We start from the raw sequence: 225053 nt of genomic DNA on the forward strand, positions 1-225053 counted from the left end.
TTTTTTTAATTTGAGAGTGACAGACATAGAGAGAAAGACAGATAGAGGGAGAGAGAGAAGAATGGGCGTGCCAGGGCTTCCAGCCTCTGCAAACAAACTCCAGACGCGTGCGCCCCCTTGTGCATCTGTCTAACGTGGGACCTGGGGAACTGAGCCTCGAACCGGGGTCCTTAGGCGTCACAGGCAAGTGTTTAACCGCTAAGCCATCTCTCCAGCCCTCTTTTATTTATTTATTTATGTGTGTATGCATGTATAAATGTATATGTATATATATATGTGTGTGTGTGCATATATGTATATATGTGTGTGTATATGTGTGTTTGTGTGTGTATATATATATATAATTTTTGTTTTTGAGGTAGGGTCTCTCTGTAGCCCAGGCTGACCTGGAATTCACTATGTAGTCTCAGGCTGTTCTAAATTCATGACAATTCTTCTACCTTTACCTCTTAAGTGCTGGGATTAAAGGTGTGTGCCACCACACCCATCTTATTTGCATATATTAATTACACATAGTAATGAGCTTAGTTATGTCATTGTCATGCAGGTATATAGTATATATATTCACTCCCATTACCCTTTCTTGTCCTCTCACTGATTCCCTTCCTCTTATCAACTAGTACCCCTTCTACTTTCATATCTTTTTTTTTTTTTCCTGGAGACCAATGAGTTAAATTTGGGCGGCTTACTAGAATATGGGTGAGGGGAGGTAATATGATGGAGAATGGAATTTCAAAGGGGAAACTGTGGCAGGGGGAGGGAATTACCATGGGATATTTTTTATAATCATGGAAAATGTTAATAAAAATTAAAAAAAAAGAATATGGGTGAAAATTTATTTACAGAAGCATGTAAATCCACACCTGTGAAGATATCACTACAGAAAATGTCTCTTCCTCCCTTGTAATAAGTAACTGCCAGTAGTTAATGGGAGGGGCATGCCTTTGTGAGCCCCTCCTTTCTCCTCCCTCCACTTATTTTTTAACATTGTTCCTTTCTATTGCTTTTTCCTTTACAGACAATATACCCTGGAATGGTGTAGATGGCTCAGTCATTAAAGAAGCCATCGTCTTGGGAAACTATTTAGAACCTGATGCCAGGCTCCCAAAACCTTATTATGATATTGTTAAGTCAGGTATCCAGGTCAAGCAGAAAGACCGAACTATGAACCTACAGGATATTCGATATATTCTGAAGAATGACTTAAAGGCAAGTCTTGAAGTTGTTGGAGGTTTGTTTGGGATCATCCATCAGGGAGGCAGGGAGTTAAAGATCAAGAAGAAGCCAGGCCCCTACGTTTTAAAAAGGTTTGGAAGTGAGCACAGCGGTACGTGCATGTCATTCCAGCACTGGTAGGGGATAAGAAGGAAGGCCTGGAATCAGTAGTTTGAGGCCAGCCTGGGCTAAGTACTGAGACCCTATTTCAAAAAAAACTATAATTTTAGAAATACTCATTATGTTATACTCTTTCTGTGCTTCTGAGAAAAGCCTTTTTGCTTAATAACTTAGAACAGGCCTCATGGAATTGAGGAGGGGAACTAGGGAGCTTTGCTGTAGGGGCATAATGAAGACTAGATGAATAGCAATAATAATATAATAATTAGAATAACAATAAATTTGCTAATTAGAGCTATAATCAGGCTATATAATATGAGTAAAAGGCAGTTTATCTTATATCCATGGAACAGTTTCTAAAATACAACTGATACTTAGATGATTTCAGCTATGTTCTTGACAGTATTTTCTGTTTGTTATAGGAGCTTACTGGAGCCCAAAGAACTCAGCCAACTGAGAACCCCAGGGTGCAGAGATATGAACCCCATTCTGACGTTAATGTTTGTCTAGGACTAACTTCAGAATATCAAAAAGATGTTCCAGCCTTGGAAATCAAAGAGCTAAAGGAAATGGGTATGGTCTGAACTCACAGGTTAAATATTACTTTGACAACAGTGTGTTGTTTATTTAGGTTGTTTTAAGACAGAGTCTCATAGCCCAAGCTGGCCTCTACTTAGGATCCTTCTGCATCCACCTCCGAAGTGCTGGAACTGTGGGGTGTGCCACCACAGGGGAAGTTCCGTGATTTTGGGAATCACATGTACTGTAATTACATGAAACCTATGCTGAGAAAAGACCTTAAGAGCCAGGTATGGTAGCAGAAGTAGGAGGGTCTCTGAGTTCAAGGCCAGCTTAGGGCTATAGAGTGAGTTCCAGGTCAGCCTAGGAGGAGTGAGAACCTACTTAAAAAAAAAAAAAGAAAAAAAAGATATATATATATATATATGGTATATATATATATATATATATGGTATATATATATACACCTTAGGGAAAAACCAGTGTCTTTAAATTAATAAGTTTTAGCCAGGCGTGGTGGCACACACCTTTAATCCCAGCACCCAGGAGGCAGAGGTGGGAGGATTGCTGTGAGTTTGAGGCCACCCTGAGACTACATAGTGAATTCCAGGTCAGCCTGGACTAAAGTGAGACCCTACTTTGAAAAAACAAAACAAAACAAAAATTAGTAAGTTTTTTGGGCACTATAAACCTCAAGAGTCTGTCTTTACCTCTGTCTGTTTTGAGGCAGATCTTGCTTCCTGCTGCATTTGCCAGGCTTTCTGGCCTGTGAGCCTCGATTCCTCTTTTTCCACCTCCCTTCTCACTGGAGGCACATTGGAACTCTAGTCACTAATGATGTTTCACATCCAGCTTTACATGGGCCCTGGAGCTCTGAACTCAAGTTGTCAGACCTGCACAAGGGCTTTGACCCACTGTCTGCTAACCAGCAGGGCATGGTGGTCTGTATAAATATAATCCCACTATTTGGGAAGCTGAGACAGGAGTATCACTTAGCCACGGAGTTTCACACGTGAGTATCACACAGCAGAGGCCATTTTGAGCAACCTAAGGAAACTTCATCTCATAAAAGGCTTATTGCACTCACAAAGCTTAATGCCATCAGATAGACTCTTAAAATTTCCGGGTGCTGTGACCACTCAGGATTATAGGACTTGCTACAGAATTGGAATATAGGCCTTCAAATTCCAACCTGGTCACATTCGTTTGGACTCCTCTAACAGTTAAGTTTTTTTGTTTTTTTTTTTTTTCGAGGTAGGGTCTCACTCTGGTCTAGGCTGACCTGGAATTCACTATGTAGTCTCAGGGTGGTCTTGTACTCACGGTGGTCCTCTTACCTCTGCCTCCGGAGTGCCGGGATTAAAGGTATGTGCTACCATGCCCGGCTTTTCAGTTAAATATGTTTTAAACACTATAAATGAAGCTTAGAACATTCCCCACTGGATCTGATCACCATATCCCCAAATTTCTGTATCATTCTATGCCAAAATGGCAACTTTGGGTTGGGGAAATGTCTCAGCAATTAAAGAACACTTGCATACAAAGCCTGAAGGTCTGTATTTGATTTCTAAGTACCTTGTAAAACCAGATGTACAAAGTGATGCATGTATATGGAGTTTATTTGCAGTGGAAAAAGAGTGTGGGGCATACCCATTCTCTTTCTCTCAAGTAAATAAAACATGTTTTTAAAATGGTAACTTTTGGGGGCCTGGAGAGATGGCTCAGTAGTTAAAGGTACTTGCTTGCAAAGCCTGATGGGTCAGATTTGATTCCCTAGCACTCATGTAGGGCCAGACACACAAAGTGGTGCATGCATTTACAGTTTGTTTGTAGTGGCAGGAGGCCCTGGACTGCCTATACCCACTCTCTGTGTCCAACTCTCTCAAGTCTCTATTTCTTTCTCAAATAAATAAATAAGCAAAAATATTTTTTTTTATTTATTTGAGAGGAACAGAGAAAGAGCCAGAGAGAAAAAGGATGGGTGTGCTAGGGTCTCCCGCCACTGCAAACAGCACTCCAGATACATGTACCACCTTGTACATCTGGCTTATGTGGGTACTGGGGAATTGAACCTGGGTTCTTAGGCTTCACAGGCAAGTGCCTTAACTGCTGAGCCATCTCTCCAGCCCCCCAAATGGTAACTTTCACCTAGGTTAGAAATAAACCTCTCTTGACTATATCCAGTTTTCCAATATAGGATCTCACTTCCCTAGGAAGAGAGGTAGGAAAATAAAAGCTTTTATTCCGTGTTATTGTGCCTCTTTAAAATTTTTATATTTCCAGGCATGGTGAAGCACACCTTTAATCCCAGCACTCGGGAAGTAGAGGTAGGATGGTCACTGTCACTTTGAGGCCAGCCTGGAACTACAGAGTAAATTTTAGGTCAGCCTGGGTTAGAGTGAGACTCTTCCTTAGAAAACAAACAAACAAAAATATTATTATTATTTTTTTGTTTGTTTATTTTTATTTATTTATTTGAGAGGGACAAACAGAGAAAGAAAGAGGCAGACAGAGAGAGAGAGAATGGGTGCACCAGGGCCTCCAACCACTGAAAACAAACTCCAGACATGTGCGCCCCCTTGTGCATCTAGCTAACGTGGGTCCTGGGGAATCGAGCCTCGAACCAGGGTCCTCAGGCTTCACAGGCAAGCGCTTAACCACTAAGCCATCTCTCCAGCCCCCAAAATATTATTATTATTTGCAGGGTCTTTATGTAGTTCATGCTGGCGTCTAACTTGGAGTTCTCTTGTCTCAGCCTCCCAGGTACTGTGATTATAGGGGTGTGTGTCACCACACTCAGCTCTTCTTGTGTCTCTTGAGCAGTCAGTGCTGCTTCCCTTCTCAATATGATCAGTTTAATTAGTTGTGTATTGCTCCTGTTCCTAACAGGCAGTCAACCCTGTTCACCAAGAAGCTCCTCTTCTCCTACGGAGAGAACAAGACTAGCCCCTCCTCAGGTCCTGGATCCAAGTCCTGCAGCCCAGGAACCTCAGAATTCAGACATTCCTTCTCCTGCCCCAGTTTTGGAAGAAGAGGCCAGGAGCCCCAGCACAAGCATTTGCAGCTTTGAAATCAATGAAATCTACTCAGGATGCTTGAACTTGGGAGCTGACAGAGAGGAAGAGCACCCAGGAACAGCTTCTTCTCCCGAAGGGAATACCCTAAGCCAGGATGATGAACTGCAGTCCCTGGAAGAAGCACTTGGCAGGATGGAGAGAGAGGGGCACTGTTTTTGTGAAGAAGACAGGGGCGATTCAGAAGCTGACACAGACCTCTCCTTTGAGGACTGGGACTGGCAAGATGACTCGCTTAGCTCACTCAGCCTGTCTCAGCCAACTACAGAAGCCAAGGGCAAAATGAGCAGCTGGTCCAAGACTGATGAGTACACTAGCAAATGTGTGTTGAATCTAAAGATTTCACAGATAATAATGCACCAGAATATTGAGAGGTTGAGAAAACTTGAGCAGGAAATGGATGAACTTGAGCTGAAAAAGAAGGAACAGGAGGAGCAATGCAGGATTTTGTGGGATGCTTCAGTAGAGTTTGCAAATGCCAACTACTCTTTAGCTGTGGGCCCTCCATCCTTGACTTACAACCCTCCTGTCATGCAGCTGCCAGGGACTCAGCAGTCAGATGAAAACTGGGTGACACTTGAAAGGTCTCCAAGAGCTAAAGACTTTCAAGAGGGACATTTTGTCAAAAGCCCTAAGAAACAAAGTGGCTGTGACTGGAAGCCTTTCATTCAAGTCTCTGAAGAAAGTGGAGCCCAGTTAGAGGAAAGCAGTCAGGTAAATCAAAGTGGGAAGAAGGACAAGCCTGAGCAGGATCCTAAAACCACCATTGTCACCTTTATGTAGGGACTGATGAATGCAACTAGCCCATAACAGCTCATGGCTTTGAGAAATAAGGTCTCTATGATAGAATGCCAAGGCAGATATTCTCTAACCTCCATTCTACAACATTAGTTACTCATTTTATTTATTTATTTGCAAGGAGAGACAGAAAGAGAAAGAGAATGATCGTGCTAGGACCTCCAGCCACTGCAAATAACCAGATGCATGCATTACTCTGTGCATCTGGCTTTATGTGGGTACTGGAGAATTGAACCTGGTTGGTCAAGCTCTGTTGGCAAGTGCCTTAATCACTGAGCCATCTCTAACTCCTAACCTCCATTCTAAACCCTGCTTAAAGCCCATGTCCATCTCTACAAATTCATATATATTATGTTCAGCCACACAAAATTCTCTTTTGTAAGTAGGTATTAGTAATTTCACATAGTTAATCTTATTGTATAAGATATTTTGGACAAGTGTTAATCAGTCTTTACTAAACACACTGGAAAAGCATTGACTCTGTACTTTGGCTTGCTTTTACTTTTTCAGACAAGTTCTTGCTATACCTCAGACTGTCTTATAACTTTCTCCTTTTAAATACTCATTTATTTATTTGCAAGCAGAGAGGGATAGAGAGAAGACAGACAGAATGGGTGTGCCAGGGCCTTCAACTGCTATAAACGAACTGCAGATGCATGTAGCGCTTTGTGCATTTGGCTTTACGTGGGTACTGGGGAATCAAACTCAGATTGTTAGGCTTTGTAGGCAAGTGTCTTAAATGCTGATCCATCTCTTCATCCCCTATTTTAGAACTTTCTATGCCGCACAGGCTGGCCTTGAACTTGAGATGCCTCCTGCCTTAGCAAAGTGGTCATATTACATGTGTGTGCCACCATACCTGTGACTTTTATTTATTTATTTTTTGGTTTTTCGAGGTAAGGTCTCACTCTAGCACAGGCTGACCTGGAATTCACTGTGTAGTCTCAGGGTGGTCTCGAACTCATGGTGATCCTCTTACCTCTGCCTTCCGAGTGCTGAGATTAGATTAAAGGCATGTGCCACCACCCTTACCACACCCAAGTTTGTTTTTTTTTTTTTTTTCTGAGGTAGGGTCTCACTCTAGCCCGGGCTGACCTGGAATTCACTATGGAGTCTCAGGGTGGCCTCGAACTCACAGCAATCCTCCTACCTCTGCCTCCCAAGTGCTGGGATAAAGTATGCCACCATGCCTGGCCCAAGTTTTTTCTTAAATATTAATTTATTTACTTATTTGAGAAAGATATATATATATATACATATATATATATATATATGTATGTATGTATGTATTGACAGAGAGAGCGGGTGGAGGGGGGAGAAGGGTGTACCATAGCCTCTAGCCCTGCAAACAAACTCCAGATGCATGCACCATCTTGTACATCTGGCTTACATGGGTCCTGGGAAATTGAACTTAGGTCCTTTGGCTTTGTAGGCAAGCACCTTAACTTCTAAGCCATCGTAGCCTCATGAAAGCTGAAATTAACCTCTAAGAGTCAGGTGTGGTGGCTCATGCCTTTAATCCCAGCACTTGGGAAACAGGGGTAGGAGGATTGCCATGAGTTCGAGGTCACCCTGAGACTACATAGTGAATTCTAGGTCAGCCTGGGCTAAAGCAAGAGCTTCCCTCAAAGAAAAGTAGCCTCTTTTTAAAAAATGTTTTATTTTTATTTATTTATTTGAGAGAGAGAGAGAATGGGCCTACCAGGTCCTCCAGCCACTGAAAACGAATTCCAGATGCATGAGCCACCTGTACATCTAGCTAACATGGGTCCTGGGGAATTGAACCTGGGTCCTTTGGTTTTGTAGGCAAGCACCTTAACTTCTAAGCTATCCCTCCAGCCCAAAAGTAACCTCTTACATGTGAGTCCTGGGCTGACAGGATGGTTCAGTGGGTAAGAACACTTCCTGTGCAAGCATGAGACCTGAGTTTTATCGCTAGTACCCACATAAAAAGCCAGGCTTGGTTATGCATATCTGTAACCATAGTACTAAGGGGTCAGAGACAGGTGAATTGCTAAGACTCACTAGTCAGCCAGTCTTACTGACAAATAGAGTTCCAGGTTCAATAAGAGACTGTCTCAAGTACATATGGTGAAAAGGTGATAGAAGAGGATACCTGATGTCCTTCTGTGGCCTCTGCATGCACAGAACATGCATGTCTGCACACACCTGCTTACATCATATACACTCATGTGCCATACAACCACACATAGTGCACACAAATACAACAAAACATAAGTGAGTCCTGGTTCTAGTGCAGTGTTACATCTACTTTCTTTTGGTAAAAGAAATTTACAAGGTCTTTGGGAGGCTGAGGTAGAAGACTGACAAATATGAGGTCAGCATAGATTTCATAGTGAGACCTTTTCTCACAATAAATAGAAAAATAAATAATTCACAAGGCCAGTCTAAATTCACTTTAATTCCTGGTGGTGCATCATGGAAACTATCTTTTACTACCTATGACTGCATAAAACAATTATACCAAGCTGAGCAAGGTGGATTATGCCTGTAATCCTAGCACTTGGAGGTTATGGCGGTGAGTTTGAGGCCAGCCTGGTCCACAAGAGTGAAACCCTATCTTGAAAAAAAGAACACTTTTTTTCTTTAACAAGTTTTGCTATTTTAGGGGCTGGGGAGATGGCTCAGCAGTTAAAGGCACTTGCTTGCAAAAGCTGTTGGCTCAGCAGTACCCATGTAATTCCAGCACTTGGGAGGTGGAGGCAGGAGGATCAGGACTTCATCCTCAGCTACAAACTTTGAGACTAGCCTGGACTACATGAATTCCTTCTCAAACAAACAAACAAAAAGAAAAGAAAAAAAAAAAGGAGGGCTGGAGAAATGGCTTAGTGGTTAAACAGGCTCTTTTGCAAAGTCTATAGCCCAGGTTCAATTTCCCCAGAACTCACATAAAGTCAGATACACAAAGTGGTGCATGTGTTTGGAATTAATTTGTAGCAGCAAAAGGCCCTGGTATTACCATACTCACTTTTTCAAGTAAATAAATAAAAATACATCTTAAAAATTTACCATTAGGTGCTTGAGAGATGGCTAGCAGTTAAGGCATTTGCCTACAAACCTTAAAGACCCGGGTTCAATTCCCTAGTACCCATGTAAAGCCAGATGCACAAGGTGGTGCATACATCTGGAGTACATTTGTAGTGGCTAGAGGCCTTAGTGTGCCCATTCTCATTATCTGCCTCTTTCACTCTCTCCCCACTTTCCCTTTTGAAACTCCATTCTCCATCATATACCCTCCCCATCTCAATAAGTCTCTCTTTTATTTTGATGTCATCATCTTTTCCCCGTATTATGATGGTTTTCTGTAGGTAGTGTCAGGCACTGTGAGGTCATGGATATCCAGGCCATTTTGTGTCTGCAGGATCACATTGTAAGGAGTCCTACTTTTTCTTTGGCTCTTACATTCTTTCTGCCACCTCTTCCGCAATGGATCCTGAGCCTTGGAAGGTGTGATAAGAGATGTTGCAGTGCTGAACCCTCCTGTCACTTCTTCCCAGCACCGTGATGCCTTCTGAGTCATCCCAAGGTCACTGCCATCTGAAAGAGAAGATTGTCAACCTTAAGTGAGAGTAGCATTAATGTATAGGTATGAACATTAAGAGAAGTGCTTACTGGGCAGTTTGATCAGCATAATATATATATACATTTAGCCAGACAGCACTTCTAAAAAATATACTGAAGCTAGACATGGTGACACACATGTAATACTTGAAGAGGCTTATATAGGATTGTGAGTTGAAGGCCAGCCAGCCTTACATAGTAATGACCCTATCTCAAAAAGCACCTCCCAAATAACAGTAACAACACCTATTATTATTATTTGTAGTTGCTGTTTTTGAAGCAGAGTCTCACTCTAGCCCAGGCTGACCTGGAACTCATTCAGTCCCAGGCTGTCTTTGAGCTCACAGTGATTCTCCTATGCCTGCCTCCCAAGTGCTAGGATTAAAGGCACGTGCCATCATACCCAGCTTCACACTTCATACTTCATTTAAAAATTTTTTCAGTTTATTCTTTTTTTAAACTTGGCTTTTCAAGGTAGGGGCTTCACTCTGGTCCAGGCTGACCTGGAATTCACTATGTAGTCTCAGGGTGGCCTCGCACTCACAGTAATCTTCCTACCTCTGCCTGCCGAATGCTGGGATTAAAGGTGTGTATCAACACACCCAGCCCTTTAACTTTTTTTTTTTTTAGTGTATTTTTATCTATTTATTAGGGAGAGAGGGTAAGAGTGGGTATGTCAGGGCCTTTAGTCAGTGCAAGTGAACTCCAGACACACATGCCACCATGTGCATCTGGCTTACATGGGTTGTGGGGAATTAAACCTGGGTCCTTATGTTTCTCAGGCAGGTGCCTTAACTGCTAAGCCATCTCTCCAGCCCCATACTTCATTTTTTTCCCCAGCCTTCTTAACTTTTATTATTAAATATAATGCAACAGTTTATTTAGATGGTTAAAATAAATACAGAAGAAAGGTCACAAAAATTAGACATGCCTCAACAGTGTGTTGTATATTAAATGTATAAATGAATATACCAGTGTGGTGCTTAACTGAATATCAAACTAAAGCCTAACTGCAGCACTCAACTGTGCATGCTGCTTCAGCACAACACACTTTTATATACATCTAAAAGTTGTCAAAAATAGTTGCTGCAAAGTCAGTCCTTGCATGTAGTTTTAGTTTAAAAGTTTTCAGGGCTGGAGAGGTGGTTAAAGTGCTTGCCTGCAAAACCTTACTGCCCAAGTTCAATTCCCCATTACTCACGCAAAGCTAGATGCACAAATTGATGCATGCATCTGGAGTTCATCTGTAGTGGCCAAAGCCCTTGGTGTGCCTATTCTCTCTGTCTCTCTCTGCCTGCAAGCAAGCAAGCATGTAAGCAAACAAACAAGCTTTTTTAAAAAATTATTTTAAAAAGTTTTCATAAACATCTGAAATACTAACTTTATTTATCTGTGAGCAGAAGGAGACAGAGGAGGAGGGAGGTAGAGAGAGAAAGGGAAAAAAAAAAAGAAAAAAAAGAAAAAAAAAAAAGAGAGAGAGGGAGAGAATGGATGCTCCAGGGCCTCTACCCACTGCAAACCAACTCCAGATGCATGCACCACCATGTACATCTGGTTTATGTGTGTTCTGGGGAATTGAACCTATGTTCATAGGCTTCACAAGCAAGTGCTTTAACCACTAAGCCATGTGCCACCTTGTGTATCTGGGGAATCAAACCATGGTCCGTTGGCTTTGCAGGCAAGTGCCTTAACTGTTAAGCCATTTCTCCAGCCCTATTTATCATATTTTTACAGCATTCCCATGATAAGTATTGTTATAGGACTGGAGTTATAGGTGGGATTAGAACTCCCCAGGCTCACGACTCTCAAGCCTTGGGGTCTTACCCGTGTTTAGCAAAGAACTGACATAGACACTGAGTAGAAAAAGTTATGGAGGATTTATTAACAGAAAGAGAGAAAACAGAGAAGAAAAAGTAGGAAAGCTCCTAAGTTAAGAGGAATTTCACCTCTCAGGGGAGAATAAAGTGTGTGTATGTATGGAGGGGGGCTTGAATCAGGTCCTTTTATGAGGTGGGCATCCAACTAGGATGCATCTTATTGCCAAGTCTCAGTGTATACAAAGCATCTTGATTGGTTGTTGGGCCCAGGAGGATTGCTGACTCACGAAAGGGCCTCTCAGTCGTGCTAAGCCCCAGAAAAATTGAGGATGAATCCAGAAGCTAATGATGTCGCCTAACACCATCTTGGATGAGACTGAATCAGACTGGAGTTTTAGTCCCATCAGAGCAGCGTGGCATCTATGTTTCTTTGGACTGGTTTCTAGCTGACTACCTACAAAAGACCTGTCTTGCTCCTACTCTGTGTCAATATGACTGTCCTTACTTTGTGGGTGAAAAAACTGAAGTGGAGGACTTGTAGTACATTAGGCTGGAGAGATAGTTTAACAGTTAGAGACGCTTGCTTGCAAAGCCTGAAGGTCTGGGTTTGATTCTCCAGTACCTACATAAAGCCAGATACACAAAGTGGCACATGCATCTAGAATTTGCTTGCAGTGGCAAGAGACTCTGGCATGCCCATTTTGTCTCTCTTTGCAAATATATAGTCTTTGCAGTATGTATGTATGTATGTATGTATGTATGTATGTATGTATGTATGTATGTATGTGGTAAGGCCAAGACTAGAATCCAAGGCCCAGACCTCCTGCCATGAAGATCTCTGCCTTTATATTTGTATAGGGAGGAAATGATCATAAAGTTGTTTGGATCTGATGTTTCTCTCTTTTGGGACATTTAACTTTTTAAAAATTTATTCATTTGTTTATAAGAGAGAGAGAGAGAGGAGAGAGATTGGACACACCAGAGTCTCTAGCCACTGCAAACGATCTCCAGAGGTACTCGCCACCTTGTGCACCTGGCTTATGTGGGTTTTGGGGAATTGAACCTGGGTCTTTAGGCTTTACAGGCAAGTGCCTTAACTATTAAGCCATCTCTCCAGCCCAGTTTTTGTTTTTGAGGCTGGTCTCCTCCTAGACCAGGCTGACCTGGAATTCACTCTGTTGCCCGGCTGGTTTTGAAATCATAGTGATCCTCCTACCTAAGCCTCCAGAGTATTGGGATTTATAGATATAAACCACAATGCTTGATTGATTTCTTTCTTGTTTAAAAGCATTGTTTCATTGGGCATGTTGGCACATGCCTTTAATCCCAGCATTTGGGAGGCAGAGATAGGAGCATTGCTGTTGAGTTTGAAGCCAACCTGAGACTACATAGCGAATTCCAGGTCAGCCTGGACTAGAGCAAAACCCTAACTTGAAAAACAAAACAAACAAACAAACAAACAAATATGGTTTCACTCTATTTCAGGGTGGACTTAAATTTGTAACCCAGTAGCTTAGGCTAGCCTCAAACCTATAGCAATTCCCTTGCTTCTGCCTCCCCAATTCTAGAATTACAGGTATGCACTATCATACCTGGCTTCTCATTTCTTTTCTTTTTGAGGGGCACTAGCCACTGTAAACCAACTCTAGATGTATGTGCCACCTTTTGCGTCTGGTTTATGTGGGTACTGGGGAATTGAACTGGAATCCTCAGGTTTTGCAGGCAAGCACCTTACTGCTAAACCATCTCTCCAGCTCCCCCCTTTTTGTCTTTTTTTTTTTTTTCGAGGTAGGGTCTCACTCTAGCCCAGGCTGACCTGGAATTCACTATGTAGTCTCAGGGTAGCCTCGAGCTCACCACGATCCTCTTACCTCTACCTCCCGAGTGCTGGGATTAAAGGTGTACGCCACCACACCTGGTTTGTCTTTTTTTTTTTTTTTAATCTGGACTGGGTTCATTGTGGGGGGCAACATTTTGGGGTAAAGTTTAGAGATGGGTTACTAGAACATGAAACATGCAAAGGAAATTATCAAACTATCATTATGATAGGTCTGGTTATTTCTATACAATAGCGAAATGTGGCAATGTGAAGGTGAGAAGAATTCCCTTGTCATAACACTGAACCGTGTTTGTTTTTTAAGGTGCCAACTCTTTTTGGACCTGGAAAGCAGAACACTAGTGAGCAGTTGCCACCCACTCAAGAAGCTAAGGATAGTTTGGAAAGAAGTGGCAACCAAAATAGTAGGTGGGTCAACATTTTATTATTCTTTGTGTCACTGTGCCTCTAGACTGTTAAGTGTCCCTGAGACCATTTGCTGATGTCATCTGTCTAATAACAAAGGGATTGTGAGTAATAAATATGAGCAATGCAGACACAGATTATGGCAGCTTCTCTCCACCATGTGAGTTGAAAGAACAGTGTAATGGAAACTTACAAGTGACATCACAGGCAAAATGGCTGACACATCAAATCAGAACTCAAAAGTTGGTAAAGCAATTTGACTTTTCAAAACTCTGAGCCAGGCATGGTGATGCATGCCTTTAATCCCAGCACTTGGGAGGCAGAGGTAGGAGGATCCCTGTGAGTTTGAGGCCAGCCTGAGACTACATAGTGAATTCCAGGTCAGCCAGAGATAAAGTGAGACTCTACCTTGAAAAACCAAGAAGAAAAAAACCTCTGGTTTTTAAATTTTAAAATTATCTATCTACTCATATATTTAAGAGAGAAAACATAGAAGCATAGGCATACCAGGATTTCTATTTTTTTTTTTTTTTCTTTTCCAAGGTAGGGTCTCACTCTAGTCCAGGCTGACCTGAAATTCACTATGTAGTCTCAGGCTGGCCTCGAACTCATGGTGATCCAATGACCTCTGCCTCTCAAATGATGGGATTAAAGGCATGCACCACCATGCCCGGCCATGTCAGGATTTTTTGCTGCTGCAAACAAGCTCCAGACACATGGTCCACTTTGTGTGTCTGCATTTACATGGGTACTGGGAATCAAACCCAGGCCATTAAGCTTTGTAAGCAAGTGCTTTTAACCACTGAGCCATCTCTTCAGCCCTTCTATGTTTTTTGCTTTCTTTTTTGTGGTAGGGTCTCACTGTAGCCCAGCTGAGGTTCTAGAGGTAGGGCCTTGCCCAGGCTGACCTGAAAATCACTATGTAGTCTCAGGGTGGCCTCAAACTCACTGTGATCCTCCCTCCTACCTTTGCCTCCCAAATGCTGGGATTAAAGGCCTGCACCACCATGCTCAGCTATAAGGATTCTTGATAGCTGTTGACAAAAAGCTCTTTAAAAAAGCTGATCAGAGTTGACCACCTGGCTGGGAGTAGTGCGTTCTGGAAATAAGGAGTCCATATCAGTGTCACAGATCACTCACTTCTAAAGAGTTATTTTAGTAGATGATATACAATCTGGGATACTAAGAGGAAAAAACGACTTTATTTCATAGATGAGGAGATCTGGTTCAGAGATATTGATGTTTGCCAAAATCATACAGCTAACCTAGCAAGTCAGGATCCAGAACTCAGAGAGACTACCTAAAGGTTTCAGAATGTTGCAGGATCCTGATGTCTTAAGACCAGTTACAAGGATTAGTTACTGTGCTTTCATGTGACATTCTGGTGGGCCTGGTCTAGAGAATTCTGATAGAAAGGCCAGGAACAGAACTGTCATATGAACTCTCACTGTGCTTTGTCTTATTGGGGAAGGGTAGACTCTAGCAGAAAGGATAGGCTTCAGTCTGATGAACCTTTAATTCAGGTTTCTTCTAATCCCCAAACTTCCCAAGAGCATTGTGTTGTTAGACTCATGAAATATGAACTTGGAAACTAAAACAAAACTTTTTAAAAAATGTTTATTTATGTGTGTGTGTGTGTGTGTGTGTGTGTGTGAGAGAGAGAGAGAGAGAGAGAGAGACAGAGGGAGCGCAAGAGAGAATGGGTACGCCAGGGCCTCTAGCCACTGCAAACAAACTCCAGATGCATGTGCCACCTTGAGCTTTACATGAGTACTGGGAATTGAACCCCAGTCCTTAGGCTTTTCAGTCAAGCATCTTAACTGCTGAGCCATTTCTTTAGCCTTAAAAAATAATTTAAAAAATAAAAAAAAATCTTTTCAAGAACTTCTGGCCTAATGTTTTTCATCTCTCAGCAAGGAAAAGCCTACAGAGTCAATTGTCCAAGTCAAAATCATACAGCTAAATCGTGGACCCTTCCCATATCAAGCCAGGCATGGGGACCTTCTGGGTAATCCAGCTCAAAGGTGGATTCTACCTGGCAAGGGGTCCTTGTGGTCTGAATGCTGGGGAGTCTAATGTCCTCTGGTGGTGGGTAGGGGTTAGTGCAACTCCAGGATAGGTTTAAGGAGTCAGGATGGGCTCTGGGTGAGTTGGGCTGGTGGATTTTAAGTTCTCTTGAGAACTTGAAAAAACTGATCTGTTTCTGTCTACCTTGCTCTCATCTTTTCACAATGATGCAACTCAGGATCAATATGGAATCTGTGTCTTCTGAAAGCTATAATACAAAGTCAAGAAATAATGAAGATGATGGAGAGGCACATGTAAAATGGAAAAGTGAGTATGGCCATACTCATTTGTTTAGTTAGATATTCATCCATCCACTTACTGTTTTTTTTTTGTTTGTTTGTTTTGAGGTAGGGTCTCACTCTAGCTCAAGCTGACCTGGAATTCACTGTGTAATCTCAGGGTGGCCTTGACCTCATGGCGATCCTTCCACTTCTGCCTCCTGAGTTCTAGGATTTAAAGGCATGTGCCACCACACCTAGCCATTCATTGTGGGTTTTTTTTTAGATTTATTTTATTTTATTTTTATTTTTAAAATTTTTATTAGCATTTTCCATGATTATAAAAAAAAATCCCATGGTAATTCCTTCCCTGCCCCCCCACTTTTCCCTTTGAAATTCCACTCTCCATCATTGTGTTTTGAGACAGGTTCTTGTTATATAATTTAGGCTAGCCTCATACTTGTGATTCTCCTGCCCTCTAAGCCCTCTAAGGTGCAGGAATTAGCAGGTATGCCCTACCATGCCCAGCTGTTAAAATGAAAATTAAAGTATATTTCTTTTTTTCATATTTTATTTTTATTTATTTGTTTGAGAGAAGAAAAGAAGGAGAGAGAGAGAGAAAGAGAATGGAAACTCCAGGGCTTCCAGTCACTGCAAATGAGCTCCAGATGCATGCGCCACCACCTTGTGCATCTGGTTACGTGGATCCTGGGGAATTGAACTGAGGCTCTTTGGCTTTGCAGGCAAGCACCTTAACTGCTAAGCCATCTCTCCAGACCAGTATATTTCTTTTTTCTTTTTTTTTTTTTGGTTTTTCGAGGAAGGGTCTCACTCTGGCTCAAGCTGACCTGGAATTCACTATGTAGTCTCAGGGTGGCCTCAAACTCTCGGAGATCCTCCTACCTCTGCCTCCTGAGTGCTGGGATTAAAGGCGTGCGCCACCACGCCCGGCTCCAGTATATTTCTTTTTTAAAAAATATTTTTAGTTTTATTTATTTATTTGAGTGAATGAGAATGGACATGCTGGGGCCTCTTGTCACTGCAAATAAACTCCAGACACATGTACCACTTTATGTGGGTACTAGGAAATTAAACCTGGGCTGGTAGACTGTGGAAGCAAATGCCTTTAACCACTGAGTAATTTTCCCACCCTATTTTTTTTAATTTTTTCCTTTCTTTTATTTATTTGAGAGAGACAGAGTGTATGAGTATGGGCACACCAAGGTCTCTTGTTGCTGAAAACGAACGCCAGATGCATGTGCCATATGTGCATCTGACTTTATATGGGTCCTGGGAAATCAAACTTGGGCCAGCAGGCTTTGCAAACAGCACTTTTAACCACTGACCAGTCTCCCCAGCTCTCTTTTGTGTTTTCAAAGTAGGATTTCATTCTAGCCCAGGCAGACCTGAAACTGTAGTCCCAGGGTGGCCACTAACTCATGGTTTGTTTGTTTGTTTTCCTGGTTAGTTAACATCCCCTTTGCTGATATTGCCTGCTTTCTTTTCTTTCTTTTTTTAAAAATACTATTATTTTTATTAACAACTTCCATGATTGTAAACAATATCCCATGGTAATGCCCTCCTTCCCCCACTTTCCCCTTTGAAACTCCATTCTCCATCATATATCCCCTCTCCCTCTCAATCAGTCTCTCTTTTATTTTGATGTCATCATCTTTTCCTCCTATTTTGATGGCATTGTGTAGGTAGTGTCAGGCACTATGAGGTCATGGATATCCAGGCCATTTTGTGTCTGGAGGATCACGTTGTAAAGAGTCCTGCCCTTCCTTTGGCTGTTACATTCTTTCTGCCACCTCTTCTGCAATAGACCCTGAGCCTAACTCATGGTTTTTTGAGGTAGGGTCTCACTCGAGCCCAGGATGACCTGGAATTCACTATGTAGTCTTAGGGTAGCCTCAAACTCACAGTGATCCTTCTACCTCTGCCTTCTGAGTGCTGGGATTAAAGGTGTGTACCACCACACCTGGCTTCTATTTATTTGTTAAAAAAAATTTTTTTTTGAGGCAGGGTCTTACTCTATCCCAGGCTGACCTACAGTTCACTCTGTAGCCCCAGACTGACCTCAAACTCACGGCAATCCTCCTACCTCAGCCTCCTGAGTGCTAGGACTAAAGGAGTATGCCCCTTCCATGCCAGGCTTATTTAAAAAAAAAACAAAAAACATTTTAGCCAGGCATGGTGGTGCATGCCTTTAATCCCAGCACTCGGGAGGCAGAGGTAGGAGGATCACTGTTAGTTTGAGGCCACCCTGAGACTACATAGTGAATTTCATGTCAGCCTGGGCAAGGCCCTACTGCAAAAAGACAAAAGAAGAAAATATTTATTTATTTGTGTATGTACATGTATGTGTGTGGGGCGAAACTCCTTGCTGCTGCATCACTTTTTATGTCTGGCTTTACATGGGAGGGGAATTGAACCCTGCCAGAGGCATCACAAGCAAGTGCTTTAACCACATGAGCCATCTCCCCAACCCCTGACATCTGTTTCCTAACTTGCATTATTATTCATTTTGCTTTATAGTGCTGGAGATTGAACCCCAGGGCCCTGTGTATGTTAGTCAAGCACTGTACAACTGAGCAACATTCCCAGTACACAACCTCTGTTGCCCTATTTAGAATCATAACAATGTCCTCCCACATTTCTGTTCCATGAAATCATCTTTTAAAATAAAGCTCTGCTGATTACAGACACCAGAAGGAAAATACTTTCCCTATTTGTAGACTAGACAGGAAATGCCTGTATTATCTCTATAAATGTGTATTAACAAATTGAATAAAACAAAATACAATATGGATATTTAACATATAAATGTTATTAAAATGGAGAGCATGCAATGCCATTGTTACATATTCTCTGGTGAATATCTTTTTATGTTTTGTTTTATAACCTTAAAAGGATATATTTTCTGGATTCTTTTTTCAAGGTAGGGTCTCACTCTAGCCCAGGCTGACCTGGAATTCACTATGTAGTGTCAGGGTGACCTTGAACTCTCCACAATCCTCCTACCTGTGCCTCCAGAGTGCTGGTTCTAAAGGTGTGTGTCATCATGCCCAGTAGAGTTTATGTGTGTGTGTATGTGTTTGTTTTTAAATGTGTGTCTGTGTCAGGGTCTCTTGCCCCTGCAAATGAATACCAGATGCTTACATCAGTTTTTTTCAAATTTATTTATTTTATATATATATATATATATATTTTGGTTTTCCGAGGTAGGGTCTCACTCTAGCTCCAGCTGACCTGAAATCACTATGTAGTGTATACACACACACACACACACACACACATATAGGGAGAGAGAGAGAGAGAGAGAATGGTTGCACCAGGGCCTCTAGCCACTGCATACAAACTCCAGATGCACGCAATACCTTGTGCATCTGGCTTACATGGGTCCTGGAGAGTTGAACCTGGGTTCTTTGGCTTTGCAAGCAAGTGACTTAAGCACTAAGCCATCTCTCCAACCCAATGTCTTATTTTTTTTTTTAATACTGGTAATATGAACATTTGAATGAAAACAGGTGTCTAGGTGTACACCCCCATTCCACACCCTCTCGAAAAGAACATATGAGCTCAATATAGTGTAGAAATGTTAAACTTTATAGGCTGGTGATTTCAGATGTAATCCTTCTCATTAAATGAGTAAGAGGGGACATCTATTCTATTGCCTTCTATTCAAATTTAACAGCACAGGCTATTGCGTGGGTTGCTAACTGAAATGACCTTTTCATACTCTGTCATCACATCTCTCATCCTTCACTTAGAGGCAAACACAGCAAGCTAAAGATCAAAGCACTCATTGTTACAGTGTAGCTAAAATAGGACCACATCTATTTAGGATGAAAGCTTTTGTTTCTCTTGCTCGCAGTGATGTTTTAAACCCTGCTTTCTCATGTGCCCAGTGGCGGTGAAAGAAATGGCAGAGAAGGCAGTTATGGGTCAGCTCCCAGTACCTCGTTGGCATCCTCAGAATAGTTTGCCTTTAAAGAGTGACGTTGCAAATAAGACAGCTGAGCCTCGGCTGCCTCCTTCAATTTCATCCCTGGAGAACTTGGATTGGCATGGCAGACAGCTAGACCCTCAAAGCTTCACCGGTAAGTTCGTTTGGAGAAACTGGGCTAGGTGAACTCTATTCATTTTTTCATTCTCAAAAACATGTAAAAATGGCCAGGTATGGTGGCACATGCCTTTAATCCTAGCACTTGGGAGGCAGAAGTAGGAGATTCGCTGTGAGTTCAAGGCCAACCTGGGACTACAGAGTGAATGCCAGGTTCACCTGAGCAAGAGTGAGACCCTATCTCAAAAAAAAGAAAACAAAAAAAAAAAAAGTGTAAAAGCCTAGTATCTTTTCTTTGCTTGATCCTCTTTCTTTCCTATTTTTCTGAGACCCTTGAGTTCCAGGGGAGAGTATCAGACTCCACTGTATATCTTACTGGCCAAGATAGCCAAAGATTCATGACCTTTTTCTGTTATTGAAACAAGATCACTTTGTCCATGTAAGAGACTTTCCATGTTTGACCTTAGTCCTGGCTCTAAACTAGCAAGGAGTCAAACTTTTCTTACCTAAAGGTGGAGGTGGGCCATCATTTCTTACTGCCTGTTTCTTTGTTCTTGAGACAGGGTCTTGCTGTATAGTCCAGGCCTGGATCTTATTACCCCTTGCCTCAGCCTCCTGAGTGTGGTACTTACTGGTGCATAATACCATACCAGACCTTCCTTTTTCTTTTCATTACATTGTAAAGTGGAAGTAAGTCTACTGAGTCCATGCCAGAGGAACCTAGTGACAGATGATATTTATTGTCATCAGCTTGTAGACTAATAGACTAAAACTGTCATATAGAATAATACACTGTGTTTACTTCACAGATGCTTGTGAGTTAAAGAAAAGGACAGCCAGGTGTGGTAGTTCATATCCATAATCCCTATACTCAGAAGGTTGATGTAGATAAGTTTGAGACTAGCCTGGGGACTACAAATTGAATTTCAAGTCAGCTGGGCTAGAGTAAGACCCTGCCTCAAAAAAAAAAAAAAAAAAAAAAAGGAAAAGAAAAGAAAAAAGGACACCTAAAATTGACATTTACTGTGTGCAGAAAATCAGCTGGCTTTTTTCTTTATGCTTCTTTCAAAATAAAAAAAAAAAAAAGAAGCTGGGCATGGTGGCATGTAATTTTAATCTTAGCACTAGGAAGGCAGAGGTAGGAGAACTGTTTATGAGTTCAAGGTCAGCCTGGGCTTCAGATGAGCCTGGGTTAGAGTGAGACCCCCTACAGAGAAAGGAAGGAGGAAAGGAAGGAAGGGAGGGGGGAGGAAAAAGAGAGAGAAAGAGGGAGGGAGGGAAGGAAGGAGGGAAGAGCTAGACATGGCTGTTTACACCAGTAGTCTCAGGACTTTGGAGGAGGAGGCAGAAGGAATAGCTGTAACATAACAAGTATGAGAACAGCCTGGGCTACACAAAACCTTGTCTCTGCACCACCACCCCCCCAAAAAAAAAAAATAAGAAAAAAGAAAAAGGACTGGCAAAAGAAAATCAATTGGCTTGGGCTTTTTTTTTTTTTTTTTTTTTGGTATTTAGAAGTTATTGCTTGTCAAGGTCACATGTGAATGGGTGGTCAAAAGGGATAGAGGGGTGCTGGCTGTGCAGCTCATTTGGTAGAGTGCTTGCTTAGCATTTATGGAACCCTGGGTTTGCACTCCAGCACTACATAAACCAGGCAGAGTGGCACATGTCTGTCAGACCAGCACTCAGGAGGGAAAGTGGAGGCGGGAGGATCAGAAGTTAAAGGTTATTCTTGACTATACACTGAGTTTAAGGCCATCCTGGGTTATATAAGACTCTGTCTCAAAAAAAAAGTAGGGGAGAATGTATGATCCATGGCTTCATTTTAGGGCCAGGCTAAACTAACAGTCTCTATTCTTCATACTGAATTTAACATACGGAGCATGAGTATCCTTTGCAGACTATGTATGTATCTCATATATTGTCCTTGTCCTGCTGAGTATCATGGAATGACTGTGGCCCTGATTTTGTTGTGATCACTAGGTGTCAAGTATTTACCCAGAAACCGTGAGCAGCCAGAGCATAGTGAAGCCTCTCAAACAAGTTGTGATACATCTGTGGACATTGAGAAATCTTACAGCGTAAGTAATATAGCCTGGAGAGCCAAGACAAACTCAAGGAACTAATACAGTAGACCTGAATTGTTATGTATTACCACACCAAAATAATATCTGTACAAGTTAGATATACTAACTATATAGGGCATAATCATTTAAAGAATATAGACAGAGCCAGGTGTGGTGGTATACACCTTTAAGGCCAGCACTTAAGATACAGAGGTGGGAGGATCACTGTTAATTCAAGAGGCCACCCTGAGACTACATAGTGAATTCCAGGTCAGTCTGGACTAGAGTGAGACCCTACCTCAAAAAAAGAAAAGAATATATAAACAGAGGTTTAATCCCAGCACTTGGGAGATAGAGGTAGGAGAATTGCTGTGAGTTCCAGGAGAGCCTGAGACTATATAATGAATTCCTTGTCAGCCTGGGCTAGAGTAAGACCCAAACAAACAAACAAAATCTCTGTATATAGACAACATTTCAGGTTAGACAAGACTATGACATAGCAAGGCCTTGTCTGAAAAAAAAAATAAACAGTAAACACAATATAAACAACAGTTGAGAATGACACAATAAGAAAATACAGTAGTGATAAGACAGAAGGTCTGGGCTGGAGAGATGGCTTAGTGGTTAAGACACTTGCTTGCAAAGCCTAGGGACCCAGGTTCAATTCCTCAGTACCCATATAAGCCAGGTGCACAAGGTGGCACATGTATCTGGAGTTCATTTTCAGAGGTTAGATGCCCTGGTGTGCCCATTCTCTCTCAAATAAACAAATAAAATATATATTTTTTAAAAAGACAGAAGGTGTTATTTTTTCAGAAGTGCCTTAACCATTAAGCCATCTCTGTAGCCTGTGAACATATTTTTTTGTGTGTAGTATATACATGTGTTTGTGCACAGATAGATACACAGGCCCTGTGCACGTGTGTGCAGGACAGAGGAGAATATTGTCCTCTGTTGATCATCTCTTTCAGATGGAGTCTCTCATTGAACTTGTAGCTGCTGGTTTTGGTCAAACTGGCTGGCTAATGAGCCCCAGCAATTTTGTCTCCATCTCCCAAGGACTGGGGTTACAGGTGTGTGTGTGTGTGTGTACCCTCCAAGCTGTTTATGTGGGTGCTAGGGAATCAAATTCAGGGCAAATCAGGCCCTTGTGCTTGCACTGTAGTGCTCTTATCAGCTAACTGAGTCATCTCTCCAGATCCTAGAAGGTATTTGAAGAATACAGTTCAGTATTATATTTAGTCATCTTATAAACAATTCAGGGATATTCTTTCTCTCATCTGAGGGCTGAAATGGATATGCTATACATTGACTTGGTTGGAGAAGCTAGTCAGGGAAGTAAGGAAAGTCTAAGGAAAGCCAGGTTTACCTGAGAAATTTGGTTGTAATTAAAGAGGCAGGACTGGAGAGATTAGTGGTTAAGGTGCTTGCCTGCTAAGCCTAAGGACTCATGTTTGACTCTCCAGGTCCCACGTAAGCCATATGCCCAGTGACACAAGTGGGCAAGGTCACACGTGCACATAAGGGAGTGCATACAGGAGGAGAGGGGAGAGGAGGAGGAGGGAGGGAAAATATTTCTTTTTCTTTTCTTTTCTTTTTTTTTTTTTTTTTTAAGATAGCCGGGCGTGGTGGCCTATGCCTTTAATCCCATCACTAGGGGGGCCGAGGTAGGGGGATCACTGTGAGTTCAAGGCCACCCTGAGATTACATAGTAAATTCCAGGTCAGCCTGAGCTAGAGTGAAACCCTACCTCGAAAAACCAAAAGAAAAAAAAAAGATAGGGTTTCACTCTAGCTCAGGCTGACCTGGAATTTACTGTGTAGTGTCTCAGGGTGGGCTTAAACCCATGGTGATCCTACCTCTTCCTCCCAAGTGCTGGGATTAAAGGCATGTGCCACCACGCTTGGCTTGTTTTCCTTTTTTTTTTTTTGAAAATAGTTTCAAACTTGTTTTAAAAATATTTTTATTGTTAGAGCTGATCAAAACCTACAGCCATGTAGCAGGATACAAAATAAATACACAGAAATCAGTAGCCTTCATATATGCTAACAACAAACACACAGAGGATGAAATCAGAGAATCACTCCCATTCACAGTTGCATCAAAAAAAAATAAAGTACCTTGGAATAAACCTAACCAAGGAAGTAAAGAATCTCTACAATGAGAACTTTAAAACACTCAAGTGAGAAATTGCAGAAGACATTAGAAAGTGGAGAAACATCCCTTGTTCCTGGATTGGAAGAATCAATATCGTGAAAATGGCAATCTTACCTAAAGCAATCTATACATTTAATGCAATCCCTATCAAAATTCCAAAGGCATTCTTCATGGAAATAGAAAAAAACAATCCAAAAATTCATTTAGAATCACAAAAAACCTCAAATATCTAAAATAATACTGAGCAACAAAAATAAGGCTGGTGGTATCACCATACCTGATTTTAACCTATACTACAGAGCCATAGTAACAAAAACAGTGTGGTTCTGGCACAAAATCAGACATGTAGATCAGTGGAACAGAATAGAGGACCCAGATGTAAGCCCAGGTAGCTATAGCCACCTGATATTCGATTAAAATGCCCAAAATACTCATTGGAGAAAAGATAGCCTCTTCAGCAAATGGTGTTGGGAAAACTGGATATGTATCTGCAGAAGGATGAAAATAGATTCTTCTCTCTCACCATGCACAAGAATTAAGTCCAAATGGATTAAAGACCTTAACATCAGACCTGAAACTCTGAAACTGCTAGAGGAAAAAGTAGGGGAAACCCTTCAACATATTGGTCTTGGCAAAGACTTTCTGAATACAACCCCAATTGCTCAGGCAATAAAACCACAGATTAATCACTGGGACCTCATGAAATTACAAAGATTTTGCACTGCAAAGGACACGGTGAAAAAAGCAAAGAGGCAACCTACAGAATGGGAAAAAATCTTCACCAGCTATATATCTGATAGAGGATTAATATCTAGGATATACAAAGAACTCAAAAAGTTAAATAATAAGGAATCAAACAAGCCAATCAAAAAATGGGCTTTGGAGCTAAATAGAGCATTCTTAAAGGAAGAAATACGAATGGCATATAAGCATCTAAAAATATGTTCTACATCACTAGTCATCAGGGAAATGCAGATTAAAACTACATTGAGATTCCATCTCACTCCTGTCAGATTGGCCACCATCATGAAAACAAATGATCATAAATGTTGGTGGGGATGTGGAGTAAGAGGAACCCTTCTACACTGCTGGTGGGAATGCAATCTGGTCCAGCCATTGTGGAAATCACTATAGAGGTTCCTAAAACAGCTAGAGATTGATCTACCATATGACCCAGCTATAGCACTCCTAGGCATATATCCAAAGGACTCATCTTATTTCCTTAGAAGTACGTGCTCAAACATGTTTATTGCTGCTCAATTTATAATAGCTGGGAAATGGAACCAGCCTAGATGTCCCTCAACTGATGGATAATGAAGATGTGGCACATTTATACAATGGAGTTCTACTCAGCAGTAAAGAAAAATGAAGTTATGAAATTTGCAGAAAAATGGATGGACCTGGAAAGGATTATACTAAATGAGGTAACCCAGGCCCAGAAAGCCAAGCGCCACATGTTCTCTCTCATATGTGGATACTAGCTACAGATGATTGGGCTTCTGTGTGTAATATTTAGTAGCAGAGGCCAGTAAGTTAAAAAGGAGACATAAAGGGAAGAGAAAGGAAGGGAGGAGAGTACTTAATAGGTTGATATTGTATATATATAAGTACAATGATTGAGATGGAGAGGTAATATGATGGAGAATGGAATTTCAAAGGGGAAAGTGTCGGGGGGGGGGAAGGGAGGGAATTACCATGGTATATTTTTCTTTTTGTAATCATGAAAAATGTTAATAAAAATTTAAAAATTAAAAAAAACACACAAAAATATTTTTATTTATTGATTTGCAAGGAGAGAGAGAGAGACAGACAGAGGGAAGAAAGACAGAGGGAATGGATGTGTTACAGCCTGCAGCTGCTGCAAATGAACTCCAGACACATGTGTCACTTTGTGCATCTGGCTTTACGTGGGTACTGGGAAATCAAACTGTGGTTGTTAGGCTTTGTAGATGAGCACCTTAGCTGCTGAGCAATCTCTTTAGCCCCGGTTTCAAACTTTTGATTCCTGCACTTTGTTCTTTTTCCCAGAATGTTTTTATTCATGCTAGCAGATTCACCTGTCCTTTCTGTGAAGAAGGAAAGACTGCCATTCCATTCCTCTTTCCTCTGTGAGATCTGTAAATGCAAAGGATCTAGAGTAGTCTGCCAAACTTTAGTGGCAGAAGAGCCAGAATTAGAGGCAAGGGTTCAATTCAGCAGTAAGCTTTAGCCTATTCCAGTACATGCGGTTTCCTCGGCAGTCTCCTAGTGCTTGCATGAACCTGTTTACACAGAGCACTTTCATTTGTAAGAGGAAATTCAGTGGCCTATCTTAGTTGTTTACATTATTTCTACCTTACCTGTCCACATCTTCCATTCTGAGGGAGTTTTGAATCAATATGAAACAGTGTGTGAAGGAAAGGGAGGATTATACATGTTAACCATAGCAATTGACTGATAAGAAGAATACCAGACTGCATCAAAAGTGTAATTTTCAGCAGGGCGTGGTGGCACACATCTTTATTCCCAGCACTTGGGAGGCAGAGGTAGGAGGATCACCATGAGTTCGAGGCCACCCTGAGACTACATAGTAAATTCCAGGTTAGCGTGGGCTAGAGCGAAACCTTACCTTGAAAAGGCAAAAAAAAAAAAAAGTATAATTTAATTCTTTTTTCTTTTATTATTATTATTATTTTTCATTTATTTATTTGAAAGTGAGAGAGACAGAGAGAAAGACAGATAGAGGAGAGAGAGAGAATGGGCGCGCCAGGGCTTCCAGCCTCTGCAAACGAACTCCAGACGCGTGCGCCCCCTTGTGCATCTGGCTAACGTGGGACCTGGGGAACCGAGCCTCGAACTGGGGTCCTTAGGCTTCACAGGCAAGCACTTAACCGCTAAGCCATCTCTCCAGCCCTCTTTTATTATTTTTTTTAAATTTAAATTTAATTTTATTTTTTCCGACGTAGGATTTCACTGTAGCTCAGGCTGACCTGGAATTCACTATGTAGTCTCAGGGTGGCCTCAAACTCACAGCAATCCTTCTACCTCTGCCTCCCAAGTGCTGGGATTAAAGGCATATACCACCACACCTGGCTGTTATTTTATTTTTTATGAGAGAGAGAGAGAGAGAGAATTGGTATGCCAGGGCTTCTAGCCACTGCAGTTGAACTCCAGATGCCTGTGTCACCTTGGGCATATACATCAGCTTGTGCACATGTGCCACTTTGTACATCTGGTTTATGTTCTGGGGAGTCGAACCTGGGTCGTTAGGCTTTGCATGCAAGTGTCTTAATCGCTAAGCCATCTCTCCAGACCTTAATTTTTTAAAAAAATATTTTATTTATTTATTTATTATGTGAGAGAAAGAGACATAGAGAGAGAGAATGGACATACCATAGATTCCAGCTACTGCAATCGAACTCTAGATGCATGCGCCACCTTGTGCAAGTGGCTTTGTGATAGGTACTGGGGAATTGAACTTGGGTCTTTAGGCTTTATAGGCAAAAGCCTTAAGCCATCTCTCCAGCCCTTCACTTAATTTAAATAACTTTTTATGTAAGGCCAGGCATGGTGGCACACGCTTTTAATCCCAGCACTCAGGAGGTAGAAGTAGGAGGATCACCACGAGTTCAAGGCCACCTTGAGACTGCATAGTGAATTCCAGGTCAGCCTGAGCTACAGTGAAACCCTACCTTGAAAAACCCCAAAATATTTTAAAATATATTTAAAAAATTTTTTTGTTTAGTTTTTATTTATTTATTTGAGAGTAACAGAGAGAGAGAGAGAGAGAGAGAGGGAGGGAGGCAGGCAGGCAGGCAGGCAGACAGAGAGAATGGGCGTGCCTTCCAGCCCCTGCAAATGAACTCCAGATGCGTGTGTCCCCTTGTGCATCTGGCTAAAATGGGTCCTGGGGAATCAAGCCTCAAACCAGGGTCCTTAGGCTTCACAGGTAAGCCACTTCTCCAGTCCTTAAATTTTTTTTTTAATTTTTATTAACATTTTCCATGATTATAAAATATATCCCATGGTAATTCCCTCCCTCCCCACCCCCCACTTTCCCATTTGAAATTCCTTTCTCCATCATATTACCTCCCCATTACAATCATTGTAATTACATATATACAATATCAACCTATTAAGTATCCTCCTTTCTCTACCCTTGATGTCTCCTTTTTACCTTACTGGCCTCTGCTACTAAGTATTTTCATTCTCATGCAGAAGCCCAATCATCTGTAGCTAGGATCCACATATGAGAGAGAACATGTGGCGCTTGGCTTTCTGGGCTTGGGTTACCTCACTTAGTATAATCCTTTCCAGGTCCATCCATTTTTCTGCAAATTTCATAACTTCATTTTTCTTTACCGCTGAGTAGAACTCCATTGTAGAAATGTGCCACATCTTCATTATCCACTCATCTGTTGAGGGACATCTATCCAGCCCTTAAATTTATTTTTATATATTTGAGAGAGAAAATGAGGCAGAGAGAGAGAGAGAGAGAATGGGTTCAGTAGGGCCTCCAGCTGCTGCAAATGAACTTCAGACACATGTTCCACCTTGTCCATGTAGCTTATATCAGTCCTGGAGAACCAAGCCTGGGTCCTTTGGCTTTGTAGGCAAGCCTCTTAACTGCTAAGCTGTCTCTCTGGCCCTTCACTTAATTCTTAAAAAAAAAAAAAACAACTTTATTTTTATCTATTTATTTGAGAGAGAGAGAAAGAGCCAGAGAGAGAGAGAATGGGTGCTCTAGGGCCTCCAACCACTGCAATTGAACTCCAGATACATGCACCCCCTTGTGCATCTGGCTTACATAGGTTCTGGGGAATCGAACAAAGGTCCTTTAGCTTTGCAGGCAAACACCTTAACCGCTAAGCCATCTCTCCAGCCCTCTTTATTTTTTGGATTTTCAAGGTAGGGTCTCACTGTAGTCCAGGCTGACCTGGAACTCACTCTGTAGTCTCAGGGCAGCTTTGAACTCACAGCGATCCTCCTACCTCTGCCTCCCAAGTGCTGGGATTAAAGACGTGCACCACCACACCAGCCCTCTTTTTTTTTTTTTTTTTAAATATTTATTTATTTATTTGAGAGAGACAGACACAGAGAGAAAGACAGATAGAGGGAGAGATAGAGAATGGGTGCGCCAGGGCTTCCAGCCTCTGCAAACGAACTCCAGACGCGTGCGCCCCCTTGTGCATCTGGCTAACGTGGGACCTGGGGAACCGAGCCTCGAACCGGGGTCCGTAGGCTTCACAGGCAAGCGCTTAACCGCTAAGCCATCTCTCCAGCCCCAGCCCTCTTTTTTAAAAGATATATTTTATTTTATTTACGAGAGAGAGAGAGAGAAAGAGAGAGAGAGAGAAAATGTGTTTGCTAGGGCCTCCAGCCACTGCAAATGAACTCCAGATACATGCGCCACATTGTGCATCTGGCTTACTTGAGTTCTGAGGAATTGAACCAAGGTCCTTAGGCTTTGCAGGCAAATGCCTTAACCACTAAGCCATCTCTCCAGCCCTTCACTTAATTCTTTTTGTTGTTGTTGTTTTGAGTTATGGTCTCGCTTTAGCCTGGGCTGACCTGGAAGTTACTATGTAGTCTCAGGGTGGCCTTGAACTCATGGCAATCCTCCTACCTCTGCCTCCCCAGTGCTGAGAATGGGCCACCATGCCTGGCCTTTACTTAATTCTTAAATATTGTTTTGATACTCAAGTGAGAAATTGGAGAAGACAATAGAAAATGGAAAGATATCCCATATTCTTGGATTGGAAGAATCAATATTGTGAAAATGGCAATCTTACCAAAAGCAGTCTACACACTTAATGTAATCCCCATCAAAATTCCAAAGGCATTCTTCATGAAAATAGGAAAACAATCCAAAAATTCATTTGGAAGCACAAAAAAGCTTGACTATCTAACACAGTTTTGAGTAACCAAAAAAAAAAAAAAAAAAATAGGCAGAAAAAAAAAGAAAGAAAAAATAACGCTGGTGGTATCCCCATATCTGATTTTAACCTATACTACAGAGCCATAGTAACAAAAATAACATGGTATTGGCACAAAAGCAGACATGTTGATTAATGGAACAGAATAGAGGACCCACATGTAAGTCCAGGTATCTATAGCCACCCGATATTCGACAAAAATGCCAAAAATACTCATTGGAGAAAAGACAGCCTCTTCAGCAAATGGTGCTGGGAAAACAGGGTATGTATCTGTAGAAGGATGAAAGTAGATCCTTCTCTCTCTCCATACATAAGAATTAAATCCAAATGGATCAAAGACCTTAATATCAGGCCTGAAACTTTGTAATTGCTAGAGGAAAAAGTAGGGCAAACCCTTCAACATATTGGTATTGGCAGATACTTTCTGAATATAACCACAGTTGCTCAGGAAATAAAACCACAGATCACCTGCTGGGACCTCATGAATTTATGAAGCTTTTGTATGGCAAAGGACACTGTGAATAGAGCAAAGAGGCAACCTACAGAATGAGAGAAGATCTTTGCCAGCTATACATCTGACAGGATTAATATCTAGGATATAAAAAGAACTCAAAAAATTAAATAATAGGAAATCAAACAACCCAATTAAAACTGGGCTATGGAACTAGAGAGTTCTCAAAAGAAGAAACACAGATGGCATGTAAACATCTAAAAAAAAGTTCTGCACCCCTAATCATTAGGAAAATGCATATTAAAACTACACAGAGATTCCATCTCACTCCTGTCAGATTGGCCACCATCATGAAAACAAATGACCATAAATGCTGGCGAGGATATGGGAAAAGAGGAACCCTTCTACTCTGTTGGTGGGAATGCAGTCTGGTCCAGCCATTGTAGAAATCAGTGTGGAGGTTCCTGAGACAGCTAAAAATAGATCTACCATATGACCCAGCTATACCACTATATATTCTTAGGCATATATCCTAAGGACTCATCTCACTACCTTTTTTTTTTTTTTTTTTTTTTTTTTTTTATCCATTTGAGAACAACAGACACAGAGAGAAAGACAGATAGAGGGAGAGAGAAAGAAAGGGCGCGCCAGGGCCTCCAGCCTCTGCAAATGAACTCCAGACGCGTGCGCCCCCTTGTGCATCTGGCTAACGTGGGACCTGGGGAACCGAGCCTCAAACCGGGGTCCTTAGGCTTCACAGGCAAGTGCTTAACCGCTAAGCCATCTCTCCAGCCCCTCATCTCACTACCTTATAGATACTTGCTCAACCATGTTTATTGCTATTCTATTCACAATAGCTAGGAAACAGAACCAGCCTCAATGTTCCTCAACTGATGATTGGATAATAAAGATGTGGCACATTTATACGATGGAGTTCTACTCAGTGGTAAAGAAAAATGAAGTTATGAAATTTGCAGGAAAATGGATGGATCTGGAAAGGATTATACTTAGTGAGGTAACCCAGGCGCAGAAAGCCAAACATCATATGTTTTCTCTCATATGTGAATCCTAGCTACAGATGATTGGATTTCTGTGTGAGTAGGAATAAAACTCAGTAGCAGAGGCCAATAAGCTAGAAAGGGGATATAGAGGGAATAGAAGGGGGAGGGGCTTAATAAGATGGTATTGTGTATATGTAAGTAGAAGAACAGATTAATGGGGGTGAAAAGGCCCAAGTAAGGTCAGGGGAAGAGATTGAGTAAAGGAAAGGTGGAGGAGGGCTAATCATAATCTAAGAGGATATAAATAAGTCATATGGAAACCTACTTTTTTGGACAATGGAACACTCAGAAGCCATAGATTGTTACTAGAAAATTTTCAGTGCCAGTGATGGGATACCTGTGACTTGGTGGCCAGGGAGGCCCCTGATGCCCCCAAAACATTATAGACCATTGCTAAGGCCCTTGGTTTCCCATCAGGAATAGATGGTAAGACCCTACTGCTGAAGACTCCACATACTTGGGCTGTAAGGTCACTGAGAATTCCTGCTGGAGCTGAGCTGAAAACCTCCTCCATATAGACCAGCTGACAGAAAGTTGGAGAAAAGTATGGTGCATGCCATTTAACAGGAGAAAGAGAAATCACCAGTGGAGATACCCAACAGTAGACACTGCAAGCCTTAAATTTGGCCACTCAGGCCAAATGAGCCAGTGGGTGCAATAGTGGCATGTCTGTTATGGGGGAAACCAACCACTATGTAATTGGACTGGAGGCCTGCTCCATGGGAGGGAATACATCCTTGATACTGAAAACCTACAACAGGGTAGTCATGAGCCCTAGGGGTGTAACATCTGCTGGTATCTGGCTAAATGTATATACTGTGCTCACCAAACTGCCTTGTAAGCACTTCTCTCAATGTCCATACCCATATATTCATGCTACTCTCACTTTTTTTTTTGTTTTTATTTTTTGACATAGGGTCTTACTGTAGCTCAGGCTGACATGGAATTCACTATGTCATCTCAGGGTGGCCTTGAACTCATGGTGATCCTCCTACCTCTGCCTCCTGAGTGCTGGAATTAAAGGCATGTGCCACCACACCCAGCCTTACTTTCATTTTTGGTTAGAGAAGCTTCTCTTCTCAGATGGCAGTGACCTTGGGATGACTCAGAAGGCACCATGGTGCTGAGAAGTGACAGAGGAATGCTCAGCACTGAAATATCTTTATCACACCTTCCAAGGCTAGGGTCCATTGCAGAATAGGTGGCAGAAAGAATGTAAGAGCCAAAGGAAAGGTAGAACTCCTTACAATGTGCTCCTCCAGACACAAAATGGCCTGGTTATCTATGACTTCACAGTGCCTGACACTACCTACACAAGACCATCATAATAGGAGGAAAAGATCATGACATCAAAATAAAAGAGAGACTGATTGAGAGGGAGAAGGGGTATGATTGAGAGTAGAGTTTCAAAGGGGAAAGTGGCAGTAGGGAGGGAATTACCATGGGATATTGTTTATAGTTATGGAAGTAGTCAATAAAAAAATAAATTAAATTAAAAAAACAACCAGGCGTGGTGGCGCACGCCTTTAATCCCAGCACTCGAGAGGCAGAGGTAGCAAGATCGACATGAGTTCAAGGCCACCCTGAGATGACATAGTGAATTCCAGGTCAGCTTGAGCTAGAGTGAGACCCTACCTCAAAAAACAAAACCCAAAACAAAATAATAATTAATAATAATAAACATTGTTTTAAGACAAGGTCTTATTCTAGTTCAGATTCACCTGGACCACACTTTGTAGCCTGGCCTGGCCTCCAACTCATGGTTATCCTCCTACCTCAGCCTCCTGAGTGTTGGGTTAAAGGTATGTGCCACCATGCCTTGCTTAACTTTTTTTTTTCTTTTAGTAATTAATAGATTTATTTAAGCCATCCTTGCCAAACTTAATATTACATGCTAAATGTTTGGCCCAATTTTCCTTCCTAGATAAATTTTTCACATCTATCCCTGGAAGTTTTTTTCTTTTGAGAGAGAGAGGATGGGTGTGCCATGACCTTTAACCTGCTCCATACGAACTCCAGACACGTGCACCCCCTTGTGGAGTATGTGCGACATTGTGTGTTTGCATCACTGTGCCTGTAATTACATGGGACCCTGGAGATTTGAACATGAGTTCTTAGGTTTCACAAGCAAGTGCCTTAATGGCTAAGCCATATCTCCAGCCTTCCTTACCAGTTTTGAAAACATAACACCAGAAGATGAGAGGACCAATTCCCACTAGTGCTCCTAAGTGAATTATTGGGAGTAGACCTGAAATTGGGATGGACATTTGCTGATCTTGCATAGATGTCCAGTGAGCCAAGCCAATATCTGCAATGTGCCCTCAATGCCTGGGGTTATTGTACTAAAGCAGGTACTCCCACTTAAGGCAGGATATTATGGCCACTCAGCTGACATTCTGGAAATGTCATGTTCATCTGGGTTGAGAGTGCTGGCCTCCTTTAACCTTTTTTTTTAGGTAAGGTCTCGCTCTAGCCCAGATAGACCTGGAATTCACTCTGTAGTCTCAGGCTGGCCTCAAACTCACAGCAATCCTCCTACCTCTACCCAAGTACTGGGATAAAAACCATGCACTACCACTTGCAATTCCTTTAACTTTAAAAAAAAAAATTATTTATTTGAGAGTGACACAGAGAGAAAGAGGCAGAGAGAGAGAGAGAGAGAGAGAGAGAGAATGGGTGCGTCAGGGCTTCCAGCCACTGCAAACGAACTCCAGACGCGTGCACCCCCTTGTGCATCTGGCTAACGTGGGTCCTGGAGTATCGAGCCTCGAACTGGGGTCCTTAACCTTCACAGGTGAGTGCTTAACCACTAAGCCATCTCTCCAGCCTTCCTTTAACTTTTTTTTTTTTTTTTTTTGGTTTTTCGAGGTAGGGTTTCACTCTAGCCCAGGCTGACCTGGAATTCACTATGGAGTCTCAGGGTGGCCTCGAACTCACGGCGATCCTCCTACCTCTGCCTCCCGAGTGCTGGGATTAAAGGCGTGCTCCACCACGCCCGGCTCCTTTAACTTTTTAAAGATAATGTTTATCTATAATGAATGACCTTTCCTAGCTCCTTTTTATTTTTATTTTCTTTTGTAGACCTCAAGTCCCATAGAAGAGGACTTTGAAGGAATCCAAAATTATCTGGCCCATCCTCAAGGTTATGGTAAGCCCTGGAGAAGATTCCTTTGGGAATCCTTTGCCTTCACTTTCGGCTGGATCGCTGATGTTTATAGCTAGAATGGCCCTTAGGATAACTTTGTCTGGGCCTTTCAATTTATAGATGAGAAAACTGAGGCTCAAGTGATCTTCCCTTATTAGAATTGCTGCTTCTCACCAACCTCATGATAGCCACACACTGTGTTATTTATACCTTCCTTTATAGTTTGCATAATACATATTGTAGTAATGGTGCTCCCCCACTGGGCTTTCACTAGATTTTATGCTCCTTGTTGGTATATACTATGTAGAGTTACTTGAGTGACCTGAAGGATAATACAAGCTACAGAAACAGTTATTGATAACAACAAAAACTAGAACTTAGTTTCCATGTCTTTTTCCACCCTAAAAGCTAATGTTTCAGCATCATTTTCTTTTGCTTAGCATCTTTTTAAATTTACATTTTTAAATCAGACAAAGCAATAGGTTTATGATATTTTCATCTATGTATATTATATACTTGGCTTATATTCAACTCCTTGTTACCCTTTCTTGTTCTCTCCTCTCTCTTCCCACCGGTTCCCTTCCCTTCCCCCAAACAGTTCTCCTTCTACTTTCATCATATACACACACACTTTTAAAAAATACTTTATTTATTTCAGAGAGAGAGAGAGAAGAGAGGGAGAGAGAGGGAATGGGTACGGCAAAGCCTCTAGCCACTGAAACAAACTCCAGTTGCATGCACCACCTTGTGCATTTGGCTCATGTGAGTCCTGGGGAATTGAACCTGGGTCCTTAGGCTTCACAGACAAAGCACCTTAACCACTAAGCCTTCCCTCCAGCCCCAATTTCATTTTTAATAGCTGAATAGAACTCCATTGTGTATACATAGACATTTTCTTTGTCCATTCATCTGTGATGACTTCATGTTTTGGCTATCTTGAATTTGCTTAGCATCTTTTTTGTTGTTGTTTTGTTTTGTTTTGTTTTTTGAGGTAGGGTCTCCCTCTAGTCCAGGCTGACCTGGAATTTACTATGTAGTCTCAGAGTGTCCTCAAACATAAGGCGATCTTCCTACCTCTGCCTCCAGAGTGCTGGGATTAAAGGCATGTGTCACCATGCCCAGCTAGCATATTTAAAAAATACACTTTTATTTATTTGAGAGAAAGGCAAATAGAGAGAATGGGCCTCTTGCCACTGCAAACAAGCTCCAGACGCATGTGCCACCTTCTGCATCTGGCTTATGTGGGTACTGGGTCCTTTGGCTCTGCAGGCAAATGCCTTAACTGCTAAGCCATCTCTCCAGCCTTGCTTACCATCTTGGCAGAGTTAGTAACAGCCAACAGTGCAGATTCATTAACACCCACCTTTGGGAGTTCATGTTGTCTCTATTTCTTTTCTTCTTCCTCCTCTTCCTTTCTTCCCCCCCCCCTTTTTTTTTAAGACAGGGTCTTGCTCTTTAGACCTTCACGTTGTGCTCCTCCTGCTTCAGCTTCCTGAGTACTGGAAGTACAGGCCTACATCTTGGCGCACAGTGGAGAGTCCTTGGTTATAACGTAGCAGGAATTTCTGAGACTTTTTCTACCCAACCTTAGGCAAGCCACTTTATCTCAGGGCCCCATTCTTCCTTCATGTTAAGATAAAGTTCTAAATTTTGCTTATTAGGAATTAATTTATGCCTTCTTGGTGTTTCTCCTTTAAAAAGGTCACAGGAAGAGATGTCTCTAGCTCCCAACATCTCTCTATTAGTGGGGTTTCAGAGCAGTCAGGTTCGCATTTCTGGCAGATACCACGTGACCAAGAGTAGCGTTTGGGAGGAAAAGAAAGTTTATTTTGGCTTATAGATTTGAGGGGAAGCTCCGTGATGGCAGGGGAAAATCATGGCATGAGCAGAGGGTGGACATCACTCCCTGGCCAACATAAGGTGGACAATAGCAACAGGAGATTGTGCCAAACACTGGCAAGGGGACACTGTCTATAACACCCATTAGCCCGCCCCCAGCAAGACATTCCCTCCAGGAGGCTTTAATTCCCAAATTTCTATCAGCTGGGAACCTGGCATTCAGAAAGCCTATGTTTATGGGAGACACCTGAATCAAACCACCACAGCTTCCTAATACCTGCTTTAGGCAGCACTGTTCTGATGGGCCGTCCTATTGCTTACCAGTCACTTAGACCTTAAGAGTTGAGCATCTGGACTCAGGGAAGGCTCTTTTTCTTTCCTCATCTCTATAAGACACAGAGAAAAAATGAATAATGGTCTATTTGCCTAGGTACTTGAAAAGTATCTTACTGAGAATTGGGAAGAAATAATTTCAGACATTTGATGCCAGGGAAAACAAGACACTTGGACTACCTTTTCAGTATTCAATACTTTTCGCTCTTCTCTCTTTAGGAAGTGTTGGTGGCCAAGAGGCCCAGTTTGCTGCCTGGGAATGCCCAGTAAATGGCCTCTTCTGTTTGAGATAGTCAGTCAACAAATAGTTATTGATTTCACCGCCCCCTGGTGTCTGTTGACAGGAACCGGGTTACTTTGCCTTCTTGAACAGACAAAATAACTTTCATCATCAGAAAGAACTGTGTGTTTATAGCTGAAAGACCAGTAAATAGCGGAGTTGTATTCTTGTTGAGGCTAGGGCTAACCAGGCAAGCTTCTTAGCCAGCTCTGCTGAGCCGTCTCTCCAGCCCCCTTCTCTCCTTTCATACAGCACACTTAGTTTCTGAGTGTCAAAATACAGCTCTCTCTAAGCAAGGAGAATACACTTGCTGAACAAAACTTTCTATACCACTCAGTCTAAACCCAAAATCAGGGAAGAACTTTTACCCAGATGTTTATTTCAATTTTAGAACAGACCAAGAGAAATTATAGAGAGTGAAAATAATAATCTGGATTAGTAGAAAAAAATCACTAAAATATAATATGCTTGGGCTGGAGAGATGGCTTAGCACTTAAGGCACTTGTCTGCAAAGCCAAAAGACCCAGGTTTGACTCTCCAGGACCCACGTTAGCCAGATGCACAAGGAGGTGCACGCAGTTGCAATGGCTGAAGGCCCTGGCATGCTCATTCTCTCTCTCTCTCTCTCTCTACCTGCCTATTTCTGTATCTCTCTCTCAAATAAATAAAAAAATAAAATATTTAAAAATATATAATATGCTTTATTATTTCAGGTGATGAAAAGTTCCAAGTGAGAGAGATCTTTGGAAAGAATGCTAAGATTTTGACTGAGCCTCATTTTCAACCCATACGAAGGTATGGACTGTTACTGTTACCCAGGTTCAGATGCTGAAGGCGTGGCAGTGCTCCAGGTTCCCATATTGCTTGCTTCAGATGGATCACCCACTATCATAACAATCAGCTTTGGCAAAGTACCTGTGACCAAGTACCTGAAGCAAAGCCAGTGAGGAGGCGGAGGGTTTATCTGAATGGCCGTTGCCAGGCGATGCAGTCCCATCACGGCAGGGAAGGCACGGCAGCAGGAACGTTGTAGCCAGAGTCAGGAAGTAGAGAGAGAATAGGAAGTGGGGCTGGGCTGTAAAATCTTAAGGCCTCCCAGTGACTCATTTCCTTTATCAAGGACCTCCTTACTTGGATATTCTATCCATATGACCTTGGTCATAGGTCTTTGCCTCTCTGTTGTCCCATTAAAATATTTAATTAATTTATTTGAAAGAGAGAGAGAACGAGACAGAAAAAGAAAGAGAGAATGGGCATGCTAGGGCCCCTAGCCACTGCAAATGAACTCCAGATGCATGTTCCACTTTGTGTATCTGGCTTACGTGGGTACTGGGGAATCAAACCTGAGTCCTTAGGCTATACAGGCAAATGCCTTAGCCAATAAGCCATCTCTCCAGCCCTGTCCCATTTCTTTTCTTTCTTTTTTTTTTTTTTTTCAAGGTAGAATCTCACTCTAGCCCAGGCTGACCTGGAATTCACTATGTAGTCTCAGGGTGACCTTGAATTCACAGCAATCCTCCTACCTATGCCTCCCAAGTGCTTGGGATTAAAGGTGTGTGCCACCACACATGGCATAAACTTTTTTATTAACAACTTCCATAAGTATGGACAATAAACCAAGATAATTCCATCCCTTCCCCCACTTTCCCCTTCACAAATCTACACTCCACTATATCCCCTCTGCCTCTCAGTCTCTCTTCTATTTGATGTATATTTTCCTCCTGTTATGGAGGTCTTGTGTAGGTAGTTCCAGACACTGCAACGTCATGGACATCCAGGCCATTTTGTTTTTGGCAGATTACACAGTAAGCAGTTCTACCCTTTCTTTGGTTCTTACGTTCTTTATACCACCCCTCCACAATGGACTCTGAGCCTTGGAGGGTGTGATAGAGATGTTTCAGTGCTGAATACTCCTCTGTCACTTCTCAGCACTATGGTGCCTTTTGAGTCATCCCAGTGGTCACTGCCATCTGAAAAGCTTCTCCAACCAAAAGTGAGAGTAGCATTAATATACCACTGTTATTGGGGCTGGAGAGATGGCTTAGCGGTTAAGCGCTTGCCTATGAAGCCTAAGGACCCCAGTTCGAGGCTTGGTTCCCCAGGTCCCACGTCAGCCAGATGCACAAGGGGGCGCACGCGTCTGGAGTTCGCTTGCAGAGACTGGAAGCCCTGGCGCGCCCATTCTCTCTCTCTCCCTCTATCTGTCTTTCTCTCTGTGTCTGTCACTCTCAAATAAATAAATTAATTAATTAAAAAAATATATATATATATACCACTGTTACACCCATTGGCTAATTTGGCCTGACTGGCCAAACTTAAGTCTTGCAGTGTCCACTGTTGTTTAACTCCACTGATGACCTCTCTCTCCCATAGGGCTGTATGCAGTATAGCTTTTTCCAGCCTTCTGTCAGCTGGTCTACAGGGAGGAGGTTTTCAGCTCAGCTTCAGCTTGTTTTCTCAGTGACCTTGCAGCCCAAGTTATGTGGTGTCTTCAGCAATAGGGTCTTATTACTATCTATTCCTGGTGGGAAACCAATTGCATCAGCAATGGCCTGTAATGTCTTGGGGGCATCAGAGACCTCCTATCCCATTCCTGGTACTAAAATATTTCTAGTAACAATCTATGGCTTCTGGATGTTCCATTGTCCAAAAAGGTAGGTTTCCATAAGGCTTATTCATAGCATATTAAATTTTGATTAGCCTTCCCCCCCCCTCCTTTACTCAGTCTCTTCCCCTGACCTCAGTTAGGCCTTTCCACCTCTAGTAATCTGTTCATCTACATACGTATATGCAGTACCATCCCCTTAAGTCCCGTCTCCTTTCTCCCTTATTCACATATGCATTTTTTTAAATTAAGATTGAGCTTGCAACATAAATTCCTAGCAGCTTGCTGGAGGGTGTGTCACTGGGATGTGGATCTTGTAGTCCATTCTTACTTGGTTCATTGATAGAAGTTTGAGTTCTGGTGTTGGTGTTTGCTGGTGTTGGCTTCTCTGTCTGTGTGATGGATATTGGAGTTAGCCAGCCTGGAATAAACCCTTTTCTCTTTCTGCTCAGGTGTTTGTCAAGCAATGTGAAGGTAACTGCATCAGCACACTCCCTAGTAGTTTGATCTAAGTTGTAAAGGTAATTAGAATTATTCAGGCATGCAGAGAAGTGTAATGAATGAAAATGGTATTGTAGATAGTGGCAAGGGTATGAAGATGGCATATGCAAAAAAGAGTATAGAATATAGTTCTTATGCTAAAAAATATAGTACATTAAAGAAAGGTGGAGAGACAGCCCCACACCATGAAGAACCCCACATCCTACCTACCAAGAACATTACATTTCATTCTAAAAATAATGGGGAAATGGAGTAGAGGATAAAGCACTTGTCATGCAAGTTTAAGTACCTGAGTTTGAATCCTTAGAACCAATATAAAAGCCAAATGCTGTGGTGGTTCCTCCTTCGTTTGCCCTCCCCCTCTCCTTTCCTTTTGACTCTGTGGTATAGTGGGCGTGTAATCCCTGGGCACCTATGGTGTGAAAGGAAGCAGAGGAAAAGCCCTGGCCCATTTTTTTAAATAGGAATGGTAATACTTACTAAGAAGATAATAATCCTTACTGAGAATGTTGCCACAAAGTAGTAATGTGGGCTGGAGAGATGGCTTAGTGGTTAAGCGCTTGCCTGTAAAGCTTGAGGATCCCGGTTCGAGGCTCGATTTCCCAGGACCCACATTAGCCAGATGCACAAGGGGCGCATGCGTCTGGAGTTCCTTTGCAGTGGCTGGAGGCTCTGGCATACCCATTCTCTCTCTATCTGCCTCTTTCTATCTCTGTCTATTGCTCTCAAATAAATAAATAAAAATAAACAAAATTTTTTTTAAAAAGTAATAATGTAACTAGTGGGTATTTATTCCAGATAATTGAAGGCTTATGTCCTCACAAAAACATATACATGAATATTTATAGTATAATATATACAAATAATTTATTTGTAATAGTTGCCAAAGAAACACAGATATCTCACCATGACTGATGACACTGAAGTACAACCATCCAGTTAATATACACAGCAGTAAAAAGCAAGGAAGTTTTTTTTTTTTAATTTTTATTAGCATTTTCCATGATTATAAAAAAATATCCCATGGAAATTCCCTCCCTCCCCTCACCACACTTTCCCCTTTGAAATTCCATTCTCCATCATTAGGAAGTTTTTGATACATGAAGCAACCTAGATCAACATCTAGAGTAACTGTATGATCCATTTATATAACATTCTTTTTTTAAAATATTTTTTGTTCATTTTTTATTTATTTAATTGAGAGCAACAGACACAGAGAGAAAGACAGATAGAGGGAGAGAGAGAGAATGGGCGCGCCAGGGCTTCCAACCACTGCAAATGAACTCCAGACATGTGCGCCCCCTTGTGCATCTGGCTAACGTGGGACCTGGGGAACCGAGCCTCGAACTGGGGTCCTTAGGCTTCACAGGCGAGCGCTTAACCGCTAAGCCATCTCTCCAGCCCTATATAACATTCTTGAAATGTGAGAGTTAAGAAACAAAGAAGAGTATAGGCATGACTATAAATATGCAACATGATGCCTCTTGTGCTGGTGGAAATACTCTATATCAATGTCAGTATCCTGGTTGTAATATTGTTTCACAGTTTGCAAGATATTATTATTGGGAGAAATTGGTTAAAGTGTATTTCACAAAAGTGTATATATTTGAGATGGGCTCTTACATAGCCCACAGTGGCCTTGATTGTACTTCTGTTGCTAAAGATGACCTTGAGCTAATTATTCTGCCTCTGCTTCCTAATTGCTGGGATTATAGGAATGTGTCACTGGCCCAGTTTATATTCATATATATTCAAGACAGAGTATTGTTATTTAGTGTTGACTGTCTGATACTTGCAATATAGCTCAGACTGTCATTAAACTCATAGTAATCCTTCCGCATTAGCTTCCCAAGTGCTGGGATTACAAGCATGAGCTACCATGCCTGCCTTTAAAATAATTTTTGTTTTTCTGAGGCAGGGTCTTGTTCTAGCCCAAGCTGACCTTTGTAGTCCAAGGATGGCCTCAAACTCACAGTGATCCTCCTACTTCTGTCTCCCAAGTGCTGGGATTAAAGGCATGTGCTGCCATATCCAACTAAAATAATTTTTTTTTTTTTTTTTTTTTTTTGGTTTTTCAAGGTAGGGTCTTAATCTAGTCCAGGCTCACCTGGTGTTCACTATAGTCTCAGGGTGGCCTCAAACTCATGGTGATCCTCCTACCTTTGCCTCCCAAGTGCTGGGATTAAAAGTATGCACTATCACACCCAGATTTGTCTCAGGGTGGCCTCAAACTCACGGCAATCCTCCTGCCTCTGCATCCTGAGTGCTGGGATTAAAGGCATGCACCACCACGCCTGGCAGGATTTGAACTTTTTTTTTGGTTTTTCGAGGTAGAGTCTCACTCTGGTCCAAGCTGACCTGGAATTCACTATGGAATCTCAGGGTGGTCTCAAACTCATGGCAATCCTCCTACCTCTGCCTCCCAAGTGCTGGGATTAAAGGTGTGCACCACCACACCCAGGGGATTTTAACATTTTTTTAAAGTGAGTATTAGCCGTTTGTATTTCTTCCTTTGAGAATCCTGTATTCAGTTCTCTGCCTCATTTTTTGAATGGATTGTTTGAATTTTTTATTGCTTAGGTTTTTGAGTTCTTTGTAGATTCTTTTTTGTTTTGTTTTTCAAGGTAGAGTCTCATTCTAGCCCAGGCTGACCTGGAGTTCACTATGTAATCTCAGGGTGGCCTCGAACTCATGGTGATCCTCCTACCTCTGCCTCCCAAGTGCTGGGATTTAAAGGCGTGCGCCATCATGCCTGGCTCTTTGTAGATTCTAGGTATTAGGCTTCTGTCAGATGTATAGCCGGTGAAGAGTTTCTCCCATTCTGTGGGTAGTCTGTTGGCTCTGTTTATGGTATGTTTGTCTGTACAAAAGCTTCTTAGTTTCATGGGATCCCACTAGTTAAGCGATTGTTGAATTTTTTGGACTACCGAGATACTATTCAGGAAGTCTTTTGCCACTCCTATATCATGAAGAGTTCCTTTTATTTTTATTTATTTATTATCATTATTATTTTGGTTTTTCAAGGTAGGGTTTCACTCTAGCCCAAGCTGACCTGGAGCTCACTATGTAGTCTCAGGGTGGCTTTGAACTCATGGCGATCCTCCTACCTCTGCCTTCCAAGTGCTGGGATTAAAGGCATGCACCACCATGCCCAGTTATTTTTAATTTTAATTTTATTTTACTTGTTTAAAGAGTTTAGTATTTAGGGCTGGAGGGACAGCTTAGTGGTTAAGGCATTTATCTGTCTGCAAAGACAAAGGACACAGGTTCGATTCCCTAGGACCCATGTTAGCCAGATGCACAGGAGGCACACACATCTGGAGTTCATTTGCAGTGGCTGGAGGCCCTGGCACGCCCATTCTCTCTCTCCCTCCACCTCTTTCTCTGTCAAATCAATTAATCAATCAATAAGTAAGTATAAGATAGAGTTTAGTATTTATTTTTCTTTTACTATTATTGTTATTAACAACATATTTCCTGTGATACATCATGTGTTGGTACCCTCTTTTCCCTTGTCCCTGCCCCTATTCCATTGGGAATGTTCCTCAGTGGAGCTGCAGGTATTCCCTGTGGGGTTGTGGTTTATTTGTCATGAGAGCAGCAGTCAGTTATTTTGGGGGCGAGGGAATGCCCCTGGGCATAATGTCTCAACCTGTGGCTCTACAGTCTTTCTGCTCCCTCTTCCGCAAAATTTCCTAGACCTCTGCTTTGGTAGGCATTGGGTATCCTCAGGGTCTGTCTCCTACACCCTGGCGCTGACTATCAGGTTCAGCATGGAAGCAGCGCTCCTGCTCGTCTCCTCAATTCCTTTGTGGATTCAGCTGTGGCTTGGCTGAAGTACGAGGGGTAGTTTATCTCTTCTGGTCTTGCTACCTTTGAGGCCAGGGAATCCGAGCACACACCCTCCAGAGCAAGGGATCCAGGAATTCTATTTTTAATTTTTTTTTCTTTTTAAAAAGATTTATATTGGGCTGGAGAAATGGCTTAGCGGTTAAGCGCTTGCCTGTGAAGCCTAAGGACCCCGGTTCGAGGCTCGGTTCCCCAGGTCACACGTTAGCCAGATGCACAAGGGGGCGCATGCATCTGGAGTTCGTTTGCAGAGGCTAGAAGCCCTGGTGCGCCCATTCTCTCTCTCTCTCCCTCTATCTGTCTTTCTCTCTGTGTCTGTCACTCTCAAATAAATAAATAAAAAATGAACAAAAAAATTAAAAAAAAAGATTTATATTTATTTTTTTCTCAATTTTTATTAACATTTTCCATGATTATAAAAAGTACCCCATGGTAATACCATCCCTCCCTCCCCACTTTCCCCTTTGTCTATTTTTTATTTTTTATTTTGGTTTTCGAGGTAGGGTCTCACTCTAGCCCAGGCTTCACTATGTAGTCTCAGGGTGGCCTCAAACTCACAGTGATCCTCTTACCTCTTATCTCCCAAATGCTGGGATTAAAGGCATGCACCACCATGCCTGGCTTATTTTTTATTTTTATTTATTTATTTATTTATTTTTAAGTAGGGTTTCACTGTAGCCCACGCTTACCTGGAATTCACTATGTAGTTTCAGGCTGGTTTCGAACTTGCAGTGATCCTCTTACCTCTGCCTCCCTAGTGCTGGGAAAGGTGTGTTCCACCACACCCTGCTTATTTTGTTTATTTTCTTTTTTTTTTCGAGGTAGGGTTGCCTATTTATTTTTTTATTTTTTCTTCTTTTTTTAATTGTTTGTTTATTTGAGAGAAAGAAAGAGGCAGGTAGAGAAAGAGAGAGACAGACAGACAGAGACATTGGGCTTGCTAGGGCCTTCAGCAGCTGCAAACAAACTCTAGATGCCACCTTATGCATCTACTTACATGGATCCTGGGGAATTAAACCTAGGTCTTTTAGTGTTGAAGGCAAGTGCCTTAACCGATAAGCTATTTCTCCAGCCTTGTTTTTTTTTTTTTTTCCTAAAATTTTATTTATTTATTTATTTATTTGAGAGTGACAGACACAGAGAGAAAGACAGATAGAGGGAGAAAGAGAGAATGGGCGCGCCAGGGCTTCCAGCCTCTGCAAACAAACTCCAGACACGTGCGCCCCCTTGTGCATCTGGCTAACGTGGGACCTGGGGAACCGAGCCTCGAACCGGGGTCCTTAGGCTTCACAGGCAAGCGCTTAACCGCTAAGCCATCTCTCCAGCCCTTGTTTTTGGTTTTTCAAAGTAGGGTCTCACTCTAGCCCAGGCTGACCTGGAATTCATTATGTATTCTCAGGGTTGCCTTGGACTCATGGCAATCCTCCTATATCTGCCTCCCAAGTGCTAGGATTAAAGGCATGTGCCACCATGCTTGGCTTCAAAAGTTTGTGTCTTGTTCATGCTTCATATCCATAGTGCATAGGTTGGCCAGGTGTGATCTGTGATATATTACCTTCCATCAGGGATGCAGGCTATGGGAGGCTCCTTCTTCCTGTTTCCTTGATTGTTGAGGCAAGAAAAGTGGAACCTGTTGACTTGTGTACTAACTTTTAAACTTTCTGTCCAGAAGTGACTCATCACTGTTACTCACATTTCATTAGTTAAAACAAGTCATGTGATCATTTGTGTACATTAAGAGTACTAAAAAATGTTGCTGTACTATGTTCTTAGTAGGGAAAAATATTTTGGAGAATAGTGTTTGCAAAATCACAAGTCAACCTAAACATTCTTTCTTTAAGTCATTGTTGCAAGTATTAAAAATGTGAAGACAAGTTGAGCATGGTGTCGCACACCTTTAATCCCAGCACTCAGGAGGCAGAGGTAGGAGGATCACCATGAGTTTGAGGCTGCCCTGAGACTACATAGTGATTTCCAGGACAGCCTGGCCTAGAGTGAGACCCTACCTCAACAACCCCCCCCCAAAAAAAAGTGAAGACAGGGCTGGAGAGATGGCTTAGCAGTTAAGGCTCTTGACTGAAAAGCCAAAGAGCCCAGGTTCTGTTCCGTAGTACCCATGTAAGCCAGACGTATAAGGTGGTGCATGCGCTTGGAGTTCATTTGCAGTGGCTGGAAGCCCTGGCACACCCATCCTCTCTCTCTCCCTCAAATAAATAAAAAATATTAAATGTGAAGACACAGGGAAGGATTTAGCACATGTTCTAGCTTCTATGTCTCATGAGTACTGAATTGAATACACGTATTGGTTATAGTAAAACTGGGTTAGGTTTGCCTTCAGTATTCTCTTTTAGCCTTTTCTCTGATGGAAGCTTCTCTTGGGCTTTCTTGGCACTCTATCAGGAAGCTGTTTCATGGTGCTAAGATCCCATGGCTGTGTCCTTGGCTCCAGGGTCTATATCCCAGCAATGCTCCTGTGCTACATTGGTTTTTCTTAGAATCACTGGCTGATTTCAGAGCTGGACTGACCCTTTAAGAGTATTCTTCTAACCTTTGGAGAGGAATTGAGGCCAGACATACCAGAGAACTTGTTGCTATATCATACAGCCAGAGCTACAACCCACATTTTAGACTTGGTACCTTTTCTGTTGCTTCTCATTGGGACTTGTAAATTGGTCCTTTGTGCCAAGTTAATGCATTTCACTGATAGAGGTTAATAAATTTTCTTACTTCCTCCCTCACAGTACTGAAGATGAACAAGAAGAGACATTAAAGGAGGCACCAAAGGAACTGAAAGAGAAAGACATGTATGGCCACCAATAGTAGCCTAAGGCTATTTGTATGGAGTTTTAATTTTAGGAAAATAGTATTTCCTTGTATGCAATAATCTGCATTTTTTCCTTTTTATTGTTTTTTTTTTTTTTTTTAATTTTCGAGGTAGGGTCTCATTCTAGCCTCGGCTGACCTGGAATTCACTATGTAGTCTCAGAGTGGCCTTGAATCATAACGATTCTCCTACCTCTGCCTCCTCCATGTTGGGATTAGAGGCATGTACCACCATACCCACCATTTTTTTCCATTTTTTAAAAAACTTTTATTTTTATTTATTTATTTGAGAAAGAGAGAGAGAGAGAGAGAGAGAGAGAATGAGTGTGCCAGGGCTTCCAGCCACCGCAAATGAACTCCAGATGCTTGCGCCCCATTGTGCATCTGGCTAACATGGGTCCTGGAGAATCAAACCAAGGTCCTTTGGCTTTGCAGGCAAACACCTTAACCGCTAAGCCATCTCTCCAGCACCATTTTTTTCTCATTTTTATATATAGACTTATTGTATGTTTCTTCTGTCACTACAAAGCTATTATTAAATTGATGGTAAGGATTTATAGTTAATAACATTTTTGGGGGAGGGCAGCAGCTCAATCTAGCACTGGTAACCTGGAATTACTTTCAGGCAATAACATCTTTTACAAACTATGTGGTGGAGCACACCTTTAATCCCAGCATTTGAGGCAGAGGTAGGAGGATCACCGTGAATTCGAGGCCATCCTGAGACTACAGAGCAAATTCCAGGTCATCCTGGACTAGAGTGAGACCCTGTCTTGAAAAACCAAAAAAAAAAAAAAAAGAAAGAAAGCTGAGTATAGTGGCTAGATGTAGGAGGGTTGCTGTAAGTTTGAGGCCAGCCTGGGACTAGAGATTGAGTTCCAGGGCAGCCTGGAGCCTGGCTAGAGTGAAACCTTACCTCAAAAAAAAAAAAAAAAAGAAAAAGAGAGAGAGAGAAAAGTTTCTGTCAGAGCAGGATATGGTGGTGTGTGCCTGTAATACGCCAGCCCCCATGGGCAACATTATGGTAACAAAAGAAGTTCCTGTTGGGAATACTTTTTTTTTTTTTTGTTTGTTTTTGTTTTTGTTTTTGTTGTTTCGAGGTAGGGTTTCACTGTAGCCCAGGCTGACCTGGAATTCACCATGCAGTCTCAGGGTGGCCTCGAACTCACAGCTATCCTCCTACCTCTGCCTCCCAAGTGCTGGGATTAAAGGGATGTGCCACCACGCCTGGCTTGGGAATACATTGTTTTATTTTTTTTTTAATTTTAAATCATTTTGTTTATGTATTTGAGGGAGAGAGAGAGAGAAAAAAAAAATGGGTGCACCAGGGCTTCTAGCTACTGCAGACAAACTCCAGACACATGTACCACCTTATGCATCTGGCTTATGTGGGTCCTGGGGAATCGAATTGGGGTCTTTTGGCTTTGCAGGCAAGTGCCTTAAGCACTAAGCCATCTCTCAAGCACTTGTTTTGTTTTTCTAAACATCGCTCACAATTACTATTTTTTTGTTTGTTTTGTTGCTTTGTTTTTGAGACAGGGTCTTGTTATATAGCTCAGGCTGACCCTGAACTCACTATGTAAACTCAGAATAGCCTTGAACTCATGACAGTCATCCTACTTCAGCCTTCCAAATGATAGGATAACAAACCTATTCAATTCCAGCTTACTGTGTATTCTTTGTTCTTCAGATCACTGACAGACATTCAAGACCTGTCCAGTATTACCTGTGAACAAAGCAACTCCTTTAAGGAAGCTTCATGCAAAACACCCAAACTGAACCACGCACCTACTAGCGTCAGCACGCCGCTCAGCCCAGGTAATCACACACAGGGAGAGAGATATTCTGGGAGAGGAACTCACAGCTCTTGTCCATTAGTCCTGGGAAGCTAGGATGAGACCTAATGATGGTCTTCTTCCAGAGCAAAGGTGTTTTCTCAGGGCCCAAGCTATATTTTAATTTTCTTTTGGAAGGGAACTAAGCAGTGGATTGTGGACCTGAGTTTGTGGTCACAGTGGCAGTGTTGGTGACTTAGTAACTTAGGAAACTTGTGTTGGCATCACGGTGGTGGAAATATGCCAATGCAGAGCCTCCTCTGTACTTATTCAGGGTGTCCCACCTTTTGACACTGCAACATGACATTGTCATTTACAAAAGTGTTGGGCTACATTTGTAGTGACTCTGCAGTGCAGCCCATGGGTTTCAGGTTGGACATACCTATAGGCATTACTAAATGTATTACAGAAACATTGAATTATCTAGAATTTGAAACTTAAAATACTACCTTGTACTTAAACACTTTTAGTTCTTAAATATTTCTGCCTGTTCAACTAGAATTAAGTATCTTCTCTTTAGTGCTATTATTTCTAGTATACTCATGGTCTAATCTTTATTTTACTTTTGTTTTTTTCCTTTTGGTTTTTCAAGGTAGAGTCTCACTCTAGCCCAGGCTGACCTGGAATTCACTATGTATTCTCAGGGTGGCACTGAACTCATGGTAGTCCTCCTACCCCTGCCTCCCGAGTGCTGGGATTAAAGGCGTGTGCCACCACGCCTGGCTTATTGTATTTTTTTAATAATGTAAAGATCAGAACTGTGCATGATGGCTCATACCTTTAATCCCAGCACTCAGGAGATTGAGGTAGGAGGATTGCCATGAATTGGAGGCCAGCCTGGGCTGTAGAGTGAGACCTGCTTCAAAAAACAAAATTCTAAAGGGGAAAAAACCAAAAACTGGGTGTGTTGGCTTACCCTTTTAATCCTAGCACTGAGGCTGAGGTAGGAGGATTGCTGAGAGTTTGAGGCCACCCTGTGACTACATAGTGAATTCCAGGTCAGCCCGGGCTAGAGTGAGATCCTACTTCAGAAAACAAAACAAAACAAAAGAAAAAGAAAAAGAAAAAAAAAGAATTCACACACTAATTAAATGCCCTCTTTTCTCCAATAGAGTCAATTTCTTCAGCTGCTAGCCAATATGAAGACTGCCTTGAAAATATCACATTTCATATTAAAGCAGGATCTACCTCTTGTCAGAATAGTCAGGAATCTAGAACTTTGTCTAATAAATTTACAAGTGTCCGAGAGAAAGCTAAGATCCTGGAATCTCGCCTTACTTCCTCAGGAGCTCCACCTGTAAGAAGGACTGCTTCAGTAAGTTTACCAGTTCTGTGTTCCACTTTCATGAGTTCAGCCCAAGGGGCTAAGTTGACCAAGATTTCCCTAGACCCATTAAGAAATAAGAGATAGGGGCTGGAGAGATGGTTTAATGGTTAAGACATTTGCCTGTGAAGCCTAAGAACCCAGGTTTGATGCCCTAGTTCCCATGTAAGCCAGATGCACAGGTGGTGCTAGTGTCTGGAGTTCGCTTGCAGCGGCTGGAGGCCCTAGTGTGTCCATTCTATCTGCCTATTTTTCTTTCCCCCTCAAATATATAAATAAAAATTATGTATATATATATATATATATATATATATATATATACACACACATATATATATATACACACACACACACACACATATATATGTATATATACACATACATACATATAATTGGAAAACAAAACAACAACAAAAAAAATATATATATAGTTTTGTTTTGTTTTTCAAGGTAGGGTCTCAATCTGGCTCAGGCTGACCTGGAATTAGTCTCAGGGTGGCCTCAAACTCATGGCGATCCTCCTACCTCTGCCTTCCGAGTGCAGGGATTAAAGGCGTGCACCACCACACCAGGCTAAAATATTTTTTTTTTAATGAGGAAAATTGGTTGTAAATTTCATTTAATATTTGCCTTGCCAAAGGTCTCACACAGAAGTGAGAAAATGACAGGGAATTTGTGCTTTCACTCAGCAAACCATAAGTGGCAGATTCTGAGTGGCAGGCACCGAATCAGGCCCATCCTGAACATGGTACAGACCCTGCTCAAGGTTGCTGGTTTTTTTTTTTTTTTTTTTTTCGGGGGGGTAGGGTCTTACTCTAGTCCAGGCTGACCTGGAATTCACTCAGGGTGGCCTTGAACTCATAGCAATCCTCCTACCTCTGCCTCCTGAGAGCTGGGATTAAATGCTTACACCACCATAACCAGCCTGATTTATTTTATTTTATTTTTCTCCCTCCCCCTTTTTTTCTGATTTTTTAAAAAAAATTTCCTTTTTTGAAATTATTTAAAATTTTTTTTTGTTCATTTCTATTTATTTATTTGAGAGCAACAGATAGAGAGAAAGAGGCAGAGAGAGAGAGAGAGAGAAAGAGAGAGAATGGGTGCTCCAGGGCCTCCAGCCACTGCAATCGAACTCCAGATGTGTTTGCTCCCTTGTGCATCTGGCTAACGTGGGTCCTGGAGAACTGAGCCTTGAACCAGGGTCCTTAGGCTTCACAGGCAAGCGCTTAACTGCTAAGCCATCTCTCCAGACCTAAAATATATTTTAATTTATTTATTTGAGAGAGAGAAAGAGTCAGAGAGAGAGAGAATGGGCACGCCAGGGCCTCTAGCCACTGCAAATGTTCTCCAGTTGCACATCCCGCCTTGTACCTCTGGTTTTATGTGGGTATTGGGGAATTGAACCTGGGTCCTTAGGCTTTTCAGGCAAACACCTTAACCATTGAGCAATCTCTCCAGCTCTGTTTTTTAAATATTTCTGTCTGTTTGAACTGTTTATCTGTTTGTCTCTTTATCATTCTGTATTTCTCTCCCTCTCTTCCTCTGTGTGTGTGTGTGTGTGTGTATGGGCATGCTAGGGCCAGTTACTGCAAGTGAACCCTAGATTCATGTGCCACTTTTTACATCTAAACTGCAACTGTCAGGCTTTGCAAGCAAGCACCTTTAAGGACTGAGCCATCTCTAGGACCAAAGTTGCTGATCTCTTAGTGAGGAAGGCAGGCCCCATGGAACACAGTTACATGAACACAGTAACTGAGTGCTGTGCAGGCAGAGAGAGCTGAGAAGGCTTTGCAGAGGAGGTGACTTGTTGAATAAATTTAACTTTCCCTGTACCACATGTGAAGATTACTAAGGTGCGTGTGGCTTTTTATTTAGCACATGTGCTGGTTACCATGTTTATGTTTGTCTTATAGAAAAGATTTTCTGCAAGTGGTTGTGTGGGTTCTTCTAGCATTTCTACAGCATCTGAGATACCAGCCCATTCCACCCAGAGAAGGAGCCTTCCCAAAGGTACCCTGTGCTTAATACCAGTGAACTTCATAATAGTAAGCCAGTTTAAGAAGGCTTAAATTGATGCTTATCAACTTTTTTTTTTTTCAAATTTTTATTAACAACTTCCATGATTATAGAAAGTATTCCATGGTAATACCCTTCCTCTCCCTACTTTCCCCTTTGAAATTCCATTCTCCATCATATCCCCTCCCCATCTCAATCAGTCTCTCTTTTATTTTGATGCCATGATCTTTTCCTCCTCATATGATGGTCTTGTGTAGGTAGTGTCAGGTCATGGACATCCTGGCTGTTTTGTGTCTGGAGCTTATCAACTTTTGATACCACATTTGATTCAAACAAAGATGCTATTTCCCCCTGATTATAAAAGTAAAACTTAAACATCATAGAAAACGTGGAGTATAAAGAAAGCCTTAAAAAATAAAATGGTCACTTAAGGCCAGGAAACCAGGAGGCTCACATGTGACAGCAGGAGTGGCGGCTTCCTTCTTCCTCCCTGGGGGAGGACCCGATTCTCACTCTTCACCTTCAGTCCAAGGATGGGGCTCAGGAACCAGGTACATGTGAATGGATCCAGGTATGAGAACCTACTCTTGCCCTTGACCCCTGGCCTCATGACGGCGCTACCTGAGAAAGTCTTCCCTGCACCCCCCCGCCCCCACCCCTGCTAGCCCATCACAGAGTTAGAGGAGGATCTGACAGGAACATCTAACTGGGAGATTCAGTGTTTTGGTTGTATCTATCTTGTGATTTAGCTTTGTATTTAAATAGTAAACAAAAAAGGAAATAAACTTAAAAATTATTTGTCATCATAACAGTGAAACAAATGTTAAAATATTTATTGCCAGGCACAAAATTAAAATAAAATGGTCACTTAAGCATACGTTTTTTGCTTGTTTGTTTGTTTTTTTGAGGTAGGGTTTCACTTTAGTCCAGGCTGACTTGGGATTCACTATGTAGTCTCAGGGTGGCCTCAAACTCATGGTGATCCTCCTACCTCTGTCTCCTGAGTGCTGGGACTAAAGGTGTGTGCCACCTTGCCCATGTCACACCTTAATTTTAAAATTCTTATTTATTTATTTATTTGAGAGAGAGAGAATGGGTGCATCAGGACCTCTAGCCACTGCAAACAAATTCCAGACACATGCACCACCTTTGTGCATCTGGCTTAAGTGGGTCCTAGAGAATTGAACCTGGGTCCTTTGGCTTCGCAGGCAAACACTTTAACCATTAAGCCATCTCTCTTGCCCCTTGTCATGAAACATTATCCATATATATATATCATAGCTATATAATAATAATAAATTCTTTAAATGCTACTTAATAATGTCCTTAAAGATTTATGTTGTTTTCCATTTTTTTGATTCTTTGTACATAAATCCTATCTGAATTTCTGATCCTTTCCTAAGCATAGATTCTTAGAAAATAGTTTCTGAGATTGTTAGCAAATTTAGGGGCACATTGCTTTTGTTGCATTATTTTGAATGCCTTTATATCTTTGGTATTGCTCTTGGAATTTCCTTAGGGAAGAGGGATTTTTGTGTATTGAGAGATTTTAGTTATTTTAGCACTCAGGGCAAGACCTAAAGTATGGTTGTTCCTATATCTCCTGCCTGATAATCTATAGAAAATGTGTTTTTGTTCATTTTGGCCAATCCATAGCCTCTATCTCCTTCCAACAATCCTGTTTCAGATTGAGCCCCAGACTCTTAGTAAGAATTTATACTTGACCTAATTCAAGGAAAGGAGGGGCACAGACTAAGCAGTGCTCTGGAGTAAGATGAAACAGGGGAAACAAAAGCCGTTCACATGCCAGGGGGTCTTTGCTAGGGCTCTTAGGTAAAATTCTCCCTGCTTAATGTGTTTCATCATTGAGAAAGCCATAGACAAGTCCACGGAGAGCCTAGAAAACTATAGTTCAGGTCTCAGAGGGTATTAATTCATTTTCTCTTTTTCATATATTTTTTAAGAACTAGTGGAAGCCACCTCACAGGTTCATACTGACGAGCTTCCACCACCATCTCAGGAGCTTCTTGATGAAATTGGTAAGAGATCTGCAATACAAAATATACTCCTTGGCTCTGTTGGTTGTGGTCACTGACCACAGTGTGGTTGGTGTCTTTCTCAGGTAGGAGCAGTGTACAAAAAGCTCTGTGAAGGTCTAGTTGAATGTATAAAATTCAGAAGGGACAGTTTTCCAATGAAATGGACCACAGCATGAATGGGATAATTGGCCCATTTCTTTTGTGTTTTTGTTACTTAGTAGGATTTATGCTAATGATTCTGAGGGAAACAATAACATGCAAATGGTTTAAGATGACGAACTTCTATTTTCATTGGTTTGGGATTTTACTTATTTTATTGTTCACTTATTCATTCATTTATTTTATTTTTTTTCCTGAGGTAGGGTGCCACTCTAACCCAGGCTGACCTGGAAATCACTTTGTAGTTTCAGGGTGGCCTCAAACTTTTGGTGATCCTCTGCCTCCCCAGTGCTGGGATTAAAGGCGCAAGCCACCACACTCGGCTCTTTCTTCTTTAAACAGAATCTTGCTAGGAAGCCAAGCTGACCTTGAACTCATGGCCCTCTTGCCTTAACTCCTGAGTGCTGAGTTTATAGGCATGTGCCACCATGACAGGTTGATGGTGAATTTCTTTGACTAAAGAATTCTAATCTCCCTTTCAAACCAAACTAGCCATTCCTTGGTGGCCAGTGGTCTAGCTCTTCAGGTTAAGCCACTTATACTAACAATTTTGCTGAAAGCAGGAGGCTTTTAGGTATTGGAATTGTGGATACTCCATTTTATTTGTAGGTTGGCTGATCTTGAAAGTAATAGTGCATGGTTATGGAAACACTGGAGGCAGGCAGTCTCTTCCCCAGCAGCCTGTCTGATCAGCCCTCTAAAATGCTTCTCATCAGACCCATGATGGTTCAGTTCTTGGTATGAGGTCTACAGAGAATCTCTGAGGGCTACCAGTTGGTTGTCAGGGTCTTTGAGGTTTTGTCACTTAACGCTCTGACTCAAGGCATAGCTATCATCTAAGCTCCCTATTATAACTGTCAGTCCCTATCCTTTGTCCTGATAAACTGAATGAACTTGGGTTCAACTGGTTAGAATTCCCAGAACACCTTCATGGGTCTATATTTCATTCTTTCTCACTCTCTCTCTTTCTGTATGTTATAGGCCTCTCCCTCTTCCCATTCTTCCTCCCTTCTCTTTTCTCCCTCCATTTCTCCTGCCCTCTTTCTTTTTTTTTTTTTCTAATTTACTTTTTTTTTTTTTTCTTTTCTTTCTTTTTCTTCGAGGTAGGGTCTCACTTTGGCCCAGGCTGACCTGGAAGTCACTATGTAGTCTCAGGGTGGCCTTGAACTCATGGCAATCCTCCTAACTGTGCCTTCCAAGTGCTAGGATTAAAGGCATGTGCCACCACACCTGGCTCTAAATTACTTTTTTATTGACAACTTCCATAATTATAGACAATAACCCATGATAATTCCCTCCCTCCCCTCCCACTTTCCCCTTTGAAACTCTACTCCCCATCATATGCCTTCCCCCTCTCAACCAGTCTGTATTTTCTTTTTTTTCTTATTTTTTCCTTTGGTTTTTCTTTTTTTTTAAATTTTTATTTATTTATTTGAGAGCAACAGAGAAAGAAAGAGGCAGAGAGAGAGAGAGAGAGAGAATAGGTGCACTAGGGCCTCCAGCCACTGCAAATGAACTACAGATGCATGTGCACCTTGTGCATCTTGCTTACATGGGTCCTGGGGAATTGAGCCTGGAACCGGGATCCTTAGGCTTCACAGGCAAGTGCTTAACTGCTAAGCCATCTCTCTAGCTCCTGTCTTTTATTTTGATGTCATCATCTTTTCCTCCTATTATGATGGTTTTGTGTAGGTAGTGTCAGACACTGCAAGGTCATAGATATCCAGGCCATTTTGTGTTTGGAGGAGCACATTGTAAGGAGTCCTACCCTTCCTTTGACTCTTACATTCTTTTTTTTTTTAATTTTTTTTTAACAATTCTTTTTTTTTAAAAATTATTTATTTATTTATTTGAGAGCAACAGACACAGAGAGAAAGACAGATAGAGGGAGAGAGAGAATGGGCGCGCCAGGGCTTCCAGCCTCTGCAAACGAACTCCAGACGCGTGCGCCCCCTTGTGCATCTGGCTAACGTGGGACCTGGGGAACCGAGCCTCGAACCGGGGTCCTTAGGCTTCACAGGCAAGAGCTTAACCGCTAAGCCATCTCTCCAGCCCTGGCTCTTACATTCTTTCCGCCACCTCTTCTGCAATGGACCCTGAGCCTTGGAAGGTGTGATAGATATATTTCAGTGCTGAGCACTCCTCTGTCACTTCTTCTCAGTACCATGGTTTCTTCTGAGTCATCCCAAGGACACCTCCATCTGAAAAGAGAAGCTTCTCTAGCCCAAAATGAGAGTAGCATTAAATATATGAATGTGAACATTAAGAGATAGGGTTACCGTTGCCTGCCCTTTTTCTTTTCTTTGTTAAGGATCAACCCCAGGGCTTTGTGCATGTTAGACAAGTGCTCCACTGCTGAGCTACACCCTGTAGGGAGGCACTTTATTTGTCATACTGAAACCCTCCTCCAGTGCCACAGGGTTGTTTGGCCAGGTTCTTAGAGCCAACACCACCATTTCTACTCTTTACCTTTCTAAGTGATCTCTAATTTTTTTCTCTCCAGTTGCTATTCTTTTTTCATTTATTTCCTTTTTCTCTTTCTTTTTTTTGGGGGGGGGTTGGTTTTGGTTTTTCAAGGTAGGGCCTCACTCTAGCCCATGCTGACCTGGAATTCACTATGTAGTCTTAGGATGGCCTCAAACTCACAGTGATCCTCCTATCTCAGCCTCCCAAATTCTGAGATTAAAGGCGTGCACCATCATGCCTGGTGAAGCCAAGGCTATTCTTAGCAAAAGTATTGAGAATGGGGCTGGAGAGATGGCTTAGCAGTTAAGCGCTTGCCTTTGAAGCCTAAGGACCCCGGTTCAAGGCTCGATTCCCCAGGACCCATGTTAGCCAGATGCACAAGGGGGCACACGCATCTGGAGTTTGCAGTGGCTGGAAGCCCTGGAGTACCCATTCTCTCTCTCTCTCTCCCTCTTTCTCTCTCTCTCTGTTACTCTCAAACAAATAAAAATGAACAAAACGATTTTTTTAGAAAGTATTGAGAATGAAGGTTATCCCACATATTCTGCTCAGGTTGAGTGCTAGTAGTATTTGAGCATTTGTTCTTTGACCACGCTTCAGTAGTACCTGTAGCCCTTTTTCATGCAATTTGACTCTCCATGTGAGCTGGCCCTCCACCACACCCATTTCAGCACCTGTGTTCCCAGGCTCCTCCTGAGTTCTGCCCTCATGGCATGGCTATGCCCTAGTGTGGTCTTCAGAAGCCTTCCCTCATTTGACTGATGTCAGGTATCTGGGCTGGGTTTCTAGGTGGCTATCTGTACCTTGAATGGGTTGATAATGTTCCAGTAGACAGCATAGGGCATGTGGGTGCTTTCTCTTGTTAACGGGCCTACTGACTGAATAACTGTATACACCACTCCTTCTTGTCTCCCCTAAAGACAGCTCTAGGGAGCCATCAGGAGCTTCACCTGCTTTTCTGGAGGGCCTGCACCCAAAGCTCTAGGAGCTTATAGGGGAAGGTCCCAGAATAACGAGGGAAAAATAAGAACAAAAATGGATCTTCTGTTTCAAATCATCTTGTGGGACCTCTTAATGCCCAAGAGTTGTCAAATGGGGCTGTTCCCTGCACTGCAGGAAGGGAACAGACATGCACCTGCCCAGAACACGACCACACCAGGCACTTAGGGTAGCTTGCTTGTGTCCTTTCCCCCCTCCCCCCCAGCTCCCACAGCTGTTTCTTGCTGTGCTCTGGGGCGTGCTTTGAAGAAACTGAGAATCTAACAACTGCAGAGCCACCACTGAGTGTAGCAGATGCTTGTCTTGGTGTGTTGAGAGTTTCTTCATGAAGTGAAAATGTGGGTAATCTTTAGTCTCTGCTTTCCGTCTTTGTATAGGCCAGGTAGAAAGGTAGGAAAACACTGGATTGTTCTGCTGCTGAGGGAGTAGAAAGTAGAAAATATGAGCAGAAACCTTCGTGCTCGGCTGCCTGTACTCACACCTCAGCCCTCTGACTTAATCTGGGATTTACTGAAGTTCCTGAACCATGTGAGCCATCCCTTTACCTCTCCCATTATAGCAGCTGCGTTCCCAGGCTCCTCCTGGACTCTGGCCTGGGCTGTTAAACAGAAATAGCAATAATGTTATTGTTACTGTCAATCTCATAGGAATGTTGAAGATGCTGAATATTAATCCTGAGTTGATGTCCCTAAGTAACAGTCACATAGGGTACGGTGTTACCTATCTTTCTCATTAATACTGTCATCATCAATCTTTTTATTTAGCTTATTTATTTATTTGCAGAAAGAGAGAGAATGGGCACACTAGGGTCTCTAGCCACTGTAAACAAACTCCAAACTCCAGATGCATGCACTACTTTGTCTATCTGGCTTTACATGGATATTGGGGAATGGAACTTGGGTCATCAGGCCTTGCAAGCCCCATCTCTCCAAACCAATCCTTTTTTTGAGGTATGGTCTCACTCTAGCCCAGGCTTATCTGGAATTCACTACGTAGTCTCAGGGTGGCTTAAAACTCACACCAATCTTCCTACCTCTGCCTCCCAATTGCTGGGATTAAAGGTGTGCACCACCACACCCGGCTTTGCGATCTTTTTTTTTTTTTTTTGAGAGTTTCATATAGCACAGATTGGCCTTGAACTCACTATGTAGCCAAGACTGGCTTTGGTAAGCTCCTGATCTTCCTGTCTACATTCTGAGTGTTGTGCTGTGTATCAACCATTTTACCTACTCTGTGTTCTTGTTTATTGCTGTTGCTTTTTTTTTTTGGCTTTTCAAGTTAGGGTCTCACTCTAGCCCAGGCTTACCTGGAATTCACTATGGAGTCTCAGGCTGGCCTCAAACTTACAGCGATCCTTCTACCTCAGCCTCCCAAAGCTATTCTTTTCCTTGGCTTTTCAAGTAGGGTTTCATTCCAGACATGTGTGCCATCTTGTGTACATGTGCAACCTTGTGCTTGTGTCACCTTTTGTGGCTGACTTACCTGGGACCTGAGGAGTCAAACATGGGTCCTTCGGCTTCACAGGCAAGTGCCTTAACCACTAAAGCCATCTCTATAGCCCAGATCAGTGTTTTTGCATAGTAATAAAAATATGTCCAAAATTCAATATTATTTAATATTCAAATAGTAAAATACAATGTAAAAAAGAAGCCCTCAACTATTGACTCCTCTAAGCTCGCTCTGGTGGAACCACTTGGGAGAGAGTCGACTGGGGTTGATTATCTTGTTTTACAGAGAGAATGGCTGTCCTCTGACCCAAAATCAGTAGTCTCAAAAGTTCCCAACTATTTAGCTTCCTTGCAGAATGGCTGGGAGATTCCTAATGACCCCAAGTATGGTGAGCCCTCAGACCTCTTGGATCAGAAGGAATTAACTATTAGAACTCTAAAGCCAGAGCTGATTCTGCTGTTCAAGAAGCCACCTGTGCTGGCGTTCCTTCTCGAAACCTTTGTAAAAACAACAAAACTCTAGCCCCTTCTAAGTACACAGGAGGACAATACCTTACACATCACCAGCTTGACAGAGGGGGACTGAGAAGCATTTTGCTTGAAGGCATAGGGTCCTTGTCATCCCAAGAGAGGAGTGCCACTGACAGCTTGCTTTTCTTTTCTTTTAATTTTTTCTTTTTGTTTTATATATTTATTTGAGAGCGACAGACAGAGAAAGAGGCAGAGAGAGAGAGAATGGGCGTGCCAGGGCCTCCAGCCACTGCAAACGAACTCCAGATGCTTGCACCCTTTTGTGAATCTGGCTAACGTGGGTCCTGGGGAATGGAGCCTCAAACTGGGGTCCTTAGGCTTTACAGGCAAGCGCTTAACCGCTAAGCCGTCTCTCCAGCCCAGGAGTTTGCATTTCTAACAAGTTCCTGGGAGATGCCAGTGGTGCTGGCCTGAGGACTGCCCTGTAAGAATGGTGTGATATGCAAAGTTGCCTTCTGCTTTTGTGCTGACAGAGCATCTGAAGCAACAGCAGGCCTCATCCACGAAGTTCCATGAGAACAGAACACAGGAGCTGATCATCACTGAAAATGGTAAGGTGATATCCAGAGCTTTTTTATAACGTTCTTGCTGTAATGCTGTTGTTGGCAGCACAATGCTACATATGGGTTGTATGAGTGTGACTTTGAGGGCAGACACAGCTCCACCTTAAATCTGACTCCACCAGTTCCTTTTGTATGGTAAACTGTCTCTGAGCTTTAGTTGTCTTCATTTATAAACTGAGAATGATAATTCCTGTCTCATGACATATACAGTAGCTCCATGTATATTGCCTGGTACATTGTAAAATGCTTAGCAAATGTTGGACCCTTTCCATTTATAGTTCTGCCAGCTAGATGACATGGCACAGCATATGTAAAATTCTTGGCATATATTACAGGGTACATCCTTTTCCTCTACATAAATTCCTTTCCTGGGACTCCAATCTAAGAACATTTAAGAAGTGAGAAAGAATGGGCCTGGAGAAATGGCTCAGTGGAGAAAGTGGTTGCTATGCAAGCATAGGTATCTGAGTCCAGATCCATAGCACCACATAAAAGCTGGGTGCAATAGTGCTTGCCTATATTCCCAGTGGTGGAGAGGCAGACAGAAGATTCCTGGGGTTTACTGGCTACCAAGTCTAGCCAAATAAGTGAGCTTCAGGCTTAGTGAGAGACCCTATTTCAAAAAATAAGATGGAGGGCTGGAGAGATGGCTTAATGGTTAAGGCGTTTGCCCTCAAAGCCAAAGGACCTCCTTTCGATTCCCCAGAACCCACATGAGCCAGATGCACAAAGTGGCACATGCGTCTGGAGTTTGCAGTGGCTAGAGGCCCTGGCATGTCCATTTTGTCTCCCTCCCTGTGTCTTTCTTTCAAATAAATAAATAAACAATAAAATATTTTAGAAAAATAAGATGCAGCGGATGATACTCAACATTGGACCTTTGGCCTCCACACATAAGCACACACACATGTACTCCACACCCATACATGTACACACACACACAAAAGTGAGAAAAGGCTAAATTTGCACAATTTGTTTTTAGGTTTATTTGCCTCCTCTTTTATGTTCCCTTTGTTTCTTCTTTGGCTTTTCTCTGTGTGGACATTGGCACTGGCCAGGTTTCCTGTAGCTTCACCTGGCACCAGAGAGCTCCCAAGACTCCAGAAGCAGCTGCTATGAGCACCGGTGCCCGGACACTGCCGCCTGGCACACACTGTTCTCATGGGAAGAGGCGAACCTCAGGAACTGCTGATGGCCTTAATTTTTGTAGTTCATTTTAAAAGCAGAATCTCTTCATTTCATTTCATTTTAATAAAGTTAATTCACATGTTTTTAGAGCAAAAGCATTTGGGAGAACCAGAAGTTGACAGCAAAAATAGCAGTTTTCTTTCAACCAAAGAAACTCAGGATCTAGAAGACGACACAGAGAGGTAACAGAAAAAAACTAGGGTTTGGAAGGAATTTAAAAATCACATCTGTTTATGTTCGTTTTTATTCTAATAATGGCAAATAACAAGGAAAAACATTTTGCCTTACTATTCTTCTGGCCTCTCTTAGTAAAGAAGTTTTAAAAATTATGGGCTGAAGAGATGGCTTAGCGGTTAAGCGCTTGCCTGTGAAGCCTAAGGACCCCGGTTCGAGGCTCAGTTCCCCAGGTCCCACATTAGCCAGATGCACAAGGGGGCGCACGCGTCTGGAGTTCATTTGCAAAGGCTGGAAGCCCTGGCGCACCCATTCTCTCTCTCTCTCTCTCTCTGTCTTTCTCTCTGTGTCTGTCGTTCTCAAATAAATAAATAAAAATTAATAAAAAAATTGTATTTATTTGTGTCTGGGCAGGCGTGTGTGCATGAGAACCAGGGTCTCTTGCTGCTGCAAACAAATGCCTGTCTGGCTTTATGTGGGTGGTTGGGAAATTGAACTTAGGTTGTCAAACTTTGCAAAACAAGCGCATTTTGTTTTTAAAAATACTTAATTTTGAGCTATAGAGATAACTCAGTTGATAAAGTGCTTGCTTTGGGACCTGAGTTTAATTCTGAGTACATACATTAAGTTCTGGGTGTAGTGGTACCTGTCTGTAATCCTAGCACTGGCAAGGTAGAGACAGGAGAATTCCTGGGGCTCACTGGCCAGCTGATCTAGTCTAATTGGTGAGCTTTAGGCCAATGAGGAGGATTGCTATGATTTTGAGGCCAGCCTGAGACTACATAGTTTACATACACACACACACATACAGAAAGAGAGAGAAAGAGAGAGAGACAGAGAGAGAGAGAGAGAATGGGTGCACCAGGGTCTCTAGCCACTACAGACGAATTCCAGACATATGCACCACCTTGTGCATCTGGCTTATATGGTTACTGGGGAATCAGACCTGTGACCTTAGGCTTTACAGGTAAATGCTGTAACTGCTAAGCCATATCTCCATATCTTTTCTGGATTATTTTGCTATACTTTGCTGGGGTCTCTCGTCTTTCATCTTGCCATCAGTGATAGTGTGTTGGGATTCTAGAAGTCCGCAAAATGGCTTTTTACATGGGGTCTGAGGATTGAACTCAGGTATTTCAGCTTGAGCAATGAACACTGTCTACAGAGCTGTCTCCCAGCCTGAGCTTGACTACTCTTGATACATCATATAAGTGAAATCAAACCATATTCTTCTGTGACTTGCCTTTTAAACATTTTTTTTTATTTTTTTTTTTAATTTATTTATTTGAGAATGACAGACAGAGAGAAAGAGGCAGAGAGAGAGAGAGAGAGAGAGAGAGAGAGAGAGAGAGAGAGAGAGAGAGAGAATGGGTGTGCCAGGGCTTCCAGCCACTGCAAACAAGCTCCAGATGCATGTGCCCCCCTTGTGCATCTGGCTAACGTGGGTCCTGGGGAACTGAGCCTCAAACCGGGGTCCTTAGGCTTCACAGGCAAGCACTTAACCGCTAAGCCATCTCTTTAGCCCTTTTTAAACATTTTTTAACTTTTAATTTAATTTCTTTTTTTGGAGAGAGAGAGAAGAGGCAGATAGAGAAAGAGAGAATGGGTATACCAGGGCCTTCAGCCAGTACAAACGAACTGTAGATGCATGAGCCACCTTGTGTGTCTGGCTTACATGGGTACTGGTTAATCGAACCTGGGTCCTTTGGCTTTGCAGGTAAGTGCCTTAACCACTAAGCCATCTTTCCAGCCCTGTGACTGGATTTTTAAACTTAACCTAACATAATGTGTCAGCATTTCCTTCCCATTTTTATTCTTCTCTCCTTAATATCTCTTCCAAATAGCCCCATCAAAGAATCAGCCAGGCATTGAGACACACACCTGTAATCCCAGCACTTGGGTGGTAGAAACAGGAGGACCAGGAGTCTAAAGTTATCCTCAGCTACATAGAGAGTTCAAGCTACCTGGGCTACATGAAACCCTATCCCCAGCACTCAGGAGGCAGAGGTAGGAGGGTTGCTATGAATTCAAGGTCACCCTGAGACAACATAGTGAATTCCAGGTCAGTCTGGGCTAGAGTGAGACCTTACCTTGAAAAATGAAAAACAAAAAACAAACAAATAAAAGACAAAGAATTTCATCAAAGAAGATATACAAATGGCTAAAAAATATATGCAAAGATGTTCAACATAACAATTAGGGAAATGAAAATCAAAACCATAATGAGGTATCACCTCATACCTATTAAAATAGCTATTATTAAAATTCTTACACTGTAGGTGGGAATATAGAGTGGTGTAGCTGCTATGGAAAACAGCAGAACCTGAAACATATATTTGCCTCATAAATAACTCAACAATAACGACAAAAAGGGGGGTGTTGGGAGGGTGGCTCAGCAGGTGCTTGCTCACAAGCCTGCCTTTGTAGACTCAGGATGGCCTTGAACTCCTAGCACTCCTCCTACCTCACCTCCCAAGTGCTGGGATTAAAGGTGTGAGCCACCATGCCCAGCCTATTTTTTATTCTTATTTATTATTATTAGAAGAGAGAGACTGGGTATGCTAGGGCCTCTAGCCATTGCAAACGAACTCCAGACACATGCATCACCATATGCATCTGGCTTATGTGGGTTCTGGGGAATCAAACCTGGGTCCTTAGGCTTCACAGGCAAGTGCCTTAACCATCTCTCCAGCCCTCACTGTGTGCTTTTTTGTTAATGGAAAGGAAAATTGAGTTCAGTATTCTCTTCACTTGTTCTTGGACAGAGCTCATTCTTCTCTTGATGAGGACCTGGAAAGATTGCTACAGCTTCCTGAAGAGAACATGGAGCTACAGGACCATGCTAAGGGCTTGACAAGGTTGTTGTTCCTTATTAGGGTTCACTTTCTTATGGGGTCACAAGAAAAATTTTATCTGCTTAAGGCATAGAACTATTTGATGCCCATTCTCTCTTCCTCTATCTGCCTCTTTCTCTTTCTATCAAATAAATAAAATAAATAAATAATAAACCCAAACAAAAATAACCCAAATAATTAGAAAGTTTAGATCCAAAACAATACAATGTGGGATACTTTAGGGAATTTTGTTTTGTTTTGTTTTGTTTTTTGAGGTAGGGTCCCCCCCTACCCCAGACTGACCTGGAATTCACTGTGTAGTCTCAGGGTGGCCTTGAACTCATGGCAATCCTCCTACCTCTGCCTCCCAAGTGCTGGGATTAAAGGTCCGTGCCACTACGCCCAGCTCTTTTATCTGTTTTTATTTATTTGAGGTAGGGTCTCACTCTAGCTCAGGCTGACCTGGAATTCACTATGTAGTCTCAGGGTAGCCTCAAACTCAAGATGATCCTGCTACATCTGCCTTCCAAGTGCTGGGATTAAAGGTGTGAGTCCTTTGGCTTCACAGGTAAGTGCCTTAACCACTAAGCCATCTCTTCAGCCCTGAAACAGATTTTTAAAAAAATACTTAAATTTTTCTTTATTTGAGGGAGAATGAGGGGGGGGAGAGATTGAGAGAGAATGGACACACCAGGGCATCCAGACACTGCAAACAAACTCTAGTTACGTGTGCCCCCTTGTGCATCTGGCTTACGTGGGTTCCGGGGAATCAAACCTGGGTCTTTGGCTTTGCAGGCAAGTGCCTTAACTACTAAGCAATCTCTTCAGCCCTAAAACATATTTTTTTTGGCACACTAGGGCCTCCAGCCATTGCAGTCAAACTCCAGATATGTGTGCCACCTTGTGCATGTTTTACATGAGTCCTGCAGAATCAAACCTGGGTCCTTCAGTTTTGCAGGTAAATGCCTTAACCACTAAGCCATTTCTCCAGCCCAACTTTGGGGATTTTTTAAATTATATATTTATTTGAGAGAGAAACAGAGATAGAAAAAGAGTATAGGTACACCAGAGCTTTCTGCCACTGCAAACAAACTCCAGACACATGCACCACTTTGTGCATTTGGCTTTAGGTGGGTACTAGGGAATTGAACCTGGGCTGTCAGACTTTGTAAGCAAGCAGTTTTAATAGCTGAGCCTTCTCCCCAATCCCTGACTGGAGAATTTATGTTGGAAACCTCTACTCACCATAATCATATTTGGTTAGGAGATCTTATTTTCACATGTCCAGTATTTACATAGTTGTGGAAAAGTTTGATGCAATAGGCTAGGGAGATGGCTTAGTGGTTGAAAGCACTGGCTTCGTAAGCCTGCCAAAGGGACTTTGTATCCTCAGCACCCACATAAAAGCCAGACACACAGTGGTGCTATACATGTCTGTAATCCCAGTCTGCCTAAAGCAATAGGGTGGCAGTTAGAAAAATCATAAAAGTTGTAGGCCAACTAGTCTGGTATTCCAAGTGGCAAAACAAGAGAGGCCTTATCTCAAACAAGATGAAGGAGAAGACCAGCACTCCAAGTTTTCCTCTGACCTCCACCCTTGTGGCACACATGCCCATACACACACGCAAGTAATAAAATAAAAAAAATAAAATTTTAAAGCCGGGCATGGTGGCGCACGCCTTTAATCCCAGCACTCGGGAGGCAGAGGTAGGAGGATCGCCGTGAGTTCAAGGCCACCCTGAGACTACAGAGTTAATTCCAGGTCAGCCTGGACCAGAGTGAGACCCTACCTCGAAAAAAACAAAAAATAAAAAAATAAAAAAATAAATAAAATTTTAGAGCTGGGCATGGTAGCACATACCTTTAATACCAGCACTTGGGAGGCAGACGTAGGAGGATCGCCATGAGTTTGAGACCACCCTGAGAATACAGAGTAAGTTCCAGGTCAGCTTGTACTAGAGTGAAACCCTACCTCGAAAAACCAAAATATAAAAAATAAATAAAAAGGTCAATGCAGCATTTGTTCTGGATAGACATAAATATGCTATGTAGGTGGATAGCATAGGTAATGTTCTGTTTTGATGTGGAATCTTTCTGGGTGTCAACACTTTTAAATGGATTTTAACAGAATAGAGTAGCCATAGAACAGTCACAGGTCTGGAAATGAGGTCATATGAGAACAGCTGAAGAAGCTGGGAAGACTCAGACTAGAGCAGGTGGGGTGAAGAATTTGATAGCTACCCTGAAATACTGCAGCTTTAAGAGTCAGCTTGCTCTCTTCTGCTCCAAAGGACAGAGATGGTAACTGGAAATTGCAGAGTAACGTTTTTACCAGTAAAGCACAGACTTTCTAATGGTCACAGCCATCAGATGGGGGAAGCGCCCTTTCTCCTTAATAATGACTGCTGTTGCTCAAGCAGAGACCAGATGACTGGTCCTAGACATTTGACAGAGGTAGAAAATAAACCCCAACCCCCCCTTCTTGAGCCTATGATTATATTAGTGAAGGTTAAGAGAGGAAAAATTTTGGGCTGGAGAGATGGCTTAACAGTTAAGGTACTTGCCTGCAAAGCCAAAGGATCCAGATTTGATTTCCCAGGACCTGCATAAACACAAGGTGCCACATGTGTCTGGAGTTTGTTTACAGTGGCTACAGGCCCCTAATCCACCATCCTCTCCCTCTCAAAAAAATAAAAATAAAATATTTAAAAAAATAAGCCAGGCATGGTGGTGCATGCCTTTAATCCCAGCACTTGGGAGGCAGAGGTAGGAGGATCGTCATGAGTTCAAGGCCACCTTGAGTGTACATAAATGAGCTCCAGGTCAGCCTGGGCTAGAATGAGACCCTACCTCGAAAAAAATAAAATAAAATAAAATAAAAATAAAAATAAAGTCATGGCTAAGAGCATGGCTTTAAAAAAAAGGGTGGGGGGAAGAGGCAGCCCTGAGCCAGGCCCACAGGGCCCAGGAAGCCAGCCATTACCCCTGTGGCTTTGCGGTTGTCATGGCCAAGTACTTGGCCCAGATTCTCATGATGGGTGTGCAGGTGGTGGGCAGAGCCTTTTCCCTGGCCCTGTGGCAGGAGTTTGCAGCCAGCCAGGCAGCTGCTGATGCCTGGGGATGTGCTGGGCACCAATCTACAGCTGCATCCAGCGTCTGGCCTCAGCCTTCAGGAGGCCCAGCAGGTCCTCAGTGTCTCCAGGCTGAGTCCTGAGGTCTAGAAGAACTGTGAGCACCTGTTTAAGGTGAACGATCCATCCCTGGGTAGCTCCTACTGCAGTCCAAGGTTATCCATGCGGAGGAGCGCCTAGGTGAGGAACACAGAATCCAAGCCCGGGAGGACAGAGAAAGGGCAAACACCCAAGATAGGTCCGCTTGCCTCGCCTCACCCCACCCTGCCACCTCATAGTTCATAACTTGGTAATAAATGCCTTTTCCACAAAAGAGAAGTTTCTTTTTACCCTAAGTGGCTTTCTCTCTCCTTTTCTCCCCTCCCCTTCTTTCCCTCTCTTCTCTTCTGATCTTTTCCTCTCTTCCCTTGCTCTCTCTCTTCTCTTCTCCTCCTCTTCTCTCACCTCCCCTTAATTATAGGTGAGTAGAAGAGATGGTTTCTGATTGGTGTTTGACAAATGTGGTCTTAAACTGTGAGGTGCTTAAATTACTTAGACTTATCATATCACAGGGAGTTTTATGAAGATAAGGTAATAATAGCGATTTTGCAAAGAATACCCATAGTAATCCCTAAGTGTATAAATAAAATGCACTTTTTCCCCCTTTGAGGCTGCTGTATAGCCTAAAGGTTGACAGCAGAGTTTGACTAGGTAGGCTCCCTGAGTTAGATCCCAGTGCTAGGTATATCATTCTCTGCACCTCAGTTTCCTCATCAGACAATGGAGATAGTAGTGGTAATTGCTAAATATCATTTAGAGAATTGTGCATTATAGCACTTGAAGCAACCTATGGCCCACAGGAAACACCCCAACAGTACTAAGTGCCGTGTTTCCTTTGGAATGTAGTCTTGTTCCCCAGACTGTTGTGCATGTGGTTTAATGCTCCAAATGATTGTTGTTAAAGGGAGACCAAAACCCTGCATCAAGAAGTTGGTGATCAGAAGATAAAAAGAAGAGACAGTATCAAGCCAGACAGAAGGAAATCAGACAGCTGTTTAGGGGCTTCTGAAGAAGGTATGGATGAATGGTTGTTTATAATACAGTCTAGAGCCCTTAGGCTTTGATGCATATCAGAGTTATTAAGATATGTTTCCCAGGCTGGAAAGATGGCTCATTGGTTAAGATGCTTGCTTACAAAGCCTAACTTCCTGGGTTCCATTCCTCAGGACCCACAAAAAGCAAGATGCACAAAATGGTGCATGCATCTGGAGTTTGTTTGTAGTGGCAGGAGGCCCTAACATGCCCATCATAGTCTCTCTCTCCTTGCAAATGAATAAGTAAACTATTTTTTTAAAATAAATGTTTGGGCTGGAGAGATGGCGTAGTGGTTAAGCACTTGCCTGTGAAGCCCAAGGACCCTGGTTTGATGCTCGATTCCCCAGGACCCACGTTAGCTAGATGCATAAGGGGGCGCACATGTCTGGCGTTTGTTTGCAGTGGCTGGAAGCCCTGGCGCGCCCATTCTCTCTCTCGCTCTCTATCTGCCTCTCTCTCTCTGTCACTCTCAAATAAATAAATAAAAATGTTTAAAATAAATAAATAAATGTTTGCCAAATGTTACATGTTACATGTACATGTAACATTTGGGGATCTCCCTATCTTAAGTAATTTCCCCTGCAGTTCAGCTCAGTTTTTCATTTAATTGGCCAGTCTCATCATCTTGCATATTGTCTACAGAGATATTTTGCTTCTAATTGTCTACTATCTTCAAAAGAGTTTTAGGCTGGGTATGGTGGTGCATGCCTTTAATCTCAGCACTCAGGAGGCAGAGGTAGAAGGATCACCATGAGTTCGTGGCCACCCTGCTACTATAAAGTGAGTGCCAGATCAGCCTGGGCTAGAGTGAGACCCTACCTTTAAAAAAAAAAGAGAGGGAGACAGTTTTAAATTTACCTCATACAGATGCTGCAAAATCTGGTAAGAAACTGTATATTATGGAATTTAAATGAGGTACACAGGTAATGTGAGATTTTAATTTCAAAAGTTTTGTGATGGAGCTTTAGCCTTCTACTATGCCATTTACAAATGCTCCCCTTTAAGTTCCTTCTACTCACGGACTTGGAGACACTCTGGTCATCTTGTCTCCTTTCCATCCCATTTTCAGTCCCTCCTCATTCTCCTTTCTTTGCCCTTCTTTGTGTCCCAGGATGCTGACCCTAGTGGATTGTATCTCCTTGGCTTTCTCTTGGCCAGTGGAAGGCCTTGGCACAAGATGAGCTAGCAAGAGAATTGTTAGGGTATTCTTTCTTTCTTTCTTCCTTTTTTTTTGGTTTTTCGAGGTGGGGTCTCACTCTAGCCCAGGCTGCCTGGAATTCACTATGTAGTCTCAGGGTAGCCACGAACTCACAGCGATCATTATCTCTGCCTCCTGAGTGCTGGGATTAAAGGCGTGTACCACCATGCCTGGGCTGGCTGTTCTCTTAATTGTAAGTATTGTGTATAGTCACTTCGTAAGTCATCTTTAGCTGTACTACTTATGGGTACATTTTATTTTCTGCAGGGCTCAGAGTATGTGAGCATTTAGCTAGGATTGAATTCACTGAGAAGATAATTCAGAGAATTTGGAAGTGGTGTCATAAGTGTCCATTGCCATGGCAGGGAGCTAAAGGATGAGGATGTAGGAAAGGAAGCTATGAGCTCAGTGTTTTTGTTTTTGTTTTTGTTTTTTTTCAAGGTAGAGTCCCACTCTGGCCCAGGCTGATCTAGAACTCACTCTGTAGTCTCAGGGTGGGCTACAACTCACCAGGATCCTCCTACCTCTGCCTCCTGAGTGTTGGGATTAAAGGCGTGCTCCACCATGCCCCACTTGAACTCTTGTTTTTAGAAAGATTCTGTCTCTTTAGAGGCAAACAAATGTGGGTACAACACTCCATAAACTAGAGAGCACACTAATGTGAATTCTGACTTCTGGTAGTCCTTGACCTAGAAAGTAATCAGGCTCTTTTTCTTTTGTTTCATCAAGATGAACTTAAACCCTGTTTTTGGAAGCGACTGGGTTGGTCTGAGCCTTCCAGGTAAAGAATACCCTATGTTTATAGGTCAGAGCTTATTGCTTTTAGATTACATGAACTGACTTTAAAATATTTACCAGTGTTTAAATAAACATTACTAACAGATTGAATTCAGACCAAGTTGCTCAATTTATAGTTATATGTTAATGATTGATAAATATAAGGAGAAATTAATGCCAACTTTGATGAAATAAGTCAGCACAAGAAGAGCTGTCCTGCAAAGGGAATACACAGGCTGCTGCTGTCATTTGCTTTGTAGTTATTTTGTATTTCTATCATGATACATTGTTGATCACAGTCTGCCTTGATTATAAAGAACAAAATTCTTTTCCTTTGACTTCAGTTGAATAGAAAGAGGATGTTTGTATTTTGTTTTGTTTTATTTTTAAATACATACCAAGGATGTGAGCTGGGGAAGCACAAGCTTTGTGGTAGAATGTTTGCCTAGTGTGTGAGGCCTGGGGTTTGATCAACAGCACTGCATAATAACAAAGTACATATCATCTGAAAACCTCTTTTTTTTTTTTTTTCTTGTTCTTTAAAATACATGAACACAGGATAATCGTGTTGGATCAGAGTGACTTGTCAGACTGACTGAATTGGATCAAGATGGATTACATGCCAAGTTGGAGCTTTCTGACTGTGACTTCCTTACTTCTCTCCTCTGCTTCAGTTGCCATTAGGCCAGTGGCTCCAGCTCTGTAATTCACACTTTGATCTGCTGCTACCATAGACATGAGAGTATGGCCATATCTGTGGGTGGCACATTTGACCATTTGTTTTAAGATTTTGAAAAAGTGTAAGGTAGATGCGATTGTAATACTTTCTCATTGTGCTCAGAATGGCTTTTTATTTGTTGATGTAAATTTTTGGAAACTTTAGCCTTTGTTACATAATAAAATGTTTACATTTAATACTAGTTAGGTATCAGCTGTATAAAATATATTTCTGTGTTTGAATTTGGGAGTGGGAGAAGGTTGTCATATTTCCATCCCTAGCTAGAATCAGCTGAGCAGGGCATTACAATAAGAGATTTGAACTCTTTTATTATTATTATTTTATTTTTGAGAGAGAAAGAGGCAGAGAGAGAGAGAGAGAATGGGTGAAGTAGGGCCTTCTCAGCCACTGTGAATGAACTTCAGACATGTGTGCCCCTTGTGCACATGTGCGACATTGCATGCTTGTGTCACTTTGTGCCTGACTACGTGGGACCTGGAGATTCAAATATTGGTTCTTAGGCTTTGCAGGCCAGCCCCTTAACTGCTAAGCCATCTCTCCAGCCCAAGATTTGAACCCTTAATAATGAACATCATCATTGCCATACATTTTGGGTTATACACCTCACATCATTAGTGGATTAGAAGAATGAAACTGGTTAAGACTAAAATGCCAATATTTTCTCTCATTTAGCCTCTGTGTATCTGGACTTGTTCCTGGAGTATTTGTGTTCCTTATTACTTGCAGTTTAGAATGCTCACATATGATGAGAAACTTTTTTTTTTTTCTTGGAAGCTTTATGCCGCTGTGCAGCCCTAGCATCGTGTGCTGTCTTGGTAAGTAGTAGGTCCTCTATTTGTGAACTCTGAAGAGTTTGCAGGGTATGGTGGCACATGCCTTTGATCCCAGCACTCGGGGAAGCAGAGGTAGGAGGACCACCATGAGTTTAAGGCCACCTTGAGACTACAGAGTGAATTCCAGGTAAGCCCGAGCTAGAGTGAGGCCCTACCTCAAAAAACAGAAAGGGGGGGTGGAGAAGATGGCTTAATGGTTAAGGCTAAGGACCTCAGTTCGATTTTCCAGGTCCCACATAAGCCAGATGCACATGGTGGCACATGTGTCTGGAGTTCCTTTACAGTGACTAGAGGCCCTGGTATGCCCATTCTCACTCTTTGTCTCTCTCCTTCTCTCTGTTCGTGTTGTGGGTGGTCATATTCATACCTTTTAGATCATAGAAATTTTCCTTTGCGCAAGTAAGATAGACAGTACAAATCTGTTTGGCTATCCTAAAACAAGGAAGCAGTTGCTTATTGTAAGCAAAGTAAAACCACTAAAAAACAAAAGTATTTAGCTGGGCATGGGAGGCTTACAAACACCTGTAATTCCAGCACTCAGGAGGCTGAAAAAGGAGGATTGCCTTAATTATGAAGTCAACCTGGGATACAGTGTGACACCCTGCCTCAGGAAAGTGAACCAATGTAGAGCAGCTGACAGGAAGCTGGGAAAAGCCACTCTACATGCAGTTCAATGGGAGAGAGAGAAATCACCAGTGAAGATACTCAACAGTGGACACTGCAAACCTTATATTTTGCCAACCAGGCCAAATGAGCCAACAGGTGCAATAGTGGCACTTTTCTTAAGGGGGAAACCAGCTGCCCTCTAATTTGACTAGAGGCCCACTCCGTGGGAGGGAATACATCCCTGATACTGAAAACCTACAGCAGGGGTAGTCATGAGCCCTAGGGGTGCTGCTGTCTGGCTAAACGTATATACTATGCTCATCAAACTGCCTGGTAAAGCACTTCTTTTAATGTTCATACCCATATATTAATGCTACTCTCACTTTTGTTTAGAGAACCTTCTCTCTTCAGATGGCAGTGACCTTGGGATGACTCAGAAGGCACCATGGTGCTGAGAAGAAGTGGCAGAGGAGTGCTCAGCACTGCAATATCTCTATCACATCTCCCTAGGCTCAGGGTCTATTGCAGAAGAGGTGGTGGAAAGAATGTAAGAGCCAAAGGAAGGGTAGGACTCCTTACAACGAGCTTCTTCAGACATAAAATGGCCTGGATATCTATGACCTCACAGAGCCTGACACTACCTACACAAGACTATCATAATAGGAGGGAAAAATGATGACATCAAAATAAGAGAGAGTGATTGAGAGGGGGAGGGGATATGATGGAGAGTGGAGTTTCAAAGGCCAAAGTGAGGGGAGGGAGGGAATTACCATGGGATATTGTTTACAATCATGTAAGTTGTTAATTATAAAAACTAAATAAATTTGAAAAAAAGAAAGTGAACCAAGGGTTAGAGAGATTGCTTAGTGGTTAAGGCACTTGCCTGCAAAGCCTAAGGACCAGCATTTGATTCTCCAGTATCTATGTAAAGCCATGATGCCTAAGATGGCACATGTATCTGGAGTTCATTCACAGTGGCTGAAAGTCCATTCTCCCTCTCATTCTCTTCTCTCTCTCTCTCTCTCTCTCCCCCCTTCCTCTTTCCCTTCCTCCCTTTTTATCTCACTCTCTCAAATATACATACATACATATATATATATATATATATATATATATATATATATATATTTAAACTTTTTAGTTTATTTTTGGGAGAGAGAAAATTGGCATGCCAGCGCCTGTAGCCACCTACATTCAAACTCCAGATGTGTGCCCCTTAATGGCTGAACAATCTCTCCTGCCCTACCTTTTGTAATATTTTATTTTATTTTGTTATTTTATTTTATTTTATTTTTTAATTTTTATTAACATTTTCCATGATTATAAAATATATCCCATGGTAATTCCCTCCCTCCCCACCCCCACACTTTCCCATTTGAAATTCCATTTTCATTTCATAAAAAAGGAAAGCAAACTAAAATAACCATAGAAACCTCAAAAGCTGGGCGTGGTGGCATACACCCTTCATCCAAGCACTCGGGAGGCAGAGTTAGGAGGATCACTGTGAGTTCAAGGCCACCTGAGATTCCATAATGAATTCCAAGTCAGCCTGGACTAGAGTGAAACCTTACCTCGAAAAAAAAGTTTATAGATAACACTTTGTATTAGAAGATATAGATACTACAGTACACAGTCTTCCTCTCAAAAAAATTTACTCTAGTTGATGATTCGAGAATAACATATATAAAAATATAAGGACTAGTTAGGCATGGGTAGTACACACCTTTAATCCCAGCACTTGGGAAGCAGAGGTAAGAGGATCTCTGTGAGTTTGGGGCCAGCCTGGGACTACATAGTGAATTCCAGGTCAGCCTGGGCTAGAGTGAGACCCTACCTTAAAAAAAAAATCATTCCTGAGGGGTTGGGAGATGGCTTAGGGTTAAAGGTGCATACTTGCAAAACCTATTGGCCCAGGTTCAATTCCCCAGTACCCATATAAATTTAGATGCACAAAATGGCATGTGTGTCTGGAGTTTGCCATGGCAAGAGGCCCTGGCAACCCATTCTCTCTCAAATAAATTAAAATACTTCATTTATTTATTTGCAAAGAGGGAGAGAGAGAATGAGAGTGGGTACACGGAACCTAGTGCTACTGCAAATGAACTCCAGATACATGTGCCACGTTCTGCATTTGGTTTCATGTGGGTACTGGGGAATCTAACCTGGGCCTTCAGGCTTTGAAAGCAAGTGTCTTTAAACACTGACCCATCTATCCAGTCCAATAAAGTATTTTTAAAAAATTATCCCCTGAGTAGCTGAGGGAATGGCTTAACTGTTAAGGTGCTTGCCTGCAAAGCCTCATGACCTGGGTTCAGTTCCCCAGTACTCATGTAAAGCCAGATGCACAAAGTGGCACAAGCATCTGGAGTTAATTTACAATGGCTGGAGCCCCTGGTGTGACATATTCTCCCTCTCCCTCTCTCTCTCTCTGTCTCACTCTGCTTGCAAATAAATAAATTTAAAAACAGATCATTCCTGGAGGGTCTATTGCAACACTTCGTCAAGTGGCCTCATCATCTGATTCCACATTTAACTTCAGAAGTCTTTCATGTTGTTAAGGCTGGTCTTATATTTACTATGTATCAGTGGATGACCAATTTTTCTGACTCTTCCAAAGTGCTGAGATAGGCATTTGCACCCTGCCAAAATTACAAGTATTTTTTTTAAGTTAAATTTTATTTATTTATTTGGGAGAAAGAAAGGCAGATACAGGGGGAGAGAGAGCACACAAGGCCTCTAGCCATTGCAAGCAAACTCCAAATGCATGCGCCACCCTGTGTATCTGGCTTACTTGGGCACTGGGGAATTGAACCTGGGTCCTTATCCTTCACAGGCAAGTGCCTTAACTGCTGAGCAATCTATCTAGACTACAAGTATTTTTGAATGATTCCTATATGCCAGCCACTGCTCTAGATTATAGGGCAGTTGTAAACTAAGAGAATCTGCTGCCCTGGAGTTTACCTAATTGTTAAATGACTGGCCAGATGAGAATAGTGGTAAATGTTATAAAAATGATAAACATTAAAATTTTAAGAATTTCTGGGCATGGTGGTGCATGCCTTGAATCCCAGCACTTGGGAGGCAGAAGTAAGAGGATCATCATGAGTCCAAGGCCATCCTGAGACTACACAGTGAATTCCAGGTCAGCCTGAGCTAGAGTGAGACCCTACCTCGAAAAACAAATTTCAAGAACTGTATGTGGAGGAAGCCATTTAACATCAAGAGTACTGAAGGGAAGCTGCTCTGAAGAAGTGACCTCTGAGCTTTGGTTGGAATGACAGAGAAGCCAGTCTTGTGATTTTGGAGGATGAACTTCCAACAAGGAGGACAGCAAGTAACAAGGCCCCATGGGAAACACTGAACAGGAACAACAGAAGGCCAGTGTACAGAGCAGATAAATTGTGGGGAAACTGTTAGCAATGAAGGGAGGAGGAGACTGATCAAGGGGCTTTCTAGGCCATGGCAAAACATGGGAATTCTTTGAAAAGTTATAGCTCTCCAGGCTAGCTTCAAACTTGCTATGTAGGTAAGGATAACCTTGGGCTTCTAATCCTTCCCCCACCCCCAGTTTTGGAATTACAGGTGGGTGCTACCATGCCCAGTTTGTGCAGTGCTGGGGGTAGAACCCAGGGCTTTGTGCATGCTAGGCCAACTCACTACCAATTGAGCTACATCCCCAACAATAATGTGTGTGTGTGTGTGTGTGAGAGAGAGAGAAGTGTGGTGTATACATGTGTGTGTATGTATGTACAGATGTATATACCTTGTGTGCACACTCGTGGAGGCAAGAGGAGAATATCAGGTGTGTGTGTATGTAGATACATATGCCTTGTATGCACACTTGTGGAGGCCAGAGGAGAACATCAGGGGTGTGTGTGTGTGTGTGTGTAGATGCATATGCCTTGTGTGCACACTCGTGGAGGCCAGAAGAGAATATCAGGTGTGTGTGTGTGTGTGTGTGTGTGTAGATGCATATACCTTGTGTGCACACTTGTGGAGGCCAGAGGAGAGCATCAGGTGTTATCACTCTTCTGCATATTTCTTTGAGGTGGAGTCAGTCTCTCACTGAACCCTGAATCCAGAGCTACTGGTGGGTCCCAGGGTCTCTTCAGTATCTGCTCCCCACAGGAATGGGGTTACAAATATATGCAACCACACCTATCTGTTTACATGGGTGCTAGGGAATGGGGTGAACCAGGTGTTATCATGCCCTTAGCAAGAAGCACTCTTACTCACTGAACCGTGTCCCCAGCCCCAACAATGATTTTTTTTTTTGGTTTGGTTTCTGAGACAGGGTTCACTCTAGACCAGGCTGACCTGGAACTCTGTAGCACCAGGCTGGCCTCGAACTCAGTGATCTTTCTATCTCAGTGCTGGGATTGAAGGCATCTTCTATCACACCTGGCCAACAATCATCTTTTTTTAAAAAAAAAATTGTATTTATTTATTTGTAAGCAGTGAGAGGGAGAAAGAGAGAGAGAATGGGCACACTAGTGCCCATAGCCATTGCTCCAGATGTATGTGCCACTTTGTGCATCTGGCCTTATGTGGGCACTAGGGAATCAAACCTGGGCTATTAGGCTTTTTAAACAAACACCCCAACTGTGGAACCATCCTCTCCATCATAACAATGCTTTTTTTTTTTTTTTTTTTTAGGTAGAGTTTTACTCTAGTCCAGGCTGACCTGGAATTCACTATGTAGTCTCAGAGTGGCCTCAAACTCACAGTGATCCTCCTACCTCAGCCTCCTGAGTGCTGGGATTAAAGGCATGTGCTACCATAGTGGGCTCAACAATACCCTTTTGTTGTTGTTGTTTGTTTTGTTTTGTTTTTAGAGATAGGGGTCTCACTCTAGCCCAGGCTGACTAGGAATTCACTATGTAGCCTCAGGGTGGCCTTGTACTCACTATAATCCTCCTACGTCTGCCTCCCTTGCTGGGATTAAAGGTCTGTGCCACACACATTAAAAAAGACCTGTCACAATGCTCTTTTTTACCATTAAAATAATCATTTCATTTTCTGTTCAGATCTCTGCCCATTGCTCTTAGAAATACTGAGCTTGCCAGGCAATGGTGGAGGGAGGCAGAGGTAGGAGGATCACTGTGAGTTCAAGGTCACCTTCAGACTGCATAAGGAATTCCAGGTCAGCCTGGGCTAGAATGAGATCCTACCTTGAAAAACAAAAAACAATAATAATAAAAAATGCTGAGCTTCTCTCAGTTCTTCAAATGCAGGCTGGCACATGCTGTTCTTGCCCACCATGATTCTGTTCTTCACTGTCTACTCCATTATTTGCTTCTCAGTATTTATTCAGTTCCTTGGGGAGTCTTATTAAAATCTCTGCACCTTAGACTAGACTGTGACCTTCTGTAAGAATCTCCTAGTATGATTCCTACTGTGTTCTTCCACTCTGTTGCAGTCAGGTTCATATTGCTGGTAGAAATCACCCAACCAAGAGCAGCTTGTGGGGAAAAAAGTGGTTTATTTAGGCTTACAGGCTGAAGGAGAAGCTCTACAATGGCAGAAGAAAACGATGGCATGAGCAGAGGGTGGACATCACCCCCCCACCGGCCCACATAAGATGGACAACAGGAACAGGAGAGTGTGCCAAACACTGGCTTGGGGAAACTGGCTGTAACACCCATAAGCCCGCCCCCAACATTACACTCCCTCCAGGAAGCATTAACGCCCAAATCTCCATCTGCTGGGAACCTAGCATTTAGAACACCCAAGTTTATGGAGGACACCTGAATCAAACCACCACATTCCACTCCTGGCCCCCATAAATTTATATCCATACATGATATAAAATACAATGCGTTCAAGCCGGGCGTGGTGGCGCATGCCTTTAATCCCAGCACTCGGGAAGCAGAGATAGGAGGATCACCGTGAGTTTGAGGCCACCCTGAGACTCCATAGTGAATTCCAGGTCAGCCTGGGCTAGAGTGAGACCCTACCCTGAAAAAATACCAAAAAAAAAAAAAAGAAAGAAAGAAAGAAAAAGAAAAATACAATGCATTCAGTCCAACTTTCAAACTTTAAAAGTCCCCATAAAAAATTCCAATGATGTTCATACATCTCCATAGTCCAAGGCCTTTTAACTGAGCCATAATATCAAAAAAATCCCCCCAAAGCCCATAATGGCACAGAATGAACATTCACACTGCAAAAGATGGCAGGGACATAGCAAAGAAATATTTCACCAATACAAGATTTAAAACAACCAGGGCAAATATCAAACTCTGTAGCTTCAAATCCAACAACTCTAGCCAGTGACAAATCTCCAAGTCCAATAATTCTAACCAGGAACAAGTCTCTGGCATTCCAGTTCTGCCCCTCCAGCTAGGCTACTCACAGTCCTGGAAAACTTCATTGGGGCCAGCAGCTTTCCTTAGTTGCCATCTCGTGGTCCCACTATCTCCACTGGGTCTCCACTGCAACCCATATAGCCCCTTGGGGTCTCCATGCAGGCAACCAGCAAACCCGCTTCACACTGCCCATGGCCATTTCCAAAACACAAGACCGTGTTGCAAACTCAATGACCCTCTCTTTCCTGCATTTCTTATACTCCCCAATACCAGGTAGCATGCCAATTTGTTAATCCAGGGGAAGAATAAAGCAGACTTTGAAGAACAGGGCACTTCTTGAGCACTTAGTCCCCTTCAAGAGTCTACATTCTTCCTGTTGCCCCAGTACAGGTCAGCTGGCCCAATCTCAAAGGTTGTAATCTCTCAATTGCAGCTGAACGGGCAGCAGTTCACCCAAAGAGTTTTCTTTCTGTGCCATATCCCTTTGCTCACACCAGTTCATTCTAGTCAATGCAACACTGGATAACTTCTCAGGACATGGGCATAACAGTAAGCTTCTTATACAAACAGCTAGCTCAGTCCAAGCAAAGCTCTTTCCCACCTTCATAAGCCAAACCTCACAGTCCATAGTTCTTACTGCATTCAGGTCTTTGAACTCTGACTGGAATAGTCCATCCAGCTGTACTTACAGCACTGCAACTCATCTCTTAGGCCAAGATTTCAACTCCTTCCACATTCCTCTTGAAAATCAGCTCCGTCAAAACCTACAGCAATGTAGCGGGATACAAAATAAATACACAGAAATCAGTAGCCTTCATATATGCTACCAACAAACACACAGAGGATGAAATCAGAGAATCACTCCCATTCACAATTGCATCAAAAAAAATAAAATACCTTGGAATAAACCTAACCAAGGAAGTAAAGAATCTATACAATGAGAACTTTAAAACACTCAAGCGAGAAATTGCAGAAGACACTAGAAAGTGGAGAAACATCCCTTGTTCCTGGATTGGAAGAATCAATATCGTGAAAATGGCAATCTTACCTAAAGCAATCTACACATTTAATGCAATCCCTATCAAAATTCCAAAGGCTTTCTTCATGGAAATAGAAAAAACAATCCAAAAATTCATTTGGAATCACAAAAAACCTCGAATATCTAAAATAATACTGAGCAACAAAAAAGAGGCTGGTGGTATCACCATACCTGATTTTAACCTATACTACAGAGCCATAGTAACAAAAACAGCATGGTACTGGCACAAAATCAGACATGTAGATCAGTGGAACAGAATAGAGGACCCAGATGTAAGCCCAAGTAGTTATAGCCACCTGATATTCGATAAAAATGCCCAAAATACTCATTGGAGAAGAGACAGCCTCTTCAGCAAATGGTGTTTTGAAAACTGGATATATATCTGCAGAAGGATGAAAATAGATTCTTCTCTCTCGCCATGCACAAGAATTAAGTCCAAATGGATTAAAGACCTTAACATCAGACTGGAAACTTTGAAACTGCTAGAGGAAAAAGTAGGGGAAACCCTTCAACATATTGGTCTTGGCAAAGACTTTCTGAATACAACCCCAATTGCTCAGGCAATAAAACCACAGATTAATCACTGGGACCTCATGAAATTACAAACTTAAAAATTCACTGCAAAGGACACAGTGAAAAAAGCGAAGAGGCAACCTACAGAATGGGAAAAAATTTTCGCCAGCTATATATCTGATAGAGGATTAATATCTAGGATATACAAAGAACTCAAAAAGTTAAATAATAAGGAATCAAACAAGCCAATCAAAAAATGGGCTTTGGAGCTAAATAGAGCATTCTCAAAGGAAAAAATACGAATGGCATGTAAGCATCTAAAAAAATGTTCTACGTCACCAGTCATTAGGGAAATGCAGATTAAAACTACATTGAGATTCCATCTCACTCCTGTCAGATTGGCCACCATCATGAAAACAAATGATCATAAATGTTGGTGGGGATGTGGAAAAAAGGGAACCCTTCTGCACTGCTGGTGGGAATGCAATCTGGTCCAGCCATTGTGGAAAACAGTGTGGAGGTTCCTAAAACAGCTAGAGATTGATCTACCATATGACCCAGCTATAGCACTCCTAGGCATATATCCAAAGGACTCATCTCATTTCCTTAGAAGTTCATGCTCAACCATGTTTATTGCTGCTCAATTTATAATAGCTGGGAAATGGAACCAGCCTAGATGTCCCTCAACAGATGAGTGGATAATGAAGATGTGGCACATTTCTACAATGGAGTTCTACTCAGAGGTAAAGAAAAATGAAGTTATGAAATTTGCAGAAAAATGGATGGACCTGGAAAGTATTATACTAAGTCAGGTAACCCAGGCCCAGAAAGCCAAGCGCCACATGTTCTCTCTCATATGTGGATCCTAGCTACAGATGACTGGGCTTCTGCATGAGAATGAAAATACTTAGTAGCAGAGGCCAGTAAGTTGAAAAGGAGATATAAAGGGTGGAGAAAGGAAGGGAGGAGGATACTTAATAGGTTGATATTGTATATATGTAATTACAATGATTGTAATGGGGAGGTAATATGATGGAGAATGGAATTTCAAATGGGAAAGTGTGGGGGTGGGGAGGGAGGGAATTACCATGGGATATATTTTATAATCATGGAAAATGTTAATAAAAATTAAAAAAAAAAAAAGAAAAAGAAAATCAGCTCCAAAAGACCAAAACCACACAGTCAGGTGTCTAGCAGCAATCCCACTCCTCAGTACCACTTTACTGTTGCAGTCAGGTTTGCATTGCTAGTAGAAATCACCCAACCAAGAGCAGCTTGTGAAAAAAGGAGGTCATTTTGGCTTACAGACTCGAGGGGAAGCCCCATGATGGCAGAAGAAAACTTGATGGCATGAACAGAGGGTGGACATCACCCCCTGGCCCACATAAGTGGACAACAGGAACAGGAGAGTGGGCCAAACACTGGCATGGGGAAACTGGATGTAACCCCCATAAGCCCACCCCCAAAAATACACTCCCTCCAGGAGGCGTTAATGCCCAAATCACCATCATTTGGGAACCTAGCTTCAGAACACCTAAGTTTATGGGGATGCCTGAATCAAACCACCACACATTCATAAACCACATTTTCTTTATTTTTTAAATATTTTAAAATTTTTATGAGAAGGACAGGGAGACAGAGAGAGGATGGGGGAGAAAATGTGCATGGGTGTTCCAGAGCCTCTTGAAGCTGCATGCTCCAGACGTAAGCACCACGTTATGCATCTGGCTTTATGTGGGTACTGGGGAATTGAACCTGGGCTGGCAGGTTTTGCAAGCAAGCACCTTTAACAACTGAGCAATCTTCCTAGCCATGATTTCAATTATTATTATTTTTTTTTTTGCTTTTTTGTTACTGTTTTTTGTTTTTCCAGGTAGGATCTCGCTCTAGCCCAGGATGACCTGGAATTCACTACGTAGACTCAGAGAGTGGCCTGGAATTCACAGAGATCCACCAACCTCTGCTTCCCAAGTGCTGAGATTAAAGGCATGCGCCATCACACCCAGCTGATTTCAACTTTTTATAATTTTTTGAAAGTTCTTGTAATTTTGGAGAGCAGGAAGGGTTTATAAATACTTTGACCCCAAATCAAGTGGCTGGCAAGACTAGCATGTCATTATAATTAGTTGTAAACCTAAATAATTTGATCATAGCTCATTTGAACAAAAACTGTTTAATGGTCAGTGTAGTACACAAAACATGAAGTTGTTATTTGGGTTTTTTTGTTTGTTTGTTTCTCAAGGTAGGATCTCACTGTAGCTCAGGATGACCCACAATTCACTAGTCTCAGGGTGGCCTCAAACTCAACGGTGATCCTCCTACCTGTGCATCCCAAGTGCTAGGATTAAAGGCATGTGCCACCACGCCTGGCTTAAAAACATGAAGTTGAGTTTGGGCATAGTGCCACACACCTGTAATGTTAGCATTCAATTTTTAAAAAAATATTTATTTTAAGAGAGAAAGAGGGAGGGAGGGAGGTAGAGAGAATGGGCACACTAGGGCCTCTAGTTACTGCAAAGGAACTCCAGATGCATGAGCCACTTTGTGCATCTGGCTTACATGGGTCCTGTGGAATTGAACCTGAGTCCTTTGGTTTTGCAGGCATGTGTCTTAACCACTAAGCCATATCTCCAGCCCTAAGCAGGAGGATTTTGAGTTAGAGACCCACCCTGGCTATATAGTAAGACCCTGTCTCAAACAAAGACAAATAGCTGGGCATGGTGGCACACACCTTTAATCCCAGCACTTGGGAGGCAGAGGTAGGAGGATGGCCATGAGTTCAAGGCCAGTGTAAGGACTACATTGTGAATTCCAGGTCAGCCTAAGCTAGAGTGAGGGCCGGGCGTGGTGGTGCACGCCTTTAATCCCAGCACTCAGGAGGCAGAGGTAAGAGGATCGCTGTGAGTTTGAGGCCACCCTGAGACTCCGTAGTGAATTCCAGGTCAGCCTGGGCTAGAGTGAGACCCTACCTCGAAAAACCAAAAAAAAAAAAAAAAAAAGAAAAGAAAAGAAAAGGGGAGGGGGCTGAAGAGATGGCTTTAGTGGTTAAGGAGTTTGCCTGCAAAGCCTAAGGACCCAGGTTCAATTCCTCAAAACTCACAAAAGCCATGGTAGCACATGCATCTGGAGTTTGTTTGCAGTGGCTAGGGACCCTGGAGCACCCATTCTCAATAATTAAATAAAAATTAAACAAAATAAAAGGATGGTGGGGGTTGGGGGGACCATAGTTGTGTGCTGATTAGATTGCTAGCAGGAAAATATTAAAGAGAAAGAACATTAATCTTTACTGAGTGATACCTTGTACCAAGCAATGGTTTCCAGATTGAAATTAAGACAGGCAAATCAAAGGACTTCCGGTTAAGATGGCGGCTTAGGTACCACGCCAAAGCAGCCTGGGGCAGGGGAAAGACCGAAAAAACTTAGCAAAATGCACACTTTTACTAAAAAGTGAGGTGTATAGGAAATTGAAATAGCAATGGAGAAGTAGAAGAGATCCAGAGCCTGCCCCGGCAGGTCCACAAACCGTGGTGGCGGCGCACCGGAAAGCCGCCAGGCTCAGCTTGAGCCGCAGGAAAAGCCAGGTGCGGGCGCTTCCCCTCACACCGCGCTCTCCGCAACTCAGGACACATGAAAGGAGAGCGGCAGTGAGCAACAGAGGAGCAGACTGCGAGGTAGAAGAACACGCGGAGCAGCGAGAGAACCCGAGCAGCTGCGGCTCCCTCCCCTCACCCACCACCTTTGACCAGCTCCAGTGAACAGAGCAGCGGTCCTGGGACCCGGCCACGCCAACTTGAGCTGACAGTGGGACCCAAGCAGGAGCAGGGTCCCACAGCAACATCAGTGGCTCCGGCACTGGCAGCAGTGGCCCCAGCAGTGGCAGCTAAAGCAGCGGCAGCAGCAGCGGTGGACCCAGCAGAGGCGACAGACCCAGCAGCGGCAGCTTTAGCAGCAGCAGTGGCAGTTCCAGCAGCGGGGGTGCCATTCTGCAGGGCCACAGTTGCCAGGCTCAGTTTGCCCCACAAGAAAAGCCAGTGCCCAGCTCCAGAAATCAGAACAGCAGCCCAACGACCCAGCCAGCAACTTGACTGAGACCAAAATCATCCAAAAAGGTAACTGGGATTGATTGCACCAGGGAAGGGTCTCACTTGGTCACAAGCTGACTTGGATCCCTCAACAGACCAGAAATCTTAACCTCTTTGTTGCTAGAGGATCTGGTTGTTATAGTAACTACTCTTGCATAAATATTTGGTGCTATTTTTGATCGAATGTGTACAGTGTTCAGTTATTAGAATCTACCTGTATTTTATTCCACTCAGCCTACTTGAATACTCCCATAGCAGGGAAACTCAACCCCTAAGAACACCTTTGTAGATACTCTGAGAGCCTTAAGAGCCACACCTACCACCTTAAGCTCCTATCCTGAAGATATATAACATCAAATCCATTGATACAGCTAAGAATACCTAGCTAACTAGAAAATCCAAGCATTAACTTAATCCAAGATGCAAAAATACATACATTATAACACAAGAAACACTAAAAAGCAAGACAATATAAATCCATCTAACAGTATTAATGCATCAGAAATGACCTCCAGTGAGAACAAGTTAGAGGAAATGACTGAGAAAGATTTCAAAAGAATTATTGTAAATATGTTTAAAGAAGTCAGAGAACAAATCAAAGGAGTCAAAGAGGAACTCAAACGAGGAAATCAAAGGAATTATGAAATAAAGAAGGCAATACAAGACATAAATAAGGAAATAGAGATAATAAAGAAAAACCAGTCAGAATTACTAGCAATGAAGAACACAGTTAATGAAATAAAAAACTCTGTAGAAAATCTCACCAGTAGAATGGATGAAGGAGAGGACAGAATATCTAAGCTAAAAGAGCAGGTGGCAGATCTAATACAGTCCAACAAAGAGAAAGACAAACTTATAGAAAAGTGTGAGTGGGAATTTCAAGATATTCAGGACACTATGAATAGATCAAATATAAGAATTCAGGGCATAGTAGAAGGAGAAGAATTCCACTCCAAAGGCATAGTAGGCATCTTCAACAAAATCATAGAAGAAAACTTCCCCCAAATTGGGAAAGAGGTGCCAATTCAGATACAGGAAGCCTTTAGAACCCCAGCCAGACAAAACCCAGAAAGAACCTCTCCTCGTCATACTATAATCAAACTACCAAACATACAAGCCAAGGAAAAAATATTGAAAGCAGTTAGAGAGAAAAATCAAGTTACCTACAAAGGCAAGCCCATCAGGATTACAGCAGATTATTCAACACAAACTTTAAAAGCCAGAAGGGCTTGGAGTGATATATTCCAAGTTCTGAAAGATAACAACTGTCAACCAAGGTACTTTATCCTGCAAAGTTATCCATTCAAATAGACGGAGAAATAAGGACATTCCATGACAAAAGCAGGTTAAAGGAGTATTTGAAGACAAAACCAGCTCTACAGAAAATACTTGATAGGCTCCTCCATGCTGAAGAAAAGGAAAAGCACACATATAAGGAACCTAGAAAAAACAAGCAATACTCAAATACGAGTTAACACAAGAGAGCAAAGGTATAACTGGAACCACAAAAACAAACAAAAAAAAAAAAAGGCAAACATAAATGCACACCTTTCAATAATATCTCTTAATATCAACGGCCTCAATGCCAAACAAAAAGACATAGGTTTGCAGACTGGGTTAAAAAGCAGGATCCTACAATTTGTTTCAGTCTAACGTTGGTCAAGAAAGATAAGGAAGGTCACTTTATATTGATTAAGGGCACACTCCAACAGGAGGACATTACAATCCTAAACATGCACCTAACATGGGGGCTCCCAAATTCATCAAACACTATTAGAACTAAGGTCACAGATAACACCAAACACAGTGGTGGTGGGTGACTTTAACACCCCGCTCTCATCAATTGGCAGGTCATCCTGGGAAAAAATAAACAGAGAGGCATCTGGACTAAATGAGGTCATAGAAGGAATGGACCTAACAGATATATATAGGACATTTCATCCAAAGGCTGCAGAATATACATTCTTTTCAGCAGCACATGGAACATTCTCTAAAACAGACCATATATTAGGACACAAAGCAAATCTTAACAAATTCAGGAAAATTGAAATAATTCCTTGCATTCTATCTGACCACAATGGAATTAAACTACAAATCAGTAGCAAGAAAGGCTATACAGCATACACAAAATCATGGAAACTAAACAATACACTACTAAATGATGAATGGGTCGATGAAGAAATCAAGAAGGAAATCAAAAAAATTATAGAGTCAAATGATAATGAGAACACAACATGCCAAAATCTCTGGGACACATTGAAGGCAGTTCTAAGAGGTAAATTTATAGCCTTAAGTGCCTATATTAAGAAATTAGAAGCCAGGCGTGGTGGCGCACGCCTTTAATCCCAGCACTTGGGAGGCAGAGGTAGGAGGATTGCCGTGAGTTCAAGGCCACCCTGAGACTCCATAGTGAATTCCAGGTCAGCCTGGGCTAGAGTGAAACCTTACCTCGAAAAACCAAAAAAAGAAAAAGAAAGAAATTAGAAAGGTCGCAAGTAAATGACCTAATGCTTCACCTTAAAGCCTTGGAAAAAGAAGAACAAGGCAAACCAAAAATCAGTAGACGGGAAGAAATAATAAAGATTAGGGCAGAAATAAATGAAACAAACAAACAAAAAAAAAAAACAATCCAAAGAACTAATGAAACAAAGAGTTGGTTCTTTGAAAGGATAAACAAGATTGATAAGCCCTTAGCAAATCTGACCAAAAGAAAGAGAGAAGAGACACAAGTTAATAAAATTAGAGATGAAAAATGTAGCATCACAACAGATTCAAGAGAAATTTAAAAAATCATAGGGACATACTTTAAAAGCATATACTCAACAAAGTATGAAAATCTAAAAGAAATGGATGATTTCCTTGATTCATATGACCTACCTAAATTAAATCAAGTTGAGATTAATCACTTAAATAGATCTATAACAAGCATGGAGATCCGAACAGTTATCAAAAATCTCCCAACTAAAAAAAGCCCAGGCCCAGATGCAATCACTGCTGAATTTTACCAGACCTTCAAGGAAAAGCTAACACCATTGCTTCTTAAGCTTTTCCAGGAAATAGAAAAAGAAGGAATTCTACCAAACTCCTTCTATGAAGCCAGCATCACCCTGATACCAAAACCAGGCAAAGATAGAACAAAAAAAGAAAATTACAAACCAATCTCCCTCATGAACATAGATGGCAAAAATTCTCAACAAAATGTTGGCAAACAGAATACAAGAATATATCAGAAAGATCATTCACCCTGACCAAGTAGGCTTTATCCAAGAGATGTAGGTTCAATATACGTAAATCTATAAATGTAATACATTATATAAATGTGTTGAAGGACAAAAATCACATGATTATCTCATTAGACGCAGAGAAAGCATTTGACAAGATCCAACATCCCTTAATGATAAAAGTCCTACAGAGGCTGGGAATAGAAGGAACATATCTCAATATAATAAAAGCTATTTATGACAAGCATACAGCCAACATATTACTAAATGGGGAAACCTGGAAGCTTTTCCACTAAAATCAGGAACAAGACAAGGGTGTCCACTGTCCCCACTTTTATTTAACAGTTTTGGAAGTCTTAGCCATAGCAATAAGGCAAGAGACACATAAAAGGGATACAAATTGGAAAGGAAGGGATCAAGTTGTCATTATTTGCAGATGACATGATTCTATACATAAAGGACCCTAAAAACTCTAGTAGCAAACTGTTCGAGCTGATAAAAACCTACAGGCATGTAGCAGGATACAAAATAAATACACAGAAATCAGTAGCCTTCATATATGCTAACAACAAACACAAAGAGGATGAAATCAGAGAATCACTCCCATTCACAATTGCATCAAAAAAAAAATAAATAAAGTACCTTGGAATAAACCTAACCAAGGAAGTAAAGAATCTCTACAATGAGAACTTTAAAACACTCAAGCGAGAAATTGCAGAAGACACTAGAAAGTGGAGAAACATCACTTGTTCCTAGATTGGAAGAATCAATATCGTGAAAATGGCAATTTTACCAAAAGCAATCTATACATTTAATGCAATCCCTATCAAAATTCCAAAAGCATTCTGCATGGAAATAGAAAAAACAATCCAAAAATTCATTTGGAATCACAAAAAACCTCGAATATCTAAAATAATACTGAGCAACAAAAATAAGGCTGGTGGTATCACCATCGCTGATTTTAACCTATACTACAGAGCTATAGTAACAAAAACAGCGTGGTACTGGCACAAAAACAGACATGTAGATCAGTGGAACAGAATAGAGGACCCAGATGTAAGCCCAGGTAGCTATATCCACCTGATATTCGATAAAAATGCCCAAAATACTCATTGGAGAAGAGACAACCTCTTCAGCAAATGGTGTTTTGAAAACTGGATATATATCTGCAGAAGGATGAAAATAGATTCTTCTCTCTAGCCATGCACAAGAATTAAGTCCAAATGGATTAAAGACCTTAACATCAGACCGGAAACTTTGAAACTGCTAGAGGAAAAAGTAGGGGAAACCCTTCAACATATTGGTCTTGGCAAAGACTTTCTGAATACAACCCCAATTGCTCAGGCAATAAAACCACAGATTAATCACTGGGACCTCATGAAATTACAAACTTAAAAATTCACTGCAAAGGACACAGTGAAAAAAGCGAAGAGGCAACCTACAGAATGGGAAAAAATTTTCGCCAGCTATATATCTGATAGAGGATTAATATCTAGGATATACAAAGAACTCAAAAAGTTAAATAATAAGGAATCAAACAAGCCAATCAAAAAATGGGCTTTGGAGCTAAATAGAGCATTCTCAAAGGAAGAAATACGAATGGCATGTAAGCATCTAAAAAAATGTTCTACGTCACCAGTCATTAGGGAAATGCAGATTAAAACTACATTGAGATTCCATCTCACTCCTGTCAGATTGGCCACCATCATGTGCGGTGAACCCCCTGACCAGCAGGAGAAGAACGACCAGCAAACGAAGATCCTTCTTGATCACATTTTATTGGAGAGCCTCTTGGTTAACAGGAAAGCTGATGGCGAGGGGCGAGGAGGGTAGGATTACAGCTGCTTTTATAGGGCCGAGCACTACGGGGCGTCTACTGATTGGCTGCCAAAGCTCACCTGCCACCAGGAGCCACGGGATAGGCTTAAGACAAGGTGCGTCAAGCGCATGTGCAACCTCAAGCGAGGTTGGCGCCAAGGCGTTGCCTAAATAAGGAAATGTTTACCTCAAGACTGGCAGGAAGCCAGCGCCATCTTGTAATGGCGTCTGCATTGGCTCCCTACAATCATGAAAACAAATGATCATAAATATTGGGGATGTGGAAAAAGAGGAGCCCTTCTACCCTGCTGGTGGGATGCAATCTGGTTCAGCCATTGTGGAAATCAGTGTAGAGTTTCCTAAAACAGCTAAAGATTGACCTACCATATGACCCAGCTATAGCAGTCCTAGGCATATATCCGAAGGACTCATCTCATTTCCTTAGAATTACATGCTCAACCATGTTTATTGCTGCTCAATTTATAATAGCTGGGAAATGGAACCAGCCTAGGTGTCCCTCAACTGATGAATGGATAACGAAGATGTGGCACATTTCTACAATGGAGTTCTACTCAGCAGTAAAGAAAAATGAAGTTATGAAATTTGCAGAAAAATGGATGGACCTGGAAAGGATTATACTAAGTGAGGTAACCCAGGCCCAGAAAGCCAAGTGCCACATGTTCTCCCTCATATGTGAATCCTAGCTACAGATGATTGGGCCTCTGCGTAAGAAGGAAAATACTTAGTAGCAGAGGCCAGTAAGTTAAAAAGGAGATATACAGGGAAAAGAAAGGAAGGGAGGAGGGTACTTAATAGTTTGGTATTGTATATATGTAAGTACAATGATTGAGATGGGGAGATAATATGATGGAGAATGGAATTTCAAAGGGAAAGTGTGTGGGGGTAGGGAGGGTATTACCATGGGTTTTTTTTTATAATCATGGAAAATATTAATAATAAATAAATAAATAAATAAAGACAGGCAAATCAGATAATATGATCAAAGTGCAGAGCTAAACATTTATAATCAAAACTGATACAAGCTCCAGATCCTTTGATGGTATCACTCATTCCTGGAACAACATGAGAGTCTTCAAGTAACCTCAATTTTTACCCATTAAACCTGGAAAAGTCAGGGTTCTTAGACTTGTGTACAACAAACAAACAAAATGGGATAACTTTGCACAGTACAAGGTACCTTATTAAATTTGTATAGCTTGAGTAACTTTGCCTTCCCAGGATCTTCTGGTTTATTACAGTCTAGATGAGTCTCTGAGAATTCCTACCTTCTCTCTATATAAGGAAATCCTGATTTTCTTAAGAACTTGGCCAAAGGTTTAGTATCAAGTCCAAAGGATTTGATTTCCTTCTGGGTACTGCTTGAGTTTCTCTGAAGAATTGTGGCTGTAAAGCAGGATGTTTAATAAGAAGCTCCTTCCTTTATGACATCATCAGAGAGAGAGCGAAGAGGACTATTTGAGACACTCTTAGAACAACAGCCACTTTTATGGGAGCCCAAGAACAGCAGCTTTTGGATCCTAAAAACAAGCCAGCTGATAGAATATGGCATCTACCCAGAAGGCTGCAATCTTTCACCTGGTCAAGACAAATAAAACTGGGTCCAAGGCACATAGAGGGGCTGAGGTCATCAGCTCTGTTCCCCAGCGGGGACATGGGCACATTTCTTCCTCAGGCCTGCGCAATGTTGCTGTACCTCTGAGTCCTTCTTCACAGCGAAGAAATGAAGCTGCATTTCCCACCACTCCCCATTCAGCATCAGACTATCCTCAATCCATGTCCCCACAGTCAGGGCCTGGCTCCTATATAACCTCAATTCCACGGGGATCTGAGACCAGACCAAGAACAGAGGCACCTCGGCATTTTTCTCCTCATCGAAAGAACCAATCAATTCAAACTCTGCCTTCCCATGCAAGTGTGCATCGGAATGCTAGTCCAGTCAGAGAGGACGCAACACGAAGAAGTAGTGAGAGCAAGCCGGGGCGTGAGTGTGGCTATCGTTCCTTGCCAACCTCAGATGCCAAATGTCCCCGTCACTTGAGTTTCATAGATGAAAACTTAGAAGAGGATCCCCCTTCCAAGGTCCAGAATCCTCAGGGAGTCAGAGTTCATCGTAAGGTTTCGGTTCACCCAAAGGATGAAGCAATACAAACAGAGCCCACCCGTAGGACTGCTAGTGACCTCAAATCTCCAAGGGGTCCCTGTAGCACAGAAAATGGCAATCGTGTCCCTGCAGACTATCAGACAGTCCATAGAAAGATCCCTGGCCAAGAGGTGGAAGTTGGTCATCACAGCTCAATTTTGTCAGAGCCCAAAAGCATCAATAGAAATATGAAAATGTCATCAGCTTTCAAAGTTTCTGTCCTTAGAGAATCAGCTGGTGGGAATCGAGTTCCTGCCCATTCAGAGCGGGAGTCTCCTCGCAGGGATTCTGTTCACTCTGAGATCAAGTCTCCCCTGAATGTCTTAGTAGCAGAATCAGAGTCCAATGTGAAGTTGTTAACCCGGGACCCTGAGGTTGGACGCAAGGTCACTATCTACCCAGCAAGACAATCAACACAGTCAACTCATCATGTGACAACTCAAGCAGTATCTGAAGTCCCCCGAAAATCTTCCATGTATCCAGAACTTTCCCAAAAGACCTCCATCCATGCAGAAATGGAACTGACCCCTCGGCCCCTTCCACCTCGATCGTTACCTAGATATGGTCCTGACTGCTCATGGTGGGCTTTACTGAATCCTGAAGTTGAAATGCCCCCAACCCGGCCAACATCACCTGATTTCGAACCTAACCTAAACCCTTTACAGTCCTTTCTTGAAATGAACTCAAGCCATTTCTTCGAGGATCTGATGTTCCCGAAAGAGAAGGCCGGCCTACCACCATCACCAAAGGAGTCTTCAAGCCGGGTACCAGTGAAAGAAGTGCCACAGTCACCCAAGAACACCAGCAAACAACCCATTCAAGGGTTCAATGCTTTCTTCCTGGGTATGTGAAGAAGCAAACTGTCCAGGTGCAGTCCACATTTAGTGAAATAGGAGGTTAGGGTGGGTGGAAAAGGCCTCTTCATCCTGGACCTTAGGGCACTGGTTCCATCCAAGCACTCTAAGCCAATGACATTGATGAAAGTGGTTGGGTCTTGCATCAGGCATTGACTCTTCAGGAAGGTAGTAGAAAGTGGTTGGCAGAGTCAGAAGTGGGTTCCGAGAGTGGAGATAAAGAACAAAGCCAGGGTGAGGGCCAGTAAAGGCTATTAACATGAACAAGGGCCTGAGACAAATACTCTAGCATCCGAGTGGAATAGGTGAGACACAGAGGAGCTGGGCATCAGGTTTCTAGGTGGTGGAAGGCATTAACAGGGAAGGGAGATGGAGAGTGGGAGCGTAAGATCCAGTCCCAGGTGGGAGGACAAGTCTCCAGAAAGGATCAAGAACCAAAGGCATTTTTTTTTTTTTTTTTTTTGGTTTTTCAAGGTAGGGTCTCACCTCACTCTGATCCAGGCTGACCTGGAATTAACTCTGTCATCTCAGGGTGGCCTTGAACTCATGGCGATCCTCCTACCTCTGCCTCCCAAGTGCTGGGATTAAAGGCGTGCGCTACCACGCCCGGCTATCTTTTAAAATATTTTATATATTTAAGAGAAAGAGAGAATGGGTGTGACAGGGCCTCTAGCCACTGCAAACAAACTCCAGACACATGTTCCACCTTGTACATCTGGCCTACATAGGTCCTGGGGAACAACAAATTCTGTTACTTTCAGATGTCTCTGAGGAAATGTACAATCGAATCATCTGGTGGCTAAAAGGTCTGTGCTATTCCCTTCACTGGGCCCATTGTGGGAGGCTGGGGTCTGGGAAGGCAGTAGCCGTCATGTCTCCATTATAGAGCTATGTCTTTTAGGAGAGCACATCCTGGGGTTTGGATAAGAATGAACAGAATTTTTGCCTAAAAACTCAACCATAAGTCATCCCTTTGGGAATTGGACTCTTTTGAATTTTCAAATCTCCCTTTAATGAGAACTCACTTCTGGAATGAAAAACAATTTAAGCCTCATGGCCTGTCATCTTAAGTGATCCTACCAAGCATGTGCTTCAAAATAAAAATAACTTCACAGTCTTGCCCATGGCAGACCCCACACTGACTCGGGCTAGGGGTGCACCTCACATGTCCCTGTGGCTCCTCAGAACTCTCTTCAAGCCCCTACCCACACGTAATGGCTGTTGTAGGGATGGTTAGGTCTGTCCCCTGGAGGTCAGCAGTAGGTCTTGCATTCACCTCTGGAATCTTTTAAGAACAGTGTCCTCAGAGCCTTCTGCTGCTTTTGGCTCTGGTGGCAAGGACGGGTGAGGACTAGACCTCACAGAGTGAAGTTTGGCAGCAGGGAGCTTGCTGTGAGTATATTATGGCCCAAGATAAACCCAAGTCCTAGGAGCATTGAAGAGGCCAGGACTCTGGATGACATTCCTGGAGGGGAGCTATCCCTGAGGATGTAATCCAATTCCAAATCCTCCCATTGGGAGGGCCCAACTGGCATGCACTACTTTCCATGGAAAGACTTAACATGGTACTTGGCAGCAATGAGCACTCAGTGCAGCAAATGCTAGCTGCCGTCATTTGGCCACTTGTGCTAGGAAGGGACTTGGGCAGGGTTATGCCCTTATCTACTGGGCATCTTTAGTAACATTCTCTTTTCCCCCCCTCATGTTGGCACTCTGAATTCCATTTGCTGTCCCCTGGGAATGCCTGGCTTCTACTCCTATATTATGACAGATGAGGAGGTAAGAATGTCTCTGGGAAGTAACTTCCAGCTGTTTAGTGCCCCACCCTTTGTCCAAGTCCCCCTCCTGTTCTCTGATGGGAGGGGTGTGGAGGAAGGGAAAGCTGCTCCCTGTGGTTGGGCAGGGTGTTCATTGCACAAAAGGGTACCTGTGTTCCAATTGCCAAGCTATGCATCTGTGGTGATGCACTCCCTCCCCCGCCCCCAGAAGATTTGCACTAAAGTGTCCTGTGTGCTGGGCTAGTTTAAGCCCTGGAGAGAAGGACTCTAGACCTTTTGACAGATGATGAATCTTGCCAAGTACTTTGTGGGCACACTAGGGCTCAGCTATAGGTTGGATCAGTTGCCACCTGACTTTCCCCTCCCCTGCCTGGGGCACTCCTGAAAGGAGTTACTTTTCTGGGTTACACACTATTTGAGTCCTCAACTTGGAAAGGATATAAAATGGGTTCTGCTCTTTCTTGGCAGCTTTGTGTCCTAAATTTAGCAGTGTCCTGAATTTTACAGTGCATTTATTGCTCCCATAAATATTTTGTTCTTGATCCGTGTTTGATAAGATGGTGAAAGCTTTTCCTGCCTCCATTCTTTCTTTTATCACATTCCTCTCTTACTCAAAGCCCCATCCATGGCTTCCTGGCCCAGGATGAACACCTAAATACAGATGGAAAGCAAATGAATAGGAGACAGTCTGATCTCAGATAACAGAACAGCTGAAGGACAGGGATCCAGAAATGTAGCTGCCATCCCCTCTGCCAGGAGTTCTAATCCAACCTCAGGCTCTGAGGTCAACTATAGGTGGGAGCAGCCACTTTCATGGCGATTATCTACATGCAAAACAATGTCCCACTTTCCTCTGTTCCTTCCCTTTCTTTCCCTCCCCTGGGTAGTTTTTCTTCAGATGTCTAGCATTTTGCAAGGCACTAATTCACACACCGATTCTTTGGCATTGAGAGACTGACCCACATGGGTAGGGAGATAAGACACGGACAGGAAACATTTAAATAATAATATTCAATAGTCTGCTCTCAAATGGCAAAACAAACAGAAGAGGCTGAACGAGCACACTTGGAGGGCCTAGAAGGGGGGAAGTTGGCAGGTAGGGAGTCCAGTTATACCCTCCTTCCCAAACCAGAGGAGATGTCTTCACAGATGGACTTTTGTTCATCCCTTAATGCAAATCTATGTCTTTGGGAAGGGGTGCTATTTTCTTTGGCTCAAGATTGGGTGTTTGTGACTGAGCCAGCACCTCCCCATCCTCCTCCACCTTCATTCCCCTTTGCTGTGTATCTTGTTTTAGTTTAGGAAGTCAAAAGCCTGGCAGCAGAATGGCTTCTTCCTAAAATAGCCCTTATCCTGTCTAGATAATTACAACTCTCCAGCCGGGTTCAGCAACAGAGCTGCTCCCCAGAAGCTGGGAAGAGAAGGCTCCCCAGTGGCTGGGCTGCCGGTCTTCTCAAGCTCTCTGGAGGTAGGGTTAGCATAAAGGTGGGTGAGGTAGGCTTCCCGGAAAAACACGGACTTTCCAAGACTGTAGTCCCAGGCTACGTGGCCCTCAGGCAGTCCTATGGTGGAGACTTCATGGTGCTAGTGTCTAAGGCCTCTGGTTCCTCTGCTCTAGGAATGCTTGACCATAGAGACTGTTTGAGATTCTATTCCTGGCAAGAACTCTCTAGAGGCTCAACCCCAATGGCTGGCTCATGGAAGACAGAATGTTTGCTATTGAACTTCACAAGCCCAATGGTGCCTTGTTCAGCCCTTGTCTCTGTCAATCTCCCAAATGGCCCCTCAAGGTCCTTTTGTCTAAGAAGTGGGATGTGGATGTATAATGTCCTTGGATTGGGACATTAGAGAGTGGAGAGGAGGTTGTGCTGGGCTGAGGGCAGCATTTCTAATGTGTATGCGTGTGTGTGTGTGTGTGTGTGTGTGTGTGTGTGTACATACTAGCAGAACTATGATAAGGTTTTGTGGGTGCTGTGGTTGGTCAGTAGTGTCCATCTCACATAGCCCTAGTTCCTAGATTTACGCAGCTTTCGATAGGAGGGGCTGCAGTACTCCTGATAGACAGTGCTGCTCCAGCCTCAAGATACTTTGTCTTCAAGATACCTGACATATACAGCCCTGGATGTGACTTCTCGGGCTGTCAGGGGACAAAGTGGTGGTGTCCTCTTTGTTATATCTATCAATTATGCAAGAAACCAGCTCTAGAAAATAGGCCAGGAACCAAAATAGTACCTGAGGTAGACATCAAATGTCTTCAGAGTAACAAGTTATTTGATCCCCAAGAGACAAGGCGATCAGCTTCCTATTAGCTCCTGAACCCTGGGGAAGTTTTGCTTGGGAGTATTTTATTTATAAAGGAAACCCTAAAGTCTCTGAAAACCTAGAGGAGTATCTACATTCATGGGCATGGTAACAGAATCTTATGATGGGAGCTACCTGGAAGGATAGGAAAAAAGCTGGGTGTGGTGGTGCACACCTTTAATCCCAGCACTGGGGAGGCAGAGGTAGGAGGAGTGCTATGAGTTTGAGGCCAGCCAAAGACTTCATAGTGAATTCCAGGACAGCTTGGATGAGCTACCCTACCTCAAAAAACCTAATTTTTTAAAAAATTTTTTAAAAAAGAAAGGAAAATATATCTGAGATCAAGACTTTTCTTTCTTCCTTCCTTTCTTCCTTCCTTTCTTCCTTCCTTCCTTCCCTCCCTCCTTCCTTCCTTCCTTCCTTCCTTCCTTCCTTCCTTCCTTCCTTCCTTCCTTCCTTCCTTCCTTCCTTCCTTCCTTTCTTTCTTTCTTTCTTTCTTTCTTTCTTTCTTTCTTTCTTTCTTTCTTTCTTTCAACAAACTCCAGATGTATGTGCCACCATGGATCTGGCTTACATGGGTACTGGATAATCAAATCTGGGTCCCCAGGCTTCGCAGGCAAGCACCTTAACTGCTAAGCCATCTTTCTAGTAGCCCAAGACCTTTCTAGACACAGAGTAGTGTGTAGATGGGGAAGCCGATTTTCTTACTTTTCTTATTTCCCTTGCTCCTAGTTGGGAGGAAAGAGAACTATTGAAAGAAAAGAGCAAAGTGGCTAAATGGGGCAGGGCACCTCCAGGAGGTGTTTTGTAGCAGTTTGACCACCCCCCCATTGCACACACTGTATAGCATCGTAGGAAGCAGGAATCTTACCCTGGTCATTTTTAGCTGTCCCCTTGTTCAACTTTAGCTACCATGGACAGCCAGTTGCAAGCAGAGTGGAAGACTGGTGCCCTTTGACCATGACTTGCTAATTTGGGGACAGGCTAGGTTGCCCAACTCCTAAGTGTTTAGCGCTTTAAGTCCTGCTTTCCAAGAACCCTCCTTGGTCCTGGGCAAGCTGCGATAGGCACCACCAAGGATGAGATGGTCTGTTTCTGCACCAGTTTCTGGAAGTACAGGGTAAGGTTTCCTGAGACCTGGACAACTCACTCCATGAAACAAGTGTGAGAAAATGTGATGCTTTCATCTTGGGCTTGATGAGAGAACTGAGGCCAGACTCCCTTGTTTTTTTGTTTTTTTTTTTTAAATTTATTTACTTGAGAAAGAGAAATAGAGGGGTAGGGGGGAAAGAATGGCATGCCAGGGCTTTCAGCCCCTGCAAACAAACGAACTCCATATGCATGCGCCACCTTGCGCAACTAGCCTGCGTGAGTCCTGGGGAATTAAACTTGGGCCCTGTAGCTTTGCAGCCAAGCACCTTAACTGCTAAGCCATCCCTCCAGCCCTCCCTTAGTTTTTTGTTCTGTCACAGTAAGTCACAGAAGACACATCCGTTTTTGACTTCTTGTTGTATTTCTGAAAGCTACTTGGTCCTGACGAATCCATCTCCAGCATGGTATTTTTCTGTTGGCGTGCTCTGGTGATTTTGAAATGGGTTTTTCTAGTAAAGGGAAGAACAGTAGGCCTGGGTGGATTAGGGAGGTTGACGTCTGAGGGCGGGCTGCTATTTGGATGAGGAAGAAAGTCTGTAACCACGAAGCCACCATGACAGCTGCTCAACCAGAAGGCGGCCGTCCTGAGCAGCAGAGATGGTCGTGTCCTTTTACCCTCCTCAGCCCAGCTGCTTTTGGTTCAGCTGCTGTGAGGGGAGCAGCCAGACAGCTGCACAGCAGGGGCTGAATGAAGCCCTGGAGGAGGGGAGCAGAATGCCAGTAATGCTTCTTACTGCCCAGAGAAGCCCCAGCTCTGAGACAGAGGGGGACTGGGCCAGCCACTCTCTTCAATGGCCCAGTTGCCACAGGCAAAGTCTTCTGGTTTCAAGGGATCTCTCTAGTGGCTGTTTTCCGGAATGTTTCAGAGTTAGTAGATCTGTATCAAGACCTGCTCTCTAGAGATGGAGTAGTGTGTAAATGGAGAGGCTGACTCCACAAGTGGCAGCAGTGTGGTTATCCCAAAGTCCCTTGAAGGTATAACCTGGTATTCTGTCTGCTTCCATCCATCTACACCCATTACACATGCACACTCTTAATCCTTTTGGAGGGAAAACATCTGAAATAGCCACAGTTGGCAGCAGCTGGTTTGGTGTTGATAATTTTCTCATTCGCAGATAGAATAGCTATTATTCATTCTAGTGATTATACCACCATATTGTATTACTGAATCTTTTTTTTTTTTTTGGTTTTTGGTTTTCGAGAGATAGAATTTTTCACTCTAGCCCAGGCTGACCTGGAATTCACTATGGAGTCTCAGGGTGGCCTTAAACTCACAGTGATCCTCCTACCTCTGCCTCCCCAGTGCTGAGATTAAAGGCGGTGTGCCACCATGCCTGGCTGAATCTTTTATTTAGTTATTATTTTTTTTCAAGGTAGGGTTTCACTCTAGCCCAGGCTGATCTGGAGCTTACTCTGTAGCCCAAGACTGGCCTTACACTCACAGCGATCCTCCTACCTCAGCCTCCCAGTGCTGGGATTAAGGAGATGTGCCACAAAACCCAGCTTTGGTGTTTTTGGGTTTTTTTTTTTTTTTTTTTTTGGTTTTTCGAGGTAGGGTCTCACTCTAGCTCAGGCTGATCTGGAATTCACTATGTAGTCTCAGGGTTGCCTTGAACTCATGGCAATCCTCCTACCTCTGCCTCCCAAGTGCTGGGATTAAAGGCATGCGCTACCACACCCAGCTCAGTCAGGATGTTTTGCTGCTGCGAGTGAACACCAGATGCATGCATCGTTTTATGTGTTTGGCTTTATGAAGATACTGGGTAATTGAACCCGGGCCAGCAGGCTTTGGCAAGCAAACACCTTTAACCACTGAGCTATCTCTCAGTCCATACTGAATCTTGAATAGTAACCTATGAAGTGCATTTTTTTTTGCCATTTCTACTTCACAGATTAGTAAACTGAGGCTCTAAGCTTCTTTGTTAAAGCTGAGAACATTTTCAGGAGCATCCTGCCCTAGAGAATCCACTGTGGAGTACTAAAATTCTTCTGTAGCTACAAGGTCCTGTAAAATAGATTGTCAGCGGGCTGGAGAGATGGCTTAGCAGTTAAGGCGCTTGCCTGCCAAGCCGAAGGACCCAGGTTCAAATCCCCAGGACCCATGTTAAGCCAGATGCACAAGGGGACACATGCATCTGGAGTTTGTTTGCCGTAGCTGGAGGCCCTGGGTGCGCCCACTCTTTCTCTCTCTCTCCTTGCCTATTTCTGTACCTCTCTTGCTCAAATACATAAAAATAAAATACTAAAATAGATTGTCAATAGTTCAGCAATATTAATAACTGTGAAGGGAAGGATTTTCATGGGAGCAACATCCATGTGCTTGCATGTGAATTATGTGGCTGAGAGGTAGGTGAGAGCTCAGCTCAAGAGCAGCCAGAGTAAAGGACAATGACAGTCACTTAAGGCCAGAGCCTCAGGGCTTATCTGTGCTCTAAAATCTGAGTGGAAAACCAATCAGTGCATCCTTTCGGTCAGTCCATATTGATCAAGCCAGCTCCTCAGGGCAGAGGCCCAGACACCATTACAGCACATGTCCACATTCTCTTTGATTGATGTGAACAGAGGTTAAAATAGAGGCACACTCTTGTCCTTGAGGGGCTTATGGGTAATTTGAGGAAAACAGTATACAAATGGGTCACTTGAAAGGGTGTGGACAAAAAGATGGTACCAACACATGATGTATCCATACAAAATATATTCTTAATAATAATAAGTCAAGGAAAAACAAAAGATGTGGGCAACCAAGGACAAAACAGAGTAATGAATGAATCAGCCAAGCTTTTAGTGTGGAGGCACTTAGAGGCAAAAAGCCCAGGGAAGACATTTTGACCCAGTATGATGAAGACCTTGATAATCCAGTTTCCCAAAGATTGAAGAGCAATTGTTGTAGTTAGTGAAGCTTTGGCCATGGAAGGTCTTTAAACAGGCTAGGCAGATAGGAGGCCTCCTCAGAGTCAGACTGTGAAGTGAGGAGTCACACTAAGAGGTATGTATGTCCCTTCTAACCTGGAACTCCTCCTCAGGGAGGGAGTTGGAAGGTCCTGCTTTATCAGAATGGTTGGCTTGTACCACCTTTCCAGCTCTGGCACTGCCCATCTGCAGCAGAGGCCAGGAAACAAAATTCTTCCCAACCTTGCCACGCACACCTCATGTCTACCCCATGAATATGAAGTAGGGAGGAGTGGACTTCTAGTATTTTTGTTTCCTGCTTCTTCCTTGATATGACTTGCTGGCCAGACTAGCTGAGGTTTCCTTGAAAGACACAACCCAGTGATGGCCTCTAACTGCATCATCAATGACTCATCCACCTCTGGAAGAAGGGAGGCACAATTAGTTCTTGTACGACTTAAGGGAAACAGCTATTGAGAAGCAACAGTTACCTTTGCTAGTCATGCAGATCTGAAAATTACAATTTTCTATGACAATCATTTTTTATCTTGGCTTTGAACCTGGGCTCTGGCTTTGCTCAAATGCAGTCTCCTTTAAGCTCCTGTGCAACACAGCCTTCACCTCTGACTGGAGCCAGGAGGTTTCCTGTAGAGAAGTCAGGATAGCAAGCTAGGACTGTGGCTGGGGAGTTTCCCAAACAGGGATCCTTAGTACTAAGTCTCCACTCCCCGGAGGCTTGGATCCCTCTTCCTAGCAATGTGTAGGACATTATACATGTCATGGCTAGAGGTGGGAAGAGCACTACTAGTGTTTTATGCAAGGATGGCTGGACCGTGGCTCTGCTTCTGCTCAGGTTTGTGAGCCTCACTGCATCCACACAGAAGAGAACTGGGAGGTGAGGGGGAAGGGGCTTGGAAGAGCAAGGGACTTTCTTCAGGCAGTGAGATAGCAGTCAACATTGGCATGGGAATGCTGCGGCCAAATTCCCTCAGAGCCCTCAGTGCTTACAGGATTAGCATACAGGCCTGTGCAGGTGAAATGACTCAGTCTATCTTCGTTTTTATCTTGCCCGGCATGCTTCATATTGGGACTATAGTACAGTGCTTTCAAAGGGACTGTGAGCCATCAAGATCCCATGCGTTTTGGCTTTGAGCTGAGTTCCATTTCTTGGTCCCAAAGCAAGTTTATACCAACATGCCTCAGCACACACGCTCTTTGGAGCCTGAATGGAGGGTGCCAGAGAAGAATTGGAATTCCAGTCATAGCTGAGGATGAGCTAGCTGAGCCTGTCAAGATGTTTCTCGGTCCACACTTGGAATGGGCTGGTGCTAGAGGCTGGAGAGAGGTGTTTTTTTTTAAATTTAATTTATTTTTTATTTGCAAGGAAGGGTTAGAGATAATGGGTGTGCCAGGGCTTATAGCCACTGAAAACCAATTCCAGATGCATATGCCACTTTGTGCATCTGGGTTTACATGGATACTGGGGAATTGAACCTGGGTTCTTAGGCTATGCAGGCAAGTGTCTTAACTGCTAAGCCATTTCTCTGGCCCTGGAGAGATTTTTGTTGTTGTTGTTGTTTTTCGAGGTAACATCTCACTCTGGTCCAGGCTGACCTGGAATTAACTCTGTCATCTCAGGGTGGCCTTGAACTCATGGCGATCCTCCTACCTCTGCCTTCTGAGTGCTGGGATTAAAGGCATGTGCCACCATGCCCGGCTCCTGGAGGGATGTTTTGACAAAGGGGAACATGATTTTGTGATTGGCCTTCCTCCTTTGACAAGGTTTTCTCCCTACCACGGAGACCACAGGACTGTCAACTAGAAGCATCCAAGGGGTGTTCTAATGAGTGCTTGCCAGTGGCCTGGGGCTTGGAACAGTGGCCTTTGTGTAGTCCAGGGTTTGACATTCAGAGGTTATGGTGGCAACAGCTGCTGCTTTACAGAGGCCAACAACAGCACTGATTTTTCTGCTCCAAGTCTTTGTTTTTCTGAGCACAGCTTCACATCTCGTTGTCTACTCCAGGCCTTTGCACCTCTTTATACCTTTAGAGGTCTCTTCATTGGAGCTATGCTGTGGACTCCCATCATATGCCTCTCTAGGTCTCCCTATGTCTTTTTTTTTTTTTTTTTTTTTGGTTTTTCAAGGTACGGTTTCACTCTAGCCCAGGCTGATCTGGAATTCACTCTGGAGTCTCAGGGTGGCCTCGAACTCACAGTGATCCTCCTACCCCTTTGCCTCCTGAGTGCTGGGATAAAAGGCGTGTGCCACCACGCCTGGCTTCTTTCTATGTCTTTTTACGGCCAACTTTTCTTGAGCAGCTACTGCTGCTGCTCTGCAGAAGCACACAGCATTTCCTCCAAGTCCTTTTCTGCAGGCCTTCTCCTTTTAGAACATCAGAAGGAAACTCAAAAATCATCTGATTTAAGCTGGGCATAGTGGTGCACACTTTTAATCCCAGCACTTGGGAGGTAGAGGTAGGAGGATCACCGTGAGTTCGAGGCAACCTTGAGACTCCAGAGTGAATTCCACGTCAGCCTGGATCAGAATGAGATGCTACCTCCAAAAACCAATAAATAAATAAATAAAAATAAAACATCTAGTTTAATTCCTTTAGAGAGGCCGTGAGAGTTGAAGGGCCTTCTCCAAGGTTTTCCCATCTAGAAAGATTTCTGCTCAACCGTTGGCACTTCTACCTGTAGAGTGACGTCATGCCTGTAGGACTCAATTTTGTCCAAAGTATAGACAGGCAGAGGCAGTCAGCCTGCCCTTGGGAGGGGGGTGCTTTTCGAGGGTCATGGAAGGACATGCTTTTGGAAACTTCCATAGGAACCTGACCAGCTCAGAGCTACTTAACTGAGGAAATCCCTTACCAGCCCTCCACCTCCACACACCAACCTTCCCCCTAGCTGCTGCTCTGACCCTCCTGAGCTTCTAATGCTTCTAAAGCTGCTGGGGCATCTACTTGTCTGAGGAAGAATGCCCAACTGGGCCTGGGTCAGGCCGGGGTTGGCCTCTCTAGAGGCCTTCTCCACTTGCCTCAGGCCCAGGCAAGGCTCTCTCTGCCTATTAAAGCCACTCTGCTTCTCTCTTCCACTCTTCCAGCAGATGATCCCTGGATAATTTATGCAGCAAATCCTCTTTAATCTTTAATCTGGGGTCCTGAACTAAAGGAACCTGCTGCTAGCCCCTGTCTTTTTCACAGCTTGAGTGGAGGTAGAGAAAGTTTGACATTTCTCTTCGGGAGGCGTAGTGGGGCACGGGGTATGGCCAATCAGTAACTTGGGCAACCAGCCGGGCTCACTTTGCTAAACTCCTGCTGAATCTTCAGGGAACTAATGCTCCCTCTCCAACCTGTACACCTCCCAACCTCCCTGTGCAAAGGCGGCGGCTTCCGGGGATGCCAGGTGGGCCAGCTTATTTTTCTTTGGGGACTGGTTCAAGTCCCGGCTGGGCTGCACTGCCTGAAGAGACCGGATAGAAGGCTAAGAACCAGATGCCCAGTGCGGCCATGAGACGACAAGCCCAGGGCCCAACTCTGTCCAGCTCTTCAGGAGGTGCCAGGTGCTGCGAGTCACGCTCACCCTGACACCCCACCGCGGCCGAGGTCTAAACCCCGCCCAGGGGCGCCGAGCCCCGCCCCGATCCCCGCCCCCGGCGGTCCGCACTCGGGGAGGCGGTCGAGGGCCCGGTGCTGCGAGGTCGGCGCGGCGCGGCGCGGCGCGCAGCTCCCTCCGCGGGTCGCAGGGGCGCTGTCCAGGCGGAGCCGGCCCGGCCAGGGCTGCAACCATGGTAAGGCGGGAGGGCGGCGGGGACACGCAGAAATGCCAGGGAAGTCACGGTGCCGCAGCCCCAGCTGGGCAGGGCGGGAGGTACTGTCGCCGGTCCCCGGGTTCAGACGAGGCACCGCCGGCCTCGGCATGGCACTGCGTCGCCGCTCCCAAGTTTTTCCTTCTGAGTCGAGCTGCTAGGAGCGACCCCCAGAGGTGCTGCCCAAGGTCTTGGAGGAGGGAATAGGGCGGTTCGGTGGGAGGTGCCCACTGGCAGAGAGGCAAGCCTCCTTGTGATGGGGATGGGGAAAGCACGTCAGTGATGGGGATGGGGGGGGTCTCCGCCCTTGCCTGAGTCATCTACGTTACCTGGATGACCCTTGGCCGTCCACGAACCCTGGGCGCACAGACTAGCACCAATTTCCTCTGGAAAACACTGGGGAACCCCACAAACACGGCTGTTCTATGTCCCTAGAAGGGATGCAGGGTCCGTCTTTTCCGCATCCTCTGACCTTTCCCAGAGAGAGGGAGAGAAACCCAGCTCACCATCCTGCAGGGATGAAATCGACTGTATCCCTTTTCATCCGGGACCAGAACCTTGGGAAAGCTTCCTCCTGCTGCATCTCCCTCCCTCCCCCCCAACCTGGTCCCTCTGCAGTGTGTGTGGGGGGGGGGGGGGGGGGGGGCGGAGGGAAGAAGACTCATTCCTGCCACCTGCCTGTAGTGGGAAGAGGAGCTGTGACCCCAGATAAAAGTTTTGGCGCTTAGCTCTGAGGATGTCAGCTCTTTGTGCTGTTGTTGCCAGATCCTGCCACAAACACAGTGTATTGGTGTCAGGGCCTCCAAGCCACACACTGTCCTCTTCCTCCAGTTTGGAAGCTCCCCAGCCTTTGCCCTCTGCTTTGGGAGGTACAAGCTGTTTACAGCAGGAAGGGCTGCTGACCAGCCCACAGGGCAGGATGTTGGCTGCTCACAGCCACCCGGAGCGAACTCTGGGCTCTATGGAATCAAAAGCTTCCAGGTCTAGCAAGGCCAACCTTTTGAGCCCTTGTCTCTCAAGCTGTGTCCAGGCAGTGGCCCAACTCTCGGGCAGGAAGTATTGGTGACCCTATGACCTTCCCCAAAGGGGGTTCCTTGGGAGAGGCCAAGTAGTGCCTGTCCTTATCCGGGTCCTCCACCTTCTCCCCACATGGGAGATGGACAGACTGATTGTTGGAGGGATAGAAGCGTGGGGAAGCACTGCTTATCCCCAGTGTTCAGCCCAGCAGGCACCAGAGGGTCTTTTTCTGCCACACACTAAGCTTAGTTCAGCTGAGGTCTTGGTGCTGTCAGCTTGGCTGAGGACACCCTGTTCTTTTCTAATTAGAGAGACCCTACCACTACACAAGCTTCAGGCCTCTGCCCGCAAGCCAGCCAAGTCCTTAGGCTGACTGGTTGGAGTCAGGCCAGACTCCTTTGAGGGTCTCCTTGTCAAAAGTCAGTGTCCTGGTTTGAAATTCACTGAAGAGACCTCTTCAGCCAAGGAGGTCTAGGAAGTTTATATTTGCGCATCAAAACAGTGGCAGGGCAACATAAATGACCATCCTGCAGCTCGAGAGGCACCTTCTCAGGTTCAAAGTAGCTTGGGACATCTGCCATCGAGGGTGCTTTCTCTCCCCAGTCTCACTGAAGGCCAGGAAGAGCAACTGGGCATTAGGACACTATTCAGACTCCAAAGTGGTGTTTCTGCCCCATGCAAGCCAAGACCCCCTCAACAATTGGCCTCCACCTAAATGGCAACTCTGAAGCCTCTGGGTTACTAGCCTCCCTTTGACTTGAACCTGTGCCCCTCAGAGGTCAAACGCTAGCCGCCCTCCTATTGACTTTATGGAAATGGTAGACTGGTGGAGTTGATACATGTCTTCATGAATCCAGAGGTCATGCATGTACTTGTGGGTGGCAAGGAGTCCCTGGAGCAAAGCCTCCTTTGTAGCTGGGGTTCCCTGCAGGGACGTTTAGGAACAGATTTCTGAGCAGTGGGATAGCAGTTTCTCCTAGTGGGATAAATAAAGAGACACTTGGGAAGAAGTAATGAAAACTATTCCCATGGAGCCTGTACCCAGGGGTTTATTGGACATTCCTATCCTTCTTTAGGATTCCTTAAAGTTCAGCTGAAATAGAGATTAGGGAGGATTAGAATCTTTTGGGAATGGGTCTTTTGTGTTGCTGTCCCTATGTACTGATGGGCTAGGTCACCTTGGGGAGACTTCCTAGTCCTCAAGTAGGCCTCAGTGTCCTTCTGGGCTAAAAGGAAGGCTAAGTGAATTGAGAGCTTGTGCTTCAGACTGACTTGGGAGGTTGGTGGTGTGCCCACCAGGATAGAAAGCAGGCAGGCATCATGGGGCAGCCAATCAGAGGAGGAGGGGACTGCAGAGGAACCGAGTGATCCTGCTGCAACTGAGCTGTCCTTGGAGGGTGGGAGCCAAGGGAAGGGGAGGAGGAGAGGGGGTGGGAAAGAACATTCCACAGGCTTTTTTGGCCCCTGCCAGAGTCAGAGTGGGGTCAAAGCAAAAGGGAAAGGAGCGAATCAGGAAGCCAGATGACAACAAGAGGATCAAGGCGAGTCTGGCTGTGTTGTGAAGAACTTGCCCTGGGAGATCAAATTAGACCTGGAGCTTGCTGGCAGACTGGGTTCTGAAGCGTGGGGCATGGACCGTTCCCTGGAAAGGCAAGGCAATTCAGTCCGTAAGGATGGGGCTGAAGCTGGGGTAAGACGATGCTCCCTGAGAATGGTTTGGTCACTGGTAGAGCTGGGGGAGGCAGACAGACAGATAAAGAACTTGGTATGTTTTTGTTGTTGTTTTGTTTTTTTCAAGGGTCTTACTATAGCCGAGGCTGACCTGGAACTCACTCTGTAGTTCCAGGCCAGACTCAAACTCACAGCGATCCTCCTACCTTTGCCTCCTGAGTGCTGGGATTAAATGTGTGTGTCACCAAGCCTGGCACGGGACTTGGTATCTTAACTCTTGTCTAGAACCCTTTGGCCTCCATGCTGATGCAAAGCCAGGGTTGGCAGAGCGGATCATGGTGCTGGATCCTGATGGTTCTGTGGGGGGGTCTGGGGTCTCTATCAGTGCGTTCCCTTCTCCCGTCCTTGCTACCCTTCTGCTCAGTGACCCTTGACACAGCACAGTCCTCTCTCACACCCTTAGCAAGTCCCTCAGAGCAACTGCTGGGTCACTGTAGAGTGGTGTAGAGAGGGAGTTTCTGGAATTCCCCAGACTCATTAACTGCCAAACAGATCTGCCTGCCACTCCATTCTTTCTATGCTGTTGTACAATTAATTGCCCAGTTTTGGGACAGTTTTGAGAGCAAAAGGGATCACAATACATCATTATGCTAGGCCAACAAGCATAAACTGGGTTGTATGGTCACCCTATTAGACCTAAAATATAATGGCTAAGAAAAGCCCATTAGGTCAGGCCTGCCTTAGGGATAGCCTCTTCTGGACACTAAGCCCCTATGTACTGGTTCCAGTTTCAAGATAAAGGGCCTCTTCCTCCCTCCTGCTCGGGCAAGCCCTGGAGACCGTGGCTCTCAAGGGGTGGGTCTTACGAAAGTAGTTCTTAGAGGATTTTTCCTCCTAGCCTCCCTTTCTCAGTCCCTTCCTCCCGCACAAATGTGGCCATGTGTGTGTGTGTGTGTGTGCGCTTTTTTCATTTCTGACCTTTGTAAAATGGGGCCATGGAAGGAGGAGTGTGGCCATCTTATCTCCCTCACCCTGGCTGAGATTCCACAGTGGTCCAGGGTAAGCCCCACTGGTTTGGCCAACCCCCAGCGGGTGACTCAGCCTTTGCAGCCATCTCTTGTCCATTGTCTGAGGGTGGCACGTGGGTGTTGTGAGGCAGAGCTGAGCCCAGTACTGCCAGGCACCCCACAAAGGATGCCGACCCCCATAGAAGAGGGGAAACTCTAGGGTACCTTAAAGCTATAGAGGAGCTGAGGGTAAAAGTAGGGGAAACGGCCCATCTTCCAAGCTGAGTCTGGGTAGAGCAGGTATCGACAGAGAAACCAGTCCATTCTGTTTGCCACCCTCCCCAACACTCACGGTTCATGGACTCAGCCAGACCCCTTCTTTCACTGCTGGCTCCAGGGAGAGGGAGCAAGGAGGCAGTTGAGGGGTGCCTCCCCTACAAGTTCCTCCCAGTTAGATTGATGTCCATGGCACAAGAGGTCAGCCAGCCTTCCTCCCTCAAGCTCTTGTAATGTCCTTCTAGCATCTTCCACCTGGCTGCTCCAGACTGCTCTCCATCCATCTTAGCATCCACGGGGAGGTTTATTCTTCTCTCCTGGAATCTAGAGTAGGGTCCGTGGGACTCAGCACTGCACAGCAAACCTGGAGAGAGAGCACCCTCACTACAGCCATCACCCAGCTCCCTAGCTTCTGACCAGCGAAAGAGGCACAGAGCTCTGCTGGCTCTTGGTTTGCCTGCGGGGTGGGGGGCAGCCACATGCTTGTCACCCCCCATCCCCCCTTATGACCCTGCACTCTCCCTTAGATCTTCAGCCATGCTCTCAGGTCTCAGTCCTCTCCCTCTTATTCAGTCGGATTTCCTGGCCTTTGGGACAGTCACTGGCTCCTAGCCAAGCCAGACCCCCCCCCACCCTAACGACAGCTTGAACAGTCATCTGCTGGGAGAGCAGGGCTGTGTAAGGCTGCCTAGGGCTCCTCTTGGACTCTGGGACCCTTCCTGGTCTCTTGGCGGGGGGAGGCTAGTGAGCAGGTGTGTGTGTAAGGGGGCGGGGTGAGCATTTCCTCTAGCCTGGCTGCTCTTTCTTTCTTTCTAACCACAAGTACTTTCTCCTTCTCACCTTCTCCTGTCTTCTGCATGCCTCCTCCTACCTTCCTCCTCTTCCCTTCCGGCTCCCTTCCGCTGCCTCCCACCTACTCCACCCCGCCCCCTCCCCCCTCCCCCCCCAGATCAAGCATTTCCTAGAGGACACCAGTGATGACGCAGAACTGAGCAAGTTTGTGAAGGATTTCGCAGGAAGCGAGCACTACCACCCATCGGAGGCCAAGACCAGTGGCTCCAGGCCCCAAATCTTGGAGCCAGGGCCCCAGGCCCCAGACCTCTATGATGATGACCTGGAGCTCAGATCCACCTCGTGGCCCCATTCCTCTGACAGCCAGCAATACTTCTGTGCCCCAGCCCCTCTCAGCCCTTCGGCCCGGCCCCGCAGCCCATGGGGCAAGCTTGATCCTTATGATTCCTCTGAGGTAGAGACTCCAGTCCTGCCCTTTGCCATTCAGTAGGTGGGGCAGAGACCCAGGGAGGAAGCAGAGCTAGCTCTGGGGTGGGCATGTGGGTGTGTGTACCTAAGGTCTCTTTCTGTACTGTGTCACCCCCAGCTCTGTGGTGTCTGCCCTGAGGGCACTGGAACTGGTAGTAACAGCAAGGGCCAGAGACCTGGAGATCTCAGATGGAAACATAGAGGAGTCTGGCACTGCTCTTTTAAGTCTGGGGCAGAGACCTAGAAGAAAAGACTGGGGCTGGCCTCTCCTTCTCGTCCTGATGCGTTCTGCCTTTTTGTCCAACAGGATGACAAGGAGTACGTGGGCTTTGCGACCCTTCCCAACCAAGTCCACCGGAAGTCTGTGAAGAAAGGCTTTGACTTTACCCTCATGGTGGCAGGTAGGAAGGGGAGGGGTTGGATTGGGCAAGGCATGTTTCAGGTGTGTGTGTGGGGGGGTGTGAAGAGAGCGTGAGCAAGCAGCAAATGGCTATAACTGAGAACCTTTAGTGGCCAAAAATGTATGGATTTGGAGGGAATGAAGTGGTACAAAGATCACTTGACCAACAGTTTTCTAGGATTTTTCCCCTTCCCACGTTATTTTGGAGCAATCTCTTGCTCTCTTAGCCTCATTTAAATGAGAAAGCTGGACGAGCCGGAAGTATCCTTGAGCACTGAAGTGCTATGGCTTGCTTAGTCTAGTCCCAGTTGACAAACGCAGTTCACCCCAGGCCTTGGGCAGGCGGAGCTGCCTCAGCTATAGGGCTCACTTTCTGACCTGCTACCTCTGTCCTGTCACCTGTCAGGAGAATCAGGCCTGGGGAAATCCACGCTTGTCAATAGTCTTTTCCTCACTGATCTGTACCGGGATCGGAAACTCCTTGGTGCTGAAGGTAAGGACAGGAGGAAGACAAGAGGCAGACCTGGCTTGGGAGGCTAAACTCACCACAGCATATGTGGGGTGGCAGGGGAAAGATGGGATCCTCCCCAGTCTGTCGGAAGTCCTAGTTTCCTAGAGAGACTGATGGTATCTCTCCTTGGGCTTGTTTGGCCTGGCAGCTCACCAGCAAGCTCCCGAAAGATTTTGGTGCTGAAGTAGAGAGGGACCAGAATCTTGCTCTCTGAATGAGTTTTGACCCCCAAAGGATTCCAGGAATAAAAAAAAAAAAAAAAAAAAAAAAGCCTGGAGCAGAGAGGAGGCTGGGGCCAGAGCCAACAGCCACCGGCATTTCCTGTGTTGGGAAATGTTCTCCTTGTTGGTTCCCAGAGAGCGGGCCCTCCAGCAGCCTGGGGGTGGGCAGGGGGTTAGCGTGGATGAGGCAGTCCGGGCAGCAGAGCTGGCTTGAGTGGGCAGTTTGTTCTGATCGGGCAGGTCCCTGCTCTTGCCCTCGCCTCAGTTTCCCCCTTCTCCAGAGCGGATCATGCAAACCGTGGAGATTACTAAGCATGCAGTGGATATAGAAGAGAAGGGTGTGAGACTGCGGCTCACCATTGTGGACACACCAGGTTTTGGGGATGCAGTCAACAACACAGAGTGGTATGTCTGACCAAGCACAATGCTGGCTGCCCCTGCCCCACCCGCTCCCCCCATGCGCACACAGGTCACACAGTCAAAGGCATGGCCTTATTTGTCAGGAGGAAGAGGTTTGTGACCTTGCTGGACAGCTGGATTCCTCTTACTACACAGCTGTCTCTTCTGTAAAGTGAGAGGGAAAGGATTGCAATGGATGGTTTCTTTCTTTCTTTTTTTTTTGGGCAATAGACCATTTTTGGACTACTATGTGGCTCGGGCCAGCTTAGAACTCACAGGGATACTCATGCCTTATCCTCCCACATGAACCATCATGCCCTGCCTGGAATAGATGGTTTCTAATGTTCCTTCCAACTCGATGTAATTTTGCGTGAGTAGAGACACAAGGAAAGGACTCAAAAAGGCAAGCAGGTAAAAACAAGTAGCATAGGGTTGGACACTTAATAAGGCACTCAGTAACCATCCTCTCTCCTTCCTTTCCTTTAACCTACAATGTGTCAGATGCCTCACACAGGTGTCACTGAAGGGAGGATGGAGGCTCGTGGAGGGAGGGATGAAGGAAAGAAAGGCAGAGGCAATGCTAGGCATGGAAGTACTCACCTGTAAGCTCAGCACTTGTGAGTGATACAAGATCAGGAGTTGAAGGTCAGCCTTAACTGCATAGCCAGCCTGGGTTGGGAAAGATAAAGAAAAAAGAAGAGTAGAATTGACTTAAACTCTAGGCAGCCTCCAGGCTGTCTCTCAAAAGACAAGGTGGTTTTGTTTTATTTGTGTCTGTGATGCTATGATTGTGTCCGATGTACATGCATGTGAGTATAGAGGCCAGAGGTGATCATAGAGTGTCTTCCTCAATCACTGTTCACCTTTCCTGTCTTTTTTTTTTTTCTTGGTCTTTTGAGGTAGGGTCTTGCTCTAGTCCATGCCAACCTGGAATTCACTATGTAGTCTCAGGGTGGCTTCAAACTCATAGCGATCCTTCTACCTCAGCCACTCGAGTGCTGGGACTAAAGGTGTGTGTCACCACACCTGGTTCATACCTTACCTTTTTTTTTTTTTTTTTTTGGTTTTTTGGAGGTAGGGTTTCACTCCAGTCCAGGCTGACCTAGAATTCACTCTGTAGTCTCAGGGTGGCCTCAAACTCATGGTGATCCTCCTACCTCGGCTTCTTGAGTGCTGGGATTAAAGGCGTGCACCACCATGCCCCGCTCAGTCATACCTTTCAAGACAGGATCTCTTACTAAACCTGGAACTCACCAATTCAGCTAGACTAGCTAGCCAGCAAGCCCAGGATCCTCCTAGCTCCTCTTCACCAGTGCTGTGATTAAAGGTGTACACTGCCCAGTCTGAGTTTGTTTTTAAATATTTTTATTCATTTGTAAGCAGAGAGAGAGAATATGACTGAATAAGAGTGACTGTGGGGTGCACCAGGGCTTTTTGCCATTGCATATGAACTCCAGACTCATGCACCTCTTTATGCATCTGGCTTTATGTGGGTACTGGGGAGTCGAATCCTGGTCAGCAGACTTTGCACACAGGGATCTTTAACTGCAGAGACATTTCCCTAGCCCCAAGTCTGACTTTTTTTTTTTTTTTTTTTTGGTTTTTTGAGGTAGGGTCTTACTCTGGTCCAGGCTGACCTGGAATTAACTCTGTCATCTCAGGATGGCCTTGAACTCATGGCAATCCTCCTACCGCTGCCTCCGAGTGCTGGGATTAAAAGCGTGCGCCACCACGCCTAGCCAAGTCTGACTTTTTATGTGGGTGCTGAGGATCTGAAGTCAGATCTTTTTTTTTTTTTTTTTTTAAATTATTTGCAAGCAGAGAGAGAGAGAGAGAGAGAGAGAGAATGGATTGCCAGGGCCTCTAGCTGCTGCAAACAAACTCCAGATGCATGTGCAACTTTGTACATCTGGCTTTACATGGGTACTGGGGAGTTGAACCTAGGTTGTTGGACGTAGCGGGCAAGCACCTTAACTACTGAGCCATCTCTCCAGCCCCAAACTCAAATCTCGATCCCTGTTTAGCAAGCCCTTTACCAACTGAATTATAGCCCCTGCCCTGAAAAGGTTTCTCCCTCTCTCTCATACACACATACTCTGCTGTATCTGGTTTTTAGTTTTCATGACCTGGAGGGTGCTTAGATAATGGTCAGAAAGACCTAAGTGAATAGTTGTGAGTGATGGATAAATACCACAAGAGGAGGGCTGGGGAGATGGCCCAGCTGTTAAGGCACTTGCTTGCAAAGCCTGATGGCCTGGATTTGATTCTCCAGAACTCACATAAATAAATAAACAAACAAACAATTTTTAAAAAATCAAGGGCTGGAGAGATGGCTTAGCAGTTAAGGCACTTGCCTGCAAAGCCAAAGGACCCAGGTTCAATTCCCCAGGACCTATGTAAGCCAGATGTACAATGGGGTGCATGTGTCTGGAGTTTGTTTGCAGTAGCTGGAGGCCCTGGTGCACCCATTATCTTTCTCTCTCTCTCTATCTGCCTATTTATGTATCTCTCTCTGTCAAATAAATAAATAAAAATAAAAATAAATATTTTTTAAAAAGTCAAGAAGCCGGGCATGGTGGTGCACACCTTTAATTCCAGCACTCAGGAGGCAGAGGTAGGAGGATCGCCATGAGTTAGAGGCCACCCTGAGACTCCATAGTGAATTCCAGGTCAGCCTGAGCTACCGAGTTTCAAGGTAGTGAGACCCTACTTTGAAAAACTGAAAAAACAAAAACAAAACAAACAAATAAAGACAAGAGAAGAGATCACATTTGATGAAGAAATTAGGCTGTAGTACCTAGAAACCTAGAATGAATGCAAATTTTGATTGACCCTTAGTAACTGCATCATCTTCAGAAAATGGCTGAAAATCCCCAGAATTATGCCTGTATTCTACACTTATGAATTTTACCAATGAAAACTATAGGACTAGCTGGGCATGGTGGCATATGCCTTTAAGCCGAGCACTCGGGAGGCAGAGGTAGAAGGATCGATCGCCATGAGTTCGAGGCCACCCTGAGACTACATAGTGAAAACCAGGTAATCCTGAACTAGAGTGAGACTCTACCTTGGGAAACAAACAAACAAACAACAACAACAACAAAAAATAACCTAGGACTAGCAGCATAACTTGAGGGGCCCCTTGTTCAGAGTTACTGAGGATTTCAAGATGGTAACAGATGAACACCCAACCAAGTGTGGGCTTTCTGAATGCAGATCCCTGCCTGACTGCATAGGCTGGGCACCACTGATGCTGACCCTGGATCACTGCCTCATGGACTAGCCAGATCTATACAGACCTTTATTTTTTTCTTTTGCATTTTCTTTTTTTATTGAGTATTTAGCTAGCTTTACAATAAAAACAAGCAGTAACAAATGCATAAAATAAATACCAAGTCAGATCTTTATTTTTTAAAATATTTTATTTACTTGAGAGATGAAAAAAAGAGGCAGATAGAGAGAGCCTGGGTGCACCAGAGCACCTCCAGTCACTGAAGATGAACTCCAGACACATGTACCACTTTGTGCATCTGGCTTACATGGCTACTGGGGCATTGAACCTGGGTCATTAGACTTCACAGGCAAGCACCGTAACCACAAAGCCATCTCTCCAGCTCCATTGCAGACCTTTCTAAACTCTCATCACCCACCTTTTCATTATAACATGTGACTTTCAGCATAGCTAGCCATTTAATCATCAGCTTCATTCTTGTCTCGAAGGGATGCCATTGCTTAACATTCTTGCCACAGCACTGTTAGTTCATGGTACATAATCTCGATGTTTCTGGTGGATTGAGGTGAGTTTATGTCACCATCACCATCCTAGCACTATGTCTCAACAATTTGCCTTGAAATTCTAATCCCAACTAGTACCTGCTTTCTACTCACCTCCTTTTACCTTCCATAAATACTAATTTGTTTCTATAATCATTTCCTTTCAGTAATGTTTCATAATTTCATCTCAAGTTTATAGCACACCTCCAAAGATACTTGTTTAGTCAACCAGCAGGACTGTAGCATATACATACAAGCATAGGCTGGGCATTTTTTATTTTTTTTTTAAATATTTTTTTTAATTTTTATTTATTTATTTGAGAGCAACAGACACAGAGAGAAAGACAGATAGAGGGAGAGAGAGAGAATGGGCGTGCCAGGGCTTCCAGCCTCTGCAAACGAACTCCAGATGCGTGCGCCCCCTTGTGCATCTGGCTAACGTGGGACCTGGGGAACCGAGCCTCGAACCGGGGTCCTTAGGCTTCACAGGCAAGTGTTTAACCGCTAAGCCATCTCTCCAGCCCCAGGCTGGGCATCTTAAGGGATGCAGAACAAGTATAAATGATCCTTATCCCCGAGAGGCGTACAGTCTAGTGGTAGTGGGGGAAGGGAGGGGAAAGCAGTTCTCCAACAGTGTGTCCATCAGGTAACAAATGAGCAAGTGGGTCAGGCTATGTACAATGGCCGACACACTGAGCTAAGAGTCTGAAAGCCAGTGACTCAGGTCGGTGGAGAATTTACTAGCCAAATTGATCTGGAGCAAGTCTCTTAGCTGCTGCGAATTTGATTTCTTAATGTATAAAATGAGAGTGTTGGGGCTGGGAAAATGGTTCAACACACTTTTTTGCAAAGCTTACTGGCCTAGGATCAATTCCTAGCCACCTATGTGAAAGCTGGGCAGGCATTTGTTTGTAGTGGCAAGAGATCCTGGCATGCCCATAACACACACGCACACACACACACACACACACCAGTAAATAAAAAAAAAAATTCAAGGTAGGGTCTCACTCTAGCCCAGGCTGACATGGAATTCATTCTGTAGTTCTAGGCTGGCTTCAAATTCACAGTGATCCTTCTACCTCTGCCTCCCAAGTGCTGGGATTAAAGATGTGTGCCACTACACCTGGCTAAATAAAAAAAATTAATATTTATTGGGGGGCAGATAGAATGGGCACAACAGGACCTCTAGCCATTACAAACAAACTCCCGATGTATGTGCCACCTTGTGCATCTGGTTTACATGGGAATCAAACCTGGGTCCTTAGGCTTCACAGGCAAGTGATTTAACTGCTAAGCCATTTCTCTAGCCCCAATAAATAGAATTTTAAAAATGAGTACTGATGCTTAAAGTACATAATATCCACCTGTCAAGGCAGGATTAAACTAGATGATATAAAGGCAAAAGACCTAAAAATTGAAGTCCTTAAAAAATATACAACCAGGGCTGGAGAGATGGCTTAATGGTTAAGATGCTTGCCTGTGAAGGCTAAGGACCCATGTTGGGCTCTCCAGATCCCATGTTAGCCAGATGCCCAAAGGTGAGGCAGGTGCAAGGTTGCACATGCCCACTAGGTGGCACAAGTGTCTGGAGTTAGATTACAGTGGCTGAGGCCCTGGCACACAAAATTTCTCTCTCTCTCTCTAAAATAAATAAATAAATAAATAAATAAATAAATAAATAAATACACATACACACACACACACACACACACACACACCCATACATTGCTTAACCATGGAACCATGGGGCTACATCATGAGAAACGCATCATTAGGAGGCTTTTTTTTTTTAATCATTGTACAAACAAATATCAGTTACTTATCACCAACAAGATGGATGAAGCTCTTCTGGAATAAGCAGAGAACATACACTAAATAAAATTACAGTGAATAAATAAAATATCATAGCCACTTATTTTTATTTTTAAATTATTTTATTTTTTTCTCAATTTTTATTAACGTTTTTCATGATTGTAAAAAATATCCCATGGTTGTAAAAAATATCCTTCCTCCCCTCCACTTTCCCCTTTGAAATTCCATTCTCCATCATATCCCCTCCCCATCTCAATCAGTTTCTCTTTTATTTTGATGTCATGATCTTTTCCTCCTCTTACTATGGTCTTGTGTAGGTAGTGTCAGGCACTATGAGGTCGTGGATATCCAGGCCATTTTCTGTCTGGAGGGAGCACATTATACGGAGTCCTACCCTTCCTTTGGCTCTTACATTCTTTCCGCCACCTCTTCCACATTAGACCCTGAGCCTTGGAAGGTGTGATCAAGATGTTACTCAGTACTCCAGTCACTTCTTTCCAGCAGTATGATACCTTCTGAGTCATCCCAAGGTCACTGCCATCTGAAAAGAGAAGATGATTCTCTACCCAAAGTGAGAGTAGCATTAATATAAGGGTATAAACATTAAGAGAAGTGCTTACTGGGCAGTTTGATAAGCAGAGTATATACATTTTCCCCGACATCAGCAGATGTTACACCCCTAGGGCTCATGACTACCCCTGTTTTAAGTTTTTAGTATCAGGGATGTATTCCCTCCCATGGAGCAGGCCTCCAGTCCAATTGTAGGGTCATAGCCATTTATTACCACTATCAACTAAGACATACTTGTATGTGCTATTTTTTATTATTATTATTTTGTTGTTTTTTGAGGTAGGGTCTCACTCTAGCTCAGGCTGACCTGGAATTCACTATGCATTCTCAGGATGGCCTCAAACTCATGGTGATCCTCTTACCTCTGCCTCCCTTCCGAGTGCTGGGATTAAAGGCATGTGCCACCACGCCCAACTTTATTATTTTAGAGAGTGAGAGAATTGGTGTGCCAGGGCCTCAACCAATGCAGTTGAACTCCAGACACTTGTGCCACATAGTGGATTTGTGCAACCTTGTGCTTGCCTCACCTGTGTGCATCCGGCTAACATGGGATCTGGAGAGTAGAACATGAGTCCTTAGACTTCACAGGCAAGTGTCTTAACTGCTAAGCCATCTGTCCAGCCCTGTGCTATTCTTTTATGACTAGCAGCACAAAATATTGGGAATGCATTGGTACTATGGTAGGATGACTTTTTAAAATTTTATTTGTGAGAATGGGCATGCCAGGACTTCTAGCCTCTGCAAAAGAATTCTAGATGTATGTGCCACTTCATGCATCTGGCTTTACATATGTACTGGGGAATCGAATTGAACCTGGGTTGTTATGCTTTGGAGGCAGGTGCCATAACCACTGAACCATCTTTTCAGGCCTAGGATGACCTTTTTTTTTTTTAGCTCCATTGTAATCTGATGGACTCCTAGATTGATGGAAAAATTGTTACTTGGTGGATGGCTGTGTGTATGAATCTTCATATGGTTGTGAAGAGAAGAAGTGCACTGTTGGAGTCAGACTTCATGGAAGAGCTGGTTCTTGGATAGAGCCTGGAAGGGTCGAATGGGTCTGGAGAAGTGATGGGTGGGAACCATAGGAACAAAAGTTCTGAGGCTGGATTGAGAACCTGACTTTGTGTCTCCCTGACTTCTGGCTGGTGTTCACTTGCAGCCATCTTGCTCTTACTTAGTCACCCAAACCCTTTTCCTCAGTGCACTAGCATTTATTTATTGAACTCTGCCTGTGAACCCAAGTTCCTAACAAGGCAAATGAAATACACCTGTCCCAACCAAGTATTTCCCGGAAGATGTAGCAAAACAAGCCGTTGCAAACTACTGCTCGAGTCATAGGCTATTTCTATGCGATCCAGGTTTCACTAGGCAGCCCCCACTCCCACAGTTTCTGTTTGTCTATCCTTGCCTCAGCTGGAAGCCTGTGGCAGAGTACATTGACCAGCAATTTGAGCAGTATTTCCGAGACGAAAGTGGCCTGAACCGCAAGAACATCCAAGACAACAGAGTGCACTGCTGCCTGTACTTCATCTCGCCCTTTGGCCACGGGTATGGTCTGAGCCTGAGGCTCCTGGCGCCAGCGGGTTCTTCTAAGGGAACAGGTCAAGAGCACCACGGGCAGGGCTGCCACTAGCAGGTGGTCACAGATTCCTGTTCTCCAGGCTCCGGCCACTGGATGTTGAGTTCATGAAGGCCCTGCATCAGCGGGTCAACATCGTGCCTATCTTGGCTAAGGCAGACACACTGACACCTCCCGAAGTGGACCGCAAGAAATGCAAAGTGAGGGAAGTTGATGGGGGGAGGGAAGCAGGTGGGCTTCTAGAAAGGATGGGGTACCCAGTACTGTGGACCCCTCGTCTGTTTGCCAGATCCGAGAGGAGATTGAGCACTTTGGAATCAAGATCTATCAGTTCCCAGATTGTGACTCTGATGAGGATGAGGACTTCAAATTACAGGACCAAGCCCTAAAGGTGGGGCTACCCTAGGGTCTCTCTTTACCATTTTGTCTCTTCTGGGTAAAATTCTATGTAAGGACAGGCTATTGGGGTGGAAGAGGACCCTGGATTCTTAAGACCAAAGAAAATACATGTGAAGAGAAACAGGTGTGTGTGTGGGGCTGCTGACAGGCACCCCTAACTTCTTTTAGGAAAGCATCCCATTTGCAGTGATTGGCAGCAACACTGTGGTAGAAGCCAGAGGACGGAGAGTTCGGGGCCGACTCTATCCTTGGGGCATTGTGGAAGGTAAAGCACTGAGCTTGTGACCAGGGTGTCCTGGCTCTTAGTGGCACTCCCTTACCCATAATCCTAGCTGACCCCTGGCCTTGCCGTGCAGTGGAAAACCCAGGGCACTGCGACTTTGTGAAGCTGAGGACAATGCTGGTGCGTACACACATGCAGGACCTGAAGGATGTAACACGGGAGACACATTATGAGAACTACAGAGCACAGTGTATCCAGAGTATGACCCGCTTAGTGGTGAAAGAACGGAATCGCAAGTATGATCAGATGCAAGGACAAAGCTGGCATGGGGAATCCCAAGCCAGTCCCTAATATTCTACAGGCTGGCCACAACCCAAGCTGGCGCTGAGGCCTCCCTGACCTTACCACCCTCTTTCTCCTTCCCTTCAGTAAACTGACAAGAGAGAGTGGAACTGACTTCCCTATCCCTGCTGTCCCACCAGGGACAGATCCAGAAACAGAGAAGCTAATCCGAGAGAAAGATGAGGAGGTGAGAACAGTATACTGTGGTAGAGGCTGACAGCCTTTCTGATCATAAGCCTCAGTATCTCTGTTTTAGAATAGAATGACCACTGGTCCTGGAACAATTTTGGTATGTTTATGAGTGGTTATGTCTTTAACATACATCAGGTCTACCCAGGGCCCTGACACAAGGTATCAGAAGTTGGGGACACTTCCCCAATAGTACAGGACTCTCCAAAACACCTCTTTTTGATGCATATGCCTATTTCAGTTGCGGCGGATGCAGGAGATGCTACACAAAATCCAAAGACAGATGAAGGAGACCCATTAACTGGCTTTTGGATCTGGATATTTAAATCTCTTCTACCTGCCCATGCCAGCCCCTCCCTGCACCAGCTCTGCTCAGGCCCCTGCAGCTACTACCACTTCGCCTTACATCCCTGCTGACTTCTCAGAGACTCAGAGGAAATAAAATTTAATAAATCTCTATGTGGCTTCTGGTGTTCCTGCATGTATTTTTACCACTTCTTGCAAAAAGATCCTAGGATCTGCTTTGAAAGGGTAATGGAGGGAGATGTTGGTTCTGGCTTTTAGTAAAGGAGGGAAAATTTGCAGGTGTGGTGGCACATGCCTTTAATCCCAGCACTCAGGAGACAGGTAGTAGGATCGCCATGAGTTCGAGGCCACCCTGAGACTACATAGTGAATTCCAAGTCAGCCTGAGCTAGAGTGAGACCCTTCCTCAAAAAAAAAAAAGAAAAAAGAAAAAAGGAAAAAAAGAAAAAAAGGGAAGCGAAAATTTATTTTGCTTAGAATACAGCTTAACTCTTCCATCTCATTGACTGTGTCTATCTTGCCTCCATTTTCTGGGACCTGGCCTCCTCCCCACCTTTCACGCATACAGTAACTTTGATTCTGTAGCTGTTTTGGATCTGACACCAGCTCTTGGGAAAACAAGGTAGTAACTGCCTACCTCTCCAGACTTCTTATTTCCCCCGAGGGATATACAGAGTTAAGCTCTAAATTCTAAGAAGTTCATGACAGAACATTGAACAAATGCTAAAAGTCCTGTAGTCGAACTACGTAACAAGTGCTGGAAACTATATTTATTCACAATCATTGCCTTGGAGTCCAGTACCCAAGCATCTGCTAGGTTGCAAATACTGTTCTAGATCCTGAAGTTAAGAGTAGTGAACACAGGTAAGGTTTCTGTTTTCCTAGCACCTAAAGAGTTCCAATGCTTTAGAAAAAATACGTGGGAGCACGAGCCTGGTATAAAAGCGTTCAGACCCACTCCAGCACTGTGGCTATCTGTAGAGAACCTGAGTCAGGCCTCCATTTCTGCCTGGTTGGTATCACCCGGCCCCGGCCCCCTCCAAAGGCCCCCCAATCTCTCCGTCCTGCTGCCTGCTCTGGGCCCTTGGGAGTCTTGTTCTCCCCCTTTCCATCACCCCTTCCCTTGTAGATCAACAGGCCGAAGCTAGCTAGCTAGTGGCAGTCTCAGATCCAGTTTTCCTCTCCGGTGAGAGATCTTCACTCGGGGCTGTCGATCGTCGATAAAATGCGGAGGTTGGAGGAACCTGTCCAGACAGGAGAGTGGACGTTCCAGCGCCGCCAATCGGAATAGATCCATACGGACTTTCAGACCCAGCCCTTTCCCTCCTAGCTTGCATTTTTCTTTTGGGCGTGGTGGCGCCCTGCTTGTAATTCCAGTACTGGAAGGGCCGAGGCAAAGCGGATCGCAGTGAGTTTTAGGTCAGCTCGGGCTACAATGAGACTCTACCTCCAAGACAAAAAAAGCAAAACGGGTGCACGACAGCATGGACAGAAGCACCACTGCACTAATTTGAAGGGCCACTGGGGAGCTATTTGAAATCTACCTCTTGGGCGGAGTCGTCACCGGAAGTGGTTATAAGTACCACCCCAATTGCGCGACCAGTAAGCGACGGGCCGCCCCCACTTCCGGCCCCCCGGAGCTGTGGTCAGCAGCCCCCTTTTACTATCCCGCTATTGGCTGCCGCAGGGACGCGCTGTGATTTCCCATTGGTCACGTCTGCACTCCGGTGCAGCACCTCCTCCCTCCAGGTACGGTCCCGTCTTCGGGTCCCCGATAGGTTACCAGCTGAGAGGGCGTCTTCCCACCTGACCAATCAGTGGCCTGGAGCGTGAGGGCGGCGGCTGCGTGGTGAGGCAGGGCGGGACCTCGCGTGGCCATTGGCCAGCGCGGGTACGGGCTGCAGTTACTATTGGCTGGGGCGAGAGGACCGTGGTGGGGTTCGAGCTGCGCGGCCTCGGCAGCTGCGGGAGACGGAAGTGGTGAGAGCGCTGCTTTGGAGGGTCGGGCGGACACCGCCTGGGTGAGTCACTGTACCCCGTGCACTGCCAGCCTGGGAACCACAACGACCACGTCTTGCCCGGCTCTCATCGGCTCTTTAAGTCCCGCCCTCTGTCAATTGGGGCCCCGCCTCCGAGTCCTTAAGCCCCGCCCCTAGAACCTGGGCACCTGGGATCCCCTGCCAGTCTGGCCTGTCCCCACCCCCCCACCCCAGGACCAGATTCCCAAAGTTAGGAAACCCTGGGCCTCCCAGGCCTGATCCTTGCCACTCCTTCGCTTTCTCCGTTTCCCTGGGGCTGCGTGCCAGTGAGCCGTGAGGCAGCATCTCTGGCTGGCTGCTTGCGGGCTCCCCCCTCACCCCTGTGAGGGAGGGTGGGCTGGGGAAGGCGGGTAGGATCACAATGGAGGCTTTAGTCGTAGCAGACGCCTGTGGGGCTCTGTTGCACAGCCCCTGAGCATAGTAAGCATGGAGTGTGAGTGACACCTGGGCCTAGCTCCCTAAGTGGGCCTAGGAGGCCCCATCTTAGAATCCTTGTCACTTCCACACATTTGGCAGATGCTGACTTCTCAGGTCTGGCTGGCCCGTTTCTGTTCCTGTTGTGTGGTCTCCTCCCTATAACCTCCACTCCACTGATGTCAAGTATGCCCAGCAGGACTTGTCCAGCCCTGCTGCTCTCTTATCACAGGTTGTGGTCCTCTCCCTCTGCTCTGGACTCTGCCCCTAGTATCAGGTCAGGTGGGTAGTCTAGGCACAGAGACGGGCGGAACAATCCTGTAGATAATGCCACCACCAAGGGCAAAAGCAAGCCTCGCTTGGACAGTCTTTCTCTTCAGAGCTGGCATTTTTTTCCCTTCTGCAAAGAACAGGGTTTGGAGTGCTCTGCTTCTGGGTGTGAGAAACAGGACCTTGCGTTCTGCTGAATAAGCTTGGATGATACGCTTTCCTGCCCCAGAACTTGGCAGCTGACTTCACACCCAGTAGGATCACTTGTTGCTTCTGCCATTGTCTATCTGTTTTGGTGACTTGTTGAGAGGCTAGATCCTCCTTGAGAGAGGAAAATGAGCTTTAGAGAAGTTCAGGGGTAGATCTGTGATATGTTGATTATGGTGATATTAATGATATTCTTTACTCTGACTCTGTCTCCTTTATAGTGACAAGCAGGAAGCCAGGACCCTCACCAAAGTAGAATGGTGAGTACTCTCCTCATACCATTGTGTATATAATCTTTGTGCTTATCTCTGTGTAGCCACTCCACCCACCTTGGTCCTTGAGCCCCAGGCTATCTGTTCAAGTCCTAAGGTGGTTCATCTGCCCTGGAGATAAATTAAAGCTTTCTCTCTCACCCTCCCCCACCCTTACTTTCTTTTTCAGGGAGGGTCTCGTCCTACCTAGCCTGGTACTCAAAATGTAGCCTATGCTGTCCTCATACTCACTGCAATGAAGTGTTAAGATTACAGGCTGCTTTTTCTTTGTGGTGCTGGGTCTTGCACATAGTAGGCAAGCACTCTACCAGTGAGCCATGCGCCCAGCCTAGGGTTTCTTTGGATTGAATAAACATCAGAGAATATATAGCACTGGGGTCAGAAACTTCTAGACTTTGGTTTTCTACATGTGCTATGTCATGCCTTCTCCACGCCACCAACTTAACCTTTCATAACATCTCTTCATGCTTTTCTTGGGTTCCTGCTAAAATCAACAGTCTGGTCTAAAAAGCCAAGTCTTTTTTTTAAGCCGCTACAGGTGACAGCTGATTGACTTTCTTCCAGGATAGCATGTTGAAGGTGTCCAGAATAGGGTTAGGGGTAGTTCATCACAATCCTGTATATTTGCTATTCACCATTTTGTCACCCCAAGTTGAGGAAACTCCTTAACTCCTGAGAGCTAGAAGGAAGCAGTGAGGAGACAAAGCTCTGTAGGCCCTCCTCAGATGAGGCCTTCCACTTGGCTGCGTCTCTTCAAGTTCTTTCAGGTGTCCCTCTGCTGAGAGACAAGGTTAATGAATGTGACTGGTGAGATGACTTCCACTTTCCCTCCACAGATGGATGGATGGATGGATGGATGGATAGATAGATATAGTACAACAGACCTCAGAAAGCCTACTGGTCTTGTCCCCTCCTCCCTCCCCCCGCAGCTGATAGTTCCTCTAGTTTTTCTCTCCTGTGATACCCTGAAGAGAACATGAGCTGCAGAGTTAACCTCATCTGATTATTTCAAATGTAGCACCACCACTTACATATGCCCACCCCCCTGGCAGTGTCTCACTCTAGCCCATGCTGACCAGGAATTCACTGTAGTTTCAGGGTGGCCTTGAACTCCTGGCACTCCCCCTACCTCTGCCGCCCACATGCGCCACCCCCCTCCTGCCCCCGGTTTATGGCATACTTGCTAAGTCTGAAGTTTCACAAGGCTTACTTCCTAGAGAGGTGAGGTCATGTTTGATGGGCTCACAGTAGCCCTAATTTCTGAAAGTTCCCAAGTTCAGGAACTTTCAGGATTCTAGCCAACTCTTCTGTTACTCCAGGTAACACTTTAGTCCCTTATCATTGCTCGCTATTCCCTCGCCTTTACCTTCATCCTCTCTGTCCCTGGGTTTAAATTTTTTTTTCCTCTAGAGCTTCAGTAGAACATAATCCTGATTCTTCTCTGTCCTGGACTAAAATATTCTTTCTCCAAGAAGGATTTTTTTTTTTTTCCTATTGATCAGAGAATCTGAAACAAGGTTGAGATGGAGTTGAGGGAGAAGGGCTAGGCAAGGCCATAACCATAAATTGAAAAAAAAAAATCAGAAGTGTGGAGTGACTAACCGGGCACTCCTTACCAGTGTTCATTCTAAGATGACAAGAGTTAAATGAGGCTAGGGGAGGGGAGGACGCTTATGGGCATGGTATGGGGGGGGTGGTTTTGGAGGGAAAGGAGGAAGCATTGGGACTGAAAAGGACATGGGGTGAGCTCCATCTGGGATCCCAGAGCAGGCGTTGAGCGAGCTTGGGGAGAAGAGGAGAGGAGGGTGTGGGCAGTGTGGGAGCAGAGGGGCGTGGGCTGCTCACCTGGGAAGACGGGAATTGAAACGGTGTAGGCGGCCCCGCTTCCCCTTGCGGTCTTGCGCCGGTCCCTCAGCCCACACTTTAGAATGCCCCGATTAGTCCCGGGGGTGGTTGTCCCCCGCGGCCTGTGGACCGCAGGGAGGAGGAGTCCGGGCGGCGGGCGGGGCCCTGCGAGCCGCTCCGCCCCCGCCTCTCCCGCGGCGTCCCGGGCTCTCCCCGCTCGTCGCTCCCCTCCCTTCCGTGCTGGTGCCGGAGGGCGGAGCTGGGCCCCGTCCATTGTGGAGAGGAGGGGAGAGGCGCGCGGGACCGAGCCGGAGCCCCGGCGCCTTCGCCCGCCCTCGCTCCAGGCCGCGGCTGCACCTGGCGGGCCTCGCAGCCGGGATGCAGCGGGTGCCCGAGGCTGGCGGGCAGCGCAGCGGCTCCGAGGACATGTGCGCTGGCCCAGACCGCCCGCGACCATGAGCCTGACCGCCCGCGTCTCCTGCTCCATGCTTAGCTGCTTCGTAAGTGCCTGGCCTATCTGCGAGCGCAGGCTGGGGTGGGTCCTACGCTTGCTGCTCCGCAGTCCCGCCAAACGCTTGGGAGCCGGGGGAGCAGGATTTGCTTCAAGACAGCGGGTACTGGGGATTGTGAAAGACCGGGCGTAGACATCCCGTGGCCCGTTCTGGGCCGTGCCGCCACTGCCCTTGACTGCAGATCTCCAGGCCCCGCCCTGCAGGGGTACATCCCTTTACCTCCGCCTCTCCATCTTGGTCCCACCCGCTGCCGCCTTGCTCGGGGATGTAGGACGTGTCTAGCGTGTGTGTGCGCCCGTGGGGGGGGGGGGATGTTGGGGTTCTGGACAAGGTACATAGGATGTCAGCGAGTTGTCTCCCTGTCTCCAGTCCCCTCCCCCTCCTACACTCCATCCTTCACCTGACATGCCAGTCTTTCTCCTTGACTGTCCCCCAGACAGCCTCTTCTCCATCTTTTCTGCCTCTGCAAGGCTTGTATCTCTGCATCATTCCCAGTCTTCCCCTCCTCCCCTTTGGCTAATGCTCCTTCCCAGCTTCCCCCATCTGTCCTCTCAGATGTTCCCTCCCCCACGCTCTCGTGGGTGTCTGCCAGGCCTCCTCTTTCGCTCTCCCCTGGCTGTCCTTGGGTCTCCTGCTTCCTCCCTGACGCGTAGATCTCCCCTTTGCCCTCCGCTGTGATGGGGCGTAGCGTGACTTCTGCTTCTGTGGGTATTCCTGAGGAATTCCCCTCACATCAGCAGGCGGGGCAGGTTGCTTGGCAGGTAGTGGGGGCTTGTGAGCAGTGTGGACCCAATAGGAAGGTAAGCTCAGCTCCAAAACACATCCTCATTGGGAAAGCATTCACCGAGGCCCTCTAGAGGCATGGGATGGAATCCCCCCAACCTACTCTTCTTTGTCTTCCTAGAGATTGAAGCCCCTGTGCTGGAGGTACCCGACTTCCCTCCTTTCTCTCACCAGCTGCCACACCTGGCTCCTCCTCCTCAGGGCAGCACTTTCCCAGTCCTCCTGTGTAATCCTGACATTAGTCTTCCCTTTCCTTTGTTTTTTGCCCCTACTCCCATTTTTGAAATTTGTGTTCTGAGGAGAGTTCCTCATTGAACAGTGCAGATTCCCAGCTCTTTCTCAGTTCCCCTCACTTTCCCCTTAACTTTGGTAGACCGAATAACCCTGTTTCATTCTTTCCCCCACCCCCAGTCAAGCCAGATCTCCTCTCCTTCCTCCAGGATCCAGAACCTTGTAGAAGTGTGGGGTGGAGGGTGTCTTTAGATTTTTTTGGTAGAGGAGGGAAGTGAATGGGCTTGAAGAGCAAAACGGGCCCTAGTGACTCAGGGCCATGGCCTTCCTACAGGGTGAGGAGGGGCCCCCCAGCCTGGAGTATATCCAAGCCAAGGATCTGTTCCCCCCCAAGGAACTGGTGAAGGAGGAGGAGAATCTTCAGGTATGGAGGACTTGGAGGCTATGGGTGGGAGGGGCCCCCTGGTTAGTTAACACCACCCTTCCCCAGTTTCCAGAGGATCTAGTATCAGAGCTCTGGCCTCCTAGTCCTGAAGGGATGGGACGTGGGAGTGGTCTGTGCGTCTGGGCATTCCTGGAGCCCTTAGTGCTAGGAAAGAAGAGGCCACTTTCCTGGACTGCTGATCTGCCAGTGGAGAAGGCTCTCCTTTCCCGCAAACTTCAGCTTTTCTTAAGGGGTTCCCACAGAGCCAGGGACAGTGAGCAGGAAACTCAGCTGTAGACTGAGGGGTCCTCTGACTCTTGGCAGGTCCCCTTCACAGTGCTGCAGGGTGAGGGAGTGGAGTTCCTGGGCCGGGCAGCCGATGCCCTCATTGCCATCTCCAACTACAGGCTACATATCAAGTTCAAAGACTCTGTCATCAACGTGAGTTCCTGTCTTGTTTTCTCACACAAAGCCGGAGTTTCTCCACACTCCACGGTGGTATTGCTCCAGTTCTGTGCCTGATTATGTCTCCAAAACCAGTTGGGGTTTCCTTCTCTGCCAGCCTTGTGTTTTCCTGCCTCATGCTCTTAGGTACAGGCCTGGTTCTGACACATTTCCCCTTCCTTCTCTTTCCTTTACCCCATTCTAGCTTTTTACATCACACAGTGTCACTGGCATTATTTGCAGACTTTGGAGTCAGGCAAACCTGGGCTTTTTTTCTGTATTGCCACTTACTAGTGGTGTCATCTTGGGCGAGTGATTTCCTCCTTGTATCATGAAGAACACTGGCTTTGCAGGGTTATTGTGATTATTAGTCACATATGTGAAGGACCCAGCATAGTCATCAGGCATTTAATGGGCCCTCAGCCCTCCTTCCCTTCTATTGGTGTATCAGTCCCTTGGCTTGGAGGTGGAGTGAGGAGTGGTGCCCAGAGTGGGTTCCTGACTCTCATTTTGCCCTTCTTCTCCAGGTACCCCTCCGGATGATTGACAGTGTAGAGAGCCGTGATATGTTTCAGTTGCACATTGCCTGCAAGGACTCCAAAGTGGTGAGGTGAGCACACTGGTCCTGACCCCAGTCTAGTACAGACCTCTCTGCTGCAGTGTCTCTTTGGAGCAAGAGAGGGAAGATAAATACTTCACTTTCCCCACTGGAAGAAAAGGTGAAAACAAGCCAGGTGTGGTGGTGCATGCCTTTAATCCCAGCACTTGGGAGGCAGAGGTAGGAGGATCGCCATGAGTTTGAGGCCACTCTGAGACTACATAGTGAATTCCAGCTCAGGTCAGCCTGGGATACAGTGAGAACTTACCTTGAAAAACCAAAAAAAAGTTCTCTGTTCTTGGTTAAGTGGTCAGTTCACCTTCCTGTCTTGATCTGAAAGAAAAAAATGGGAGTAAAACTTATTTCATGGACTCATTATAAGGATTAACTGAAATAATGCATATTAAAGTGCCTAGGATAGGGCTGGAGAGATGGCTTAGTGGTCAAGCCCTTACCTGTGAAGCCTAAGGACCCTGGTTCGAGGCTCAATTCCCCAGGACACATGTAAGCCAGATGCTGAAGGTGGCACATGCGTCTGGAGTTCATTTGCAATAGCTGGAGGTCCTGGCACGCCCATTTTCTCTCTCTCTCTTGCTCTCTCACCCTCTCTGTTGCTCTCAAATAAATAAATAAAAATTAAACAAAATTTTTTTACAGTGCCTAGGACAATATCTGGTACTGAATAGGCTATGCCAGTTTTAGGCACTGGAGATACAGCAGAGAATAAACAGATGAAATTTTCTGCCTTAAAGGGGTATATAGTCCACTGGGTAGATACTAACAATAACTAATAAATCAGTGAAATATATTAAATGGTGGTAAATGTAAAAGAAAAGAAAACGAAACAAAACATGGAAAGGGGGTACAGAGTGCTGTGGGGGTGAAGGTTATAGCTTCAAACAAGTGATCAGAGAAGGCTTTATAGACAAGGTGACATTTGAGTCAGGACATGAAGGCAGTGACCGGATGAGTATTTGAGGGGAATGGTGAGTGCAGAGCCCTACGCTGGGTGTATGCTTGTGGCTACATGTTGAATGTGTGGCAAGGGGTTAGTGTGGCTGGGAGTGCATGTGGTGAAGGTAGCGGGCTATAAGATTTGTGAGCCAGGGGAGGGGTCATGTGTCTGGTTTTGACTTTGAGGATATTGAGAAACACATGGAGGGTTTTGAGTAAAAAAGTGATGTGATTAATTAAGCTTTATTGAATTACTCTGTCTGACGTGTTAATAGAAGAAGAATGGAGGAGCGACCAAGTCTGAAGCTGTGAGTCTAGTTAGGGAGCTGTTGGTTGGAGTTGTCCTGGTGAGAGGTGGTGGTGGCCTCTCTAGGGTTGCTACAGTCAAAATGGGCATAAGTGGTCAGATTCTGTATTTATTTTATGTATTTTTGGTTTTTCGAGGTAGGGTTTTACTCTAGCCCCGGCTGACCTGGAATTAGTCCCAGGGCGGCCTCAAACTCACTGTGATCCTCCTACCTCTGCCTCTCAAGTCCTGGGATTAAAGGTGTTCGCCACATGCAGGTGCCACTTCACTTTCAAGCAGTGCCAAGAGTGGCTCTCAAGGCTAAGCCGGGCCACAGCAAGACCTGCCAAGCCCGAGGATCTCTTTTTCCTTTGTCTACCATGCCTGGTGCCTAGGGCAGAGAGATAAAAGAGGTACAGAGGGACAAACAGAGAATGGGCATACCAGGGACTCCAGCCACTGAAAACGAACTCTAGATGCATGTGTCGCTTTGTGCATCTGTGTTTAATGTGGGTCCTGGGGAACTGAACCCTGGTCATTAGGCTTTGCAGGCAAGAGCCTTAACCACTGGGAAATCTCTCCAGCCCTTTGAGTATATTTTAAAGGTAGAGATGACAGGATTTGCTGATAAATTGGGTACAAGAGAGAAGACTGGAGTATTTAGAAGGAAACCCAGATTAAACCTGCCACGTGCTCAGATCTGTAACTTGTTCATGAGAACCCACATTGTCCTTCCCTCCGTGGAAACTACAGTCAGGTCATTGAAGGCATACTTAATGTGGCAGTGTGTGGTCCAGAACTTATTTAAAACTCCAAGCATATTAAGAATAAGGAGAGGGGTCTGGAGAGATGGCTTCATGGTTAAGGCACTTGCCTGTGAAGCCTAAGGACCTAGGTTTGATTCCCTAATACCCATGTAAGCCAGATGTACATGGTGGTACGTGTGTCTGGAGTTCATTTACAGTGGCTAGAGGCCCTGACATGCCCATTCTCTTTCTCTCTATCTGCCTCTTTCTATTTCTCTCTCAAGTAGATAAATGAAATTAAAGTATTTTTTGAAAAAAGAAGAAGGAGAGGAAGGAGTCTGAGGAGTAGAGTAGGCTGGGGGCTTTAAGGAAGAAGTGGGACTGACACTGTTTTTGGATCACTAGTAGGATGTGGTTAGGCTGAGAGGAGATATCAGACAAAGGAGAAAGAAAAAGGAAAGGGGGGGTGCTGGAGGGATGTCTTAGCAGTTAAGGCATTTGCCTGCAAAGCCAAAGGACCCAGGTTTGATTCCCCAGGACCCACGTAAGCCAGATGCACAAGGAGGCGCATGTATCTGGAGTTCATTTGCAGTGGCTGGAGGCCCTGGCATGCACATTCTCTCTCTCTCTCTACCTCTTTCTGTCTCTCGCAAATAAAAAATAAAATATATTTTAAAAATATTTTTTTAAAAGAACAAGGAAAGAGGGGGAGCAGGGTTTCTGCTTGAAGCAGAAGGCTTGTGTTAAGGAGTCTTGGGAAGCAACACTCACTAGTAGGAGCGCAGAGATTGAGCCAGGTGGTAGTATTTAGATTTGGTTTGAGAGAAATCATAGGGCCCCGTCAAAGGGGACACGTCTGAACACTGTTATTAGGAACAAGGGACAGCTTCTCGTAGGTGCTGGCCAGTGTCTGTGGTGACTTCCTCCCCAGAGTCTCTGTCACCTTACCTCCTGCTTTGCAGTCTCCTTTCCTGTGGCCATTTTTTTTTTTTTTTTTTTAATTCTTGGCCCCATGGCACATCCACCTCTTGCCTCATCCATTGCTTCTTGCCTGGCAGGTGCCACTTCTCCACTTTCAAGCAGTGCCAAGAGTGGCTCTCAAGGCTAAGCCGGGCCACAGCAAGACCTGCCAAGCCCGAGGATCTCTTTGCCTTTGCCTACCATGCCTGGTGCCTGGGGCTGACTGAGGAGGATCAGCATACCCACCTGTGTCAGCCAGGTGAGGCCGGCTGTGTTCTTGGGGAGGCTGCTGCTTAGCCCGCGGTTCTTATCCCTCTTCCACCCCTGGACATTGACGCTCTGGGAAGCTGACAGGCTGGGGGCTGTGTTGCAGGAGAGCACATCCGATGTCGGCAGGAGGCAGAGCTCGCAAGGATGGGCTTTGACCTGCAGAATGTCTGGAGAGTCTCACATATCAACAGCAACTACAAGTGAGAGGGCAGGGCTGGGGGACCAAAAACATACCAGACCCAAACTTCCTCCACATTTGATTAAAGCAGCTTGGGGGTCCATGAGGGAGGAGGGTTCCCACAAAGCCATCCCATGTGTCTTATTCTCATATAGCTTAGGCCAAGTCCAGTGACCTCCTCTGCTTTCTTCTCAGGTTGTGTCCCAGTTATCCCCAGAAGCTGTTGGTTCCTGTGTGGATCACAGATAAAGAGCTGGAGAATGTGGCTTCTTTCCGCTCTTGGAAGCGTATCCCTGTTGTTGTGTATAGGTAAGGCAGTGTGGAATTGTGGAATGGGAAGTAGGGAGGCCTTTTTCCTTTCTTTTTTCTTTTTCTTTTTCTTTTTCTTTTTTTGAGGCATGGTCTCAAAAAAAGCCCATACTGACCTGGAACTTACCTCAGTGACCCTCATACCTTGTAAGTGCTGGGAATATAGGTATGAGCCACTACTCATGGTCTAGCCTCTTTTATTTTTGTGTCTTTTAGTATCCTCTTTTTTCACAGAAGTAAACTTCAACCCTAGATGGGTTAAACCAAATTAGTAGACACTAAGTGAATTGGTTTTCCTAAATTCTTTCATTTTATATATTTTGTTTTTGTTTTTTGAGGTAGGGTCTCACTCTAGCCCAGCCTGACCTGGAATTTACTGTGTGGTCTCAAGCTGGCCTTGAACATAAATCAGCCCTTCTACTTCTGCCTCCTGAGTGCTGAGAATAAAGGTGTTTGCCACCACGCCTGGCCTTATTTATTTATTTTATCTGTTTATTTGAGAGAAAGAAAGAGGCAGAGAGAACTCTGGATGCATGCACCACTTTGTGCATCTGGTTTTATGTGGGTAGTGGGGAATCGAACCCATGTCCTTAGGCTTTGCTGTTGACTGCTGAGCCATCTCTACAGTTTGGGAGGCCATTTTTTCATGCAGTAAAGAAAGTAGCTGGGCATGGTGGTACACGCCTTTAATCCCAGCACTTGGGAGGCAGAGGTGGGAGGATCATCGAGAGTTCGAGGCCACCCTGAGACTACATAGTTAGTTCCAGGTCAGCCTGGACCAGAGTGAGACTCTACCTCGAAAAACCAAAAGAAAGAAAAAAAGAAAAAAAGTAAAGCAAAGCCAGGAGTGGTGGCGTACAACTTTAATCCCAGCATTTGAAAGGCAGAGGTAGGAAGATCACTATGAGTTTGAGGCCAGCTTGGGATTGCAGAATGAGTTCCAGGTCTGCCTGGCCTAGAGTAAGACCCTACCTTAAAGAAAAAAAAAGTGAAAAGAAAGAATAGTTTCTGAGGTTTGGGGCAGCTGGCTTAAGTGGTAATTGATACTCTATGGGAAGTGACTGAAATTATTCTAAAATAAGAACCACTTCAGATTTTTCTCCTAAAAATAAGGTTTGGGGCAAATGTATTCCTTTTTTTGAGTGTACATGTAGAATATTGCCTTAATTAGAACAGAAGTTTGATGACCAAACCAGATTAGGCTTATACCCTGTTCTGTGTATAGTCTGTGAGCTTTGAATGGTTTGTTTTGGAGGAGAGTTTTTTTTTTTTTTTTTCAAGAGAGATTCTCATTAGGTAGTCTGTGCTGGCCTTGAACTATCAATCCTCTTACCTCAGCCTCCCAAGTGCTGGGACTACAGGCATATGCCAGTGTGCCAGGATCTCACTGTAGCTATATAACTCAGGCTGGTCTGGAAGTGGTGATCCTCCTGCTTTTGCCTTCTGAGCACTAAAGAGTCCAGCCTGTGCCAGCACACACTCCTTAAAGGGTTATTAAATAATAATAGGCATTAATACAGAGATTGTGACCTAAAAAGCCGAAAATACCATGTGATTCTTTACTGAAATGTTTGACAATTCCTATATAAGAATGTAAATAAATTAGAACGAGACAGGTAGTATAACCATGAGGTTGGAGTGGTTTATGCTTTTGGGTCATGTCTTGTTCTCCTGCTGCAAATTTGATGAGTCAAGGTCACCTTGGGAATACAGAGCCCATTTGAGAAAATGTGTGGTAGTGCTTTGTAAACTGTAAAGCTCTCTAGAGACGTTAAGGGTTTTGGTTGCTATTTTCATGACCTGGATATGTTGGTAGCTCTTACTAGCTCTGGAAACCTTGGTCTGGCTCTCTGAGGCCTCCTTGGTAGGTTTCTATAGGCTTGCCATTATGGTTTCTTTTTTTTTTAAATTTTTTTTAAAATTTTTATTTATTTGTTTATTTATTTATTTATTTGAGAGCGACAGACACAGAGAGAAAGACAGATAGAGGGAGAGAGAGAATGGGCGCGCCAGGGCTTCCAGCCTCTGCAAACGAGCTCCAGACGCGTGCGCCCCCTTGTGCATCTGGCTAACGTGGGACTTGGGGAACTGAGCCTCGAACCGGGGTCCTTAGGCTTCACAGGCAAGCACTTAACCACTAAGCCATCTCTCCAGCCCTATGGTTTCTTTTGTCTCGCCAGACACCTGCGCAACGGAGCTGCCATTGCCCGCTGTAGCCAGCCTGAGATCAGTTGGTGGGGCTGGCGCAATGCTGATGATGAATACCTGGTCACGTCCATTGCCAAAGCCTGTGCCCTGGACCCAGGGACAAGGGCAAGTGGGGGCTCCCTCAGCAACGGGAATAATGACACCAGTGAAGCCTGTGACACTGACTTTGGTAAGGCATGGGTGATACTAGTCCCTGCAGGCAACAGAGCCCCTAGGCCTCTGTGGATCCCTGTGTAGGAATGTGGGGATCTGAGGGGTCTCTGATTTTCTACCCCTTTCTTCTAAGAGGGAATGCCCTAGGGCTGGCTGACCCTGGGTCTTCTTCCTGCTGTGTGTTTAGATTCTTCTCTGACTGCATGCTCTGGGGTGGAGAGTACAGCCGCTCCTCAAAAACTGCTGATCCTGGATGCACGATCCTACACAGCAGCAGTGGCTAACCGGGCCAAGGGTGGAGGCTGTGAGTGTGAAGGTATTGCTGTGACCTACTATCTACATCCATCCTGGGCGGCTTTGGTGGGGCTGGGGTGTGGGCCACTGTGTGTAGTGGAAAGAACTAAACCTGCTTAGACCCAAAGTTCTGTTACTAGTTATGACTGTGATGCATAAGTTACTTCATCTTAGGTTTTATTTTCTTACCTGTAAAGTGGGGGTGACACATACTTTGAAAGGTTGTTGATGGAATGTCTAGAGGTTACAAAGATAAGATTATTGGCACAGAACAGCTATTACTTAGAATTTATATTGTCCTCCTTTCTTAACCAATTCCACTGTTATTAATATGATTGCTACTAGTATGTACCATTGGAGTATCCAGTGGTAAAAGTGCAATTCAGGGAGATGGCTCAGTGGTTGAAGGTGCTTGTTTGCAGAAGCTGCTGGCCCAGGTTTGATTTCCCCAGTGCCCAGGTGGAGTCAGACACGCTGAGTGGTGCCCCTGTCTAGAGTTCGTTTGCGGTGGCAGGTGGCCTGCGTGGCCATTCTTATTCATATTTTTTCTCTCTCTTTCTAATAAATAAAAAGTTTTTTAAAAAGAGTATATTTAGGGGCCAGGTGTGGTAGTGCACGCCTTTAATCCCAGCACTCGGGGTGGAGGGGTAGGAGGATCACCATGAGTTCGAGGCCACTCTGAGACCACACAGTGACTTCCAGGTCAGCCTGAGCTACAGTGAGACCCTACCTCAAAAAGCCAAAAAACAAAAACAACAAAAAGAGTATATTTAATATATCCCTGTCCTGAAGTATTTTGCCCTGACAGGGAAGTTTTGTCCAAAGGGCTGCTCTTGTCCTAGATGCCTGTTTCCAGGACTTGCCTATTGTATTTCACTCTCCTCACATCCACAGAGTACTACCCCAACTGTGAAGTCGTGTTTATGGGAATGGCCAACATCCATGCTATCCGGAACAGTTTCCAGTATCTACGGGCTGTGTGTAGCCAGATGCCAGATCCCAGCAAGTAAGTGTTCCCTGCTATGATTCCATCACCCTTCCAATCTCATGTTATCCAGAACTATTTATTCTTGGGTGATATGATGGGGCACTGGGAAATTTTGGGGATACAGTAGATCTGAGCCTGAATAGATTTGGATACAGTGGACCAGTTCCAAGAACACTTTTTCTTCCTCTTGGGCAACATTTTGGCACAGGCACAGGACATTGGATTCTTTTTGTTTAGATCAGTTGTCCTACCCAAAGAACAGAGAACTGAGTAGCTTGGTATTCATGTGCTGCTTCCTAGCTCCTCTCTTGATTCTCAGAAGCTCTATCTGCCTCAGTACTGTGTCCCTGCTAGATATCTTTTGGCAGAAAAGCCATGGTAAGATCTCTCAGCCTCAGCCCACAGAGAATGGATGGCTGATAGTGGCGAAGACATTGTGACATGCTGTATTTTTACTCTTGCATAGCTGGTTGTCGGCACTGGAGAGTACCAAGTGGCTGCAGCACCTGTCAGTGATGCTGAAAGCAGCTGTGCTGGTGGCGAACACCGTAGACCGGGAAGGACGGCCCGTGCTGGTGCACTGCTCAGATGGCTGGGACCGCACTCCACAGATTGTAGCTCTGGCCAAAATCTTACTGGACCCATACTACAGGACATTGGAGGTACTGAGAAGGGGTCAGTTAGGAAAGAACAGAGGAAATGAGGAAGGAGGGAAGGTGTTGGGCTCTCTGAGCTGTCTTGGAAATCTTGGGTAGAGGACATAATAGTAACTTTGAGTCCTCTTCCAGGTTTAGACTTTTTTTTTTTTTTTCTCAAGATAGGGTCTCACTGTGGCCCAGGCTGACCCGGAATTCATCATGTAGTCTCAGGGTGGCCTCTAACTCACGGCAATCCTCCTACCTCTGCCTCCCAAGTGCTGGGATTAAAGGTGTGCACCACCACTCCTGGCTTGGTTTACCTTCTTATTTGCAACTGCCAGCTCCCTGCTTTGGACTGCCTTTTGGGAGCACAGCCTATATACTTTCATAAGAGGCCCTGTGCTTGGACTGTTTTCATTCTGCAGGGCTTCCAAGTGTTAGTGGAGTCTGACTGGCTGGATTTTGGGCACAAGTTTGGAGATCGCTGTGGCCACCAGGAAAATGCAGAGGACCAAAATGAACAATGCCCTGTGTTCCTTCAGTGGCTTGATTCTGTCCATCAGTTGCTTAAGCAGTTCCCCTGCCTATTTGAATTTAATGAGGCATTTCTGGTAAGTCCTACAGCTTGTGACAGGGGTTGGAGAATGGGATCCTGAGACACCCCCCCACACCCCACCAGATACAAGCTGTCTGGCTCTCTAGGTCAAACTGGTGCAGCACACGTACTCCTGCCTGTATGGCACATTCTTGGCCAACAACCCCTGTGAGCGAGAGAAGCGCAACATCTACAAGCGGACATGCTCTGTGTGGGCACTCCTGCGAGCTGGCAACAAGAACTTCCATAACTTCCTCTATACTCCCGGTTCAGACATGGTAAGACTGAGCCCTTGGCCTACTTGGAACCCTATAGGGAGGTTGAACCAGGGAAGAGAATGCAGAGCCAAAGGCTTAGGAAAGGAAAACAAACTGGAAACACTAGTCAAGAGTTGGAGAGAGGGCTCAGCGGTTAAAGGCACTTGATTAAAAAGCCTTACAGCTGGGGTTTTATTCCCTAGTACCTACATAAAGCCAGATATACAAAGTGACATGTGTCTGGAGTTTGTTTGCAATGGCAGGAGGCCCTGGCACATGCATTCTGCCCCCCGCCCCTCGCCTCTTCCCCTCTGTCTTTCAAATAAATAAAAATACCTTTAAAAAAGCACAAACACTGGTCAACACCATTGCTTCCTAGGTCCTGCATCCTGTTTGTCATGTCCGGGCATTGCACCTCTGGACAGCTGTGTATCTGCCTGCGTCATCTCCATGCACACTTGGAGAAGAAAGTGTGGACCTTTACCTCTCTCCGGTGACCCAGAGCCAGGAATTCTCTGGCCGCTCTCTGGACAGGTGAGAAAGCCCTTCTTATTGTTCACTAGAACCACAGTAGCTACTTCCTGTCTCTCCTAAAAGTTGTCATATGTATATAATTTTTTTTCTTTTTTTCTTTTTAATTTAATTTATTAGTTTTCTTTTCAGCAAATACAGGCAGTTTGGTACCATTGTATAATTTTTATTTACTTGAGAGAGAGAGATTGGCAGACAGAGAGAGAGAGAGAAGAATGGGCAAGTCAGGGCATCCAGCCACTGCCTATGAATTCCAGCTACTTTCTTAGCAGAAACCTCTGCTATGTCAAGCATTAACTCCCAGAAGCATCTCTTAAAGAAAGGCTAGAATTTAATCCAAAACAGTAAAGTTTTTTTGTTTGTTTGTTTTATTGAGGTAGAGTCTTTCACTCTAACCAAGGCTGACCTGGACCTCACTGTGTAGTCTCAGGCTAGCCTTGAACTCATAGTGATCCACCTACCTGTGCCTCTCTAGTGTGGGATCAAAGGCATGTGCCGCTACCACCCCTGTGAGCAGTAAAGTTTTGTTTTGGCTAACTATTTAGGGAGAATAAGAATGGGGACTATTTAAATTATAATAGTAAACCATGTTCCTGTTCAACATGAAAAAGAAAAAAGTATTTTCACAGGTGTATACTATTAATGCTGGTGGGTACCCATCAGCTGTTTATTTTTTTACTTTTATTCAATTATTTATTCATTTTTGGGTTTTTGAGGTAGGGTCTCACTCTATCTAGTCCAGACTGACCTGTAATTCACTATGTAGTCTCAGGGTGGCCTTGAACTCATGGTGATCCTCCTACCTCTGCCTCCTGAGTACTGGGATTAAAGGTGTGTGCCACCATATCTGGCACCCGTCGGCTGCTTATCTCTATAAAGCATTACAGACTCAAACCTGAGACACTCAGGTGCCAGTTCTCTTGGCCCTCCATGTAAAAACGTATGCAGCACACATATTCTTGTCTTTACAGCACATAAGTTCTATGAGGCAAGTCCTCAGTTTTGTACACTGTTTTGCAAATTGTTTTTCCCATTTTGTATCAGACTGTCATCCCATGACAACACCTATAAAGTTACGTCACTGTTTCTATTTTCTTTTTAATTACACTTCCTGGCTGGGCATGGTGGCTTACGCCTTTAATCCCAGCATTTAGGAGGCAGAGGTATGAGGATGCCATGAGTTTGAGGCCAGCCTGAGACTACATAGTGAATGCAGGTCAGCCTGGGTCAGAGTAAGACCCTACCTAAAATAACTAAAGGGGCAGCCAGGCGTAGTGGTGCACTTGAGAGACAGAGGTAGGAGGAGCACTGTGGGTTCGAGGCTAGCTTGAGATTGTATAATGAATTCTGGGTCAGGCGAGGCTACAAGTGAGACCTTATCTCAAAAAATAAAATGAAGTAAAACTTAAAGGGAAAAAAAAATCCCTTAATTTCACTTTTTGTAGTTCTTGGGATTAAACTTTGTATATGATAGGCAGATACACTAACACTGAGCTACCTCCCTTGCCCTACTTTTTTTTTTTGCAAGGAGAGAAAGAGAATGAGAATGGGTGCACCAGTGTTTCTAGCCACTGCAAGCAAACTCCAGATGCTTGCATCACTTCGGGCATCTGGCTTTACATGGGTACTGGGGAACTGAACCTGGCTCGTTAGGTTCTTCAGGCAAGCACCTAAACCACTGAGCCATCTCTCTAGCCTCTTTTGTTGTTGTTTCTTTATTTCTTTCTTTATTATTTATTTATTTGAGAGAGAGAGAGAGAGAGAGAGAGAGAATGGGTGCCAAGGCCTCTAGTTACTGCAGATGAACTCCAGATGCATGTGTCACCTGTGCATCTGGCTTGCATGGGTATTGGACAATTGAACCTGGGTTCTTTGGCCTTGCAAGCAAGTGCCTTAAGTGCTAAGTCATCTCTCCAGCGCCCCCCCCAGTCCTTTTTTTTTTTTGAGGTAGGGTTTCATTCTAGTCCAGGCTGACCTCGAATTCACTCTGTAGTCTCAGGGTGGCCTTGAACTCATGGCTATCCTTCTACCTCTGCCTCCCAAGTGCTAGGATTAAAGGCGTGTGCTACCACGCCCAGCTCCTTTGTTGTTTTAAATAGTTGTATAATATCATTTGGGTATCCTTCCCTTTTAGATCATTATAGGAAATGCATTAATGAGTGTGTGTGTGTGTGTGTGTGTGTGTGTGTGTTTAAATCATAGTAAAATGCAAGTACTATAAACCATCAAAACCAATGTTAAGTATACAGTTTAGGTGGAGATTTATTTTAGCTGTGGGGTGTGTACTATTGTATTATTTCAGAAATATAATTCCTAGAAATGAAAATGCTCTGTTCAAAGGATGTGCATGTATATTTCTTTTTCTTTTCTTTTCTTTTTTTTTTTTTTTGAGGTAGGGTCTCACTCTAGCTCAGGCTGAACTAGAATTCACTATGTCTTCTCACACTGGGCTCGAACTCATGGCGATCCTCCTACCTCTGCCCCCCACGTGCTGGGATTAAAGGTGTGTGCCACTACGCCCGGCTAGTATATTTCATTTTTTGAGACAGTCTCACTATGTGGCCCAGATAGGTCTCCAACTCATGATCCTCCTGCCTCAGTCTCCTAAGTGCTACTATTATAGATATGCCTTTTTATACTTCCTTACCTAGTTTGCTTGGTATAGCACAGTTTTGGTATTTTGTTTATTTGATGATGATTTTTTTAAGTTAAAATGAAAGGTTTTGGTTGAAAATTACAAAATATAATAAAAATCTCAACATCTTAAATTTTTTTAATTTTAGGGTCTTTTGAGCTGAGTGCATTGTCAGGGCATAGATTTCTGTGATTTTTTTCCCCTAGAATTTGGGTATAGGTTTCTCAATTAATTTTCCCAGGGAAAAGACTATAACTTTCTATGAAATTCTCAGTAAGCTCTGAGAGCCAGGTAATAATCATGGTCTTAAGTCACTGTCTGATTTACCAATTTAATAAATGTTTCTTTCTTTCTTAGGGGGAGGGAGGGAGGGAAGAAGAGAGAATTGGCATGTCAGGGCTTCTAGCCACTGCAAAGGAGCTCCAGATGCATGTGCCACCTTGTACACATGTGTTACCTTGTACATCTGGCTTATGTGGGTTCTGGGGAGTCGAACCTGGGTCCTTAGGCTTCACAGGCAAGTGCCTTAACCCCTAAACCATTTCTCCAGCCCAATAAACATTTCTTTAATACCTAGAAGTTGCTTAGTACTGGGTTTTGTGAGTTCTACCAAAGAATTCAAGATATCATTCCTACTTTCCAGATACTTTAAAAATATTTATTATTATTATTATTTTTTAAAATTTTATTTATTTATTTGAGAGCGACAGACACAGAGAGAAAGACAGGTAGAGGGAGAAAGAGAGAATGGGCGCGCCAGGGCTTCTAGCCTCTGCAAATGAACTCCAGACGCGTGCGCCCCCTTGTGCATCTGGCTAACGTGGGACCTGGGGAACCGAGCCTCGAACCAGGGTCCTTAGGCTTCACAGGCAAGCGCTTAACCGCTACGCCATCTCTCCAGCCCAAAATATTTATTATTATTATTAGGAGGATGTTTCATATGGATACATCATGAGTTGGTACTCTCTTTTCCCTCATCCCTGCCCCCATTCTATTGGGGACGCTCCTCAGTAGGGTTGCAGGTATTACCTGTGGGGTTGTAGTTTATGCGTTGTGGGAGCAGTAGCCAGTTTTTTTTTGGGGGGGAATGCCTCTGGGCATTATGTTTCAATCTGTGGCTCTTACAATCTTTCTGTCCCCCCTCTTCCGCAAAATTCCCTGAGCCATGGTGGGTGAATTTTAAGTCTATTTCAGTGATGATCTCTAAGGAGCCTCTGGATCTCTGCTTTGGTAAGTGTTGAGTAACCTCAGGCTCCTGCACCCTGGTGCTGATTATCAGGAACAGCCTGGAAGCAGCACTCTTGCTCATCTCCCCATTCCTCTGTGGATTCAGCAGTGGCTTGGCTGAAGTGCAAGGGGTAGTTTATCTCCTCCAGTCTCACTACCTTCTGAGAAAGAACAGATTCTTCAGTGGAGAGTGAAGTTTAAATGGGATAAGAATTATTAATTTAGGGAGAATTTGATGTATGTAACCCCTCTTTTAGCCAAAGACTACTGAGAGCTTGATACTAGAGAGCATAATCTTTGTCTCCATAGGATTCTGATCTGGTTCCTGATTCCAGATCTGAGTTCCTTTACATTGAGCGGATCTCTTAGCCAATCAGAAAGCTATTGGTTATGCACTGAGGCTGTGTGCCACTATTGCACTGGCCTATATATACATCATGTCAGGGTGTTTTCTTCTGAGTAGCTTAGACCTCTGGTTGCTCAGAACATTGTTGGCCATTTTCCCCAAGTACCTCATGTAGTGCTTTCTAGCACTAGACAGGCTAACCGTCTGGGGACTGGCTTTCTTCTGAATTCCAGCCAGGTCTTTCCGTGCTCTGCGTTAACAGCATATAGTATCTTCTGCCATAGGGTCTTAGCTTTGGCCTCAGGCAGGTTATCAAGTGCTTTGACAGAAAGCTGTCGTGTTTTGGGGGCCTCGTAGGTAGGTCTCTTTGATCAACAGCTCAGTGTGGGTAGCAACCAGTCTGTGGTACTGGCAGTTTCAGGTCAAAGACAGAAAATTTTTTTTTTTTTCTTTTAAACTTAGGTTTCATCCCGCCCTCACCAGAGCCCTACTTTTCAGGTGCTCCCCCCTTACTCCTTTTGAGGGTTATATCTTTTAGGCTATCTCCAAGGATAAAGGTTTCTGTATTATCAGCTCATTTTGGATTTAATTTTTTGTTTGTTTTTCCCTCTTCCCCTTTCCCTACCCTCCCCCCCCCCAAACCCTACTCTCCCTATTGTCTGGGCCTTGAGTTGCCTATTAGGTGTGACTGGGTTAGGAATCACAGATAAGTGACGCCCTGTGGGGTTTGTCTTTCTTGAGTATGATCTGTTCCAAGTCTGACCATTTTTCTACAAATTTCATTGTGTCATTTTTTTCTCATTGCCAAGTAGAATTCCATTGTGTTACTATACCACAGCCAGATACTTTTTAAGCTTTAGATATACACACACACACACAAAAAAAAAAAAAAACAAACCAATTACAGGACAATTATAAGTATCTCAGAAAATAAGAATGTGTATAAATGCAGTGTTAGAGAAATGAGTTTTTTTTTTTTTAAGGCTATTTGGTGACTGTTCTAAAATTTCATAAATTCTTCATGAAGGATCAGTTAGGAAGCATAACCCAGACATTTAAAAAAAAAGATTTATTTATTTATGAGCAGGGAGATAAGAGTATGGGCGCACCAGGACCTCCTGCAGTTTTAAATGAACTCCAGGCACATGTACTACATGTGACCCTGCTTTAGCAATTTTAAAAATATTTTATTTTTATTTACTTATTTATAAGAGAGAATATGGGTGTGCCAGGGCCTCTAGCCACTTTAAACAAACTCCAGACATATGTACCACCATGTGCATCAGGCTTACATGTGTTCTGGAGAGTTCAGTCTTGGTCTGTAGGTTTTGCAGGCAAGCATCTTAACCAAGCCATCTCTTTAGCCCTTTAGCAATTAAAAAAAAAATTATTTATTTGACATAGAGAGGAAGGGAGGGAGAGAGAGAGAAAAAATGGCCGCACCAGGACTTCCAGCCACTGCAGACGAACTCCATATGCATGCACTACCTTGTGCATCTGGCTTATGTGGGTCCTGGGGAATAGAACTTGGGTCCTCAGGCTTCACAGGCAAGCACCTTAACCTAAGCCATCATTTCCCCAGCCCCATCTTCTTTTTGTTGTTGTTGTTTATTTTTATTTATTTATTTGAGAGCAACAGAAAGAGAAAGAGGCAGAGAGAGAAAGAGAGAGAGAATGGGTGCGCCAGGGCCTCCAGCCACTGCAAACAAACTCCAGACGTGTGTGCATCTAGCTAACGTGGGTCCTGGGGAATCAAGCCTCGAACTGGGGTCCTTAGGCTTCACAGGCAAGCGCTTAACTGCAAAGCCATCTCTCCAGCCCCCATTTTCTTTTTTTAATGAAAGAGAGGAGGAGAGAGAGGGGATTGGCATGACAAGGCCTCCAGTCATTGCAGTCAAACCCCAGACACATCCACTCCCTTGTGTGCATGTCAACATTGCATGCTTGTGTCACTGTGCATCTGGATATGTGGTATCTGGAGAGTCGAACATAAGTCCTTAGGCTTTGAACACACACTCCTTAACTACTAAGCCATCTCTCCAGCCCCTTTAGTGAATTTTTTAAGTGGGCAAACAGATTAATGGGATACAGGGAGTTGTGAATGTGGCTACAAGATGAGGTAAGAAAAGTGCAAATAAACTGCTTATATGAGAGATTATTTGAAAAACAACTGCCTCTCTGGAGCTGGCAGGGGTTGAGAAAGGCATCTTCTGAGAAGTAGAAATATAGGGCAGGTCACTGGGGGCTTTAGACCTTACAGTAGAGTTGATCTTTATTGTTTTCAATAATAAGAGCACAGGAAGTCATTATGACTTACTAACAGTGGGATATTTGGAGTGAGCTGGAAGAGACCAGCCAGGTCTGCCTTTGTAATTCAGACATGAGGACAAGAGTCCCCAGAGAGAGGATGGGCTATGCTTAGAAATAGAGGATTTATTACACTAAGGCTTTGGTTGGAAATTTGAAAAAAGTACAGCAGGAAGAGAACCTTTTTTATGGTGTATATGGTGTCTTTAATGTCAAAAAAAGATTTCAAGTCTCTCTGAGCTTAAAAAAATTAGAGTGAAAAGCTAAGAAGAAAGCAGCCTATTTGCAGAGAAAGAGGAGATGTAGGAAGGTTGGAATTGAAATACTAGTTGATGGTAGAGAGATTTTTTTTTTTTTTTTTTTTTTGGTGGGGGTAGGTGCTTTCTTGGTAAGCCGTCTCTCTAGCCCAGGCTGACCTGGAATTCACTGTGGAGTCTCAGGCTGACATCGAACTCACGGCGATCCTCCTACCTCTGCCTCCTGAATGCTGGGATTAAAGGCAAGTGTTACTACACTTGGCTTTCTTGGGCCTTATTTATGAGAAAGAGACAGAGGCAGAGAGAGACAGAGAGAGAAAGAGAATGGGCGCATCAGGGCCTCCAGCCACTGTAAACAAATTCCAGATGCATGTGCCACCTTATGCATCTAGCTTTCATGGGTGTTAGGGAATCGAATCTGGGTTCTTTGGTTTTGCAGGCAAATACCTTAATTGCTAAGCCATCTCTCCAGCCCATCTTAGGCGTTTTGCAGAGTATATTCTCAGAACATTGGTTAATTTGTAATATTGAGTGTCTTGTGAACTCTCAATTTCATACTGCCCTGATGGCCCAAGTCTCTGTATTTTATTATTTATTATCATTATTATTATTTTTTCAAGGTATGATCTCACCCGAACTCAGGGTGTCCTCCTACTTCTGCCTTCCAAGTGCTGGGATTAAAGGCATGCGCCACCACACCCCAGCTATATTTTTATTTTTTTAAGGTAGGGTCACACTCTAGCCTAGTCTGGAACTCAATGTAGACCCAGGCTGGCCTCAAACTCACAGAACCCCTCCTACCTCTGCCTACCTGTGTGCTGGAATTAAAGATGTCTGCTACCATGATGGCAAATTATGTATATTTTACATGGTCCCGTGTCCTGACTTGGAGTTGTGTTTGTCATTCCAGGTTACCAAAAACCAGATCCATGGATGATCTTCTTTCTGCCTGTGACACAAGCAGCCCTCTGACTCGTACATCCAGTGACCCTAACCTGAACAACCACTGTCAGGAGGTCAGAGTCAACCTGGAGCCCTGGCACAGCAATCCCGAGGGAGCAGAGATGACAGTCTTCTTAGAATCTGGGGTAGCAGGTCCGCAGCAGGCTGGAGAAGTGGGTCTTCCTCCCCCTCTGCCCAGCAGCCAGAAAGACTACTTGAGCAATAAACCTTTCAAGGGTCACAAAAGTTGTTCTCTCAGTTATAAACTACTTACCGCTGCTGTGTCCCATGACGTGAAGAGCAACACCTCGAATCCTGAGAGCAGACTCCTAGAAGGGACTGAGACACCATCCCCAAACCCTCCTGCGCAAGAGGAGCCGAGTAGGACTTGCGATGGCTCAGGCAAGTCACCTGAACAGTGTCCTGAAACAGAAGAAGTCGTTGCACTCTCAAACGCCATTTCTAGCAAGTGTGATGGAGCTTGTGATTTTCCCAAGTTTTCCCAGGATCCCCCTCCAGGTGTCCCCCAACCAGCCCTGCTAGACTCCATGCTGACTGTGCCCCCCAGGTGTGCTCTGGAGCAAAGTCCAGACAACCTTTACAACCCACTGAGTGCTGTCTGCCAAACTCCTCAAGAGCCAAGTGCCGACCACCTCAGCCAGGATCCTCCAGGGTCTATTGTAAGCATCTCCCACCAGGAACAACCCAGCTCTGTGCCAGATCTGGTCCATAAAGAGGAAGACACTGGCAAGAGAGGAAATAAGAACGGGCATTTACTGGAAAATCCTCGCTTTGGGAAAATGCCCTTGGAGTTGGCCCGAAAGCCAATTTCTCAGAGCCAGATCAGTGAGTTCTCTTTTCTAGGGTCCAACTGGGACAGCTTCCAAGGGATGATGACTTCATTGCCGAGTGGGGAAACTACCCCCCGGAGGCTGCTTTCTTATGGTTGTTGTAGCAAGAGGCCAAACAGTAAACAGATGCGGGCCACAGGGCCTTGTTTTGGGGGCCAGTGGGCTCAGAGAGAAGGTATGAAGTCCCCTGTCTGTTCTAGTCATTCCAATGGACATTGTACTGGCCCCGGAGGAAAAAACAACCGGATGTGGTTGTCCAGTCACCCAAAACAAATCTCCAGCACAAAGCCTGTTCCTCTGAGTTGCCCTTCTCCAGTGCCTCCTTTCTACTTGGATGATGATGGACTCCCCTTTCCCACGGATGTGATACAGCATAGGTTACGTCAGATTGAAGCAGGGTACAAGCAAGAGGTAGAGCAGCTACGTCGACAGGTGCGGGAGCTTCAGATGAGGCTGGATATCCGCCACTGCTGTGCCCCGCCAGCAGAGCCCCCCATGGACTACGAGGATGATTTCGTAAGTATTCACGATCTGCCCGTTGTCCAGCCTGCTTGCCGCCCACTCAACATTCATTTGTTGGTTTCTTGCTCGGTGCCGCTGGGTTAGGTGCTTAATTAACAAGATAAATGACAAGAAAATGGTTAGAGTGATTATGGGAGGGGGGTACCAGGTGTTGGAGGGCAGGAGTGAGGTAAAAAGTTCACGGAGGGTTTTTCTGAGAAGATTTTACTTGGTCTGAGTGTTAAGGGATGTGTGATATTTGGCAGGGTAGAATGTGAAAAGGGCATGCCATTTTCAGAAGCATGTAGGCAATAGGTGTTCCAGTGGTATGGCTTAACCAGGCACACAGGAGTTGGGTGCGTATGCGCATATGTATGAATGCATATACACGGGGACTCTGAGGGGCAGAGGTGTGGTATAGTGGGAAGTAACAGTGGAGAATTAGATGAATGTTAGAAGGATCAACTTGAGTACCTTTTGATGAAGCAATTAAGACCCAACAACATTTTAGAATAATCTGGGTGAGATGAGACCATTCAGGCTTTATTATCCTGAGCAGTCTTAAGCTCTATCATAGCAGTTCTTTGGGTCTTTTAGGAGGCATCTTCTCCTACGTGCTATCTGTGCAAATATTTCCCTTTCCTTCAGTTAAGGTACTTCCAGTTAACCTGTTGCTCACTTCTCTGCTGGTGGAGTAGAAAGGACTAACAACTTCTTACTATTCAGGATAATGCTTTAAATACTGAGCCAACTTTTTTATTTGTAAAGACCAAATCATAGACATTTTTGGTTGAGCCATGCAGCCAGTGACACAGCTATTCAGTGTAGCTTTTATAGCCTAAAAGCAGCCATATAGCCATAGATGATATATTAAATATTAAATAAAATTTCATTTATAATAAAACCAGGCTTGGGCCAGAGATGGCTTAGCAGTTACGACACTTGCCTGTGAAGCCTAAGAACTCATGTTCCAATCTCCAGGTCCCACATAGCCAGATGCATTGTGATGCAAATGTGCAGTGTTGCACAACTATCGTATGTGTCTGCAGTTCGTTCACAGCAGCCAAAAGGCCCTGGCATGCCCATTCTCTCTCTCTCTGTCAAAAATAAAATAATTTGTGCCGGAGAGATGCCTTAGAGGTTAAGGCACTTGTATGTGAAGACTAGGGATGAGGTTCAATTCCCCAGTATCCACATAAGCCAGATGTACATAGTGGCACATGCATCTGGAATTGGTTTATAGTGGTCAGAGGCTCTGGTGTACCCATTGTCTATATCTGCCTCTCTTCTTTTTCTCTCTCAAATAAATAAAAATAAAGTATTAAAAAATATTTTTAAAAAAACCAGGCTGGATTTGGCTTGTGGGCCATACTTTGCCAACACTTAGTTTAGGATGTAACATGATGGTCTTTCTGTGCCATGGTATGGCTTACTGGTTCTGCAGTCAAAATACTACATCCAGATCCCAGCTTTACCACTTATGAGCTCTTAACTTTCTTTTTAAAATATTTTGTTTTTTTGGGCTGGAGGGATGGCTTAGCAGTTAAGACATTTGCCTGCAAAGCCAAAGGACCAAGGTTTGATTCCCCAGGACCCACGTTAGCCAGATGCACAAGGTGACACACATGCATCTGGAGCTCATTTGCAGTGGCCAGAGGCCCTGGCATGCCCATTTTTTTTTCTCTCTCTCTCTCCCTCTTTCTCTCTAAAATATTTTGTTTTTATTTTTTAGAGGGGGCCAGATAGAGAATGGGTGTGTCAGGGACTTAAAGCACTTCAAACCAACTCCAGACACATGCATCATGTTGTGCATCTGATTTATGTTGGTACTGGGGAATGGAACCTGGGTCCTTTGGCTTCACAAGCAAGAGCCTTAACCACTAAACCATATCTCCAGTCCTAGGTCTTAACTTTCTTAACCTTATTTTGTACGATAGGAATAATACTAGTATTATAACACCAGTGTTACTAGTTGAGGAATAAGTTTGTACATGGTACCTGATTCCTAGTAAACAGTGCTTACAATGAAGTTGATGTTGGTATCTCTGCATGTGCTTCAGACGTGTCTGAAGGAGTCGGATGACAGTGACACTGAGGATTTTGGCTCTGATCACAGTGAAGACTGCCTTTCAGAAGCAAGCTGGGAACCTGTTGATAAGAAGGAAACTGAGGTATGTCTAGGCAAATTTGTGGTGTTAATAAGCATAAGTGCAAGCCAGTGAGCTGTCACATTTCTGAGAGAAGTGATAGGCTATTGCCTTAACACTCTCCCCAGGGAGTGTCATTCCTGTGAGCAAGTATGACCACTCATAAAACCATCTTGATCATTTTCTCCTGGGCTTCTTTCCTAATTGCACTGTTCATATTCACTCTGTGAACAAGGAACTGGAACTTTTCCTTGTGCCTTTTAGGTGACTCGCTGGGTTCCAGACCATATGGCATCACACTGCTATAACTGTGACTGTGAATTCTGGTTGGCCAAACGAAGACACCATTGTAGGTAAGTGGATTTTTTTTTTAATTTGTTTTTAAAATATTTAAAATATTTATGTATTTGGCTGGGTGTGGTGGCACATACCTTTAATACTAGCACTCATGAGGCTGAGGTAGTAGGATCTCCATGAGACCAGCCTGAGACAATGTAGTGAATTCTGGGTCAGTCTGGGCTAGAGTGAGATCCTACCTTGGGAAAAAAAAGTTTTTGCAAGAATGGGTGTGTCATGGGCTCTTGCCACTATAAAAAAAAACTCCAGATGCATGTGCCACTTTTTGCATTTGACTGTAAATGGGAACTGGGAAAATCTAACCCTGGCTGTCAGGCTTTGCAAGCAAAGCACCTTTAGCCACTGATCCATCTCTCCAGTCCTGTTTTTTTTTTTTTTTACTTTTCCCCTTTAAATATTTTATTTAAGCTGGGCATGGTGTTGCATGCCCTTAATCCCAGCACTTGGAAGACAGAGGTAGGAAGATCACTGAGTTTGAGGCTACCCTGAAACTACATAGTGAATTCTAGGTTAGCCTGGGCTAGAGTGAAACACTACCTTGAAAAACTTAAAAAACTAACTAAGTAATTAAATACTGTATTTATTTACTTGCAAGGAGAGAGAGGGAAAGAAAGAGAATGAATATGGACATGCCAGGGCCTCCAGCCACTACAAACGAACTACAGATGTATGCACCACTTTGTGCATCTGGCTTTACATGGATGCACCATAACCTAACCACTGGGCAATCTTTCCAGCACCCTGTTTTTTGGTTTTTTGTTTTTAAATTTTTATTAACAACTTCCATGATTATAAAAAATATCCCATTGCTGGGTGCATGCCTTTAATCCCAGCACTGGGAAGCAGAGGTAGGAGGATCACTGTGAGTTTGAGGCCACCCTGAGACTCCATAGTGAATTCCAGGTCATCCTGGGCTAGAGTGAGACCCCTACCTTGAACCCCCCCCCAAAAAAAATCCCATGGTAGTACCCTCCCTCCCCGTTTTGTTTTTTAATTTTCATTTATTTATTTGAGAGAGGAAGGCAGAGAGAAAGAGAGAGAGAAAATGGGCATGCCAAGGCATCTAGCTATTGCAAACTAACTCAAGCTATATGTACCACCTTGTGTATTTTGCTTATGCTGTTCCTGGGGAATTGAACCTGGTCCTTTGGCTTTGTAGACAAGCACCTTAATTGCTAAGCCATCTCTCCAGCCCTGTTTGTTGTTGTTTTTTTAAATAATACATGTTTTTTTTTTTTCTGAAAATGTCCCTACTGCGTTGGTTTCAGTAGCACATATACTAAAATTGGAATGAAAATGTCTCTATTAAGTGTGAATCTTTTTTTTTTTAATTTTATTTATTTGAGAGAGAGGGATGGAGGGAAGCAGAGAGAAAGAAAGAATGAGTGTGCCAGAGCCTTCAGCTGCTGCAAATGTATTCCAGACGCATGTACCACCATGTGCATCTGGCTTACGTGGAATCGAACCTTGGTCCTTTGGCTTTGCAGGCAAATGCCTTAAACATTAAGCCATCTCTTCAGACCCCCTTTATTTTTTTAATGAGTGTGTGATTTACTGTGACTCATAAAGTAGGGCAGTACATATGAATAGAAATAAATTGGATTAATCTGAAAATGGAGACATTGTAATAGGAACTATTTTTGTGCTAATCTTTTCATTTATTTATGGAAAACCTTTTAGATTATCATTCATTTTCAGTACATTGGTATTTCTGGTGAATTCTTTTTTCTTTGTGCTTTGGCAGAAATTGTGGAAATGTATTTTGTGCTGGATGCTGCCACCTGAAGCTGCCCATTCCTGATCAACAACTCTATGACCCAGTGCTTGTCTGTAACTCATGTTACGAACACATTCAAGTTTCTCGTGCCAGGGAACTCATGAGCCAACATCTGAAGAAACCCATTGCCACAGCTTCCAGTTGAATGCCAGAGGAGATGATCTGTCCATTTTTAGCAGGTTTGACGGGAAGATCTGCTTCAGGTGTAGACTGGAAGGTTCCTTGGTATGGCTTATGAAATCACAGAGCTCAAAGATAACATCTTGAGAAATCCTCCTTGGTACCATGTGACTGAAGCAGAGGAATTTGAATTTGGCAGGAGGTTTTCTACTGGAGAGATGCTCACTTTGGGTAACGGTCTTGATTCAGACCCAGAGTCTGGAAGCTTAATGCTGAGTTGGTGACTCCAGCTTCTTTGTCCTAGGGGTCATGAGATGTTGATTTCATAGATACTGCCTGGTGCAAAGTGTCCAAACAGCAATAGAAAGGCATCTGTATAACCAAACTCAAGTGATAACCAGGCCCATCTCTCCTCCACCTTGAAAAAAAGCAGATTATAGTATAAAAGATAGGACTTCCTATCCTATTTGAGATGAACTCTATTCTGTCCGTACCTCTGTGCTCTGTGTCTGCATGAAGGCTCAGTCTTGTAGAGGCACTCCCTCTAGTCACATTATACTGTCTTCTGTGGAGTTTGGTTCCATGGTTTGGCAAGCGGAGGTTGTGATGGACTTTCCACCTGGCTCAGCAGCCAGCATCTGCAAGTATCCAGAGTAGGAGGACAGTGCAAAGAAGTGAGACATTTTGGGGAGCAGAAGAAAACTGATGATGTTTAGTCTTGGCAAAAATCAGTTATTTTGAGCTGTGAAGGTAGTTGTCACTCTATTACTCAGTGGCAGCTCTTGAGGTATGCACTGTGAAGCATGAGAAAGGAAAAGCAAAAATGATTCTTATGAATTATCTGCTGATTGTGCCCCACCCTTTGCGCCTGACCTTTCCTAGTTGTCCTGGTGCTAACATGGGAGCTACACCTTGATCCTCTCCTGGCATGAAAATAAAACTAAGGTTTTTGTTGTTCCATCACCCACTTCCCCCATGTTGTCTTTCCCCTTGGCTGCTGCCTCCTCTGGGTCACACTGCTTCTTATCCTGAACACTTGACACCTCGAGGGTAGAATTAGCATTTGGTTTTTACCTCCTAGCGTATGCTGTTTGGTATGTGAGGGTTTCAGTACAAATGCTGCTGTCTATTTCTGTGCACTTAACAATGGAACCCAAACAAGAGAAGAAAGCCTTGATACCAAAATTGGGAGAGATGATGTGTCCATTTGGACCAAACATTTTTTGTTTGTTTGTTTTGATTTTGTTTTTTTTCATCTTAATATGTACCAGTGGCACTTAACCAAAAGATACAGTGATATAGACATGTACTGTGGTTGGGACAGATACTGTCTCCTTGGCCTGCAAGGAAAGCACTAAGATTTCCTTTACACGTTTTCCTTTATTCATTCATGTAAAAGATAAATTCCACTTAGGCTTCTCCTGTTTTAAAACCATGCCAGTTGTCTTTCTCACTGCTGCTGTCATGTTGCTTTCTAGAAAAAAATTTTTTTTTTCCATTCAAAAATAATCTACATTTAGAACAAGGATTATTGTTCTGACCTTTTCTTCAGTCTTACAGAGAAGCATCTATGCTCCTTTTACACTTGCTATGGATGTAACCTAAAAAGTTTTGGCATATTTAGGTCAGCCAAGCAGAACTCCTCTCCCTCCCCCATTTGAATGGACCTGAATAATGGAGATTTTGTGTCTGAGAAATTCTGAGATCAATGAAAAAGTAACAAGCTATTTCTTGTCTCTGATACATAAAATTCTTTTAAGTATTTTCTCGATCATTAAAATTTACTGCTAGTCATGAATGTTTTTTTTTTTTTTTTAATTAATTCTCATTGCACTTCACTCTGCCTGTTTACAGGGGGATTGGTAACATTCGGGGAGACTGTATCTGTCTGCTTTTGAGGGACTATCCCATCAGTGAACAAACTGCATGGCCTTGGGAAAGACCCTGGGCTATTGGCTCAGATGTGTTCATCAAATACTCCTTTCAGAGCTGTTGTGGGTGTAAGTGACATGATGTGGCCAAAAATCCAAACTGTGCAGTTGCGTTGTGACAAACATGCAATGTGCTGTAAAAACTCAATACAGTTTAAATAAAATCTCTATATTAGTGCTGCTTTGTTGGGTCTTTTATTTTTATTTTTGTGGTACTGGGGGGTTAAACCTAGGGTTTTTCTACATTGAAGGAGTCTACCATTGAGCTAGATCCCCAACCTTCATTGTAATCTCTAAGTAAATGTAGTACTTAAGCTAGGTGTGGAAGAAAGGAGGAATAGGTGGGAAGGAAGGATAATACTGAAAAGCAATACTCATTTTATCAGCACAGATCCTGTTATTTTTGTGTTTCTTAAACTGTATAAAATTTATTCCTATGGGTTCTGTAGAATTCTTTCCCATTTCAAGTGAGGTTCACTTCTCCTTAATGTCTGTTGATTTCTTTCTGCCAAGTGCTTGCTTCAGATCTCATCTAACCTTGAGCCAAGTCTTCTTGAGCAAAATTCCTGACAAGGAGTCTTAGGCTCAAAGACATAAAATGCGACCAGGCAAAGGTATGAGTTCGCGGTGCTCGCACGCCTTGTGCCTGCGCCCTCCATCATTTTGACTTGGGGGAACTGGCACGTCGACGTTTGGGGAAGATTTCCGAGCGAAGCCCTCCGTTCTCAGGAACCCCTGGCTTTGTATTGCCTAAGGCGCACTCTGCATTCAGAACCCCACACCCTTCGCATTCCACCCGACTGCTCCCTCCGCAGGGCTCCCAGCTAACGCCCAGGTAGGCGGCTCCTCGGGGCCCCGGGGGCCGAAAGCCAGGGGAGGCGGCCCGGTGCCCCGGGTGCCCTCCACCCCGCACACTGGCCGCCCCAGGCCGAGGGGGGAGGGCCCGCGCTCGCGCCCCGCGGCCCCCCACTCCCGTCGGCCACCACGCCGGCGGGGAAACTCGAGGCCCCATTGGCCGCCACACCGACTGGCCAACGGTTCCCCCCGGGGAGGGAGGGAGGGAGGGAATCGGGGACCGAGAGATCGAGAACGGTGGGGCGAGGCGAGGCCCAGGGGCCCGGGGCGGGGCGATGGAGGAGGCGCTGCTCTCCACCCCCATCAACCCCAACAACTTCCCCGCCAAGCTGTGGCGGTTAGTGAACAGCCCCCGGTACCGCTCCATCCGCTGGGACGGCCGCGGCGAGGGGCTGCTCATCGACCAGCCGCTCTTCGAGGCCGAGCTGCTCAGCCCGCCGGGCCCGGGGGCCGGGGCCGGGGCCGGTGGCCCCGGGGGCGGCGGCGGCGGCGGCGGCGGTGGTAGCGGCGGCGGCGGCGGCGGCGGCAGGTGGCGGAGGAGCGGCCGGGGCCGAGCCCGAGCTCTTCAAAACCACCAACTTCACCAGCTTCATCCGCCAGCTCAACCTCTACGGCTTCCGCAAGGTGGTGCTGGGCGGCCCCGGCGGCACGGGGCCCGGGCCCGGGGCGGGCGGCCCTGCGGGCGACGGGCCGCTCCACCACTTCCACAGCCCGCACTTCCGCCGCGACCAGCCGCAGCTGCTGGTGCACCTCAAGAGGCTCACCAGCGCCAACAAGGCCAAGCTGGCGGCCGGACTCGAGGTGCCCTGCCGCCCGCCCAACCGCTTCCAGAGGCTCCTCATCACTTCGGCCTCCTCCGCCTCGGCCTCCGCCTCCGCCTCGGCCTCGGCCTCCGCCACCCCGCTGCAGCATCAGGACTCGGCGCCGCAGCCCGCAGGGGCCCGGCCGGAGCAGCACGGTGAGTGTGGCTCGCTCGCTCGCTCGCTCGCTCCCGGAGCACGCGGGCACATCCGCCGCGGCGGCCACCACCCGGCACATGCTGCACATCCTTAGAGGTCCAGACAGCCGCCTTTGGCTCTGTTCCCCAAGATCAGATCACATGCTCTTGGGGCGTGCAACCCTCCTGCCTGCCCCCTTCAGGTCTTTAGTCCACGCTGACCTGGAACGCACTCCCTAGAACCAGGCTGGCCTCGAACTCACTGCAGTCCTCCAACTTCTGCACTCCCCCACCCCCACCGTGAGTGTTGGGGGTTAAAGGTGTGTGCCACCACTCCCCGCTTTCCCTGCATCATCCTCACTAGCCGCCAGTATTGCCTCCGGAAAGAAAGAGGCCGTAAGCACATGACCTGTACTATCAAAAAAAAAAGGGGGGGTGGGAACCTTCAGGGCTGGAGATATGGCCTAGCCATTAAGGCTGTGGCCTACGAAGCCTAAGGACCCAGGTTCAGTCCCCCAGTACCCAAGATAAAGTCACGTGCACAGTGGTGCATGCATCTGGAGTTTGCAGTGGTTGAAGGCCCTGGTACACCCATTCTCTCTCGCTCTCTCTTCTCTCTAGCTCTGCTTGCAAATAAATTAATTTTTTTTAAAAAAAAAAGAAGGACCTCCACTTTAGGCTTGCTTTCCACCCTTCTCCTAGTGTGAACCCTCAAGAGCTTACCTACATCCAAATCTCTTTAGCTTTTTGTGTTTCTAAGACCTAGTCTTTCCACTGTGACCCTCTAGATAAGTAGCCCTTTGTTGAAGCCCTTGGTGGGAAAGAAACTCATAAAGAGCCTCCGTTGCTCCACTGGGAAGCGGAGCAGCCACTCTGCAGGTTAAGGCAGAAAGGAACAAAGCCATACCCAAGAAAATTTGAAACATTAGAAAAACCAAGGAAACGTGGAAAAGGTATCCAGAGTGAGTGGAAGTTTGCTCTTGAAGGGATGTACCACCTTCTACTTATTGACATATCTGAAAAGTCTTGGGCCAGGTGTGGCGGCGCATGCCTTTGTTCCCAGCACTTGGGAGGCAGAGGTAGGAGGATCACTGAGTTCAAGGCCACCCTGAGACTACATAGTTAATTCCAGGCCAGGCTGGGCCAGAGTGAGACACTACCTCAAAAAAAAAAAAAAAAAAAAAAAAAAGTCTTGGAAAAAGTGTTAATGACAGTAGACATAGTTTGGGATGAGGAGGTGGCAACTGGTTGAAGGTACTTGCTTACAAAGCCTGTCATCATGGTTTGATTCCCTCCTACCCATGTAAAGCCAAATGGCAAAAGGTGGCACATGCATCTGGAGTGAGTTTGCAGAGGCATAAGGTCCTGGCATACCCATATACATACATGCTCTCAAGTACACACTTATACCCACACATGTAAATGAATAAGTAAAAATACTTTTAAGCCGGATGTGGTAGCACATGCCTTTAATCCCAGCACTGGGGTGGCAGAGGTAGGATTGCCATGTATTTGAGGCCACCCTAAGACTCCATAGTGAATTCCAGGTCAGCCTGGAGACCCTATCTTGAAAAATGAAAAACAAAAAAAAAATTTTTAAATAGTCATATTTGGGGCTGAGGATATGGCTCAGCAGTTAAAGGTGCTCACTTGCAAGGCCTGACAGCCTAGGTTTGATTCCCCAGTACCCACATAAAGCCAGATGCACAAAATGTCATAAGCATGTACCTATTGACACATTTTGAGGTAGCAAAAGGGGTCTGATGTGCTCTCTCTCTCTCCCTCAAATAAATAAATAAAAATATAAAAATTCAGCCAGGTGTGGTGGCAACGCCTTTAATCCCAGCACTTGGGAAGCAGAGGGAGGAGGATCATTGTGAGTTCAAGGCCAGCCTGAGACACATAGTGAATTATAAGTCAGCCTGGGCTAGGGTGAGACCGTACCACAAGAAAACAAATAGTTCAGAAGATAATTGGGTTAGAGTTCTGGTAACAAGTTAAGAAAATGGCAGAGGCATAAGAATGTTCTAAAGGATTCTAAAGGACTATTAAGCTGCTTCCATGTGAGAACTGCTGGTGTTAGAAGGGAATTAATTGTATGGGGGAATGTGGTGGAGACAGTTCCATGGAATATATTTGACAGAAACTCTAACATAGGAGGGTTTGCTTGCTTAGTCTCCTGGTTGTATCTCTAGTGGGCATATGGACAAAAGATGGGGAAATACATTCTTGGGAAAAGTGGGATAATCATTTCAAACAAACACACATAAAAGCTAACTTTTCTCTCTCTCTCTCTCTTTTTTTTTTTTTTTTGGTTTTTCGAGGTAGGGTGTCAGTCTAGCTCAGGCTGACCTGGAATTCACTCTGTATTCTCAGGGTGACTTTCAACTCACAGCGATCCTTTACCTCTCTCTCCCGAGTGCTAGACTTTAAGGTGTGCGCCACCATGTCCAGGTAATCTTTTTTAAAAATATAATTTATTTCTGTAATTTTTATTTGATTTCCAAGGAGAGAGAGCATGAGAATGGGTGTGCCAGGGCCTGCACCAGACCACTTTGTGCATCTGGCTTTCATGGGTCCTGGGAATTCAAACCTGGGTTGTTGGGCATGGCAGGCAAGTGCCTTAACTCTTGAGCCATCTCTCTAGCTCCCTCTTTAATCTTTTTCCCTCACCTATCTTAAACCAGTTGTCTTCTTAAGTCCAATTTATTTGAAGAAAAACAAGACTATCTAGAATCTGATTTTATTCTCTTACATTCGAATTGATTAGCATTTTAAAGATTATAGAATAACAAATTGAGTTCACACTTTTCAATTCATGTATATGCCTAATGTTTTCATGAATTTCCTATTTTCTTCCTGTTGGTGTATGCAAAAGGATGCTAGGTGATTGTCCATACCATAGGCTTGGTTCACTAGGAAATTGTGTTGCTTGTTCAGGTGGAATGTAATTCTGTTATAATGTCAAGGATATGGGTATAGGCTGGTGATATGACTCAATGATTAAAGGCAGTTGCTTGCAAAGCCTTCTGGCCTAGGTTTAATTCCCCAGTATCTACGTAAAGCCAGATGCACTCAGTTGTGAATACATCTGAAGCTTATTAGCTCCAAGAAACCCTGGCATGCCCATTCATGCTCTCACTCTGTCTCCAAACTGAAAAAAATGTTTATAGGTAAAACCTTGTTTTGTTCTCTTATGTTCTGAGTCCTTGGCTCTTCTATATTTTTTTTGCCCATTTTTTAAAATATATTTATTTATTTCAGAGAGAGAAAAAGAGGCAGATAGAGAGAGAAAGAATGGGCATACCAAGGCCTCCAGCCACTGCAAATGAATTCCAGACACATGCGCCTCTGTGTCCATCTGGCTTACATGGGTACTGGAGGATCGAATCTGGGTCCTTAGGCTTCCCAGGCAAGCACCTTAACCACTAAGTCACTCTGCAGCCCTATTTTATTTTATTTATTTTATATCTTATTTTATTTTATTTATAGACAATGCCTTGATATGTAACCCAGGTTGGCCTTGAATTTGCAATCTTCCTGCCTCAGCCTCCCAAGAGTTGTGATTATAGATATGTTCCACCATGGCCAGCTCCCCTCACCTGATTCTTATTCTCTGGGAATTTGCCTTAGTTGGACACCTGGCAACACTGCTGGCTACTGGTTCTCATTTTGTTTTCAGTTTCTTACATCAGCTAGTGATGTCAATATTCTTTTCTTTAATAGCAGAGTTGTCTGTTTTAGGGCCTAGTCATATTATTTAAACCCACTGAGTCAACTGTCCTGTTCACCTTCCAAGTATATACTTGGTAAGAAATGTGATGATCCCATGTTTTTTTCCTTTTTGTTTGTCCACTTATGTTACTTAGTTTTCAATGGGAACCGATTGTACAGTATTTGTTAAAACGTTCTCAATTATGTATCAAGTCTGCAAAGTTGTTAATCACTCTTTGCCTGGACACAAATTCTCAGTTACCCTTAAATAAAAGAAATAGAACACTTTTTTTCTTCATCTTTTAGCTGCCATTTATTCTGTTTATTCTCCCCAGTCCGTTGAGAAAGGAACCAGAAATCCTCCCATTTTACATATGGGCATGAAGGGGTCCTGAGAGGAATACTCTGAGAGGTCACTAAGGTCATTTTCTAGCAGCAGAAATAGAACTCAAAGTGGCTTTAAGGTAAAAGGAACATGGTTGGGGGAAAACAGTCCCAAGGCTTTGGGCCTGCCTAAGTCCAAGAGCCCCGGATCCTTCCCTGGGCGCAACTTCCCTCCCTGTAGGGCTCACCCCACAGCAGGCTGAGTGCCCCCTCCCCCGAATCTTTAGACGGTAATCTATCTGAAGCTACAATCCATGTATATGTAGAAGTCTGGATACAAATGCAACCCAGTCTGGCCTAGAAGTCCTCCCTCTACCTTCTAAGTGCGTGGGATCACAGGAGGTGTGCACCTGCACGTCCAGATTGCTAATCCATCCTAAAGGTAGTCTGACAACACGAACACAATTGTCTATAAGATTTGTCACAATAGAGCTCTACTAGCTGATGCTCAAAAGAAGAATGAATAAGCACTTAAGGTGCTTGCCTGTGAAGCCTAAGGACCCAGGTTCAATTCCCCCCAATACCCACGTAAGCCAGATGCATGTGGGGGAACAAGCACCTGAAGTTTGTAGTGGTAGTGACCCTGGTGCACCCATTCTCTCTCCCCCCCCCTTCAATAAATAAAACAAAAAGAATGAATAAGAGCAGAGCATGTTTTAATTCTTTAAGAAAAAACTTAAGCCAGGCATGGTGACTCATGCCTTTCATCCCAGTACTTGGGAAGCAGAGGCAAGGGGATCACCATGACACCAGTCTGACACTACATAGTGAATTCCGGGTCAGCCTGGGCTAGAGCAAGAGCCTACCTTGAAAAACAACAAACAAACAACAACAACAACACACTTAAAGGAATGCCCTTCTAATCCTGACAGCATTCTTTTAAAAAATATATTATTTATTTATTTATTTGAGAGAGTACATGGGTATACCTGGGCCTCCTGCTGCTACTGACAAACTTCAGACACATGTGCCACTTGGTGCATTTGGCTTACATGGGGTACTGGGGAATCAAACCCAGGCCAGCAGGCTTTTTAAGCAAGTGCCTTTAACTGCTGAGACATCTCCCTAGCCCATCCTGACAATATTCTTGTTAACATCTAGCATAGATAATTGTCTATCACTTGGAATTTCCTGTGCCAGAAGTAGAATTGATATATCGGGGTTTTTGTTTGCTTGTTTGTTTTTGGTTTTTCAAGATAGGGTCTCACTCTGGTCCAGGCTGACCTGGAATTAGTCTCAGGGTGGCCTCGAACTCACGGCAATCTTCCTACCTCTGCCTCCTGAGTGCTGGCATTAAAGCTGTGTGCCACCACACCCGGCTCGATATTTTGTTGTTTTTATATTTTATTTTATTTAAGTGTTAGAGAGAGAGTGGGGGGAGAGAATGGGTACCCTAGGGTCTCCAGCCACTGCAAATGAACTCTAGATGCATGTGCCAGTATGTGCATCTGGCATACATGGGTTTTGGGGAAACAAACTGGGTCTTTAGGCTTTGCAAGCAAGCTCCCCAACCGCTAAGCCATCTCTCTAGCCCTAGAATTGATATTTTAATTGCGGTTAAACTAGAACTTGAGAAACCAAGGTAAAAAAAAATCTTGAATTAGCTGCTGAAGTTATTGATAAGCTGAGAATTGTCAGTTTATCCTTCAACAGGTCAGAAGGTCTAGTGAGCTATTGCATACTGTGGGCAGCATGTCATTTTGGTATGTGAAACATCAAGGGAAAATCAAGTCAGGGTAGCTTGGGACACTCAGCAACACCTTTTGTACAAAGCTCTTTTAGGCACATGAGGCCTGGAGAGATAGCTTAGTGGTTAAGACACTAGCCTGCAAAGCTTAAGGACCCAGGTTCGATTCCCTAGTACCCACATACAAGCCAGATGCACAAGGTGGTGCATGTGTCTGGAGTTCATTTGTAGTAGTTGTAGGCCCTGGCACACCCATTACCTCACTCTCTGCCTCTCTGTCTCTCCCCATAACTAACTAAATAAATAAAATATTAAATTTTTTTTTTTTATTTTTCGAGGTAGGGTCTCACTCTAACCCAGGCTGACCTGGAATTCACTATGTAGTCTCAGGGTGGCCTCGAATTCTTGGTGATCCTCCTACTTCTGCCTCCTGTGTGCTGGGATTAAAGGTGTGTGCCAGCATGCCCGGCTAAAAAAAATTTTTTTAAGTTGGAGCCTAGCATGCTGGCACACACCTTTAATCCCAGCACTCAGACCTAGAGGTAGGATTGCTGTGAATTAGAGACCACCTGAGGCTACTACATCGTGAATTTCAGGTCAGCCTGGGCCAGAATGAGACCCAACCTTAAAGAATTAAAAAAAAAAAAAAGTTTAAATATAAGAATGGGCATACCAGGGCCTGCGGCCAGTACAAATAAATTCCAAATGTGTGTGCCACTTGGTGCATGTGCCTTTACGTGGGTACTGGGGAATCTAACTGAGGCTTTCAGGCTTTCTAAACAAGTGCCTTAACCACCGAGCTGTCTCTTCATCCCTATAGTTCTTATGTTTCTATATACTTAGTTTACATGTATGATAGAAGATGCTTTTCTGCTTATTATTTATTAAGGTTCCTAAATGGTTTAAAAGAATAAATGGAAAATGTCTAGGGAATGATTTACACATTGGATGGTGAGTCATCTATAAAAGACTTTTCATGTTGAATATTTGATATAACTTTTTTCTCAATTTTTATTAACATTTTCCATGATTATAAAAAATATCCCATGGTAATATCCCTCTCCCTCCACTTTCCCCTTTGAAATTCCATTCTCCACCATATCCCCTCCCCATCTCAATCAGTCTCTCTTTTATTTTAATGTCATGATCTTTTCCTCTTCTTATGATGGTCTTGTGTAAGTAGTGTCAGGCACTATGAGGTTATGGATATCCAGGCCATTTTATGTCTGGAGGGAGCACATTGTAAGGAGTCTTATCCTTCCTTTGGCTTTTACATTCTTTCCGCCACCTCTTCCACATTAGACCCTGAGCCTTGGAAGGTGTGATCAAGATGTTACTCAGTACTCCAGTCACTTCTTTCCAGCAGTATGATACCTTCTGAGTCATTCCAAGGTCACTGCCATCTGAAAAGAGAAGATTCTCTACCCAAAGTGAGAGTAGCATTAATATGAGGGTATGAATATTAAGAGAAGTGCTTACTGGGCAGTTTGATAAGCATAGTATATATATATATTTATCCCAACATCAGCAGATGTTACGCCCCTAAGGATTATGACTACCCCTGTTTTAAGTTTTCAGTATCAGGGATGTATTCCCTCCCATGGAGCAGGCCTCCAGTCCAATTGGAGGGCTGTTGGTTGGAGCCACTATTGCACCCGTTGGCTCATTTGGGCTGGCTGGCCAAGTATAAAGCTTGCACTGTCCACTGTTGAGTATCTTCACTGGTGGTATCTCTTTCTCCCATTGAATTGCATGTAGAATGGCTTCTTCCAGCTTTCTGTCAGCTGGTCTACATGGAGGATGATTTAACTTTATTTTATGAGTGTTTGGCCACTTTACCTGTTATGACAGTCATGTTGAGAATCCAACAAAAGATTGATGATTTATTCTTTCAACATTGTATTGCAGTCTCCTATTCTGGATTCTGAACTTGCTTTTACCACAATCTAATTGTGTTGGGTTACAAGTAGCTGATAGAGCAGAGTGTTTGATTATTGGTTTACTCTGTGTGTGTGTGTGTGTGTGTGTGGTGTGGTGAAGAGTTAGTAAATGTTTTTTGTAAATATTTTATTTATTTTTATTTATTTATTAGAGACAGAGAGGGAGAGAGGAGAGAGAGGCACACCAGAGCTCCTAGCCACTGTAGTCAAACTCCAAATGCATGCACCATCATGTGCATCTGGCTTACATAGAATCTGGAGAATTGAACCTGGGTCCTTAGGCTTCACAGGCAAGCATCTTAACCTCTAAGCCATCCCTCCAGCCTGAGTTAGTAAATGTTAAATGTGCTCTTCCTTCTCCATGCAGGACCAGTGGCTGGAGGACAGTTTCACCGGTCATTCCGGCGAGAGAATTTGTCTCCTTATTCCTACATATCAACTTCATCCCACAACCACAGCACTTTCCCTCTAAAGAGTTTAGATCGTACCCCAATTCCTCCTAGAACATGGCAGAACTCCCTTGGAATGCACCCTGGACAAGTGGAGACGTCTCCTACTTTTTCAGACAAAGGAGTGCCGTTTTCTGTACTGCAGCGATTTCCAACTGAAGTGACCTACACGCTGCAGCCAAGCGCCACATCCGTACATGTTCAACAAAGTCCTCAAACAATGGTCAGCTCCTCCCAAAAGTATAGTAACTACACACCCTCAGCGCAGTACTCCCAAGCCTACTATCCAACAGGTATGAGAAATTCAAGTTCTCTTAAGGTAGTTTATGATAGCATTATTGTATTTCAAATCTGTATGCGTAAGCAAACAAATAGGAATATGCACCTAAGAAATGGCCATAATTTCTCAGCAGGATATATTCTTAAGCAATATATAAAATTTCATCTGTTCTTAAGGATTGTGAGGATTCTTTTAGCCCATAAAGGTGTATGATTTTAGTGAAATGAAACTTCTGTAACTTCAAAGTGTGTTTTAGTCTTGAAATTAAAGCTTAGTGCCCTAGAACCTTACTTTAATTCTTGGCACATGTTTACTTCAGTTTGTTTTTGAAAATATGTTACATATTTTATATTTTATGAAACTATTACCTCATTATAACATAATTTTAGTATCTCAGTAATAAAGTTTAATAAACCAGGCATGGTGATGCACACCTTTAATCCTAACACCCGGGAGGCTGAGGCAGGAGGGTCATCATGAATTCAAGGCCAGTCTGAGCTACAGAGTGAGTTCTAGGTTGGCCTGGGCTACAGTGAAATAATAAAAATAAATAAATAAAAATTTAATTAAAAAGCATATTCCCTGAAAATTAAATTCTTTAGAAAAATATGGTGAATAGTGGAGCCCTATAACGTTCACTCAGCCAACTAAGAACTGGGGATAAAAATGACCATGGTAACTGACCCCAAAGTTCAACCAAGGACATTGAGGACATCCCAAGCCACTAGTTGGGAATCCTTATGTTGCTGGCATATTTTACCATCATAATATCTTCAAGGAGATCCATCCACTTTGTAGTATGCGTCAAAAGTTCCCCTTTAAAGGCTGAATGATAATTACATGCTTTGCCATGTTTACTTATCCATCTATCCACCTTTAGTGAATATTGCTACTATGAACATGCGTATACAGCTGACTTGAACTCACAATCCTCCTCCCTCAGCCTCCTGTGTGCTGGGATTACAGGAGCACAACACCAAGTTTACAAATATCTTTTCAAATGCTTTCACTACTTTTGGTGAACAAGTACATCTCAAGTTATGGTGAGATTATGTCCTAATTACCCCATTGTAAGTCTGGACTATGTAAAAATGCATTTAGTCCTCATGGAATTACCACAGTTTAGTATAGTATATTGTAGAGTGTTGGTTGTTGAAAATTGTGGCTCACTGCTGCTGCCCAGTGGCTTAGGGAGTTTGGTACCACATGCCACTAGCTTAGGAAAAGATCAGTTTTCAACATATGGTCGGTCTCTACTGAATGCATTATCACTTTTGAACCATTGTAAAGTCAAAAACTGTTAAGTTGAATCATCATAGAAGACCTTTTCTTTACCATACCTTAAACAAAATGTTAGTTTTAGTTGCTATAGCAACTTATCTTGACATTAAATCTATTAAACTTATCATTTCATTGTAGTATTTGTATGATTGGGTGTTTTCTCTATGGACACTGTACTGTTCTGGAATAGATTGAAATCTAAAACATTTTGTTTATATGATTGAATTATTTACATAAGATAAAATACAAATTTATTTTCCTCACTTATATAAAGACAATGATTTTCAGTAATTCAGAATTTTTTTATGGGTGTGTGTGGTATATTTGCATGTGTGTATGTATGCTCATACATGTGTGGGCTGTGTGTGGAGGGGGTGGCACATATATGCAAATTAATATGGAGAACAGAGATCAGCACCAGGTTGCTTTCCCTCATATTTTTTGCTCATATGTGCATGTGTGTGCCATGCGAATGTCCATGTACCCATGCGCTTGTGTGTGCCATGTGAATGTCCATGTACCCGTGCACTTGTGTGTGCCATGTGTTTGTCCATGTACCCATGCGCTTGTGTGTGCCATGTGTTTGTCCGTGTACCCGTGCTCTGTGTGTGCCATGTGTTTGTCCGTGTACCCGTGCGCTTGTGTGCCATGTGTTTGTCCGTGTACCTGTGTGCTTGTGTGTGCCATGTGTTTGTCCATGTACCTGTGCGCTTGTGTGCCATGTGTTTGTCCGTGTACCTGTGTGCTTGTGTGTGCCATGTGTTTGTCCGTGTACCCGTGCGTTTGTGTGCCATGTGTTTGTCCGTGTACCCGTGCACTTGTGTGTGCCATGTGTTTGTCCATGTACCCATGCGCTGTGTGTGCCATGTGTTTGTCTGTGTACCCGTGCGCTTGTGTGTGCCATGTGTTTGTCCGTGTACCTGTGCGCTGTGTGTGCCATGTGAATGTCCATGTATCCGTGCGCTTGTGTGTGCCATGTGAATGTCTGTGTACCCATGCGCTTGTGTGTGCCATGTGTTTGTCCGTGTACCCGTGCGCTTGTGTGTGCCATGTGTTTGTCCGTGTACCTGTGTGCTGTGTGTGCCATGTGAATGTCCATGTATCCGTGCGCTTGTGTGTGCCATGTGAATGTCTGTGTACCCATGCGCTTGTGTGTGCCATGTGTTTGTCCGTGTACCCGTGCACTTGTGTGTGCCATGTGTTTGTCCATGTACCCGTGCACTTGTGTGCCATGTGTTTGTCCGTGTACCCGTGCGCTTGTGTGTGCCATGTGTTTGTCCGTGTACCCGTGCACTTGTGTGTGCCATGTGTTTGTCCGTGTACCCGTGCACTTGTGTGTGCCATGTGAATGTCCATGTACCCGTGCGCTTGAGTGTGCCATGTGTTTGTCCATGTACCCGTGCGTTTGCGTGTGCCATGTGTTTGTCCGTGTTCCCCTGCGCTTGCCTACAGCAGGCTGTGCTCACCTGTCATGAGCTAGAGTGGAATGTCGGTTGGCCCTCTTCATCACTCTTCTGCCCATTCTTTTTTTTAAAAAAAAAATTACTTATTTATTTGAGAGAGAGAGAGAATGGGTGCACCAGGGCTTCCAGCCACTGCAAACAAACTCCAGGTGCATGGGCCACCTTGTGCATCTGACTTATGTGGGTCCTGAGGAATTGAACCAAGGTCTTTTGGCTTTGCAAGCAAGTGCCTTAACCACTAAGCCATCTCTCCAGCCTCTCTCCTGCCCATTCTTATTTGAGCCAAAATCTCTTACTGATCCCAGAGCTTGCCATTTTTTTCATGTTTCCATTTTTATTTGATGTTTCCCAAGGTAAAAACGTCAAGATTCTTATATCAGTTAGAATGAGACCATCTCAGATGAGACCATGAAAAGCAATTCAATGTGTACAACAATCATTTCTCTTCAATTTTTTTCTGATTTACACAACAATGTTTGATAAGAACTGGGTGGCATGTGCTTGGTTTTTTACAGTGTCCTTACAAAAACCACAAACAGGGTCAATTTACAATAACTTGTTTTCTGTTTTTTTCTTAGGCACATAGAATTCAAAATTTTAGCTGTCCAATTTATTCACCTACCTTACAAATAAGAGCTTGCCATTTTTTGATAAGCTCCATCGATTCTCCAGCTTCTGCTCCCCTATGGGACTGGGTTTACAAACACATATGACCATGTCCAGCTATTTCTATGGATCTGGGGATCAAACTCAGCATTCTCTCAGGTCTCCTTGGCCCCTCATGCTTGCACAGGAAGTACACTTAACAGTTGAGCCATCTCTCCAGCCCAGCACTTTTCTTCTACATGTAATTTTTAAAAGTTTTTAAATTTATTTATTTGAGAGAGGAGAGAAAGAGGCAGAGAGAGAGAGAGAGAGAGAGAGAGAGAGAGAATGAGAATGTGCATACCAGGGCCTCCAGCCACTGCAAAAACTCCAGACATATGCACAACCTTGTGCATCTGGCTTACATGGGTCCTGGGGAACCAAACCTGGGTCCTTTGGCTTTGCAGGCAAGTGCCTGAACCATTAAGCCATCTTTTCAGCCCTCTACATGTATTTTAATGCCTTTAGTGAATACTGCCTTGAGGAATACACTGAAAAATGAGTGTATCTTAGGATATAGTGCTCAACTCAGCTTCATAAACATTAGTGCTTTCATAATGCACAGTAGGTTAATCTGTCATATAGAAAGCACATAATTCGATTTTTATATCTATTTTTTTCTATTCATACACTTAACTAGAACTTTGCTTTGTTCCATTCTACTGACTAAACAAAATAGGACTACACTGGGCTATAATCTGTTCAGATTCTTTTAAAAAATATTTTATTAGCTGGGCATGGTGGCACATGCCTGTAATCCCAGCACTTGGGAGGCAGAGGTAGGAGGATCACCATGAGTTTGAGGCCACCCTGCGACTACACAGAGAATTCCAGGTCAGCCTAAGCTAGAGTTGAGACCCTACCTCGAAAAAAAAAAAAAAAAGTATTCATTTATTTGCAAGGAGACAGAGAGGAGAGAGGGAGGGAAGGGGGAAAGAAGGAGGGAAAGAGAGAGAGAGAACAAGTGTGCCAGGGCCTCTAGTCACTGCAAACAAACTCTAGAGGCATGCACCACTTTGTGCCTCTGGCTTATATGGGTACTGGGGAACTGAACCGGGGTTATTAGGTATTTCAGGCAAGCTCCTTAACTGCTGAGCCATCTCTCTGGCCCCAAGTTCTTCTCTCCATATGGGTATCTTTCTAATTTTTTGTTTGTTTGTTTTGAGGTAGGATATCATTCTATCCCAGGCTGACCTGTAACTCACACTGTAGCTCCAGGCTGGCCACAAACTCGTCGTGATTCTTCTACCCCTGCCTCCTGAGTGCTGGTATTAAAGGTGTGTGCTACCACACCTGGATCCTTTCTACTTTTTATTTGTTACTGGACATTATAAAGGACATTCACTGTCTTGCTGTTTGCATACATACTGAATCAGCTATCAGTGATATTATATTTTCTGTTGTATATTGTAGTTTTATTTTTCTAACAAACTGATTTTAGAGTATATTTTAACAACTATTCCAAATGCATAACAAGAAGAGTCAGACAATTGAAATATCAGAAAAATGATTGCAACTCTGCCATTGATTTATTTAAAATGAAACCTTGCTTTCCTGTACTGTGATGGAATGAAAACCTGCTGCTCTTAGCTAGTCTTTTCCTGCCACTAGGGGGCTTGGGTTTCCTTAGTCACAACTGGAAAAAAAAGCCTTGGTTTTTCAGTTTGGGTACACCTTGGTGACCCGTGTGTATAGCTGTTAGATTCAGTTTAGTTCCCAGGGTATTTATGCTTTCAAATACTGTGGAAAATTGGGTTTACTTCCAAAATATTTTGTACATTTTAATAACAAAAATCCAAAACTCTATTTATTACCTATCTATGTAGCAAAAATCAAGTATAAAGACCTTTTTGCCCAACCTATGTGGAAAATGATAGTTTTAATTTTTTGTGGTAATCATAGAATTATATGGATATTTTGTTACTGAAATAGCTTTTTTTTTTTAGTTTTTTAAAACTTATTTATTTATTTGAGAGAGAGAGAGAGGCAGAGAGAGAGAGAGAGTGTGTGTGTGTGTGGGTGGGTGCACCAGGGCCTTCAACTGCTGCAAACATACTCCAGATGCATATGCCACCTGGTTTATGCATCTGGTTTATGTGGGTACTGGGGTATCAAACCTGGGTTCTTTGGCTTTGCAGGAAGTGCCTTAACCACTAAGCCATCTCTCCAGTCCTGAAATTTTTATTTTTATTTTTTGGTTTTCCAAGGTAGAGTTTCGCTCTAGCCCAGGCTGACCTAGAATCCACTATGTAGTCTCAGGGTGGCCGTGAACTCATGGCAATCCTCTTACCTCTGCCCCCCAAGTTCAGGGATTAAAAATATGCACTACCACACCTGGCAGGAACCATATTTTTGCAAGGTATGGTGGCACATGCCTTTAATCCCAGCACTCAGGAAACTGAGGTAGAAGACCACCATGAGTTCAAGGCCAGCCTGAGCTATAGAGTGCGCTCCAGTTCACCCTGGGCTAGAGTGAAACCCTACCTCAAAACAAACAAACAAAAAAAAAAAAAAACCAGAAGCCGGGTGTGGTGGCACATGCCTTTAATCCTAGCACTCGAGAGGCAGAAGTAGGAGGATCACTGTGGGCTTAAGGCCAACATGAGACTATATAGTGAATTCCAGGTCAGCCTGAGCTAGAATGAGAGTGAGACCCTACATCCAAAAATTAAAAAAACAAACAAAAAAGAACAAAACAAGAACAACAACAACAACAACAAAAACAAAGCCAGGGCTCGAGAGATGGCTTAGCAGTTAAGGCACTTGCCTGCAAAGCCTAAAAACTCATATTCAAATCTCCAGGTCCCACATAAACCAGACACACAGTGATGCAAGCATGCAATGTCGCACATGCACATAAGGGGGTGCATGCGTATGGAGTTTGTTCATAGTGGCTGAAGGCCCTGACATGCTCATTCTTTCTCAAAATAAATAAGTAATAAATAAAACCAAAAGCCAGACATGGTCGCACATGCCTTTAATCCCAGCACTCTGGAGGCAGAGGTAAGAGGATCACTGTGAGTTCTAGGCCAGCCTGGGACTACAGAGTGAGTTCCAGATCAGCCTGGGCTACAGTGAGACCCTACCTCGGGGAAAAAAAGAAAAACAATCATTGGGCTGGAAAAACAACTTAGCAGTTAAAGGCACTTGCTCTCAAAGCTTGGCAGTCTGGGTCTGATTCCCCAGTCCCCATGTAAAAGCTAGATGCCCAAAGTGCTGCATGCATCTAGAGTTTGTTTGCAGTGAGTGGCAAGATGTCCTGATATGCCCATTCTCTCTCATTCTCATTCTCTCACTCTTTTTTTACCCCTCTCTGTGCTTACAAATAAATAAATACCCATACTAATAGCTGGATACCATGATGTATGCCTGAAGTTTAGTACTTGGAAGCACCAACAGGAGGATTGCTGCAAGTTGGAGGCCAACCTAGTCTAAGCCAGCTCCAAGTGAGCCAAAACTACATGGTTAGACGCTGCCTAAAAAAAAAAAAAAAAAAGAAAGAAAGAAAGAAATATATTTCCAATTCTTATATTTACACCTAGACTACAACTCTATTATTTCAATATTTCCTTTTATGTTCAGACATTTAAAAAATATTTTAAAATTTTGTTTATTTTTATTTATTTATTTGAGAGCAACAGATAGAGAGAGAAAGAGGCACAGAGAGAGAGAGAGGAGAGTGGGAGTGCCAGGGCTTCCAGCCACTGCAAATGAACTCCAGATGTGTGCGCCCCCTTGTGCATCTGGCTAACGTGGGTCCTGGGGACTCGAGCCTTGAACCAGGGTCCTTAGGCTTCACAGGCAAGCGCTTAACCTCTAAGCCATCTCTCCAGCTCATATGTGCAAACATTTTTTGAACAGGTCTCACTGTAGCCCAGGATAACCTGGAACTTACTCTTGTAGCATAGGCTAGCCTCAAACTCATGCAGATTCTCCTACTTCACCCTCCCAATTGCTGTTATATGTAAACTTTAATTCTTTTTTTAATGTAATATTTTATTATTGACTTCTATCCTTACAGACAATAAATGATGATAATTCCCTTCCCTCCTCCACAACTCCACTCTCTATCATATCCCCTCCCTCTCTCCATTAGTCTCTTTTATTTTTAATTTAATTTATTTATTTTCATTTTATGTTATGTTATTTTTTTTTCAAGGTAGGGTCTCACTCTAGCCCAGGCTGACCTGGACTTCACTATGTAGTTTCAGGGTGGCCTCAAACTCACAGTGATCCTCCTACCTCTGCCACCCAAGTGCTGGGATTAAAGGTGTGTGCCACCACGCCCAGATAATTATTTTTTATTGATAACTTCCATAATTGTAAACAATATTCCATGGTAATTCCCTCTCTCCCCCCACTTTTCCCTTTAAAACTCCACTCTCCATCATATCCCCTTCCCTTTTCAATCAGTCTCTCTTTTATTTTGATGTTATCATTCTTTCCTCCTATTATGATGGTTTTGTGTAGGTAGTGTCAGGCACTGTGAGGTCACGGATATCCAGGCCATTTTGTGTCTGGAGGAACACGTTGTAAAGAGTCCTACCCTTCCTTTGGCTCTTATAGTCTTTCTGCCACCATTTCCACAATGGACACAGAGCCTTGGAGGATGTGATAAGGATGTTTCAGTGCTGAACACTACTCTGTCACTTCTTCTCAGCACTATGCTGCCTTTTGGGTCATCCTAGAGGTTATTGCCATCTGAAAAGAAGCTTCTCTAACCAAAAGTGAGAGTAGCATTAATACATGAATATGAACATTAAGTATAGTGCTTACTGGGCAGTTTAGTGAGCATAATATATACATTTAATCAGACAAGAGCAGGCTTTATACCCCTAAGGCTCATGACCTCCCCTGTCATGGGCTTTTGATTAGGTTTTCAGTACCAGGCATGTATTCTCTCCCACTAGAGTGGGCCTCTAGTCCACTCAGAGAGCAGTTGGTTTCCCCAGAGCAGACATGCCACTATTGCACTCATTCAGTCATTTGACCTATCTGGGCAAACTTGAGGCTTCCAGTGTCCACTGTTTTCACTGCTGATGACTTCTGTCTCCCATAGGGCTGCATACAGTGCAGCTTTTGTCCAGTTTTCAGTTAGCTGGTCTATAGGGAAGAGGTTTTCAGCTCAGCCCCAGCTTGATTACTCAGTGACCTTGCTGCCCAGACATGTGAAATCTTCAGCAATAGAGTCTTGCCATCTGTTTCTCATGGGAAATTGAGGGCCTTGGCAATAGCCTGTAATGTTTTGGAGGCAACAGGGACCTCCCTGGCCAACAACTCAAACTTTAATTATTTAAAGTGAACATGATGCAATGTAAAAATATTTATTTCTAGTATAACTTTATGATTGTCATAAAATAAATAATAATGGAGATATATGGAAATATTTCAATTAATTTTTATAATCCTTAGGCAAATTTATTTTCAAAGATTTAAGAATGAGATTTTGGGTGTGTGTGTTTTATATATAGCTTTGGTATGGTGTGTGTGGTATATGCATGTGTGTGCGTGCAGATGTGTGTTTTCTGCATGCATGTAAAGAGGCTAACGAACTTCAGATGTTGTAGTAGACAGCCCCAAAGTCACAGGGATGAACTTCCAAGTCAGGCAGTTATGGAGGAAGGGATATTTATTGAAGATAGAGGGGAAGTTCCATAATGGCAGAAGAAGCTGGCCTGTTTTCACAGATTCAAGCACAGAGAGAGAGAAGAGGTACAAGCCAAGACCCAAAAGCTACACCACACAGCGTACTTGACAACTCCAGGCAAAGCTTAGGAACTTTGTATATCTTTAGACTGGAATTCCTAATTTACCCCCACACCGTAGGGCTGGACCCAAGGATCCACGCACAGTGAGACCTCCTCTAGACAGGTGACTACAGATCTAAATTACCAGAGTGAGACTCTACCTCAAAACAAACAAACAAACAAACAAACAAACAAACAAACAAACAAACAAACAAAAGCCACAGAAAATAGCAGGGCATGGTGCACACACCTTTAATCCCACCATTTGGGAGGCAGAGTTAAGAGGATTGCTGTGAATTCAAGGCTACCTTGAGACTCCATAGTGAATTCCAGGTCATCCTGGGCTAGAGCAAGACCTTACCTCAACAACAACAACAACAAAAAAAAAAAAAAGAAAAAGAAAAAAAAGAAAGAAAGAAAGGAAGAAAAAAAGAAAAAGAAAAAAGAAAAGAAAGAGGGAAAACTACCAGTAATGGTGCATACCTAGAATCCTAGCATTCAGGAGGCTAAGACAGGAATATTATTAATTTGTGCTTAGAGAACACTTTATTTAAAAAAAAAAAAAGCACTAGAGAGATGGCTTAGCAGTTAAGGTACTTTTTTACCTGAGAAGCCTAAGAACCCAGGTTTGATTCCCTAGTACCCACATAAGTCAGATGCACGCATCTGGAGTTCCTTTGCAGTAGTTGGATTGGTGTGCCCAATCTCTCTCTCTCTCTAATAAATAAGTAAAAGTCAAAATAATTTATAAAATAAAATAAAAACCAAACACAAAAGACTTTAACCACAACCAAAAAAGTCTTGATTACCCACATTCTAAAAAGAAACTGGCTCAAAAAAACCAAAAAAATAAATAAAAAATAAAAATAAAAAGAACTGGGCACAGTGGTACAGACCAGAGTCCTGCTACTCCAACTGAGGTAGAGGGATTCTTAAAGCCAGGAGTTATGGCCAGCGTGGGCAACATGGTGTGGTTCTATCTCAACAACACAAAGAAGTTTCTCTAAGTAGAACTATAATCCTGAGATTCAATAATTGTAACCAACTTTTATGTGTCACTAAAGGAGCTATTTAACTCAGGTTGGAGTTCGTTCTTTCTGTAGTGAGTGTCCTAACTGTGAAGTTTGCAAATATTTTGAGTTGGATCCCCAGCACTATGAAACGTATTCATAGTACTAGCTGCTAACATTTATTGACTGTCATTACTATTATCCCTATTATGATATCCTGTATTATCTCTATAATAATACAGTGTAGAAACTGATACCCAAAGAGATTAAGTGTGGGATGTGGGATATTAACGGTGCTTGGTGATTCCTTTTTTTTTTTTTTTTCCATTTGTGTGTGTGTGTATGTATGTGCTATGTGTGGTGTTGTATGTGTGATGTTTGGTGTGCATATGGTGTATGCACCTGTGTGCAGGTGTGTGTGCCCCCTCTGTACATGTCCAGCAGCCAGAGAAGGACATTTGTGTGCTCCTCTGTTTCTCTTGCACCTTGTTTCCTTGAGACAAGATCACTCACTGAACGTGAGGTCAACATCTTTTGGCTAGACTGGTTGACCAGAGAGCCTCAGCAATGCCCCTGCCTCTGCTCCCACCACTAGCACTGAGACAACAGGAATGTGTCAGTGACAGGGATTAAGTTTAGGTCCTCATGCTTGTGCAGTATTCTTACCCATTTGCCATCTTTCCAGCCTTTTTGTTATATTTTTTTTATGTTTTTTAATTATTATGGATTTCTTTTGAAGTAGAGTCACCTCTAGTCCAGGCTGACCTAGAATTCACTGCGTCTCAGGGTGTCCTCGAATTCATGGTGATCTTCCTGCCTCTGCCTCCTGAGTGCTGGGATTAAAGGTATGCACCACTATGCCCAGCTGCGAACTCATGGGGATGCTTCTATCTCTGCTTCCCAGGTGCTGGAATTAAAGGCAGCTTCATTAAATTTTTTTTTTTAATTTATTTGAGAGAGGGAAAGAGGCAGACAGAGAGAATGGGTGCATCAGGGCCTCTAGCCACTGCAAACAAACTTCAGATGCATGTGCTACTTTATGCATCTGGCTTATGTGGATTCTAGGGAATTGAACCTGGGTCCCTTAGTTTTTCAGGAAAGTGCTTTAACCACGAAGCCATCTCTCCAACTCTTTACTTTTTCTTTCTTTCTTTCTTTTTTTTTTTTTTCCCTCAAGGTAGGGTCTCACTCTAGCTCAGGGCTGACCTGGAATTCACTATGTCTCAGGGTGGTCTTGAACTCATGGCAATCCTCCTAGCTCTGCCTCCCAAGTGCTGGGACTAAGGGTGTGTGCCACCACGCCCGGCTTTTTTCTTCTTTTTTTGTAAATTTATGTGCAAGCAGAGAGGATGGGCTGAAAGAGAATGAGAATGGGTTTAGTGCTGTTGCAGACTTCATACACATGCACTACTTTGTGCATCTGGCTTTATGAGGGCACTGAGGAATTACCCAGGTCATCAGGCTTTTGCAAGCAAGTACCTTTAACTGCTAAGCCATCTCTCCTATCTTCTTTGCATGTATTTCGACCAGAATTATTGTTATTTTTTAAATATTTTATTTATTTAGTTAGTTGAGAGAGAGGAAGAAAGAGGCAGATAGAGAGAAAGAGAGAATGGGCACGCCAAGGCCTGCAGCCACTGCAAACGAACTACAGACACATGCATTCCCTTGTGTAACTGGCTTATGTGGATCCTGGGGAATCGAACTAGAGTCCTTAGGCTTCTCAGGCAAACGCCTTAACCACTAAGCCATTTCCCCGGCCCTGCGTTGCTGTTTTCAATAAAATGAAATTATTTTTAGTAAGAAAAAATGTTTGATTAGAAAGGTAACAAAATGCTTAGGCTCTAAAGATCTCATTTATAAAAATGAATATGACGGGGCTGGAGAGCTGGCTGAGTGGTTAAGCACTTACCTATGAAGCCTAAGGACCCCGGTTCGAGGCTCAATCCCCCAGGACCCACGTAAGCCAGATGCACAAGGGGGCGCATGTGTCCGAAGTTTGTTTGCAGTGGCTGGAGGCCCTGGCGTGCCCATTCTCTCTCTCTCTCTGCCTGCCTCTCTCTCTGTCACTCTCAAATAAATAAAAATGAATATGACCCTTTTAAAGTTAATTTATTCAGGCATTGGTACATAGCTCTGTAATCCCAGCACTCAGAAGGCAAAGAAAGAAGGATCACCATGGAGTACAGGACTATGAATAAGAACCTGTCTCAAAACACCATAAATAAGTAGATAAATCAACTATCCTATGGCCATGTTATTTTTAACAAGTAGCAACACCTAATTGAACTAAATACGTTTTTAAACATAGGAAGGAGGCTCTCTGGGGTGCTTTCCATGTTGAAAGAGTGCAGCACTTTGAGTGCTCAGACTTTGATGGGTTGTCTGTGTTTGCATTTGTTCCAGCCGTGCTGCAATGCTGCTCTCCTTCCACCCACATGGACGCCCTAAGTAGCTGCGTCACTCCTACTGCCTCCTCCTATGCACACTGTAACTACTTCCAGGTAAGACTCTGCGACGTGCCATGCTTGGAAGTACTATTGACCTTGCACATTTTCTTCTCTTTTTCTTTTTTTCAGATATTTTATTTATGTATTTGAGAGAGCGAGAACACGAACCAGGGCCTTTTGTTACTGCAGATGAACTCGAAACACATGTGCCACTTTGTGTGTCTGGCTTTATGTGGGTACTGGGGAATTGAATCCAGGCCAGCAGGTTTTGCAAGCAACTGCCTTTAACTGCTGAGCCACTTCCCCAACCCCAGACCTTGCACATTTTCAAAGTGTAATTTTATATTAATGAGTAGCCAGAGGCAAACTGGAATTGTGGGGTCAGTTTTCTCAATAAAACAGAGCTGATATGAATGTCTTGAGTATTGTTTTTTTGTTTCTTTCTTTTGGTTTGGTTTTTGGTTTTTTGAAGTAGGATCTCACTCTAGCTCAGGCTGACCTGGAAATCACTCTGTTGTCTCAGAGTGGCCAACTTACGGCGACCCTCCTACCTCTGCCTCCTGAGTGCTGGGACTAAAGATGTGCACCACCTTGCCTGGCTCTGAGTATTGTTCTCGGTTAACACTGTCCAGTATAGGAGCCACTTGCTTTCTTGTTGTTGTGTTGTGGTGTTTTTTTTGTTTGTTTGTTGGGTTTTTTTTTTTTTTTTTTTTGAGACAAAAGCTTGCTGTATTGGCAAGACTGGCCTTGAACTCAGGAATCTCATGTCTTAATCTCTTGAGTGCTGGGACCAACGTGTACAATATTAAGCCTGGCTCACATATGGCCTTTTAAATTTAAATTTTTTTTCCTGGGGATGTAGCTCAGTGGTAGAATACTATCTGTCATGCATCCGACCCTGGGTTCAACTTTCATCATTGAAAAACTTATTTAAAATTAAATGAAATTTTAAAACTCATTCCTTAGTCATACTAGTCAGATTTCAAGTGCTTGATAGTCTCATATGCTTGGTAACTATCCAACTCTGCAGCAGAGAAATAGAATATTTGCATTATTTGTTCTAGACTTTTCCATAGTAAGATGAATACCAGATAATATCAAACTATATTAAATGAGAAATTTTGCCTGGTGTGGTGGCAAATACCTCTAATCCCAGCACTCGAGAGGCAGAGGTAGGAGGATTTCTGTGAGTTCAAGGCCAACCTGAGACTCCATAGTGAATTTCATGTCAGCCTGAGCTAGAGTGAAACCCTACCTTGACAAACAAAACAAAAAAAAAAAAGAGAGAGAGAGAGAAATTTAAGTGGTAACCCCTTCAGCCTTATTATGTATGCTATAAACACTGTAATTCAAATATTGTGTCATTATTTCTTATGAAATAACTGCTGTGATTAGGTGCTTTTGATTATTATTTCTAGAATAATAAATTCCATGCTTTGTATTGTTATGCTATAACTGTTAGATAGGAATCATGTGTTTGCCTGGATAATCATATAGCTAAGGCAGCTTTAGTTCTAAAAGAATTTTGTGTGTTTGTGTGTGTTGGTTTGAATATAAGATGTACCCCCCCCCCACGTGTTTGAGATTAAGCCTCATATCTCCAGCTGGGAGAATTTTGGGGAGGTGGAGCCTTAATGGAGGAGGCATGTCACTGGAGCAAGCCTGGGATTTTATAGCCCAGCTCCACTGAATACAGCTAGCTCAGTCTTGCTGCTTCTTCCCAGCTGATGTGACAAGATCTAATGTCCTGTTGTCTGTTCTTGACATGCTTTCCCCACCATGGAAACTTCCCCTCGAGACTGTAAGCCAAAACAAACCCTTTCCTTCCATGTGCTGCTTTGGTCAGGTGTTTTGTTCCAGCAACAAGAAGGTAACTGCAACAGAAAATTGGTACACAGAAGTGGAACCAGTACTAGGGAGATGGCTCAGTAGTTTAAGGGCTCTTGCTTGCAAAGCCTACCAGCCCAGGTTCAATTCCATAGCCATCTACTTAAAGCCAGAAAGGCATTTGTTTGCAGTGGCACAAACCATACATACTCTGGCACACCCCTATACACATATATCCAAATAAATAAGTAAATAAATAAAACTTTAAAAAGTAAGTGGGGATGTTGGTACAATGAACCTGACCATGTGGAGGGAGGAGTGGGAAAGAGAAAGAAAAAAGGGAGAGAGAGAGAGAGAGGAAAAGAAAAGAGAAGAGAAGAGAAGAAAGAGGGCTGGAGAAATGGCTTAGCAGTTGAGGCACTTGCCTACAAAGCCAAACGACCCAGGTTCGATTCCCAGGACCCACATAAGTCAGATGCACAAGGTGGCACATGCATCTAGAGATCGTCTGTAGCAATTAAAGGCCCTGGCACACCAAATTTCCCTCTCTTTCTCTGTCTCTCAAGTAAATAGACTGTTTATTTATTTATTCTTTAGAGAGAGAGAGGAAGAGGGAGAGAGAGAGAATTGACAGGGGCCTCAGCCATTACAATTGGATGCCAGATGCCTGCGCCACCTAGTGGGCACGTGTGGCTTAGCACTTGCCTCACCCTGCGTCTGGTTGGGATCTGTAGAGTAGAACATGGGTCCTTAGGCTCACAGGCAAATGCCTTAACCACTAAGCCATCTCTCCAGCCCAATAAAAGTTTTTAAAAAATGAAAGAAAGGAAGGAAGAAAAAAAAGATAGGAGTTTTTTGTGAAAAGTAAATGTCTGTAGAGCACTTTGGATGTGTTTGCACACAGTTAAGTACTCAGTAGATGATCGGGCGGGATGGCGCACACCTTTAATCCCAGCACTCGGGAGGCAGAAGTAGGAGATCACCATGAGTTTAAGGTCACCCTGAGACTACACAGTGAATTCCAGGTCAGCCTGGGCTATAGCAAAACCCTACCTTGAAAAACCAAACAAACAAACAAAAAGAACACAGTAGAGGGTGTTATTCACTCCAATTTGAATTTATACTACTTGAATTTATGAAACTTTTCTTCTAAAGCTCTGACATAATCTCTGAATGTTTTTGACAACATAATTCACCTTTTTTGTTGTTGTTTTGTTTTTGTTTTGTTAGAGGTAGGGTCTCACTCTAGCCCCAGGCTGACCTGGAATCCACAATGTAATCTCAGGGTGCCCTTGAACTCATGGTGATCCTCCTACGTCGACCTCTCAAGTGCTCGGATTAAAGGCATCTGGTTCATCATTTATTTTATTTAATCATTGCTCTTGTGCATTTAATGTTTATAATGTGAGATAATAAAGCATATATTGAATGTCTACTTTGTATAAAACACTGTTTATAAGAAATAACCTATCTTTTCAATGCATATGTGTTTGCATGTACATGTGTGTTTGAATGTTCATATGTGTGCAGGTACACATGCATGTGTGTGCACCTGGGTGTGGAGGCCACAGGGCACCCTTGGGTGTCACCCTCAGGAACACCATCCACTTCCTTTGAGACAAGGTCTAGAGCTTACCAGTTAGGCTACACTAGCTGACCAGTGAGCCCCAGGAATCCTCCTGTCTCTGCCTTCCAAACACTAGGATTACATGTACATGCCATCCTGTCTGGCATTTTTGTGAATACTGGGTATCAAACTCGGGTCCTGATGTTTGTGACACAAGCACTTTACAAGTTGAGAAGTTGAGCTATCCTTCTACTCCCCTTTTTGAGATAGGGTCTCAGTATATACTCCTGGATGTCTTGGTACTCACTACCTGTCCTCAAACCTATAACACTCCTCCTACCTTGGCCTCCTGAGAACTGTGATTACAGACATGTGTTCACTATGTCTGGCAAGAATCTCTCTCTTTTGCATGTGTATGTTTGTGTGATTTGCATGCTTATGTACATATGTGTTTCTATGTGTGTGGGCACACATGGGTGTGTTCACATGTGCATAGAGGCCAGGGGTCACCATTAAGTGCCTTCTTCAGTCACTTACCACTTTATTTATTTTTTTGGGGGGGGAGGTTTGAGGTTCGGTCTCACTTTAAACCAGGCTGACCTGGAATTCACTATGTAGTATCAGGTTGGCCTTAAACTTACAGCGATCTTCCTACCTCTGTCTCCCAAGTGCTGGGATTAAAGGTGTGCACCACCACGTCTGCCTCACCACTTTATTTTTTGAGACAATCTCACTGATCTGGCTAGACTAGCTGGCTAGCAAGCCCTAGGGATCCTCCTTTCTCTGCCTCCTCAGCACTAGGATTATAGGTTTGTACTTCCATTGCCCAGTTTTTATATGGATGCTGGAATCTGACAGATTAAGCCGTCTTCTCCACCCTTAAGAATATTTAAAGCATAAAAGTTGGGCTGGAGAGATTGCTCAGCAGTTAAGGTTCTTGCCTGCAGAGCCTAACAACCTGGATTTGATTCCCCACAGCCCATGTAAAGCCTGATGTTCATAATGACACATGCATCTGGAGTTCATTTGCAGTGGCTGGAAGCCCTGGTACAGCCTCTGTTTCTCCTCTCTCTCTCTCTCCTTGCACATAAATAAATTAAAATATTTTAAAAATATTTTTATTTATTTATTTGAGAGGGAGAAGAGCTAGAGGAGCTGAATCAGCACACTCTAGGTTCAAGCAAGAGAAACCATCTCAATAAATAAGGTGGAACATGATCAGAGAAGATACCTGATACCATCCTCTGGCCTGCACACATGTACCAGCACACGTGCACACACACACACACACTTGTCCACACATGCAAACACATACATATACACACATATGCACATTCACATGCAAAAAAGACAAATCTAAAGGCAACAACTACTCTAGTCTTTTTCTTTAATGTTAAAAATAATCTTGGAACCAAAGGGCATATGATAGTCCATCCATTTTTCCCCAGGTCATTTAGAACAGAGTATCAGTACTACCCCCTGAGTCTTTATAAAGATTGGTGGACTTGTGAGCATCCTGTGTTTAGAATTTCCTTACTGCGTTCCTTAAACAGTAAAGGTGATGTTTTTGTCTGTTAGCCTTTGTGGAAGAATTTGGTATATAGCTATTTTGTCAGAGAACAGATATTTGTGTACTATACCTTTAAAAAAAAGATTTTGTTTTTATTTATTTATTTGAGACAGAGAGAGGATTGGGGGAGAGAGAGACAATGGTTACGCCAGGGCCTCTAGCCATTGCAAACGAACTCCATATGCATGTGCTACCATGTGCATCTGGCTTATGTGGGTCCTGGGGAATCGAACCTGGGTCCTTAGGCTTCATAGACAAGTGCCTTAACTACTAAGTCATCTTTCCAGCTCCCTGTACTATAGCTTTGCAAAAATATGTTTATTTATTTATTTATGTGCACACACACGTGTGTGTGTATGTGTGTGTGTGTGTGTGTGTGTGTTCAAGGTATTTTACTACTTGGTACAAATGAATACTAGACACTTGCACCACTTTTTTTGTGTCTGGCTTTAGATGGATGCTGGGAAATTGAACCCAGAACACAGACTTTGCAAGCAAGTGCCTTTAATTGCTGAGCTATCTCCCTAGCCCCTACTATAGCTTTTTGATTTTGTATGCTTTAATCCCGAGACTTTGTTGTCCATTCTGGTATTAAACTTAACATAGTGGCTAATGTGCAGTAGATACTAAGTAAATGTTAACAGCATGTTTAAAGCTACCACTGCTGAAAGCAAATTAACCTTCAGGTTTTCTTAGCTTTATTATATGTTTAGGATTCGTGAGCCTAAGTGTTATTGCTTTCCTCTTTAATTTTATACTTGATTTTCTATCCAAACAGTCCTATTTTCTCTTTCCCCAGAATCCTCCAATGCAATCTTCCTATCCAGTTGAATTTCTGCCTCCTAATTGGCCTTGCAGTACTACTGATGAAAATAAAAAGACAGAAGTAAACCTAGAGGCTGTCTTTCAAATAGTAGATGAGTTGCATTCCTCCCCTAAATTGGAAATGGTAAAGGTGGAGCCTGTTGAGACTCAGTGTCCATCATCTCAGTCTAACAGAGGCCAACATGTCTTACCTAATTCAAACAACAGCAGTACATCTTCCACAAGTCAGGCCAGCCAGCTGGAGCCACTGACTCCTGTAGGCTCCGATATTACCTCTTTTGTGGTTGGAACAGAACAAGCAATTACCTGCTCTCTACCACAGTCACCTGAGTACATCTATACCATCCACACAGCTCAACCTTTGGAAAATAGCACAGTGCAGGAATCTGCAGCCATCCAACAAACTCACGTCAAGCTGAAGGACCAGCTAAACCACAGTCTATCTCCGTCTCCAGTAGTGTTTGTGCAGGAAGGGCTACCGTTCAGCACGGAACAGGTAAGGGAAACAAGTATCCTAACTAAGCTCAAAGCTCCCAGTGCTTTTGAAAGACTTCTGGAGAAGAGTTTATGTAGATCTTAGTTGAATTTAGTGTCAGTTCATTCTCCAGGGCCCACAGAAGCCAGAGTCACAAGATGCACAAGTTGAGTTCGTTTGCAGTGGCTTGAGGCCCTGGCATGCCTATATGCTCTATCTGCCTCTCTGTATCTTGAATAAATAAATAAATAAATAAATAGGTAGGTAGGTAGGTAGGTAGATAGATAGATAGATAGATAGATAGATAGATAGATAGATAGATATTTTTAGTGTGCTGTGGTGGTGCACTTCATTAATCCCAGCACTCTGAAAGTAGAGGTAGGAAGATTGCTGTGAATTCAAGGCCAGCCTGCGACTACATAGTGAATTCCAGGTCAGCCTGGGCTAGAGTGAGACCCTACCTCAAAAAACAAAACAAACAAAAACATCCAAACTAACCCAGTATTTGAAAGGCTGAGCCAGGAAGATTGCCCCAAGTTCAAGGTCAGTCTGGACTACAGTGTGATAGATACTTTTTTTTTTTTTTTTTTTTTTTTTTGAGGTAGGGTCTCACTCTGGTCCAGGCTGACCTGGAATTAACTCTGTCATCTCAGGGTGGCCTTGCACTCATGGCAATCCTCTTACCTCTGCCTCCTGAGTGCTGGGATTAAAGGCGTGCACCACCATGCCTGGCTTTTTTCTCTTTTTGATATTCTATCTCAAAAAGAGAAAAAAGCCAGGCATGGTGGTGCACGCCTTTAATCCCAGCACTCTGGAGGCAGAGGTAAAAGGATTGCTATGAGTTTGAGGCCAGCCTGACACTACAGAGTGAATTCCAGGTCAGCCTGGGCTAGAGTGAAACCCTATCTTAAAAAGAGAGAGAGAAAAAAAAAAAGGAGGGGGCCTGGAGAGCTGGCTTAGTGGTTAAGGCACATGCTTTCGCAAGCCTAAGGACCCAGGTTGGATTCTCCAGGTCCCATGTAAGCCAGATACACATGATGGCACATGCGTCTGAAGTTCCCTTGCAGTGGCTAGAAGCCCTGGCACACCCATTCTCTCTCTCTCTCTCTCTACCCCTCTCTAATAAATAAATAAAAATCTTTTTTAAAAATTAAAAGATATATCCCAGCATAGTGCAGCACACCTTTAATCCTAGTACTCAGGAGGCTGGGGTAGGAGGATCACCATGATTTTGAGGTCAGCCTGGGCTACAGAGTGAGTTCCAGGTCAGCCTGTGCTAGAGAGTGACCTGCCTAAAAAAAAAAACAATATCAACAACAATAAAAAAAAGCATATCCCAATCAAGGTGATTGTATGTGTTAATTTTTAATGTTTTAATATTATTTGGGGAGGTTATGTTTTAATTTATTTATTAGGGAGAGAATGGGCGTGCCAAGGTCTCTGGATACTGCAAATGAACTCCAGATGCATGTGCCACCTAGTTCATCTGGCTTATGAGGGTTCTGGAGAGTCAAACCTGGGTTCTTAGGCTTCACAGGCAAGCACCTTAACTGCTAATCCATCTCTCCAGCCTTTATGTGTTAATCTTTTAAAATATTTTTATTTATTAACTTACTTGCAAGCAGAGAGAAAAAGATAGAGAGAATGGATGTGCCAGGGCCTCCAGCCACTACAAATGAACTCCAGGTACATGTTCCCCCAGTGCATTTGGCTTTATGTGGGTACTGGGGAATGAAATCAGGGTCATTAGGCTTTGCAGGCAAGTACCTTAACTGCTGAGCCATCTCTCCAGCCCATGGGTTACTTTTTTGTTTTGTTTGTTTTGAGGCAGGTAGGCTGGCCTCACACTCCAACTGTAATGGTGTTACAGGTGGGCACTACTCATCACCCCTGTCTAGCTTTTTAACCACTGAACCAGCATCTTGTTTTGCATTCTAAAGCTAGGGTCTTGTTATGTAGCCTAGGATGGCCTTCAATTTATTATGAAGCTCAGGCTAGCCTCAAAATTCCTGCCTCTGTATTCCCAGTGGTAGGATTACAGGCATGTACCAACATACTTTCTTGAATTAACTGTTGTGTTCAATTTTAACATCCTTAATAGGATTGAAAATCTTCTCATTGTTAGAGACTCACAAGATAACTTTTAGCTTTTTTAAAAAGGTCTAATTTGATCTAATCTCCAGCTCTCTTAAGGTTTTGTCTTTCTTGCCTTTTTTGGGGGGAGGGTGGTACTACTGATTGGAAATGGAACATGGAGCTTCACACATTAGGTAATACCTCCAGTCTAAATGTTTTAGATTATTATGAACTCAACATCCTTTTTATCTTTTTTAATGTCCTTTTGAGTCAATTGAAATGTGTTAAAACAACAATGTAATTTCAACAAGAAAGTCCATTCTTTTAAATATGCCTTTGGAAAGAAAATAGAATTTTTCCTTATATCTTCATAGCCACATATGGAATATTGGTTTTCATCTTAGAATTGCACACAGAGTTACTGCTTCTTCAATATGTTTGAAATATGTCATAGCTCTTGAAAACTGTTTTTAACTTCTAGCTTTATTATAACAACACACTTTTGTTCTAAATAAATTTGTAGAGTATAATTAAGTTGGTTACCTTGGTAAAGGGTTTTTTGTTTGTTTGCTTGTTTTTATTTATTTATTTATTTATATTTTTTTTCAATATTTCAAGGAAGGGTTACACTCTAGTCCAGGCTGACCTGGAATTCACTATGTAGTCTCAGGGTGGCCTTGAACTCACAGTAATCTTCCCACCTCTGCATCCTGAGTGCTGGGATTAAAGGCGTGTGCCACCATGGCAGTAGAGGGTTTTAACCTTCCAAAGAAAATTTAGAAACCAAAGAAAGAACATGTTATGAACCAAACAAATCCAGATTTATTTATTTATTTATTATTTTTGGTCTCTTGTTTTCAAGGTAGAGTCTCCCTATAGCCCAGGATGAATTGGATCTACTCACTGTCTAGCTCCAGGCTGGCCTCAAACTCATGGTGATCCTGCTACCTCTGCCTCCTGAGTGTTAGGATTAAAGGTTTGTGCCACCATGCCCAACTTAAATACAGATTTTTATTTATTTTAATTTTTTTTTTTCAGTTTTGGTTTTTCAAGGTTGGGTCTCAGTCTAGCCCAAGCTGTCCTGGAACTTACTGTGTAGTCTCAGAGTGGCCTCAAATTCATGGTGATCCTTCTACCTCTGCCTCCTGAGTGCTGGGAGTAAAGGTGTGCATCACCATTTCGGGCTAATTTTTTATATTTTATTTATTTATTTACTTGAGAGAGAAAAAGAGAGAATGGGCACACCAGGGCTTCTAACCACTGCAAACAAACTCCAGATGCATGCGCCCCTTTGTGAATCTGGCTTATGTGGGTCCTGGAGAGTCGAACTGGGATCTATTGGCTTTGCAGGCAAACACCTTAACCGCTAAGCCACCTCTCCTGCCCCAAATACAGATTTTAAAGTTTTCATTTATTTATTTGAGAGCAACAGACAGAGAGAGAAAGAGGGAGAGAGAGAGAGAATGGGCATTCTAGGGCTTCCAGCTACTGCAAACAAACTCCAGATGCATGCAGTACCTTGTGTATCTGGCTTATATCGGTCCTGGGGAATCAAGTCTTGAACTGGGGTCCTTAGGCTTCATAGGCAAGCGCTTAACTACTAAGCCATCTCTCCAGCCCCCCCAAATACAGATTTTTATTAGGAATGAAACTTATGCTTTTTTGACAGCCTCATTAAGACAGAATACAAAATTAGTAAAATAAAGTGTTTATGCCTGATTGACTCCATCCAATAGGATTATGACTGTCCTAATATCACCCAAGTGGAAAAAGACAGTGATCTTAGCCATGGTGCTTAAAGTGTCTTACTATTGTAAGTTAAAAACTCATTAAGCTTCATGGTAAACTCTTCTTTGGTCATAAGTAAATGTTTTCACTCCATAGACATTTTAGTGCTTTGAGTATGGTAAAATGTTTATCTTACTACTGAACATTTACATAAGTCAACAAAGTCAAGGGTACTATTTAAGAATGGAAAACATGTTTGTTAAATTATGTTCCTGGAATAGAACTCTTCTGATAACTATATTAACTTTTAGTTGATACTTGGGGTGTATCTCAGAATAATAAGTGGGTTTAATTTTTTAGGTGGATTCCAGTATAAAATGCCAGCCCAATCCACCTGAGAATATCTTGCCTTCAGAACAGATGGGATTCCTTATATCAGAAATGGGGTCTACTAGCAAGCCTAGTAAAGACACGAGTTTATCCACTCCAGCCAGATACAGAGAGCGAAGAAGCAACTCACAAGGAAAGTCCCCTGGTAAGGATTATGTGGTGGTGGTGGTAGGAGAGAGAGAGAGAGAAAGAGAGAGAGAGAGAGAGAGTGTGTGTGTGTGTGTGTGTAGTATGCACGTGTATGTGCAGACACATGTGCACAGGGAGGTCAGAGGAGAATATCAGGGGTCCTCCTCTATTGCTCTCCTGACTTCCTTCCTTGAGACAGTCTCACTGAATCTGATATTTCCATTTTTTGGTAAAACTGGCTGATCATTGAGCCCCAGAGATTCTCTTATCTCCTACCCAGCTTAGCACCAGAGTCACAAGCATGTGTGACTCTGCCTGGCTTTGTACAGGAATGTGGGGCTCAAACTCAGGTCCTCATGCTTGCACGGCAAGTGCTCTTACCCATTGAGCCATCTCCTCAGACCCAGATTACATAGTTTTATGCTATCGGATTTGGAGCCTCAAATGCTAGAAATGGAACTACAGTATAGAATTCTTATATGAATGACATTTTATGAGTCTTAATTGATTATTCATAATTATGTCTATCATTGTGGTGGTTTGATTCAGGTGTCCCCCATAAACTTTGGTGTTCTGAATGCTAGGTTTCTAGCTGATGGATATTTGGGAATTAATGCCTCCTGGAGGGGGGGTTATTGTTAGGGGCAAGCTTATGGTAATATAGCCAGCATTTGGCACTCTCCTGTTGTTATTGTCCACCTGATGCTGGACAGGAGGTGATGTCCATCCTTTGCTCATGCCATAGTTTTCCCTTGTCATCATGGAGCTTCCCCTCGCGTCTGTAAGCCAAAATAAACCTCTTTTTTTCCCACATGCTGCTCTTGGTCAGGTGATTTCTGCCACAATGCAAACCTAAATGCAACAATCATATTACTTTCTTACATAACTATGTGTGTTTGTGTGGTTCATGCCAGTCTTTAGCTGCTGCAAGCAAACAACAGATGCTCACACCACTTTTTGCATCTGGCTTTACATGGGTGCTGAGGAATTAAACCCTGGCTGAAATGTTTTGCAATCAAGTACTTTTAACCACTGAACCATTGCCCAGCGCCTGTAATTTCTTAGTTATATAATTTCTTTGTAATATATGTAATGGTCACTTTCTTAGGTTAACTTGGAGAAAATAGGATGAAGAGTGATTTAATAGTTGTCTTTAAATGCCAATGATGGTGATTATAGATATACTCATTCTTTTCCTAACAAAAAATAGGACAAGAAGCCGGGCGTGGTGGTGCACGCCTTTAATCCCAGCACTCGGGAGGCAGAGGTAGGAGGATCGTCATGAGTTCTGAGAGTACAGAGTGAATTCCAGGTCAGCCTAGGCTAGAGCGAGACCCTACCTCCAAAACAAAATAAATAAATAAAAATAAAAATAGGACAAGAAGGGTATGCACTTAAGTTGATGCAAGAAAATCTGATAGATATCAAAAATTGTACTCTGAGCACATTACAAACATCCTGTAGAGCATGGTTATGTCAGCGGTGAGTATGCACATGTGATTTCTAGGATTCTAGAATAAGTGTTGGGGCACATACATTTGGTTCTTCCTTTTTTAAGAAAATATTTTGAGCAGGAGAGATGGCTTAGTGTTTAAGACACTTGCATGGAAAGCCTAAGAACTCATGTTTGAATCTCTGGGTCCCACATAAACCAGACACTCAGTGATGCAAACACGCAGTGTTGCACATGTGCCCAAGAGGGCACATATGTCTGAAGTTCATTTTCAGTAGCTGAAGGGCCTGGCATACCCATTCTCTCTCTCTCTCTCTCTCTTTCTCTCTCTCTCTCTCTCTCTCTCTCTCTTTCTCAAAAAATTTATTTAGAATGGAGTTTCAAAGGGGAAAGTGGGGGAAGGGAGGGTATTACCATGGGGTGTTTTTTATAATCATGGAAGTTGTTAATAAAAATTTGGAAGAAAAAAAATAAAATTAAATTAATAAGTAACAAAGGTTTAAAAATTTATTTATTTATTTATTTAAGAGAGAGCAAGAAAGGGAGAGAATTGGTATGCCATGGCCTGCAGCTGCTGCAAATGAACTCCAGACACACGTGCCACCTCATGCATCTGGCTTATGTGGATCCTGGGGAATAGAACTTGGATCTTTTGGCTTGGCAGGCAAGCACCTTAACCACTAGGCCATCTCTCCATCTCAGGTTCTTTCTTTTGAGATGGGATCATCCTATGTTGTCCAGGCTGGCATTGAACTTCTGGGCTTAAGTGATTCTTTTGCATCAGCCTTACTAGTACCTGGGACTATAGGTACATGGCTACAGTCCAACTTTGTTTCTACTGTTTGTAGGGAATTAGATATGACTATATGCCATATCTAATATAATGTTTCTTTGTAAATATTATTATTTATTTATTTGCAAATAAAGAGAGATAGAAGAGAGGCAGAGAGAGAATGGATGTGCCAAGCTTCTAACTACTACAAACAAACTCCAGATGCATGCACTACTTTGTGCATCTGGCTTACTTGGGTAATGGAAAATTGAACCTGGATCAGGTCATTAGGCTTTTCAGACAAGCATCTTAACTACTGAACCATCTCTCCAGCCCATTTTTTTGAGACTGGGTCTCGGTATGTAGCCCAGGCTGACCTTGAACTCAATACCTTCCTGCCTCTCAAATTAATGGGATTGTATATGTGTACTGCCGTAGCTTGTTTACATGGCAATTGTAATATTCTTTTTCTTTTATTTACTAAAATACTTTTATTTATTTATTTTCAATCAGATAGATAGAGAGAGAGAGAGCTAGAGTTAGAATATGAATGTGCCAGAGCCTCTTGCACTGCAAACTCCAGACACATGCACTACTTCATGCATCTGGCCTTATGTGGGTACTGGGGAATTAAATCTGGGTTGTTGGGCTTTCCAGAATGATAATTAAGCTCCTTTAACTGCTGAACCATCCCTCTAACCTGCACAGTCACTTTTAGTTGAGTATGGTTTTCAATCCATAATCATAGACTTAAGATTTCTATAGAAGTTTAGAAGAGAGAAGGGCAGGGACTAATATTTACTATGTACCTATTCTTATGCCATACAACAAACTTGATGGATATATTACATTTTTTGAAATATCTGGACACTGGGCTGGAGAGACTGCTCAGTGGATAGAGCACTTGATGAACAAGCATGCGTACCTGAGTTCAGATCCACAGACTCCACATATAAGTTGGAAGCTGTGAAGATCTTCTGTAATCCCAGCACACCTACTGCAAGATGGGAGGCAGAGACAAGAGAACTTCCTGGAACCTCTTGGCCCAGCTAGCCTGGTGAGTTGAGCAATGAACAATGAACAATGAACAAGGTGAGACCCTACCTCAAAGGAAGTGGAAGGCGAGTTCCAACTCTGAAAGTTGTTCCCTGACCTTAACACATGCACTGTGGCGTGCACATACCCACATTCATTCACACACATGAACACACACAAATCAGAAAACTTTAATATGGGGCTGGAGAGATGGCTTAGCAGTTAAGGCACTTGCCTGCCAAGCCAAAGGTGCCAGGTTCGATTCCTCAGGACCAACCTAAGCCAGATGCACAAGGTGACGCATGTGCCTGGAGGCCCTGGCCCACCCATTCTCTCTCTCAATAAAATAACTAAAGTTTTTTTTTAAAAAAAGATAACTAGGGGCCTGCAGAGATGGCTTAGCAGTTAAGGCATTTATCTGCAAAGCCAAAGGATCCTGGTTCAACTCTCCAGGACCCACGTAAGCCAGATGCACAAGGGGGCGCATGCATCTGGAGCGTTTGCAGTGGCTGGAGGCCCTGGCACAATCATTCTCCCTCCCTCCCTCCCTCCATCCCTCTCCCCCCTCCGCCTCTTTCTCTCAAATAAATAAAAATAAAATACTTTTTTCAAAAAAGAGGACTGGAGAAATGGCTTAGCAGTTAAAGTGGTTGCCTGCAAAGCCAAAGGACCCACGTTCAACTCCCCTGGACCCACATAAGCCAGTTGCACAAGGTGGTGCATATGTTTAGAGTTCGTTTGCAGCAGCTGCCCCCTCTCTCTCCCTCCCTTTCTCAAATAAATAAAAAGAAAATATGTTTTAAAAAAGAAAAAGAAAAACAATACAAAAAAGAAAGAAAACTAGGGCTGGAGAGATGGGTTAGCCATTGAAGTGCTTGCCTGCAAAGCCAAAGGATCTCGGTTCAATTCCCTAGGACCCACGTAATCCAGATGCACAAGGTGGCGCATGCATCTGGAGTTCATTTGCAGTGGTTGAAGGCCCTGGCACACTTATTCTCTCCCTTCCTCTCCCTCTCCCCCTGTCTTTCTCTCAAATAAACAAATAAAAATAAAATCTTTAAAAAGAAAAACAACAATGATGTTTAGCTCTCCTGTAGCTCACTGAAGGGGTTCTCTGAAGTATGCAGATTTTGTTTATTGAGCAATACACTTTGTTTAAAAATCAAAAATATGAAGCTGGGCATGGTGGCACATGCCTTTAATCCCAGCACTTGGGAGGCAGAGGTAAGAGGATCTCCATGAGTTCAAGGCCACCCTGAGACTACATAGTGAATTCAAGGTTGGCCTGGGCTAGAGCAAGACCCTACCCCAAAAAACCAAAGTGCTGGGGGATTAAAGGCATGTACCACCATGCCTGGCTCAATTTTATTAATATGTAAGCCTTTAGTCCCCCAAATAAGAGCCAGTTTGTAAAATTGGGCCATTTAACTTTTTTTTTTTTTTTTTGGTGTTTGTTTGTTATTCGAGGTAGGGTCTCACTCTAGCCCAGGCTGACCTGGAATTCACTCTGTAGTTTCAGGGTGCCCTAAACTCGTGGCGATTGTCCTACCTCTGCCTCCCGAGTGCTGGGATTAAAGGCCTGCGCCACCATGCCCAGCTCATTTTCACTAGTTTATTTATTTATTTAAGAGAGAAAGAGAATGGGTTCACCAGGGCTTCTACCCACTGCAAAGGAACTCCATATGCATGCACCACCTTATGCATCTGGCTTACATGGGTACTGGGGAATTGAACCTAGGTCTTTAGACTTCGCAGGCAAGTGTCTTGACCACTAAGCCATCTCTACAGCCCTAACTTTCTTTTTTGGTTTTTCAAAATAGGGTCTCACTCTAGCCTAGGCTGACCTGGAATTCACTATGGAGTCTCAGGGTGGCCTCGAACTCACAGCAATCCTCCTACCTCTGCCTCCCAAGTGCTGGGATTAAAGGCGTGCGCCACCACACCCGGCTTTTTTTTTTTTTTTAAACAATTCAATTAGTACTTCTCTTGAAGACTATAGATACCAAGGCTACTTGGTAGTATTCAAAAACATCATAGTCATGGTAGTTTTCCTGATTTGTTTGTAGTCTTTGATAGTGGTCAGGAGTTAGGTGTATGAGATGCTGTCAAACCAGCAAGACTGCATTTATGCACCCATTGTTTTCAGGACTGTTGGTAACCTATGCATATTTCCCCAAAATAACCTTGCCTCCTTGTATCACCAGGCCCAACTCACTCACGTTCACTTCAAGAACTGTACCTTTGTTAATTATACCTAAAGTTGTATATAGTAGTTGTGGTGGTTTGAGTCAGGTGTTTCCCATAAACTTAGGTAGCCTGAATGCTAGTCTCCCCAGGTGATGGCAATTAGAAATTAAAGCCTCCTGGAGGCAGTGTATTTTTGGGGGCAGGTTTATCGATGTTACAACCAGTTTCCCCATGCCAGTGTTTGGCACACTCTCCTATTGCTGTTGTCCAACTATGTTGGCCAGGGGTTGATGACCACCCTCTGCTCATGCTGTCATTTTCCCTGCCATCATGGAGCTAACTGCTAAGCCATTCCTCCAGCCCTGGTAGGCTAATTTCTGCCAGCAATGCAAACCTGACTGCAACACTACTGATAAGGGAATTTTTTTTTTTTTTTCAAGGTAGGGTCTCACTCTGGCCCAGGCTGATCTGGAATTCACTATGTAGTCTCAGGGTAGCCTTGAATTCACGGGGTTCATCCTACCTGTCTGGATTATGAGGGATTCTTTTTGATACCAAGTATTAGCAGGCAAAAGGTGGCTTTCAGCTCAGGATGTGTTACATGGGCCTTCTTGAAATGTAAGCCCATTGCCTAATGCCGTATTTAGGAGGTTTTCTTGTAAAACCATCACCAACAAAGCAGACTTTAGCAACCATCCTATTCCATTCCTATTTTTCTCTTTCCTGCTTGAATAACTTTTAATACTTGTTTCTCCCTGGTCACGAACTTTGGGCTGAGGGACTTCTCATTTTCCTGCTTTCTCTTTCCGCTTTTGCTTAATCATGTTGGAAAGTGCTTTTGCTCTAGAATGTCCTTCTTGGTCCAGCAAATAGGCAGATACTGCTCCCTGTGGAGTCTTTCATTATTCTTTTGCTTGTTGCTTTTCTTTTCATGCATTCTGATAGTCTTCATTTGTATTTTTCAGCATAGTGCTGTTTATGGTAGAGTTTAGCCTTCAGACCAGTCTTTTGTGTGTGTGTTTGCCTTCTTTGAACGTTCATGAGCCTCACGACTTTCTTTTTCTTTTTCTCATGGTAATCCAAATGATATCCATAACATTTATGGTGTAATTCAATATAGTCATTTTGTGGTATGGTGAGGCCACAGAGCCACAGGGGACTGTCTCTGGGATGCAAAGAAGTTGTTAACTTTTGGGTCGTCAGAGACCCACAAGCTGACTTCACACAACCTAAAATAGGAAAAAGCACATGAAATATTAAAAAAAAAATCAGTCAAATCAAGGCTGGACGTGATGGCACACACCTTTAATTCCAGCACTCAGCAGGCAGAGATAGGAGGATTGTCGTGAATTTGAGGCCACCCTGAGACTACATAGTAAATTCCAGGTCAGCCTCGGCTATGGAGAGACCTTACCTCAGAAAAAAAAGCAGTCAAATCATAGATTTGAGTCATATGTACATTTTTTCTACTTTATCATCCTATCTAAAACAGCAGCTTTATGTGTGTTTACGTGTGTGTGGATGCACATGTATGTACATGTAGAGGACAGAGGACAACCTCTGTGTCATTCCTCAGGTGCCATTCACCATTTTCTTTAAAACATGGTCTCTCACTGTTCTATAACTTACCAACTAGGCTAGACTAGCTAGCTTGCGAATCCTAGGTATATGCCTCCACGTCCCCAGCACTGGGGTGATAACCATGCACCACCATGGCTGGCTTCTTTCAGTGGTTCTGGTGAGCGACCTCAGGTCCTCGTTCATGCTTGCAAGACAGGCACTTTATAGACTGCTGTGTCCATTGCCCTACATCTGTTTTTTCCCCAAAATATCAAATACATTTTTGTTAGATTACTTTTATTTGTTTTTAAAATATTTATTTGAGAGAGAGAGAGAGAGAGGCAGATAGAAAGAATGGGTACACCAGGGCCTTTAGCCACTATAAACAAACTCCAGATGCATGCACCCCCTTGTGCATCTGGCTTACGTGGTTCCTTAGGCTTCACAGACAAATGCCTTAATTGCTAAGTCATCTCTCCAGCCCTTATTTTTTTTAATGATACTGAGTTATATAAGGTCATGTTCATTAATATACTGTATTTTAAGCATAGTCCCCCCATACCTAACTACCATCCCTCTACCATATGAGTCCCCATTGTTTCCCTAGACAGCTTTGCTTTTCCGTTTGTGTTATCTGCACACAATGACTTTATGTGTCTATATAAAGTCTATGAGCCATAAATGAGAGAAAATATGTAATTTGTCTTCCTGAGGCTGACTTATTTGATTATTTCCAATTGTATCCATTTTCCTACAAACAGCATAACTTCATTCTTTGTGGCTGAAAAAAAAATTCCATTGTGTATATAAACCACATTTTTATCTTTTGGTTTTTTTTGAAGTAGGGTTTCACTTTAACCCAGGCTGACCTGGAATTTACTCTGTAGTCTCAGGCTGGCCTCAAACTCATAGCAACCTCTGATCCTCCTACTTTGCCTCCCAAATGCTGGGATTAAAGGCCTGTGCCACCACTGCTGGCAAAATACCAGCGTTTTAACAAGACTGTTCTGCTAATGTGTGGGATTATTCAGCCCCTAAAGTCATCCTCAGAGTCTAGATTTATTCTTGTAGGAAGCAGGCAACAAAAACTGGATTGGGTATCCATCGGCCAAGGAATGGATTAAGAAAATGTGGTCGAAGCCAGGCATGGTGGTGCATGCTGTTAGTCCCAGCACTCGGGAGGCAGAGGTAGGTGGATCATCATGAGTTTGAGGCCACTCTGAGACTACTTAGTGAATTCCAGGTCAGACTGGGCTGGAGTGAGCCCCTACCTAAAAAAAAAAAAAGAAAGAAAGAAAATGTAGTTGAGGGATGGAGAAATGGCTTAGTGGTTAAGACACTTACCTGTGAAGCCTAAGAATGCTTATTCAAATCTCCAGGTCCCACATATAGCCAGGCACAAAAGTGATGCAAGCATGCAACATCACACATGTGCACAAGGGGGCGCATGTGCCTGGAGTTCATTCACAGCCGCTGAAAGACCCTAGTGCCCCCATTCTCTCTCTCTGGCCCTCTCTCTCAAAAATTAAAAAAAAAAAAAAAACTGAACAGAAAATGTGGTTGAACTGGAAAGATGTCTCAGTGGTTAAAGGTGCTTGCTTGTAAAGCCTTACAACCCTGGTTCAATTCCCAGTACTCATATAAAGCCAGATACAAGAAGAGGCACAAGCATCTGGTGTCCATTTGCAGTGGCAAAAGATCTCGGCACCTGTGTGTGTGCAAGTACATAAATTGAAATAAACTAAAAAAAAAAAAAAAAAAAAAAAAAAACAGCCAGAGATCTCATTTAGATAATTTTAATCCTGAAAATTATAGTATTTGATTTGCTGTTATAATTTCTCCATTTCTTCCTTCAACCTAATGGCACCTATATTAGGTCATCTGAAAGAATGGGTTAGGGTAGGAAGATAACATCCTTAGCTGGATCTCTGCCATAGATTCTTAAAGGTGCTTGATCTCAGCACACACACACAGAAGAAAAAAAGCTTGACAAAAGCTTGAGGCTTGTTTATTTGAGAAAGGGTCTTAAGTCTAACCCAGGCTGACCTAGAACTCAAGTCTGGAGCCCAGACTGGCTTCTAGCTCATCACTGACTCAGCCTCTGACTGCTGGCATTGCAGGTGTGAACTATCACACCTTGACAAGGCTCTTTTTATTTTATTTTGTATTTTTTTTTCTCAATTTTTATTAACATTTTCCATGATTATAAAAAATATCCCATGGTAATACCCTCCCTCCCCCTACTTTCCCCTTTGAAACTCCATTCTCCATCATATCCCCTCCCCATCTCAATCAGTCTCTCTTTTATTTTGATGTCATGATCTTTTCCTCCTTTTATGATGGTCTTGTGTAGGTAGTGTCAGGCATGGTGAAGTCATGGATATCCAGGCCATTTTATGTCTGGAGGGAGCATGTTGTAAGGAGTCCTACCCTGCCTTTGGCTCTTACATTCTTTCTGCCACTCTTCAGCATTAGACCCTGAGCCTTGGAAGGTGTGATTGAGATGTTACTCAGTACTCCAATCACTTCTTTCCAGCACTATGATACCTTCTGAGTTGTCCCAAGTCACTGCCATCTGAAAAGAGAAGATTCTCTACCCAAAGTGAGAGTAGCATTAATATAAGGGTATAAATATTAAGAGAAGTGCTTACTGGGCAGTTTGATAAGGATAGTATATACACTCAGAGTCTAGATTTATTAGTATATATAGACATCAGCAGATGTTATACCCCTAGGGCTCATGACTACCCCTGTTTTAAGTTTTCAGTATCAGGGATGTGTTTCCCTCCATGGAGCAGGCCTCCAGTTCATTTGGAGGGCAGTTGGTTTCCACCATGACAGATGTGCCACTATTGCACCCATTAGCTCATTTGGGCTGGCTGGCCAAATATAAGGCTTGCAGTGTCCACTGTTGAGTATCTTCACTGGTGGTATCTCTTTCTCCCATTGAGCTACATGTAGAATGGCTTCTTCCAGCTTTCTGTCAGCTGTTCTACATGGAGGAGGTTACCAGCTCAGTTCCAGCAGGATTTTTCAGTGGCCTTGCAGCCCAAGTATGTGGAGTCTTCAGCAATAGGGTCTTACTATCGATTCCTAGTGGGAAACCAAGGGGATGAAGCTCTTTTTAAAGGCACTTCTTACTACCTCTTAAAATTGGGATTCTAGCCAGGTGTGGTGGCACATGCCTTTAATCCTAGCACTCAGGAGGCAGAGGTAGGAGAATTGCCATGAGTTCAAGGCCACCCTGAGACTCCATAGTGAATTCCAGGTTAGCCTGGGCTAAAGTAAGACCCTACTTCGAAAAAAAAAATTGGGATTCTGAACAGCCAGTTTGGTGGTGCAAACCTTTAATCCTAGCACTGGGGAGGCTGAGGTAGGAGGATCATCATGAGTTTGAGGCCACTCTGAGACTACACAGTGAATTCCAGGTCACCTTGGGCTAGACCCAACCTCGAAAAAAGAACAAAAAAGTGGGGGGGATTCTGAAGCAGTTGGATATATGACCCAAACAACTGAACCCTAGTCAATAGGTTGTTGACCACAGGCAAAGTAATACTCCCTTCTGGGGTGGGGATGTAGCTCAGTTAGTAAAATGCTTGCCTAGTATGCACAAGACTTTGGGTTTGATCGCAGTACTGCAAGGTTACATGAAATTCTGTCTTAAAAAAAAAAAAAAGCCAGGTGTGGTGGCACACACCTTTAATCTCAGCACTCGGGAGACAGAGGTAGGAGGATTGCTGTGAGTTCAAGGCCACCCTGAGAATACAGAGTGAATTCCAGGTCAACCTGGGCTAGAGTGAGACCCTACCTCGAAACCACTACCCCCTCAAAAAATTTTTTAAAGTAGGAAAAACTGAAATATTCCCTTCAGTCTCACTTGCATGCTAGGTGCCTCTGTTCCAAGCTTCTCTTTTCTTTTAGGGCTTTTCTGAATGCAAGCAGTAAGTTGTTGGCCTTTCCCTCTGTGGTTGTATGTTCATTTGTTCTGTGGTTTGCCTCTCAGCGCTTCACAGGCAGTGACTGTCCAATGTTTTGGCAAAGGCAAAAGGAAAACTGACATTTAGCTCACTGTATCCTAACCACTTGTTGCTGACTGCTCAGCCAGTACCCCTGTTTTTGTTTTGTTTGTTTGTCTTTCTTGGTACAGGACATTTAATTCAGGACTGTACACATTGCGCCACCAGTCCACATACTCTTTGCATGCATGTGTGTGTTGAGATATGTGTGCTGTATGCACATGATTGTGCATCTGCACATGTCCTATGCACACTCAGACAGAAAAGGATGTCCAGTGTGTCCCCTCTACCATTCATCTGCTTGTTTCTTTGAGATGGAGCCTCTCACTAGACCTGGTGCTGCCATTTTTTGGTCAGACCGGCTGACCAGTGAGGCCCTGCAATTCTTCTGTCTTTATTCCCCACAGGACTGAGGTTACATACGTACATGGCCACGTCCAGCTGTTTATATGGGGGCTGAGAATTGAACTGAGGGCAGATCAGGCCCTCATGCTTGTGTGGCAAGAGCTCTTAACCTGTTGAACCGTCCCCCAACCCAGTCCATGTATTTTAGTTTAGATTATAACAGTACTTCATTTCTACACCTCAAATTCCAGATTAGGATATAAATTAGGCTACAATAATTATATGAATAACAAACTAGTACAGCAATTATATGTGCAAAATAGAACAGAAGGTTGTAGTACAGCATAGTGTTAGGGCCATTGGCTGGCATACATGAGGCTCCGGGTTTAATCTCCAGTACTGCAAAACAGACAAAAACAGGGACTTAAACAGGTTTATTTTTCTCTTATGAGGCAGGCTGAATGTAAGCTGCCCAGAATGGATATGGCAGTGTCACTTCTTGAAAAAAAAAAATGTTTTAACTGGGCGTGGTGGCGCACACCTTTAATCCCAGCACTCCGGAGACAGAGGTAGGAGGATTGCCATGAGTTCGAGGCCACCCTGAAACTACATAGCAAATTCCAGGTCAGCCTGAGCTAGAGTGAGTCTCTACTTTGAAAAACAAAACAAGAAAGGTATTTTTTGTTTGTTTGTTTGTTTTCGAACTCGGGGGTGATCCTCTTACCTCTGTCTCCCGAGTGCTGGGATTAAAGGTGTGCACAATGATGCCCAGCACAAAAAAAAAAAAAAAATTATTTATTTATTTGAGAGGTAGAGAATGGGCATGTCAGGGCCTTTTGCCACTGCGAATGAACTCCAGGCATATGTACCACTTTATGCATCTGGATACTGAATCAAACCCAGGCCATCAGGACTTGCATTGCAGGCAAGTGCCTTCAGCCCTCACTTCTTTTTTAAGCTGTTTGTGAGTGTGTGTCTGTGTGTGTATGGGTGTATGTGCTACAGTGTGCAAGTGGGGGTCAGTGGACAACTTTGAAGGACCTGTGTTCCACCTTCTTTGAGACAGTTCAATTCTCCAGGACCCACGTAAGCCAGATGTACAAGGTGGCACATGCATCTGGAGTTCATTTGCAGTGGCTGGAGCCTCTGGCATGCCCATTCTCTCCCACTCTCTCTCTCTCTGCCTCTTTTTCTCTTTCAAATAAATAAATAAATTATATATTTTTTAAAAATCTTTAAAGATGGTTTCAATAGGCTGCTATAGATACCTCTTCCTTATATGAGTATAATCACTACATATGTTCCCTTTTTTTGTTGTTTTGTTTTTTCAAGGTAGGGTCTCACTCTAGCCCAGGCTGACCTGGAATTCACTATGTAGTCTCACTCAGGGTGGCCTCTAACTCACAGTGATCCTCCTACTTCTGCCTTCCCTGTGCTGGGATTAAAGGCGTGCGCCACCATGCCCAGCTCCTATGTTCTCTCTCTCTCTTTTTTTTAACCAGTACTTTCTTTAAAAAGATTTTTTTGGCTGGGTATGGTGGTGCATGCCTTTAATCCCAGCACTTGGACACAGAGGTAGAAGGATTGGTATGAGTTTGAGGTCAGCCTGGGCTAGAGTGAGACCCTACCTCGAAAAAATTAAAAAAAAAAAAAAAAGATTGATGGGGGAGCTTGTTTTTTTGTGGGGAAAAAAAAGATTTATTGTGGCTCAAAGACTCCAGGGGAAGCTCCATGATGGCAGGGAAAGCAATGGCATGAACCGAGAATGGACATCACCCCCTGGCCAACAGAAGGTGGACAACAGGAGAGTGTGCCAACACTACTAGCAAGGGGAAACTGGCTGTAATACTCACAAGCCCTCCCCCAACAGTACACTCCCTCTTGTTGGTTTTTTGAGGTAGGGTCTCACTCCAGCACAAGACGACCTGGAACAAACTCTATAGTCCCACCCAGCACTTGGGAGGCAAAAGTAAGAGGATCACCTTGAGTTTGAGGCCACCCTGAGACTACATAGTAAATTCCAGGTCAAACAAAAACAAAACATATTTAAAAGGTCTATGGCAGAGCACTTTTCTAACATGTGTAAGCTTAGGTTCAATCCTGTGCACTGCCAAAGAAGCAACAGAATTAAATCTCTGATAGCAACTGACTTTTTATTATTATTATTATTTGGTTTTTCGGGGTAGGGTCTCACTCTAGCCCAGGCTGGCCTGGAATTCACTATGTCGTCTCAGGGTGGCCTCGAACTCATGGTGATCCCCCTACCTATGCCTCCCAAGTGCTGGGACTAAAGGTGTGCACCACCACACCCAGCTAGCAACTTACTTTTAAGATTGACTCAATTTAACCTTACCTTACTTCAGTGCTTTTTCCAATTTTTAAGGCTTAATGGCTGTTTAGAAATTTTTTCAATGCAGGATCTCACTCTGTAGTCCCATGCTAGCCTTGAACTCACAGCATTCCTCCTACCTCTGCCTCCCTCGTGCTGATAATAAAGGCACGTGCCACCATACCCAGCCCAGGTATGTATGTTTTTAAGACAGGGTTTCATGTAGCCTAGACCAACCGCCAACTCAGTATATTTAGTGAGGATTACCTTTAACTCCATTCTTATTAAATTTATCCTGAGCTGGGTGTGGTGGCACATGCCTTTAATCCCAGCACTTGGGAGGCAGAGGAAGGAGGATCACCATGAGTTCAAGGCCACCCTGAGTCTATATAGTGAATTCTAGGTCAGCCTGGGCTAAAGTGAGACTCTACCTCAAAAAAGAAAATAAGGGCTGGAGAGATGGCTTAGTGGTTAAGCGCCTGCCTGTGAAGCCTAAGGACCCTGGTTCGAGGCTCAATTCCCCAGGACCCATGTTAGCCAGGTGCACAAGGGGGCGCAAGCAGCCGGAGTTCGTTTGCAGTGGCTGGAAGCCCTGGCATGCCCATTCTCTCTCTCTCTTTCTCTCTCAAATAAATAAATAAAAATAAACAAAAAAAGAAAATAAATAAATTTATCTTGAGTTTTTAAAAATATATTTTATTTAATTACTTGAGAGAGAGAGAAAGACAGTGGGTGCATCAGGGCCTCCAGCCACTGCAAAAGAACTCCATGTGCCTCCTTGAGCATCTAGCTTACGTGGGTCCTGGGGAATTGAATGGGGGTCCTTTGGCTTTGCAGGCAAATGCCTTAATTGCTAAACCATCTCTCCAGCCCTGTCTTGAGTTCTTATTTATTTATTTACTTGCAAGCAGAGAGAGGGACCAAGGGACGAGAGAGAGAGACAGTCAGTCAGGTTTGCATTGCTGGCAAAAAGCACCCAACCCCCAAGAACAGGAAAAAAAGGGGGGTTATTTTGGCTTGCAGATTTGAAGGGAAGCTCCGTGATGGCAGAGGAAAATGATGGCATGAGCAGAGTGTGGACATCACCCCCTGGCCAACATAAGGTGGACAATAGCAACAGGAGAGTGTGCCAAACACTAGCATGGGGAAACTGGCTATAACACCCATAAGGCCACCCCAACAATGCTCCACATACAGGAGGCTCTAATTTCCAATTGTCATCAGCTGGGGAGACTAGCATTCAGAATACCTAAATTTATGGGGTTCACCTGAATCAAACCACCACAGAGAGAGAGAGAGAGAGAGAGAGAGAGAGAGAGATTGAATGGGTACACTTCTAGCCACTGCAAACAAAACAAACTGTAGTTGCATGTGCCACTTTGTGCATCTGGTTTCACATGGGTACTAAGGAATTAAACCTGGGTTGTCAGGTTTTGCAGGCAAGCACCTAAACCACTGAGCCATCTCTCCAGCCCCCATTAACTCTTTTAATTAATTTGGAGTATATTCACTTGTGTGTGCATGTTCAGATGTGTGAGTGTGGACACACATGTACCATGACACATGTAGAAGTCAGAAGACAACTTCTAGTGTTGATCCTTGCCTTGCACCTTGTCAGGGTCTCACTGTTATTCCCCACGATGTTTGCCAGGCTAGCTGCTTCCCGAAACTATTTCTGTCTCTGCCTCTTCTCTCACCATAGTCACACGGGGTTATAGATGCCTGCCACAGTTTTCAGCTTTTTATAAAAAGTATTTTTATTAATTATATTCAAGGTAAAAGAGGGGGGAGAGAAAGAGAATAGGCATGCCAGGGCCTCCTGCCACTGCAAATGAACTCCAGACACATACATCACTTTGTGCATCTAGCTTTACATGGGTACTGGGGAATTGAACCTGGCCCATGAGGCTTTGCAAGCAAGTACCTTTAACCACTGAGCTACCTCTCTAGCACCAGTTTTCAGCTTTTAAATGGGTTCTAGGAATCCAAATTCAAGTAATCATGTTTTTGCAGCAAACATGTTATCCACTGAGGTCCCTAGGACATACCTTGAATTCTTTTTTTTCTTTTCAATTTTTTATTAACAACTTCCATGATTATAAAAAATAACCCATGGTAATACCCTCCCTCCCCTCACTTTCCCCTTTGAAACACCATTCTCCATCATATCCTCTCCCCATCTCAATCAGTCTCTCTTTTTTTTATTTAAAATTTTTTTTTGTTCATTTTTATTTATTTGACAGCAACAGACAGAGAGAGAGAGGGAGAGAGACAGAGATTGAGAATGGGCACATCAGGGCCTCCAAACGTTCTCCAGACGCATGCACCCCCTTGTGCATCTGGCTAACGTGGGTTCTGGGGAGTCCACCCTTGAACCAGGGTCCTTATGCTTCACAGGCAAGCACTTAACTGCTAAGCCATCTCTCCAGCCCTCTCTCTTTTATTTTGATGTCCTCCTATTATGATCTACCTTGAATTCTTGATCCTCCTAATCATAGGGACTATAGGCAATCACCACCATGCCCAGCTGATATCTTTTATTAGTATTTGTTTATTTATTTACTTTGGTTTTTCAAGGTAGGATCTTGCTATAGTCCCTAGCTGACCTGGAGTTTTCCATGTAGTCTCAGGGTATCCTCAAACTCACCGCGATCCTCCTACCTCTGCTTGCCAAGTGCTGAGATTAAAGGCATGAGCCACCACACCCAGCTAAAATCTTTTATAAAAAGGCCATGTATCACTCTACTCTTTGTTACTTTTTCTTGTCATTAGTCATTATAGCCTTCTGCCATGTTACATTCTTTCTTTGTAGTATCTTGAGACTCTCTTTTCTGCTCTTACCCCAGGCTCTGAAATCCTTGTCTCCTTCGAGACACTATTGATTCTGTTTTCTGACATCTTGTAGACCTGGTCTTCCCCAACCAAAATAGCCATCATCCTCACAAACACAGCCACCTCCCTAAGACGAACTCTGGTACCTGCTGTTAGAACAATCTCCTTCCTTTCAGCACATATTATGGTTATAAATGTAACTGATAACATAATTAATACATTATCTTTATTAACTCTTCCTGTTGGCTTTCTCCAAGTGAAGCCATATCCTTTAGTTAATGATGGTGATAGATGAGTCTTAATTGGCCTTGACCTCCTGCTGTGGAACATGAGAGCTATGAAATAATTGTATCATTGTGACCTTAAGTCACATTTTTATTAAGAAAAGGGAGCTGGGCTGGAGAGATGGCTTAGTGGTTAAGCGCTTGCCTGTGAAGCCTGAGGACCCCGGTTCGAGGCTCGGTTCCCTAAGACCCATGTTAGCCCGATGCACAAGGGGGTGCACTCGTCTGGAGTTTGTTTGCAGAGGCTGGAAGCCCTGGCACGCCCATCCTCTCTCTCTCTCTCCCCCTCTTTCTCTCTCTGTCTGCTGCTCTCAAATAAATAAAAAATAAAACAAAAAAAAATATTAAAAAAAAAGAAAAGGGAGCAAAGGATTTATAATTAAGCTAGGACCTCTCTGCTTTAAAAAAAGTTAGTTTTTACAATTAATGTGTAATCATAAAAATAATTCATGAAGTTGAAATAATTTTTTCTTCTGACAGTTTAGGCTAATAATTGGACCGTGAAGATGTGAATAGAGCCAGGTGTGATGGCATATACCTCGAATTGTGACACTTGAAATCAGTCCCTGCCTCTCCCTCTTTATTGCTGAGAAAAAATATAGATATATGCCTATGGCATTGAGAGACTTCACACAAAACCAGTATGCAGTTCATATGCTACCCCTTAGAGACAAGGCAGTAGAGTGAGTAGAAAGAAGACTTTTGGTGTTAGAAAATCCAAAAATGGCTTAGGATGTAGCTCAATTTTGTTCTTGTTTCATTTTTTTGTTTTATTTTTATTTTTTATTGTTTGTATTTGAGGTAGGGTCTCACTCTAGCCCAGGCTGACCTGGAATTCACTATGTAATCTCAGGCTGGTCTTGAACTCACAGCAATCTTCCTATGTCTGCCTCCTGAGTGCTGGGGTTAAAGCCTGTGCCACCACACCCAGCTGTAGTTCAGTGTTTTTATTAATGTATTTTTTTATTGACAACTTCCATAATTGTAGACAATAATCCGTGGTAATTTCCCTCCCTCCCCGCCAGTTCAGTTTTTTTGTTTTGTTTTGTTTTTCAAGGTATGGTCTCACTCTAGCACAGGCCGACCTAGAATAATTCACTGTGTAGTCTCAGGGAGGCCTCGAACTCGGCAACCCTCCTACCCCTGCCTCCCGAGTGCTGGAATTAAAGGTGTGCGCCACCACACCCAGCTTAAAAGATTTTTAATTAAATAAATAAGCCATCTATTGGCTTGGTTGCTTGGTATGATGTAATGGTAAATGGTAGGAAGAGAATTTTAGCTATAATTGCTATTATTTTCATAGTGCTTATCATTATGTTAATTACCACTAATTACTTTTTTTGAGACAGTGACTCATGTATCCCAGGCTGGCCTCTAACTTGCTGTGTAGCCAAGGATGAACCTGAGCTTCTGATTCTCTTGCCTCCACTTCCCAAGTACTGCAGTTACAGGTGTACCCATCGTGCCCAGTTTATGCCCTGCTGAGGATTGAAACCAGGGCTTCGTGTGTGCTAGGCAAGCACTCTACCAACCAACCTCCATTCCCAGCCACTAGTGCTGATCAGTATTTGTGCCTTAAATTTACAGAGGTTTGGGCTGGGAGTGTAGCTCAGTAATAGAGCACTTGCCTAGCACATATGAGGCTCTAGGTACAATTCATATCAACAAAATAAAAAAAAAAACTCCCATGAGCTCTCTGTCCTATACTGAATGCTGTAATATTCCTTAGTCAATACATTCCCCACTCTCCAAAGCTATTGTCATGTCTTCTCTTTTCACCCCTAACTTTCTACACCTTTCCTTATTCTTCATGTACAGTTATGCCTTATTTTATTAATATGATAAAAAATGGCTGGACATCGTAGCACATTCCTTTAACCCCAGAATTCAGGAGGCTGAAGTAGTTCAAGGCCAGCCTGGGCTGCAGAGGAGGAGGTCCAGACCAGCCTGGTTAAAGTGAGGCCCTGCTTATAAAACAGAACAAACAAACAAACAAAAAACAGCCAGCATCAAGAAGAGAATTTGGAGGCCGGGTGTGGTGATGCACACCTTTAATCCCAGCACTCGGGAAGCAGAGGTAGGAGGATCACCGTGAGTTCAAGGCCACCCTGAGACTACAGAGTTAATTCCAGGTCAGCCTGGACTAAAATGAGACCCTACCTTGAAAAACCAAAAAAAAAAAAAAAAAAAGAGAGAGAGAATTTGGGGCTGAAGAAATTGCTTAGTGGTTAGGGCACTTTCCTGCAAAGCCAAAGGACCCAGGCTTGATTCCCCAGGACCATGTAAGCCAGATGCACAAGGTGGCACAAGCATCTGGAGTTCGTTTGCAGAGGCTAGAAGCCCGGTGTGCCCATTTTATCTCTCTCTCTCCTTCCCTCTTCCCTCCTTCTTTCTCTCTCTCACAAATAAGTAAAAATATATCTTTTTTTAAAAAAAGAGAATTTGTTTAAGACAAGGTCTCACTAGGTTGGCTAGGCTGCCCTTTTACTCCTAGGCTTCAGCAATCTTGCCTCAGCTTTCTGAGTAAGTGGGATGTCAGACATGTGCCACAACACCTAACAAAAAAGAAAACCAAAACACCAACACATCTGTTAGTTTCCCTTCAGTTGTGCTCTGCTCCTACCCTCTGCTGACCATCCTGTCACAGAGAAGGGAAGACTAGTCCTTGCACTTCTGCACAGAATCCTGCCCTGCTTGTGCACTTACAGAAATAGCATCGACTCTGTCCCTCTTACTCTTGGATAATCCATTCTGTTGAAAAGAAGAATCGCATATGTCTTCATGTCTTGGGCTGGGATGTAGCCCAGTGGTCTGAGCACAGTACCATGGAAGATAGGAAAGGGGGAGCCGGGCGTGGTAGCGCACACCTTTAATCCCAGCACTTGGCAGGCAGAGGTAGGAGGATCGCTGTGAGTTTGAGGCCACTCTGAGACTACACAGTAAATTCCAGGTCAGCCTGAGCTAGAGTGAGACCCTACCTCCTAAAACCAAAAAAAAAAAAAAAGGAAAGTGGGAGATGGAGGGACAGAGAAAAAGAGGGAAAGTAAAGCAAAACAAAAAAACCTGTGTGGTGGTGCACACCTGTAATACCAGTACTGGGAAGGAGGAAGCATGAGGATCAGGAGTTCAAGGCCATCTTTGGCTACACTGGGAGTTGGAGAACATCCAGCAGGGCCATCCAGGGGCAACATGAAACCCTGTCTCAAAAAAAGAAAGAATTGAGAAACTTTTTTTCATCTGGTAATACAGATTTATGAAGGATGTTTTCCTTTTTTTGTTTACCTTTTAAAAGAGTGCTTTTCTGACCTTCATTTGTCCAGATGCCAATAACTAAAGGCAAAACAAACAAGAGACTCTATGACTAAATCCTGTGGAACATTTTAATAAACATACACCCAAGAGTTGAACCTCATCCCAGACCAGGTCATTCCTCAGACTTTTCCTAAGTAATTTAACAGTGTATTCAAGGATCTGATGAACCATTATCTCTTATGTATTTATTTATTTATTTATTTATTAGAGACACAGAGAGAGAGTGAGTGAGAATGGGGGTGCCAGGGCCTTTAGCCACTGCAAACGAACTCCAGACGCATGTGCCACCATGTGTATCTGGCTTACGTGGGACCTGGAGAATAGAACCTGGGTCCTTAGACTTCACAGGCATGTGCCTTAACTGCTAAGCCATCTCTCCAGCCCCCCCCCCATTCTTTTTTTTTGCTATTCTTACTTTTTAATATACCCTTCCAGAAGGAAGGAAGGGAGAGAGGGAGGGAGGGAGGAAGAGAAAGAGAAGTGGGGATGGTGGATTCCTGAGGGACAATTGTAAATATCTTACTAAGGATACTCATATCTCATTCCTGATACTAGAAACTGAGATATGTTTAGGTATGAATTCTGTGTTTTATATTTCCTCTTCTTGTCTAGTATAATTTCTATTTGATAAAAGGATACTATTTATAGGTAAAATTAATAATGAATTTGAAACAAGCAATTCAGTGGCATGTACTATATTCACAATGATGTTCAACTTCTACCTCTTTCTTTTTTAATATTTTATTTTTATTTATTTATTTGAGAGAGACAGAGTCAGAGGGAGAGAGAGAGAATGGGCACACCAGGGCATCTAGCCACTGCAAACAAACTCTAGATGCATGTACCATCTTCTGCATCTGGTTTACATGGGTCCTGGGGAATCGAACCCAGGTCCTTTGGCTTTGTAGGCAAACGCCTTAACTGCTAAGCCATCTCTCCAGCCCTTCTACCTCTTTCTACTTCAAACTCTCAGCAATCCTACCTCTGCCTCTGGAGTGCTGGAATTAAAAGCGTGGGCCACCACACCCAGCCTTCTAAATTTTTTTTTAAAGGCAGATTGGTAGTTGCCATGACCAGAGGAAACATGGGGTTTTCACTGTGAGTGATGAAAATGTTTTAAAGTAGACAGGCTGGGTATGGTGGTTTATGAAGTGTTTCCATATCCCTTCCTTTCCTCTGGTCTTGGCAACTACCAATCTGCCTTTAAAAAAAAAATTTAGAAGGCTGGGTGTGGTGGCCCACGCCTTTAATTCCAGCACTCCGGAGGCAGAGGTAGGAGGATTACCATGAGTTCGAGACCACCCTAAGACTACATAGTGAATTCCAGATCAGTCTGGTCTAGAGAGAGACCTTATCTTGAAAAAAAAAAAATTGCAGGGGGGAGGGAAAGTATTTCCATGGGATATTTTTTATAATCATAGAAAATGTATTTAAAAATTGAGAAAAAATAAAATTTAATTTAAAAATAATAAATAAAAATAAATAAATAATTGCATGTGTATGTCTGAGTGAATGCTTGCATGTCTGGACATACCAAAGTCTCTTCCCACTGCAAACAAATATCAGATTCTTGTGTCACTTTTTTCATCTGGCTTCTATGGGTAGCTTGCTATCTTTTGTCTCTGTGAATTTCATCAAAATATTTTATATTTAATCCCAGAACTCAGGAGGCAGACGAAGGAGGATCACTGTGAGTTTGAGGCCACCCTGAGACTGCATAGTGAATTCCAGGTCAGCCTGGGCTAGAGTGAGACCCAACCTCACCCACCCCCCAAAAAATCATACAAATTAAGTCATACAACATAAGACCTAGTGTGTCTAGCATGTTATATACTTAGTGTTTAGGAAGTTCATCCATATTGTAGCATATGTATCAGTACTTTTGTGTGTGTGTTGTGGTATATGTGTGTGTTTGGTGTATCTACATGTATGTGCCCATGTAGTGTCTGTCCTGCGTGCTCACTGACAGTGGCTGAAAGGGAACATCCACCCTCTGGAGTCTCTTACAACCTCCAAGTCCTGGAGCTTGCTGGTTTTTCATGAGTCCCAGCAGTTGTTTGGTCTCTGATCCCCTATAGGACTGGGGTTACAGTTATGTGTGGCTATATCCAGCTGTTTTTATGTGGGCTCTGGGGATTGAACTCAAGCAGTCTCTCAGGCCTACTCATGCCCTCATGCTTGCACAGGAGGTGATCTTAACTGCTGAGCCATCTCTCCAGGCCACTTCATTCCTTCCTATGGCTGATACTACATTGCATGTATATGCCGCAATTTGTTTATCTGCTGGTAAACATTTAGCTTGTTTTTACTTTTTGCCTATTGTGAATGGTACTGCTATGAGCTGTGTAACTGGAGTATTTGGTTGAGTGCTTATTTTCAGTTCTTCTAGGAATATACCTAGGAGTGGAATTGCTGAGTCATATGGTAATGCCATGTTTAACCACATTTATTTTCTGTAGTGGATGAACTATTTTGTATGCCTACCAGCAATGTACAAGGTTCTAATTTCTCCATGCCCTTGCTAACACCGGTTACTTTGTATTTTTTTTTTCAGATATTTTTATTTATTTATTTGCAATCAGAGAGAGAGAGAGAGAAGAAATACAGAGAGGTGTACCAGGGCCTCTAGCCACTACAGATGAATTCCAGATACATGTGCCACTTTGTGTATCTGACTTTACATGGGTACTGGAGAATCATACCAGGGTTGTAAGGCTTTGCAGGCAAGTGCCTTAACTGCTCAGCCATCTCTCCAGCCCCTATTTTAATTTATTTTGCTATTTTTTGTTTGTTTGCTTGTTTTTTCGAGGTAGGGTCTCACTCTAGCTCAGGCTGACCTGGAATTCACTATGTAGTCTCAGGGTTGGCCTTGAACTCACGGAGATCCTCCTACCTCTGCCTTCCGAGTGCTGGGATTAAAGGCGTGCGCCACCATGCCCAGCAAGTGTTTTATATTTTTAAACTATTATTATAGCTATCTTAGCAGAGCAAAATGACACCTCATAATTTTTTTTTCAAGGTAGGGTCTCACTCTAGTTCAGACTGACCTGGAATTCACTATGCAGTCTTAGTTCATAATTTTTAAAAATTTTTAAATTTTTTTGTTTTATTTATTTATTTGAGAGAAAGAGGCAGGGGAAAAGAGAGAGAGAATGAGAATGGCCACACCAGGGCCTTCAGTCTTTGCAAATGAACTCTAGATATATGCGTCACCTTGTGCATCTGTCTTACGTGGGTCCTGGGAAATCAAACCTGGATCTTTTGGCTTTGGCTTTGTAGGCAAGTGCCTTAACTGCTAAGCCATCTCTCCAGTCCAATGTTTTTTGTTTTTTTTTTTTTTCTCTGTTGTTATTTGTTTGTTTGGTTGGTTTTCTTTTATTTATTTGTTTATTTATTTATTTATTTATTTATTTATTTATTTGAGAGCAACAGACAGAGAGAGAGAGAGAGGATGGGCATGCCAGGGCCTCCAGCCACTGCAAACAAACTCCAGACGCGTGCGCCCCCCTGTGCATCTGGCTAACGTGGGTCCTGTGGAATCAAGCCTCGAACCGGGGTCCTTAGGCTTCACAGGCAAGCACTTAACCGCTAAGCCATCTGCCCTGTTTGGTTGGTTTTCTGAGGTAGGGTTGCACTCTAGCCCAGGCTGACCTGGAATTCACTGTGGAGTCTCAGAGTGGCCTTGAACTCACAGTGATCCAAGTGCTGGGATTAAGGGTGTGCTCTACCATACCCAGCTTAATATTTTATTTTTATTTATTTATGAGAGAGAGAAAGAGACAAAGAAAGAGAATGGGCATGCTAGGGCCTCCAGCCACTGCAAACAAACTACAGATGCATGCACTACCATGTTATCTGACTTAAGTGGATTCTGGGGAGTTGAGCCTATGTCCTAAGGCTTTGCAGACAAGCACCTTAACTACTAAGCCATCTCTCTAGTCCTCATAATGGTTTGGATTTGCATTTCCTTAATGACTAATTTTTTCTTGTGCTTATAGCCATTTGTATATCTTCTTTAGTGAAAAGATAATGTTTAAAGGGAGAAAAAACTTATTTTCGCTGATGTTTTCTGAGGGTTCAATCCGTGGTCACTTGGCTCGTGCCCTTGGGTGGGAGCATGTGGCACAGAAGGGCAGCTCATATCATGGCAAATAGGAAGCCAGAGAGGGACTAGAGGAAGAGGCCAGGACAACAGTGAGATAGCCCTCAAGAGCACACCACAGTGACAGACTAGGCCCCGCCTTCTTTCTTTTTCATTTGTACTGGAGCTCGAACTGGGGCCTGATCCATGTTTCTAGATAATATCACCATCCCTACCTCCTATTTTGCTCCTTCCTCCAGTGATGCCATATTATAAATCTAGCAAGATATTGGTCTCTTCATTAGGTCAAGGCTATTATGACTTGTTCATCTCTAGAACTGCTCTCACAGGCACACCCAGAAGTGTGCTTCTCAAATCTAAACCGTTCTCAGTCCAACAAGGTGACAATGGAGATTAACTAGCCCAAGTCCACTTCTTGTCAGTTTGGTACCCAAACACATCTCTGTTCTTAAAAAATACTTATGTACTTATGTGGTATATGGTCACACTAGGGCCCTGTAGCAAATGAACACCAAACACTTGTACCACTTTATTTATCTGGCTTATGTGGGTATCTGGGAATTGAACCCCAGGCCACTGGCTTTACAAGCCAGTGGCTTTGACCACTGAGTCATCTTCTCAGCCCCTTTTTCTCTCTCTCTCTCTCTTTAACTTTCTGATTGAGTTTTATTTCATATTTGAGCTTTTACAAAGGATAAAAAAGGGTAAACATTTTTGCATTTTTTATCTTTTTTGTTTGTTTGTATTTTTCTTTTTTTGAGGTATGGTCTTGCTCAGACATGTGATGGCAGGATGTGAGCGTCATATCCTGACTCCTATGCTATCTTGAAATTTCTTCCATCAAATGAATTAGTTCATTCCTTTTAAATTCAGGCTGTTAAGTTTAGAGACATGGATAAAAAGTAGACAACGAAAGTAACATGATCTCTAGTCCAGTTCCCAAGATGACTGGGCATGGTGATACATGCCTTTAATCCCAGTACTCGGGAGGCCCAGGTAGGAAGATCACTGTGAGTTGAAGGCCAGTCTGAGACTATATAATGCACTCTAGGTCAGCCTGGTCCAGAGAAAGACCCTACCTTAAAAAAAAAAAAAAAAAGCTTGTGAGTGTTGTTTGGTCTACTTCCTCATATATAGTAGAGTTACAAATGTATTGATTTGTATCTCAAAATTGTATGTGTGGTTTGAGTTGGGATCTCATTACATAATCCTACCCGACCTGGAACTTACTGTATAGACCAGGCTGGCCTCAAATTTGTGGCAATCCTCTCGCCTCTGCCCTCCAAGTACTGATATTATTGGCTTGTGCCACCATGCCCAGACATATCTCAAAATCTTATTTCAATATTGTCTGTTACAATGTACCTTGTCCTGGTCCTAATATGGAGCTGAGGGGTTTGAAAAATGATCATAATTGAGTGCTACTCCCACATCTTTTGGTCAGCTTTCAAGAATCCTAAGCCTAGGTTGTACTCCACACCAATTAGATCAAAATGTGCGGAGGAGGAAGCCCCAGGCATCCGTTTTTCAAAGGCTGTCAAGTGGTTCCAGTGCATGGCAAGGTGTGTAAACCACTGGCTTTTCTTATTAGCCATGTAATAGGTTAGACGTCTATCTGATGCTCTACCTCCCAGTTACCTACATACTCATTAGGGTTAATTAGATATCTTATAGTAATGCATTTAGGTACTTGAAAAATGTTTATATGTTATATAAATACATTACAGTTATCATAAGATAACTGTAGAGAAGATCTGAGCTCTTTTGCATTATAGAACCTAGTACCTCAGCTCATGTTTTACTACTTTCCATTCCTAATGAACCCCTCTTGTCTGCTATTCTCAGTCAGGGTATGCCTTCTTCCTTGGAGTTTGGCTGGTGTTTAAATATTTCATTTATTTATTTATTTGCTAGAGAAAGAGACAAATAGAGTATGGACATGCAAGGGCCTCTAGCCACTGCAAATGAACTCCAGACACATGTGCCACCTTGTGCATCTGGCCTTATGTGGTACTGAGTAATCAAACCAGAGTCCTTTGGTTTTGCAGGCAGGTGCCTTAACAGCTAAGCCATCTCTCTGGCCTAGGAAATGATTTTTTGTTTGTTTTTTTTTTGAGGTAGGGTCTTCCTTTGGCCCAGACTGACCTAGAATTCACTATGTAGTTTCAGGCTGGCCTTGAACTCACAGCCATCCTCCTGCCTTCTGCCTCCCAAATACTGGGATCAAAGGAGTACACCACCATGCCCAGCTGAATTTTTTTTTCCCCTCTGGTTTTTCAAGGTAGGGTCTCACTCTAGCTCAGGCTGACCTGGAATTCACTCTGTAGTTTCATGATGGCCTTGAACTCATGGCAATCCTCCTACTTCTGCCTCCCAAGTGCTGGGCCAACTGAATTTTTATTTGTTTATTTCACTTTGAATCCTTTTATATTTTTGTTTTAAGTTTATTTATTTATAAATATTTATTTGCAAGGAGAAAGGGAAAGAATGGGTGTGCCAGGCCTCTTGCCACTGCAAATAAACTCCAGATGCATGTACCACTTTGTGTGTTTGGCTTTACATGGGTACTGGAGAATTGAACCCGAGTCATTAGGCATTGTGGACAAGTACCTTAACCACTGAGCAATCTCTCTAGTCCTGTTTATTTATTTTTAACCACCATGATCAGCTATATCTTTTAAATTTATAATAAAAAGCAATTGGAGGGCTGGGGAAATGGCTTCGTGGTTAAGGTATTTGCCTGCAAAGCCAACCCAGGTTTGATTCCCCAGGACCTAAATAAGCTAGCTGCAGAGGGTGCACATGTGTCTGGAGTTCATTTGCAGTGGCTGGAGGCCCTGGCATGCCCATTCTCTCTCTTTCTCTCTGCCTCTTCCTCTCTCTCAAATTATATGTGTGTATACACACACACACACACACACACACACACACACATACATATACATATACATATACATACATTTTTTTTAAAAAAGCAATTGGAGTGAAAAGAAGCTTGGCCACACAACTGGAAAGGAGAAAACTTAAAACTGCATTGGTCTCTTTGGGGTTATAGGTAGGTTTATTGGTATGCTTCAAAGGGTTATAAAAATACCCTAAGGGAGCTGGAGAGATGGCTTAGCACTTAAGATGCTTGCCTGCAAAGCCTAATGGACCCAGGTCCAGTTTCCCAGTACCCACTTAAGCCAAATGCACAAGGTGGCACATGCACCTTGAGTTCATTTGCAGTGGCTAGAGAAGCCCTGGTGTGCCCATTCTCTTTCTCTCTCTCTATTTGCCTCTTTCTCTTTCTCTCTCATACTTTCTCAAATAAATAAATAAAATATTTTTAAAAATTGTAAATGCCCACCAGGCATGGTGGTGCACGCCTTTTATCCCAGCACTCAGGAGGCAGAGGTAGGAGGATTGCCATGAGTTCGAGGCCAGCTTGAGATTGCTTAGAGAATTCCAGGTCAGCCTGGGCCAGAGCGAGACCCCACCTGGAAAAAAAAATATTTAAATGCCCTAAAATTGGCATTCTGGTGAGATAATTTTAGAGCTAATTATAGACAAGTTATATTTTTGTCTGTAGACTTTCTGTAGAGCTGTGCAGTCTGCTCAGAGGCTAAGAGTGAGTAAACAACCCTTTCTTCCTAGATCTTCATCTGCTGGTGGACGTGGCCTGCAAGCAGGAGCACTTTCCCAAGGAGGAAGAATTGAAAGAGTGAGGAGGAGCGGATGACAAATGTGACATTGTGCACTAGCCATAGCTGGAGGCAGACCAGCCTTGCACATGGCACACTGTTGGGATTTTTTTCAGTTCTGTTAAGGAAAAATTTTTTTTGTTTTGTTAATTGAGAATTTTGTTAATTGAAAATTGGGAGTTTAGAATTTGCCACGAGTGTTCAGATTATTTAACTTGACACATTACAAAATATCCAGCAGCCCTTTGTTTGTGCTGCCCAGATCCTCCCTTTCAAATGAAAAGTCCTGGCCTTCTTTTATAGTCAGGAAATGTCAATGGTGCTGGAGAAAAGCACGCATGCTCGCTTTGGGATGCCACTCTGAATTTATCTGTCTGAAGTCATACGTGGTCCTTCAGAGAAGATTGTGCGAGGTCACCGAGATCACAAGACTCAATGTGTCAGAGATTCAAGGGAAGAAATTCTGGGGAAAAGCTAATTTTTGAAGTGATTAACCAGGAAATTCTCTTGCTTCCTAACTCAGCATTGTTTCAAGAGCAAGGCGTCAGACTTGGAATATCCATCACACTTAGCAACCTCTGACTTTTTATATTAATGGGAACATTTTCCCATTGTCATGTCTTTCTTTCATTTTAATTGTCATAAATAGAAAGTTTTGTTAATACCACTTACATAAATGTCTTCTAAAGATAAATATTTAACTTGTTTAATATAATTATATTTATAAATGCTGGTAGATTTAAAGGTTTTAAAGCTTTATATTTTTATTAATATTGCAAGATGGAAGGATAAAGGCTACATATGTAATATTTTTATTTTGAAGGAAAAATGTACAATGTGTGCACAAAAGCATTAAGAGGTTTAACACAGTGTTTCTTATTTTAGATTTTACTTCAGCAAGTACAAATTCTCATCTCTATAAGGTATTGTGTATAAATTTGGGGAAAAACTGATTAGTTATCGTTTGCCAGAAGCTATACTTTGATTTTTTTAAAAAAAATAGCTTATATCTGGCTTAAGCTTCTGAGAGAATTTTGAATAGTGGTATAGAGTAAAACATGTTTTTCTTATCCCCACCATAGGGTTCTAACATTGAGTAGGTTTATGGGACTGTTTTTAAGAAGAGGAGTACATTTTGGATGTCAAGTTTCTATAGTTGATCCTTATCTATCCAATAACAGAAAAATATTTATGATTTAAAATACTTTAAATTGACCAGAACTTTCTCATTGTATTCTGCATCGGTTTTCCTAATAAGTAATGCAGAAACGAAATAAAAGCCTACAATATTGAAAAAGAAATGGCAGTGGCATGACACGAACACTAGTCTAGCCATTATGGATATAATAGTTCATTTGTTATATTGCAGTGTGCCTTCCAATGATGCCAAACCTAGAAGTGTTAAAGGGATATAGCTTTTCTGGAAAAGAATTAGCAGTAACACAGTGTGGAAATGAAAGTAGATTCTGATTAGTCTAGCCAATGCCATGTTATGGGCAGTGTTCATAGATATTTATCTGCAAGGCTTAAAGATGAACAGAATATCAAGACATCTGTCTTTTGGCCAGGCTGCATATTTTGGAAGAGTATGTGCAGACCCAGTTTTGTAATGAAGAAACTTTGCCTTTTCTCTGTCATGTGGAAGAGTTGGTAAAATGTGTGGGTGATATTCCTCTCAAAATGCCTTTCTTAGCTTTATATATGTTGAAAGAGATACTATCTTTTGAAGAACATGTGTCAAGCAGGAAAATTGGCATAGATTTGGTTTCAGTGGTTTTAAGGCTTAATTAATGAAATGCCTTGATCAGCTATTCAAGCTTTTTATATCTGAACGCCAGAACAGGGACCTGGGTCTCCTATGTGCATCTGCCTGGAAGCCTGTCCACTGCAGCTGCCAACGACCTGGGCAAAACTGCACGAAGTCAAATCAAACCTTCCTGTGAATTAGTCAGTAGGGTCTGACACATACTAACAAGGTTTCTGACTACCATCTCAATATGTCAGCATCTCAGCACTGATAAATTTCAGTCAACAATAAAAATGAATGTTCCAACTAGATTTTTGCCTTGCTTGTTTTTACTGTTTTATTAATGACCAATAGAAAACTCAGCCATTATGAGCATTGATAATACTAATAACATTCTAAATGAGAATACATTCTGTTTTTTCAAAGAATCTGATTTTTTTTTGTTTTTTTGTTTTGAGTTGCTGAGGATGAACCCAGAGCCTCATGCCTTCTAGCCAAGTGCTCCACGCAGCTTTTTTTTTTTTTCCCCTCTGAGGTAGGGTCTCACTATAGCTCAGGCTGACCCGGAATTCACTATACTATGTAGTCTCAGAGTGGCCTCGAATTCTCTTCTGTCTCCTGAGTACTGGGATTAAAGGCGTGCACTACCATGCCTGGCTAAGATTTTTTTTTTTTTTTTTTTTTTGAGGCAAGCCCAGCAGACTGGCTTTTTTCATGAGAGAGCAAGAAAGAGAGAATGGGTGCATCAGGGCCTCCAGCCACTATAATCAAGCTCCAGGTGCTTGTGCCACCTTGTGTACATATGCGACCTTGTGCGCTTGCATCACCTGATGCATCTGGCTTACGTGGTATATGAAAAGCCAAAGATGGGTCTTTAGGCCTTGCAGGCAAGTGCTTTAACTGCTAAGCCATCTCTCCAGCCCTTTTTGTTTTTAGCCTTTCTGTGTAGCTCTGGCTGGCCTTCTGCCTCTGCATCCCAATTGTTGAGATTATGGGCATTGGCCCTGGTGCTAGCAACATAGCACAGTTGGTAAAGTACTTACTTAGGATGCAGAAAGTCCTGGGTTCTAGCACTTGGAGGCAGAGGTAGGAGGGAGGATCACTGGGATTTCCAGGCCACCCTGAGACTACATAGTGAATTCCTGGGCAAGAACAAGAGCCTACCTCAAAAAAAACCCACAAATAAATAGGGCTGGAGAGATGGCTTCGTGGTTAAGGGACTTGCCTGCAAAGCCAAAGGACCCAGGTTCAATTCCCCAGGACCCACGTAAGCCAGATGCACAGAGTGGTGCTTGTGTCTGGAATTTGTTTGCAGCAGCTGGAGGCCCTGACATACCCATTCTTTCTCTCTTTCTCCCTTTTTCAAATAAATAAAGAAAAGTAAAATATTAAAAAAAAATAAATATGCATTGCTGCTTTCACCTCTGGTGTCATTCAGGGACATTTGTCCTTAGTTCTCATACATCTTTTTTTTAAAAAAAATTTGTCTCAATTTTTATTAACATTTTCTATGATTATAAAAAATATCCCATGGTAATACCTCCCTCCTCCCCACTTTCCCCTTTAAAATTCCACTCTCCATCATATCCCCTCCCCATCTCAAGCAGTCTCTCTTTTATTTTGATGTCATGATCTTTTCCTCCTCTTATGATGGTCTTGTGTAGGTAGTGTCAGGCACTATGAGGTCATGGATATCCAGGCCATTTTATGTCTGGAGGGAGCACGTTTACAGAGTCCTACTCTTCCTTTGGCTCTTACATTCTTTCTGCCACCTCTTCCACATTAGACCCTGAGCCTTGGAAGGTGTGATCGAGATGTTACTCAGTACTCCAGTCACTTCTTTCCAACACTATGATATCTTCTGAGTTGTCCCAAGGTCTCTGCCATCTGGAAAGAGAAGATTCTCTACCCAAAGTGAGAATAACATTAATATAAGGGTATGAATATTAAGAGAAGTGCTTACTGGGCAGTTTGATAAGCATAGTATATACATTTATCCAGACATCAGCAGACGTTACACCCCTAGGGCTCATGACTACCCCTGTTTTAAGTTTTCAGCATCAGGGATGTATTCCCTCCCATGGAGCGGGCCTCCAGTCCAGTTTCTCATACATCTTAATTATCATAGTGTATTGATTGGCCTTATATTTGTTCATCCATATCTTTAAGAATATTCTCACCTAAAAGACTGGTAAATTCTGATCACAGCATGTGTCATTGCAGAGCTGTAAAGAAAGCGTCACTTTCAAGTGCAGAAATTAACATTCTCATCAGAACCACACAGCATAGTGATCAAAAGATTTGTTATTTAAAGACAAACAGATTTTGGTCACTTTTGCTTCCAGTAGTGAACTTGTTTGGAGGTCAGCTTTCAGTTTCTTTTTACACATCCATCTGTGTCCCCTTCCAAAGCCTCCTCCTCCCACCTGGAGACTGTCAATGAAGGAAGAGCCTAAAGAGCGTGGAGGTCTCTCTGGACTCTGTCGATATCCTTCAGCTGCTGTTTTCTCGTTGAACATTCCTAGTTTTGTGCCTCAGTGGGAAATATGAGTAGTGGTGATAATTACCCTTAAGAATTAGCAATTTTCAAAGATCTTTTAACTAGAGGCATTTGTTGTCAATTGAATTAAACCTGTTAAAAGTGCAATGTGTGATATTAAAGGTATAATAAATACCAAATTGGTGAGACATAATTTTCCAGTTTAAAAATGCTAGCATGGCAATAAAGTGGTGAAGTTTTGTTTTTCATCCAATTTTCTAAATTTTGAGGTTTTTTGTTTGTTTGTTTGTTTGTTTGAGGTAGGGTCTCACTCTAGTCCAGGCTGACCTGGAATTCACTATGGAGTCTCAGGGTGGCCTCAAACTCATGATCCTCCTACCTTTGCCTCCCGAATGCTGGGATTAAAGGCGTGCGCCACCACGCCCAGCTAATTTCTAAATTTTGAAAGAACTTTATCCAGAATATTTTGGGAAATGCACATGTACATACACTTTTGTGAAAATCAAATATTTTTTTAAATTTTTATTTATTTATTTATTTGAGAGCGACAGACACAGAGAGAAAGACAGGTAGAGGGAGAGAGAGAGAATGGGCGCGCCAGGGCTTCCAGCCTCTGCAAACGAACTCCAGACGCGTGCGCCCTCTTGTGCATCTGGCTAACGTGGGACCTGGGGAACCGAGCCTCGAACCGGGATCCTTAGGCTTCACAGGCAAGCGCTTAACCGCTAAGCCATCTCTCCAGCCCAAAATCAAATATTTTACATAAATACTTGAAACAGATAAAATGAACATAAAAATGAGTATCTTAGTAAGTGGTAAAAATAAAGATGATTCCATATGTTAAAAAAAAAAAAAAGAAAAAGTAAGTCAGTCCTGGGTTCCGTCCCCAGTACTGCATAAAAACCAGGTGTGGTAGTGTACAACTGTAACACTAGCACTCAGAAGGTAGAGGTAGGAGGATCAAGGTCATCTTCTAGTACATAGTTTGAGGCCAATCTGGGCTACATTAGATCCTATCTCAAAAAAAAAAAAAAAAAAAAAAGAAGAAGAAGAAGGGCCAGGTGTGGTTGCACAGGCCTTTTAATCCCAGCACTGGGAAGGCAGAGGTAGGAGGTCCACTTTGAGTTCAAGGCCAGCCTAAGTCTACATAGTGAATTCCAGGTCAGCCTTAGCTAGCTCAAGGTCCCACTCAAGAACAAAAAAACAAACAAACAAAAAAGAAAAAAAGAAGAGAGAGAGAAAAAAAAAATGGCCAGTTGTAGCAGCACAGACTGGTCAGCAATTACTGAAGGAAGAGGATGAGGCAGGAGAATCACAATCTTGAGGCCAGTGTAGGCTCTGCCATAAAGAACCTCCTTTTTTGGCCATACATACCATACAGCCATGATATTCTTCCTCTCAAGCTCAGTAGCACCAAGCAACTCTAGGCTGAAGCCTCTGAACCCATGAGCCAAAATAAGTCTTTCCTCCTTTAAAAAAGAAATACAAGCTGGGTGTGGTGGCGTATACCTTTAATCCCAGCACTCAGGAGGCAGAGGTAGGAGGATCGCTGTGAATTCAAGGCCACCCTTAAAGTTCAAGGCTAATTCCAGGTCAGCCTGGGCCAGAGTGAGACCCTACCTCGAGAAAACAAAAAAACTTAAAAAAAAATACAAAGTTGAAGTCTAGAGAAATGGCTGAGAGGTTATGGCACTTGCCTGAAGCCATGTTCAACTCTCCAAGTCCCACGAAAGCCAGACACAAAAAGTGATTCAAGTACGCAAGGTCACATATATGCACAAGATGGTACATACGTCTGGAGTCCGATTGCAGTGGCTGGAGGCCCTGGCATGCCAATTCTCTCTCTCTCATTAAAAAAGGCCAGTCTGTTTGGCTTGCCTCAAACAAACAAACAAACAAACAAAAATACATGGGGTGAGGGAGAGAATTACCATGGGTTATTGTCTATAATTATGGAAGTTTTCAATAAAAAAAATTAAAAAAAAAATACAAAGTTGGGATAGTTGGGCTAGAGAAATGGCTTAGAGGTTAAGGCACTTGCCTGCAAAGCCAAAGGACTCAGGTTCATTTCCCCAGTACCCACATAAAGCCAGATGCATAAGGTGCCATATATATCTGATTTCATTTGCAGTGACTGGAGGCCCTGGTGTGCCCAATCTCCTATTCTCTCTTCTCTCTCTCTCTGCCTCTCTCTCTCAAATAAATTAATTAAAAAAAATACAAAGTCTGGCTGGGGAGATGACTCATCTGTTAAGGTGCTTGCCTACAAAGCCTAACAATCCGAGTTTGATTTCCAGTCTGGAGTTCATTTGCAAAATCTGGATGCCCTAGCAAGCCCATTCTTGGGAGGCAAAGGTAAGAGGATCACTGTGAGTTTGAGGCCAGCCTGAGAGTACATAATGAATTCCAGGTCAATCCAGGCAAGACTCTACCTCAGAAAAGTTCAGCAGTCGGGTTTGGTGGCGCATATCTTTAATCCTAGCAATTTGGGAAGCAGAGATAGGAGGATCACTGTGAGTTCAAGCCCACCCTGAGACTGAGACTACTGAGTGAATTCCAGGTCAGCCTGGGCTAGAGCGAGACCCTACCTTGAACAACAACAACAAAACAAAACAAAAAATTTAGCCAGGTGTGGTGGTACATGCTTTTAATCCCAGCACTCAGAAGGCAGAGGTAGGAGGATCGCTGAGTTCAAGGCCAGTTTGAGAGTACTTAGTTAATATCAGATCAGCCTGGGCTAGAGTGAGACCCTATCTGGAAAAGTAAAATAAAATAAAATAAAAAAAATACAAAGTCAATGTGAATAAGACAGGCTTTTCATTACCAGAGCAATACCATCTTTGTAACACACAAGGAAGCACTGTGACATATCAAACTGAATTTGAAAACTCTCGCTTGTCATTCTAGCAATCTAAATAAAACACAGAGTACTAGTGGAAGATTAGGTAGCGTACACAGAGTGCAATTGGCTTGACCCTGAATCTTTCAAGGTCCACAAGTTCATGATACATTTCATTGTCATTTCTAGATTTCATAATGTCCTCAAGAGAGGGCAACTAAGTTTACAACCTTGTTTTTAATATTTTAGTTATTTATTTGACAGAAAGGGAGAGGAAGAGAGAATGGGCATGCCAGGGCCTCCAGCCACTGCAAATGAACTCCAGATGCATGCACCATCCCTCCAGCCCTAAGGTGAAGTCTTAATTTAGCACATCTCTCTCATTGTACCTTAACACAATATAGACCTTTCCAATTCTCACCTCAAAGATTAAGAGAAGCTCTAATTCTGCTGGAGATAATTTTGTTTTAATCTGTTATTTACATTTTTTGTTAAAGTATTTTTATTTATTTGCAAGCAGGGAGAGGAGAGTGGGGAAGAAAATGGGTACTCCAAAGCCTCTAGCTTTACATGTATACTGGGGAATTAAACTCTGGTCATTAGGCTGTGCAGGCAAGTGCCTTAACCTCAGCCATTTCTCCAGCACATGCATCTATAGTTCATTTACAGTGGCTAGAGGCCCTGGTGTGCCCATTCTCTCTCTGTCTCTAATAAATAAAAATAAATAAATCAGGAAAAAGTATTAAAAGTAAATAAATAAATAAAGTTGTGGGCTGCAGGGATGGCTTAGCAATTAAGGCATTTGTCTGCAAAGCTAAAGGACCCAGGTTTGATTCCCCAGGTCCCACGTTAGCCAGATGCACAAGAGGGCGCACGCATCTGGAGTTTGTTTGCAGAGGCTGGAAGCCCTGGCGTGCCCATTCTCTCTCTCCCTCTATCTGTCTTTCTCTCTGTGTCTGTCGCTCTCAAATAAATTAAAAAAAAAAAGAAAGAAAGAAAAGAAAGAAAGAAAGCTAGAAAGAGGGAGAGAAAGGCAGGCTGGAGAGATGGCTTAGCAGTTAGGGTGCTTGCCTGCAAAACTTAAGAACTTAAGTTCAAATCTTCAGGTCCCACGTAGCCAGATGCACAGTGACACAAGTGGGCAATGTCACACATATATATATCTGTCTGTCTGTCTATCTGCCTTGGTCTCTTTCTCTCTTTCATATAAATAAATAAAATTTAAAACATTTAAAAAAAGGAATTCACTTTAGGCTGGTAGTGGTGATGTATGTCTTTAATCCCAGCACTTGGGAGGCAGGGATTGCTGGGAATTCAAGACTAGCCTGTGAGTACAGAACAAGTTCCAAGTCAGTACGGGATTGCTGGGATTATAGATATGAGGCACCATGCTCAGTTGATTATTCATATTTTGCTTATGATCAAACAGGTTCACTTGCATGTAGAGTTAAAGACCGCATAATTTATCAGAACCATTAAATATGTATAGATTGACTATTTACAATGTTCACAGGTATAATTTTCAAAAACGTATCAGTAGTTCAAAATGAAATGTCTAGGGCTTGAGGAATGGCTTAGTAGTTAAGGCACCTATCTGCAAAGCCAAAAGACCCAGGTTTGATTCCCCAAGACCCACATAAACCAGTTGCACGAGGAGGAACATGGGTCTGGAGTTTGCAGCAGCAGGAGGTTCTGGTGGACAAATTCTCTCTCTGTGTCTCTCAAAGAAATAAATAAATAATAAAAAATTTAAAAAAGAACTGGTGCACACCTTTGATCTCAACACTTGGAGGCAAAGGTAGGAGGGTTGCTGTGAGTTTGAGGCCACACTGAAACTATGTAGTGAATTCCAGGTCAACCTGGACTGCAGTGAAACCATACCTTGGAAAAAAAGAAAAGAAAAGCCTGGCTCTTAAAAGACATTTTATGGGCTGGAGAGATGGCTTAGCGGTTAAGCGCTTGCCTGTGAAGCCTAAGGACCCTGGTTCGAGGCTCGGTTCCCCAGGTCCCACATTAGCCAGATGCACAAGGGGGGGGCACGCGTCTGGAGTTCATTTGCAGTGGCTGAAAGCCCTGGCGCACCCATTCTCTCTCTCTGCCTCTTTCTCTCTCTCTCTGTTGCTGTCAAATAAATAAATAAACAAAAAAAAATTTTTTTAAAAAGACATTTTATTAGCTGGGCATGGTGGCACACGCCTTTAATCCCAGCACTTGGGAGGCAGAAGTAGGAGGATCACCAGGAGTTCAAAGCCACCTTGAGACTACGTAGTGAATTCCAGGTCAGCCTGAGCTGGAGACCCTACATTAAAAAAAAAAAAATTAAATGCCTGGGTGTGGTGGCACACGCCTTTATTCCTAGCATTCTGGAGGATGATTGCCATGAGTTTGAGGCCATCCTAAGAGTATATAGTGAATTCCACGTCAGCGAGCTAGAGCAAGACACTATCTCGAAAAAAGAAAATGACTGATTTGATAAATATGAAAACATTTTTGTTGTTGTTTTTGTTTTTGAGGTAGGGTCTTGCTCTAGCCCAGGCTGATCTGGAATTCACTGCGTAGTCTCAGGCTGGCTTTTAACTCACAGCAATCCTCCTACCTCGGCCTCCCAAGTGCTGACATTAAAGGTATGTACCACATGCCCTGCTAAACTTGAAAACTTTAATATGAGAATATTTAACTATTAGTTATTTCTAATGTCAAGGTTACTCTAAAGGGTCGTAGTATATACAAGTGGCCATCAGCTGAAATTTGTTTTCTTTTTGCCGACCCTGTTCTCATTAAACATATTTTAGTCTGCATTAATATATTAATGACATAGATTAACTTGCAATCTTACATTGAGATCTGACCTGTATTAGTATCTTACCTCCCAAAGATGTGAGAAGAAAAAAAACAGTTGGATTTCTGACCTTGAAATCAACCTGATGTGAAAGATTCCCACAGACACAGTTTAGACAAGAACTGCTAGGCTTAAATTGGTAAGAGCTGGAGCAAAGCTAAGCAGAAAAGGAGGAGTCCTTCCCAGGGTGGCAGTCATTCGCAGCGGTAAATCATGAGTGAGTGCCACAATCCAGGATCAACTCTTGCTGGCTTTGTGCCATGTTTGTACACTAAAACCCAGAAAGAACAGAAATCCTTTGAAGTTAACATTTGTCAGACCTTGTGATCATTTCTTTTATCTTCTGAATTCCTTTATTTATTTCTCTTTATTTATTTATTTTTTTTTTTTCTGTTTGCTTCCTCATACCACCATCTGTGCTCTGTT

General features: G+C 43.6%; 4 protein-coding genes and 2 pseudogenes across 12 annotated transcripts in view; 5 read left to right on the forward strand and 1 right to left on the reverse strand.

Moving 5' to 3' along the window:
- Nucleotides 1-71265, forward strand: part of Tex14 (testis expressed 14, intercellular bridge forming factor) — a 114791-nt gene extending 43526 nt beyond the window's left edge. The window contains exons 11-30 of the mRNA XM_045158643.1: nucleotides 1019-1209; nucleotides 1758-1908; nucleotides 4744-5642; nucleotides 13267-13370; nucleotides 15613-15701; nucleotides 19564-19755; nucleotides 21702-21799; nucleotides 34450-34516; nucleotides 37679-37760; nucleotides 46662-46724; nucleotides 48434-48561; nucleotides 49691-49893; nucleotides 51816-51912; nucleotides 53883-53957; nucleotides 60034-60111; nucleotides 61400-61493; nucleotides 64251-64343; nucleotides 68394-68503; nucleotides 70452-70503; nucleotides 71058-71265. Coding sequence (XP_045014578.1) covers nucleotides 1019-1209; nucleotides 1758-1908; nucleotides 4744-5642; nucleotides 13267-13370; nucleotides 15613-15701; nucleotides 19564-19755; nucleotides 21702-21799; nucleotides 34450-34516; nucleotides 37679-37760; nucleotides 46662-46724; nucleotides 48434-48561; nucleotides 49691-49893; nucleotides 51816-51912; nucleotides 53883-53957; nucleotides 60034-60111; nucleotides 61400-61493; nucleotides 64251-64343; nucleotides 68394-68503; nucleotides 70452-70503; nucleotides 71058-71094 — 2903 coding nt within the window. The 3' untranslated portion in view covers nucleotides 71095-71265. The remainder of the gene's footprint in view (nucleotides 1-1018; nucleotides 1210-1757; nucleotides 1909-4743; nucleotides 5643-13266; nucleotides 13371-15612; nucleotides 15702-19563; nucleotides 19756-21701; nucleotides 21800-34449; nucleotides 34517-37678; nucleotides 37761-46661; nucleotides 46725-48433; nucleotides 48562-49690; nucleotides 49894-51815; nucleotides 51913-53882; nucleotides 53958-60033; nucleotides 60112-61399; nucleotides 61494-64250; nucleotides 64344-68393; nucleotides 68504-70451; nucleotides 70504-71057) is intronic.
- Nucleotides 67324-67728, forward strand: LOC105944881 (annotated as a pseudogene).
- A 19956-nt stretch (nucleotides 71266-91221) lies between the features above and the next one.
- On the forward strand, nucleotides 91222-120719 carry Septin4 (septin 4). 6 transcript variants are annotated; one of them, XM_045159357.1, is made up of 13 exons: nucleotides 91222-92662; nucleotides 93435-93479; nucleotides 94445-94452; nucleotides 109522-109818; nucleotides 110140-110233; nucleotides 110639-110725; nucleotides 111246-111369; nucleotides 118936-119070; nucleotides 119184-119301; nucleotides 119391-119492; nucleotides 119669-119765; nucleotides 119857-120019; nucleotides 120206-120252. In XM_045159357.1, exons 1-13 carry the CDS (start codon nucleotides 91222-91224, stop codon nucleotides 120246-120248), a joined length of 2754 nt encoding a protein of 917 aa, XP_045015292.1. In that variant the 3' UTR covers nucleotides 120249-120252. The 6 variants fall into 6 exon arrangements, with proteins under 6 accessions (XP_045015292.1, XP_004670008.1, XP_045015293.1 ...); XM_004669951.3 differs by lacking the exons at nucleotides 91222-92662; nucleotides 93435-93479; nucleotides 94445-94452 and adding exons at nucleotides 104511-104583; nucleotides 120496-120719 and having other exon boundaries at nucleotides 120153-120252; XM_004669949.3 differs by lacking the exons at nucleotides 91222-92662; nucleotides 93435-93479; nucleotides 94445-94452 and adding exons at nucleotides 107115-107308; nucleotides 120496-120719 and having other exon boundaries at nucleotides 120153-120252.
- A 1761-nt stretch (nucleotides 120720-122480) lies between these two features.
- Mtmr4 (myotubularin related protein 4) lies at nucleotides 122481-153540 on the forward strand. Of its 4 annotated transcripts, XM_004669954.2 has the most exons (19): nucleotides 122481-122580; nucleotides 123711-123749; nucleotides 127467-127556; nucleotides 127881-127997; nucleotides 128528-128610; nucleotides 131643-131803; nucleotides 131918-132014; nucleotides 132188-132301; nucleotides 134482-134678; nucleotides 134850-134978; nucleotides 135851-135962; nucleotides 136411-136606; nucleotides 137008-137193; nucleotides 137285-137455; nucleotides 137814-137968; nucleotides 145648-147046; nucleotides 149092-149202; nucleotides 149443-149531; nucleotides 151280-153540. In XM_004669954.2, the coding sequence occupies exons 2-19, from the start codon at nucleotides 123747-123749 to the stop codon at nucleotides 151455-151457; spliced, it is 3588 nt and encodes a 1195-aa protein (XP_004670011.2). In that variant the 5' UTR covers nucleotides 122481-122580; nucleotides 123711-123746; the 3' UTR covers nucleotides 151458-153540. The 4 variants fall into 4 exon arrangements, with proteins under 4 accessions (XP_004670011.2, XP_045014186.1, XP_045014187.1 ...); XM_045158252.1 differs by lacking the exon at nucleotides 122481-122580 and having other exon boundaries at nucleotides 123727-123749; nucleotides 127894-127997; XM_045158250.1 differs by lacking the exons at nucleotides 122481-122580; nucleotides 123711-123749 and adding an exon at nucleotides 125980-126106.
- A 953-nt stretch (nucleotides 153541-154493) lies between these two features.
- Hsf5 (heat shock transcription factor 5) lies at nucleotides 154494-215361 on the forward strand. The gene is made up of 7 exons (XM_045159103.1): nucleotides 154494-154716; nucleotides 154748-155176; nucleotides 163248-163622; nucleotides 176162-176259; nucleotides 181969-182490; nucleotides 186634-186808; nucleotides 214656-215361. Exons 1-7 carry the CDS (start codon nucleotides 154494-154496, stop codon nucleotides 214724-214726), a joined length of 1893 nt encoding a protein of 630 aa, XP_045015038.1. The 3' UTR covers nucleotides 214727-215361.
- LOC105944882 lies at nucleotides 192158-212575 on the reverse strand (annotated as a pseudogene).
- Nucleotides 215362-225053: the final 9692 nt, after the last annotated feature.

This window comes from Jaculus jaculus, chromosome 9 (assembly GCF_020740685.1).
Source record: "Jaculus jaculus isolate mJacJac1 chromosome 9, mJacJac1.mat.Y.cur, whole genome shotgun sequence".
NCBI classification, from domain to species: Eukaryota; Metazoa; Chordata; class Mammalia; order Rodentia; family Dipodidae; genus Jaculus; species Jaculus jaculus.

Coding starts and splice junctions, on each gene's coding strand:
- Mtmr4 (XM_045158250.1), top strand. CDS start 126,062: ATGAGCCTGACCGCCCGCGTCTCCTGCTCCATGCTTAGCTGCTTC. Junction 128,611..131,642: donor AAGGACTCCAAAGTGGTGAG/GTGAGCACACTG, acceptor CTTGCCTGGCAG/GTGCCACTTCTCCACTTTCA. Junction 132,015..132,187: donor CATATCAACAGCAACTACAA/GTGAGAGGGCAG, acceptor CTTTCTTCTCAG/GTTGTGTCCCAGTTATCCCC.
- Septin4 (XM_045159357.1), top strand. CDS start 91,222: ATGGCATCTACCCAGAAGGCTGCAATCTTTCACCTGGTCAAGACAAAT. Junction 109,819..110,139: donor ATCCTTATGATTCCTCTGAG/GTAGAGACTCCA, acceptor TTTGTCCAACAG/GATGACAAGGAGTACGTGGG. Junction 111,370..118,935: donor GCAGTCAACAACACAGAGTG/GTATGTCTGACC, acceptor TCCTTGCCTCAG/CTGGAAGCCTGTGGCAGAGT.
- Hsf5 (XM_045159103.1), top strand. CDS start 154,494: ATGGAGGAGGCGCTGCTCTCCACCCCCATCAACCCCAACAACTTCCCC. Junction 163,623..176,161: donor CCAAGCCTACTATCCAACAG/GTATGAGAAATT, acceptor CATTTGTTCCAG/CCGTGCTGCAATGCTGCTCT. Junction 186,809..214,655: donor CTCACAAGGAAAGTCCCCTG/GTAAGGATTATG, acceptor CTTTCTTCCTAG/ATCTTCATCTGCTGGTGGAC.